This window comes from Adiantum capillus-veneris, chromosome 12, assembly GCF_014529385.1.
Source record: "Adiantum capillus-veneris isolate H3 chromosome 12, ASM1452938v2, whole genome shotgun sequence".
Lineage (NCBI taxonomy): Eukaryota > Viridiplantae > Streptophyta > Polypodiopsida > Polypodiales > Pteridaceae > Adiantum > Adiantum capillus-veneris.
The window spans coordinates 152,436,055-152,724,412 of record NC_140942.1 but is presented as its reverse complement, the minus strand read 5'-3'; the positions used below and the strand labels follow the sequence as shown (position 1 = coordinate 152,724,412).

The 288,358-nt window shown below is 41.2% G+C and overlaps 1 pseudogene; it reads left to right on the top strand.

The window, feature by feature from the left end:
- Positions 1 to 116,690: 116,690 nt before the first annotated feature.
- LOC147446695 (uncharacterized) lies at positions 116,691 to 251,870 on the top strand (annotated as a pseudogene).
- The last annotated feature ends 36,488 nt before the right edge of the window (positions 251,871 to 288,358 follow it).

The window sequence follows — 288,358 nt, the reverse complement described above, 5'->3', positions numbered from 1 at the left end:
ATCCCCAAGGTGTGATGAAGGTTGTCTTCTTCTGACCCTCCTCTGCAATGCTAATCTGGAAGTATCCTGTGTAGCCATCGCATACTGTGTAGCGTTCATGACCCACCACTTCATTGAGTATTTCATCTTGGAATGGGAGGGGAAAATGGTCTCTCTTCGTGGCTGCATTGAGAGGTTTATAATCCACACAGACTCTCCATTTACCATTTTTTTTTGGTGTGACTACTACTGGGGAGACCCATTCTGAGTCTTTGACAGGGTAGATGAAACCTGCTTGTAGCAAACTCCTTACTTCTTTAAGCAATGCCTCTTGTTGGATTACTCCAAGTCTTCTGAGCTTCTGTACTATGGGTTTACTGTCTTCCTTGAGCTTTATGTGGTGTTGCACTACTGTAATTCCTGTGATCTTATCATAGCCATCAATGAACAAAGTAGTGAAGTTTCCTAACATGGAGGCATACTCCTTCCTTTATTCATTGGTTAACTCATTTGAGAGCATTTTTTGTAGCTTACCTACATCCTCCAATGACTGCTTACCTGATGGTCCCTCTTGGTTTGCTGAGGTTGCTTCAGATTGTGTTAATATGTTTGGGTCTTTAAGAATGACTCCCATTACTTCGATGCTACTGTCACTCCCATCGGTGGTGGTTGTGTCTTCTCTTGAGGTAGACGAGGAGTCATGGGTGGACTCGTCTTCTGAAGCCTCCAAGATCATATTGCGCTGCTTTCCATTCCTCATGTCATAGAACATGGACTTCCCATTAGCATCCTTCATCTGGATCATCCCGGTGCTCCAGTCTTGTTTGGCTTCCATGGCCATAAGCCAAGGCCTTCCAAGAATGATGGGGTAGCCCTCCCCTTTGTGTGGCATGACCAAGATGTCTACCTCCACTTCTGTATTGAATGCTTTTACTTTGACCGCATTTACAATGCCTACGCATTTTACTCTTACATTGTTTGCCATCTTGGCTCGGCAGGGTGCCGACCTACTTACCTCTAGACCTAGATGGTGCATCATCTTTTCACTCATGACGCATATTTCCATGCCACCATCTATGTAGACATTTGAAATCAGCTGCCCTTTGATGTGAGCGTCCATGATTGGCAAGATGTCATCGAGATCCCTCCCAGAGATAGCCCCAGCTATCCGTGGTTTTGATTTCCTGGTACTTACCATTTTCGTCTATTGCCTCCTCATTCTGGGTGCAAGGTGGAGTAATTGGGGCCAAGTTATCTTCGGGCCCTACATTAACACATCTTAAACTAAGTCATAGGGTTGTGCTTCCTTACCTAGTGAGAAGTCCACGATGTCTATCTTCCGCCGCGGTTTAGCTGCTTGCTTGCTAGACTCGGCTTTCCCTTTCATCTTCTCTTCTTTTTGAGATGCCTCCTCATGCCTCGCACGTTTCACTCCCATAGCATCCACTTCTTCTACCTTCGCTTTTCCTTTGTGCTTCTCTCGAGATGACTCTTCTACCTTTGCCTTCCCTTTAGCCTCTAAGCTAATAACACTCACCGCTTGGTTCACCGCAGGTGGTGGCGGTAGTGGCAGAATGAGAGGTTGGGGTGGTGGTTGCTGTTATATAGGTGGTCGCAGGATTTGGATTGCTGGGATTGGTCCTGACTGCCTTGGTAGTGGTCTTAATCTTGGCGGAGAGATCTGATTCTGTCTCCCCCCTCTATTGAAATTCTGCCTTCTTGGGTGTGGGCAGTAGTACATTCCATGGCCGTCTTCCCCGCAGTTGTAACAGTGGTATTCTGGGTTCTGCCTTCGTTGTCCCCTTCCTTGTTCTGGATTTCTGCCAGATGCATGCCCTTGCTGCACCAGATGCACAGATAAACTCTCTAGTTGGGTGGTGATGCGACTCAGCAGGTCTTGTTTTTCCTCTGATGTCTCCTGTGGTTGAACTCTATGATTGGCTGTTGCAGCCACTGGGGTTGGTCGGGCCGATCTTGTTTCCTCTGACTCGTTTACTCTTGCTTGCATGCACAGCTTCTTGTCTTTAAGGCGGGCTACTTCGACTGCCAACTCATATGTTGCAGGAAACCTTCCCTTCACCTTCTCTCTAAGCGGCGACCATAGACCAGAAATGAAACGGTCCTTCTTGAGGAAATTAGGCGCTCCTTCGCGTTCCTCCTGTGTGGCAACCCACCTCTCCCATAAGTACAAAAACTTTGACTCATAGGTGGCGTACTCTAGCAGGCCTGCCTGCTTTAATTCTGTCAATAGCTGCCATAGCTTCTCCGAGGTTGTGCCTCCACCAAACCTCTTTACAAAAGCAGCCCTTAACACATCGCATGCATTCTTGGTAGCCTGGGGAAATGCATTATACCAGGACTTGGCCTCTACTTTCATCAGTAGAGGAAAAATTCTGAGTCGTGAAGCATCGTCATCTTTGTTGGAGACGACACAAGCAATGTCAAAATTGTCCAAAAAACCAGTGGTGAGATCCTCACCCTTCTTTCCACTGAACGTGGGGAAAGAAACACTTGCCATGGTGGTGACTCGGGAAATTACAAACCTTTTTATTTATTTTTAACATCAACAGCAACGGCTCATAGCGAACGGATAGGCTAAAACAGGATAAAAATAGAGACATTAAAGGAATGATGGTAATCTAGTATGGGGAGAATGATAGGGTTCGGGGAATTGAGGATTTCTCCTAGTACTGCCGCACCGAATAGGTAAACGATCTTCTGTTGGTAGAAGACTTTCCTATCTACATAGATATTCACATGCATATTCTGCAGGAATCTGAACGGGAATGCCGTCGGCCCGTTTTCCATCATGCACAGAGGGTGAAATACTTACTTATACTCTTACCATGCCAGTGTTGATGAGTCGGCACATCCACAAGAGGTTGTCACCTTTCATGGGTTCTACCCTTCCTTTGTTGCTTAGCACGTACGGGGTGATGGCGACGCGTCTGACCACTCCAAGTCTCTTGGCTAACAGCAATTGTAGGTAATTTTCGTAATCGGCGTGTTGCATGAATTCTACTCCATTCAGCTGCAGCTCATCTCCAGCCCACTGGGTCTCTCCCGTGGTAGAGAGATTCTTTAGGATAAGTTGTACAGGGAGGGGAGGAAGGTCCTCCACTCGCTTCCCAAAACAGCGAGAGCAGTAGCCGAACCACTCTTCTCTAGGACATGGGAATCTTCTCACCACTTCTTCTTCTGGATTGTCGAAGTGGATTGGTAGCACTCGCATGCGTCGTGCAAATCGGTAGGCGACCTTCCGCCGCTTAGCTTCGGATGACTTCTTCTTTGACAAAGTGGGTACAACCCAGCTTTTCTGAGCTTGAAGCACTTGCTTGGTCAGATGCTTCTCCCTTCGGGGTCATGTGTTTCCAGGCTAGCCTATCTTCTCCTTGCCCTTGGCTCGAGCAGCCCCTTTAGGCCACTTTGGGGTTTTATCTTTGACTGCAGTTTCTTTAGGGAAAAGAGGTCTCACCGTCTGCTTCCCTTCCTTGACGTGAATGACCTCCTTGTGATGAATGTCAATGTAGAAGACTTCAGCCCTTCCGCTGCCTTCGTTGCTGGCACTCATTTACCATGTACCTTGGTTGACAACACTGATGGTACCTCACCAATCTCCCACCTGATGCTTTCGATTTATAGTTAGAATGAGCGACATGAGATGGAGAATTTACCTCTTGAATGTTGATGACACCATAGCCTGGCAGTAGCACCTTAATGAAGGAGGCTAGGGCCTCCTTCGTCTCTTCTTCTTCCGTCCTCCAGTTAAAAAATTCCTTTAGCCACTCGTCCATGATTGATAGTGGGCGTCACTTTCAGCATTGTAAACTGAAGGGTCTTAGAAAATCCCTCCTCAGTGGGGGCACCAAATGACGGACGCAAAGCGGACCCCGAACCCCGACGGCCTCTAAAACGCCGGGGGCCGAATGGCTCGCCTCGAGCCTGCCACAGTAAAGCGAATAGGGGGCACCACCTAGCTTTGAGCGGCTAGGACGCAGAGCCCACGATGATATGAACACCGCAAGCCTACACACACACAGAGAGAGAGAGAGAGAGAGAGAGAGAGAGAGAGAGAGAGAGAGAGAGAGAGAGAGAGAGAGAGAGAGAGAGAGAGAGAGAGAGAGAGAGAGAACACTCGTAATTGATGAAAACAACCTCGGGGGTGTGAGGGTGAGTTATTTCTGCAATATTTACAAGGTGGCATGCCGTGGTGGTAGAGAGGTAGGGGGAGGAGATGGTGCAACCTACTTGGTGCGTTCTCTAGGGCGACTCAATGACATAATGTCAGTCCTTGCTTTGGAGAAAAAAGAGGAACCATTCACCATGTAGGATGGTTATCTTCTCCACGGAAATAGGCTATGTGTTACCCACTCCCTTTGTACGAAAGTCATATATGAATCCCATGTTCCTCCCTATGCGGGGCATAGAGGCATTCAACCTACTCATCGAGGAGTAGAGACATATTTCTATTGGCCTACCATGAAAGTAAACATACAAGAGTATGTTTCAAAATGTGTGGTATGCCAAAAGACCAAGTATGATAGAGGGAAGCAACCTGGATTACTCCAGCCATTGCCTATCCCAAATTCACCATGGGAGAGTATATCCATGGATTTTATCTTTGGATTACCCAAGTCTATCCATGGGAATACATGAATATGGAAACTAGCCGACAGGTTCAGCAAGCAAGCACACTTTATTCCTGTCAAAAAGACTATTAAGGCACACCAAATGGCAACTCTCTTCATATCACAGATTTTCAAACACCATGGATTGCCAACATCCATCGTGTCAGATAGAGATCCTAGAATGAACAATAATTTTTGGAAAGGTCTCTTTGAAAATCTAGGAACAAGATTGAATTTCTCTTCGGCATATCACCCACAAATGGATAGCCAAAGTGAGATAGCCAATCTTACGATACTCGATCTACTAAAAAATTATGTTACCGAAGTAGATCAACGTTCACAATGGAAAAAGTACTTACCTCTTGTAGAGTATGCATAAATAATACTGTACAACTTCTACGAGAAAAGCACCTTTTGAAATAATTGAGGTAAGACCTAAAAGTCCCTAGCTACTTAAAATACATGGGAAGATCTTTGTTGCCGATGAGTATAGTCGTGACCTACAAGAATCTTTTCAAAAGATTAAGGAGGCTATATCTATCTCTCAACAAAGGCAAAAAGTTTCTGCTGCTGACAAGCACAAAATGGCCTTAATGCTCAAAGAAAAAGATTGGGTCTTACTTAAGTTTCCTAAGGCTCGATTGAGGAAATGACGGGCAAAAATCCTACGGGCCATCAAAAGTATTATGCTAAATTAGCAAAAAGATACTATGGTCCTTTTCAAATCTTGAATCCAATCAATGAGATGGATTACCAACTCAGGTTGCCCAACCATTGGCTCATACACAATGCTTTCCATGTGGGCCTACTTAAGCCCTACAAAGGAGAGCCACGAAGTGAACCAATTATTGTAGACCCTCCCAAAATCGAAGACCAAGAAGGGGTGCTACAACCAAAAGCTATCCTTTGGCATGAAGACAAGGTACTATGACATGGTAAGATTATTCGACAGTATCTTATTAAGTTAAAAAATTATCCTTTTGTAGATGCTAGATAAATGCAAGGAATACAGCTTAAGGATAGTATGAACCTTGTGAATGCTTACAATGGTACAGTAGAGTAAGCAAATGTACAAATTTCTTTTCAATGACCAATGTTTTTGTCTTATCAGACTAGCTCTCTTTTTACTGTGCACAAATTTAAATAGTATGCATGCTTACGATCATATTTTTGATGAGGGCGTCTCTCAAACCACGAGTAGAAGTTGTCACTGTACTTGGGAGAGTGAAATGGACTAAAGAGCAGACATGCTTGCGGTAGCTATGTCTCCCTGGCACCAAATAGATTAGTCATCCATTTTGGAAAGATGTCATAGGGTAAAAAAGGATTCTCTACCCGCTAAGCAAGATTGACTAATGACTAAGGCTTTGTCTTTTCTACCTCATAGTCGAGAATGACGATGATTTCAAGAGAGAGGTAATGTCATAAAATCTAATCTCTAACCAACCCAAATGATTTTCTCATATTAAACTAATCATTTAATGTGGGAGAATAAACGGGAACTAGGAGTTAGAATATAGACATGTTCTTACAGATCTATCTCACCATGGAGCCAATGGTAAAGGGGTCCAAATGAGAGATGGTCTGTCAAAGAGCAAGGCTAATCAATGGATCTTAAAAGACCTTACATTAGCTTTATTGAAGACCTCCCAAAGGTTAGTGTTGAAAAGTCCTTTGACCTTAGGTAAGATAGGGTTAAGCTTGAGTTGGGAACTCGGCCCAAGCTTGAGGTTCTTTTCGTGCTTTATGACTAAGGTTCTTGTCGTGCTTGCTGAATAAGGTGCTTGAGGTGGTTGTCGTGCTTTCCGACCAGGGAGCTTGAGATGCTTGTCAGAACATTACCCAAGCTTGAGGTGCTTTCTCATGATTGTTGACTAAGGTGCTTGAGGGTAAGGTGTTCCAAAAAAGTCAACAACTATCCCTATAAGGAGGGGGCGAGCCCTACAAGAGGGGGCTAGAGAGAAAACACACGCACCCTCACACAAGGCAAGCTTGGTACAGAGAAAGCAAAAATGACACTTGTCAAGCTCCTCCTATGTTGCCCTTATCGTGTGCCTAAAGCCTATTGGTTAGCCTCCCAAGGGGTCCAATGATAAATTATTAAATTTAATCAATTGTTTTTACATTTATCAAGTCATCTCTCTCAAAGGGAAAAGGGGGACACTTGTACCAAGGCTAGCATTCTTGCTTGATATGCATCCTTCATGTGATTAGCTAGGCTTGCTAGGGTCCAATGAGCTTCAAGCTTGTTCTAGAAGAGGGGGTCGACCAAAGAAAGTAGGGGGCATGCTTGAGGGGTATACTCTCCCACACACACTCACACACACTCTCATGGTGTGAAGTGAAAAGTGCAAGAACTCCATCTCCTTCTCCAAGCTAGTAGAGAAGTTGAGAGCCTACACCAACACTCTTGGCTATGGAATGCAAATCCAACCAAGAGTCATGCTTCAATGCTTAAGCTTGAGATCTTCTCCATCTTCATTACTATGCTATTATGTATGCTAGCAAGAAGAGTGATGATAAGTGGGGAACTAATTCTTTCTCCTACGAAATGTTTCTTCTTCCTCTTTCCTGCCCTCATTCCCCGCTAGCTCTCTCCACCTTTGAAGGTGTTTGAGGCCTTGGGAACGAGGCTTGGGATAGTTAATGCTTTCCAGAAAGTTTATGTTATGCTCGTGATGCATGAAGTTTTCCATCTTCATTGCATCACCTAGGTCACAAGGAACACAAAGATTGTATTGTACCAAGTCTCTCTTGATGGGAGAAACTATAATACAAATGCCTATTGGAGGGGGGACCGGCTCCACATAAATCCGGTCCTCAAGTGTTGTCATGTTCTCTAAACTCTCTCTCTTGAAAAAGTATTGTTCGTGCCAAGTTAACTAAATGCTATGTTTATGTTGCTACCATCAATTAAGTTCACCCTCTATGCTCACAAAGTAATTCCACAAAAGTGCTTCTTCTAATTTTTGTTATTCTCAAAGTTCATAGGCCATTTTCATTACATCCTTTGCAAGACCACTTGTTATCAAAGGCTTCAAATGCTTTCCTACATTGGTCTTTGGATCTATGTTTTTTTGTCTGGATACATAGCATGCCTACATAGAAAATATAACAGACATAAGAAAAAACTATGTATAGGTGAAATAAACTAAAAGGTTCACAATCCTGACTTCAATTCTTGGATCCTTTTCTTGAGACCCCCAGAGCCAACCTTCAAGGTTTCAAGATTCCGTAGGCTCTTCTTTCGCACATGAGCACCTAAGCTTGTATCTTTCCTTTGTAAGTTTCGCACTTTATCTTGCAAGACCTGTATTTCTTGTGTGCACTGCAAAAGGGTTTTTTGGTCTTCACAATGCAAATTAGAAAGTCGTAGAATCTCATTTTCTTGATGGTGAACCATGGTTTTTTGAATTTCTAATTTCCTAGCTAGAGCTTTGCAGTAGCCAAGTAAACCATCCCGTCCGTCACCTGCAAAGGTCAATAAAGTAGTGGGATTCACAAATGTAGGGGAGACATTGCTCATAGGATTCAAAGGATAGAGTGAAGCATTTTTTTATAAAAACTATGTGTTTTTCTCCCTTTATTGTGAGTCTTTCTTTCTCTGTGTGTGTTACCATTGTGTTTGTTTTACTTTGCTTCCATAAAGGCTCATTTTCAGGATTCAAATCAACATGTAGATGATATTTATGTCATTTAGTGAGAAGGTTTGAGGGGGTGGATGGCAAAGCCATGAAAAACTCCCATTCGTATTAAGTTTGGTAGAACGAGCCTTTCCATGGTGTACACAACCTACATTAGCATAAGCTTCCTTCAAGTACAAAGGAATTTCAGACGCTTTGATACATAATCTGAGTATACCATCTGACTCCTTGGGATACAATTATCCACTGAGTAGTTGAAAAGGATTTATTTTCTCTACAACTTGTTGATCAGTAGTTTTATCTTGATCAAGCATAAATCTACAAATGGATAAGAAAGGAATTATGATCTCACTCCATTTGGGTACCATTCAATGTTAACGAGATAAGCATCATGAAAATAATCTTCAACACCTTTAGGTGCATCCGCATGTATAAGTCCAGAAAGGTGATCAGCTCTTTGGTGGGTCGCACCCTTCTTAACTACAACCGTGAATTCAAACTCTAGCAAGATGATAAACCATCTCATTATCCTACCTGTGTTGCATGGCTTGTTAACAAGATACAACAAGGCCTGATGATCCATAAAAAAGACAAACTGACTGGCGAGGAGATAATGCTTGAATTTCTTCACAACATAAATCATCCCTAACCCCTCTTGTTTAGTGGTGGTGTAGTTCTTTTCCACATTTTTAAGCTCGAGGCTGGCATAGCAAATAGGAAAATCCATATTGCCCTCTCCTGGTTGTGCAAGTATATACCTAATGGAAAAAGCAGAGGCATCCACATGCACATGAAAAATCTTGCTCCAATCTGGTGCCTTGAGTATAGGTGTAGATACGAATGCCTGCTTTAGCTTTTGAAACAATCCCTCATATTCCTCTGTCCATTCAAATATTACAATCAGGGTATAGAGAGTTATAGCAATTAGAGTGTACATGTATATAAAATTCCTGTAATATCCACAATGTCCCATAAAGGATTGTACCTCTCAAACTATTCTAGGACATGGAAACTCTACTTTCACCTTGATCTTATCCAGATCAATTCATATGCCATTAGCTGATACAATATTCCCTAGGATTTTTCCTTGTTTCATCATGAAAACACATTTTTATGGATTAAGACAAATCCTATAAGTGTGACATTTCTCGAATACTTTTTTGAAATTCTCTATATGGTCTTCACAAAACATGGAATGTACACACCAATCATCCATCCAAAAAAATACATAGATACTCTCTGAATGCATGAGCCATTAACTTGCTGAAAAGTTGTAGGTGCATTTGTTAAACCAAATGGCATCACGCACTAAGCAAAAAATCCCCATTAAGTGGCAAAAGCTCTCTTGTATTGATCTTCAAGAGTTATAGACAACTAGTTATACCCTGAGAATCCAACCAATAATTTGTAAGCTTGCTTACTAGCTACTCGTTCTATCACATGATTTGTGATCGGAAGAGGATAGTTGTCACAATGTAGCAGTGTTAAATTATTGAGATTAACACAAACTCTCAATCTTCCATTCTTCTTGGGCACCACAACAATTAGACATACCCAATCGGTGTGCTGTATCTCATAGATGAACTCAGATTTCTTAAGATTATATATCTCTTCTTTGATCTTTTAATTGGAAAATGTCTCCTTGTATGTATCAGGACGTTGTCTACTCGGCTTAGCATTAGGCTTGAGAGAAATTCTATGCTGACATATCCAAAGATCAACTCCCTTTAAATCTTTGTAAGACCATACAAAAACATCCTTGTACTCCTTAAGCGTCTTTATCAACAACTCTTTTTTTAAAAGGGATAAATCAGTGGCAATATAATCCGGCTTAGGCTCTTCCCCTAGATGATCTAAATCTATCTTCTTTGCATCCTCAAGTCCATCATAAGATTTTCCTCACTCTGCTTTTTCTCTCATGGGTCGCACGACAATGATCTTGCGATCTTGGATATTCTACTTTTTGTAGTGGTGTGAGGGTACACTTATCCTATCTTTTTCAGACTCACTTTCAACCTCACTTTCCATCTCTATGGTCCAAAATTCTCTCAACTTTTGCTTCAATTCGTTATACTTCTTATTTTGTTCAACGTTTGTCCATTAGGTTCCCCACAAATGTCATATGGCTCTGGCTTTATTTGAGGTGACCACCAAAGTCTAGATTTTTTAGAGCGTTCACTGTATCATAAAAACATCCATCTTTTTTTATGCTTTTTAGTTTTTTTAAAGTACTCACTGCATTCTTCTATAGTAAGATCCCTAATCAAAATCTCATCGTATATGCACAAACATTGCACACTCGTTTCTAGATCTTGCATTTCTTCGTTCTCAGTTTTGTCTTCCAAATCCGGTCGTCCCTGAATTCCATTAATCATGAAAAACATAGTCTAGACCATTCTCATCACCAAACTTTGTCAGGGTAACTTCATTAACACACATGCTAAGATGGCTAGAATCAGTGTCCACTCCAAGGGTTCCATTCTCTCTTCATGGGAAGGTTTTGGTAAAAGTAATCTGAATCCTCTAATGACCTATCTCCCTTACACTCATCTTTGGCAAAGCTACTGCATTCTAACGCTCTGCACGTCCATATGTGAGACTTAGAACTTAACCTTGGTGGAATCGCAGTGTCTACATCTATAGCTGAGTCAAAATCCTCAATTGGAGTCTTGTTTACATCTCTAAAGCTGTGGTCTTTCAAGTTAATTTTCATGGTAGTTTCCATGTGATGCAAGTTGTGAGATCCCCAACCCACCAATACCAAGATTGGGATGGGATCCTTGAAAGCTCTCTAGGTCCGTTAAAAGTCAGAGTCTCGAAATTTGAAGGGTCCAGGGAATAAACCTTTACCATTGACAATGGCTGAGGTCTATAGGCCTAGAAGAAGACCTAGTTCTGTCTCAATGGAAACGTGACACCATTTTGGAAAATCTAAGACAGTCCCAACCCTACAACTTCCACAATTTGGGTTAAGGTATTCTCAACAAACGCTTTTCCCCCCCTAACAGATGTGAGGGCACAGCCGCTGGTGCATTCCTCTTCCAATTGGAGAAGTATTCTAAAAGTTTTTAGTGTGCGAGAATGGATAGTTACCTGACTAATCAGGTCCACCCGTCCATGATTGACAACCTTAGTCAATCTCCACTTACCATCCCGCACTCACACATGATTCTTTTGTTTTCTAATTACTCTTACATTGTTTTAACATTTAAATTAATGGTTTCTTTTAACTTTTTGTCACAGTGATTCCTTCAAACAAGTATTAAAGATAGCATTGAAAAGCATTCTTTTAGCAAACAGACATCTTTAAACTTAAGACATGGTATTGTCAATAAAAAACATTGACCCTAATAACCATGACCAATACTCTTCTTGTCTCAAGACCACCTAAGGGTGAAAAAACGACACCCATTTCTTATTCATAATCTAGGTTGGAAACCCATCACCCAAAGTTCGGGGTGCCTATACACCAAACGAGTTGCCCATACAACCAAGCGGCTCCCCTATTATAAAAACGATATCCTAACTTATGTAGAAACATCAAGAACATGACACGCAGTAGAAACTCATTGTTCATGGGGGTAACCGGATTATCCGTGGCTAAAAAGCCATTAATATTCATGTTGTCTTAAGGATGATCAATCATATCTTTCCTAATTCAACCAGCTTTAAGCCAAACAATTCTTTCCTAATTAACAAACTAATGCACGTTGGTTTCTTGGAAAATGTCTTCCATTTTTAGCCAATTTTACTTTCCCTAATTCCTTACTCCCTCTCTTACGTATGCAATGTTAATATTTAAAGAAAACTTGAATTATTCAAACTTAAATTATAATGAAGATCCATCTGGGACTAATTGGGCATTTTTTGCAGCGTTGGGACCTGAATGCTCTCATCAGTAGGCCTACTACTAGGCCCGGCTTTGTCGTTGTGTGACGCTCTAGCTCTTTTAGGAACACTACCCTCATCATCAGATTGAGGATTGGCTCGGGTCCTTTTTGGTGCCATGACTTCTTATCCTTATAAAAAAGGACATCTATTTATTAGGTTTATCTTTTCAAAACTTGACTTAACCTTTTGTATTCAATCTAATTCCTCTTTTGTAGTCCTAGATGGTAATTTGTTGACCTAATAATTTCTTATTTGCTTATATGGGTAAGATAACTTTATTATACCTTTCTTAAGGGTCTTCTAAGCTAGCTTAATTTTCTTATAAATTTTCCTAATTTCCCTGTCTCGACTCAACTTGAAATCTGCTTATTTTTAGCTTAAAATTTATCATATACATTATATCTTAAAGATTGATTTTTTTCAAATTCACATAAATTGTTTATACTTTTAATATTTTTTGAGAAATATTTATTAGTAATTTTTATTTATCCTATTTAAATTTCAGCTTAAAATAGTATTTTTGATCTATTATAATTTTTTAAACTAATTAAAGAATTATGATATAATTATCATAGATATATAATGATATTTCCTAACTCTCATAATTATCTTATAATTATTTAACTTGATTAGCTAATTTTCTTCTTTTATTTTAGTCAAGATTAGTGTATTTAGGCTTAGATAAAAAGTTAGATTAATTTTATAACCTTATGCTTATTATCACGGCTTACTTATGATGTATACTAACTTTGATAAATATCCTATAATTATCTAACTTGATTTGCTAGTTTCCTTCTTTTAATTTCAGCTTAAATTAGACTATTTTGGCTTAGATAAATACGTAGATTAACTTTTTGACTTGAAGCTAATTATCATGGATTATTTATAATGTATACTAACTCTGATAAATATCTTATAATTATCGAACTTGAATTGCTAGTTTCCTATTTTTAATTTCAGCTAAAATTAGACTGTTTTGTCTTAGATAAACATCTAGATTATTTTTTTGACCTTCAGCTAATTATCATGTCTTACTTATGATGTATAGTAACTTTAATAAATAGCACATAATCATCTAAGTTATTTTACTAAAGTCTCTCTTTAATTTTTGGCTAAAAACAACTAATTTCAGCTCTATTAAATACCTAAACTATTTTTTTGTTAATGAGGTAATTACTCCATGTTCCTAACAATGTTTTCTAATTGTGATAGTTAGCTTACAAATATTTGAGTTAATTAAGTAGGTTTCCCATCATTTTTTTGGTTAAAAATAGCTAATTTCTACCTAGTTAATTACAAAAACTATGGACCAAATGAAAGTGAAGACATTGCCTTTACCTTTGCCAGGACTAGACATTGCTCTTGGAGCCTAATCAAAAAATTATGATAAAATTTTCTTACCTTCTTAACAATCTAATCCAGCTCTGATAATTATCTTGTACTAATCTAAGTTTAGTTAGTATAATTATCCTTAATTTAAAGGTATAAAGACTAATTTCAATCCTAATATGGTTTAATAATGAACTAGACTAATATCCTTAATTTTAATCTAAGTAATCAGTAAAATATTATGAGTTAAGAGAGTAATTTATAATTAAGAGGTTTAATCTTTTTAATTAATTAGATTAATTAAGAAAATAAAGGTAATTTAGCATAATTTTGCTAATTAAAAAGAGATTAGGCTAATTACCGTTGATAATCAGCTAGAGTTTTTGGTCTCTAGTGATTGTTGAGTAGAGTTTCTCTCTATGTGAGAGAGGAATTGCTAGGTCTCCAGTCCTAATGAAAATAAGAGGTCTAGGGTCGTATTCATAGGTTTCTAGACACTCACAGGCTCGAAATGGAAGTAGCTTGCATCCCAAGGCAGCCATATATCTCTCTTAGCTCCCCTTGATGCTATTCCTATCCCTGGCAGGTCAGTGATGACCCTCCGAACCCTCCGAGCACCTGCGAGCTAAATTTTGACCTATTTATGTGATTAATTGATAAATATATGGTAAATATTTATAAAATATATGGGAGGCCTTACTAAAAGTCTATGCTTAAATGATTACTACAACGATCCAATTTTCCTTAGCAATTTAATTGACATTAAATCTTCTGGAGAAACTAGTGGGGTGAGTTTTTGTCCGAACTTAATTCTGAAAATTTCTAGCCCTAGGTTTACTATGCTTAAGATTCCAAAAATTCCATTTTTAACTGCTTTCGAGATAATGTTTTACATGTTTGTACTTCCAATGCTTTCTCCTAAAGCTTAGAGTTCATTTTCTGCAGCTAGAAAGGTGGAGACCTTACAATCACCCCAGCTTAAGAATTTGAGATGCCCTCATCTCAACCAAAATTGGGAAAGTCTTTCAGAAGAGAGGTTTTATCTTCCCAAGTGGTATCTTTGGTGGGATAACCTTTCAACTTTACCAAGTGTTCCTGATTACTCTGTTTCTAAGAATTCTCTCTCTAGCTTCAAGATATAATCTCGTTGGAGATTCCACAATTTCTTAATTTAGTAATACTAATTACTTGCTACTCAATTTTTCCCAAGAAACTCTAAATGTTGAGTCCATCTTAGAAACCTTTACAAACCAATTGTACCATCTCAAAAACCAGGTTAAATCCATTCCATAAAAGATCCATATATCCAACTTGTCAACATGAACGCGCTTGGTCTAACTGACCATTCAGAGCAATCACCGTTCGACAAGTATCATGAATTCCTACTTTGCAAATCTGAACGCGCTGATGCGGTCCGGGGCGGGCAACAAGAAGAGCAACCTCTAGACACCCTTCAAGGCTCCCGTGCTGCTCAATGGGGCTGGGGCACAACAAAACACAAACCAAAACAACAAACCCACAGCCAAATCCCAACTACACAAGGGGCACCACCTAGTTTAAGAGCGAACTAGGACGCAAAAGAGGAGAATCGTTAGAGCAACCCACAAACAAGCAAGGAATTTACACTAACCCTAACACCAATGGAACACTCTCACACACTAAAACGAGAGAGAGAGAGAGAGAGAGAGAGAGAGAGAGAGAGAGAGAGAGAGAGAGAGAGAGAGAGGGGAGGGGGTGCTTGTTGCATTAATACCTTCTTACAAATCTGTCATGACAAATCAAAGTGAGATTAGTATTTGTTCAACATAGCTTGCGTAAATTTCACCACAACACATCACAAAAAAAACCACCCCAATCACTGTCTTAAAGCCAGGGGAGTCCTCTCCACCCTGTCGCCCTCTTACAGTATGTGGGACTTATGGCTAGATTGATGACAACACCAGAGACAAGCTATCAAGAACTTAACAAAAAAAAACCAAGACACTTACGCATCATTGTTGTCCATTACTTCACGTTGGAAGGGAGACAAGGTATCCAAGCTTAGTCCAAATCCACCCTCCTTGATTCAGCAAATGTTGGGCTTACACTAGTAGGAGAAATGATAGATTTCCTACTCTCAATTTAATGATCACCCTCTCTCTTACAATGGCATAGAGTTCCCTTGCTAATCCCCTATTACAACACATGCACATGCATAAGACAATGAGCTTCCACTCAAGAGCTCCTTCTAGAGAGGTTGAGCTTGGCTTCTCAAGCTATAGCATAGTGCTCTTGCTTATGGCTCCCCCTTTTGTGCTAGCTACACCCTCCTTTTATAGCAATTTTGAAGGCTAGGGTTACTCCTCTAACCATGGTTGGGTTAGATTTTCAGCAATTTATCTAATTTCTTTTGCTTGGAATTATCAAGAAGTTGGTGAGGAAAGAGAGAGGAGAGAAATGGAGGTGATAGGACTTTTCATAGTGGGTTAGTGTTAGTAGAGTTAGTATTAATTTACAAATGGAATTGGATATTTACAATGGGAGTATCCATGTAGGATACAAATAAGGAAGAAAAAACTCTTAAGAGGTAAGAAAAGGTGTCTTTCTTACAAGGTTGATGCTCCAAGTGTCTTGAGTAGGGCCGATTTTGACGCCTGTTGACGGTCCACTAGCTTTGACGGTACATTTTTTCTCCACTCTTGACCTTCCTTGAGAGACAAGGTAATTGAAGCTGAGTAATCAACCACCATGATGCTGTCTTTTAAGAGAAGAGGCTGAATTTTGTGGTTTTTTTGATAGATATGGGTAAATTGGAGGAGGAAAAATGAGACTAGGTGGTCAATTTTGGAATGGAATTGTGAGTGGGAGGTATGAGTTCACCATGGTTTCTCTTATTCTTCAAGGTTGAGGAGAAGGTGAGTAGGGTGCAGAGAGAAGTGGTGAGAGAGATGGGGATGATGAGTGGAGAAGTGTGTGTGAAAGAGGAAAATGATAAAGTGGAAGAGAGAGTGTGGCTGCATAGCATGGGAAAACTGGGGTCCACTAAAAAAATCATAGCTCACAACTCCTAGCTCAAAAAAATATGAAAACATTTGAGGCAAAAGTTCAGCCCACGAGCTACAACTTTTGTTTGTATCACCTTTTCAAATTCGGAGAGCAAGTGAACTTTAAAAATTCAGCAAAACCGACCGTTTTTTTCCACTGCAAAGGTCCTTGTGGGGTCCTTCTTTGGATGATTCTTTTGAATACCTCCAAGAGTGAGCCCTCCATAGTGCATGTATGCATGCCACCTACCCTTGACCTTATTTGGTAGGTCTATAATTGAAGATATTATTGAGATTAGGATATAAGTGAATAGTACAACTAAGAAAATCAAATATTGAGGGGTCTAAAAAATATGTACATGTCAAATATAAATAATATAGGTGGAAAAATATAAAGGGGTCAAAATAAATCTCTCTCATTATAAGTCTACCATAAAAAGATGAATATTTTTGGTGGTCTAATTTATGAGAGTAATAGAGAATATATGTAGGAAGGAAAAAATCACAATAGTGAAAAAAATATACACATAAATAGAACTAGTTTTTTTGGATTTTTGTTGGGATGGAGTTACACCAAAGATAAGAGAAGCTTACATGAAAATATTTCTATATGGAATAAAGAGTATGAAAAATGGTAAGAAAAATTGTGGTAATGGTGAGGCAATGTACAGAGCATAAATAACACACACCTAGGTAGAAATATTTAAATAAATACCAAGATAATTATGAAAAAATTGTTTATTTAGGCCCTATATACAAAGAAATATTTACATACGCATGGGCCATAATATACTTATATTTTTTATTTATTTTTATTTTTTATTTTTTTGGCTCAACTAGCCCAATGACTAGCTAATTGAGGGTTTTTTATTTCAGTAAGGAGATATGGGAAAAGTCCCGTGACTCACGCACGCCTATGTACAACGAAATGGTAGGGATAGCCACAGTGTTTGGGTGATTTTGGTAGGGTGAGGTAACTCACTGTGGCAATTACAAAGAGCCGAAAAACGGCTATCATTAGCCCTCCCCCTGGATGATGGTATATTCATGTACCATCATAGAGCATCTTTTCCAAAGAGAGTGCTTCAAAGTCCTTGATGAGATTTTTATTGTTTGGCCCCTCAGAATTTTGGCTAGAGTTACACTCATGCTTCATGTAACAATACTTACATGAGACAGTGGCCTTTTGACAGATCTTTGGTAGATCCTTTGGTAGAAGGCGACTCAAATAGGGCTTCAAGCGATACCCGTTTACTTTCCTAGAGTGCTCTTTACCATTCAAGTCCATAAGCTGATAGTAACTTGAATTGAAAGCCTTCTTGACTATGTATGGCCCTTGCCATCTTGTTTCAAATTTGGCATCAAAACGATTATCGAGTCGATTGTCATACCTTAGCACAAGATCTCCTTCATTGATGCCTTTGTCCTTCAGTTTCTTGTCAAGCTTCTCTTTTGTCTGTGTGGCTTTCCTCTTATAGCACTCGTATGCTGCTTCTCTTTTCCACTCAAGCTCAGCTAAGGTAAGAAGTCGATCCATCCATGCTTCTTGATCATCTTGTGCTGATTTTCCATGAAGTCGCATTGTTGGAATGTTTAGCTCAATTGGCTGTAAAGCCTCTTGACCATAGACCAAGTGAAATGGTGTGAACTCTGTGGCTTCCCTATATGTGGTTCGATATGCCCACAAGGCACCATCCAAGAAGTCATCCCACAACTTTGTCTTGTTTTTCACCATCTTTCTAATGATGCCTGCAATGACACCATTAGCTTTTTCTACCAAACCATTTGATTGGGGATAGTAGGGTGTACTGTGACGATGTAGAATGTGAAGTTCTTCACAGACTTCTGTGAGCAATCCCTTTCTAAACCCTGGACCATTATCAGAAACAATCTCCAAAGGTGTGCCAAATCTACAACAAATGTGAGTGTAGACGAATTTGCTCACTGTCTTCTCATTTACCTTTGCCACACTTTGTGCTTCCACCCACCTAGTCATATAGTCTACAGCCACTAGAATGTAGAGTTTACCATTTTTTGTCCTAGGCAGAGGACCCATAGCATCAATGCCCCACTTTTCAAAGGGTCCATTTGCAAGCACTATTTGCCTCGGGCCATGCACCAACCTTCTATTTCCATTTATCTGACAATTGTGATAGCTTTTACACCAATGTTGGACATCCACATGCAGACTTGGCCAAACATACCTCGCAAGCAAAATCTTCTTCACAGTTAATTCTTGGGCAAAATGACCACCACATGCTTCTTCGTGCAAACCTTTTAGAATGGCTGGAATTTCCTCAATAGTTGGTACTCTTCTACACACTTGATCCCTCCCTCTTTGATAGAGGGAGCCTTCTAGGAAGAGATATGCGCTTGCCTTCTTCATGAGTCTCCTCTTCTGAGCCTTCGTGAAGTCTTGTGGAAACTCGCCCTCCAAAATGTAGCTAATAATGGGAGTCAATGACTCCAATCCCTGGTATCTCGGTTGCTTGACAGTTGCTGCCACCATGATGACCTGCACTTCTTTCTCAACACATGTAACTACTTGTTGTGTAAGTAAATCGGCATCTTCATTCTGTTTCCTAGGAATATGATATAGTTGCACTTCTTCAAATTGATTAAACAATCTACGAATGGCATGAACTTTTGTCCGTAAGCTTTCATTCTTGCATGCCCAAATACCTAAAATCTGTTTAACAATGAGAAGTGCATCTCCCTTTACCATGAGGCGTTGTATCCCTTGGCCAATGCACATCTTCAAACCATGAATTAATGTGTCGTATTCTGCTTCATTGTTGCTAGCTGAACTTGGTAGATTGAACTTCTCTTTCATGACCACCTCTCCACTTGGGTTGAGCAACACTAGCCCTCCCCCTGCTTTTCCTGTGGCTCAACGAAAAGCTCCATCAAAGAACAAGGTAAAAGCATTAGGAATACTTTTTGGTGGTGGTAATGGTAGGGTCTTTACTTCAGGCACCTTAATCTCCTTTTCATGCACCCTATAAGTGAGAATCCCTGCCAATTGTGCACGCACACTATCTTCTACCTTGAAAGAGTATTGAAACTCTTGCAACTCCATAATCCACTTTGAGATCCTAGTACTAAGATTCATTTGAGATGACACCCAAGGGAACAAATTCTCTGCAGTGAGGATTACAAAAGGTTTTGGGAGCAAGTAGGATCTAAACTTTCTCACCGCAAACATGAGAGAAAGCATCATGAGTTCTGCTTCTGTGTAGTCTCTCTCCAAAGCATTCATGACCCTACTAGCAAAGTAGATGGGTCGCATCCTTGTACTGTGGGGATCTTGTTGTAGCAACACGGCACCAATTGTTTCCCTTCCAACACTAGAGCTAACAAAGAATGTGTACTCCCAACAAGGAGGCATGAGTGTTGGTAGCTCTAACAAAATGACTTTAATGTTACAAAAATACTCTTCAAGCTCATCACACCATGCAAATTCTACTTGTTGTGTCAACTTTTGCAAAGGATGAAGCAACTCCGAGGCTAAGTGAATGAAGCGTGACATATACTTCACCTTCTAAATGAAAGAGATGACCTCCTTAAGACTCTTCGGTGATGGTAGCTCAATAAGAGCCTTTGCCTTTGAAGGATCCACTTCAATGCCTTTGTAAGAAACTTTATGACCAAGCAAGATTACTTCATCCTCACCTATATGGCACTTGTCGGGGTTGAGTTGACCTCCCATGTCGTAGAGCTTCTTTAAACCTTCTTCTACCCTTTGTAGATGCAATGATTTTGAGCTATAAATACAGAAATCATCAATGAACACCCTAATTGACTTTCCAAAGAATGCTTGAAACACCATATTCATGAAACGTTGGAATGTTGCAGGAGCATTTGTCAGGCCAAATGGCATGACTCTAAAAGCATAACAACCCCAAGGAGTGATAAAGGTTGTTTTCAATTGATCCTCTGGTGCAATCCCTATTTGAAAGTAACCTGAGTAACCATCGCACACAGTGTACTTCTCATGACCAGCTACCTCATTTAGTATCTCATCCTGGAATGGGAGGGGAAAGTGATCTCTCTTTGTTGCCTCATTGAGGGGACGGTAATCCACACACACCCTCCACTTGCCGTTTTTCTTAGGAGTGACAACAACGGGAGAGACCCACTCTGAATTCTCCACTGGATAAATGAAACCTGCTGCTAGAAGATTTCTTACCTCCTTGAGTAGAGCCTGCTCCTTAATGACTCCTAGCCTTCGTAGCTTTTGAGCCTTAGGTGTGGCCTCTGGCTTCAACTCAATCTTGTGTTGAGCAACATCTACTCCACGCACATCGGTGAAGTCTTTAGCAAAAAGCCTCGGAAATTTCCTTAGCACATATTTGAACTCCTCTCTTTCATCCTTTGTAAGTGTTGTAGACAACATACCTTCTAACATTCCTTCATCTTCCACCTTTTGGTTCTCTTGAGGACCTACCTCCTCCAAGCCTTGACAAGAGGTCTCTTGGTTGCTTGGCTTAAACCTTACCCCCATGACTTCGATGGAAGACTCCTCTTCAGTAATGCTGCCGCTACTTTCTTCTTCTGAAGTGCTATCGGTCCAACCTTCTTCCGTCTCACTTTGAGATGATTCTTCATGGAGCTCCTCTTGGCGTTGCTCCTTCATGTCAAAGACAACCTTCTTATGATTGTCATTCCTGCAAATTAATTTCCCACTCTCCCAATCCTGCAAAGCTTGCATTTTCATTAGCCATGGTCTTCCTAGGATAAATGGGTAACCATTTCCCTTGGTAGACATGACATAGAAATCCACTGCCTTCTTAATGCCAAAGGCCTCCACAAAAACATTTTTACAAATGCCTACGCACCTAGCCTTGCTATTGTTTGCCATCTTGACTTTGATTTCAGGTGTCTCATGGATGTGCATGCCTAGTCTTTGCATGAGTCCCTCTGTCATGATGCAAATTTGTGCACCCCCATCCACTAGACCTTTCCTAACCAATCTTCCTTTGATGTAACAGTCTAGCACCGGTGTAATGTCCTCATTCATTTCAGCTTGTGAAATTTTTACAATAGGCACACTCTCTTTTACCTTTCTCCTAGTGCTAACTGCCCTTGTTAAATCCCTCCTTACTTGTGGACATAATGCAAGAAATTGAGGCCATGAAATATCAGGACCCTTACCTCTCATGTCTTCCAACAAGTTGTACGGAGCCATACCATGTCCAAGAGGGAAGTCTTGGAGGTTGATACGACGTCGAGTCCTCTTGGTTTCCTTGGTCTCCTTTGCCTTTTTGCCTTGTCCATGGTCACTCTGTGATGTGACTCCTTCTTTCTCTTTACTTTTCCCTCGGCCACGCTTAATGCCATTGGCTTCCATGTCAACCTCATTTGAATTTGTCACCTCTACCACATGCACATTTGGATCTGGAAAAGGTGGAACTCCTTCTACCCCTTGTGGAGGTGGTTTTGGTCCATTTGTCCTTTGTAGAAGCCTTGGTTGTTGACCAGCTCCTTCTCCTGCATTCATCACTGGGTAATTCAAGTTAGGTCTCCCTGGCTCCCCACGGGGCCAAGGACAATTATACATCCCATGTCCAGACTCTCCGCAATTCCAACATTGCAAGACTCTCCTAGGTCGTGGATCTCGCTCTTCAGACTTCTTTGCTTGTCCCTTTGGACCTACAGCTTGTGCAAGGTGAATTGACAGGCTGCTTAAAGATTCGTTTAACTTCTCAATTACTTCCGCCGTTACCTCAGGAAGCTCCCTCGATGTTGATGCTTGTGACTTACCTTTGGGTCTAAGACCTTCTATTGGAACCTCTCCCCTTAAGCACTTGAGTTTCCTATATTTCTCAGCAGCCCTAGTTTCAGCTGCATCAAAGGTAGCAGGTGCACCCGCCTCAACTTTTACCTTAAGGTCAGGAAAGAGTCCGGCTATGAACCTCTCCTTCTTTAGAAATTCTGCACCATCACCAGGGTTAGCAACATTTCGTATCCATAGAGCCCAAAGACGTAGAAACTCTTGCTTGTATAAGTAGTAGTCATCTAAGTCTTTTTGCTTATGAGAAACAATGTCTTGCCATAATTTTTGAGTGTTTTGGGGATCAAAGAAGTATTTCTTGAAACGATTCAAAACTTCTGTGTAATTCCCCTTAACTTCCTCAGGCAAAGAGTCAAACCAAGTGCTAGCATCTTTCCTAAGGACCACCTCAAACATTTCTACACGTTCTTGATCAGTTATTATCCTCTTGATACGGCAAGACATCTTGAAATTCGCTAAAAATAATTCAGCATCCTCTCCAGGCTCTCCAAAGAAAAGAGGATACCCAGACATGTGGCGTTGGCTTTCCATTGAATTGATTTCAAAGTGACACCCGTTTTTGTTTTTCTTTCTTAAAAAGATTTACACAATAATGTATCTAGCTTGCAATCTATTCTACAACAAAATAAAGATATTCACATCAAACGACCTATGATAATCAATAAGAGGTAGGATGACAGGGTTTGGTGATGCGAGAATTTCTCCTACTCTTTGGGCACCAAACATGAACACCATACGTTGTTGAAAATAGATTTTCCTACTAATTGCAATGTTTATTCTAATGTGTGGGGTGAAATGGAAGGGGAAAACCTCTATTCCTGGGCCATTTTCCATGGTCTATGCATGACCTAATGCTTAAAACAAAACAAAAATATAGACGTCCAAACTAAGGTCGTACCTAATGAGAGGCAAAATAAAAGGATTTACTGAAGCGTTTATCTCGGCCAACCTAAGAGGACCTAAAATTCTACGAATGACACGTTGAAATTGCAACTTAGTACTAAAAATTATGTGTACCCTTTGCCTTGCAATGGAATGAAGGGATCATACAAATTTTCATGATTCATGCAAACTACTTGACTATGCTAAAGGTTGATTCTACACAAAAATACACAAGCCGTCCTCAGTGGGGGCACCAATTTGATGCGGTCCGGGGCGGGCAACAAGAAGAGCAACCTCTAGACACCCTTCAAGGCTCCCGTGCTGCTCAATGGGGCTGGGGCACAACAAAACACAAACCAAAACAACAAACCCACAGCCAAATCCCAACTACACAAGGGGCACCACCTAGTTTAAGAGCGAACTAGGACGCAAAAGAGGAGAATCGTTAGAGCAACCCACAAACAAGCAAGGAATTTACACTAACCCTAACACCAATGGAACACTCTCACACACTAAAACGAGAGAGAGAGAGAGAGAGAGAGAGAGAGAGAGAGAGAGAGAGAGAGAGAGAGAGAGAGAGAGAGAGGGGGAGGGGGTGCTTGTTGCATTAATACCTTCTTACAAATCTGTCATGACAAATCAAAGTGAGATTAGTATTTGTTCAACATAGCTTGCGTAAATTTCACCACAACACATCACAAAAAAAACCACCCCAATCACTGTCTTAAAGCCAGGGGAGTCCTCTCCACCCTGTCGCCCTCTTACAGTATGTGGGACTTATGGCTAGATTGATGACAACACCAGAGACAAGCTATCAAGAACTTAACAAAAAAAAACACCAAGACACTTACGCATCATTGTTGTCCATTACTTCACGTTGGAAGGGAGACAAGGTATCCAAGCTTAGTCCAAATCCACCCTCCTTGATTCAGCAAATGTTGGGCTTACACTAGTAGGAGAAATGATAGATTTCCTACTCTCAATTTAATGATCACCCTCTCTCTTACAATGGTATAGAGTTCCCTTGCTAATCCCCTATTACAACACATGCACATGCATAAGACAATGAGCTTCCACTCAAGAGCTCCTTCTAGAGAGGTTGAGCTTGGCTTCTCAAGATATAGCATAGTGCTCTTGCTTATGGCTCCCCCTTTTGTGCTAGCTACACCCTCCTTTTATAGCAATTTTGAAGGCTAGGGTTACTCCTCTAACCATGGTTGGGTTAGATTTTCAGCAATTTATCTAATTTCTTTTGCTTGGAATTATCAAGAAGTTGGTGAGGAAAGAGAGAGGAGAGAAATGGAGGTGATAGGACTTTTCATAGTGGGTTAGTGTTAGTAGAGTTAGTATTAATTTACAAATGGAATTGGATATTTACAATGGGAGTATCCATGTAGGATACAAATAAGGAATAAAAAACTCTTAAGAGGTAAGAAAAGGTGTCTTTCTTACAAGGTTGATGCTCCAAGTGTCTTGAGTAGGGCTGATTTTGACGCCTGTTGACGGTCCACTAGCTTTGACGGTACATTTTTTCTCCACTCTTGACCTTCCTTGAGAGACAAGGTAATTGAAGCTGAGTAATCAACCACCATGATGCTGTCTTTTAAGAGAAGAGGCTGAATTTTGTGGTTTTTTTGATAGATATGGGTAAATTGGAGGAGGAAAAATGAGACTAGGTGGTCAATTTTGGAATGGAATTGTGTGTGGGAGGTATGAGTTCACCATGGTTTCTCTTATTCTTCAAGGTTGAGGAGAAGGTGAGTAGGGTGCAGAGAGGAGTGGTGAGAGAGATGGGGATGATGAGTGGAGAAGTGTGTGTGAAAGAGGAAAATGATAAAGTGGAAGAGAGAGTGTGGCTGCATAGCATGGGAAAACTGGGGTCCACTAAAAAAATCATAGCTCACAGCTCCTAGCTCAAAAAAATATGAAAACATTTGAGGCAAAAGTTCAGCCCACGAGCTACAACTTTTGTTTGTATCACCTTTTCAAATTCGGAGAGCAAGTGAACTTTAAAAATTCAGCAAAACCGACCGTTTTTTTCCACTGCAAAGGTCCTTGTGGGGTCCTTCTTTGGATGATTCTTTTGAATACCTCCAAGAGTGAGCCCTCCATAGTGCATGTATGCATGCCACCTACCCTTGACCTTATTTGGTAGGTCTATAATTGAAGATATTGTTGAGATTAGGATATAAGTGAATAGTACAACTAAGAAAATCAAATATTGAGGGGTCTAAAAAATATGTACATGTCAAATATAAATAATATAGGTGGAAAAATATAAAGGGGTCAAAATAAATCTCTCTCATTATAAGTCTACCATAAAAAGATGAATATTTTTGGTGGTCTAATTTATGAGAGTAATAGAGAATATATGTAGGAAGGAAAAAATCACAATAGTGAAAAAAATATACACATAAATAGAACTAGTTTTTTTGGATTTTTGTTGGGGTGGAGTTACACCAAATATAAGAGAAGCTTACATGAAAATATTTCTATATGGAATAAAGAGTATGAAAAATGGTAAGAAAAATTGTGGTAATGGTGAGGCAATGTACAGAGCATAAATAACACACACCTAGGTAGAAATATTTAAATAAATACCAAAATAATTATGAAAAAATCGTTTATTTAGGCCCTATATACAAAGAAATATTTACATACGCACGGGCCATAATATACTTATATTTTTTATTTATTTTTATTTTTTATTTTTTTGGCTCAACTAGCCCAATGACTAGCTAATTGAGGGTTTTTTATTTCAGTAAGGAGATATGGAAAAAGTCCCGTGACTCACGCACGCCTATGTACAGCGAAATGGTAGGGATAGCCACAGTGTTTGGGTGATTTTGGTAGGGTGAGGTAACTCACTGTGGCAATTACAAAGAGCCGAAAAACGGCTATCAGCGCTCAGCGTGTTCTTGCCATCTTGAGAAATTTGCATTCGGCACAAGCTTCGACTATTACACCAGAGGTACCCCTTTGTGCTCTAACATGGCTGGCCAACAATATGTAAAGGGTTTTAAGAAGTATCATACCAAGAGTTCTTTTGGCTTCCTCTTAGTCTCGTACATTAATACTTCCATATCTAGGTCATTTTTCAAGGAAGGCTATCTTGTGCACAAGGAATGTGAGGTTTTTTGTTTTTTGAATAACTATCTCAATCCCAAGATTCAAATTCCGCCTTCCGATCTAGAATCTCTATTTCAATTGCTAGATCTACCCTTAATTTCTTGATTGATTGTTAATTTAACTTTAGATTCCTTAAGTAATTTGGGAAAGAAAATAATGTATACCATTATAATATATAAGTAACTCAAAGTTTTACATTATTGGTTTATTATAGTTTACAAAACCACCTATTGTTGTTGAGCTCTAGGATTGCTAAGTGTGGCCAAGCGAGCGGCTCTTTCATCTTCCTCGTTCGTTAAGGTTGGTTCTCCCAAGATTGCAAAAGTTTTGGCTCCGCTTGCTCTTCCGCTACCTCGTCCTCCATTTCTACCTCCTCTTAGATTGTCTCCTTGATTTTAAGGAATGGCTCTAGCAGTAGTTTGAGGGTTTTTCTCTTTTGGGTAGTTATCTCTATAGTGCCCCATTTGATTGCATCCATAGCACCTGACATTTGGGAAGGTCTACTCCAAGTTCACTGCTGCAGCTACTCCATGTTGTTGATATCCTTGGTTAAAAGTTCCTATGGCTCTTCCCCTAAAGTTATTAAATCCATTATAGTTCCTTGTAAAGTTGGTTCCTTCACCTGTAAGAGGCTTGGCCTTGAGAAGTGCATCTTTAATTGATGTAGGCCTCATGGCTTCAAGATGTGTACTCAGGGGTTTGTTGAGGCCTTGACAAAAGTGAGCAATCTGCTGCTCCATTGTCATCTAGGGAGCATAGCGTCGTAAGGACACATATTTTGTGTAGTACTCCTCCATAGAGAGTCCTAACTGGCGTAGACTAAAGAATTCATTCATCTTAATATCCTGATGTGTAGGAGGGAGATAACGCTTTTTGATTGCCTCCTTCATTTTCTCCCAAGATGGACTACTCGTGGGACTATCTCTGCAGTGTTGCTTCCACCAAAGTATGGAATCTCTGCTGAGACGAAACATACCCAACAGTGTTTGGTTTTCTTGAGGAGTTCTTGCAGGTTTTAAATAGTCGTCCATAGCATCTAACCACGCTTTGGCATCTCGCTCTAAAGTGGGTCCCTCTCCCTTGAAGGTAGAGAGTTGTACTTGCTTTAGTAGTAATTTTCTTGCGTAACAGTGTAAAGGTTATTTACGTGAATATTACCCTGAGATTGAATTAGTGGAATTTAGTACTAGATGAAATCTCTCTTACTTATGCTTTTAACTTATCTCATACTCAAAACTTTTGCACACAGGATGAAGACAATTCCCAAACCATATAGCATACCTAAGAGAACCATAGCATGTACAAGAGCTAATATAATCCATGAAGATCCTACTATGTACAAGGGTGATGATAGTCTTATACTAGAATCTTATGGACTTTGCGTGGATTAGATATAGGATCAAAATATATATCTTCTAGTCCACTAAAACTAGGGCCTACACCTATGGCCTAATTCTACTTGGGTAGATTACTTTAGACACCTGATCAAACACCCACTGATTTTGTGATACTTGGACACTATCTGCCATTAGGGTTTCCTCTGGATTCTCTGTCCCAATGAAAAAGTATACTTCGATCAATTGAAGATCTTCATCCCATCTAAGTCTCTTCATATTTAGTGCTAAACCTTGTAACTCTCCCACATCAATGAAGAAAATTCCACCAGATCCTGACCAGCTGATCCTCCAAGTGGATGGAGAAAATCTCCTATCTAGCCATTTCATCATGCTTTTTTTCATTGAATTGCGTCAAGATAAGCATGCCCTCATAAACCTAAAGTTGAAATCCATTAATTTACGATAGGCCTAATAGAAATCTTCCTGCAAAGATGGGGATAATTATCTCTCCCTCTTTTCAATTAAATACCTCCTTAGTTGAATTTGTCAAAGATCACTTATTTCAACCTAATACATTAAACTTTTCCCTAGGTCCAAGACTTTAATTAACACACGCTCTAATACCACTTGTGAGATCCCCAACCCACCAATACCAAGATTGGAATGGGGTCATTGATAGATCTTTTAGGTCCATTAAAAGTCAGAGTCTCTAAATATGAAGGGTCTAGGGAATAAACCTTTACCATTGACAATAGCTTAGGTATATAGCCCTAGAAGAGGACCTAGTTTTTTCTCAAAGCGGAAACGGGACAACATTTTGGAAAATCTAAGACTGTCCCAGCTCTACAACTTCCAGAATTTGAGTTAACGTATTCTCAACCAACACTGTTTCTCCCTAACAGATGTGAGGGCACAGTCACTCGTGAATTCCTCTTTCAATTGGAGAAGTATTCTAAAAGTTTTTAGTGTGCAAAAATGGATAGTTACCTGACTAATGAGGTCCACCCATCCATGATTGACAACTTTAGTCAATCCCCACTTACCACCCTGCACTCACACATGATTATTTTGTTTTCTAATTACTATCACATTGTTTTAACATTTTAATTAATGGTTTCTTTTAACTTTTTGCCACAGTGATTCCTTCAAACAAGTATTAAAGACAACATTGAAAAGCATTCTTTTAGCAAACAGACATCTTTAAAGTTAAGACAATGTACTGTCGATCAAAAACATTGATCCTAATAACCATGACCAATACTCTTCTTGTCTCAAGACCACCTAAGGGTGAAAAAACGGCACCCATTTCTTATTCATAATCTAGGGTGGAAACCCATCACCCAAAGTTCACGGTGCATATACACCAAACCAGTTGCCCATACAATCGAGCGGCTCCCCTAGGATAAAAACAATATCCTAACTTATGTAGAAACATCAAGACATGACACAGAGTAGAAACTCATTGTTCATGGGGGTAATCGACTTATCCGTGGCTAAAAAGTTTCATCTATTTTGACCATTGGCATTGTTTCTTCTACTTGAGTCATTTATAGATCTCAAGGAACAACTCTAAACTACGATGAGTACAACAATATCTTCATGCACCTCACTTTGTTGAAAATTAGAATGGTTGAGTTCTACAATGTAACATTTGAAGAGACACGTGGCATTCTGCATTTTGTTTTGAAGCTAGATGCGTGTGAGATTCTCAAAGACAAGAAGCTAGAAGGAGCCACAATAACATTTATGAATAGGGCTCTTTCAAAATCCCCCACTGATGATCCTTCATACTCCAGTGTTCAATCAAAAACAAACATATGGTGGCTTGGTGCTTATCAGGTATTCCATTTCCATCTTGTCTTCAGCTTTGGTGAGCCCTATTGAGATTTAATTTTAGGTTTAGTTTCACTTCTCATGCGGACTTAATCTTGAAGATAAAGAAAGAAGACCACGGCATTTTATATTGGGTGTTCCATCAAACCCCTATCCCTAATATCATTAATAAACAAATGAACCAAGGAAAGGTGTTGGTTGTCAATGGGAGGGAAGACTTTCAAGTCCAATGGCATCTTGCAAGTGACCTTAAAACACTGAAGTGTATGTATAATTGTGGAATGGGTGCTATGGTAAAGGCTCCATTCTTGTATTGTATGGAGCTTGCAAAGATGATGGACCCAAAATGGTGGAGAAAGGCTCCTAACCGCCACAATGAGGATCCTAATTTCCACCCAATCTTGGATATTCCACTTGTCAATGTCCACATTTGTACAATTCATGCTCTTTGCAAAATTGTGGAGAAGTTGGTGTATTTGTACATTGGGGTTTCTTGGAGAATCAAGAACTCAAAAGAATAGAAGGTTGCAGTAGAGGTGCTTGGACTAGTTTTTTCAGATGGGTCTCCATGTGGACAATGTGAAAATCAAGTGAGACAAGAAAAGGTCAACCAATGATAAAGATGTACCTTGCAAACCATCTATTGGTGGGGTCAAGGCACGTCATTTTTTTATCAAAACCAACAGGCATGAAATATAAGAAGCTAACCAAGCATGGAAGGATATATCAATCCACTTATGTCAACAAAATTGAGTTTCAGCAATGGAAAAATCTCGATATGGCAGTGAAGGACCAGGAACCCACAACTTGCAATGCCAAGGGTGAAGTGTGGCGTTCCACCGATGTGCTATTTTAGATGCGTGACAAAGATGAGTGGACACAAAATGATTCAAACAAGTTTAAGGAGAACTTTCAGCTACTAAAGAAATCATTTAGGACAGCATGGACTGAAACTCATTTTACTCCTTACATGGTATTGTTAAAGCACCCTTTTAAATGATAAAAGCTAAAAGGATGATTAAAATCCTTAGCAACTTGTTTTATTTGCAGCACATCGTTTTCAATCACTTACCATACTTCATTCAAAAGTATGGAAACTCAGGCATATGGAACACCCAAGTCTTGGAAAAGTCTCATTACATGGCCAGGAATGCATATTTTAGACACACACAACATGGTGGCTCTCGAGATAAGACAAACATTTTGAAAGAGTTGTTTCAGTGGTTTTATCGTAGAATTTTTCATCGGATGCAACAAAAACATGTATTGGATTGTTCGGCAACAGCACAAGCAATTAGGCATTTTCAACAAAGGAAAAGGAAACAAGTAGAGGCATTCAACAACTCCAGTTCTCGTGAAGGCCAAAAAAAGTGGAGAGAGACAATGCAATATGTTAACCATAGGTGGATCAAGAGATTTTGATTTTAGGTCACAACATGTACAAGAGAAGCCTAATGATATAATAGATACAATACAAGTCACAAGTCTCTCAACTTGATGACAAATAATGGATATCTTTTGGCACATTACCCTTGTACCGGATCATTAAATGTTTGCCATAATCTAAGAGTTCATTTGGGTTTTGTTTCCCCCAAAGTGAGTGTCGTTGCTGTGTATGTGTAATAATAGGATGCACAACCACCAGTGTACCCCAAGCAGTATCCAAAACATTATGTAGCAAAAACTTTGTCGACCAGGATAACTTTGTCTTCACTTTGTGGTAGCATTGGTTCACCTAGGAAGCGTGAGATCATCTTGAGGATGAATGTTGCAGTACTTCTCTCTTCGGAAAATCCATTGTGAAAGACTAGTATGGGTGCTGCACAGAGTCTCGCAAGGTGTTGTCCTAGTGCTACATTCCTTCCACGATACTCTCTTGTACGACAGTGAAGAAAGTCATCCTTTTCAATAATCCATGACTGTACACAAAAGGATGAGTTAGAGAAAGACAATGAAAACTAGATTTTGTCATCTTGCATATATACGTCATCCTTCCATACGTCCACTGACCTTGTGGACCCTTGTGCGTGACGCATAAACCAGTCCTCTACTTCTTTAGTACTAGTTGATGGCCTGAGGTTGTTTTTGATAGCTTGGAAGGTAGCCTCATATGGGAGAGTCTCTCTATACTTTTTAGCCTTGTCACGCTTCATACACTACACCACCTATATTGCCCCCAACTACAAAACCATGTTCTTCGCTGAGAGAGGAAACCATACTCACACTTACATGCTTGAGCCTATTCCCTTGTCCGCGATATGCACTATCGCAGCAATTCGGCTTAGCTCCCATTTCCTTCGATGAGAGATAGGGCGTTGGGGCAATGGAGAAGAGTCAAATCGATTGTGCACATTATGCTCACTGCAAGTTCGAGAGTCTGAGTACCACACACTACTAGAGTGCTTAGCTTTTGATCACATCCGAACTTGCTTCTCTCACATTTTCAACCATAACTTAGACCTACACACTTTCCTCTCCCAGCCAAAGTGTGGGCTCTCCATTGCGACTCTCATCACTACAATTTTGGAGCATCGAGAGTCACTCATCAGCCATACACATACTACATCACATGTAACTTTGGTCCCATAGGTCATATTTGACCTCCGAGGACGATAATAAAATCTATCTATCTATCTATCTCTCTCTTTGTGTGTGTGTGCACGTGTGTGTGCACGTGTGTGTGTGACACAGATTGATCTCATAGGTCATGTTGGCATTTTAAAGAGGTTAGTAGAGCATCTCCTCTTATTTGAGTTCCTACCCCCCTCTCTCCATTATTTGCTACCCATTTTGTGCTCTACGGTGTGCGAACGACAATTGGCAGACCAACAACCCCGTTCATGTGCCATAAGACATGGAAAAGTATCATCTCTCTCTCTCTCTCTCTCTCTCTCTCTCTCTCTCTCTCTCAAAATTTACATCAAACCGCATGTACTAGAAAACAAAGAACAGTAGGTGTTACCTTTTCGTGGGCTTGGCATGGCAACCTTCCAAAGATGAAAACCTCACTGGGACCTTGGGCACACTTCAAGACTTCACTCTCTACTCTCTATTTTTGCGTACCTCTCTCTCTCTCTCTCTCTCTCTCTCTCTCTCTCTCTCTCTCTCTCTCTAGCCCAGGATAATCATTGTACCCCGATCCACTAGAGTTCACCTTCAAAATGCACACAACTGACAACACACCACACCAAATTTTTCCGACGAGGCGAGGGTGCAGTGCCGAGGAACCAGGGGATGAGAGGGATTTCCTCTTGGTGTGGGTAACCAAAGAGAGGGAGAGCGAGACTCTGCATGTTTTCGTGAGTATGGGGATGGACGTTGTTCAAGACAATACGAATAGGGCGCAAGTGAAAGAGAAAGTGAGATGGCCCTTGACCTCGGTGGCTAATCGGAGAGGGGGAGAGAGAGAGAGAGAGAGAGAGAGAGAGAGAGAGAGAGAGAGAGAGAGAGAGAGAGAGAGAGAGAGAGAGAGAGAGAGAGAGAGAGAGAAAGATTTTCTCTTCTTGCTGTAAACGAGGAGAGAGAGAGAGAGACAAAGAGAATTAACAAAAAAAGGGAATGTTTAATTTAATTAACCCCATCAAGGGGCATTCCCCATAGTGTAGTGAAGGGGCGAGAACTCGGCGAGAAAGACTGAGGATTCTCTTGCTGCAGATCAAGGAGAAAGAGAGCCTAATAGGAAGAGGTTGCCTCCATAGAAATTGAAAACAGGAGAGAGAGTATTCCTCTCTTGCCATAGAAAATGAGGGGAGAGAGAGTATTCCTCTCTTGCCATAGAATACGAGGGGAGAAAGAGTATTCCTCTCTATATAACGAGAGAGAGAGAGAGAGAGAGAGAGAGAGAGAGAGAGAGAGAGAGAGAGAGAGAGAGAGAGAGAGAGAGAGATTCTCTCTTGTCGTTTGGGTGTGCATAACCCAGAAAGGCCAAGAGAGAGAGAGAGAGTGAGGGTGGCCATTTGGGATGTTAAATGAGAGAAAGAGAGATAGAGAGAGAGAATAGAGTAGCCTATTCCCTTAGCATTTGAGAGAGAGAGAGAGGGAGTATTTTGGGCTATCAAACAAGAATTAGTGCACTTCCCTAAAGGGTGTAAGCCAAGTTAGTGCGCTACCCTATGGGGTGTAAGCCAAAGTCGCTATCATTCAAAGTCGGAAGCCTATGAAGCTGCCTCAATTAGATTTCTTGAAGACAAAGATAAGTTTTGTTAAAATGCTGTAAAAACAATATTTCAATATTCAAATTGCACAATAATTTCATAGTGTCTGGTGCTCGTCTCGTCTCGTCTGTCTCTCTCTTTTGCAATAACAACGATGTTCAATCTTTCTCTCTTTTGTTGAATGGTGAAGTGATCGCCTTTGTCGATAATTATTGATACGATGTGACATTAAAACTGCATTGCACATTCCTTGGCAGTAGATTTAAGCAGCACATCTCCAGCCACGGTTCTTTGTTGGTGGGCTTGGGTTGGGGGTTTTAATATTTTCCTTGCTTGGGTTTTCTTGTCTAGGTTTGCTCCATGGCCCATGCCTAGAAAAATATCCAGCAGCAGATTTCAGCAGCACATCTCCAGCCACGGTTCCTTGTTGGTGTGCTTGGGTTGGGGGTTTGAGTATTTTCCTTGCTTGGTTTTTCTTGTCTAGGTTTGCTCCATGGCCCATGCCTAGAAAGATATCCATCACTCTTCAAATGAGGTTGAACATCTATAACTTGATTTGGCAGTACTTCTCTTGTCCGATCTAGAACTATCTTCACTTCTTGAACACTTGGAGTCTCTCTAATTGGCATCCTTGGCATGGGAACCACCCCATCTCTTTGCAGTCACAAAACCCTTGGTTCTTCTTACATTGGCACATTTGTTTGCAACATCTTTAGTTCGACTCTTACCTCTTCAATTGGCCTATGCACCACAACATTTGACAACCCCTGCCTGGCTTGTCACTTCCTCAACATCTTTTTGGTTCGACCTCTCGCCATATCCACCACCTCGACATATGTTGCAGGCCCATCCATCTCCACTTTATCCTTGACCTCCTCATACAGGAAATTAAAATAATTTCTCACTTTTTGAAAATCAACACTTTGGGTATTAGTTACCTCCATCAATTGTTGCCAAAGGGCTCCGAATTACCATATGAATGCCTGAAAATCTCCGCCCATCCTTTGCTTTAAATCATCTAGCTTTCTCTTTACCTCATGCATCTATATTTCTAGCATATACTGATGTCAAAAAGTAGCTTCTAAAGCTTCACAATTCATCTTTTCCTCTGTTGATAATCCATTGAACCGCCGCTTTGCATTTCCACAAACCAATAGTGGAAAAATTTGTACCGCGCCTTTTTCTTTTGTGAACCAATTTTTCAACACAAGCAGATCGTAGTCTTGTAGTCAGATTTCCGCATCCTCCACCCCAGTGAAATAGGAAAACCCCTCCATGCCATCCTGCATCGTATCTGCTCTTCAAAAATCTGCACTTCATCTGTTCCAAAACCACAAAAATCCGTCTTCAAATAAGAGCAATCAGATACTCTTTAAAGGGGGGGACCAGAAGATGAGAAAGGGGAAAGGGAAACACACCCGACACACAAACAACATGCCTCTCTATAGCCTAGGATAATCACTACACCCCAATCCACTAGAGTTCACCTTCAAAACCCACACAACTGACAGCACACAACAAAATTTTTTGCATGTTTACAATCGTGCCATAGCACACACCGTTCTCTCTCTCTCTCTCTCTCTCTCTCTCTCTCTCTCTCTCTCTCTCTCTCTCTCTCTCTCTCTCTCACACACACACACACACACACACACACACACACACACACACACACAAAGGCCCGCGGTGAGGCATGCACATCTGAAACACCAACATTAGATGATTGGAATAGAGCAAAGAGGAGAAGGGGGAAAAGGGGAAGAAACGACACAAAAAAATTGATATGGTTTGATTCAATTGTGGCAAAAAAACCATCTACAACACCATCAAAACCTGCTCCAACATGGCTCTATTGATGCAACATTGACCAGCAAAAACTTGGACAACCTTTGGTTTTACCACTGTGTGGCCCTCCTCGCTGAGAGTGCAGCAAGAATCCTCTTGGTGGCACCCTCATTGGCACCAAACTTCTTCTCTAAGGCTCCTTCGGGAGCTTCTGTCTTGAGCTCCAAGGAAACCTCCCTCGCAAGGCCCCTCATTGAGCCTCCAAGAATAGTGCTACCCTTCCGAGCTCGTCGATAGCTTCCCTATGAGACCTTCTTCTCTCCAAGCTCGCCCAAAACCGGCTTCAAAAGCTCCTCGTTAAACTCTACCCAAAGACTCCCATAAATCTGCCAAAAAATTGGGCCCTTAAGGGCGTGGGAGGCCTGTCTCTCTCTTTTTTTGGTGGACACTTCTATTTTTGGCTTCATCTATGCATGCACCACTACTTTTTTGGTAACTTGGACATCACGGCATGTGGGAGGCCCCCCTTGGATATCACGGTGCCGTGACAAGGGTGGGAGACCCCCCTTATACCCTTAATTAAAAGAAATTGCGGCCTATAAAGGCCCATGTGAGCCACCTCAAGCCAAGCGTGCCACATCAGCACTACCCTACTCAGTCAACGATCATTGATGGAAATGACGACAAAAACATACAACGAGTAGCACCTTAGCGTCGCCAAGAGCGCCGGCAAGGAATCACCATCGCCAATAGCTTGATGAGCTCCTCAAGCTCTCTCTCACCCATTGATGCCAAATGAGGCACCTCGCCTTCAGATCTTATACCATGCAAAGTTCTTTGCTACAATCTTATGTGGAACAACTCGCGTGCCATGTAGCGGCTCAAGGGGTGGCCACCCTCCAATAGCCTTAAAATGTCACCACAAGAAACCTCCCAAAAAAAAAACTCCTCCTTCAAGGTTTTGTAACTCACTGCCCAGTGATCGGATTCCCAAGCCGACAAAACCCATCGGAAGCCACCATCCCCAACTCCAATCCATATCCTGATTGGTTCTTTGCCGCATCAAACAATGCTCCCAAAGTCCCAAAAAAAAAACACCTAGCATCTTTTCATCGTCCATTGATCCCAACTTCTAGCTGTAGTATCCAGCAGCCGCTCGGAGCTTCGTTTGATGAGTGGTAACTTCCCATGGACTTCACTTGCTGCATAGAACACATACAAACCCTGGCAAAGTTCAAAAAATCACAAATGGCACATCGTCCTAGGTGACCAAACTGGCACAAAATTGGTCCTCGGTGAAAACCATATCTTGGCAACCGTAACTCCAAATGACGATCTGCTCCATATGATAAACTCTTCAAATCCCTATGCTAAAACCAGCCATTAGGAAGAGGATGGGGTGTAGGAGTACCTCTTTATTTGCCATGAGCTTATGGAGGTGATTAAAAATTTGACGAATAAGTGCATGCCATGTGTGCAAGAATGGTGGGTGTGTAAGAGATGTGTAAGAGTGGTTAAAGGATGCACTTTCCCCCCAAAAGGAGGTGGACAATTTTATGATTTTTGGCCTTCCATAACTTCCACATATGATCTCCGATTTGAGCGAAGATCATATATTTTCAATCTATGCGTCGAGCTCTTTCCATAGATATGCGACATGATATGGTTTTACCCGCTAGATTTGAAATTCCATTTTGGGGGGAAACTTTGAATTCAAATAAACTAGCCATTTTGCATGTTCGAATTTAGAAGCTGTCTTTTGATTACTTTCTTAATACTAAAGGTTTGACTTCCTTAAAATGTCAAATAAAGAGACCCTCCTAGACCCCATTCTCTTCCTAATGTTTGACCACCTGACATCACTTGCCCTGTCCGTTTCACATCTGCAATGCACTCCAATTTTCAACAGTCATATCTTGCACTTTGTAGCTTTGTTTGATGAGTCGTCTCGACCAACTCATATAGCACTTCAAGCTATTCATCTCCAAGCAAAAAACCATCCCTTTGAAGATCCTTCATCTTCCATCCCATCTGGCCCCTTCTGTAGCCCTTTTGGTCTAGAAAACCAAATAAAGCATACATCTCCGTTTCCACTTGCTTGCCCTTTCTCATCTTCTCTAGCACTCTGCCATGCACCTATTAGCATACACATCACTTCTTGTGCCCTCTGCTAGGGTCGACACACTTTGGCTGCACCAGCGTCTGGATTATCTAAAAAAGTTAGATGAAACCAGATAACGTGCGATAGTGGCCATATATTCTTAGAAGAGACACATGAAAGAGTTTCATGATAAGCATTTCAAATCCAGATAATTTACATCAGGAGGCTATGTGCTTGTCTACACTCTCATGCAGAAAACCAAAAAGCTAAAAAAGCGAGGTATGGGACCCTCTGTGATTCATTCAATATCATCTAGTGGTGCCAAAAAACTTGCTACACTAGATGGTAAGAAAATGCCAAATTAGATTAGTGGATGTAGATTAAGAAGTATCATTTTCCACTAACTCATAAATGCTTGAAAGGCACATGCAGCTAAAAATAGGAAAGACAAGTAGGTGGAGATAATTCAACAAGCATAGGTTGAAGCCAAAGAACGTGCTGTAAAGCAAAAGTAGATGATTCAAGATTACCAAAAAAAGAAATCTATTCATGTTTATCAACTCAAAAGTACAGATGAAGAGGGTGAAAGGTTGGATTCATATATTTTTACAAAGATGGGAGATAACCGGTTTACCGATCCATGTACTGGTGGATTTAGGAGCTCATCTGAACACCATAAGTTGGGATTTGCACCAGAAGATGCCTGAATTGGTTCTCTAACCATTGAAAAGAACATTCACAGGATTCAATGGGACAATTAGTATTGCAGGAGGACTTTTTTGTTTACCTCTTGATACTCCAAAAAAACAATCAATACTAGGAACACCATGGAAATGTACATACAAAACATACATACACTGGGAAGAAAATCAACTGTATTACACTTCAAAACATAGAGTTTGCCACATTGCATTTGCATCAATGGAAGATACTAGGTATCTTTTGGAATATGGTGACAGAAAACTTCAGGACACAAAGATTGAATTCAATGTCGTAGAGGCACCACCCGGTATTGTAGTAGTCACGTGAGCCAACAATTACAGGCCATATGGATGCTTTTGTAGTTGATCCGCTTCCTTCAGTTTGAGTATCATTGACACTTTCATCTATGCCAAGAGAGCTCAATGTCACATTTTTACCCCCATCTGGAAAAAAGCATGTACCCAAATGGCAGCCCAAAAGAAAGCCAGCCAATGTTCAACCATCATTGCCACGATAGAGTTCTACTATTCAAATATGGATAACCAAGAATACTCCATGCATTGCTGAACTGTTTATTTGGGTACCAAAGATGAACCTGCAAAAAAAGAGCTCATCCAAGTCCCAACCCACCACAGGTCAAAACCGCTACTGTAAGAAATGTGGAATACAATAAAGCTAACCTCATTGCAGATTCGATCAATCACAAAGAATCGATCTTGGCTTTTGAGTCAAGGTCCAAAGAACCCCCACAGGAAGATTCGATAGGTCTCGAAGAACCGATCTTGGCTCTCAAGCCTAGGTCCACAGAACCCTCATAGGAAGTATTATGTGTTTGATTGATTAATCAGCACGCATTGTACGAGTGTTTTATTCGTGATCGTTTCCTGTATTTTAGTTCGCGTCTTTATGTGATCCCTTTTCCTAGGCATGACGTATTGTACGTTGAGCATGTTTCACTCATTAATGAGCACGGATGTATGCTGATCCTTTATGAAAAGCTGAAAAGTATGCATTCAAGGAAGTCACATTCCATGTCTCTTCCTTACAGTAGTAGAAAGAGCACAAGAAAGTATGAGCACCAAGCATGGGCATTTCCGTTGTGAATTGCCACAGTTGATTGATTTAGATCAGAAGAGAAAGAATCGATCTCATTGTTTGCGTGTGTGTGGTGAACGGTTTGGCACTCCGTCTCTTTGCTCATCTACATTGCATGCACAGTCTTTAGAAAAGACGAGATTTTTTCTAGTCACTTTACATGGAATAGGTATGTTCATGTTTTTGTGTTGGAAGTGGTTTCAAGAATTTTCAACCCTGGAGATTCTTGAAGAAGCATGACTCTAGAAGAAGTTGAAGCATTGAAGCAACCACAGAAGACTTTGTGTCGCTTTCGGCACGGCCCAAAGAAGCAAGCATTGCAGACCTTTATGAATTTCAAGTACCGCATGACCCACACATCAAAGTGGGCCGATGAAGAGTCCCTTCTAGGATTCCAACTGCTATTGGCGATCTCTCTGGACGCCATACAGTTCGGTACCACTACCTCACTTTGAAAGGAGGGGATGTCACATGGCACATCCAACCCTATGTGTCCGTGGACAAGCTACAACACAACCAGGGTTTAGTAAGTCAAGTCAGTCTAGAATAGGAAGTGATCTGGCACTTTTGTGAGTCTGTTCGCAGACCGTGCATGTCCAGACACTTAGATTAGATACATATCCTCTGGTTGCACACAGCATGACCATTAGATTCCAGTCAGACATCACTAGCATTTTTACAGTGCATAGAACTATTTTTGATATTTTTCACTTATTTATTATGTGACTTTTGTTGGAAATTGAGTAGGCCAAATTCCATAAGTTTGCATAAATAGAAAACTAATGCTAGCACTTTCTAGCAGAAGAGGCAGCAGGAGCACCTTGCTCAACAGGCAACTTCTCAGCAAGACACCCCCAGATGGCCTAGCGTTTTGGCATCCCTAGCAATGACCTAGCATTTTGGACGAGATCAGCCTAACCTTTTGCTTCTGCATTAGCTTGGTGACCAGACCACAACAGCTCAGCCTAGCGTTTTGCATTGCAAGGCCACTGGTAGCAGCAGCAGAAGACAGTTTTCAGCACTAGAGTTTCTGCATCAGCATAGTGTTTTGCAGTTTTGCCGCGACGAAACACCAAGAAGCATCAGCATTTTCAGTTTTCAGCCTTTAGACACAACAGAACAACCCCCGAACCTCGCAGATCTCACCTTCCCACAACAGATCCTTGTCACCACACGATCAGATTCTACAAGGTATACAGATTCAGCCCGGAAAACGTATGTTTCAGCATCTGCATTTTCAACACGTCGTCATTGCATCATCGTCATCGACGTCGTCACCGACATAGAGTCATAATTCAACAGATACAAGATTTTGAGATTTCAGCCCTTAGCGTTTCCAGACTTCAGTTCGTCTCGTCGTCGTCCTCATCGTCGTCGACATCATCGAAAAGTCCAAGCATTGTAGAGATTTGTGCAACCATAAATAGACCGCTCACGCCATAGAGAGTGGGGCCTTTGGAGGAGGGTTTTACAAAGTCTCTGGTGTCGTATTCTCTTCTCTATCTCTCAGTCTCATGCACTTCCATTCACAGTGTCCATTCACTTTTTTGTGTCCATTGCACTCTCTCACTAAAGGAACGGAAGGCTTTCCCTTTCGTAAGTAAAAGGAACCTTGAGCATAGTTCGGAGCACTCATCTTGAGCAAAGTTCAAACATTCACTCCACTACACCTTACAGTCCATGAGGACTCGCCTTAGCCAAACTGCTTCACAAGCTGCAAAACAAGCAACTTTATACTCTGCTTCTGTTAAAGAAAGAGCGACCGTTGGATGCTTCTTGCTGATCCAAGAAAACACTCCAGAACCAAGTGAGAACCAAAATCCAGAAACTGACTTTCTAAAGTCACAATCTCCTATCCAATCGGAGTCACAATACCCACTAAGAGTTTTTGTTCCAATTCCATGGCCCAAAGTACCTTTGATGTACTTAAGAACTTGCATACCTGCCTTCTAGTGAGATTCTCTTGGTTGGTTGGAAACCCTGCTTAAAACACCTACTGCAAAAGAAGTATCCGGCCTACTAAGTGTTGTACAATAAAATTAAGCTTTCCGCAAGTTTTTTGTACTTTTTAATGTCGACTAAGGGAGAAGAATCTTCCATGGAGATTTTTGCATTTATCTCCATTGGAGTGCTCAGAGGTTTGCAATCCATCATGCCAAAAGCTTTTACGATCTCTGTTGCATACTTTTGTTGTGAGAGATGAAGAAGATACCTTTTGAGGATTGCCAAACCTCAATCCCCAAACAGTTATGCAACAAACCTAAGCCTGTCATTTTGAATTCAGAACTCAAACTCTCACGAGTTTATTGGATGAGTTCTTTGTGGTCACCTGTGATTATCAAGTCATAGACATACAAGATAATAATGCCTTGTTTTCCATTCTCTCTAAGCACATATAAATTCTCTTCAGAAGCACTTCTTCTAAAGCCAAGTTTTTTAAAAAACTTATCAATTCTGACATACCATGCTCTTGGAGACTATTTTAGGCCATATAAAGCCTTCTTTAATCTGCAAACCTTCTGTTTTAAATGAGCCGTCTCAAACCCTGGTGGTTGCTCAATATACACCTCCTCCTTGAGAAGTCCATTCAAAAATGCAGACACAACATCCATTTGATAAACAACCCATAAATAGATAGCAGTAAGAGCAAGCACAAGACGAATAGTTTTCATTCAAGCTGTGGGAGTGAAGGTGTCACTAACATCAAACCCTTTGATTTGAGAGAATCCTTGTGCTACTAACCTGGCTTTGTACTTTTGCAAAGTTGCAAAGAGACATCAGCTTTATGTTTGAGCTTGTACACCCATTTTGTGCCGATGACTTTCTTCTTTGGAGGCCGATCCACTAATTCCCACCGAAAGGTCATTTTTTTATTGTCTTTCCGGCCAAGATATTCCGGTAAAAAGGAATGTTCCGGCGAAAGGAATAAAAAGTCTCGGGGGCTTCTGCCCTCGAGGCCCCCAAAGTTGGCCCTGAATTTGCTTTGTACCATCCACAATCACAAATAGAGATCTCATCAGCGTAGTGCAAAGCTGGAATCCACCAAATATATGTGCACCATTGGCTTCTCCTAATATGGGGGCCTTACAAATTGTGCAACATATATTGTGGTGGAAAAAGTGAGAGAGGTGGGCATTGCAAGTATACCAACATCTACAACACCTAAGCCCATCCCGCCCACTCATATTTCAAGAGCAATGAAATTGCCCACCAAAGGTTGTACATAGGTTTGGGTTCCTAAAAATATTGTTACTGCACAACAACATTCTCAACAAGTGTGGATTCCTAACAGTAGCACCAGTTCACCTCATCTATACTTGATGCTTTAGTAAAAACCTCTCAAAAGCATGCCTTACCACCGTGACTGATTTGACGGCCGAAAATCCATATTGTGCTTCATGTCACACTGCCACTTTGATCTTTGATAATTCTCAAGCATGTTGTAGAGTTATAATGATTATTTCATGGTACACGCTCACTCACCACCAAATAGGTTAACCTCATCAACGAATGCCCTTAAGCAATCTACTTAAGACCCACCTCTTGCAAAACATTAATTTTTCCATGCATTGATTGTATATGCATCCATAAGGTCACATGTTGGGATTAATGCCCAAGTGGCCTCTTATGCGGATATGGCCGGCCGCCCGCCTAACTCACTTACCTCTAACTCTTTGTATATACTAACTTATACTTTGTGAATACTAAGGAATTGGGAGATAACCCTTCTAACAGTTCTCTGCGTACTACTGTACTGTGTAAGCTCACTGTGTGTGTGTGAGAGAGTTGACCCACGCTCCGCTCCGTGACTTCAATTGGTATCAGAGCCTTGGCTCAGTGCGGATTTGCGCAATCGCGCGCGCGCACACTTTTCCGACAGATTCTGGATCCGGAGTTCAAAAATTCACACTCGGCGTTCCGGGAGCGTTTCCAGCAGGTGACCTGCGGTTTTACCCCCTTTTCGAAGCCGTTTATGCCCTCAGAATTTCGTTCTGAGCACTACAGCAGAAGATAGATTTCAGCCGCAAAGAAATCCGTCTTGTGTAGATTGGCAAGCAGGAGGTGGTCGACATCAATATCGACATCGACATACATCACTTATTCGTCTTCAGAGAATCATCTATAGACCAGGTACACATATATATCATCAGATATATATATTGCAGTCTGCATTGCTACTTCTTGTGCTTGCCAGGTTCCAGGGGAGGTGTGGCCATACGACGGCTTGACACCATTGGCATGTATTGCAGATTGATGTACTGTGATTGTGGGTCTGCTAGTTGTGAGTCACGCTAGCAAACAGACCGCCGCAACGGTCATAGGACAGTGATTGGTCTATTATAGGATGTATGCTAGTTCTGGGCAGTTTGCTGAGCCATCTGAGAGGGTCGTGTGTGAGGTTTTTTGAAGCCAAGCACTGGGGGCTGGGTTACCCAGTGTGAGGTGGATTAGGTTGCTGGAGTTCCCCTCTACACGCATCTTCTTCGGCGACTTTTATCCCTTAGGATGTATGACTTTGTGTAGACACTGGATTGCATCTTATGCGTCAGGCCGTTGAGGCATTGCTCAGGGTTCAGTCTTGAGACAGATACAGGTTCTGTCATCGCCCAGAGGGGAGACAGTGTATGCTTACAGGATTTGTCACTGGTCAGCTATTTATGATTGTTTTTTGAGCTATCTTTTGGTTCCCAGAGCTTAGTTTACAGGGGAGACTCTATCAAAAATTTTCAAAATACTGACAGTTCCTGAGGAGAGGTGTTCAGCTTGTTGATTACAGCTTGTTTACTGTGTACAGAGGCCAGTTTATAGGGGAAACTCTGCCGGATTTTTCTCAGGAGTAAACAGTTTGGCAGATATGGCATCTTCTCAAAGTGAGACTCTTTACAACATAAAGAAGCTGGATGGCACAAACTTTCCATTCCGGAAGAAGCAGATTTGGCAGGTTTTGGTGCAGAAAAAACAAGTGAAGCCACTGAAGCTCAAAGGGGAGAGACCAGAATTTATGGCTGAAGATGAGTGGGAAGAGCTTGACGAGTTAGCTTGTTCCACAATCATGCTGACACTGGCAGAAAATGTTTACTTCAACGTAGCAGAAGAGACTACATCGTATGGCGTATGGCAAAAGCTATGTGATATGTACGGGAAACAAAGTGCTGCTTCTCAGATTTACTGGCTCAAGAAATTGGTGGATTTGAAGATGAAGGAAGGGACAGCCATGTCAAATCATCTGAATGAATTTCACTCAATTTTCAGCCAGTTAACAGCATAGGAGATAGTCTTTCCAGATTCAGTGAAGGCTATGTTTCTCTTAATCACTTTGCCAGACAGTTGGGATACTTTTCGTACAACGTTAAGTAATTCTGTCGCGCCAGAAGGTCTTACAAGTGCCAATGTAGAAGGCAGCTTGCTCACAGAGGAAGTGAACAGGAAGAACATTGACAAAGGCAAAGGCAATAGTGCTTTGGTCGTTCGAGGGAGACAACAGTTTAAAGAGAAGAAGGGTAAGAAGGCACAAAACCAAAGTAAGTCTCGTGATTCGAAGTCAAAGGATGACATAGAATGCTACCATTGTGGCAAGAAGGGTCACATGAAGCGAGACTGTACGAAGTGGAAACAAGAAAAAGGAAAAACAAAGAGTTCTGAGCAAGATGAAAAGAAGAGTTCAGTGAAGATTGAAGAGGTGAATGTCACAGGATGTGGTTCAGACAGTGATTCTGGTATAGCAGCTGGTGACATCTTCCTTACAAGCAATCTTGATTCTGTTTTCTTGACTGCAGAGGATGGACATGCTATGAGTGATTGGATTATCGACTCAGGGGCATCTTTACATGTTTCTCTGCACAAAGAGTGGTTTACATCATATGTGGCTACTAAAGATTATGTCAGACTTGGCAATGAGCAGGTTTGTGACATACTTGGAGTGGGAGATGTGCAGTTGAAGTTTCAGAATGGCTCTTCTTTATGGCTCAAGAATGTCAGACATGTTCCAGCAATCCGAAAGAGCTTGATTAGTACAGGGAAGTTGGATGATGCGGGTTATGTGACAGTTTTTGGGAACAGCGCTTGGAAGATCTCCAAAGGTTCGATGACTGTAGCACATGGCAGCAAGTCAGGAACTCTGTACACTTTACATGTTTCAGAGGTTAAAAACCATGTAATTAATGTGATTGAGCAGCCAAGTGTGTCACTGTGGCATCGTAGGTTGGGACATATGTCAAAAAGAGGAATGGAAATACTTTCTCATTATGGTTATTTGCCTGGCTTTTCATTTCAATATTTTGAGTTTTGTGAGCATTGTGTTTATGGTAAGCAAACACAGGAACCGCACAGATCAAAGAGGAATCGTAGGGACGAACGGTTAGCTCTTGTACACAGTGATCTATGCGGACCAATGCCTAGTTTGTCACTAGGGGGAGCAGCGTACTTTTGTACATTCATAGATGACTATTCTCGCAAAGTATGGGTTTACTTCTTGAAGCACAAGGATGAGGTGCTCAAGGTCTTTAAGACATTCTTGCAGCTGGTGGAGAATCAGAGTGGTCAGAAGCTGAAGTGCTTGAGAACTGACAATGGTGGAGAGTACGTTTCCAAAGTTTTTCAAGACTTTTGTGAAGCAAAAGGGATTAAGCGGGAACTTACTACACCATATAATCCTTCACAGAATGGGGTTGCAGAACGTATGAATAGGACCATACAAGAGAAGGTCAGAAGCATGTTGTCAAATGCTAAATTGCCTGATGGATTTTGGGCGGAAGCAGTGGCTACAGCAGCCCATTTGATCAACAGGTCTCCTAGTAGGGTTCTGGATAAGAGTGCAGTGGCCGAGATGCTATGGATAGGCAAGGCACCTTCGTATAAGCATCTCAGAGTCTTTGGTTGTGAAGCTTATAGCCATATTCCTAAGGAGTTCAGAAATAAGTTAGAACCAAAGAGCAAGAAGTGTATATTTCTTGGCTACGGAGAATCGGGCGGGATGGGTTACCGGCTTTGGGATCCTGAGTCCAGAAAGCTTATTCGTAGCAATGATGTGCATTTCAATGAAGCCAAGTTTCACGCTAAGCCAGAGAAGACAGAGGAGATCAGAAGAGTTGTCTTCAGGGAAGATGGACCTAGTGCTAGCACATCAAGACAGCATGGTCAGGCTTAGGAACAGCCTATAGTGTCTAGAGAGGCAGAATCAGTTGTGGTGAGACGTTCTGAGCGTGTCTCCAAACCACCTGATCGTTATGCGCCATCTCTAAATTATGTCATGCTCACAGATTGCGGAGAACCATCTTGTTACAAGGAAGCATTACAAGTGGTTGACTCGAAAAAATGGCAGTTGGCCATGCAGTCAGAGATGACAGCTCTGCATAAAAACCAGACATGGAAGTTGGTTAAATTACCACAGGGCAAAAAGGCTCTACCTTGTAAATGGGTTTACAGGTATAAGATCACCGCTCATGATAGTCAGCCAAAGTACAAAGCAAGGCTTGTTGCCAAGGGCTTTAAGCAAGAACAAGGCATTGACTTTGATGAATTCTTCTCTCCAGTGGTCAAGATGACTACATTGAGATGCTTTCTTGCATTGGTTGCTATATTGGATTTGGTGTTGCACCAAATGGATGTCAAGACAGCGTTCTTGCATGGTGATTTAGATGTGGAAATTTACATGCAGCAGCAAGAAGGGTTTGTTGAGAAAGGCATGGAACATTTGGTATGCCAGTTGTTAAAGAGTCTTTATGGCTTAAAACAATCACCGAGGGCATGGTACCATAAGTTCCACCAGTTTATGCTTTCTCAAGGCTACAAACGTAGTGAGTTCGATCACTGTCTATATACAAAGAAGGCTAAGGATGGCAGTTGGTTGATCCTTATTTTGTATGTGGATGACATTTTGATTGCTGGCAAACACTTGGAAGAAATTTCAGCTTTGAAGTCAAAGATGGCAAAATCGTTTGACATGAAAGACATGGGTGAGGCAAGTCATATACTTGGTATGCGCATTGAGAGAGACAGATCAAAGAAGTTGATTTGGTTATCTCAAACAGAGTATATCGACAAGGTTTTGCAACGTTTCAATATGGAGAAGGGAAAGGCATTGAGTGTTCCATTGCCACCATATGTGAAACTTAGCAAACAAGATTGTCCTGTGTCTGAGGAAGAAAAGGCTGAAATGGATAAGATTCCATATACGTCTGCAGTGGGTAGTTTGATGTATGCAATGATTGCTACACGTCCGGATATTGCATTTGCAGTGGGAGTGGTTAGCAGATATATGTCAAATCCCGGCAAGAAACATTGGGAGGCAGTGAAAGGTATCATGAGATACTTAAAACATACAAAGAGTATGCGCATATGCTATGGTAGTCAGGATTTGAGTGTCAGAGGATACACTGACTCAGATTATGCAGGAGACTTGGATAAGAGGAGATCTACATCAGGCTATGTCTTTACATTGGCTGGAGGTGCCATATCATGGCGATCTCGATTACAAGATTGTGTTACGCAGTCTACTACAGAAGCTGAGTATGTTGCAGCAAATGAGGCATGCAAAGAAGCTATTTGGCTTGGTAGATTGGTTGCAGACTTGGGAATCAAAGTAGATATGCCAGAGTTATATTGTGATAGTCAAAGTGCTATACAATTGGCAAAGAATCCAGTGTTCCATTCGAAGACTAAGCATATTGATGTCAAATATCACTTCATTAGGGAAGTACTTGAAGACAAGCAAATACAACTGCTGAAGATCCACACCAAGGACAATCCTGCTGATCTACTCACAAAGGGACTTCCAGGAGAGGGCTTTGTGCATTGTCGTGAGTTATTGGGCATTGGATAGATGGCAGCCATGTAAATCTTTGTACATTTATGTTCATAGATTTACAGTTACTTAAAGTGCCACATTGGACTTTAAGTGGGAGGTTGTTGGGATTAAAGCCCAAGTGGCCTCTTATGCGGATATGGCCAGCCGCCCGCCTAACTCACTCACCTCTAACTCTTTGTATATACTAACTTATACTTTGTGAATACTAAGGAATTGGGAGATAACCCTTCTAACAGTTCTCTGCGTACTACTGTACTGTGTAAGCTCACTGTGTGTGTGTGTGTGAGAGAGTTGACCCACGCTCCGCTCCGTGACTTCACCACATTCTTAGGCCTTGCATAAGGCACGCTTTTTTCACCCATGCATAGCATAACCCGGACGATTCAATGTCGTTCAGGAGAACTCCAACTAGGAGGGGGGATGCATTCTCAATGCAGACCCATTGATTATATAAACGAGGGCATTGTTTTTACTAATTTGTGTTGTAATTTTTTAAAATTTTGATGTTTTAACACATTTTTTACTTTTATGCCCTAAGTGACAAGATATACCAAGAGTAAGGGACAAACGTCAATACGAATGCATGTGTTGTAGAGTTGCAATAGAGCAAGAGATGGCAAACAACTCTACTAATTAAAGACAACTCAAATGGTGGAAATCATGGCTACAAAAGCATTCATAGTGGTTAATCCACCTGGCCAGAGCGCCATCAATGGTACAAAAAGATGTCACTTTTTGTCACGGTGCCATGTGTCAATACAGGGCAACAATTCGAGACCATACAATGACGACACAAAAACTAGTTTAATTATCCAGCTTTTCCAGGTTCAATAGTAGAAGAGTGTTTGGATGAATGCTACATGCTCAAGAAATTGACAGAGGCCATCAAGAAATATGAGGGGGATAGCGGATCTATCTTGTCAGATGCTATGAAAAATATGTTGTATGCTAGCCGATTGCATCAATATGTATTATAAAGTGCATGTCAGTGATGCTCCTTGACTGTCATTCTTGGAAGGAAATAGAGGACTAGTATACAATTTGAGCAAGTAGCCCAGTGAAGAAGTGCTTCATGGATTCTTTGTGCGGCTCATGTTCATGCCATCCTATTACATGAGCACTTTTGAGGAGGCATTTTATACATGTTTTTTCACACTAGAGACTAAAATTTTTGGGCCAAAAGTCAATGACCTTCATGCACGTCTTGTTGCTACCATATACATGTGGTAGTGATGTGTGTGAACACACTAGGACTGCCGGGCCATTTTTTCCCTCTTTAGAAGGTTTTTTCCCCCGTGCATTGTATATACGCCCATCACTTTAGGGCTATCTATCTTTCCATTTCACACTAAGTAACACACTCTCTAAAGAAAGAGTCATCAACACAGCAAGAGGAATATCATCTCTCTCACTACTGCATTTAGAGGGCAATCAATCATAGTAACAGGGGACGGAGGGGACGGGGGACGCCCAGTTCCGGGATGGGGACGGGTGGGGACGGAAGGAAAAAAGCATGCCAAGTGGGAACGCAGCCAAAACGTCCCGGGGACGGCAGGGAACGGCCGGGGATGGCAGGATACAAACGGAAGTCAACGGTCAGTTTAAAAAAAATATTGAAAAATTGACCATTTTTAACGGCCAATTCCACTCAACCTGTTAATAGCCATATTTTGGAACTTTGAAGCAACCCAATGGCTATAAAAGCCACCCTTGGGTCACTATGTCTCAAGCTCTCCACCTCAAGTTCTCAACTCTTAAGCCAATTGCTCTACACTGCTACGGTCTAGCCTCTCCTCTCTACCTTTGCCTCTACGGTCTACCCTCTCCTTGGACCCCTAACCTTGAGTCTCCTCTCTACCATCACCTCTATCCTCCTCCTCTACCCTCTCAATTTTCAAGCTCTCCTCTGCTCTCTCTCCACCTACACTCTCCACCATCATGTCATCTCAAGCTAACTCCTCTTCTCAAGCCGACTCTTCTTGAAGGAGGCCCGCTGTGCAAACATGGTCATGGTGGGATGAAGTCGACTCTACCGGGTGTGGTCAAGGGGGTGGTGCAAGACAGTGGACATGAGATCTATGCCCGTACAAGAGAACGGGTGGTGCAAACAAAGTGCGAGCCCATCTTCTTCATGAACCCGGCCACAAGGTGAAGTTTTGCCCATGCATTACACTCGAGAAGAGGTTGGAGCTTCTTGAGAAGCATGCAGTGTATGAGGTCTATGAAGCCATGGATCGGATTATAGAGACACTTGAGAAGCTTGTGCCCTATTCAGTATGCAGATATTTGTGGCTTGCGTGAGTCCAGGTGGAATGCATACTACTCTCCACTTCATGCAATGGCTTATGTGCTTGAGTCCAAGTTTCAAGGAAGGCGTTCAAGAGACCAACAAGGAGGTGAGCAAAGGATGGCGGCTTGCATGGGAGCGCCTTGAGCCTAGGAGCGACATTCGGTGCAAGATTAGAGATGAGCTAATCAACTACATGCAAAATAAGGGCTCCTATGGATGTGTAGATGCACAATTTGATCGCAGCAAGATTGGTTCGGTTTTGTGGTGGGAGGACTATGGAGGATATGGCCCAAATTTGCAGCGCTTGGCCGTTCGTGTCCTTAGCAAAGCATGTACTACTAGTTGCTTCGAGAAACTATGGAGTGTGTACAACCACATGCCTCTAAGAAGAGGGATCACATTGGGGTCAAGAGGGCCAATGATTTGGTGTTTGTGTCATGTGAGCGCTAACTTGCGCATGCTTTCCAAGAGCGTCACATACAAGGCAGATCCCTTCACTGAGTGGGAGATGGCAAAAGAGAATCCATCTATGGCCGGGATAATTTTTCTAGAGGAGGACCGCGAGGCCTCATATGTCGCTAACGACCTAAACTACGATGATGATGTGGAGATTTAGCAGGCGAGCACTCCCGGAGTTTAATGATCATTGATCACTCTAGAGTCTAGAGTCTACTCCTCCACCTAGCCCTTTACACTTTTTGTTATCCTTGGCCTTTTTGAGCCCTTGTGGAATGTACTTTTCATTTTGTATCCATCAATGTTTTATTAGCACATTTGCGTCCATATGATTCATGCTCTTTGGTCTATTTAGTGTAAATTTGTGGTCAAAGTGATGTTCTATGTGTGTGGCATGTGTGTAGGTTAAAAAATGGCAAAAAAACTCCTTTTTTTTGCCGTTCCAACCCCCGTCCCCATTCCCTAACTTTTGCCGTCCCGTCCCCGTCCCCCTCCCCATCCCCTAACTTTTGCCGTCCCCGACCCGCCGTTCCATGTAACTATGCAATCAATGGGACTTATTAGGCTATGGGAAGTAATGGTCGGGCTGTAGAAGTAGAGGGGACCTTGCCAAATGATGAATTTCCAGCTACGGAATCCCTGCTTAAGTAAATCAGAGAAATATGAGGCACCTTGATCTGCCTCAATTGGCTGCATCTTCTTTCCTTGCTTCTCTTCTCCTATCTCTTATTGCATATGTTTTTTTAATTTACCGAAGTGCCTACATCTTTAGACTCCTGAGTAACCTCCTATATCTCTTGGTCATAATCTGTTGTCTCTACTCCTGGATGCATCCAATTGCCATAGGTTACCTTTTTAAAGAAATGGCATGAAGCCTGGTGAAGAAACCCCTCTAAGAAGTCTCTCCTCTATGAACACTAGGGAGAGAGATCAAGCGAGAAAGGAACATTCTATTAACATCTCATAGAGGCTAAAAAGAACTAGCGATCCAACTCCATTGATTGAACCTCTGGCTCCTGGTCTAGCAACCTCTCATTAGGAGGTCTCTCTAGGACAATTTCCTCCACACTGCCTGCATCCCCAATAGCCGATGCAATAATCAACCAATCTCTGATTTTTTGCTTGCAATAGAAGCATCCAATTAGGTATCCAATCACACCTCATTCAGAGAGTGTCTGAACTTGGTCCCCTATCTTCTTCCTGAGATCCTCATCAATGGGGCCATTGGACTGGAGGAAGCTCCCGAGAAATATTTTAATGAAACTCAATGAGCTATAAGAACTTCTCTATTGAAACACCTTTATTTGCAAAGTCCTAGATCCCCTTACCAGCTTAGCTTCAGCTACCAAGTTTGCCCAAAAGTGTTGATGCAGGTGTCAATGAATGGACGGTTATGTAAATGAGTGCATGATAGTAATGGCAGGTATGAAAATTGTAAGTATGTAATAAGATGTGTTGTAACTTGTGAGTGCAAAGATGAGCGAATGAAAGGGTAAAAGTGATGGCAAAAAAAAATCAAGCAAAAAAGAAAGTTAGCTTTGATGCTAGATAGGAAGAGTTTCTTTTAAAGTTTGAGGTTACTTATGGTAAGGGATAAACTACCATTAACCATGGTGAGATGAAGTGACCTCGGAGGGCACCTTGTCAGTGGCGGGAGGTTCTCGTGCATGGGCATGCAAGCTATGCTCTTACACACTGAAAGGGGGCATGACAAAGTGAGGGCACACTTTCTTCGAGTGCCGGAACATGAGGTGAAATTTTGCACCAACGTAACCATCGAGAAGAGAAAGGAGCTCGAGGAAAAGGATTGGAAATTCAACCATAAAGCCAAGACCATACGCAAAGGTATCGACCCAAAGACCCTCCTTTTCCTTTCTTCCTCTTTACCCGGGTTAGGTGCCGGTGGATCTTCATCGGGTCCGATTCGTCACCAAAGGACCCTTGCCACCTCTTGGGACGCAAAGAAGAAGGAAGAGGTGGATGCGGCCGTGGTCCGATTCTTCTAGCGACTATACCCCATTTGTCATGGCAAGGTATGTTTTATGATTTATCAATCTTCTCTCTCACTTCCTCCGTTATCGTCATTTCCGTCGTTTTGATACTAACCTCTTCATGTTTGATCAAAATAGGTCGCAGTATTGGAAAGTCATGGTGCAACAGATAGGTAAGTATGGCAGCGGCTATGTGCTGCCATCTTCAAAGGCTCTCTGAACCACTTTGCTCCATCAAGAGAAGGCTATTGTGGATCAAGCAACACTCAATATTCAGCGTCTTTGGGCAAAACATGGCGTTTCCCTCATTGCCGACGGGTGGAGCGATACAAGGAAGAGATCTATCTATGGTCTCTTCGCATACTCGAGTTGAGAGATGTACTTTGTCCTCTCTGTTGAGTGGACAACGGCCATAAAATCGATCGGTGAGAAACATGTGGTGGCCTTTGTTACAAATGGTGAGGCATCAAACAGGGCAGCAACAGCTATTATAGAGGACCATTATCCACATGTGACAGTGTGCTTTTGCATAATGCACTGCTTGAACAACCTTCTAAAAGACAACGGTAGGCTAGACTCGATCGCTTCAGTCATTGTGAGATTGTTACTTTCATCAACAATCACAACTTGGTTCAGAGTGAGTACCTCAAGAGGTCGTGCGACAAAGTTCTTTTAAAGTATTCAAACACCCACTTCGCATTCAACTTTCTTCTTGTGCACAGGCTGTCTGAATGTCAAAATGCGGTCTGACAGGTCTTCATTAGTGATGAGTTCACCACCTCCCCCTATGCAAAGATTCATGCCAAGTTACTTAAATATAATGGTTATGTTTCTACCACTAAATAGCTCACCCTCTATGTTCTCAAAGTAGTCTCATGAAAATGCTCACTCTAATTCTCTTAGTTTGCTATTCTCCATTTCCATTACATTTGTATCAGAGCTATTGGTTTCTCTTTTATTGCTAATGAAGAGAGGTCCTTAAGTTGTCCATGAAAGGTTGGACCTTTTCATTGCAATAGGATAAGTGGGACATGGATATATTATCTTGGTTGAGAAGGACTTAGTTCAAGGTACATCATTCGGTACTATAGTATTAATAATGAATTCTCTCGAGGCTTGCCTTTGGATAAACCATTAATGAGCTACAAGCAAGCTCAACAAGAACCATAATCAAGTGAGAAATGTTAGACCCTCTCCACTAGTCTTTTCAATCAACGGACTCTAAACGACAGGTGTGGCTGCTTGAGAACTAACTTTCAAAGGTAAAGAAGAGTAGTGACTCAGGTTTTTGAGGGTACCAAAGCACAAAGTAATCTATACATAAGTGTAATTAGCATGGCTGACAATAACCAAGAGAGTAGAACGAACATTGAAAACTTTAATTTTTCACATGAAAGTGCTAATGATGATGCCCCCATGTTTGTTAATTACCTTGTTACTAGGTTGCAGCTGTTAGGAAATAAGACGTAGCTAAATAGATAATTGAGTAGATTACTTAATGGAGAGAGATAGATTTCACACACAAGAGATTATAGAGCAGAGAGAGAGAGAGAGAGAGTACACACGATATACGTGGTTCACCCAATGTGGGCTACCTCCATGGGAAAGCAGCCACTGAATGGCTTTAGCACTTCAAAAGAAGAAGTAGTTTACAAAGGGATTAAACCCTTGATAGAGCTCCCGCCTTGCTTCACTCTCACCACCTCACACTCACCTTGTTTCATCAACTTCACACTATGAAATGTGTGTAGAAATGGCCTCCTTTTATAGGCCAAAAGGGTCGCCCTCTCTTATGAGAGACAGCCATGTGTAGCCGCCCTTGTGCGAATAAGTCCAAATCAGACCCTCCAATCCGCCCATGTGTGGCCGCCTGGCCTTGAGAAGACAAGTCCGCTTTTGAATTCGGCCACCGGCCACCGGCCATTGACTTCCGAACACCGGCCACCGGCCATTGACTTCCGACCACCGGCCATCGGCCATTGACTACCGGCCACCGGCCAACCGACCGGTTGTTTTTCGACCACTTTCTGGCCGCCGTCCGGCCATAATATTCCGGCGAAAAAGAATATTCCGGCGAAAAAAAAAGTCTTTGGGGCCTCCGCCCCCAAGGCCTTTAAAGTTGCCCCTGATTCTTGTCCGTGAAAATTTTGGTTTCCGGTGAATGATTTTCCTTCACGCACGATGGCTTCTCCTCATAATGGGGGCCTTACAAATGTGCGCTTTTACCACAGAAAATCACAAAGGTAAATCAGGCTCCATACTTAATAGCAACAAGCTATGGGCAACCCTACTTTGCAAGCCAAAGTTACTCAAAAACTTTGTGCTTATGGGATTTCCCTTCCTCTCAGAGAGGAGAGAGAGCTTAGGAGTCCTCTTGATGAGACTCCCAAAAGAAGACTCTCTCCCATAAGACGGGAGGAATCCAAAGAACGAGAAAGAAGAAAATCCCTAAGTTCCTCTGAAAATGTGGCTCCATGAATATGGTGGTCTAGACGATTGTGAAATCCTCCCTAGAGGAAACGGTGAACCCATAGTCCTTCTCCTTGTCAGTCCAAAAGGTAAGAGAGGAAAAAAATGAAGAAACATGCAAGAAATAGGGCACCCTCTTCTCCTTCTTCTTCACCATCCTCCTCTTTTGACGAAAGCAACGGATAGTCTCCTAGAGAATACAAGAGGAGAGGAAATTGCAAATCCTACCTTGCATGGAGAAGGTCCCAAAAGCTCAAGAAATTCAAAGAGGGAGTAAAGAGTATCTCTTTTCTCACCTATGATGGCACCTTTGGTGGTACCGACAAAGTATTGACTTCATCTAACAATTTGATGCGGCCTTTGGAGACGAGGGCTTCATGGAGTCCTCCAAGCTACACCATGTAGCTATGCAGTTCCAAAAATCTGCATGTCAATGGTGGGCTAGCCTTCGTGGAAATGGCAAGTCCCCAAAGACATGGAAACTCTACGAGTTTCCATCAATGAAGAAATTCCTTGCAAGTGATGAAAGGACAAAGTTCTTACCATATGGTGGAGTATGAAGTTGCTCTCCAATGAGTCTATCCACAAATATGTGGACAAGTTTTGGGATTTACATCTCAAGGCTACTGTCTTTCAAAAAAATAGATTTGCCGAGTAAAAGCAATAATTTTGTGTGTGATTACCTGAAGAAATGGCCGAGTATGTCAACTCTCAACGGTCTGGTCCTATCATCAAAGTAATCCACCACACTATGGTTGCTTTGCACATCAATTACCAACAAAGGGCTACAAGGAATGTCAAGCCCATGGAAAGCAAAGACAAAAATGATGCAAAGGAAATTTTTTTTCTCAAAACTCTTCCCAAGGAAATTCTAGCAAAAACAACAACAAAAATTGATCCAAGGCTAAGGGAGTTTACAAAGGTAAAAATAAACTCTCTCTTGAAGAGCTAGAAGCTTTTCATAAGGACCACAAATGTTTTAAGTGTGGGGAGCAAGGACATGGCTATCGTTCTTGCCCCAAAAGAAATGCCCGCAATGAGACTCCCAGAGCTTCCACGATCGAAGCACTAAAAGAGGATTCTCATTGCAAAGGATCACCTATCTCCTATGCTTGGGGAAAGGTAAGGGAGCATGTTGCCTTCATATTGTTTGAACCTGGCTCTAGTCACAACCTTATATCAATGAAGTTGGCAACTAAGTTGGTCATTCAAGCTTTTGAGATGGGAGATACTGTAACTCCCGATGGAGCTTTCAAGGGGCATCAAGCCTCCTTTACTCCCTTGATTGGGAATTTGAGGCTTCATGTCCAAAGCTACAATAAGAAAGAAGACGTTTTCATCTCTCCTCTCCAACACAAGGATGTTATCCTAGGGGCACCATGGTTCAATCGCATGGCTGCCAATATGAGTTTCCCTAAAAGGAGAATCTACTCCACCTAGAGGGAAAATATTATGTATATAGATGCTAATGATTTAGGTCATACTATACCACTTGTAAATTCACCTACTTTTGATAAGTCAATGAAAAGCTCAGTTTTTGCGTACATGATTTTTGTCAAAGAGTCTCTATTTGATGCTAATGTTTTAACAAAGAAAAATATTAGGAATCAAGAAGAATTTTTTAAATAGATTCCAAGATGTGTTTATCAATGATATCCCTATGGACTTACCTTCAAAACGAGGGAATGATGACCATTGAATTGAGCTCTTACCAAGAAGCTCACCACCTAATAAGCCTCCTTATTGAGTTTCCCAAGCTCAACAAGAGGAGATCATGAGGCTAGTACAAGAATTGGTAGACAAAGGGATGGCGAGGCCTAGCTCCTCTCCCTTTTGTTCTCCAATCCTTTTAGTGCAAAACAAAGATGGTTACATATTGCATGTGTGTGGACTATCGAGCACTAAACCATATCACTATCAAAAATAGATTTCCCGTATCACAAGTAGAAGATTTATTTGTAAAGTTACAAGGTTTGACCTAGTTCAGTAGGATTGACCTTAAAAGTAGCTATCATCAAATAAGGATAGTGAATGAAGATACCATAAAGACCGTGTTTCATACAACGTTTGGTTTTTAGGAATATCTGGTCATGCCTTTTGGTTTGACTAATGCACCAGCCACATTCAATCATTTAATGAAGAAAATATTTAGACCCTATTGCAAATTCACAGGAGTGTTCTTTAATATGATTTCATGATCTACTCCAAGTCGTTGGAGGAGCACAAGAAACATCTCCAGGTGATTTTTCAACCTTTGATGGAGAACAAGCTTTCTATTAATCAAAATAAGAGTGAAGTTTTCCTTCAAGAGATTCAATAAGGTCATATTATCTCTCAAGATGGTATCCGTATGGATCCATCAAAGTTGGAGGTAATAAAAGCATGGCCTAATCCAAGGAATCTACATGAGCTAAGAAGTTTTATTGGTATGTGTGCATACTATAGATGGTTCATAGCCAAATTCTCTCAAATAGCGGGACCATTGCATGACTTAACAAAGAAGAACATTAAGTAGGCTGGACTGATAAAGAGAAAAATTCTTTTGACAAGCTCAACGAGAGGCTTACCTCCCAACCAATCCTTATGCTTCCGAGTCTCTCAAAGCCATTTGAGGTCCCATGTGATGCTTGTGGTGATTGCCTTGGAGTATTTTTTTTTCAGGAAGGGCATTCCATAGCATATGAGACTCGGATTACTCCAACCTTTGCCAATCCCAAATTCACCATGGGAGAGTATATCCATGGATTTTATCTTTGGATTTTATTCAAGTCTATCCATGGGATTAAAGGAATATGGACAATAATTAACTTGTTTAGCAAGCAAGCACACTTTATTCTTGTCAAAAAGACTAGTAAGGCACACCAAATGGCACCCCTCTTCATATCTCAGATTTTCAAACACCATGGATTTCCAACATCCATCGTGTCAGATAGAGATCCTACAATGATCAGTAATTTTTGGAAAGGTTTCTTTGAAAATCTAGGTACAAGATTGAACTAATTTCTCTTTGGTTTATCACCCACAAACAGATGGCCAAAGTGAGATAACCAATCTTACGATTATCCATCTACTAAAGACTTATGTTATAGAAGTACATCAATGCTCACAATGGGAAATTTACTTATCCCTTGTAGAGTATGCATACAATAATATTGTCTATACTCCTACGGGGAAGGATTTTTTTGAGATCATAGAGGGAACACCTAAAAGTCCCTTGCTAATTAAAGTATATGGGAAGATCTTCCCTGTCAATGAATATAGCGGCGACCTACAAGAACTTTTCAACAGATTCAGGAGGCTATATCCATCTCTTAACAAAGGAAAAAAGTTGTTGCTGACAAGCACAGAATGGCTTTCACGTACAAAGAATTTTATTGGGTGTTACTTAAGTTTTCCAAGGCTCCATTAAGGCAAACAACGTGCAAAAATCCTATGGACCATCAAAAGTATTGTGCTAAACTAGCAAAAAGATACTATGGTCCTTCTCAAGTCTTGAAGCCATCAATGACATGGCTTATCAACTGAAGTTTCCCAACCATTGGCTCATACACAATGCTTCTGATGCAAGCCTACTTAAGCTCTACAAAAAGGAGATCCATTAAGAGAACAAGTTAATTGAAGACCCTCCAGAAATCAAACACCAAGAAGAGGTGCTACAGCCCGAAGCTATCCTTTGGCATGATAACAAGGTACTACCAAATAGTCTGATGATGAGTGAAATAGTCTCATAAGACAAAAACATTGGTCATTTAAAAGAAACATGTACATTTGCATTGTAAGCATTGACAAGGTTCATACTATCCTTAAGATGTATTCCTTGCATCCACCTAGCATCTTTGAGGTAAACAATCTTAAGGCCAGTGTTTTGGAAGACCATATACATGGAGGGAAAAAAATCAGATTAGAAACCTTGTATACTAGCTCATAATCCTTCATCTAGCTTGTATAATAGCTCATAATCCTTCATCTAGCTTGTTAGTTGTATAGCTAACAAAGATACCACTTCTTAGCATTTTAGGCAAATCTTTTGTAATATGCTTTTTTCACACTATGATTTTTTATTAAGAAAATTTCAATAGTAATTTTTGAAAACTTTTCCCAATACAAAAAAACTTCGTTTGAACTCATGTGCTATAGTAACATATTTGGGGATGAACCCCTTGAGGGTGAGAGCTGACCTACAGTAGTCTGGAACTATTGTCGAGGAGAGGCAACCTTGACTGAAGAAAAACCCAAAAAAATCACAAGTAAAAACCATTACTTCCTCTACATGACTTTAGAGTGGTTTTCTTTTTTATTTCACACGATTGGAAGGCAAGTTACTTCCTGTGTAGGATATTGGAGACTTGGGAAACGTTCCAAGACCTTGGTAACCTTAGGCTAGTTAGGATGGGGATGGTGGATAGTCCTTGATATTTGGGTCAAATTGGTAAGGATAACACCAAGTTAGAAAAGTAAACACAAAGAATCTGTGATTACATTTTCGTTTTGTATGAATTTTTAGACCTTGGTAACTTAGGCTAGCTAGGATGGGGATGGTGGATAGTCCTTGAGATTTGGGTCGAATTGGTAAGGATAACACCAAATTAGATAAGTAAAACACAAAGAAACTGTGATTTCATTTTCATTTTGTATGAATTTTTAGTTTTATTAGGAGAAGGATTAGTAAGAAATTTCAAGATTGCATATGTGCTAAAATTTTATGAAGTTGAATTAAAATTATTGTTACCAGCATCGATAACAAAAGAGCCCATGTAACAACCTACATTGTATTTTTTCTTTTTTGAGAAATCTAGATGGCTCTATCTATACGCCTTTGTAATTTATTGATTCCTGGACTAGAAATATAAAGGAATATGTGATTAAGAGCTAGATGGAGAATGACTAAATGCTTCCAAATTGTATTAGTGAATCTCTAACTGTGAAAGAATTGAAAGATTGTCCATCTTTTACCTAAAACCTTATGGCTAAGGTCTTGTTACGGCATTAGCCGCACATGCGGTCCTGCGGTCCTGCGGAGGTCTGGACACTGCGGATCAGGAGTCAGCAGTCATGTGGTATGCGGCGGCCGGAGCGGCAGTTCTTCATAGGATATCACGGGACAGGAGTGTGTGCACCGTTCCCGATCTGCGCTGGAGCAGCGGTTGTATATGGAGGGCCATACCTGTCTTTTGATGTAACTTAACCAATCTCTATGATATTCATGGCATCATCTATTGTACTCTGTGTCTGGGTTACAGATGAATGAAGCAAGGGTTGTTCTGTGTCTGTGTACTTTGTACTTCCTTCTCTTGTCATTCTGTGCGTTGATGTTCATATAATGTAGTTGCGGGTAATCATTCCCGTAATGCCTATTGCTCCTGTGTGGGCAATAGCCATTACATCTGGCGACCACGATGCATGATGAATGGCCTGCGATGAATATGCATGCGCACTAGGTCGCAGGGTCCGCCTGACCCTGTGGTTCCAATTGTAGGAAGACGTAGGAGGAGAGGCGGTTCAGATGAATTTGTTTTTTCTTCACCGCAGATTGAGGAATCTGTATCTCCATCACCAAGCCCGGTGCGTGGTAGGAGGTTGCGGCGAGCGAGACATACTCTGCGCAGTCAGTCATGTCCTCCTGTCGTACGTTCACCCTCACCCACACAGGTTGCTCTACCACTGTCTCCGGTAAGCAGTCTGGGAGTATCTCCGCCACTGTCCCCACCTCCTAGTGCTCGTCAATGTTTTTCGGGGGGAGGAGGAACAGTTGGGCAAGGAGTGAAGATTAGGTATAGTCGGTTTCGAGGTCTTTTGAGTGAAGACCGAGATGCACATTTACACCAATTCAATAAAGCTTATGGATTGAATCATCCTGGGGTGGTGATTTCTCTCCATCAACAGTCAGTATTTGAATCTACACTCTCAGGGAAAGCTGCGAAATGGTTGTCCGAATATCCTGATGATCATTTCTAGATGTATGCTGACGGATCCATAGCGTTTCTACGAAGGTTTCGAACGGAAAAGAAAATCCCTCAACATTTGGAAAAGCTTTGAACGCTCCGGCAGAAGTCATTGCCAGTGGAGGATTATGCTGCAAAATTTCGGATGCTTTTGCAGAGGGTACCTCAGGCACAAAGACCATCAGCGGAAGTACTGAATGACTATTTTTTGCGAGGGCTCAACAAAAATCTCAGAACGGCTATGGCGACAGTGGATAAGGTAACTACTCCACTGGATACTGTAATTGATAGGGCTGTAGTAGCAAGAGAGGCTTTAGAGGATACGGAACATCCAAACAAGTCAAAGAAGAAAGATAGAAATAAATCTCATCGGAAGTCACAGGACAGTGGCAGTGATATTTCGGAGTCGGAATCCGTAGGATCTAATTCCTCGGACTCAGGCAACAGCGATTCGGGAAAAAAATCGGAAGAGACACCACGGAAAAAATCCCAACATCACGGGAAAGGTGTATCCTCCAGATCGACGGAATCGGTTGCAGTGGCTAAAAGTCTAAAGGAAATCTGGTGTACCCGATGTCGGAATCCGGGCCATGCTGCTCAGGAATGTGCAATGAATCAGAAGTGGTGTGCGATTTGCACGACCAATACTCATAATACAGTGGAATGTTATTTCAATGGCCGGGGTCGTCGGAGATGAGGGGACTCTTCTACCTGGCAACAACCACAGATAGGGCAGGGACAAGAGCCTGCTATGGCGATGTCTCATGCTCATACACCAGAGAGGCCTCTGCAAGGTCAAGCAGGAGGACGGGGTTAAGGGGGAGGACAAGGCCGCGGAAGAGGTGGCCGAGATCCTAATCGCCCCAAGACATGCCTTTTCTGTTTGGGGGATGGTCATTGGCGATCTAAGTGTACTGAAGCTATGGAATACGATCGGAAAAAGCAAGAACGCGCTGCAGGGAAACAGCCTAGTGTGGCTATGGTTCAGATTGAAGGATTGGAGGGGTCTGACCCAGAGGTTTCATTAATCACGTGATCGGGTAAAAATGTGGTTCCAACTCCCGATGTGAAAATTCCAGATTGGACGGCTCAGGAAGAGGTGCGGAAAAAGACTGTGTCCTAGTTGCCACAATCCGCACCACCAGTAAAGACAGCAGGACCATCAACTATGCCAACCACTGTAGGCCTAGAAATAAGGGAAGGGAAAGTTGGAATTAAGGGTGATATGAAAGAACAGGAGGAGTGGAATTCAGTTTGGAAAGAGAGCACAATTGGAGCATTTGCAAAAATTACGGTTATGCTTTACGAAATGCAGGGAGGTAAAATTTAGTTTGAATCCTTTAAAGTGTGCATTTGCTGTTCGCAGTGGCAGGCTCCTGGGGCATATCATCTCTGAAGACGGCATTTCTGTGGATCCGGATAAAATTGCCGCAATTACTGAAGCGCCTGCACTGTGGAATCAGAAACAGTGCCAGATTTTCTTGGGTCAAGCCCGATGGCATGGGAGGCATTTGCGGTTTGTCGCGCATTTGGAAATATCGATTACTCAGGCAACTCATGCTATAGATTTCAAATGGACACAGGAATGTGATTTGTCTTTTCGAAGATTAAAACTGCAGCTCTCCAAAGCTCTGATTATGCTAGCACCGAATTGGGGGCAGGATTTTCATGTGCTCGTGGATGCTTCGGATCGTGCTATTGGCAGTGTGTTGATGCAGGAACAAAGTCAAGGATGGTTCCGACCGGTCTATTATGCCAGTAGACGATTATCATCTGCATAAAGAAATTATTCAGTAACATAAAGGGAATGTTTAGGGATGATTTATTCAGTGAAGAAATTCTGGCACTATCTGTTGGGCCGACGATTTTTCTTCCATATGGACCATTCGGCTCTATTATACCTGGTAAGGCAATAGAATTTGACGGGAAGATTGGCCCGATGGGTGATTTTGTTGCAAGAATTTGACTTTGAGGTCATACACAGGCCAGGGGCTCAGCATGCGGTGGTTGACTACCTATCTCGGCTAGACTCTGAAGAGCCGCCGATGGGGGTCGCTGATGAATTTTCGGATGCATCTCTGTTTCTAACAGGAGTCGCTACAGAAGATGTTACCGTCCCGAGTCAGGTAAGGGTCATTCCGAGCATTCCATGGACATGGTATGAGGAGATGTTTCATTTTCTCGACATCGGCGACATGCCTTCCTTCTTGACCAGCCATCAGAGGAAACGTATGGCTATTAAAAGTAGGAATTTCGAGATCATTATGGGGAAGCTCTATTACCGCACGGTGGCAGAGGTGTTACTCGGATGTGTGCTACCACAGGAGCAAGAAGCAGTCCTAGAGGAAGTACATACGGGTATTGCCGGAGGTCACTTTGCAGCACTAATTACAGCTAGAAAGGTTCTCCAATCAGGATTATGGTGGCCCACATTGTTTCAAGATGCGAGAAACTATGTGCAACAGTGTGATGTGTGTCAGCGTTTGGGGCAACCTACCAAACGGTCGAGAATGCCTTTTCAGCCAGTCTTGCCCTTGGAGCCTTTTCAAAAGTGGGGTTTGGATTTTGTTGGTCCTTTTAAACCAGTGGCAGCTCACACAGGGAATAAGTATATCTTGACAGCCATGGATTACGCTACCAAATGGGTGGAGGCATGGCCTTCGAGGGATAACATTGCAGTTTCTGTGGCGGGATGCTTATATAAGGATATATTTTCTAGATATGGCTGCCCTATTGAGCTGGTTAGTGATCGGGGAAGTCATTTTTTGAATAAGGTGATGGAGAGAATGCTGCGGTTTTATTTTGTGTTGTGCAGGAAATCTTCTCCTTATTATCCTCAGGCGAATGGGCAAGCAGAATCAACCAATAAACAATTGATTTGAATTTTGACAAAGTTAGTGAATATGAATAGAACGGATTGGGATGTGAAACTTTCTTCTGCCTTATGGGCCTATCGGACAGCCTACAAAGTGGCAACACGATTGACTCCTTTTAAGTTAGCATTTGGCATGGAGGCAATCACTCCGGTGGAGCAAGTGATTCCGAGTTTGCGGATGTTGATTGCGGATCGGCTTCTTCCGGAGGATTCCGTGATTTATCGATTGGATGTTTTGTAGGAACTGGACGAAGAGTGGCTGCAGAGCTTTGCGGTGCTGCAAGATCTGCAGTCTAGGCGGAAAAAATGGTTGGATCGCTCGAAAGCACGGCAATTTGTTCGAGGACAGCTGGTCCTTGTCTTCAATTCCCGTCTCGGGAAGATGCCGGGGAAGCTTAAATTAAGGTGGTCAGGACCATTTTGGATTTTTCAAGCATGCGGGTCTATTTCTTTTTATTTGGAGGATTTGCGGGGGGAGGTTATTTCTGTGCCAGTCAATGGTTTCAGACTGCGCCATTATGTTTCACCTACCACGATTCAGTGCCCCTTTGCTGCCATACAAGAGCCGGAAGCCGCCTTAATCATGATTGGGGATTCTTTTGCATGCAATCTTGGGAAGCGGGAAAAGATCTATGATGGTTGCGACACCGTGTATTGCCCTATTTTGGGAGCTCATTGTGGAAGGGTTACTATTGCATGCAGACGTTTTTTATTGTGGTTCTCTAGTTTCGTGTGTCGCGCGCTCTTAGTGTTTTATTCTCTGCTCCTGCATCTCATCGCCACCATGACAGCTTCTCTTCTGCAATGTGTCCCTTTCACTCCCGTGCAGCAGCTCGCGCTTCGACGAGTGGACGCATGGCTGCAAGACTTGCGGCTGCGTGTGTTCGCCAACCTGAACTGGCAAGGAATCCCAGTGCACCCGCGAGCAGCACAGTTGATCGAGCAACTCGCGGCTGGTGATATGGTGGTCCTCAACAATGAGCAGATACAGTTGACAGTTGAAAGAATCTCAAGATGTTGATGTTTACCCAACGATGGCGTGGTGCGAGCCTCCCATGTGATCCCTGCTGCAGATGTCGAGCAGGAATTTGGCTAGAAGGTCAAAGGGGAGTATAAACTGTCAGGGTTTTCAGATGTGGCAACCAGGGATGCATATCGGTGGTTCCTTGAGGAAATTTGGCTACAGTCCAAAACGTATACTATTTCGACCTGAGCTAGAAATGTGTTGCATTCGGCCAACTTTGGGCCAGTATCTTGGGCAACAATGGTCAGAGAGCGACTGTTGGTGGAGTGCCAACGAGTGATGGCACAGTTGGGGAGGGGTACCCCAACCAATACAAAGGTGGGCCAACTGCTCACATTGATCTTTCCTTTGAGAGAAGTGTTTCCTCTTGCCCTGTGTCCTCTTTGCCACTTTGAAGATGATTGCTTGGTGGTCCAAGGCACTAATCCTCTTCTGTCGCAAACACAAAGCTTGGCAGTGCCGGCCGAGAGGGAAATACAGCAGCAACAGGTGGGTACTGTGGAATTTCCTGGTTCATCAACGACGGTGGTATCCTCTGGAGCCCAGGAGATTGCCAGTGCAGGTGCAAGATCAGCAAGCCGCAAGCACGGCCGTGCGGAGTAGCAATTTTCAACACCACCTCCAGCAACTGCATCTCCTGTTGTGGAAGATTCTGCATTGGCTCGCTGGCGCCGCCGAATGCAGGAAAGAGTTAGCAGTACGACTCCCTTGCGGATGAGCTCTGCGGTTGCGGACGTCCCTGCTCAACCGGAAACGTCGGGTATTAGGAATGCGTCTACCTCGACGGGAGGTATTCTCCCCGCAGTGCTACCCTAGGAGGCTACGGTAACAGCGACCCCTGCTGACCAATTATAGGCATGCGGCACATTTTTTAGCAGACTTGCAGAGTCTATTCGTGCGGCCTGGCCAGCCCCAGCCACAGAGGGACGAGTCAATGAGCTGGAAGCGCAGGTAGCGACTTTGCAGACTCGGATTGACGAGTTAAACACTCAGAATGAACAGCTGACTGCCACTACTCGCCAGCAAGGGGCAGAAATACAAAGATTAAGAGGGGCTAATGCTGAGTTTGTAAGGTCTATCCAACAAGAACTTCTTCAGTTGAGAACACAGCATACCCTAGCTTCTTACTTAACCTCGCACCCTGGCGATGTAATGATCAACATGACTGATTTGGATGCATTAGTAGTGGAGATGCAAGAGGATCTCCGAAATTTTTTAGATAATCAATTACAAAGCTGGAGCACACGCTTGGCTGCTGAGGTGGGAGCACAGCCACCCGCTCAGCAGGTTGTGGTGTACCAACCCGAGTCATCCAACACTGACAGAGGTAAGAGTGTTGTTCCAGAGGGTTTTGATGTTGCTAATTGGGCAGGTTCTCTCCTAGACTCAGAGGCAGTTGTGAGTCTCTCCTTCGTGTCTACTTGTTTCTCTAGAGCTGGTTTGATGGGGGTTGGAGCTAGTACCTCGTGCCAACTTGCAGGTTTACCAAGCGGATTTTCTATCAAGGATTGGGATGTTTCAATCAAGTGAGTAATTCCACACTCGGTGCAATACGCATTGACTCTAATGATTTCATCATGAGGACAGTCTCTTAGCCAATGGTCTCCGCTACACTTGTAGAAGGGTCCCTTAGGCTCTTGAGGTGCTCCTTGAGCTCCTCTCTTTTGGTATGCATGCCTCTATCCGCCCATGCCTCCATTGGCTATGAACAACAATGTTTGTTCATCCAAGTTGTATGTTCCTTCTCCTGCTGCATGTGCAGTTGTTGGTGGTCATGTACTTCCAATCATACTCCAAGGTTCTGGCATTGGGGGTTATTCCGGTGGGTAATAGAAAAGATTTTTTGCATATCCATTGGAATCTTCGTAATATGCATGCATAGGTACTGAGGCGGTCCGGGGCGGGCAACAAGAAGAGCAACCTCTAGACACCCTTCAAGGCTCCCGTGTTGCTCAATGGGGCTAGGGCACAACACAACACAAACCAAAACAACAAACCCACAACCATATCCCAACTACACAAGGGGCACCACCTAGTTTAAGAGCGAACTAGGACGCAAAAGAGGAGAATCGTCAGAGCAACCCACAAACAAGCAAGGAATTTACACTAACCCTAACACCAATGGAACACTCTCACACACTAAAACACGAGAGAGAGAGAGAGAGAGAGAGAGAGAGAGAGAGAGAGAGAGAGAGAGAGAGAGAGAGATAGTGTACAACTTAGCTTCAACTTTATATTTTGCACAAAAAAGGAACTTAGAGCTTGCGGAATCAAGTGACAAGATTTGGTTATAGCATCACTAGCACATTGTCTTAGGGTTATGGGATCCCTCTCACCATCCACCCTCTTACAATGGTAGCCAAACAATAGCCAATGAATCACAAGAACCAAAACAACATCCTTCAATGAAACAAGTCACCTTATGAAGCTGAATGAGTTTGCCAAGCCAAATTGGAGGAGAAGCGTGAGCCTTTGGACATGAATTGCACCCAAAACTACCAATTCATTGATGTTGGGGTAGATACAACAATGGTAGGAAGAATATCTTCTACTCGCACTCACTCAAACTAGCTCAAGCTTTTCTATGCACCAAGGTGATGGTGTATAGAAAGCTTACTCTCTCTTTACAACCAAGATAGAATTGGCGTGTGGTACGCTCAATCTAGTGTGCAATGGTATAGTGATGTCTTTTACAAGGAGGAATGGGTTCTATTTATAGGTTTTAGAAGCCTTGATTAGGATTAAGCCTAATCAATTTTATTAGGAAAGATCAAGGATTATGAATTTTTATGAATTTCAAATGATAATGGGGTCTCTCTTTTCTCTTGAGTCACATGGATGTGGACTGAAGTAAGAGAATTATTGATGTGGTGAAAGGAGAGAAACTTCCATGGGAGTGAGTGAATTTGGTTTACTTGTGTGGTTGCCTACTCCACATGTTGATAGTGTGGGTGCATTTTTACAAGAGAAGTTAGTTGTTAGTGGTAATAATCACTAGAATTGTTAGTGATACATTTACAATGGGTAGGATGAGTTGATTTGATGAAGTAAGAGGGGTGAATTAAAAGAGAATCATTGAGATGGTGAAGCTTTGAAGAAGCTTGAACTCACCCTTGTGTAGATTGTGGAAAAAATGACCGCTGGTCTTCTTCTTCTTCTTCGCTTCTTTACGCCGCCGCCACGGTTGACCACCACGATGAAAAGAGGATTTGTTGATGAAAAATCCTCAATTTGCAGAAGTTATCATGGTTAAGATGCTGAATTTTAGATATTTTTAGGAGAGGTAAATGAAATTGTAACATAGAAGCAATAGAGAGAGACATGGAGAGGGTGTATGTATGTAGAGGTTCATAAAAGAACTATAGGGATGAGAGAGAAGGGTAATGGTGAAGAGGGTGGGAGAAGCCATAGAAATTGCAGGTTTGAGTGAGGGAAGGAGAGGGAGGGATGTGTAAGAGTGAGTAGGTGTGTGGAAGGGTGAGAGAAGACTAAGGGCTACTTGTGAGAAAAGTGGGCAGACTGGGGTCCACTCAAAAAATCATAGCTCACCGCTGGTAGCTCCAAAAATCATGACAAAATTTGAGGTGATTATTCAGAGCGTGGGCTAAATTTTCTCTTTTAACCACTGCTCCAAATTCGGAGTCGAGATAGGTGCCAAAATTCTCACCAAATAGCCTGTTTTTATGCCTGCAAAAGTCTTTTAGTGGCCCCCTCCTTTGTTGAATTTGTACAATGCATCCAAGAGTGAGCCCCTCCTTTGTCATATTATAATACAAAGCATCCAAGTTGCCCTTGACCCATGCATGGAGGAGGATTATTGGTGAATAAAGAAATATATACATGGTGGGACTAGTGTATGGACTATTCATGGACTTTAGCTCAATGAGCACATGGTGTTAGAATAATGAGTAAAAATAATAGTAAAAATATGGAGGAGTTATGGATATGGAAAGATATTGGAATCATATGATATGGTCCCTCCTTGAATTATTTTGGGTGAAAGAGGAAAAGGTATGCAAGTAAATAATATAATAAACGTAACCAATGAGTAGAAATCAATTTTTTGTTTTCACGAGGGTGAGGGTGAAAATGTGGGAGTGATTTGTATAAAGGAAAAATATGAGGTTAGAGTATGTACATATTGGCAAAAAATATAATTATGGTGTAAGAGGATGAAAGAAGGTGTACATAGGTTTAATAAAACACACACCTAAGTAGAAATATTAAAATACCAAAATAATTATAAAAAATCCCTATATTTAGGCCATATATACAATGAAATATTTACACACAAAGAGGCCATAATATACTTTTATTTTTTTATTATTTTTATTTTTTTGGCTCAACTAACCCAGTGACTAGCTAGCTGAGGGTTTTTAAGAAGATATGGGAAAAGCCCCCTAACTCACACACGCCTATGTACAGTGAAATGGTAGGGATAGCCATAGCGTTTGGGTGAATTTGGTAGGGTGGAGTAACTTACTATGGCAATTATGGAGAGCCGAAAAATGGCTATCAGTACCAAAGCCTTCTCTTCTGGTTTGTTTACCGTTGGTGTGTATCTTAAGCCTACCGGTCGTAATCCTGGTAGGGGTGGTTGTTGCCCCAATATTGGTTACCGTCTCTCAACTCCTACAGGTCTTGGTAGGTTGCCGGCTTGATACCTAAGCATCGGTGTAAGTTGAGGAGATGATACCTGAGCTTGGGGAGCATATTGTCGCTCTCTCACATATCCCTTGTTATAATAACATTCCTCCGTCACATGGTTTGTTCATTTTTGTTCAATAGCACACCACTTCACTGTTTATTATTTTTTTTTAGCACTTCCTCCACAAGATGCTCCTGGCTTATAGCTACTTCTTCTTTCGGTGTTGTCTTAGCGGACTTGCTTCCACTTTGTTGTGAGGATGAATCATCATCAAGATCCTTGAATTCTCCCTCCTTGTAGACCGCACAATTGTCTACAAGGTAAAGAGCCTCCTTAGTTCACTCATTTAACGTTGTGCTCCTCTTCATATGTAAGTCCTTCTGGAGATCTACGTTCCTTAGTCCTTGAATAAATATAAGCATAAGCCTGGACTGAGTTGGCAGTTCTTCCATAGGGCAGAACTTCACATATCTTTTTAGTCGTAGGGTTGCCTTTCGCACAGATTCCCCTTCTTTCTGTTTGAGTTTATGGATTTGTGAGACTGTATTATGAGCTCTATGCTCCACCGAGTCAAACCAAGTAGCGGCATCCTCTTCTAGGGTAAGCCCAAACCCTGCAAATTGAGCAGGGAAGTCCAACACTTCTTCAGCTCTAATTACACGCACAAAGACTGCTACATGATCCCTAGGATCTCTGTTTCCCGTGTATTTTTTGTTTACCCATTTTTGCACCTGGAAAGGTCTAATTCTACGATGGTCTACAAATCTCATCATTGGTTCTCCTCATCCTACTCGATATACCTCCTCTGGCCTTCGGTAGTGGGGGGGTTCCTCTCCCAGAGGTGTCTCTAAGCCACAATTTATGATGGTTCTTGCAAGAGGTGGTTCATCTCTTCGAACTCATTCTATGGGTTGTCTTCCAGGCTCTGTCGACTCTTGAGTTTTTGGCTTACTCTCGCCTTGATACTGTGAATAGAGTGGTGGTTCTTGTAAATCTCTTAGCCCTTGTGCGGCTGGATAACCATCTCTGTTTTGGTCTTGTTATAATGTTGCACTTTGTTGAAGCCATGCTTGCAATGATGGTTGGGTTGCTTATTGGTTCTGGTAGTTGAACGTCTGTTGTTGGTTAGAATGTGATGTTGTCTCGTACTCTTCTGAAAAGGATTTGTTGACTTGCTAGGGATATAGGTGGACCTTGGTACTTCTTTGGGGGCATATGTTGATGTTTCTAGAACTGTTGCCTTTTCTACCTCCTCTGGGAGAATTCGTTTGTATTCTCGCCCGTACCTGTCAACAAAAATGATATCCTTCCCCATAGCAATTTCATAAGAGAATAAGTAAAGAACCTTGTCTTTGCTTAATTCATTTGAGTAGGGTTCTTTGCATAAAAAATAAGAGACTACTCCCTCGCTCTCATGCTTGTAAATTCCCACATTATCATTATAGATAGAGACCTTGGTTGCTTTTTTATCATACATAAAAAGAACTCCAGGTCGATCAATTTTTGGAGGTGGCTCTTGAGCCTCTCCGACCATTTTTCCTTTTGCCACATTATCTCCATATCTGTTGTAATCCTCATGGTTACTAACTATCAGATAGTGGTTCCCCTTTTTGTCTCAGAATCTATGTCCATCATCATAGACTTGAATTATCTACAGTCTCTGAGAAGGTCTTTCTTCTATACAAATACACTTGCGTCCCCGATAGTCATAATAAACTAGGGATCCTCTAGAGTTTGTTCCTTCTAAGACGATTATAGTGAACTTGTCATCGTTCAAAGTGTTTTGGGAGGTATTTCCTCCTAGCATTGGTCCTTCACCGGAGAAACCTCCTGGCTGTTGTTAGCGGGTACGCCGCAACGGACGATGGAGCACAGCAAGAACACAGAACAACAAACTGTCAATCCAAGGACGTAGCTGACCTCACTAGGGCATGGAGGAAATTTCTGGGTTGTCAACCCTGAGCTAGACACGAACAACACTCTACATTCACTAATCCTACCACAACACTACCATAAAGCAAAGAAACAGACAACGCATCCTACGAAACACTACAAGCTCGAAACAGTCTCAAATCATATCGGAATGACTCGAAATCGAAGGGCAAGACTCACAAGGACATATCCTATATGGCCAAACACCTAAACCCTAAAAACCATAACTGTAAGACCTCTAATATCTATCGTGATAGACTCAAAACAATAATTTCCAAAGTGTCCGAAACTGATCTACAAAGACATCAACACGAAGAGCTTCTCGCCTTGATTCTAACGACTACTTGATCATTCCGATCGGATATCGTTTGAGGTACTTACGACCAAATATAGCTCGTAGCAGACGGGCTCGTAATGTGGTCCTCGGCTTGCATTGCTTGCGTCGACGCGGAGAGCTCTTCGATGCTAACATGCTCCTACTCTCATATCTGCAATGTGATTAGTGTGCGCGACGGTGTGTGTGCGTAAAGCTCACTACCATGTGCTGCACAACCTACGACTGTATATTATTTGAGATAACGTAATGTGTTTTTTCCAAAGCCTTAGGTTTCAGCTTATATACCAAGCCTTCAAACCTAATGTCCGGCCAAATGATCTGAATTGTCCCTAGGCTTCTACAGAGCTTAATTACAAGAAACTGAGTTGGCTTTACTCATTATACAAGCATCTGCAGCCAAAATACAAGTGTCGATTTAAAATATGAGGTTCCCGTAAACATTACAAAAGTGGTCGTAATGGCTCAAAATAATAATAACGGGATATTCAATGACGTCCATGAACTCGTATCTTCATGTTGCAGCATCTATTTTCATCTTCATTACTTCATCACCATCTTCATGTGGAATCTTTACAGAATATTTGAGAAATATTAATGGAATCTTTGTGGAAACGTTGTTGAAAGGGTGTCCTTTCAACACTCTCCCCCTTCGAATTCTTGTCGTCCCCGACAAGACCCTATGTCTTTGCTGGCCTCCCGGGGGATTCACTCTATATACAAAAACGAGACGCCACCTGCGAGCGGACAACTTTGATAAAACCCTTGTATACGACTCATATTAGGGAATATGACCCCCTTTCTACGCTTTTACAAAAATCAAGAAAGAAAACTATGATACCCTTATCTTACATATAAACTTTAGGTCTCACATGATCTAACTAAGTAAAACTAGTCAAAGAGTGTGTAGCATAGTGACTGGCAATGTACTAAGGAACCACTTCTATTGATAACTAGATGTACCCTCAATGTTTCTTATTCTGACCCATCCAAAGCTGGTGTAAATCAACCCTTGACCTGCTCCAAATCAGCCCTTATCTACAATCGGCTTGATGCAAAATTTGATGCGTGACCTGATAAAAATCTTTCCCAAAATTCATCCGAGGTTTAGTGCACACCGATGACCAATCATTACAAGTAATCAACCCGGGTCAGGTCCCCCTCCCCCTAAATATGATACGCCCCTCCCTTATTTTTAAGCTTGAGAGATAATTTATTGGGGGCCTGCCCCTAACTTATATGCTTATGTAACTTGTAAAAAAATACCCCTCCCCTGCACTTACGTGGTGTGGTAAGTTTTCCATGGTAAATCCCCCGGGGCTGGCCTTGACGAGTTCTTGATGTCTTGATGTTGATTGAAGTTGTTGTGGAAGCCTCTTCTATAGTTGGTTGCTTTGCGTGCTGTTAAAGCTGCCTTGAAGTTGTACCTGTAGTGTATCTGAAGCCTGGAACTCTCCCCCTCCGATTGGTTATTGTATCTTGAACTGCATGAGGTTGTATCAACCTGTTGGTGCAGTAGTTCATTGTCATTGTAGCTCTAGTTTGCTTTTCCTGTGGTTGTTATCTGACAGTCGTACCTGTAAGTTGACTTGAAGCTTTATCAAGCTGTTTTTTGGCCTCTCCCTTTTGACTTGTCAGTAGATTTGCAATACTACAAGCTCGAAACAGTCTCAAATCATATCGGAATGACTCAAAATCGGAGGGTAAGACTCACAAGGACATATCCTATATGGCCAAACACCTAAACCCTGAAAACCATAACTGTAAGACCTCTAATCGCTGTCGCGATAGACTCAAATCAGCAATTTCCAAAGTGTCCAGAACTGATCTACAAAGACATCAACACGAAGAGCTTCTCGCCCTGATTCTAACGACTACTCGATCCTTCAGAACGGATGTCGTTTGAGGTACTTACGACCAAATATAGCTTGTAGCAGGCGGGCTCGTGATGTGGTCCTCGGCTTGCATTGCTTGCGTCGACGCGGAGAGCTCCTCGATGCTAACACGCTTCTACTCTCATATCTGTAATGTGATTAGTGTGCGCGATGGTGTGTGTGCGTGAATCTCACTACTGTGTGCTGCAGAACCCATGACTGTATATTATTTGAGATAACGTAATGTCTTTTTTACAAAGCCTTAGGTTTCAACTTATATACAAAGCCTTCAAACCTAATGTCCGACCAAATGACCTGAATTGTCCCTAGGCTTCTACAGAGCTTAATTACAAGAAACTGAGTTGGCTTTACTCATTATACAAGCATCTGCAGCCAAAATACAAGTGCCGATTTAAAATATGAGGTTCCCGTAAACATTACAAAAGTGGCCGTAATGGCTCAAAATAATAATAACGGGATATTTGATGACGTCCTTGAACTTGTATCTTCATGTTGCAGCATCCATCTTCATCTTCATTACTTCATCACCATCTTCATGTGGAATCTTTACAGAATCTTTGAGGAATCTTTAATGGAATCTTTATGGAAACGTTGTTGAAAGGGTGTCCTTTCAACACTCTCCCCCTCCGAATTCTTGTCCTCCCCGACAAGACCCTGTGTCTTTGCTGGCCTTGACGAGTTCTTGATGTCTTGGTGTTGGTTGAAGTTGTTGTGGCAGCCTCTTCTATAGTTGGTTGCTTTGTGTGATGTTAAAGCTACCTTGAAGTTGTACCTATAGTGTATCTGAAGCCTGGAATTCTCCCCCTCTGATTGGTTGTTGTATCTTGAATTGCATGGGGTTGTATCGAGTTGTTGGTGCAGCAGCTCGTTGTCATTGTAGCTCTAGTATTTTCTTTTCCTGTGATTGTTATCTGGCAATTGTACCTGTAAGTTGACTTGGCTTTGTCAAGCTGTTTTTTGGCCTCTCCCTTTTGACTTGTCAGTAGATTTGCAATTAGTAGTGTGGGCATATCGTGGTTCTTCTTGTTTTTGTTGTTATAAAAAATAAAAGAGTAAAAGTAAAATATAGCGTATATACAAAATGAAGGTCTTGGATACCTGGATAAGACTAAAGGGAAAAACCCAATGGGAAAAAATGTCTTTAGTCATAATTAAATGCGAGGCTATATGTACTTAGGTTCTGATGTAGTTATGCTGAGTTAAAGTACATATGGCTATTGGTATGGACTTGATATACATGGATAGGTGTTAGTAGCTTGAAGTCATAGTCATTGCTATTGAGCAAAGGCTTATAAAACCTGTTTCCGCTTGGTCATCGTCATTTGTTTGTGTAAGTCCATGGGTGGAATGAAAAAGAGTGCCTAATACATATGTCCAATGATGGGACATCTATATGCTTGCATAGAGATATGCATGTTAAACAAGATGCGGTGTGAGAGAAGAGTATTGATGGGTTGTTCATGGAGTTAGAGTAGCGAGCAAAACATTTAGCATGAGTGCTTCAAAAGCTTTCACTACTCACAAGAAGGGTTTTCGTTGTCGAGGTTTCTCCACTCTTCCTCACTGTGTCAAGTGCGTGAGTGTTTTTGTTTTGGACTACTCCGCCTTCTCCACCTTATATATTATATGGACTTTGACTCTTATGCTCACCTCTTCTAGCATGAGCGACATGACTTTATGTATGCTCAACTCTCCAGCTTGATCTTATACCTATTAGCTAGACTCATAGACCACAAAACAATATTAACTTGAAGCTTGGAGCTAACACTTTGCTCATTTAGTGGCTCAGCTACCCGACTCTAGACTCTTATGCCATGTAAGTTTAATGGCGACTTGGACTTACCTGATCACGGTCTGAAATCCAATTCCATATGCTTTTGATGTTTAGGCCTTTCTCGTTAGTTTCTGTTTGAGATGCCATGGTGTCCAATACATTGGCATATATCTGCTCTTCATTCCTTAGTAGCAAATTGTGGTCACTTGATGAGACAAGTATTGATGTTGAAGCAATGGTTGATGAAGTCTTCTTCTTCCAGATAGTGTTCTTCAAAATTGTGACCTCCGCATTTATTGTTGCTTTCTTTTTGTTGTTAAGAGGCTGTAAAGGAGCTGTGCATCTTTCTTGTTGTTGAGCCTCACTCGCGGATTTTGGAACCCACATTGTTCTTGGGCCTTGTGTGATCTCCTTTTCCACTTGCCTTGTTTCTTCTTTGACTTGATGGTACTTTGTCTTTAATTTCCATATATGGATGTTACTTTTGTAAAATCCTTGCTCTTGTAGTAATTGACGAGGGATCCATCTATAGGTTGTAGTACTCTTGGGTGTAGCGGGTGGCTGCTCTTCATTTCTTGATGTTTCTTGTTGTCCTTGGGTGATTCCTTGATAAGCTACTACCTTAGGTAACCAGATTTGAAAGTTACCCTCATAGAATTCTTGTGCTTCGAGTAACTCAGCTGGAATGAATATTTGGACTTGCTTGGAGGTGATCTTCACTTGACTTTGTTGGGTAGTCTGGTAGAATTCTGATTTCATTACCCAAACTTGTCGTATGGTTTGTCCAGTGGAAGACCTTGTCTTTTGCTTTTTGTACATGTCCTTTCTCTTGGTTGAGTTATGTGATTGACGTTGACGGCTTTGTTGATTCCTGACTCAGTGGTTGTCATGGGATGGATATCGCCAGGCTGTCATCTTGGGCTTGTTGACCCAAACATCTGAATTTCCTTTCTTGTAGCCTTGTGCAATAATTGACGCGCTTGATGTGATCCATACTGTTACCTTTGCTTGTTGAGGTTGTTCCTGTGATTGTATCCAAATTGGATCATTAACTTTACTATGTGCCTTGAATACTAGCACTTGGTTGACCTGTTTTGACTTCCTTTGGAGATGTTCGGGTGATGGAAACTTTGGTTGATAGACTTTTTGCTTGGGTTTCCATTGTTTTGTTGATGGTTTGGATTTTGACGTAGAGGCTTTGTCTTGCACTTGCATTGGCTGGGCTAGAGACTGTGGGCTTACTTTAGCTTTGCCTTTTTCAATAGCCAAGAATCTTTGAATTGTTGTAGGCTTGACCTCTGTTGCCACTTGATAGCTTGTCGTGATGACCATTGTTGAAGATTCAGGCTCGTTTTCAAAGACTTGTGCCCATGGCTTGGACAAAATCAAATGTGCTCTCATTTGTCGAGAATCTACCACCAAGAATTTTTCTTTGACATTCTGTGAGTGTAGTTGGACAGTAGCTTCTGCAATCCCCATACTTATAACATCCACTTCAAGTGAGAGATTTACCTTTATCTGAATATCATAAAGCTTTGGCTTACCTAGAAGTAACCACATGCCATATGACATGACATTACTCATGGAATTTGTATCAATTTCTGCCATAAAATTCATCTTGACTCCGTCTTGTGTACTTAGCAAAAAGTTGATCTTCTTTAGTACTAGATTGCTTGTGTTCTCTTGAGTGACTTGAGCAATCTTTGGTTTGGACTCCTTGTCGTCTTCTTCTTCATTGTTCACACTTTTGAGTTCATCTGTGTGTTCTAGCTCCAGCTTGACCACCATTTCCTCTGATATGTCTTTTGGAGAGAAGTTATCAGCATTTGGTTCCTGTAGAGTCATAGGCTCTTCTTCCTCGACTTCAGCTGTTGAAATGTCACCAATAGTGTCTAAACTTCCTGTCACTTGCTGCACCTCATCTTTGATTGATTCCAAGTCTTCATATTGCTCGTTTGTAGGCACTGGACCTGAAGCATCTTCTTTGGATCTTAGCCCTTCTTCCTGCACTTTTTCTTCGTTGACTTGCGGCTCCTCTTTTGTACTATGCATTCGAGTTGGACAGTTTGTAATCAAGTGTGTTATCGCACACTGATCGCAAAGAGCACCTATTTCTATATGACCAGTATTCGGGCTAGGTATCTGGTTTTGTGCTATCCCCATAGCTGATAACCCCTTTTCAAACTCATACTCAAATTCTTCATCTGTCTCACACATAGCCCTTAGCATGTAGTAGGGGACTATGTCATACCCATTCTCATCGCAAAATTTTGTTGGTGTGGTCTCATTAACACAGACATCCAAAGTAGCCAATATCTAAGTCCACTCTAGTGGTTCTAACGCCTCTTCCGGAAAAGGTTCTCTTATGTAAGCATCATCTTCTAAGACCCTCTCTAAGGAATTCTCATTTCTCCCAAAGTCACTACATTCCGATGCTCCGCACATCCATATTTCTTTCTTTTTGCCCATCCACGGATGGTCTGTTGATCCACTTTGTGTTGCAGAATCAAAATCTTCCACGGGCGTTCTAGTTACATCTTGGTAACTATGATTTCTCATATTTACACGTGTTGTGGTTTCAGCATGTCTCAAGTATAGATAATCATAACCCCAATCTTGTACCATCTTGAGTGGCCTCATGAATGGTCTTCCAAGGATGATTTCATAGTTATTTTTCTTGCCAAAGTCAACTATGGCAAAAGTATGCGCATACTCTATACCACAAGAAGACACTACTATCGCTTCTAGCAATCCCATGGGTCTTTCCACATGCCCATCCACTAACTTTAATTTTTTTCTGGTTGTTCTAAAGGCGGGCCTACCCCATTTCTCCCATATTTTTTTTGTTGCTATGGCAATTCCTGCTCCGCTGTCAAGTATAGCTTTCGTTTCAACCCCATTGTACTCGACAGGAAAAGTGGCATTACCATCTTCTCCTTCACAGTACTCTCCTACTTTGTTCAGAGGCACCGGTCTTACATTTGATCTAGGCTTCTCGATCTCATCTAGCTCTTTTTCCAAGAACCTTAACGGGCTTTTGATCCCAATTTTTTCCAAGCATTTTCCTATATCCGTCCACATACTTGGTCTGATTTTCAAAATTTCTTCCAACGTAATTGTGCACTTCACTGGCGTGGATAGAAAGTCAGTCAAAATGTTTGTGTCCAATTATTTTGTCCCTCCTAGCCTTTGTGATGGAACTCTCACAATCTCAGACTTTGCCTCAAAATCTCCCATGTACTGTGGCAAAGTTCTTAACGATGTAGGTCTACTGTCTTCAGAGGCTATCGATCCTACGTCACCATGATATGACCTCGCATCAACACTCATTTGTGGTCTATCTAATGTGATTTCAAGAAATGGTGCTGGTCAAGCATCCTCTTCTCTTTTTTGGGCATCTCGGACAGCCTTCCATAACTCCTCTGGTCATTGCTCCTCAACTATAGGAACATAGGGTGGGAAATCCCTCATTGATTCATTTGTTGTATTTTGAACTACCCTCGAGTCTTGCGACCTTGGCAGTGGTTCTTCCCAATGATCTACCTCTTCTCTAGGCAATTCATCTACTTTAATGCTCTCATCTTTGTGTACTGGGGTGACTATCCTATCCTTCAATTCTGGTGGAGGTGATTCTAGCAATGCTTGAGCAGTTTCAATGAGCTGTTTACACATTTCTAGCCTTTGCTTCTCTAGTTCAGGATAAGGATAATTCATCCATCTTTGTTCTAAGGTCTGTCTATTTGCCAATCTAGCCTCATAAGCCTGTAAAATCGCGTCTAAAGGCTCATTCACTTTGTCCACAAGGACAGATCCTCCTGAACTAGCACTCTTGGGTGCTTCAGCTGGTTTAAGGGTTTCAACTTCCCTTTGTTGTGTCTGTTGCTCTTGAGTTGTTTCCAACTCAGCTGTAACAGCCTTTTCTTCTCCTTTCTCCCTTTCTAGTCTCGCTTTCATTCTAGTCCTTCTTGCTCATCTGGAGTTTCTACGGCTTTTGGAACTCTTACTAGTCTCTCCATTTGTAGGCCTCTGCTCTTGCACTTTTGCTTGTGCTCTTGTGACAACGTTTACTGGAGCAACTTGCTTACTTTCATCTTCTTGTTGTTTAAGCACCTCTTCATTTGCAATGGTTTCTTGCTCTGTTGTTGTTGTCGTCTCTCCTTTTGTTGCGGCTCGTTCTTTCTCTGATTTGCTGGTAGAAGGAAAGGTAACATGTGGTTGCATTTTACCTTTCTTTCTTGGATTCTTAGGACAATCCAAAATCATATGTGTGATTGCACACTCATTACAATATACATTTATCATGATATCATGGTGTGGACAATCCTTAATCAAGTGATCACTACTACCACATTTGTCACATGGACGTATTGGTTGTTGTGGCAATACTTGATATTGACCTTGAAGTGGCCTCTAATCTACCACATATCTTTCTATTTGAAGCTCATGACTCACACATGCATTTCTAGCAGCTATGGGTCTTTCACTTAAGAACACTTGTTCCGCTACAGGATGATATCTAGGCGGTTAAGACATAACATGCTCAAACCCTGGTGGATTCTTAGGTCTATAGTCAGGAAAATGTTGCGTCGGATGGTCCCCTCCACATGTCATGCACCTGCGTTGTTGAGGAACTCTATAGGCTGGTACTCTGTCAGAGATGTTCATGCGTTGCTTCACATTCTCTATGATTTTCTCCTCAACATTTACTTGGTTTTGTCCTAGATTCCCTCTTTGATCCTCAAGATCAGCGGTTTTTTTTTGCTCACTCGCATCATTCATCTTCTTCTGACCCTCTTCATAGAATTTGCAATTGTCAACTAGGTCAACTGCCACTTTGGTGACCTCTTCCAAGGTTTGGTATCTTTTCATGTATAGGTCCTTTTGGAGATTCTCATTCCTAAGCCCTTTGATGAAGAATAGGATATGACGTTCTAGTGTGGGTAACTCTTGGGTAGGACATCTAGCAACATATTGCTTGAAACGCAGTATTGCATGTCGCAATGTTTCTGTTTCGCCCTGTTTAAATTCCTGAATCTTAGGAAGGGTGTTATGTTTTATGCCCCTCTTGGTGAATTCTTGAACAAATTCATCCAACATTTTCTCAATGGTTGTGAACTCTCTTCGGTTCAATAGTTCAAACCATGCTTGTGCAATGTCCTCCAATGTAAGTCCAAAACCCTCATACTGCGTGTGGAAGTCCTCTACTCGTTCTGCTCGTAGGACTTGCTTGAAAGCCGAGACATGGGCGTATGGGTCTCCTATGCCATTGTACTTTCTATTTACCCATTTCCTTAGTTGAGATGGTCTTATACTTTGGGGTGCAAAGTATGGAACCATACTCCTCTCTGGTATCGTTTCATCTCTCGTTATCGCTCTAGGAGGAAATCCAGGTGGTGGTCCCGTCTTCGGAATTCTCTTAGAGGTTCCTGTGTTTGGTGGATGTATCTGAGGTCCTTCATTGACCAAATATCCACTCATCTCTAATTTGGTTTGCGGATTTGTGCTTTTTACAGCTCTATATTCTCGTCCATACTTGTCAACAAATAAAGATGTCCAGTGTCTGTCGACCTCGTATATATAGACATATAAGAGCTTGTATTCTGTCAGCTCATCTGGATAAGGCTGTAAGAAACTGTAAAGGTTGAATTGCTTTCCATTAATATACCTATATAGTCCTTCACTTTCATGGTTATACGTCCAGACTCTCTCCACAAAATTGGTCTTTATGTACTGTAGGTTTGGAAGATCTATTCTGGGCGGGTGCTCATCTATCCCTCCAATCCATGTGCTTGTATAAGGTGAGTCTGAGTGTGATGTATACATGACTTCTAGGCTTAACAGATCTAGCTTGCTGTAGTAATACCTCTCTCAGTGTGTTCAAGTGTTTTGGTTAGGGAAAATCCAAAACTATGTCCAAAACCGTGAGCATTTTCTCACAATTCTCTCAAATTGTCGTTTTTTGACACCCCTGACTTCCGGATCTATAGTGCTGGTCTAAGATTTTACTCTAAGATCTAAGATCTGTAGTTCTGCTCTCAAGCTACGTTTTGATAAAAAAAGTTTTGGAATCGGAGTCTGTATGTGAAAGTTATGACCAAAACAGTGAGATGTAATTTGGAAAGTTGCTCTATCTGATGTTTTTGCAAGTGGTCAGTTTGAGCCCAAAATTGGTGTGTGCACTCCTTAGGCAATGATAAACCCAGTGGTATACTTGGTTTCAAAAGATTTTCTCAAAAAAATTTCCTGACTTGTCTATCGCGATAGGCTCACCAAGTACCCCTTGCAGATGTCCAAATGCACTCAAACTTTGTGTACAGGGTATAATGGGCCTTCTGAACCCAAATATGAAGTCAGATTTGAATTTTGATTTTTCTACAGTGAATTCCTAAGTCTATCGCGATAGACTTACTAGAGTGTTACTGGGATACAGTTGTTAAACTATTTTTACAGATTTGAGTTCCCCCTTCTCTTGAGATACTACTCACCAAGTTTCAACCAATTTGGAATACTTTTCCTTTGTAACTTGCATCAAACAACAATTTCTTTTCTGACCTTGTGAAGTAATCCACTTAGATGCACTTCCAATGCTCCAAATTTACTCAAAACTTAACCATAGGCTCACAACAACATGTAGAACAAGGCCCTAAGGTCAGTTTTCAAAAATTTCAATTTTTGTGAAAAAACCCTAGTCTATCGCGATAGACTTAGCAGATTCTTCAGTCTTGAAAATTTTCTAGATTTCTCTTCACCATTGTGTTCCCTATGCTCTGTACACCTTGCTCACCAATTTTCACTTGTTTTGGACTTTTTCTTAGGTCTCTAACTCCAACTCTAGAATTCAGAGTCTATCTGATCACTAGAAAATAGACTTAGAATGACTTTCCAATGTCCAAAATCCACCAAATTTTGTGTGTAACCTCCTGAGAGCCTAAACAAGCTATGCTCCAGAGGGTTTTGAAAAATTCAATTTCTTTGGCCCTGCTTTGAGTCTATCGCGATAGACTGAGCAAGTACCCCTTTTATAGGTCAAACTTGAACTTTGACTATACCACTGTGTTCCAACACCTCTCCTTAGTCCTCCTGCCAATTTTCAAGTGGTTTGGACTTTTACTTTGTCAGTTAGACCAGATCTGGTGTTTTCTACAAGTTAAATCCTCTCAAATGGTCTTAGACCCACTTTCTGATGTCCAAATGACTTCAAAATTTTTATGTGTCCTTGATAGCACCTTTCCCAGCTATGCCACATAGGTTTTTGAAAAATTCAGTTTCTATCACTGGGTTCTTAGTCTATCGCGATAGACTCACCAAGTATGCTAAAATGACACTTTTTTCAAATTTTCTTTTCACAAATGTGTTCCCTACCCTCTGTAGATCATGTATACCAAGTTTCATAAGGTTTGGAAATTTGGTCAAGTCCCTTTACCCAATTTGTCTCTGAAGTCTGACTCAAAACACGAGACAAGTGCTTTGGTGGTCTTCTTGATGTCCAATTTCAAATTTGAAATGATGGTTAAGGTCTAGGTGAGGAGTGGATTCAAGCTATCTAGTCACAATTTCCAAAAATTGTCCCAGTCAAAATGTCATGAGTCTATTGCGATAGAATAGGCAGATTGTGCAGGAAAAGTCAACTCAAAATTGTGACTTCACTTTTAGATTCCCCTTACTCTCTTGTGTCTATCCCTCAAATTTCATGCAATTTGGACACTTGGTTTGTGTTTTGGGCCATTTTTAGTGTTTTTGTCAGAACCTGAATCTCTATTTGGGCTTTAGATTCCAACCACCTTGAAATTTGGTGTGTATGCTATGTAGGCTTTGCTTAAGCTATCCCTAGGAGGGATTTGCAAAATAAGGTCCACAACTAAATATCCAGAACTAAATAAGTTTCTTAGTTTTGGTCTTTTTACAAAGTTCTCTTCACAACTAGATTCCTTATCCTCTGTTTAGTGAATACACAAAGTTGTGCAATGTTTGGACTATTGGTCGCGGTCTTTTTACCACGGTGTCTCTGAACTTAGACTCCAAACACCAGACTTGAGGTTTGGTGGTCAAGCAGGTATCCAAGTACACTCATTTTTTGGGAGCAGCCTTGTATTGATGTGTTTTACCTGTGGTATGAGGGGTTTTGCCTGATTGTGAGTCTATCTCCAATTCATCAGTCTATCGCGATAGACTGAGCAGAGAGCCACTGGAAAGTATTTTTTTCTCTGTTTTTGGACAGTTTGGTTCCCAATGCCCTTAGAAGCCTATCCCCAAAGTTTCATTCAATTTGGACTTCTTTTCCTTTGGATTCAAGCATTTCACAGTTCACTTCCTTACACTCAGAAAAAGAAAATTCCCACTTAGATGCACAAGCACTGATGCAAATGCTTTGAAATTTCACATACAAGCTCTAGAGCATATGCAAAACAAGGTCTTGAGGTCAAACTTTTTGAAAATTGCAAATTTGGTTTCAGATTTTTGTTTTTTTTAGGTTTTTTTAGAGTTTTTTTTTTCTTGGATTGACCAAATCTGTGTTTTCCCCCTACCTTAAGGTCTCCAATGCAAAAACAAGCACTCAAATCGGCTTTCAAACGACCATTTTAGAGCACTTTTACCATAATCAGCACAATTCTGCCTTTTGTGTTTTCAAGCACATTTTCATGTCAAAATTGCTCTAGATCAACATCAGATGTCCTACACTACCTAAAGTCCTACTTTGGATGGTTGAATGGTTGTTTTTTCTTTCTGGCAAGCAAATAGCCTCCTGCTTACCTTTTGCGTTTTTCTTTACGTTTTTTTTTTTCTCTTTCAAGTTCTTCACAACCATAAGTCACAACCAAACACACAAACCATAAAACCTAATCTAAACACACAACAAAATAATATAACCATACCTCAACCTCATGGTGGACTACCTCGGCGAGACGCAAGCTACCTGGCTATCCCTCAGTCAAGAGATCCGCTCTCTGAATTCCCACTAAGAAGGCAAATGGTGACAACACTCTACAAAACTCTAGAGAAACGCTATACTGTCAAACACGAGTGATGCGGTCTACGCTAGTTTAGGTGCTTTGTCCCCGGCAACGGCGCCAATGTTAGCGGGTACGCCACAACGAATGATGGAGCACAGCGAGAACACAGACCAACAAACTGTCAATCCGAGGACGTAGCTGACCCGACTAGGGCATGGAGGCAATCTCTGGGTTGTAAACCCTGAGCTAGACACGAACAACACTCTATAGTCACTAATCCTACCACAACACTACCATAAAGCAAAGAAACAGACAACGCATCCTACGAAACACTACAAGCTCGAAACAGTCTCAAATCATATCGGAATGACTCAAAATCGGAGGGTAAGACTCAAAAGGACATATCCTATATGGCCAAACACCTAAACCCTGAAAACCATAATTGTAAGACCTCTAATCGCTGTCGCGATAGACTCAAAACAGCAATTTCCAAAGTGACTGGAACTGATCTACAAAGACATCAACACGAAGAGCTTCTCCCCCTGATTATAACGACTACTCGATCATTCAGAACGGATGTTGTTTGAGGTACTTACGACCAAATATAGCTCGTAGCAGGCGGACTCGCGATGTGGTCCTCGGCTTGCATTGCTTGCGTCGACGCGGAGAGCTCCTCGATGCTAACACGCTCCTACTCTCATATCTGCAATGTAATTAGTGTGCACGACGGTGTGTGTGCGTGAAGCTCAGTACTGTGTGCTGCAGAACCCACGATTGTATATTATTTGAGATAACGTAATGTCTTTTTTACAAAGCCTTAGGTTTCAGCTTATATACAAAGCCTTCAAACCTAATGTCCGGCCAAATGACCTGAATTGTCCCTACGCTTCTACAGAGCTTAATTACAAGAAACTGAGTTGTCTTTACTCATTATACAAGCATCTGCGGCCAAAATACAAGTGCCGATTTAAAATATGAGGTTCCCGTAAACATTACAAAAGTGGTCGTAATGGCTCAAAATAATAATAACGGGATATTCGATGACGTCCTTGAACTCGTATCTTCATGTTGCAGCATCCATCTTCATCTTCATTACTTCATCACCATCTTCATGTGGAATCTTTACAGAATTTTTGAGGAATCTTTAATGGAATCTTTAATGAAATGTTTATGGAAACATTGTTGAAAAGGCGTCCTTTCAACAGTTGTTGACTACCAATCATGAAGAAGGACTTATCTTATGAAGTGTCAGTATCACTATCCTCCTCGATGATCGGTGCTAATGGATCTAGCCTTGCCTGAGTTACACTCTCCTCAGTGGACACTAAGCTACCCTGATCACCTGCCACTTTTTGGTCTCTAGGAATGTGTCTTCCTGATCTTAAATTCATCAAACTTAGCAATGCAATTTATCACAAATCCAACCACTCACCTGGCAAGGGATCAGTTTCCGCACAACTTCTTGCCTTGCCGCTGAATATACCTATACACAAGCATTAATTTTGGCAATCGAATCAAAGCATTTAACCGCTAGAGGTGGTCTTAGCAATGATTGGTATAACTGGAGGGTTAACCTCAACCACTACTGTACTTTATACACTTCGGATGTTCTTGATTAGGTCTGCTAATCTAGAATTGTACTTTACCCGAGTGTTCGTCAGTCTAGAGGTAAAGTCTTAATTCCATCTTTGCTCCATCAAAAGGTCAAACAAGGTCCAATTTCACTTCTAAAAGAAGTTCAATTGGAACATCACTCTATGTCCACAATCAGATTTTGACTTCAATAAGACCCTGTAGACATCCTACGTGTAGTATGTCTACCTCCTCTGTTTTGGTTGAAATTTGCACTATAGATTCCCCTTGATGTGCTGAGTCCAGAGCTGTTCTCACTTTTTGATTTGGACACCTATAAGCTGGTTAACTGATCAAAAATCTGTTCCAGCAGCTTGATGTTGATCTGGCCATTCAAATCAACTCCAATTTGGACCAAAATTGACTAGGAGGCTTGCCTAAGGCTATACAACACCCTGCTATGTCCACAGTCAGATTTTGACTTCAATATCATGCATGTAGACATCCTACATGTAGCATATCTACCTAATCAAAATTGCTCCAAATGCAAACCACAGACTCCTCTTAAGGTGCTGATCACTCTTGTATGCTCAAAGTTGGATTTGGAGTGCTAAATCATTGTGAACACATCCTACGTGTAGGATGTCTAAGTGCTCTGTTTCACTCCAAACTTGAGCCACAGCTTCCCCTTGATGTCAGCAACCCAATGCTATGCTTAGAGTTTAGTTTGTATTTCAAAAGATCCCAAATTTAGCTATTCTAGCCTTTTTCAGTCAAAAATGCTAAAGTCTGCTTAAAACCCAATTTTCTCACCCAATTGAGATGAAACCTTTCTCATGCACTCAATAAATCATGTAGATCATGCTCATGAAGACATCCTATGGTTTTGGTCTTAAAATAATGCTTTGGGCCCAATTTGGGTAAGATGTCTGGCAAATTCCGTCTTTTGGCCTTATCCTATCAAGATATGGTCAAATTCCCCCTTCCAAGTGAATATAGGGTAATTGCTACCTTCTAAACACACTGTCAACTCAGATTTTCAAAATTCTCACCACAACACCCTGTAGACATCCTACGCGTAGTATGTCTATTGCTCCTTTTCTCATACTAAAGTGCTACTTTACCTTCCCTATGCTCTCAGCAAGTTCCAATATGCCTTACAAGTGCAAAAATATGCAAATTTCTCTCAATTTAAACCTTTTCTAAACTTTTACGTTTTTTGAGTCCGCCTATTAGCTTTTGGGCAATCCAATAAGGGAAAAACACTCAAGTCTATATGTTACTAGGCTGAAACCCACCCTCTGAACACACAGGTGACCTCAGTTTCCCCAAATTCCCTGCTAAAAACCCCATGGAGACATGCTATGCGTAGGATGTCTACTGTCTTAAAATTTAACTTTTTTCTGACAGAAGTACTCCCTATGCTCTGCAGCTCTCTCAGAAATACTCACAGAAACTTTTGAACTTCAATTCAGCTTCTAAACACTTTTTTTCGTCTTTTACGACTCTTTTATGAGCCTAGCAGCAAATATAACATGCACGAAGTGCTCCAGATCATAAATCATGATGTCCTACTTACCCTACTCCTACTCATCATGTGAGATGGTGATTTTGGTGTCTCAGTTGCTTCCTGACCTCCACCAATCATCTCCCAAAGCTGGATCAACAATAGCCAATGCATGTTTTGTTATCTTTTTGAATGGTGCATCTATTTCAAAGAATGCCTCTTTATAATTGCTTTGAAACTCCAGTGATGATCGTTTTCAATGCAAGAGTCTACTTTTCTTGCATGTATGGAATTATTGTTAAATACATGTTGCGAGATCCAAAATCTGATCCAAATTTCTGTAAAAAACTATAGTGGTACTCACTGGATGTAGAAGTTGAGACATCAGAGCCACAGGGACATTATACCATGCTTTTTTTCCTAAGGCTCTTGTTAATGTCTGCTTGCAACCAGCTCTAGACCACACATGATAACTTCTCCATGATTTTCTCCTTCAAAGCAAGCCCCATCACCCGAACCATCCATAACATATCATTGTAGGATGTTGCAATGTATCCCATCTCATTCATTCTACATTGGACTGACAATCATAAAACGATAGTACTATTTGATTATAAAGATAGCACTTGAAACAAACCTGCCTAAAGGCACTTACTTGTTTATACACATCACAATGCTCAACATGTCAGCCTCATTTGAATAGTCTATCACCACAAGCTCAACACGAACCCTTGGATGCAAATCAATATCTTTTTTGTAGGCTACACCTGCAATCATAGGAAAGATCATGTAGTAATTCACCCCAAAAAAGCTCATTCAAGCTAACCACAAAGAGAACAAAACGTACTATGTTAAAGAACTTCCATCAAAGCGGATAACCTATGGTTCCCATCCCCCATATATAATTTTTTCCACAAAGTTCACCTCAACATGTATCTTTTGTTTTGGCCTCAAACTCTTCATTGACCATTTTCCACAATGGATCCCATGTTTGCATGATCACGTCATCAACATTGATGCTAGGATGGCCTGGTGCATCGATAGAGCATATGAAGCATCCCTTGGGCTCATAATATCCCTTTCACGAAAAGGTATGTGCTAGTGGCTAGAGATGCTTGGAATCCCAGATTACATGTCTTGCTTTCTCAAGTTTCAGCAATCCACATAGAGGAACCCATGGCAATGGAGTCTCATGCTTTATCTGTAACAACCAAATTATGTCCAAAACCATAATTTTCATAACTCATTGCATAATTTTAATACAAAGAATTACAATCACAATTAAAGACCAAGATGCTTGGATAACATATCTTGTTGTACAATGACATGGTCGTTAATGGGAAACTCCCCCCGTCATTTGCCCCTAATGTCATGTAAGCTTCCATCTCTCGGTCATTGATATCATCATCCAAATTGATAGCATCTCTCACAAACCCAAAAGATGTACCTGTTTGCACTTTTGTCTTACCCTTTGAAGCTTTTTTAGAATTTTCCATCGGTGAAACAGGTAGAGATGGAACTATACCAACTTGTTCGCTACTAGTGTAGTGTTTAACAACAACAGATGGTGATATTTATGTTGGTTCTGTCCTTGCAGTCTTGGTGACCCGCTATTTAACAACAAGCGGAGCAAAGATGTTTTAATAAGTTAACCCATTGTAGATATACACACAACTGTTTTAATAAGTTAACCATTGTTCGCTACTAGTGTAGTGTTCAACAGCAACAGATGGTGATATTTATGTTGGTTCTGTCCTTGCAGTCTTGGTGACCCGCTATTTGAAGGAGTACGAGCGGAAGTGCGACGCGAGAGAGAGTGCGAGAAGAAGAGCACGATGATATGGTGAACTCGCTCTCTACTGTAATGTGTAGAGCATAGTGAGTTCTTATTAGGTTTTAACAAAAGAATATGTGTACATACCTGGCGGCCCGCCCACTTACCTGGGCGACCACATTGGGCTTTATACCCCAACAACCTCCCACTTAAAGTCTAATGTGGTACTTTAAGTGTGACAGAAGCTACTATACAAGCTAATATACAAGAGATGTAGAGAAGTGATGTACTACCCTACACCTAACTGCTTGCAAAAATACGCAAAGCTCTCTGAGGGAAGTCCTTTTGTAAGTAGATCAGCAGGATTTTCTATGGTGTGAACTTTGACAAGCTGAAGTTGCTTATCCTCGAGCATTTCCCTGATGAAATGATACTTCACATCCACATGCTTTGTCTTTGAGTGATAAACTGGATTGCGAGCCAATTGTATAGCACTTTGACTATCACAATATAACACAAGCATCTCTTCTTTGATTCCCAAATCTGTTACTAGTCGATTAAGCCAAATTGATTCTTTGCATGCCTCTGATGCTGCAACATATTCAGCCTCTGTAGTAGACTAAGTAACACAATCTTGTAATCTAGAACGCCATGATACTGCTCCACCAGCCAATGTAAAGACATACCCTAATGTAGACCTTCGGTTGTCTAAGTCACCTGCATAATCTGAGTCTGTAAAACCCTTTACACTTAGCTCCTGACTCCCATAGCATATACGCATACTCTTTGTAGCTTTCAGGTATCTCAATATTCCTTTCACTGCAGGCTCCCAATGTTTCTTGCCTGGGTTTGACATGTATCGACTTACTACTCCCACTGCAAATGCAATGTCTGGGCGAGTAGCAATCATTGCATACATCAAACTACCCACTGCAGACGCATATGGAATCTTATCCATTTCAGCCTGTTCTTCCTCAGACACAGGACAATCTTGTTTGCTAAGTTTCACATATGGTGGCAATGGAACACTCAATGCCTTTCCCTTATCCATATTGAAACGTTGCAAAACCTTGTCAATATACTCTGTTTGAGATAACAAAATCAACTTCTTTGATCTGTCTCTCTCAATGCGCATACCAAGTATATGACTTGCCTCACCCATGTCTTTCATGTCAAACAATTTTGCCATCTTTGACTTCAAAGCTGAAATTTCTTCCAAGTGCTTGCCAGCAATCAACATGTCATCCACATACAAAATAAGGATCAGCCAACTACCATCCTTAGCCTTATTTGTATATAGACAGTGATCGAACTCACTACGTTTGTAGCCTTGAGAAAGCATAAACTTGTGGAATTTATGGTACCATGCCCTCGGTGATTGTTTTAAGCCATAAAGACTCTTTAACAACTGGAATACCCAATCTTCCTTGCCTTTCTCAACAAACCCTTCTGGCTGCTGCATGTAAATTTCCACATCTAAATCACCATGCAAGAACGTTGTCTTGACATCCATTTGGTGCAACACCAAATCTAATATGGCAACCAATGCAAGAAAGCATCTCAATGTAGTCATCTTGACCACCGGAGAGAAGACTTCATCAAATTCAATGCCTTGTTCTTGCTTAAAGCCCTTGGCAACAAGCCTTGCTTTGTACTTTGGCTGACTATCATGAGTGGTGATCTTATACCTGTAAACCCATTTACAAGGTAGAGCCTTTTTGCCCTGTGGTAATTTAACTAGCTTCCATGTCTTGTTTTTATGCAGAGCTGTCATCTCTGGCTGCATGGCCAATTGCCAATTCCCGGAGTCCTTCATTTGCACTGCTTCCTTGTAACATGAAGGCTCATTGCAATCAGTCAACATGACATAATTCATAGATGGAACAAACCTATCACGAGGTCTCATGACACGTCCAAATCTACGCACAATAGGTGGCTCAGGCTCAGCCACAACCTGTGGTTCCACTCTATCCTGTCCTTGCTCTTCTTGAGCCCTGACATTTTGTCTTGCACGTGCAGGTCCATCTTCTTGGAAGACAACTCTTCTAATCTCCTCAAACCTCTCTGGTTTAGAATGATATTTGGATTCATTAAAGTGAACATCATTGCTGCGGACAACCTTTCTGGATTCGGGATCCCAAAGTCTGTACCCCATCTCACCAGATTTACCATAGCCTAGAAAGATGCACTTTCTACTCTTTGGCTCAAGTTTGTTCCTAAATTCCTTTGGAACGTGAGTATATGCCTCATAGACAAAGACTCTGAGATGCTTGTATGAGGGCATTTTGCCTGACCATACTATCTCTGGCACTGAATCTTTCGGCAAAACCTTGCTAGGAGATCTATTTACAAGATGAACAGCTGTTGATACATCTTCAGCCCAAAACCCATTTGGCAGCTGTGCATTAGACAACATACTTCTGACCTTCTCTTGTATGGTCCTATTCATCCTCTCAGCAACACCATTTTGAGGAGGATTGTAAGGAGCAGTAAGTTCACGTTTTATACCTTTTGACTTACAAAAGTCATAAAAGGCCTTTGAAACATACTCTCCACCATTGTCAATGCGTAAGCATTTAAGCTTCTTGCCACTCTGATTCTACACAAGTGTCACAAACGTTTTGAAAACACTAAACGCTTCATCCTTGTGCTTGAGAAAGTAAACCCATACTTTCCTCGAGTAATCATCTATAAATGTCATAAAGTAAGAAGCTCCCCCTAGAGATAGGTTAGGCATAGGTCCACACAAATCACTATGAACAAGTGCCAACTGTGTATCTCTTCTACTGCTTCTATGCTTATGTGGCTGCTGTGTTTGCTTACCATACAGACAATGTTCACAGAATTCAAAATCATTAAATGAAAAGCCAGGCAAATAACCAGAATGAGACAAGATTTCCATTCCCTTCTTGGACATATGTCCTAACCGGCTATGCCACAAAGAAACGTTCGGCTGCTCGGTTATATTGATTACATTTTTAGAGACATTTGATACATAAATCATGTAAAGTCCTACAGACTTTACTCCATGTGCTATTGTCATAGAACCCTTGGATATCTTCCACATGTTCTGTCCAAAAGTGGTGACGTAGCCAACATCATCAAGTAAACCTGTGCTGATCAAGCTCTTTGTAATTGCGGGAACATGTCTCACATTCTTCAGCGTGAAAGAAGAGCCATTCTGAAACTTCAATTGAACATCTCCAACACCTAAGATCTCACATGTCTGCCCATTGCCTAGCCGAACATGATCTTTAGTGGTCACATAAGAGGTAAACCACTCCTTGTTTGGAGACACATGAAGTGATTCCCCTGAGTCTATAATCCAGTCACTCAGTGCATTTCCATCAAATGCTGTAAGAAGAGCTGAGTCTATTGTATTCTTCAAGAAGTAGATGTCTCTTGACACTAGACTGTCATACTCTGCAACAGTGTTTGTCACATTTATTTCTTGAATCTTCACTGAGGACTTGTTCTTCTCACCATGGTCTTCAGCTTTCTCTTTGTCTTTTTCTGTTTTCCATTCTCTGCAGTCTCTTTTCATGTGACCCTTCTTGCCACAATGGTAGCATTCTATGTCACTCTTGCCTTTAGCACTGCGGGACTTGCTACGAGACTGATTCCTCTTTCCACCTTTGTACTTTTCTTTGGTCCTTCCCCTAACAACTAAGGCTGTTCCTTTGCCTTTGTCCATTGTCTTTCTATTGGTTTCTTCAGTAAGCAGACTTCCTTCTACACCTGCTATGTTCAAACCATCTGGAGGTGCAGAATTACTCAAAGCTGTGCGAAAAGTGTCCCAACTTTCCAGCAATGTGATCAACAGGAACGTAGCTCTAACAGCTTCATCAAACTTGACACCTTGAGCTGACAACTGACTATAGATTGTGTTGAATTCATTCAGATGATTGGACATAGGTGTCCCTTCTTTCATCTTCAAGTCAACAAGCTTCTTAAGCCAGTATACCTATGAAGCTGCACTCTGCTTCTCATAAAGATCACTCAGCTTTAACCATGCTTGATAAGCCGACATCTCGTCTGCTACATTGAAGTAAACGCTTTCTGCCAAAGTCAGCATAATGGTAGAAAGTGCCAATTCATCCATTTCACTCCATTCATCTTCGTCCATATCTTCTGGTTTTATCCCCTTGAGCTTTATAGGTTTCATCTGCTTCTTTTGTACCAACACGTGCCAAATCTGCTTCTTCCACAATGGGAAATTGGTTCCATCCAGCTTCTTGATATTGTAAAGAGCAGTGTCCTGTGATCAAGCCATAGCTACGCTTCACAGTAGTTTACTTTTCTGGGAAAAATTCGGCAGAGTTTCCCCTGTAAACTGACCTCTGAACCAATATCAACCTGTCAAATGAACCAAGAAAGCTTCAGATTCTGCAGAAATTTTGGCAGAGACTCCTTTGTAAAATGGCTCTAGTGTACTAAAAACAGACCAAAAAACAGCTCAAAAAACACTGTCTCTCTGACATTGTAAGCTGCGGGTAAACTTGTCCTGCACCTGTACTGTCTCTCACTGTCCTGTCACTGTCCTATAAGCATAGATTGTGACAATGCCTCAACGGCAGTAAAGCAAAGATGCAATCCCAAATGTCTACCTCACAGTCAATACATCCTAGCTGCCTATCTAAGGGTGCTCGAGGGATCGCTCCAAGACCTGTATCACCGAAAGGATCTCAACATTCGAGAATCCCCCAGCTCAATAAAACCTCACTCAACCCTCAACAAAGGCTGCAGTAAATCTGACAGTACATAGAATTCCCACAAAGTCATACATCCACAAATTTCCCACTATATGCTGTAACCGCTGCGGCGGTTGTTTGCTGCGTGACTCACAGCCAGCAAACCCTCAACAAACATACATCATCTCTGACAATACATCCCATGTGGAAGTACCTGCAATGTCAGGATGAAATCTGGAATATCAAGCAGCAAACACAAGCTACCTGATGAGCTAGTGGATGTCGCCTACAGTCTGTGTGTAGATGCGCTCGTGTCGTATGGGACACGCCTCCAAGAGCTGTAAGCCGTCCTTCAATGTGTAGACAGGCACAAATCAACACTCTGGGAGTGTCGATATCCTTAGCACCTACAGTCATAGGCCGAAAACCCCAAATTTGCAGAGTCGGATCTGCACCCGCTGAGACCACGTAGTCGAAAATGGCCTGCGCAGACCTTTGTCGAAGCCGAACGGTGGCCGAGATGACCTCAGAATGAAATTCTGACGACACCCAGCCCTTTGGGTTATCCCACAAGATTTGGGGCCGTGTCTTCGCCTGTCGAATTTCACTCCAATCTGAGCTGGTGACTCTAGCCTCCTGCAGTGCTGCCCTGAGCCTTGATCTGAGCTCTGATACTAGTTGAAGGAGTACGAGCGGAAGTGCGATGCGAGAGAGAGTGCGAGAAGAAGAGCACGACGATATGGTGAATTCGCTCTCTACTGTAATGTGTAGACCATAGTGAGTTCTTATTAGGTTTTAACAAAAGAATATTTGTACATACCTGGCGGCCCGCCGACTTACCTGGGCGACCACATTGGGCTTTATACCCCAACACTATTTAACAACAAGCGGAGCAAAGATGTTTTAATAAGTTAACCCATTGTTCGCTACTAGTGTAGTGTTCAACACTAATAGATGGTGATATTTATGTTGGTTCTGTCCTTGCAGTCTTGGTGTCCCGCTATTTAACAACAAGCGGAGCAAAGATGTTTTAATAAGTTAACCCATTGTAGATATACACACAACTCTTTTCACTCAGAGGATATCAATGATAATTTATTAGTGGAAAGAAACCAAAAATTACCAAATCACTTCTAGGCCATGCGACAAAATTGTTCTCTGCCTTCTTCAAAGTCGTCATCTCCTCATTTCTAAAAGGAACGTGAGACAGAGGAGTGTCCTTCCCTTCATATACCTCTACGAACAACAAAGAAGCATCTTGGCAGAAATCTACTTTCATGAAGCTTGGACAAATTTGAAGTCTTGTCTATTTTTCCAACACTAATAGGTTCTCCATTGTAAATGAATTCAACATATGCACCAACATTAGTTTTCTTGGCCATCTTCCGCTTTATACGTTAATGCAAAGATAGAAAACTCTGGAGAATCAACCAAAACAAAAAACCATAATTGTACCTGTAAACATTCTATTACTCTGCTTTTTTATCATTATCTCAATAAAGAGGCAAAGGGGAGGGAGGTATGTCAGAGAGAGAGGGATAGTGGGAAATTCATTGGTAAAGAGTGTATACATTGAAGCTACCTTGTTAATAGACGCTCGATACTTACTCAGATGACTCAAGAATTTTTTAGGCCATACCCCTCTCTATAAAAAATTTAACCTCCCTCTATCACACTCTTCTCTAGAGTCCTTCTCTCTCTCTCTCTCTCTCTCTCTCTCTCTCTCTCTCTCCCCCCCCCCCCCCCCCCCCCCCCCCCCCGCTCTACCTGAAGGTTGAGTCCTTCCTCAAGCTCTACCTGAAGGTTGAGAGCTCAACCTTCATGTAGAGCTTGAGGAAGGACTCAACCTTCATGTAGAGCGGGGGAGAGAGAGCGGAGAGAGAGAGAGAGAGAGAGAGAGAGAGAGAGAGAGAGAGAGAGAGAGAGAGAGAGAGAGAGAGAGAGAGAGAGAGAGAGAGAGAGAGAGAGAGAGAGAGGGACTCTAGAGAGAGTGTGATAGAGGCATTGTTGGCACAAGTGACTGAATTCCCTTGAGGGACAGACTCGAGAGAGGTAAACAATTCACGATGTGAGGTAATGTGCTTTGTAGCACCACTGTCGAAATACCACACATGTGAATCTGCAGCAACTGACAAGCATGCATCATGGACAGTAGGATTGTAAGTTCACTCTGCACTAAAAGCCCATTCTGCATCAACATCAGCATTACAGTCTCCTTTCACAGAAGACTCAACAATGGCTGCATTTGTAGTGGAACCAGCATTTGCAATGGAACCACCCTCTTTCTTCTTAGCCTCTTTGGCCTTCAACTTAGGACACGACTTGATCAAGTGATCATTGGCTTTACAATAATGGCAACGCATCTTCTTTTTGCCCTTATCACCAGAATTACCAGACGAAGTTCTGCCAACAGAAGCATTAGGAACATAATTTTTGCCACTCGCAACAGAACCATAAGAAGTGGCTGCATTACTGTTACCACCCTTTCTTTGAGAAGCAATAAAAGCCTGTTCAACTGCACGCTGCCTAGTCCTGTTTTTTCTAGAAAGTGACTCTTGCAACAGCAATGTGCATAATGCATCAAACTTGACAACTTCAGGATTTCCTTGGGTCATCAGTCTCCAAGTACTAGAAAACGTTTGGTAGGAATCTGGTAAGGCATCAAGAACAGTCTGCACAAGGGAACTGTCTGAAATGACTTCACTTGCAGAAATAAGCTGCTCATTGATATCCTTGACACTAGCAAGGAAAGTGTCCATATCATCTTCCTCATGCATAATCTTCGAATCCAGCTCTTTACGGTGCAAAGAAATTTTAGCCTCATTGCGGCTTGCATAAAGACCTGCTAGAATATCCCAAGCCCGTTTTGCAGATTTTGCTGAACGGATGTGAGGAACAATGGTGCGCTTCACAGAAAACGCAATCAATGCATGAGCCTGCGCATCCTTAACATCCCAACGAGCTTGTTTTGCTGTAGGCAAAACAAATCTAACAGCTGCAATCCTTGCAGCAAGACCTGCAACATCCTCAACATCGCCTACATCCTCAGAACCAGGACGTACGTCAATGCCCTGCACAATGTTCCAGACACCCTTTGACACAAGAACATTTTGCATCATATAAGCCCACATAGGGTAGTTGTCCCCATCCAACTTGTCCTCAGCAGCAAACATCTTGAACACATCTGTGTTGTTGTTGTCAGCCATGGTAAATGCTGCACCTGATGTGAAAACTGCCCAAAAATAGGAGAAACGGAGCGGGAACAACCTGTGCTATATAGCACAAACCATAGAAGACTGTAAGCCACCTGTTATGCAAAAAACGGCACTGACAGAAATTCTGCACAAAATGACGAAATAGCCTGTGCAGTACTGCCTGTAGTGAAAACGGAGGCCGAAATGAGCCCAAATCAAAATTCTGAGCAGACGAAGCTCTTTGAGCTGACCCAAAATTTTTGTCAACCTGCGAACGCTCGCCAAATCTCAGTGAAATCGGAGAAAGTGAGCAGGCGTGTGCTGGAGCAGCTGGCGAATAAGCTCGGGAGGACGTGACCTGCTCTGATACCAATTGTTGGAATTAGGGTTGCAGAGAAACACACACAGCTTGGAGAAGACGAAGGAAGCTCAAGGCACACAATAGAGAGTGTGTTACTTAGTGTGCAATGGAAAGATAGATAGCCCTAGAGTGATGGGCGTATATACAATGCATGGGCGAAAAAACCTCCTAAAGAGGGAAAAAATGCCCCGGCGGTCCTAGTGTGTTCACACACATCACTACCACATGTATATGGTAACAAGAGTTAGGGTGGAAAATAGTCAGAGGTAGAAGAAAATGATAGACAAAGTGAAGGAGGTAGATAGAGAGAAAGTAAAGGATGGTCAAAGTAGAAGGAGGAGAGTTAATGAGCACTAGTTGAATACAGACATAAAACTTAGAGAAAAAGGGAAGAGGTGTTTAAGGTAGAAATTTAGGGGTAGGGGAAATGAAAGATAGAGAACGGGTGTAGAAAAATGGGATGAATGAAGAATTGGACTTGGAGAGATTGAGATAAAATTTAGGAGATTGAGGTTAAGAGAGCAGGAAAGAGGGAGAAAAAACCAGAATATAGGTGGGGGTAGACTAACTTATATGTATATAGGAGAAATTGATACTAATATGGTCTTTGATTTCCAAGTCTAATTTATGATATGATAGATTGAGCTTCCTAATCTTTGTATGAGTGACTCAAATGCCTATAAATATATGGTAAGGGGAAAGCTCAAAAATTCATAGAAATCCATTTGCATCTACTAGTTTATTGAGCAATGGATTCATCCTCATAAAAAAAGGTGAGTTTGTTTTTGAATAATGTTGGTGATGTCCTTTGTTACTTATGATTTCCTAGCAAGATATTCGATGGTGAATCCTGGGGACTACGGGGGTTGTGGTGACAGTAAGATGTTTGCCATCATTTCAACTCCGGATGGTGACATTCAAGAAGAGGTGAAAGATTGTGTGCAAGTAGGTCAACAGTTTCAATTTGTGTTGGATTCAACCTTGTCTTCAAAGTTTTGGTTGGTCACATACGACAGTATGAAAATGTCCTCAACACTGAAGGTGGCTATAGTAGAGTTGTCTAACAGCTCCATTACAAGGATAAAGGTCTACCAAAATTTCATTTGTTAAGACTAAATATTCCTTTTATGCCTGTAATGAAGGAACAACAAACAAATTTAGAGAGAAAGATACCAAAACAAAAAGGGCAGGTTTTGACCATGTGGAAAAAACGTAGAGTACATTACAGTATATTGCATTAAATAGCCACAAGTATCCCAAATTAAGCCAAATGATCTCTAGATGTTCAATTAAGAAGCGTATTGATGAAGTTCCTGAAATATACAATGGGGACTGCGTTTATGAGCTCCACGTTGTGCCGGATGGCATTCCCAAAATGTTGGGGATGGATCAAAAGTATGATGGCCATTGTTGGGTTAAGCATGTCTATTCTATAATGAAATATCCAGCTTTGATCAAGAGAAGTAAATTTGGTGGGCATCTCATTTGGAAGAATATCTCATGCTCTAAACGCAATGAACGGGCTTCCAAAGAAGACTTCTTGCATGGGGAAATTGCTTACATCAATTGCTTCACTTGGTATGTTTAGCTCTAAAAATGGAACACTATGTTGCTTTCATTGTGGTAGTTGTCCAATTCTTCTTCAAGAGTGTCCATGGACTGTCTATTACTTACTAGCTAATTACAATTGGACCTTGTTGTTTATCCACCTCAAAAGGCATAATCATCCCGTGGAAAAGGCAGTTTTGTGATCAGCGATTAGACAAACTTGAGAGATTGTGCCACGTGTCTTGTCTGAAAACCTAGTGAATGGCCCTAGGAATTTTCAATTAGATATTGCAAGCAAATGGTAATGGGGACCGTGGTTTGAGAAAATGGGGAGAAGCTGAGTATGCAACCATTGATTCATACACAGAGGTATTAATTTTCTATCTGATATATATGTATTGATTTTTGTTCCTCTGTGAGTTTTTACCTGCATCTTTGTCCTTTGTACCTCAGATTCAAACATTGGATGCAAGAAGCTACAACTACACGAATTGGTGTTAGTGCAAAGTCCCAATTGATTCGGCTAAAAAATAGTTGCGGCTACAAGTATTTCCACGGTTTTCTTTCTTTGGGACAATCCATAGATCATAACAAAAGATGTCATGTGTTCAAAATGTGAGTCAATGGCCCAGGATCTGGTGTCGAGCTTGTAAATAGAATGTGACAAGACGGCAATGGAGACCTAGAAAAAGATGGGTTTGCTTTGATAATGTTTGTAGAGTAATAGGGTGGAAAACAATGGCAGCCTATGTCTACAACCTTGTGTTAGACCTACTGACATAGCATCCCTCTTCTTTTTCTTTTTTCCTTAACAATGGTTAATCAATGTACTTTGCAGGATCTAAGAAATGCAAACAATAGCCATCTGTGAGATGAAGGAAGAGGACACACATATGCAAACCATGATCTGGGAAATGATGAATTATGTGCTTTTGGAAAGTGGGCACCATCCAACAGATTTTAGAGGATTCATGGCACATGATGCTGGGGAAAATTGGAGAGCTATTCAAACTGTATTCAATGGAGGACCCAACAATATCATGGAATGCAGAGAACATTCTTGCTTGTTTCATTGGGAGAAAAGGTTGCACATTCAGACCATGCAATACGTGCATAAAAATTTACAAGATGAGCACAAGCATTTGTGTGAACTTTGGTGATGTGCAAGGAGCGAGAAGGAGGCAACAAGCTTGCACATGACTATTCGAGATGGTGAGCAACTAGAAACGTATTCGACAGTAACTTGTCGTAGATGGATTGTTGGCTTAGTTGGTGGCACGTGTGTTACCCTCGCTGGAGAAAGCACTTTGTTGGGGTAAGACTATGTGGGATGCTATCTTAGTGGCATGATTAATTATTTTCTTCAATACATATACAAGGTTTCTTTATGTTGCAGGAAGTAGATGACTTTTCGTACATTCCAAGTACAAACCTTGCAGAAACAAAGCACGCAAGTTGGCTTGTTGGTGAGGGAAACAAAGAATATTGAGCTTGTATGATGCATGCATTTTCGATCTATCAAATGCATGTTGCAAAGTATGAAGATTCTTGCTTGTGTGGAGGGTCCATATCATGCAGCAGGCCCTTCGGCCAAAAAACTTGGTTGTCGCACACAACAAGGAAGAGAACCACGTCGAATAGCTATTGCTAAAGAGATTGAAGATGGGCTGGGAAGCACACCCCTCTATCAAAGACCGGCAATGGAGGGAGATAATATTAGAATAGCTAGAAGACACAAAAATGTTGGGATAGTAGACTGTGAGAAAGAGAATGCATTGCACTGACCTAAATATATTACACAAAATGTTTTTTGCAATTGACAAGGACCACAAACAACATTTATAAGGGCAGGTCATGAGGCTGAAGAGCACGACGGTGGTATGATGGTAGAGGAGACGGATATTCATAAGGCAATGTGGGCAATCCGTTGTATACCAAAGGGTAGTAGGGCTCAATGTCAAAGATGGTTGGGATCTAGATTTGGTAGATACAAGAAAAACGTAAGGAACACAAGTGCAAGTGCGGTTGCACCTTCCTTCTGGGAAATTTTTACATGGGAAATATGGGATAACACCGGTCAAGGTAGCGCTTTGAATGCACAATTCAGGTGGTTCTGCAATAATAGTGTGGATCACACATGGAAAATTTGTAACACAATCACTCAATGTCCTACAAGAGCGCCCAAAACTTGGCATGTGGAGAAGGGAACAAACATAAATTCCTTGGAGCTATTGGATGTGAAGACAGGGGGCTTCACTGTAAATAAGATCACAGCAAGGGAAACCAACAATGTGCGTTATCGGCCAGGAGTACCAATTCATGACTCTAAGAGAATTGAATCGATTGTAACCACCTACTCGCCATGTGACCATTCGGGTATTTCCAACTACCTAGGCATTAGGAACTTGTGTAAACATGCCTCTGAGGCTTAAAAGGTAAGACCTTAGTTAAAAGTCCAAAAAGATAAGTACCCTGACACATCAGGCACTAACACCTACTGTCCATGCATTTAGCAAAGACATATCCAGATCTGCATACCTATAATCGTACTACCTTTTAATGCTTATAAATAATTTTATTATCATGGCTCACGTAAAAAGAATTAAATCTTTGGCTTACAACTACGTGAAAATTGTGGAAACTTAGTTGGACCATAATAGAATGTGAAATTAAGCCCATCTTTTGCCAACAATACAATGTATTCATGACGAGAACCAAAATAAACTACATGTATTTAAACAACCATGCATTAAAATCATTTAACAACTTGTAAACTTAATAAATCTTACTAGGTATCTGATAATTTTTGGCCACATAAATTGTTCTGATCCGACGTGCTCAAAATGGTCTAATCAACAAATTGACCAGCACGACCTAGGGACTTTTTCACAACACCTAATTGAAATAATGGGCACCGATATCACTCCCATAGTCTCATATTCTCCACATGTGGAATATGTCTTAGATAAGGATGTTCAAAGGAAGAACATCCTAGAAGTATGAGATGTACTTGTGTGTGGAGGTAACTGTAAACACTTTGCGACGTGAGTGACAGGGACCCTTGTTATCCTTGCTCCACATCGGCTAAACCAAACTCCATGAGTTCCTAGACCATATTGCTCCTCTTGTGACAACATGTGCCAAATAATACTCTAGTTATGTAGGTCCTTAAATGTATAATGCAGAAATGTATTTAGGACACTACATCCAAAAAATCTTTACTCCTACATGACCTTGTCATGTCTCCGAAGAGCAAAGTGGATGAAATCATTGAATCTTATACATCCTACTTGGAAAATATTAATCAAAGAATATTAAAAAAGGACATTAAAAAAAAGTGTATTCATACCTGGAGGTTGAACATAATGTTCACTTACCCATAGTCAAATGCACATGCCCAAATATCCTACCTGGAAAGACCTAGTAACACTAATTGAAAGGTTAGTGAAAAGCAAGTACTACTGCACTGATAACCCTTGGTGTTGCCCTTGTAAAACAAACCCCTTGGTTAAAATCTATAATGTCAAACTCCTTGGTTATATTCTGGATAAAAAATGATCAAACTAGCAGCCAACGGTAACCACACAGCCTATTGTGTGTAATATCGATTGGAATCAACTTGAAAAGTTGAAATTTTTCACTATCCCTTGGTGGATTACAAAACTCTTTCCTTGAACGTACAACTATGATAGGATCAAACTGTGACCCTCAACAATGATGGAGTGATTGTGTATTAGTTGGGCCATACCCTTGAAAATACCACTCCTAGAGACATAATCAATGATAGAACTAAGCAACAACTCTTCTCAAGTTGGAATCTTATTCACAACTCGATTTATCCACGAACATGAGAGAATGATTCCTAGCACCCAAAAGAAAGTAGTCATACTAGATTTTCTTGGGTTTGCAACAAGAGATTACCTACTTTAAGTCTCTCTTAGTCTATTCATGTCATCCCATGAATTATTTTCTTGATAGGGAGGCCATGACTATGTGCTATCCATAGAAAACATTATTTATATTGTCGGCACCTGGTGAATAGAAATTGCCCACCACTGTAGTCATATACAACGATCACAAGAAAATATACTAGCCTTGACTCTTTTTGAACACAATATTTGATGTTATAGTAGAAGTGTAAACCATGCTTTAGCACAATGAGTCCATAATTTTGGCATGCCATGCATGCATATAAACAAATAGTGTGATAAGCCCTTGGCTTCAAATAATCTTCTCAAATCCCAACATTTTTCTGTTGAGGTGGATTACCTACATAAAGTCCTTGAATCCTAAATTTAAGCATATTGGAGGGAAAGATTATACAGTCTCAAATATGCTTTCTAGAGGAAGATATGAAAATCAAGAAGAAATGATTGTTGAGGGTGATGATGTAGGCACAAGGTTTTATCATAGCTCTCATATGAAGGGTGATCATGCTTGTCTATCAAATGCACTTGAGTCATTTACAAAGGACCTGTATCAAGGAGATTGGTTGCTCATTGGATGTTATCTAAGCACTTTGACAAGACAAGAAGGATGGACTGATCAAGAGTTCAAAAGAATACACAAAAAATCTTATGGATAATTTTTGACAGATGGATACTTGTGGAAGCATCCTAAACAAAGAAATGAGATGCCATTGAGGGTTGTAAATAATGATGACACTTAAAATTACCTTATCAAAAAGTTTCATGAGAGTCTTTATGCTTGGCATAGAGGTGTATGGGCCACCTTTGCTAAAATCAAAGAAAGGTATTGGTGGAAAGGTATGTATAAAGATGAAGTGGATTCTTGACAAATGTATTCAAATGTATGCCATCCTAATAGATTGCACCCTACATACCCACTAGCTATGCATTATAAGTGGGTAGTAGATTTGGTTACAATGCCATTGGGTTTATCGCAAATGAGATACATAATTCTTGCATAATAAGACTTAACTAGTCAGGCTAAAGGTCGTGCTTTAAGAACAAAAAGCACAAAAGGGATATGTAAGTTCCTCTTAGACAATGTGATTAGCCATTATGGCTGTGCTGGAAAAATAACAGCTAGCAGAGGTGAGTTGGATGCCAACAAAGCCAAGGAGTTTTTCTCTAGATTTGGCATTAAACTCTCTCTCAGTACTGCATACAATCCTGAATGGAATGGTAAATCACAATGCAGACATCCTCCTATCATTAAAGTTTTGGCTAAGGCTTACAAAGGAAATTTGAGACTATTGCCTTATGCTATATGGGTTAATCGTACAACTCATAGCTCAGTTACTGGTTAATTCCTTTTGAGTTGATGTATGGTTTGAGACCTATAATGCCAATTGAGGATGTAATTCCCACATGGAATGTATTGCCTTGGGAAGAGGGAATGAGTAGGGAAGAAATTATTGCTTTGTGCATACATCAATTAGAAATAAGGCCTCAAGGTATTGAGATTACAGTAGCCCGATAAACACATGCCAGGTTGAAAAATAAGGACAGAGTTTGATAAAAGGCACAAGCTCAAACCTAGAGCTATTGAGGCAGGTGATTGGTGTTGGTGTATGACAGTAGTCTTGATAACCAACATTCAACAATAAAAAAGCTTTCAAAAAGATGGTTTGGTCCTTATGTGGTTAAGCATGTACATGGGAATGCAACTTATACCTTGCATGAGTTGGATGGCACAAAAATGACAATTCCCATTGCAAGCAAAAGAATCAAGTTGTTCAAAAGAAACGGTGATACAAATCTCTGTTTCACAAGAAAGTCAAAATGAAGTCTCTGATAAACATGCTATTAATGAGGATGAAGAAAGAGATCATGATGCATTGGAATTCATTGGGAGTGATGACAAAATTGATATGTATGTAGACTTAAACAAAGACTGAACTTGCAAAAAATATATGTGGCACATGTTGGAGGATGTGAAGGTTTAAAGGGGGTGGTGTAGTTCCGTAGCATGTGCATAATGTGAAACTAAAATATCTACCTCACTCTCAATGATTTTGTTATGTGGGACCAAATGCTATGATGTACATTGTGTGATATATGGAAAAACAGATGCCACGGTTGCAGTTCCATATATTCCTTGCCAGGACAATGAGGCCCTGGACGTGGAACTATGGAATGTTTTGTCACATAAAAATATGCTTAGTTTGATTTAGAAATGTACCACTGTCAATTGTTGCGAAGTGGCACACTCGTTTTTCCTAGGAAGTTCAATGCGGGCGATCTAGGCCAGAAATAACAGGTTCCATGCACGGACGTAAGAGATGCATCTGTTACCATATACATGTGGTAGTGATGTGTGTGAACACACTTAGGAACACTGAGGTATTTTTTCCCTCAGTAGCACGTTTTCCCCATTGTGCATTGTATGTACGCCCATCATTCTAGGGCTATCTATCTTTCCATTGCACACCAAGTAATACACTCTTTGTTGTGTGCCTTGAGATTCCTTTGTCTTCTCCAAGCTATGTGTTTTTTTTGCAACCCTAATTCCAACAATTGGTATCAGAGCAGGTTGCATCCTCCCGAGCTTAGTTGCTAGTAGATCTAGCACCCGCCTGCTCACTTTCTCCGATTTCAATGAGCTTTGGCGAGCATTCACATGTGAACAAATATTATGGGAAAGCTCGTGGAGCTTAGACTGCTCAAATTTTTTAATCGGGCTCATTTCGGCCTCCGTTTCCACTACAAGAAGTACTACGCATGCTATTTCATCATTTTGTGCAAAAATTTTGTCGGTGCCGTTTTTTCATAACATGTACTTACAATCTTCTATGGCTTGTTCTGTATAGCACGTGTTGTTCTCGCTTTTCTTCTCCTCTTTTCAGGCAATTTTCACATCTGGTGCATCATTTACCATGGCTGAGTCTGATGTGAAAGGAGACTGTGATGTTGATGTTGATGTTGATGCAGAATGGGCTTTTAGTGTAGAGTGCACTTATAATCCTAATATCCATGATGCATATTTGTCAGTTTTTGCGATGCTCAATTGTGATACTTTGATAGTGGTGATACAAAGCACATTATCTCTCATAGTGAATTGTTTACCTCTCTCAAGGATGTCCCTCATGGGAATTCAATCACTTGTGCCAACAATGCCTCTTATCGAGTCAAGGGAGTTAGAAATATTGTGCTTACCACTGCAAATGGTAGTTCTTTCACACTGGTTGATGCATTGTATGTACTTGGGATCAAGAAGAATCTTTTGTATGTATCTGCACTTGCTAGACTTGGTCTGGTAATCAAATTTGTGGATGATAGATGTACAATACATGATCTCAACTTTGGTGGTGAAATTATTGCATCTTGCATTTTATGCCACTGATTGTATAAGCTCACTTTGTATGACAAGTGTGGGTAGAATTTTACAGATGCAGTTGTGGATTTTAAGGCTATTTCAGATGCAAGCCTTGACATGCACATTTTGGGCATCTGAATTTTGCCAATTTGTTGTGTTTACAGAAATATGATATGGTTGCTTCTTTGTGACCTCTTGAAGCACTTAAGTTTCAAACATGTTTGTGAAGGCTGTATTTTGGATAAGATGTAGATTGAAGCTTGTACATAGTGATGTTTGTGGGCCCATGCAAACTTCATCCTTGGAAAAATATTGTTACTTTGTGACTTTCATTGATGATTACTCTAGGCATGCATGGGTATATCCGCTTAAAGCGAAGTCTGAAGTTTTTATGTGCTTCAAATAGTTTTTGGCTACGACTAAAAATGTCTCGAAATGTATGGGCACCCTCCGTTCCGATCGAGGGGGAGAGTATATGTCTCATAAATTTGATGCATTTCATGCTAGTCGTGGGATAAACACCAATCCACTGAATGCCTTATATGCCTCAACAAAATGGTGTTGATGAGAGAAAAAATAGGTCACTTACAAAAATGCCACGATGTATGGTTAAAAGTCAAGCTTTGTCGCATTCGTTTTGTCTTGAGGCCATCATCTGACTCACTTATGTAGTAAACATGTATCCTACGAAAGCTTCATTCTATGACTCCATATGAAGCATGGCATGATAGAAAGCCTTCTATTGAGCACATGCGTGTTTTTCATTGTTTTGCATATGCTTTAGTGCCACAAACATAGCACAAAAAATTGGATGATAAGTCTATAAAATATATTTTTGTTGATTATAGTGCTGATAGCAAAGGTTACAGGTTGTATCATCTGCAAACAAAGCTATTCTGGTTTCATGAGAGGTTGTGTTTGTGCTCGCATGACATTTATGACACTTTGTTGCCTCTTTTGAGTGGTGGAAGTTCCAATGAGACAAATGTACAGCCAATGGGCCTTTTTGAAAATGTTACAGATCAGCCTATTACTGATGTAGATGTACATGATGTACTTGATGAGGAAAGGGCTGAGAATGAGCAGGCTAGGGGTATGCCTAAATGACTGGTGCATACTTTTCTTGACAGTAAATTGGATGCACCTCTGTCTAGTAGTACTCGTTTAGGTTCTCGCCATGCATCTTATGCATCAGATTGTTATGCTTTCACTGTGTCTAGCTTACATGATGTTGAGGAACCTCTATCTATTGATGAAGCACAGAATTGAAAAAATTGGATGATTGCCATGCAATCAGAATATAATGCACTTATAGACAATGACACTTGGACTTTATGTGATTTTCCTCCTGGCAAAAAGGCCATTGGCACAAAGTGGGTTTACAAGTTGAAACGCAAGCCGGATGGTGAGATTGATTGCTATAAGGCTCGACTTGTTGCAAAAGGTTATGCACAAAAGAAAGGTATATATTATGAAGAGACTTTTGCTTCCACTTTTCATATGACTAATGTTCATTTTCTATGTGCATTGATAGCTCATTTTGATTGGGATGTACATCAATCAACATTGTCACTGCTTTCTTGAATGGTGACATATTTGAGTAAGTTTATGTAACGCAGCCTCGCGATTTTGTCAAGAAAGGACAGCAGGATAAAGTGTGCAGATATAAGAAAGCTTTGTACGGGTTGAAGCAATATCCTTGTGCTTGGTATGACAAGGCTTACACTCATTTGGTCAAACGAAGCTTTTGTAATAGTCCAACAGAAAGCACATTGTATGTAAGCGTGAGGCTGATGTCATTGTGGTTTTCTATGTGGATGATGTACTTCACTAAACCAAATGAGAGACATATTGATGAATTTAAGGCTGATTTGAATGCTACTTTCAAGATGAAAGCTTTGGGATTGTTGCATCATTACTTGGGTATATAGTTTAAACAATGTGATGGTTGTATTGCCTTGTGTCAGAAACATTACATAGAGACATTGACAGGCTGTAAAGAGGATATTCCTCTACTTGAGTGGCAGTTTACATCTTGACTTGTTTTATGGCAAGGGGGGATCATTGCCGCCAGACTTACATGCTTTTTCACACTTAATTTGGGTTGTTTTGACACGTAGTCGGAATGTGTGCGGTCTAGCTGGGCAGGTGCAAAACCTCTGGCTATGAGAGTTCGTGATGAGAGTCACAAACACTTTGTGAAAAAGCGTTTTGTGGAGAATCACTAACACTCTTTCTAAGGGTGACAGAAAATCTAAGAGCATTCATGACAGCAAAGTCACAAACCCTCTTTCCTATCGTGCTTGGAGTCTGCTTGTTTTTGTAGTCGAGATTATGATGAGAGGATCACCAAATCACATTCAATTTTACTTTACAACACCATATAAAAAACACTAAAGTTTCACCCATGAAACCTCAATGCTCATACAAGCACAATTCTCAATCAAAACCCAAACCTCTTTCATGGTATTATGTAGCCTCGCCCCTAATTACATAGTCGTAACATCAAACAATTGAAAGGAATGCTCGAGCTTCCACCTTAACGACGATAATTTTTTGATTTTGCAGAGATTTATGAGCTTCTAAAGTGAAGCCCACACACCATTTTGATAAGGGGAAACCCTAATTCACTCCCTCACGAGCTCAAATGCAAGATTGCGAAGAGGCGGGACTGCCCTACACATAGATTGAGCAACCATGGAAGCTATTGCACAGTAGTGCAAAATTGCTGGTCTTTTCTATAAAAAGCAGACCTCTCTCTCTCTTACACACGGTATTTTCAGATAATGTGTCAATTTTTAGGCCATTTTTCCATTTTGGACCAAACTAGGCCATTTTCAGCTCATTTTTTACCCAAAAAAAATGTCATTTTTGATGCGAAAAATCCCAAACGGAGTCAGAAAAATCCCTAAATTTATGGGATCACTCGCATAAGCTTAAAAAGAATAGATAAGCATATTTTTCCATCAATATACCATTTTCGATCACTTTCCATGCAATTCTGCAACGGCGCCTGTTAGTTGCTATTTTTGGCATTTTTTGCCCGCATCAATCTTTATAGGAGAGATGAGTGCACCACCATGAAACACTTGGCATATATACATTGTAAAACCAAATTAAGAATCTTATCAAGTGGAAAAGCACGCAAATGCACCACATCCAGGGCCACGACTCCCCCGATAGGTATGTACATGATAATGACCGCAGTAGACGCTTCAACATATATAACAATATGTACATGATTGCTTTTATTTGCATACATCGAGAAGTGTCAAGAGTGAGGTGAATGTTTTTATTTCACACTATGTACGTGCCATGGCACGACATCCATCCCCTTTGAAATTGCACATCCTCTGGTATGTGCCACAACAACATTTGTAGAGCATTAAAACTGATGGTCAAACGCCATATTCTCACTTTCATCCTCAGTTTGCATATAGTTGGCTTCATCATCCTCTTCACTTGGTTGTACATCAAATGGATCAACATTCCCTCTTCTTTTGAATAATTTAATTATTTTTCTTGCAATGGGAATTTTCAATTCTGTCCCATCTAGTTCACGCAAGGTGTAAGTTGCATTTCCATGCACATGTTTGACAACATAAGGACCAAACCATCTCTTTGCAAGATTTCTTATTATAGAGTGCTAGTTTTCAAGGCTACTATCGTACACCAACACCCAATCACCTTCTTCAATGTCTTTTGGTCTGTGCCTATGCATCTTGTCAAATCTGTCTTTGTTTTTTAACCTTGCATTCTTTAGTCGAGCTTTTGCAAGCTCAATGTCTTCAAGCCTTCTTTCTCATTTCCGTATCTGCAATGAAAGAAGGCCTTCTCTACTCATTCCATCTTCCCATGGCAATACATTCCATGTAAGAACTACATCTTCAATTGGCATTATAGGTTTTTGACCATACATCAATTCAACAGGCATATAGCCAGTGACTGAACTATGCGTTGTACGGTCAGCCCACAATGCAAACGGCAGTAACCTTGGCCACTCTCCAAGCTTACCTTCACAAGCCTTAGCTAAACCTTTGATTATTGGAGGATGTCCTCTTTCACTTTTGTCATTTCCCTCTGGGTTATAAGCACAAGTTAAAGCTGGTTTGATGCCCATTCTAGAGAAGAATTCCCTTGCTTCATTAGCATCCAATTCTCCTCTATCTGCAGTTATCTTTCCCACACACCCATAGCGATAGATCACATCTTCAAGAATAAATTTACATACAGCTTGTGTACTCTTTGTCCTCGATGCACGCCCTTCAACCTGATTAGACAAATCTTCTCTTGCAAGCACCAAATACCTCATTTGCCAAAGTCCCAAAGGCATTGTAACCAAGTCCACAACCCATTTGTAATGCATGGCTAATGGATAAGTAGAATGTAGTCCATCACGATGCCGTACATTTGAATACATTTGGCATGTCACACAAGACTCCACAAACTCAGCCACATCCTTATACATCCCTTTCCAACAATACCTTTCTTTTGCCTTGGCAAAGGTTTCCCATACACCTCGATGTCCTGCCCATAAACTTTCATGGAACTCCTTGATAATTTGTTGTTGAGTGTGGCACCAAAGCATATGCCAAACAACCAAAAACACACATGTGCTCAATAAAAGGCTTTCTATCATGCCATGCTTCATATGGAGTAATAGACTGCAAAGCTTTTGTAGGACAACTGTTTAGTACATAAGTGGCACACATGATGGCCTCAAGCCAAAAAGAATGCGGCAAAGCTTGACTTTTGACCACACATTGTGCCATTTTCGTAAGTGACTTTTTTTTCCTCTCAGCAACATCATTTTGATGAGGTGTATAAGGCACTATACATTGGTGTTTTATCCCACGACTAGCCAAAAATGCATTAAATTCATGAGACACATACTCCCCCCCTCGATCGGAATGGAGGGTGCCCACATTTGGAGACATTTTCAGCCATAGCTAGAAATTGTTTGAAGCACATAAAAACTTCGGGCTTCTCTTTAAGCGGAAATACCCATGCATGACTGGAGTATTCATCCTTGCAGCAAGACGTGTCACATCCTTAGAACCAGGACGTACATCAATGTCCAGTACAATATTCCAGACGCCCTTTGACACAAGAACATGTTGCATCATGTAAGCCCACATAGGGTAATTGTCCCCATCCAACCTGTCCTCAGCAGCAAACATCTTAAACACATCTGTGTTGTTGTCAGCCATGGTAAATGCTGCACCTTATGTGAAAACTACCCGAAAAGAGGAGAAACAAAGTGGGAACAACACATGCTATATAGCACAAACCGTAGAAGACTGTAAGGCACCTGTTATGCAAAAAACGACACTGATAGAAATTTTGCACAAAATGACGAAATAGCCTATGCAGTATTGCCTGTAGTGGAAACAGAGGTCGAAATGAGCCCGAATCAAAAATCCGAGCAGACTAAGCTCTACGAGGTATCCCACAATTTTTGGCGACCTGCGAACGCTCACCAAAGCTTACAAAAATCGAAGAAAGTGAGCAGACGTGTGCTGGAGCTGTTGGCGACTGAGCCCATTAGGGATGCAACCTTCTCTGATACCAATTGTTGGAATTAAGTTGCAAGGAAACGCACACAGCTTGGAGAAGATGAAGGAAGCTCAAGGCACACAATAGAGAGTATGTTACTTAGTGTGGAATGGAAAGATAGATAGCCCTAGAGTGATGGGCATATATACAATGCACGGGGGAAAAACCTCCTAAAGAGGGAAAAAATGCCTTGGTGGTCCTAACGTATTCACACACATCACTACCACATGTATATGGTAACACATCCCCCTCCCTTTTTCCCTCAAAGCCACACTAGCATCTCTTAAGATTCCCTCAAATAAACCCAAAAGAAAAATTTGCAGGACCTACTTCCTCTACTATGTGTGAGGATTTAGTGGCTTGGCTCCTTGTTTCCTTAGTGAGAACATAGTTTGTATTGATTTTGATAAGGCAGAAGCATTATCACTCAAAGATGTGGAGTTGACAAATGAAGATTAAGGCTTGTATTTTATGGAGAATGGACATTTATTTGAAACTTATATATGCATGTTTGAAGAATGACATAATCTTGTCTAACTTTTATATCTTGGTACAATTTTATTTTGTTTGGTAAGTTGATTAAAACATCTTACTAGATTACTTGCTACTTTGGACGTACTAGATACCTTACTAGTTTTGATTTACTATGTGTCCTACTAGTTTAGACTTGCTATCTCACTAGTTTGGACTTACTAGGTGGTTTTCTACTTTGGGGACATGCTATGTGCTTTGCTAGTTTGGGCTTGCTAGGTGATTTACTTGTTTGACACACTAAGATCAACCCAGCAAGTGTAGACACTTCCTAGCTACATGTAGCAACTTAATCACCATACGGTAGTGTCAATTTCCATATAGTAACAAACTTGCTAGATTGAGCAAATAGGAAGAGTCTCACACTTGTTAGTTTACACTTTTACTAGTTGTGTGTATTTAAACTAGTAAATCTTCTAGCAAGTCTATATTTTTTCCTATATGGTAACATGTCAAAAGCTCCTTGTGCTTAGTTTTTCATTATCTAAGTTTATGGAGAAGTAATGAAGCAATGCAAAAATTTCAAGTCTCTTTTGGAAGTAATCTTGGTTGGGGAGGCAATTGATAAACCTTGGAGAAGTCAGTATCAACGTGTTAGTTTTAGGTCAACCTCTTTTCTTGTGCTATTAAGGGCTCTTTAAAGAGAGAGAGAATTTTGACACTAAGTATGACTTAATCTCCTTATGTAGTTCAAAGGAAGACTCTTCAATTTAACTTCCATTTCCTCTTTCAACCTTGCAACTTTCAACATTCCATCTTTCGTTTATTTGTCACGCGAACATTTTTTGTGTTTACGGTTGGGCACCCTTCACTTCTAGGCTCCAAGGTTGAAAATTGAAGGCTCATGTATGCCTTCTACTTCTACGGAGGTCCTCTTACTAGGTAAGGGCTACAGTTGGGAAGCCTATTGAACAATATCAACTTTCCAGAAACGGTCAATACTCTGGTTGCTCAGGTGGAACCTTCAAGATGTCATACTTGTTTAAGACTTTTCCTCAAAAGAAATTTCTGGGCTATTGTCAAAAAAAATCTATCTAATTTGCAACAATTGAAGAATTGGAGGTGAATAAGAGGCTAAAGGTAACAGGTTTTAGTCAATCTGACTCTCATAAGCTTGGCAGACAATTTTTTCTTGAAGATTGCTTCCGTGGTCATTTTCGGGAATAGAAATACAGGTCCAAGCAAGACTAGCAAACATATAACTAACCATATCTAAACGACATGATTATCTTAAAACAACACATTTATAGTTCTAAAGAGTTCCTTAGGTGGCTGTCACTACCCTTCTTGTGTCTTCTAACAATTGCTAGAGTTTTAGAGGAGGAAGCTTCGGTAACTGCAATAGGCAGTGCACCTTGTGTGTCCTCACAAGAGTCTACAAAGTAAGACGATGGCTGAGAGTTGTGTGCTAGAGATTCCTTGAGTAAAAACCATGAGTGAAATTACCGTACAAATTCAAAAGAGAAGCAATTGTCTCTCAGAGACAGCGAATTTCACAATTGGTAAGTTATGAGAACAAATCATCCTCTACATCAATGCTATTGTATGCATTGTATTCCTTCCCGCGTTTAGCCATTTATCATCATAGGTGTCAAAGATTTCACATCCATGGGCTAAGATGTCATTAGGAACTCTTTGGGGTCTTCTTGGGCCTTTTAATTTTCCCCTAGTCTAATCAACATGATTAAAGGGTAGGCAAATGGGGACGTGCCAAGTGGACAAAAAGCTGGGTCTATCAACCCCTAAAAGTAGGGATCAAACTTGGTTGCTAGGCTTAAAAGAAGCTTCTCTACTTTTAAAATGGGGAAAAAATGTGCAAATATGCAATTATATGAGATTTTCTCCCATTTTTAAAAGGATAATCTTGCTATTGCAATGAATGGGCCACCCTCAAAAAGTGGGCTAGGCCCAAAACCTCCCCCCTCATCATTATTCCTCATTGAAGGCCGCTTTTTCCTCCCTCCACCCACTCTCTCACTCACAAACAAATGCAGATCTAGTCCCTCCTCTCTCTAGAGCTCCCAAGCTTGGTTCTCTCTCTCTCTCTCTCTCTCTCTCTCTCACCTTTTTGCCCTCTCACATGTATTCACCTTTACCTTTCCTCCCAAGCCTAGATCTAAGTTGTTGCACCATTCTTGGCTATAGAGAGCTTCATTTATAGCCTCTTTTTCCCCTCCTGATCCTCCTCCCTTTGAGCACCCCTTTCTCCACTCTCACACAATCTTCCCTATAGGGAAAGCGCCGCCCCTTCATTTCCCTCTGACACTTGCACAATCTCTACAGTGGTGGTCACGATCTTTAGAGTCTAGGGAGAAAGAATCCCAATGTTGCACACGTTTCCCAACGGTTTCTTATCCCCCTTGCTCAAGAGGCTCTCCTTGATGACAACCATGAGCCATAGATCTCACTCGAGAATAGAGTCCTTTTGCACCGGCAATGACCAAGATAAAATTGGTCACTGGATGACGACAAGGGAATGTGGGTGACAATGTGCCCCAGCACTCGTTGATTCCACAGTTTCTCATCATCACATCGCATTGCAATACCATCATTGGAAGGGGTGCATGATGAACCTTAAGAAACCCGCATACAAAAGTACGATGGTGAAGGTTCAAAATGTCTACAAGGTCACTCAACTAAGAATCGATTAGGAAGATTGAGAGGGCTCTCCTACAAATTGCATCTCTCTCTTCTTGGTGTTGCTACAATTTTTTATGAGCTTGTTCGTCAATTTTAATTCACTAATGTCGTGTTACACTTTTTGGCTTGTTTTGATGTTGTGCAAACATTTTTCCTTCGACATTTGAGGAATGGGAACCCTTGGAGGCGCTAACGGGACTTTTGAGGCACACCACTATTGAGTTTGGGGAGTTGGTGTATGCTGGCTGCTCAGCATCAGACCTTGTCGACCACAATGTCTTTCTTTATGAAATGTACATAGGACCAACATCCAACAATGCTTGTGGAAGGCTCCAAGCAATTCCTCCACAAATCCTAGCTAACACGGATTGGTCAATTTCCAAAACTATCCTTGTGAAATTGACCACACTAAAGATTGAAATTGTCATCTACAATGCAGTGAAGTGCACATTTGGATCGCATAGAACAACCTTCACATTCTTCATGCCCTTACACTTGTTTGTTTAATTTTTCAAGATGGTTGAAGTGCATCATGGACACTAACCATGTGGATTGTCAAGGGAGGGACGTCTCTTCATCACTTTCTTCCACATTCATGGGAGTCAAGGGTCATCGAGCACAACGGGGATACGATCAAGTGTGCACTCGTGGTTGACAAGGTGGTTATTTGCCACCAAACTGCAAAGCAATAGTTTTCCAACGTATTCCTTTATTGAAGATGGAACTGCATGAGGGGAGAATGGGAAGCATTGGACTCAAACATGACAAACGTGGAGCAAGCACACATGCTCATATGTGAACTAGATGATGATTGGGACTAGTTGTGAACGAGGATTGACACTTGTAGAATCTAAGGGAATACTTGGCAATTAGGTTTGCTTTGAAAAGCGATTACAAGGAGACAACCCCATGCATAAAATGAAGAAAGAATCTAAATAGGTAGGCCAAACGGTTGGATTGGACGGAATCTAAGGAGATCCCTTCGGTTGGGGCTCAGGAGGAAAAGGGAAGGCAGAAAAAAATAAAATTTCTTGCTTTCCACGTGTTGTGGATCGGATAGATATTTAAGGTCTTTTCGGATAGTTTCCTGCGACGTTAAAACTCTCTTCTTCTTCTTCTTCTTTCTCTCTCTGCGCTGCTCGTGGGATAGAGTCCTCTCTCTCTCTCTCTCTTCTTTAGCAGGCAGATATTTCTGCGTTGGGTTTGGGCACCTCTCGCTCTCTGTGCGCCCTGCAGCCAGCAGCAGAAATTCTCTCTCTCTCTCTCTCTCGTGCGGCATCAACGGAGAGCAACGAGCGTGTGTGTGTGTGTGTGCTCTCCGCGTGTGTGTGTGTGTCTCCAGGACATGATTAGGCAGGCCGACATGCAATGTGGGGGTGTGTGGGGACACAATGGGATGGATCGAGAGGACGATGCAAGTGCAATACGAGCGAACGGACAAGACCAGGAGCAACGAGCACGATGCGTGCAGGAGCAAGGTAAGGTGAAGGGCATGAAGCGGGGCGAGATGGTCCACCCTGCAATCTGGTCCACGTCACGAAAAACCCTACGTGTGCAACCTCGAGTAATTTTAGGATGGTGCATATAAAAGAGTAGGAGGAATCTTGTAAGATTCTAGCTAATAAAATGAAGAAAGAATCTATTTGTGTATGGATACCCTCTTCCCTGGTGTATCTATGTCAAGCAAGCCATCCCTCTCTAAACGTTACTTTTTGGTTAATCAATGGAAGCAATTTTTGGCATAAGCTTACCTCTTAGTCTTTTCAAATTTGTGGTTTGTGCTATTTTTTTGGTGTTTAATATGAAGTTGTGGGGATTGGAGCTTTAAACTTCATTCTACATAGTGATACTCACTGCAAATAGTGTTAGGTAGGTTCCCTACACATTCTCACAAAAAAACTAACCCTATGTTTACCATTTTATCTTTAAAAGATTTTTTTAATGAAAAATATTCTTTATAAGTAACTTTCTTAATTTCCAAATTTCACTTGCTATCGCAACTCTCTCCACTCCCAACTTGCCCTACCCATCCCCCTTGTATCCTCCCTTGCAATATGCTGCAAAAATTGGTTGCAACAAATCGAAATCTCGTTAACACTGGTTTGGTAACCTAACATGACATAAAAGTGTCCTTTCAGGGTTTTGAAAAAAAGTTCCAAAACCATAGTAGATCCACTTAATTTGAAAAACTCTTTCATGAGCTTATAGTTCAAAGACTACTACATATGGCAAAAGTGAGAAATTTGTAAAATTTCTCATGCCTTGATCACAACAAACCTCCAAAGTTGATGGACTAGTACATTTTCCCAAAACAACCATTTCTTACGGTTGATTGCATATAAATAAGAGTGGAGATTTTTTAAGGGCATGAGATAAAATTCCCTATTAACTTCAATGGGTTGGTGATCAAAAGATATGGTTACTTTTGTCTTACAATTTTTTTTGGGGGCAAAAAAAAAGGTACAAAAGATTGCATTTTCCCCATTCTGCAGACCTACCATTAAAGCTTCTATAGTCACTCTCAATACAGATACTATATACATGTTTTCTTAGTCCCCTTTGGGTCTTTGGATCCAAAAGGATCCATGGAGCATGTCAAAAGAATAATGGATCTCTTACTAAGTGGAACCTTGGGGACAATGATGAAGTGCTAAATACAGCAAACATGACAAAATTGTGGTTTAACATTATTACTTTTAGAATCCCATAGAAACTACTCAATATCTAGCCAAATTTATAGTTTATGCTTAGATATGGTTCTACCTACAAAATACACACACTTGGCCTACAAAACTAGCAATATTGAGAAAGCTACACTTGCTACACTAAAATGTATCGTATTCTTTAGCAATCAAAAAACTCAACCATCAGCATATACTATGCTATACGGCATATTTGTTGGGGTATAAAGCCCAATGTGGTCGCCCCGGTAAGTGGGCGAGCCGCCAGGTATGTACACATATTCTTTTGTAAAAACCTAATAAGAACTCACTATGCTCTACACATTACAGTAGAGCGAGTTCACCATATCGTCGTGCTCTTCTTCTCGCACTCTCTCTCGCGTCACACTTCCGCTAGTACTCCTTCAACTGGTATCAGAGCTCAGATCGAGGCTCGAGGCAGCACTGCAGGAGGCTAGAGTCACCAGCTCAGATTGGAGTGAAATTCGACAGGCAAAGACACGGCCCCAAATCCTGTGGGGTAGCCCGAAGGTCTAGGTGTTCTCAGAATTTCATTCTGAGGTCATCTCTGCCATCGTTCGGCTTCGACAAAGTTCTGCGCAGGCCATTGTCGACTACGTGGTCTCAGCGGGTGCAGATCCGACTCTGCAAATTTGGCGTTTCGGCCTACGTCTGCAGGTGCTGAGGATATCGGCACTCCCAGAGTGCTGATTTGTGGCTGTCTACACATCGAAGGACGGCTCACAGTTCTTGGAGGCGTGTCACATACAACACGGGCGCATCTACACACAGACTATAGGCGACATCCACTAGTTCATCAGGTAGCTTGTGTTTGCTGCTTGATATTCCAGATTTCATCCTGATATTGCAGGTACTTCCACATGGGATGTATTGTCAGAGATGATGTATGTCTGTTGAGGGTTTGCTAGCTGTGAGTCATGCAGCAAACAAGCGCCGCAGCGGTTACAACATATAGTGGGAAATTTGTGGATGTATGATTTTGTGGGAAGTCTATGTACTGTCAGATTTACTGCAGCCTTTGTTGAGGGTCGAGTGAGGTTTTATTGAGCTGGGGGATTCTCGAATGTTGAGATCCTTTCGGTGATACAGGTCTTGGAGCGATCCCTCGAGCACCCTTAGATAGGCAGCTAGGATGTATTGACTGTGAGTTAGACAGTTGGGATTGCATCTTTGCTTTACTGCCGTTGAGGCATTGTCGCAGTCTATTCTTACAGGACAGTGAGAGACAGTACAGGTGCAGGACAGGTTTACCCACAGCTTACAGTGTTAGAGAGACAGTGGTTTTTTGAGCTGTTTTTTGGTCTGTTTTCTGAGTACACCAGAGACATTTTACAAAGGAGACTCTGCCAAAATTTATGCAGAATCTGAAGCTCTCTTGGTTCATTTGACAGGTTGATATTGGTTCAGAGGTCAGTTTATAGGGGAAACTCTGCCGAATTTTTCCCAGGAAAGTAAACTACTGTGAAGCGTAGCTATGGCTGGATCACAGGACAGTGCTCTTTACAATATCAAGAAGCTGGATGGAACGAATTTCCCATTGTGGAAGAAGCAGATTTGGCACGTGTTGGTACAAAAGAAGCAGATAAAACCTATAAAGCTCAAGGGGATAAAACCAGAAGATATGGACGAAGATGAATGGAGCGAAATGGATGAATTGGCACTTTCTACCATTATGCTGACTTTGGCAGAAAGCGTTTACTTCAATGTAGCAGACGAGATGTCGGCTTATCAAGCATGGAAAAAGCTGAGTGATCTTTATGAGAAGCAGAGTGCAGCTTCACAGGTATACTGGCTTAAGAAGCTTGTTGACTTGAAGATGAAAGAAGGGACCCCTATGTCCAATCATCTGAATGAATTCAACACCATCTACAGTCTCTTGTCATCTCAAGGTGTCAAGTTTGATAACCCTGTTAGAGCTATGTTCCTGTTGATCACATTGTCGGAAAGTTGGGACACTTTTCGCACAGCTTTGAGTAATTCTGCACCTCCAGATGGTTTGAACATAGCAGGTGTAGAAGGAAGTCTTCTTACTGAAGAAACCAATAGAAAGACAATGGACAAAGGCAAAGGAATAGCCTTAGTTGTCAGGGGAAGGACCAAAGAAAAGTACAAAGGTGGAAAGAGGAATCAGTCTCGTAGCAAGTCCCGCAGTGCTAAAGGCAAGAGTGACATAGAATGCTACCATTGTGGCAAGAAGGGTCACATGAAAAGAGACTGCAGAGAATGGAAAGCAGAAAAAGGCAAAGAGAAAGCTGAAGACCATGGTGAGAAGAACAAGTCCTCAGTGAAAATTCAAGAAATAAATGTGACAAACACTGTTGCATAGGATGACAGTCTAGTGTCAGGAGACATCTACTTCTTGAAGAATACAATGGACTCAACTCTTCTTACAGAATTTGATGGAAATGCACTGAGTGACTAGATTATAGACTCAGGGGCATCACTTCATGTGTCTCCAAACAAGGAGTGGTTTACCTCTTATGTGACCACTAAAGATCATGTTCGGCTAGGCAATGGGCAGACATGTGAGATCTTAGGTGTTGGAGATGTTCAATTGAAGTTTCAGAATGGCTCTTCTTTCCCGCAATTACAAAGAGCTTGATCATCACAGGTTTACTTGATGATGCTGGCTACGTCACCACTTTTGGACAGAACATGTGGAAGATATCCAAGGGTTCTATGACAGTAGCACATGGAGTAAAGTCTGGAGGACTTTACATGATTTATGTATCAAATGTCTCTAAAAATGTAATCAATGTAACCGAGCAGCCGAACGTTTCTTTGTGGCATAGCCTGTTACGACATATGTCCAAGAAGGGAATGGAAATCTTGTCTCGTTCTGGTTATTTGCCTCGCTTTTCATTTAATGATTTTGAATTCTGTGAACATTGTCTGTATGGTAAGCAAACACAGCATCCACATAAGCATAGAAGTAGTAGAAGAGATACACAGTTGGCACTTGTTCATAGTGATTTGTGTGGACCTAGGCCTAACCTATCTCTAGGGGGAGCTTCTTACTTTATGACATTTATAGATGATTACTCGAGGTACTTTCTCAAGCACAAGGATGAAGCGTTTAGTGTTTTCAAAACGTTTGTGACACTTGTGGAGAATCAGAGTAGCAAGAAGCTTAAATGCTTACGCACTGACAATGGTGGAGAGTATGTTTCAAAGGCCTTTCAAGACTTTTGTGAGTCAAAAGGTATAAAACGTGAACTTACTGCTCCTTACAATCCTCCTCAAATGGTGTTGCTGAGAGGATGAATAGGACCATACAAGAGAAGGTCAGAAGTATGTTGTCTAATGCACAACTGCCAAATGGATTTTGGGCTGAAGCTGTATCAACAGCTGTTCATCTTATAAATAGATCTCCTAGCAAGGTTTTGCAGAAGTATTCAGTGTCAGAGATGGTATGGTCAGGCAAAATTCCCTCATACAAGCATCTCAGAGTCTTTGGCTGTAAGGCATATACTCACGTTCCAAAGGAATTTAGGAACAAACTTGAGCCAAAGAGTAGAAAGTGTATCTTTCTAGGCTATGGTAATTCTGGTGAGATGGGGTACAGACTTTGGGATCCCGAATCCAGAAAGGTTATCCGCAGCAATGATGTTCACTTTAATGAATCCAAATATCATTCTAAACCAGAGAGGATTGAGGAGATTAGAAGAGTTGTCTTCGAAGAAGATGGACCTGCACGTGCAAGACAAAATGTTAGTGCTCAAGAGGAGCAAGGACAGGATAGATTGGAACCACAGGTTGTGGCTGAGCCTGAGCCACCTATTGTGCGTAGATCTAGACGTGTCACGCGACCTCCTGATAGGTTTGTTCCATCTATGAACTATGTCATGTTGTCTGATTGCAATGAGCCTTCATGTTACAAGGAAGCAGTGCAAATGAAGGACTCCGGGAATTGGCAATTGGCCATGTAGTCAGAGATGACAGCTCTGCATAAAAACCAGACATGGAAGCTAGTTAAATTACCACAGGGCAAAAAGGCTCTACCTTGTAAATGGGTTTACAGGTATAAGATCACCGCTCATGATAGTCAGCCAAAGTACAAAGCAAGGCTTGTTGCCAAGGGCTTTAAGCAAGAACAAGGCATTGAATTTGATGAAGTCTTCTCTCCGGTGGTCAAGATGACTATTGAGATGCTTTCTTGCATTGGTTGCCATATTAGATTTGGTGTTGCACCAAATGGATGTCAAGAAAGCGTTCTTGCATAGTGATTTAGATGTGGAAATTTACATGCAGCAGCCAGAAGGGTTTGTTGAGAAAGGCAAGGAAGATTTGGTATGCCAGTTGTTAAAGAGTCTTTATGGCTTAAAACAATCACCGAGGGCATGGTACCATAAGTTCCACAAGTTTATGCTTTCTCAAGGCTACAAACGTAGTGAGTTCAATGGCTACAAACGTAGTGAGTTCAATCACTGTCTATATACAAAGAAGGCTAAGGGTGGCAGTTGGCTGATCCTTATTTTGTATGTGGATGACATGTTGATTGCTGGCAAGCACTTGGAAGAAATTTCAGCTTTGAAGTCAAAGATGGCAAAATCGTTTGACATGAAAGACATGGGTGAGGAAAGTCATATACTTGGTATGTGCGCTGAGAGAGACAGATCAAAGAAGTTGATTTGGTTATCTCAAACAGAGTATATTGACAAGGTTTTTCAACGTTTCAATATGGAGAAGAGAAAGGCATTGAGTGTTCCATTGCCACCATATGTGAAACTTAGCAAACGAGATTGTCCTGTGTCTGAGGAAGAACATGCTGAAATGGATAAGATTCCATATGCGTCTGCAGTGGGTAGTTTAATGTATGCAATGATTGCTACTCGACCAGACATTGCATTTGCAGTGGGAGTAGTAAGTCGATACATGTCAAACCGAGGCAAGAAACATTGGGAGGCAGTGAAAGGAATATTGAGATACCTGAAAGCTACAAAGAGTATGCGTATATGCGATGGGAGTCAAGAGCTAAGTGTAAAGGGTTTTACAGACTCAGATTATGCAGGTGACTTAGACAACCGAAGGTCTACGTCAGGGTATGTCTTTACATTGGCTGGTGGAGCAGTATCATGGCGTTCTAGATTACAAGATTGTGTTACTCAGTCTACTACAGAGGCTGAATATGCTGTAGCATCAGAGGCATGCAAAGAATCAATTTGGCTTAATCGACTAGTAACAGATTTGGGAATCAAAGAAGAGATGCCTGTGTTATATTGTGATAGTCAAAGTGCTATACAATTGGCTCGCAATCCAGTTTATCACTCAAAGACAAAGCATGTGGATGTGAAGTATCATTTCATCAGGGAAATGCTCGAGGATAAGCAACTTCAGCCTGTCAAAGTTCACACCACAAAAAATCCTGCTGATCTACTTACAAAAGGACTTCCCTCAGAGAGCTTTGCGCATTTTCGCAAGCAGTTAGGTGTAGGGTAGTACATCACTTCTCTACATCTCTTGTATATTAGCTTGTATAGTAGCTTCTCTCACACTTAAAGTATCACATTGGACTTTAAGTGGGAGGTTGTTGGGGTATAAAGCCCAATGTGGTCGCCCAGGTAGGTGGGCGGGCCGCCAGGTATGTACACATATTCTTTTTGTAAAAACCTAATAAGAACTCACTATGCTCTACACATTACAGTAGAGCGAGTTCACCATATCGTCGTGCTCTTCTTCTCGCACTCTCTCTCGCGTCACACTTCCGCTCGTACTCCTTCAATATTAGGTTCCCAAAAACTCAAGGAAGATTAGATTTATGTTGTAAATGACACTTACACAATTAAAATTGCATTTGGATATCAAGAAAGCCACCAAAAAAATCATAAAAGTGTTAATTTTGGCCAAAAAACAGGATTAGACAATTTCTTGTAATTTGGTCATAACTTTCAATTTTAACACTTAGTTCTCCCTAAAATCATCAAAACATGTTGAAAACTACAAAGGCTTATCTTCTAGAAATCTAAACCTCACAAACATGAAGTTTAGAGTGGTATAGTTGCAAAAATTTGAAAAAAAACCAAAAATAGGATCCTTTTTTTACACAATTTAGGTTCAAAAATGTTATGCAACAGTAAGGTTAACAGTGCGATTGATATTCCAAAAAAAATATCAAGTTTTTTTCAGCGCATAAGGTAGCTTTGTGGATATATAGAACCTAGAAATTCATTTTCATACTCTTCAAATAATTCAAGCAAAATGGTCACTTAACAGGACACAAAAGTGTCCAAGGACATAAAAGTGTCCTGTTACCACTCTAGTGTTAACCAACTTATTGCACATGACCTTGGACACAAGATCACAAAGCATAGTGCAGTTTTACATATCTCTATTGACATGGAGGCCACAATGTAGCTCCATAGTGATGTCTTGGCTACTTTGACATCTTACATCGACATCTACATTGTAGAGTACTCCATTAAATTTTGAAGATGAGAAGGTGGTGTGGGTGCCTATCGATCTCCTCAAATGCACGTTTAGTATTGCCAAAAAATTCCACTTTAGAATAGCTAGGGTTATCAAAGAGCCCAACAGCAAAGAGCTATTGGGTTTGTTTATCACTTGAAAAACTATATTCACCAGAACTTGGCAAGTTAAGCAATTAAAAGAGATCCTTTGAGTATATCGAGAAAGTGTGGTGATAATATCTCTAGTGGATGCAAAAAAAATATTTTCTCAAAGAGAAAAACAAAATTCAGATAATACATTGGTACTCGGACCAAGCTACAATATTTGTCCACATCAAATATGTTCATGTTGCATTTGTGGTCAAAAAATACTATCATTTTTATATATCAGATGACATGACTCATGATACCTTTTTGTTTAGCATTATTTCATGCTACATTATGAATGGTTACAACAACTTGTCATAGCATTCCAAGAACATTGGGTGTGGTCAAATGGTGCAGCTTCCCAATTCAAAGCTAGGAGACTATTTTTATTTGTTCGTAGGTATACTTCACTTATAGGTATTAAAATGACTTGGAATTTTTCAAATCCAGGTCATGAAAAAGGTGAGCACGATGGAGGAGGGGCTATCATTAAAGATCATCTCACTATGAGCAATTGAAGCCAAATGGAGAAAACTCCAATGTGCAGCGAGGACGTGGCACTCTTGAGAGAGACCATGCCACAAGTGTTGAAGCATCAAATGCATTGAAGGCAAGATTTGTTTTGTGAGTGTTTTGAGGGATTAGAAAAGATGATGTTGATCAAATCTAGAGGTGGGATCGTAAAGTTGTCCCTAATGTGTGGGCCGTTCATTGTGTGTATGGATAGAGAGCTCTAAAATGCAAAAGACTTTCATGTTTAGGGCATGTATGCAAGACAAATGGAGGAGGTACTCCAATTCAGTGCATGTGTGTGGCACCTTGGGATTACGTTCTTCTTGAGCCTATAGATGACTTTGACAAAGAGGAAGACACAAATGGTCTAGTCTATGAAGGGAATTAAGATGCCTTAACAAATCTACTGCATGCCGATGATAATTTTGTTGGTGTGGCAAGTGCCGAGAATGAAGACCTTGTGGACTTCTATTTACTAAAGTGTATAGGAGAGAAGACGTTTGTGGAATCTCCAATAATTTATCCATGGGACAATGAATCCCCAAGAGGTTCTTATGTGGTGAAAGGTGTTTGGTATCATCAGTGAACAAGAAATCCACATGAATATAGGCTATTGTGCACAAAGCTAGAATTCTACATGTTATCCCACCTTGTGAAATCTATCAAGTTTCCCATGGAGAAAATTGGATGCAAATAATTTAGCATGTCCCTTGATGTGTGTAAGTCTATTTACAACAGCCGTACTCTATAATAAGTAGCGTCTTCTAGAACTTCTACTTTATACGATGAATATAGTATCTTACTTGTATACCAAATACAAGTGTTCTAGGAAATACTTCTATGTTCTTCTTGTGCTCTAGTTGCTAGAATATAGTGTAAGTTCTAGGCACACTTAAACTGTTGAGGGAGTACAAGTCTCATTGCAGTCTACCCAACTTAATCAGTCAGATAGCTTTCCCGAGGCCTGTAAGTGTCATGCTTGTAGACTCTACACAAGTTAGTTATGTTTGGAGGGATTCTCGGAGAGAGTGTATCTTGTCCACTCTGCATCTCTTACAATGTGTCAGTGTACCCTTCAAGATCATACTATTTCATTGCATGTAGAGGATCTCTTAAAACTGTATCATCATTGTAAAATTTAATGGCCTAGTAACTTGTGTGTAGTGGAAAATAACCTGAACTAGTGAGCATTTCTTTAGAATAGGTTCCTAATGAGCATAACAAGAGTGCTGGGGTGGAGAGACCAACAAAAAGCATAACACCTAGTTGGATAAGCATGAAAAATACTTCAAAAGAGAGAGAAATTAAGCTATTGACAACAATTGAGGACCGGATTTACATGGAGCTGGCCCCCCTCCAAAAGGCTTTGTATTATAGGTCTTCCCGATCAAGAGAGACATTTTACAATACATTTATTTGTGTTCGTTCAATAACTAGCTAGTGCAATGAAGATGGAAGCTTCAAGCACTAAGCAAAACACTTATAAAACACAACATCAATTTCCTCACGGTCTTAGACCCAAGACTTCACACACCTTCAAAGATGGTGAGAGCTAGCGGGGTATGAGAGTAGATTGAGAGAAAGGAGTAGTATTACAAGAAAGATGTACATCTCCTCACATAATCACTCATATTAGCATAGCATAGCTTAGTGATTAGCATGGTAGAGGAGATGAGCATGCATTGAAGCTTGGCTCTTGGTTGGATTTGCATCACAAATCCAAGAGTTGTTGGTGTAGGCCTCCCTTCTCACAAGCTTGGAGTAGGTGATAAGCTTTCCATTAAATCTTGATAAGGAGAGAGAGACTCTTCTTGCTTCACACATGAGCTAGTGTGAGTGTGTGTGAAATAATGCCTTGAGAAATTCAGCCTCCTCTCTCTCTTGGTCGACCCCTCATGCTATTTCCTCTTGCTGGCTTCCCATTGGACCCCTCTAGGCTTAGCCAACATGATTTAAGAAGCATAAGTGATAGTCTTCTGACATGTTTCCCCCTTTCCCCTTTTGTGAGAGCTTTAGGTAATTAATTAATGCAACTGAACTCTCATTGGACCCCTTTGTCTTCTGGCCAATAGGATCAGGCAAGCCATTGGGCTGTTGAATGCTCATTGGACCCCTTGGGAGACTGTCCAATAGTCTTCTAGAGAGCTTAATTATTATTGGTTCTTTTATTAAGTGTTTTTAAATTAATTAAACTAGATTTACTCTGACCTAATTCTCATTGGTCCACCTCCATGGCCATCCAATAGGATTTGAGTGCACCTTGTGGGCATCTGGGCTAGGGAGCTGACATGTGTCCCTCATTCCCTTTGTGTAAAGGAAGCTTGTGATTGTGTGTGTGTTTCTCTCTCATCCCCTACTTGCAAGGATCGCCCCCTCCTTTGTAGGAGTTTTGAAGACTTTTTGGTATACACACAAAGCATCCAATTTCCCTAGTGTTTGACCTTTGGACACAACCTTTCAATTTTGGAACCTTAGCATTTTGGAAGTCTTAATGGGTTGAACCTTAGAGTCCTAAAGCCCATTGTTGCACATTTCTCTTTTGCAGATGCCCCCCCCCCCTTTGGATCCTTATTTTCCCTCCTTTGGATCCCTATTGTGGCCAGTCTGCGAGCTTAATTAATATTCTAGCTTTTTTTCCCCTGGAACTTCCCCATATTAAATGACCAGTTTAACATGAGAAAATCATTTAGGAGAATTAGATATTAGTTATTATGACATTACCTCTCTCTTGAAATCATAGTTGTCCTCGACTATGAGTAGAGAAGATAAAGCCTATTCATTAGTCCTTTTTCTAGCGGGTAGAGGGTCCCTATCTTACCCTACGACATCATTCCAGAATGGATGACTAATCCATTTGGCGCTTGAGAGCCTAAGCTGCCACAAGCATGTCTGCACATTAGTCCTATCAACCTTCCATAGTAGAGTGACAAGCTCTACTTGGTGTTTGGAAGAGGTCGTCTCTGCAAACTTGATTCTAAGCATGTATACTACTTCACATTTGTGCACAATAAAGAAAAAGAGAGTCTTATAAGACAAAAACTTTGTTCATTTTAAACATTTGTACATTTGCTTACTCTAGGGAAACATTGTAAGCATTGACAAGTTTTAGGTTATCCTTTAATTGTATGCCTTGCATCCATTTAGCATCTTCAAAAGGATAATTATTAATCTTAATAATATATCATCGGATAGTCTTACCACCTCTTAATACCTTGTCTTCATGTCAAAGAATGGACTCGGGCTGTAGCACCTCTTCTTGGTCCTCGATATCCGATGGGTCTTCAATAGTTGGTTCTCCTTTATAAGGCTTTAGTAGGCTCACATGAAAAGCATTGTGTATGAGCCAATGGCTCGGCAACTTGAGTTGATAGGCCATCTCATTGGTAGGTCTAAGAATCTGGAAGGGACCATAGTACCTTTTTGCTAACTTAGCATAGTACTTTTGGTGTCCCGTAGGATTCTCGCCCGTTGTGTGCCTTATTTGAGCCTTGAAGAATTTAAGTAATACCCAATCATTTTCTTTAAAGGCTTGGGCTCTTTTGTGCTTATCAGCATCAGCCTTTTGCCTTTGCTATGAGATAGATATATCATCCTTAATCTTTTGAAACAATTCTTGTAGGTCTCGGCTATACTAATCTGCAGCGAAGATCTTCCCATGTACCTTAAGTAGCAGGGGACTTTTTGATCTTCCCTCAATTACCTTGAAAGGTGCTTCTCCCGTGGAAGCATGTACAGTGTTATTGTAGGCATACTTCACAAAGGGTAAGTACTTCTCCCATTGGGACCTTTGATCTACTTCCGTTACATAGGTGTTTAGTACGGTCAAGAATTGTTAGGTTAGCTATTTCACTTTGGCCATCCGTTTGCGGGTGATAGGTCAAAGAGAAATTTAGCCTCGTCCCTAAATTCTCAACGAGACCCTTCCAAAAATTACTGGTCATTCTAGGATCTCTATCCGACACTATGGACATTGGCAAGCCATGGTACTTGAAGATTTGTGATATGAAGAGGGTTTCCATTTGATGGGCTTTGATAGTCTTTTTGACAAGTATAAAATGAGCTTGTTTGCTAAACTTGTCTACTATCATCCATATTCCCATATTCCCATGGATAGACTTAGGCAATCCGAATATAAAATCCACGGATATGCTCTCCCATGGTGAATTAGGGATTGGCAAGGGTTGAAGCAATCCAGGTTGCTTCCCTCTATTAGACTTTGTCTTTTGGCATACCACACATTTAGAAACATACTCTTGTATGTTTGCTTTCATGGTAGGCCAATAGAAATATGTTTCAATCCCTTTTAGGGTAGACTGAATCCCTCTATGCCCCGCATAAGGAGGAGCATGAGATTCATACATTACTTTCTCATGTAGTGAGTTAGTAATGCATAGTTTAATGCCATAGAAAAGATAACCATCTTGTAAAGTAAAAGGTTCCTTTTTCTTCCCTAATGCAAGGGCTGAAATCACATCTCTAAAATTGGGATCAATAGCATACTCATCTATCATGGAAGATAGCTCATTGTGAGTTGCTATGGAAACCGCATTCACTCTCAGCCGTCTTGAGAGTGCATCGGCTACTTGATTATGCTTGCCAGCAATGTGAGAAAATATGAAAATGAAATTGTGAAAGGAAATTTGCCCACCTCATTTGTTTGTCAGAGAGCTTGGTCTACATCATGAAGTACTTAAGATTTTGGTGATCTGTCCGCAGAATGAAAGGAGTCCCCAATAAATAGTGCTTCCATGAGTTTAAGGCATGTAGAACTACAAGGAGTTCCTTTTCACATATGCCTAGAGCTTGCTCAACAGGGTCGAGCCTTCGACTTTCATAGGCTATGGCGTGCCCTTCTTGGATCAAAACATCTCTAAGGCTATCACCACAAGCGTCACATTGGACCTCAAATGGCTTTGAGAGATCCGGCAGTGTAAGCACAGGTTGGGAGATAAGCTTTTCTTTAAGCTTTTCAAAAGCATTGTTCTCCTTGGCAGACCATGTATACCTAGAGTTTTTCTTTGTTAGGTCATGTAATGGTCCCGCGATTTGTGAGAACATTTCTATGAAGCGTCTATAGTTTGCACACATACCTAAAAAGCTTCTTATTTCATGAAGATTCCTTGGTTTAGGCCATCCTTTTATTACCTCTCACTTTGATGGATCCATTTGGATGCCATCTTGAGACATAATGTGACCTAAATACTGAATCTCTTGTAAGAAAAACTCACTTTTCTTTCAATTAACATAAAGTTCATTCTCTCTTAAGACTTGAAATATTACCTGGAGGTGTTGCTTGTGTTCGTCTAGTGAATTAGAGTAGATGATAATATCATCAAAGAGCACTCCAGTAAAGGTTCAGTGAGGCCTGAATAGCTTCTCCATGAAGCGATTGAATGTGACTGGTGCATTGGTCAAGCCAAAAGGCATGATAGTATATTTGTAAAGACCAAACATAGTGCGAAATGCGGTCTTTACAATGTCTTGATGAACTATCCTTATTTGATGGTAGACACTATTTAGGTCAATCCTACTAAAGTAGGTGGACCCTTGTAGCTTATCAAATAGGTCTTCTACCCGTGAACGAGGAACCTATTTTTGATAGTGATCCTATTTAAATCTCTATAGTTGACACACATATGATATGTGCCATCTTTCTTTTGCACTAATAACACTAGTGAGCAAAATGGACATGAGCTAGGCCTAACCATGCCTTTCTCAACTAACTCATGCACTTGGCACATAATCTCCTCTTGTTGAGCTTGAGAAACTCTATAAAGAGGTTTATTAGGTGGTGAAATTCTTGGAAGAAGTTCAATTGCATGGTCATCATTGCCTCGTTTAGGAGGTAGTTCACAAGGGATGTTGTCAATAAAGACATCTTGAAACCCCTTGAGAAAATTGGATTACTCTAATTCCTTGTGATTGTTTATATTTTCTTTTGCTAAAGCATTAGGTTCATTTTGAGAATCTTCAACAAAAATCACGTACACGGAACTCTTTATTGACTTATTGAAAGCTTGCGTATGTACAATGGGTATAATGTTACCCATCTCTTTGGCATCTATGTACATATCTTTTTCCCTGTACTTAAACTAGATTTTCCAGGGAATTTAACATTGGTAGCCATGCAATCAAACCATGGTGCCCCTAGGATTACATCCTCGTGCTTTCTTGAGAGGAGAGATAAAGAAGTCCTCTTCGTCCACATAGCTTTGGACATGGAGCCTCAATTTGCCAATTAAGGGAGTGACTGAAGCTTCTTGCCCCTTGAAAGCACCATCTGCAGGTAGGACATCTCCCATCTCATAGGCTTGGATGCCTAGCTTGGTGGCCAACTCTGTGGATATGAAATTGTGAGTAGAACCTGGGTCAAAGAGAATAATAGCATCATGTTTTCTTACCTTTTCCCAAGCAAGGCATAGAGGATATCCTTTGTGGTGAGCTTCCTCTTCTTGGATTTCGATCAAGGTAGCTCTAGGAGGCTCATGGCGGGTGTTCTTTTGGAGACAATTGCAGTACGCATGCCCTTGGTCGCCGCACTTGAAACATCGGTTATCCTTGCGATAATGCTCAAGCTCTTCAGGAGAGAGTTTGTTTTTTCCTTTGTAAACTCCCTTCTCCCTAGCTTTGTTGTTATTGGAATTGCTCTTAGGAGACTTTTGGACATTGTCCTTACCCTTAGGCTCATTGGAACCCTTGTTTTCCGTGGGCTTAGAATTTCTCTTAGCCCTTGTTTGGAAATTGATTCGAGAAGCCACCATAGTACGGTGTATAACCACGGATATGGTACGTGGCCTTCTGGAGTTAACATACTCCACCATTTCTTCAGTTAAGCCCGCACAAAATTGTTGTTTTTTCTCTCCAAAATCCATCTTTTTGAAGACATTGGCTTTGAGATGTAAGTCCCAAAACATGTCTACATATTTGTGAATGGATTCGTAGGGAGAGAGCTTCAAGCTTTGCCATTCGGTGAGTACTTTGTCTTTGGCATTGGTGGCCAAAAACTGCTTCATGATGGAATCTCTTAAAGCTTTCCATGTTCTTGGAGCTTCTCCATTGGCCCGTAGGCTAGACCACCATTGCCTGGTGTACTTTTGAAAGTGTATAACTACATGGCATAGCTTAGAGGACTCCATGAAGCCCTCATCTTCAAACGCCGCATCGAATTGTTGGATAAAGGCCAAGACTTTGTCCGTAGCACCAAAGGTTCCATCGTAGGTAAGGAAAGAGATGCTCTTTCCTCCCTCCTTTGAACTTCTTGAGCTAGGATGACCTCTTCCACGTGGCATAGGATTTCCTATGGCCTCTTCTTTTTGATGGTTCAAAAGTTGCACCATCGCTTTCTTTAGAAGATGAAGAATTTGAGGAAGACGGGGAAGAGCGTGACCTCTTTCTTGCCTTGGTTCTCGTTGTCCGCACCATCATTTTCTTCATAAGAGGAAGAGGATGAAGAAGATGGAGAAGAGGGTGACCTCTTTCTCTCCTTTTTCTTCTCTTGCTTTTTGTCATCCCTCTTTGAATTATGGTGTGGAGAAGTGTGCAATGGTCTTCTCCGTTTAGGAGGTGATGGAGAGCGTTTAGCCCGCCGTCTTCATGGAGCCATCTCCACCGAAGTGGCAAGAGACTCACTTCTTTCTCATTCCTTTGGTGGGGGCTCTTGAGTTCTTCTTTAGGAAGGAGATGCATCATCAAGAAGTAAATTTTTGAGCCCTTCGTATGGATCCTCTTCTTCTTCCCGAATCGAAGAGAGGCCTCTTTTGGAAGTCTCTCAAGGAGGCTTCCTAGGTACTCTCTCATCATGGTGGGGAGTGAAGGAGTACGAGCGGAAGTGCGACGCGAGAGAGAGTGCGAGAAGAAGAGCACGATGATATGGTGAACTCGCTCTACTGTAATGTGTAGAGCATAGTGAGTTCTTATTAGGTTTTTACAAAAAGAATATGTGTACATACCTGGCGGCCCGCCCACTTACCTGGGCGACCACATTGGGCTTTATACCCCAACAACCTCCCACTTAAAGTCCAATGTGGTACTTTAAGTGTGAGAGAAGCTACTATACAAGCTAATATACAAGAGATGTAGAGAAGTGATGTACTACCCTACACCTAACTGCTTGCGAAAATGCGCAAAGCTCTCTGAGGGAAGTCCTTTTGTAAATAGATCAGCAGGATTTTTTGTGGTGTGAAATTTGACAAGCTGAAGTTGCTTATCCTCGAGCATTTCCCTGATGAAATGATACTTCACATCCACATGCTTTGTCTTTGAGTGATAAACTGGATTGCGAGCCAATTGTATAACACTTTGACTATCACAATATAACACAGGAATCTCTTCTTTGATTCCCAAATCTGTTACTAGTCGATTAAGCCAAATTGATTCTTTGCATGCCTCTGATGCTGCAACATATTCAGCCTCTGTAGTAGACTGAGTAACACAATCTTGTAATCTAGAACGCCATGATACTGCTCCACCAGCCAATGTAAAGACATACCCTGACGTAGACCTTCGGTTGTCTAAGTCACCTGCATAATCTGAGTCTGTAAAACCCTTTACACTTAGCTCCTGACTCCCATAGCATATACGCATACTCTTTGTAGCTTTCAGGTATCTCAATATTCCTTTCACTGCCTCCCAATGTTTCTTGCCTGGGTTTGACATGTATCGACTTACTACTCCCACTGCAAATGCAATGTCTGGTCGAGTAGCAATCATTGCATACATCAAACTACCCACTACAGACACATATGGAATCTTATCCATTTCAGCCTATTCTTCCTCAGACACAGGAAAATCTCGTTTGCTAAGTTTCACATATGGTGGCAATGGAACACTCAGTGCCTTTCCCTTCTCCATATTGAAACGTTGCAAAACCTTGTCAATATACTCTGTTTGAGATAACCAAATCAACTTCTTTGATATGTCTCTCTCAATGCGCATACCAAGTATATGACTTGCCTCACCCATGTCTTTCATGTCAAACGATTTTGACATCTTTGACTTCAAAGCTGAAATTTCTTCCAAGTGCTTGCCAGAAATCAACATGTCATCCACATAGAAAATAAGGATCAGCCAACTGCCATCCTTAGCCTTCTTTGTATATAGACAGTGATCGAACTCACTAAGTTTGTAGCCTTGAGAAAGCATAAACTTGTGGAATTTATGGTACCATGCCCTCGGTGATTGATTTAAGCCATAAAGACTCTTTAACAACTGGCATACCCAATCTTCCTTGCCTTTCTCAACAAACCCTTCTGGCTGCTGCATGTAAATTTCCACATCTAAATCACCATGCAAGAACGCTGTCTTGACATCCATTTGGTGCAACACCAAATCTAATATGGCAACCAATGCAAGAAAGCATCTCAATGTAGTCATCTTGATCACCAGAGAGAAGACTTCCTCAAAGTCAATGCCTTGTTCTTGCTTAAAGCCCTTGGCAACAAGCCTTGCTTTGTACTTTGGCTGACTATCATGAGCGGTGATCTTATACCTGTAAACCCATTTACAGGGTAGAGCCTTTTTGCCCTGTGGTAATTTAACTAGCTTCCATGTCTTATTTTTATGCAGAACTGTCATCTCTGACTGCATGGACAATTGCCAATTCCCGAAGTCCTTCATTTGCACTGCTTCCTTGTAACATGAAGGCTCATTGCAATCAGTCAACATGACATAGTTCATAGATGGAACAAACCTATCAAGAGGTCGCGTGACACGTCCAGATCTACGAACAATAGGTGGCTCAGGCTCAGCCACAACTTGTGGTTCCACTCTATCCTGTCCTTGCTCCTCTTGAGCCCTGACATTTTTTCTTGCACGTGCAGGTCGATCTTCTTGGAAGACAACTCTTCTAATCTCCTCAACCCTCTCTGGTTTAGATTGATATTTGGATTCATTAAAGTGAACATCATTGTTGCGGACAACCTTTCTAGATTCGGGATCCCAAAGTCTATACCCCATCTCACCAGAATTACTATAGCCTAGAAAGATGTACTTTCTACTCTTTGGCTCAAGTTTGTTCCTAAATTCCTTTGGAACGTGAGTATATGCCTTACAGCCAAAGACTCTGAGATTCTTGTATGAGGGCATTTTGCCTGACCATACCATCTCTGGCACTGAATCCTTCTGCAAAACCTTGCTAGGAGATCTATTTACAAGATGAACAGATGTTGATACAGGTTCAGCCCAAAACCCATTTGGCAGCTGTGCATTAGACAACATTCCTATGACCTTCTCTTGTATGGTCCTATTCATCCTCTTAGCAACACCATTTGAGGAGGATTGTAAGGAGCAGTAAGTTCACGTTTTATACCTTTTGACTCACAAAAGTCCTGAAAGGCCTTTGAAACATACTCTCCACCATTGTCAGTGCGTAAGCATTTAAGCTTCTTGCCACTCTGATTCTCCACAAGTATCACAAACGTTTTGAAAACACTAAACGCTTCATCCTTGTGCTTGAGAAAGTAAACCCATACTTTCCTCGAGTAATCATCTATAAATTTCATAAAGTAAGAAGCTCCCCCTAGAGATAGGTTAGGCATAGGTCCACACAAATCACTATGAACAAGTGCCAACTGTGTATCTCTTCTACTGCTTCTATGCTTATGTGGCTGCTGTGTTTGCTTACCATACAGACAATGTTCACAGAATTCAAAATCATTAAATGAAAAGCCAGGCAAATAACCAGAACGAGACAAGATTTCCATTCCCTTCTTGGACATATGTCCTAACCGGCTATGCCACAAAGAAACGTTCGGCTACTCGGTTACATTGATTACATTTTTCGAGACATTTGATACATAAATCATGTAAAGTTCTCCAGACTTTACTCCATGTGCTACTGTCATAGAACCCTTGGATATCTTCCACATGTTCTGTCCAAAAGTGGTGATGTAGCCAGCATCATCAAGTAAACCTGTGCTGATCAAACTCTTTGTAATTGCGGGAACATGTCTCACATTCTTCAGCGTGAAAGAAGAGCCATTCTGAAACTTCCATTGAACATCTCCAACACCTAAGATCTCACATGTCTGCCCATTGCCTAGCCGAACATGATCTTTAGTGGTCACATAAGAGGTAAACCACTCCTTGTTTGGAGACACATGAAGTGATGCCCCTGAGTCTATAATCCAGTCACTCAGTGCATTTCCATCAGATGCTGTAAGAAGAGCTGAGTCCATTGTATTCTTCAAGAAGTAGATGTCTCCTGACACTAGACTGTCATCCTCTGCAACAGTGTTTGTCACATTTATTTCTTGAATCTTCACTGAGGACTTGTTCTTCTCACCATGGTCTTCAGCTTTCTCTTTGCCTTTTTCTGCTTTCCATTCTCTGCAGTCTCTTTTCATGTGACCCTTCTTTCCACAATGGTAGCATTCTATGTCACTCTTGCCTTTAGCACTGCGGGACTTGCTACGAGACTGATTCCTCTTTCCACCTTTGTACTTTTCTTTGGTCCTTTCCCTGACAACTAAGGCTATTCCTTTGCCTTTGTCCATTGTCTTTCTATTGGTTTCTTCAATAAGCAGACTTCCTTCTACACCTGCTATGTTCAAACCATCTGGAGGTGCAGAATTACTCAAAGCTATGCGAAAAGTGTCCCAACTTTTCGGCAATGTGATCAACAGGAACATAGCTCTAACAGGTTCATCAAACTTGACACCTTGAGCTGACAACTGACTATAGATTGTGTTGAATTCATTCAGATGATTGGACATATGTGTCCCTTCTTTCATCTTCAAGTCAACAAGCTTCTTAAGCCAGTATACCTGTGAAGCTGCACTCTGCTTCTCATAAAGATCACTCAGCTTTAACCATGCTTGATAAGCCCACATCTCGTCTGCTACATTGAAGAAAACGCTTTCTGCCAAAGTCAGCATAATGGTAGAAAGTGCCAATTCATCCATTTCGCTCCATTCATCTTCGTCCATATCTTCTGGTTTTATCCCCTTGAGCTTTATAGGTTTTATCTGCTTGTTTTGTACCAACACGTGCCAAATCCACTTCTTCCACAATGGGAAATTGGTTCCATCCAGCTTCTTGATATTGTAAAGAGCAGTGTCCTGTGATCCGACCATAGCTACGCTTCACAGTAGTTTACTTTTCTGGGAAAAATTCGGCAGAGTTTTCCCTGTAAACTGACCTCTGAACCAATATCAACCTGTCAAATGAACCAAGAAAGCTTCAGATTCTGCATAAATTTTGGCAGAGTCTCCTTTGTAAAATGGCTCTGGTGTACTCAAAAACAGACCAAAAAAACAGCTCAAAAAACACTGTCTCTCTGACACTGTAAGCTGCGGGTAAACCTGTCCTGCACCTGTACTGTCTCTCACTGTCCTGTAAGCATAGACTATGACAATGCCTCAACGGCAGTAAAGCAAAGATGCAATCCCAACTGTCTAACTCACAGTCAATACATCCTAGCTGCCTATCTAAGGGTGCTCGAGGGATCACTCCAAGACCTGTATCACCGAAAGGATCTCAACATTCGAGAATCCCCCAGCTTAATAAAACCTCACTCGACCCTCAAAAAAGGCTGCAGTAAATCTGACAGTACATAGACTTCCCACAAAGTCATACATCCACAAATTTCCCACTATATGCTGTAACCGCTGTGGCGGTTGTTTGCTGTTTGACTCATAGCCAGCAAACCCTCAACAAACATACATCATCTCTGACAATACATCCCATGTGGAAGTACCTGCAATGTCAGGATGAAATATGGAATATCAAGAAGCAAACACAAGCTACCTGATGAAGTAGTGGATGTCACCTACAGTCTGTGTGTAGATGCGTCCGTGTCGTATGTGACACGCCTCCAAGAACTGTGAGCCGTCCTTCGATGTGTAGACAGCCACAAATCAACACTCTGGGAGTGTCGATATCCTCAGCACCTGCAATCGTAGGCCGAAAACCCCAAATTTGTAGAGTCGGATATGCACCCGCCGAGACCAGGTAGTCGAAAATGGCCTGCGCAGACCTTTGTCGAAGCCGAACGGTGGTCGAGATGACCTCAGAATGAAATTCTAAGAACACCAAGCCCTTCGGGCTTGCCCACAGGATTTGGGGCCGTCTCTTCGCCTATCGAATTTCACTCCAATCTGAGCTGGTGACTCTAGCCTCCTGCAGTGCTGCCCCGAGCCTCGATCTGAGCTCTGATACCAGTTGAAGGAGTACGAGCAGAAGTGCGACGCGAGAGAGAGTGCGAGAAGAAGAGCACGACGATATGGTGAACTCGCTCTACTGTAATGTGTAGAGCATAGTGAGTTCTTATTAGGTTTTTACAAAAAGAATATGTGTACATACCTGGCGGCCCGCCCACTTACCTGGGCGACCACATTGGGCTTTATACCCCAACAGGGAGCTTGGAGAATCCCATGAGCACAAAGCTACCATTGCACTTCACTTTGGAGGGATGGATTGACCATGGCTTGTTGAAGCCTAGAAACAAGGTAGTTAACAAGCATAGGGGCATCTTTAGTAGCTTGCTCATTAGCAAAATCAAAGCTATCAACATTACTTTCACTCGCTTTACTATTGTCAACCATTCTAACAACTTTTAGGTGTAAACTTTTTTAGGCATATTTTGGCACTTCAAGCCCTAGTTGCTACTCCTCTTTACCCCTTTAGAAAAACACTCAAGATAGTATACCTATGGCTCAAATATCATAATTTGCAAGGAATAGAGGAGAGGGTCTTTCAACACCAAAACAGCACCAGCTCCTGTCAAGCTTCTAATAGCTCAATAGTGGTTAAGCCGTATGCAATCCCCTTAGGACTCCACTATTAAGACCATAGCTCTCGACGGTGATGCCCCATTATCTTCACGAAGGCACGCGTATTGCAAGGCTAAAAAATCCCTATGCTACTTACTCAATTGCAATTAATAATAACAACCATTTATAGCTAGCTTGAGGACCTCCCTTCTTGAGTAAGAAAATAGAAACCTTGTGCTTTGATACCAAAGTAACATTTAATGGCCCAGTAACTTGTGTGTAGCGGAAAATAACATGAACCTAGTGAGCATTTCTTTAGAATAGGTTCTTAATGAGCATAACAAGAGTGCTTGGGTGGAGAGAGCAACAAAAAGCATAACACCTAGTTAGATAGGCATGAACAATACTTCAAAAGAGAGAGAAATTAAGCTATTGATAACAGTTGAGGACCAGATTTACATGGAGCCGGTCCCCCCTCCAAAAGTCTTTGTATTATAGGTTTCTCCCATCAAGAGAGACATTTTACAATACAATCCTTTGTGCTCCTTCAATAACTATCTAGTGCAATGAAGGTGGAAGCTTCAAGAACTAAGCAAAACACTTATAAAACACAACATCAATTCCCTCATGGTCTCAGACCCAAGACCTCCCACACCTTCGAAGATGGTGAGAGCTAGTGGGGTATGAGAGTAGATTGAGAGGAAGAAGGAGTAGTCTTATAAGAAAGACGTATATCTCCTCACATAATCACTCATATTAGCATAGCATAGCTTAGTAATTAGCATGGTAGAGGAGATGAGCATGCATTGAAGCTTGTCTCTTGGTTGGATTTGCATCACAAAGCCAAGAGTTGTTGGTGTAGGGCTCCCTTCTCACAAGCTTGAAGTAGGTGATAAGATTTTCATTAAATCTTGAGAAGGAGAGAGAGAGTCTTCATGCTTCACACATGAGCTAGTGTGAGTGTGTGCGGAAAAATTTCTTGAGAAATTCAGTCCCCCTCTCTCTGTCTCTTTGTCGACCCCTCGTGCTATTTCCTGTTGCTGGCTTCCCATTGGACCCCTCTAGGCTTAGCCAATAGGATTTAAGAATCATAAGTGATAGTCTTCTCACATGTGTCCCCCTTTCCCCTTCTGTGAGAGCTTTAGGCAATTAATTAATGCAACTAAACTCTCATCGGACCCCTTTGTCTTCTGGCCAATAGGAAACAGGCAAGCCATTGGGCTCTTGAATGCTTATTGGACCCCTTGGGAGACTGTCCAATAGTCTTCCAGAGAGCTTAATTCTTATTGCTTCTTTTCTTAAGTGTTTTTAAATTAATTAAACTAGATTTACTCTGACCTAATTCTCATTGGTCCACCTCCATGGACATCCAATAGGATTTGAGTGCACCTTGTGGACATCTGGGCTAGGGAGCTGACATGTGTCCCTCATTCCCTTTGTGTAAAGGAAGCTTGTGATTGTGTGTGTGCGTTTCTCTCTCATCCCCTACTTGCAAGGCTCGCCCCCTCCTTTGTAGGAGTTTATAAGACTTTTTTGTATACACACAAAGCATCCAATTTCCCTAGTGTTTGACCTTTGGACACAACCTTTGAATTTGGGAACCTTAACATTGTGGAAGTCTTAATGGGCTGAACCTTAGGGTCTTTAAAGCCCATTGTTGCACATTCGTCTTTTGCAGATGCCCCCCCCTTTGGATCCCTACTGTGGCCAATCCGCCAGCATAACCAATATTCTAGCTTTTTTTCCCCTGGCACTTCCCCATGTCTTGTTTGTCCTATCGAATGTACATAGACTTCGCATGATTCAAGAAAATCATAATTGATGACAAACTTTATGTCCTTCATATCCATGCTCAAGTGCAACATTTGTTTATGTCATTATAGGTCTATTGCTAGATCTAAATTCAGAAAGAACCCAATCTCGTTTAGCTTGACTCTTATCATCATGGATAGAGAACGCTCCATTTATCATTTGCTCCAGCAAATCTGTCAATTCTGAGTATTTGTGATTCTCAGAAACAACTTCTACAATCTGTAGAATTGAATGATTGGCTTTCAGATCTTGTTATCCAATGACAACTTTGTAAGGATTCTGTAGAAATTGTTTATCTAAACCTTCAACTTTTTAAGGACAAGTTGTACTTCAATATAAAGTCTGTCTATCATGTTCAAAACCCATGTCTAGCATTCGATCCGCCTCAGCAAGGACAAGTTATGTAACCCTGTGATGGTTGGTTTGTCTACCACTTGTGTTTGCTCTTCTTTGTTGGTGACTCCTTTGTTCCTGCATCAAGGTGATCAAAGTTGCATTTCCCACTGTTAGGTTTTGTGTGTTGTGTAAATCATTATACTACTTCTACTTGATTTATGACTGAATTAAATCCCGACAAACCCCAGTTAATTTTCCAAGTTAGTAACTTGCTTCAAAAATGGGTTTTTCCAACATCATGCGTGATAGATGACCATCAATGGCTATCATTGTTTTTCATTTACCCCCAAAACTCATATACATGATGTACATGGTATGCAAATGTCTATCATGGTCTCAAATTTGAACATATTTCATCTTTGGCTAGCTAGGGTTTTCTAAAAAAACCCTTAGCTTGTATCCTCTATTCATAGCCTCTTGACAAAGTTTGGCTTCATTTGGACTTGCATTTGGCGTTCTAAGCTCACTGTTTGGATTTCAGTCTCGAAAATGGCCGATGGGCATTGCTATCACCTTCTGTCATCCAATCACATGTAGAACCAATGATGATGACCAGAATTTGGATTGATCCCTGGCTGCTCTTGCAGGTATGTATCACAAAAGATGACTGAATTGTCATTTCGACCCCGTTTGTGCTTGTCAGAATTGTTAGTCTCTTTTGTTTGTTAGGCTTCATTAAGTCACATACAAGATAGAATATTTACAGTATAAAGATCTACTTCCTATATACGGCCTTGTAGTCGAATGAAGTCTCTGATAGGAAACTTTACACTTGATGGTTGCTTTCGTTTAGTCGCATCACCAACTTCATTTGTCCTTGATGTCCACCCCGGATTTTTATGACCGTTCTATTACAGTCGAAGGTTGATCAACGTTCTTTTCTTCCCTTTGACATTACCCATTGTGCATATGGCTTTTGAGACATGCTTCGTGAAGTTTTGTCATTTTCTTGGACCTTCTTTGCTTTGTACAGCTCAACATCTCTTCAGTCTTTTCTTCATCTGGATTATGTATTTTTCCTGCCTTTTTTTTTTAAATCTCAAAAATAAAAAATAAACTCAAATCAAAAATCAAAATCATTCTAATAGAATACTAAATGCTATGTACATTGTACACATGTTCCTCGGGGCTCATATATGGCTTTTGTCCACGTACTCCTCTTGTAACTCTACTATGAGGGCATATACTTTGAATTTATCAAAACATTATCACAATCAAAACGCAAAAATTCAATACAACTCACAAAACATTTCCCTTGAATATTCATAATAGTAGGCCCGTAGTTATAATGCCTCCCCCCTCCTATTTGGAGTCCTCCTTGACGATAGGGTATCACCAATGGTATGTGTTGTGCTTGGGCAATAAAAAAATGTGCATATGAAGGCCTTGCAATGTGGCCTACATATTGATTCCTTTGGGATCCACTTCTTTGTGATTACTGGCTATTTTGTTGACGTTGCTCGTTTGGGAACCCATACTTGTCCCTACTTCGTTTGTGTTTAAAGAGACTTCTTTGGGATCCACCTTGTCTTTGTGTGAGTCTTAAGCCGTCTTTGCTTCAACTCTTGTACTCTTCTTTGAGGATGAATTTCAGACTTTGGGAGTTGACAATTTAATTTTTTTAGAATCCAAATGAACTCCTGAATTCTTTGTGCTTGAGTCAACTTCTTTGGAACCCAAATCTAATTTACAAAAGCTTGCGAATTTGTATTTTCATAGTTGTTCTTGCACACTTTGATTGTTTTTCTTTTGGCATTTGATCTTGTGATTTTTCTTCAGAGATCTTCATCTTCTTGATCCATATCTTCTTTTGGCCAATCTGGCTCTTTGGTATCCAAATTTGTCAAACTTTTTGGTTCTGACTTGTTGTTCTTTTCTTTTGGCCTTCTTTGGTTGTTACGAAAGCTGCTAGTGATCGTGATGACCTAAGTTTCTGGTAAGGGATGTCATAAGAATCATCACGATCATTGTTCTCCTCAACAAGGTTGTATTCTAGAACTTTTCCTTTGTGGCTTAGCTTGTTATGGAAAGTTACTGTTTGTTTGCTCTTGGATTACTGTTTTTGGGATGACTTTGGTATCCACTTGATTAGAGCATTGGTAGTCTGTTGACATGGTTGTGTTCTTCTTGCTTGAGTTTGTTCTTCATGTATAGGAGCCATCTGTGAGGATGCTTGTTGCAGTTGCGTTTCCACTAAGGATCCACTTTTGATGCACTCTATTCTTGTAGCGGTGACATTGGTTCCTAGGTCTTTGATTTGGACAATTATAAAACCGTGCATCTGTTAAAGTGTTTTTCACGTCACCTATTGGGTTGTTTGAATTTTTGATGTTTGCATCTTCTTGAAGCTCCAAGTGTTCTACAGAGTCATAGAACACTCACTACAAAGTAAGGAACAACATCGTAGCCATTTTCATCACAAAACTTTGTTGTTGGATCGTCTTGAATAGCACACACATCGAGAGTAGCCAAGATGTGTTCCCAATCAAGTGGCTCTAAAGCTTCCTCGGAAAAGGGTTCTGGGATGTAATCTGTATCTTCAATTTCCCTTTCTAGGACGCCTTCCTCTCGCTTTAAGCTTATACATTGCGATGCTCCACATCTCCATAGTTCTTTAGCTTACCCAACCATGCTAAATTTTTTGATCTTGCGATGGTAGTGGAATCAAACTCTTCTATTGGGGTTCTTGTCAGATCCTTGTAGCTATGGTCCTTAAGATTTATTTTTGTCGCGGTTTCCATATGTCTCAGGTAGATAAAGTCATCACCCTAGTCTTGAACTATTTTCAATTGTCGCATGAATGGCCTTCCTAGAATGATATCATAGTTGTTCTTCTTGCCAAAGTCAACAATATCAAAGGTTTGCTCATATTCAATGCCATAGGAAGAAACAAATGCTTTTTCTAGCAGTCCTATGGGCCTTTCCATGTGTCCCTTTGCAAGATGCAGTGTCATCCTAGTAGCCCTCATTGCTGGTTTTCCCCATTTTTTCCAAACCTCTTTTGTTGCGATGTCAACACCAGCTCCACTTTCAAGGATTGCCATGGTTTTTACACCTTGGAACTCCACAAGAAGAGTTGTGTTCCCATATTCTCCCTCATAGTACTTGCCTACCTTGTTTAGTGGCACCGGCCGAGTGTTTAGCTGAGGCATTTCCAACTCTTTGATCCCTTCCTCGATTTGAGTCATTGGTTTTTGAACACCAAATTTCTCTAGGAATTTTTCCACAGTAGCCCACATGTTTGGTCATATTCTGAGCAACTCGGCTAATGTTATCCTATAGGTGATTGGTGTCGACAAAATGTCTATCAATCCTTTTGAATCAATGACCTTGTTGGGAGACAGTCTCTATGATGGGACTGCAACAACCTCTGGCTTGGCCTTGTACTCTCCCATATAGTATGGTAGTGTTCTTAGCAAATGGGGTTGACTGTCCATAGACTGTAAAGACCCTTTGTCTCCCCAATACGATTCCACTTCTAGACTCATTTGAGATCCAACCTCAAATTCCTCTACTGGTGGAAGAGGCAATCCTCTTTTATCACCCGTTTGGTTATTGGCTTCTCTGACTTGTTTCCATAATTTTTCAAGACCATCTATTTCTTTATAGTTGTAAGGTATAGCTATGTGAAATCCCTCAGAAGAGTTATCCATGATATTCAGCACTATCCTTGGTTCTAATGTGGGATTCTTGAGCTTTTGTCCGTGCTCATGACTGGAATCTAGCTCTTTTTGTTCTTGGTTAGGTGGGATTACTGGTGTCACTAGGTGGACAAGGATCACACCCTCGGGTTTTCCAACTTGTGGTTCCAGTAAAGCTTGGGCTCCTTGAATAATTTTCTTGCACATTTCAAGCCTATCCTTTTCTAGTTTCGCATATGGATATGTCATCCATATATGTTCTTGGGTTTGGTTGTTTTTGAGTTGCAATTCAAAGGCTTTTAGGATGGTGTCTAAACTCATTAACCTTCTCAACCATTATTGATCCTCCCGAACTAGCACTTCTCGGTTTTCCATCTGTGGATGGTTCTTCTAGAGGTTGAGTCGCCTCTATAAGAGAAGGTGCGACCTTTTCCTCATGTTGTCTTATCTTGTCTTCAGCTTGGGTAAGCTTCTCAACTAGGGATTTTTGCTCTCGTTCCCTACGTGCTTTCATCCTAGCCTTTCTAGCTTTTCAACTATTTCGTTTGCTATTGGTTTTTTGACTAGGTGCGTCGGTCTTTGGCTCACCCATCTCTGGACTCACGTCAATTTCCATTTTCTATGTCTCTCGATTCTCATCAGCTTCCTTTTGAGCTTGTGCTCTTGTAACTACTTGAAATGGTACAACGTTTTCATTTTTTGAGCTATTGGGTAGCTGAACAATTCCTGCGACATTTGTCGTGATCTTTCGACTTGATTTGGGTTTTTTGGACAGTCGAGGATCAAGTGAATGACACCACAATCAAGACAATAGGCATTTACTTATATGATCTCCGCCTGAGGACATTATTTGACCAAGTGGTTGCCACGGTTTTTGTGACTTGATCTATCTCTGGTTGAGGAGCTTCTTCTTGCAATTCCTCTTGGCTATAAACAGGCTCTGACCTAGCTAAGCCTCTATTCACAATGAACCGCAATGTCCTTTCGTCCATCTCATACCTTCTTTCTTCAGGTCAAAATGCAGGAGGTGGAGGTTGTACCCGCCTCACCACTCCACGTGTTTCTCTCATCTTCTGTCACTTTGAACGGAAGTACCCACTTTGGTTGTTATAAAACATTGCAGCTGGTACTATCTCTTGTTTATTAGATTCTTCCATCATCAGCATGTATCTCATATCTACATGGATTCTAGCACCTGGCAGTAGAGGATGTTGTCCTAAGACAAGCTATGGCCTTGAAACTCCTACTGGACCTGGTGCATTCCCCATAATGTATTTAGGTGGAGTAGGTGCTATTGGACTAGGTTGTACATACCTCTCCTTAGCATATTTCATGCTATAATAACACTCTTCTCTCGTATGGTTTGTCCATTTTCTCTCTATTTTGCACCACTTAAGCTCCGTTGGATCAACATTTACAAGATGAGCTAACCTCTTGACCATTTCGTTAATAAATGTTTCTTGATCGATAGGTGCCACTGGTTTTGCAATGGACTCACTCATATGTGAATCAATATTCTGAGAGCATGTGTTGTTCTCTTGACTCTTACATTTGTTTTCTTTATATTCCTCACAGTTATCCAATAGATAAAGAGCTTCTTTGATCAATTCATTGAGGGTCAGGCTACTTATCATGTACAGGTCTTTTTAAAGACACACATTTCTCATCCCTTGGATAAAGATTAACATTAACCGTGCTTGATTAGGAAGTTTTGCTCTTGGATAGAACTTGACATATCTCTTGAGCCATAATGCCACTTTGCGTATTGATTCACTCTCTTTTTGTTTGAATATGTGAATTTGCAACATCCTATTATGAGCTATGTCTTTTTGCGAGAATTCTTTGATGAATTTATCAAACAACTCGTTTAGAGTCTCAAAATCACGTCTTTCCACTGAGTCGCACCATGTAGCCGCGTCAAACTCCAGAGTCAGTCCAAATACCGCAAATTGTGTTGCAAAATCTAAAACTTTATCTGATTTTATTACTCTTTTGAAATCCGCTACGTGATCCCACAAATTGTGTCCCAAAATCTAAAAATCCCTCTGCTTTTATTACTCTTTTGATCTCGGATCTTTATCTCCAGTGTATTTCTTGTTTACCCATTTCTGGATTTGGGATGGTCTAAATCGCCAATTGTCCTACAAGTCTAACCATAGACTCTCCCAATCCTTCTCTCGCTTTAGGCCTTCTACCATGCCTAGGTTCTTCTTCGAAGGGATTAGTCGTTCTGTTGGAAATTGGTCCTTTAGGTAGATTCACTTGAGGAGGCATGTCTGCCATCTCTGTGATCATTTGATCTCTTGTTATCTCTCTAAAAGGAAATCCAGGTGGCTCCCTTCTTAGGATTCTCTTAGGAATTCTCGTGTTTGGTGGAGATATCTGTGGTTCTTCATTGACCAGATATCCACCTATGTCTAATTAAGTCCATGGATTTGTGCTTTGTACAACTCTATATTCTCATCCATACTTGTCAATACCTATAGACTTCCATTGATAGTCGACTCTATATGTATAGACATATAAGAGCTTGTAATCTGTCAGCTCTTCTGGGTATGGCTCTGAGCACCTATAAAGATTGACCTCTCTGTTGTCAACATATCTATATAGTCCTTCACTCTTGTGATTTTTCATCCAAAATCTCTCAAAAAGATTGGTCTTTATCAACTTCAAGTTTGGAAGATCCATTGAGGACGGATGCTCCTCTATCGCTGAGATTTCAAGGCTTGTATAAGCTGAGTTTGACTCTAAAGAGAACATGATCTCTGGGCTTAACACCTCTAACTTAATGTAAGTAGATTTAGTCCACTGTTTTCAAGTGCTTTGGTTAGGAAAAAGTCGAAACTATGTCCAATACCGTGATCGTTTTCTCACAATTCTCTCAAACTGTTGGTTTTAGACACCCCTAACTTTTGGATTAATTTTGAGGCCTTAAACGACGTTTTTTTGAGCGTTGACCAACACTAAATGACCTCGTAGAGGTCTTTGATTGTTGTTCATGCTTTACACAGAAAGTTGTAGAGCTACTCTGGAGCTTTGTTTTGATAAAAAAGTTTTTGAATCCGATACCAGAAGCTCAAGTTATGGCCAAAACAGTTTTTTTCTGACTCAACCTATGCATGGAGACTTTATACACGTATATTGTCTCCTGACTCAGATTTGCTCCAAACTTAAACTGTAGACTCCACATGCATCTCCAAGTCTCTAGCACTGGCTTTCAAGCACTTCTACCAATTTTCATGCAAAAATGTGCTCAGAATCACAACTTTTCCTTTTTTCCCGTTTCCGACACTCCGTCTTTTGTCTTTTGGGTGTCATGAGTTGGTCAAAACTCTAGTCTCAATGTATACTTAGGGTAAAACCCCCTTTTTTAACACTCTGGCGTAGTCAAGTTTTCAAATTTGGTCTCCAGATGCCCCTGAGACATCATACGCTTATGATGTCCAAGTTTACAGAATTTCAGTTTTTGTACACAGAATCCTTGCACATGCCCTTTTATAAGCACATCACCAATTAGCCATGCAAAAATGTCAACAAAACTCTTTTTATTGCATTTTTTTCTCAAAAGCAGAATTTTCAGAGATTTTAAATGCAAACAAGCACTTTAGCAATTAATTCAGTGATGAATAGCTCTAGATCAGAATCAGATCACTTACCTAAAGCTACTCCTACATATCATATGGGGTTTTGCAGCTATGAGTAGAAAAACGCTTCAATGCCATAGACGGACTAGCAAACGCTTTTATCACCTTACAAATCACTCGACCACTAACAATTACTCTAATCTATAGTAATCCTAACTAAACCTACCTAGTCGTAGACGCTCGACAAGACACATGCCTCTGGCTATCCACTTGATCTCGGAATAAACTCTTACGAATCCACTAAAAAATTTTTATTTCTTTAGTCCAAACTAAAGCAAGAAACCATCACACGGGTGTTAGTAGGAAAGCCTACCTACGGCTTTATATCCCCGACAGCGGCGCCAATGTTGCGGGAGAGAATCACACCACCCATAAAGTGCATGCAACACAACCTAGATCAACATAATGTCAATCGAGGACGCAGATGACACGATAGGAACACAAAGAAAATCTCTTTAGCTTGTCAGGCTGAGAGCATCCTACACATACAGCACTCTGGAAGGCCAACTAAACCACAATCTAGAATCTCACTACTCTCAACTACACCACCCAACCCACATACACACAAACGAAAGGAAACTCACTAAACCATATCCGAATCATAAGAAACTTATAGAACACCATCCCCTCACTATGACACACCTGTCCTAAAGCCTCTACACTCAAAACCCTCACTCTAGACTCATTTGCAAAACACGCGTATAAAGACAGCCAGATTTCAAAAGTTCCTGAAACTGAAGTCTATCAGTACCTATGCGTAGCTTATGTCGCCAAGATTCTAATGACTACTTGGATGCAAAAAACAGACACAGTTTGATATACTTACAACCGCAAATAGCTCGTAGATGCATGAGCGCGTTTGCTCCGTTTTGCGAGGAATGCTTGGAGTTGTAGCGTAGCTCTTGCTGAGGCTAGCATGATGGTGCAATCGGATCTACAATGTGATGAACAAGCGGAGAGTAGCGCCAGGATGAAGCTCACACTCTCTCCCTTCCTCTGTCACACAAAGTAGACGGCAGCGCTAAACTTCAATTATGCTTGAGCCTTTTACAGAAGTGACCTAGGTACCTTATATACTAAGGCTACCTTAGGTTAACCAAAAATAGAGTTTGAGGGGTCAAATGGCTTGGTATTTACAATCTGGAAGTGCCATTGCAACCTGGCTTTTGCAACTAGACTACCTACTTATTACAAATGATGTTTATACCCATAATCCTCAACATTCCATAACTCTCAAAGAATAAGGCTTTGTTGAGTTATGTCATGCTGTTGACCAGGCGGTCAACAAAGCCCGAGTAGAAGGGCCACCGAGGAGGCTGTTCCTTAAAACAAGTAGTGGAGGGAGAGAAAGTGGTGATTGGTTGAAAGGAGTGTGGCATAGCTCCATGGTATTTGTGCCGTATTAAAGTATGGCTCTCTCTACCCCATGGGGCCATGGATGGCAAGAGGTCCATGGTCGTCGATGCTGAGCATGTTAGTGTCGAAGGACTTAGATGGTCCTATAGCAACTAGCTCGGTAGCGGGTACGTGCTAAGAATTGCTTGAATCCTTAAGTTCTCGCATAAGGAGATTTCATTAAAAGAGTCATTTTCATTGGTCCCAAGAGCACCTCCCGCACCTCGTCCCATCCATTGTCGTCATCTCCACCATTTCGGTCATTCACTCTATGTAATAGTACTATATCTCAAATGATCTCTGGGAATTATATTAAGATCCCTTGGAGCTTACTGCGGCGGCTTCTTCTCCCCTCCATTTTTGTGCGCGGGGGTCTGGCGACGACCGTTTGCCTGGCCTTGGTGATCTTCTGTTCGACGGCATGCTGTTCTGCGGCTTCAGTGGGTTTCTATGGTACCTTGGTGGTGGCTTCTCTCTAGCGTGCTTGACCCACCCCTGTTACTCGGTGGTAGATTTTGGTCTTGGTGCGTTTCGTCCTGCGACTCTTGGGAACTTCTCGGGACCTGGTTTGGCTCCGACTGATGTGTTCTCGTGAGGTTTGGTTATGGTTGGGGTTCAGAGATCCTGTTTCTTTTTTGGCTTGATGATCTGCGATGGAGGTTGTGATGATGTTATCAGAGGCCGGTTCGGTGGTCGGTCCGTGTGAGGTGACATCCTGTTCGGCCTGGTGGCAACTCCGTGTGGCCTTTTTCTTGTTTTCCCTTGGAGGGGTGGCTCCCAGATCAGCTTACACTGTTGTCAGGGTGGCTCCCTTGTCAGCCGTCTGTCTTTACGGTCGGGTAGCTCCCGGATCAGCCAATGCATTGGGTGGGATGTCTATTGTGTACTGTTGATGTCTTGGCTCGGTTTTAGCAAGGTTATGCCATGGTTTGTAATTCTTTTTGAGGCTATATAATCTACCACTCACTATTGCTATTGCGAGTTTTGCAAAAAAAAAGAACAAAGAATGCCACCAAGAAATATACAAAGCGGCCTCAAGCTCATGCCTAGCCTAGCCTTCAGGGGAAGATGGTTACATATGAGCCTAGTTCAAAGTACTTGTATTCTTATCGGGTTAAATTAATTTAACTCACAATTGTGAGTATGCTGTGTCCACATTCTGGTAACTTCCAACTTTTATTCGTTTATCACCGAGATTCCTCAGCTCCCAACCTTTCCTCTTTGCAAATTCCCCACATCAACCGCCTCAAGTTAATCAAAAGTGGTGGCCGAGTTGGGAGCGTAAACGCGTGCTCTAACCGTCAAGTCAGGCCGCCATCTGTGCGAGAACCAACAGGATATTAGTATTACAAAAAACAACCATGTCTCGAAAACGAGCAGGGCATGTCCACTCCTCAACTATCGCGCCTCTCCTCCTAAGTCCTGGCCTTGCACTCGCTACCTGCCCACGCTTGCGCACTCCTTAGCTGCTGCATCCTCGCTCTCGCCACCTGCGCCCATCTTGCTGTTGAATTGCATCTTCCATGATTCGGCTTAATAACTCTTTTCTAAAATGTGTGCAACATACTTGCATCTTTGTTATTTTTCTTAATACAACATCCCAATGTAATGTGGGAATTGCCAAAAAAAAAAAAAAGGTTTCCTTGATTATGTTTACATGGAAAGCGCTACGTGGAGCCATTTTCATTGGGAATAAAAATCTCACCAAAAGGATCTGCACTGGAACTTCCTCTGGATGCACAACGACTTTGAACAATTGAGGAGATAATGGTCGCAAAATCTGCAAATGGATACGGAAGACCTGGAAAATTCTTTTCCTTACAAACGACCTAGCCTTGAGAGCGAGTAGATCACAGAACCAAGTATTCTGGTATGCACCTAAATTACCAGATACTCTTGTCTAAAACTGTTATGGAAAGCTCAAAACATTCAGTTCTTTGAGGGAAAACATTTTGTGGCTGCAATCAATGATGTTGTGAGTATCTAAAAAATTATGGAAAGATCAAAACGTTCAGTTCTTTGAGGGAAAATATGTTGTGGCTGCATTCAATGATGATGTGAGTGAGAGCACTGAGCTTAATTATGTAGTAGGATCAAAGAGAGGGGTAGCTCCTAATTCCAAAGAATGGAAACATGCACTTCATTGCATCGGCTACTCAAGTGGTAATACTTAGAAGCTATGTGTCAATCTCATGTTCTGTATTTGTACAACTCTTCTTGGAAACAATATGCTATGGAGGCACATATATTGCTTAAGGTTGTTTGTATATTTTTTTCTAAATCAAAATAACATCTCCACTAACAATTATGGATATGGCAAAAAAAAATCCCTTGTTTGTGAAATTTACTAATAGAAAACGTTTTTCTTATATGCACTCTATAGATTTTCTTTCCAAACTCCTTAAATGATACCACTCTATAAACATAAATGTGTGTGTGTGTGTTTTTTTTTGCAGAACTCAAAATTGTGAGTGAATTATATTAACATGACCAAAAATTTAGAAATTCTAGTCATGCTTGTGCCAAGCCATGACATCTCCCAACACCCAAATATACATTGGCTGACATGAGAGCCACCTTATGACACTGAAAAGGCCCCCATAGAGAAGCTTGCCTACATCCTGGAGCAAAACCCTGTTCCATTCCTCATATCTCAACCGTTTCACAAAGGAGAAAGTTGCTTCCCTGCTTTCCTGTATAATCTCTGAGAACTTAGCTATTTGGAAGGCGCTCTTGAAGACTCGTAGTTTCTGGCGTTCCACACGTGTTTGAAGTAATAGTGTTGGAATTAGGGTTGCAGAGAAACGCACACAGTTTGGAGAAGACGAAGGAAGCTCAAGGCACACGATAGAGAGTGTGTTACTTAGTGTGCAATGGAAAGATAGCTAGCCCTAGAGTGATGGGCGTATGTACAATGCACGGGGGAAAAAACCTCCTAAAGAGGGAAAAAATGCCCCGGCGGTCCTAGTGTGTTCACACACATCACTACCACATGTATATGGTACCAAATGCCCCCTGGAGTGATGCGGTGAACGAGAGCTGGCACATGAGTAAAGGGAAGTGACATGCCCTGAGGACAGGATCAGTCCACAAAGGGGAGTAAGCCCAAAGCTTTGCAGAAAGCTTCAAGCTTCTCATGAGACAATGCCTTTGTGAAAATATTTGCAAGGTTGTCCTGTGTTGGCACATAAGCCAAGTTGATCTCTCCTGCTGAGAGCCTCTCCCTGACATAGTGGTAATGCACCTCAATGTGCTTTGTGCGAGCATAAAAAACTGGGTTCCTCGCAACTGCCAATGCGCTCTGATTGTCAGTGTAGATAGTGTTGGTAGTGTCCTGTCCAACACCCAAATCAGCCATAAGGCGTCTGAGCCATACACACTTAACCGTAGATGTGAAGATTGCCCTGTACTCAGCCTCACAACTCGAAGTGGCCACAATAGGTTGCTTCTTGCTCAACCATGATATACATGAACTGCCAAGCATGAAACAAAAACCACTTGTGGACACTCGCGTGTCAAAATAACCAGCCCAATCTGAGTCCGAAAAAGCATGTAAGTCTGGCGGCAATGATTCCCCCTTGGGATAAAACAAGCCAAGATGTAAAGTGTCACTAAGGTAGCGGAAAATTCTCTTGACAGCCTGCCAATGCTTAGACCCTGGGCTATGCATAAATCTGCTGACCTGTGAGACAGCAAACTAAATATCCGGCCTCAAGTTGCATACATAAATGAGCCAGCCAACAGCGGTTTGGTAAAGAGTGACATCAGCAGGATCGCCAGCATCATGTAGACTTAACTTCAAACCTGTTTCCATGGGAGTGGCAATAGGTTTGCAATCCTCAAGTCCAAACTTACATAGCAATGTCTCTATATAACTTTTCTGACACAAGGCAATACCACCATCACACTGCTTAAACTGTATACCCAAGTAATGATGCAACAGCCCCAAATCTTTCATTTTGAAAGTAGCATTCAAATCAGCCTTAAATTCAGCAATATGTCTCTCATTTGGTCCAGTGATCAACAAATCATCAACATAAAGAACCACAATGAGAAATACATCACCCTCACGCTTTACATACAATGTGCTTTCTGTTGGACTGTTACGAAAGCCTTGTTTGACCAAATGAGTTTCAGCTTTCTCATACCAAGCACGAGGAGATTGCTTCAACCCATACAAAGCCTTGTTACATTTGCACACTTTGTCCTCTTGTCCTTTTATGAAAAAACCGCGAGGCTGCGTTACATAAAATTCCTCAAATATGTCACCATTCAAGAAAGAAATAACAATGTCTGATTGATGTACATCCCAACCAAACTGAGCTGCCAATGCACATAGAAAATGCACAGTAGTCATACGACAAGTGGGAGCAAAAGTCTCTTCATAATCTATGCCTTTTTGATGTGCATAACCCTTTGCAACAAGTCGAGCCTTATGGCGATCGATCTCACCATCCGGTTTGCGTTTCAACTTGTAAACCCACTTCGTACCAATGGCCTTTTTGCCAGGAGGCAAATCACATAAAGTCCATGTGTCATTCTCTTTAAGTGAATCATATTCTGATTGCATGGCAGCCATCCAATTTTCTGAATTCTGTGCTTCATCAAAAGACAGAGGCTCCTCAACATCATGTAAGCTAGACACAGCCAAAGCATAACAATTTGATGCATAAGATGCATGGCGAGAGCCTGAACGAGTACGACTAGACAAAGGTGCATCCAATTTACTGTCACGCAAAGTGTGCACCAGCCATTTTGGCATACCTCTAGCATGCTCCATTTTCAGCCCTTTCCTCATCAAGTACATCATGTACATCTACATCAGTAATAGGATGATCTAAAACATTTTCAGAAACCCCGTTAGGCTGTACATTTTCCTCATTGGAACTTACATTCGTATTTCCACCACTGAAAAGAGGCAACAAAGTGTCATAAATGTCCTGTGAGCTTACATTACTGTCTCTAGTACATGACAGCAAGGGCTGAACAGAATCTTCCACAAACACTACATCCCGAGAAACCAGAATACGGTTTGTTTGCGGATGATACAACCTGTAACCTTTGCTTTCACCACTATAACCAACAAAAATACATTTGACAGCCTTATCATCCAATTTTCTGCACTGCACATGTGGCACCAAAGCATATGCCAAACAGCCAAAAACATGCATGTGCTCAATAGATGGTTTTCTATCATGCCATGCTTCATATGGAGTAATAGCTTGCAAAGATTTCGTAGGACACCTGTTAAGTACATAAGTGGCACACATAATGGCCTCAAGCCAAAAAGAATGCGGCAAAGCTTGACTTTTGACCATACATCGTGCCATTTCCGTTAGTGACCTGTTTTTCCTCTCAGCAACACCATTTTGCTGAGGTGTATAAGGCACTGTACATTGGTGTTTTATCCCACGACTAGCCAGAAATGCATTAAATTCATGAGACATATACTCCCCCCCTCGATCGGAATGGAGGGTGCCCATAATACATTTCGAGACATTTTCAACCATAGCCAGAAATTGTTTGAAGCACATAAAAACTTCGGACTTCTCTTTAAGCGGAAATACCCATGCATGCATGGAGTAGTCATCAATGAAAGTCACGAAGTACAGGTAATTGCCCAAGGACGGAGTTTGCATGGGCCCACAAACATCACTATGCACAAGCTGCAACCTGCATGTGGCCCGAATTGAACCATCCTTTGGAAACTTAGAAAGCTGCATCTTACCCAAAATACAGCCTTCACAAACATGTTTGACAGGTGCTTCAAGAGGCGGCAAAGAAGCAACCATATCATATTTTTGCAAACGCAGTAAACTGGCAAAATTCAGATGACCAAAACGTGCATGCCAAAGTTTTGCATCTGAAATAGCCCTTGAATCTGCAACAGAATTTGCAAAATTTTGTCCACACTTGTCATACAAAGTGAGCTTATACAGCCCACGGCACAAAAGGCCAGATGCAACAATTTCATCACCAAAACTGAGATCATGAACTGTACATCTGTCATCCACAAATTTGACTACAAGTCCAAGTCTAGCAAGTGCGGATACAAAGAAGAGATTCTTCTTGATCCCAGGTACATAAAGTGCATCAACAAGTGTGAAGGAACTGCCATTAGCAGCAGTGAGCACAATCTTTCCAACTCCCTGAACTGGATAAGAGGTATTGTTGGCACAAGTGACTGAATTCCCATGAGGGACAGACTCGAGAGAGGTAAAAAATTCACGATGTGAGGTAATGTGCTTTGTAGCACCACTGTTGAAATACCACACATGTGAATCTGCAGCAACTGACAAGCATGCATCATGGACAGCAGGATTGTAAGTGCACTCTACGCTAAAAGCCCATTCTGCATCAACATCAGCAACACAGTCTCCTTTCACAGAAGACTCAACAATGGCTGCATTTGTAGTGGAACCAGCATTTGCAGTGGAACCACCCTCTTTCTTCTTAGCCTCTTTGGCCTTCAACTTAGGACACGACTTGATCAAGTGATCATTGGCTTTACAATAATGGCAACGCATCTTCTTTTTGCCCTTATCACCAGAATTGCCAGACGAAGTACTGCCAGCAGAAGCATTAGGAACAAAATTTTTTCCACTCGCAGCAGAACCATAAGAAGTGGCTGCATTACTGTTACCACCCTTTCTTTGAGAAGTAATAAAAGCCTGTTCAACTGCACGCTGCCTAGTCCTGTTTTTTCTAGAAAGTGACTCTTGCAAGAGCAATGTGCATAATGCCTCAAACTTGAGAACTTCATGATTTCCTTGGGTCATCAGTCTCCAAGTACTAGCAAAAGTCTGGTAGGAATCTGGTAAGGCATCAAGAACAATCTGCACAAGGGAACTGTCTGAAATGGCTTCACCTGCAGAAATAAGCTGTTCATTGATATCCTTGACACTAGCAAGGAAAGTGTCCATATCATCTTCCTCATGCATAATCTTCAACTCCAACTCTTTACGCAGCAAAGCAATTTTAGCCTCATTGCGGCTTGCATAAAGACCTGCTAAAATATCCCAAGCCTGTTTTGCAGATTTTGTTGAACAGATGTGAGGAACAATGGTGCGCTTCACAGACAACGCAATCAATGCATGAGCCTGCGCATCCTTAACATCCCAACGAGCTTGTTCTGCTGTAGGCAAAACAACTCTAACAACTGCAGTTCTTGCAGCAAGACCTGCAACATCCTCAACATCGCCTACATCCTCAGAACCAGGACGTACATCAATGCCCTGCACAATGTTCCAGACACCCTTTGACACAAGAACATCTTGCATCATATAAGCCCACATAGGGTAGTTGTCCCCATCCAACCTGCCCTCAACAACAAACATCTTGAACACATCTGTGTTGTTGTTGTCAGCCATGGTAAATGCTGCACCTGATGTGAAAACTGCCCGAAAATAGGAGAAATGGAGCGGGAACAACCTATGCTATATAGCACAAATCGTAGAAGACTATAAGGCACCTGTTATGCTAAAAACGGCAATGACAGAAATTTTGCACAAAATGACGAAATAGCCTGTGCAGTACTGCCTGTAGTGGAAACGCAGGCCAAAATGAGCCCAAATCAAAATTCTGAGCAGATCGAGCTCTTTGAGCTCATCCCAAAATATTTGTCGACCTGCGAACGCTTGCCAAAGCTCACTGAAATCGGAGAAAGTGAGCTAGCGTGTGCTGGAGCAGCTGGCGACTAAGCCCGGGAGGACGTGACCTGCTCTGATACCAATTGTTGGAATTAGGGTTGCAGAGAAACGCACACAGCTTGGAGAAGACGAAGGAAGCTCAAGGCACACAATAGAGAGTGTGTTACTTAGTGTGCAATGGAAAGATAGATAGCCCTAGAGTGATGGGCGTATGTACAATGCACGGGGGAAAAAACCTCCTAAAGAGGGAAAAAATGCCCCGACGGTCCTAGTGTGTTCACACACATCACTACCACATGTATATGGTAACAAATAGAATCTAATAATTTGCATGCCGATAAGTAGCGCTTGACCCTTAAACACCTTCCTACCCAGACAGAGATTTTTTTAAAAGAACTCTATCTTCCACATCTTTTGCACCCATATGTAGATATTCCTTGCATAAAGGTCCTCACAATCCGTTCTGCATTGTGTACATCTATGTGGGCCTATGCCTCTGGATATAACCTTCACCCGAATAGGTAATAGTCCCCATAGACCTTCCATAGAAAGAAATTCATCAAAAGCGGCCATCTTGCGTACCAAATGTTCTTTGCAATTGTCACCCTACTTAATTCCAGGCATTGCTTTCCCCACTGCTTGTTCAGGGGGAAGAACCAATCTAGTGAGACCATAAGGGTGTTGTACACTCCTTGGCTAATAGTTTAAGGAAATGTCTATCCATGGGCCACTGGCATGCTTTCCACTCCGAATATGGATTCGGAGGTAGGCAGCCAACATCCATCTAGCTGTTCCAAAGCTCTATTGACCAGTAGTTCTTCAGTCCCACTGAGGTGGAGCTAGGAGGCTAGCTAGTCTGTTCCATTCCAGCTTTTGTTGTTGTTGTCCCAAGTTTTTGAAGACCTTTTAGTATTGATTTTTATGGCGACTTCCCTCTAGAATGGGTTCAGCAAGATGCTGGCCCCTTTAGCTAGCCAAGGGAGTAGTGAGATCCTTCGTATGAATCCACATGATAGGCACATAGTGTTTATAAGCGATCTCCTTCATCTCCACCTCTAGTAACCACTTCATACATTCCCCCTTTCACTCTTCTAGTTCATGAAACTCCAAACATAACCTGTAATCCCCTCCCCCCCTTTTCTCCTCCAAATAAATAAATAAAAATAAAATATTTGTAGTCCCTTACAACCTCCCTCTTCATCTCACCTAGCTATTGAATCCCTCTTTCTATCTCTTTGCTCAATGGGATCGGGGAGTGCACTATGTAATCATTTAATGTACCACATGAGTTAAACAGGAGGGGTTTTAAAATCCAAAAAATATAGATACATTAAAATAAAGGGTTTTTATATTTCATTTTGAAAAAAAAATCCTAAAATAAGAGGTCATTTTGTTCATCAAACATGTTAAAAAATGGGTTTTTTTATTACCCCGTGAACGCATGTTATATAGGGGGATATTGAGTAGTGAACCCGCCGAGTCAATGGCTAGTATTGGGCACCTAGGAGACCTCTTTAAGTGCATCATTTGTCATAAAATCTAATATCTAACCAACCCAAATGATTTCTCATATTAAATTGATCATTTAATGTGGGAGAATAAACGGGAACAAGGGTTAGAATATAGACATGTGCTTACAGATCTATCTCAACACGAGGCCAAAGAGCAAGGCTAACCAATGGAGCTTAAAATACCTTAGGGTTAGCTTCATTAAAGACCTCCAAAGGTTAAGTGTTAAAAGTCCTTTGACCTTAGGTAAGCTAGGGTTGAGCTTGAGGTGGGAACCCGGACCAAGCTTGAGGTGCTTGTTGTGCTTGATGACTAAGGTGCTTGAAGTGCTTGTCGTGCTTGCCGACTAAGATGCTTTAGGGTTTTGTCGTGCTTGCCGACTAGGAAGCTTGAGGTGCTTGTGGGAACACTACCCAAGATTGAGGTGCTTTGTCATGTTTGTTGATTAAGGTGTTTGAGGGTAAGGTGGTGTGCAAAAGTCAAATCCTATCCCTACAAGGAGGGGGCAAGCCCTACAAGAGGGGGGTAGAGAGAGAGCACACACACCCTCACACAAGACCGTAATCTTGGTACAAAGAAGGAATTTATGACACTTGTTAAGTTTCTCCTCATGTTGCCCTCATGGTGGGCCTAAAGCCTATTGGTTAGCCTCCCAAGGAGTCCAATGATAAATTAATATGTTTATTTAATTGCTTTTGCATTTATCAAGTCCTCTCTTTTAAAGGGGAAAGGGGGACCCTTGTCCCAAGCCTACCCTTGTTGCTTGATATACTTCTTGTAAGTGATTGGCTAGGCCTGGGAAGGTCCAATGAGCTTCAAGCTTGTGCTAGAAGAGCGGGTCGACCAAAGCAAGTAGGGGGCATGCTTGAGGGGTATACTCTTTTACAGACACACTCACAAAGCACTCTCATTGTGTGAAGTGCAAAGCGCAAGAGCTCCATCTCCTTCTCCAAGCTAGTAGAGAAGTGGAGAGCCTACATCAACACTCTTGGCTATGGAATGCAAATCCAACCAAGAGCCATGTTTCAATGCTTAAGCTTTCTATCTTCTCCATCTTCATTACTATGCTATCATGTATGCTGGCAAGAAGAGTGATGATAAGTGGGGAACTAATTCTTTCTCCTATGAAATGTTTCTTCTTCCTCTTCCCTGCCCTCATTCCCCGCTAGCTCTCTCCACCTTCGAAGGTGATTGAGGCCTTGGGACTGAGGCTTGGGATAGTTAATGCTTTTTGCAAAGTTTATGTTATGCTTGTGATGAACGAAGCTTTCCATATTCATTGCATCACCTAGGTCACAAGGAGCATGAAGATTGTAATGTTCCAAGTCTCTCTTGATGGGAGAAACTATAATACAAATGCCTATTGGAGGGGGGACCGGCTTGACATAAATCCGTTCCTCAATTTTTGTCATGAGGAGATCATGAGGCAAGTACAAGAATTTGTTGACAAAGGGATGGTGAGGCCTATCTCCTCTCCCTTTTGTTCTCCAGTCCTTTTAGTGCAAAAGAAAGATGGTACATACCATATGTGTGTGGACTATCGAGCACTAAACAACATCACTATCAAAAACAAATTTCACGTACCTCGGGTAGAAGATCTGTTTGATAAGCTACAAGGCTCTACCTAATTCAGTAGAATTGACCTTAGGAGTGGTTATCATCAAATAAGGATAGTGGATGAAGCTATCCTAAAGACCGCGTTTCGTACAACGTTTGGTCTTTATGAATATCTAGTCATGCCTTTTGGCTTGCCTGATGCACCGGCCATGTTTAATCAATTAATGGAGAAAATCTATAGACCCTACCGCAAATTCACTAGAGTGTTCTTTGATGATATCATCATCTACTCCAAGTCCTTGGAGGAACATAAGCAACATCTCCAAGTGATTTTTCAAGCATTGAGGGAGAACAAGCTTTTTCTCAACCATAAGAAAAGCAAAATTTTCTTTCAAGAGATTCAATACTTAGGTCATATTATCTCTCAAGATGGTATCCGTATGGATCCATCAAAGTTAGAGGTAATAAAAGCATGGCCTAATCCAAGGAATCTACATGAGCTAAGAAGCTTTATTGGTATGTGTGCATACTATAGACGCTTCATAGCAAAATTTTCTCGACTAGCAGGACCATTATTGTTAACCCTCACTAACACTCTATACCTTTTACGGATGCCTTATTATTTATTTGATTGCGTCATGGACCGGGATTGTCGGTTCAATAGGTGTGTAGGTGATTGCCAATGAAAGACGCACCACTTATCTTATTTTTACAATAGTTTTGCAACTATCGGTCATTGTGGGGACCCGTGTGTGAATGGGTCGAACTCTTATAAAAGGTTCATTTGACCTAAAAATCCTCATTCTTGGAGGTGTAAGCTAAGAAGTGCTCTTGCTCCATCTCTGTCTCTTTCTCTTATGTGTGTATGCGTGTGTGTGTGTATGCTTGAGAGAGAGAGAGAGAGAGAGAGAGAGAGAGAGAGAGAGAGAGAGAGAGAGAGAGAGAGAGAGAGAGAGAGAGAGAGAGAGTGATCAAGCATTGCGGCGGCATCGACAGTAGTGAGGCGATTAGCGTAACATCGATGGCGGCTCTTTCTTCTTTGCAACATAGGATCCTTCACGACGGAAGCATTGAGCGGTGAGTGATACACCATTGTTTTTTTGAGCTTGTTAGGATTGTCTAGTTGTGTGCTTGCAGCTTTCGAGACTCGCACACAGTGCATAGGCAAGTTCTCAACCTACGACACGTGCGACAAAGCGCATATTTTTGGCACCGCTGCCGGGGATTGCCTTTTATTAAGCTTGAGGAGCACTTAGTTCTACCTCTGGAAGCCTTTCTTCCATTTGTTTTCATACTTTTGTCTAAGTTTGTGTGAGAACTGTTAAGTGGTTGCAATGGGTAGATTAGCAAGTTCTTGTTAGCTTTGGTTAGTGACTGTAACCTTTTGTTATAGTTTTTGTTAGTTTTGCAAGATCTATAATGTGCAGGTGTTAGTGAATCTGTTAGTGAGTATAGACAGTGAAGAGCAGTAGAGTTGACTGTCTATAAGTGTGGAGTGTACTAGACAGTGTGTTAGTAGAGGTAGTTAGTGTTAATTAGCTACAAGAAGGTTAGACAGAGCTCCTAGGAGCTATTGTGTGCGCATGGAAGCTCGACGTCCACGCAGCCACATTATCCTTAGAAAAAGGTTTCTTGATTTTTTTTTATAAAAAAACTTTTAAATTTCTTTTTGGAAAAAAACACTCGAAAATATTGATACCAAAAACAAAAAAATAGATTTATTTTAAAAGGAAGGGATCGGGATCGGGATCTTTCCCCAAGCCTAAGTCCTATGATATACTATACACACTACTTTATATATAGAGACTAGGACCTCAAGTAAAGGGAGGGCATGTGGGACAAGTTTCTCAAGTCTTCCACCATCCCCTTCACACTCACCCTTTGGACTTACTAAATCTAGCCCTCTCCCCACCTAGGAAAAGACTAGTTTTAGGATTTCAAGGGCTATACGTAACCGAATCGGGGCTATAAAGCATGGCACGTCCTTCTAACCCAAACGCTCATTTTGAGCTATCACACGCAATATTCCGTGTCTTGGTTTGAAAAAGAGACAATAAAAACAAAAAAATTGAGGATAAATTTGGATTGTAAACACCTAAAAAACTAGGTGAGCGGCCTCCACATGCACTCACCAACACTTCTAGAGTGTTGAGGTCACATGCACGTATGTTGTGGTCGTGTGCTAGAGGATGATCACATAGAGAGTGTCTCCATTTATGTGGGCACTCATTATTTCTCCATCTTAGGCTCTAGGCCCTCAGTGGGAACCCAAGGTAGCACCACTCCGGACCCACATATTGCGTCTAGTGACTCTTCCTTTGACTACGACGTCATGGAAGGTTACCCGTTGTCTAATCTCGATAGTTCAAGCCAAGACATGCATGCCATGGGCCCACGGTTCGGGCCAAGTGTGCTTAGCCTTGAAGGAAACTTTTAGTAGAGCCACTCGCTCCGAACATGGAGCTAACAAGGTAAATGAAGGGGGTGGGAAAGTAAAGTTTCCATTCATGACCAACGGAGATCCCATGCTCCCGGAGAGTGTAAATGTGAATACTCCATTTACTACACCACCTGACTCTTAAGAGCTGTTATATTACCTGATGGTAGAAGCCTTTTGAAGTGCAAGAGTTTGAGCGATATATCCTTGCAGGCAGCGAGGGAAAAGTAAATCGAGAGCTTACGTAAGGTGGAGCAATGGAGAGAGCTTAAGGCAAAGGCCCCTATGTCTACATCCATGCTAGGAGAGCAATCGATTGCTTCTGAATTAGCGACCACTAAGGGTCAACCCATAGAGAGCTACATTGCATCTAGTTCAAAGGACACCCCTAGCTAGATGGAGCGTTCCTAAATGAGAATTGGGAGTATGAATTACAAGCAGAAACTCTAACTGACCTATACATAGGTCACACCTATCACGTGGGGGGTTAGATGTCCTACAATCCAAAATGGGTGCTACTAGCATAGAGGATCAACAACAAAGAGTTTGTGATGTCATCCATAGGGTTATTGAGCTGGAGAGGCAAAACAAAGGGATCCACATGCCTTCAACGGACGGGTATCATGAGATTCTTGGATACAGGGAAGGCTAAGCAACCAACCTTATCGCAAATGAAGACTCCCTTGGTAAGTCTGATGGATCCTCCATATGTTGTTTCTCCAGGGATCTTTGTACAATTTGAGCCCACAAGTGATAGATTTAAAGCTTTCCAAGTCTAGCTCACCTCTCTCTTTATGACACCACAGCTAGCATGCCTACCCTAGTGATGGGCTTGACAAAAAACACGCCATAGACCTCATTTGTTAGTAAAGCACCGCTACATGGTAGCTCAATGCCTGCAACAGTACCTACAAGTGTGTACCAGTCATATACACCTATGGGTCCTCGTACTCATGTAGATCCTACCCCTCCCATTGTTTCAACAATTTATGCTCCACAACCACAACATCCAAGCTCTTATTTCAATGGGACCATACCAAGAACCACGTCTACTATGCCTAGGGACACACATATGAACTTTGGGCCACCACATGGCACAACACAGTACCAAACTTGGAACCCAAGGGCTACATATATTCCAAGCCTAATGCCAACCCCCATTCCACATGTGAGCCTGTCCCCACTATACCTGCTCACTTAGGTGACTTGGAAACCTTTACTCAAGCTATTGGTCAATCCATTGCTGAAAATATGTATAAAATGCCTGATAGAGAGCCTAGAAGTAAGGCAGTACAAATAGCCAAGCTCACACAAAAATTTAGTGGGGATCGGGATGTGAGAAAGCATATTGAAGTATTTGAACAAATATGTGATTCCCTAGGAGAACATAATGACCTGCATAAGAGTAATGCTTTAAGCCTGACCTTAAGTGGAAAGGCTGGGGAATGGTATAGAACCCTAAGAGTGGAAGAAAAAATGATTTACCCTACTCTTAGGCGACTGTTCTTGAAAGAGTACATACAAGAGGGAGTACTTTGGGGTGTAGCATCTCAGCTCCAGAAAGCCCAATGAGAGGAAGGAGATCCGATGAGAGACTTTATTAGTCGCTTGAAGCATTTGAATTCTCGTTGTAATCCAAATGAGCGCTTCAACAATAACCAATTTCTTGATAGATTCATTAGGGGACTACGACATGAGGATATCTACAATGGCCTATTCATTAGAGGAATCACCACTTGGGAAGCAGCCACCACCAATGCGATCCAATTGGAGGATAACTTAATGATTCAAGGAGAAAGAGTGTCTGTTGATCCTGAATCTACTAGCTCGCAAGCATCCAGGCATGAGCCAATGACCATAAAGCCTATTGCAAAGGAGCCAAATATATCTGAGATGACTTTCGTAGATCTCACCAAGGCCATTCAAGAGAGTCTTAGAGACAATCATGCTTCACAAAACAACCATATGTATCCAAGAAGGGAGCAACAATGGTGCTAATTTTTCTATGGTCCGCATAGTACCAGTGAATGCCCTAATTTTAGAGTAAAATTTAATGGGAATTGCAATGCTTGTGGGAGGTATGGTCAACAAGCTAAGGATTGCATAGTATTTAAGTGCACGATGGCTAATAGAACAACCTTAGCATGGACGGACACACCTCGAGTGCTTGCATTTATGCCGGCCCCACCTCCTGAACAAACGTCACAACACATGGTCCCTAGGGCCCAAAATGATGTTCAAACGACATTCTTACCACCTCCAGTGCTAGGACCGCAACCACCACATATGAGAATCACTTCTATGAATCAAGTGGGTTGTGAGTCATCTATTGCTTGTTTGGAAGACTGTAAGGAAGATATAGACCCTATTATTGCCTATGGGATTGATGCACTTGAAGAAAGTCCACAATACTACATGGATGACTATTGAAACAAGTCAAACCTGTCTACTATCAAGTAGCTGCTCTTGTTGCAAGAGGCCAAAATATCAATTACACTTCCAAGAGACCACCTCTTCAATGCTATGAGTGTGGAGATCCACATTGTGTAGCCGAGTGTCCTATTAGGCTACAAAAGAATTCTACACTAATGCAAATCAATCAAGCAAGCACGTGTACAATGCCGATACTCATGTGTAATTAATGTGGCATAGATCACTTGATTGCCCAATGTTCAAATGATCCAAATGCACCAAAGATAATGCCATTAAATTCGATTGAGGTTGCTGAGGAGCCAACACTTGATCCCACGAAGGAAGAGATCGCAAAAAGTAGCGAAGTCAAAACCCAGTTTAAAAACCAACATAGGGGCTCGTGACAACCTCATATATTTGAATGATACTGAAGAGGATTCTAATTTAGGTGAAACCATGGAGACTAAAATGACCAAGAAGAAGATAGGAACTTACTCAAACCCTACAGAGGAGATCGAGTGAGTCAAGCAATTAAGGAGTTTGGTAGAAGAGACCCAAAGAGATCTAGAGCCATACCTAGGCAGATCCAGATTAGTGTTCCCTACACATCAGCAACCTCACAAAGTCCATAGATCCCTAGCCATACCCAGTGTCATCCAAGAAGAAAGTGACTTAAAGTCATGGGAAAGTGGAGGTACTCCCTTCTTGTTGGAGAGAATGTTTACAGAGGGACTACCTGACCCTATCGAAGAAATGGAAATCCCATCTTCCCCACGTCAAGGGACTGAATTATGGGAAGATGGCATCTCTTGAAATATTGCCAAATTAATGGATTTCATGTCTTTAGAAGTTAGAACCACCATCATGTCCAAACTATGGAGACCCCGAGCTATTCTTAGCTCTTCAAGCTTTCCTCAATGGAGAACTAAAAGTTGGGCTACCACAATTTTCACAAATGGATGGAGCTAGGGAGATGCCTATGGAGGAGGAACACTTAAATATCCACAACCCAACCTAGATGAGAACTCTGTTGTTGAAATACCCGTTAACAAGTTGGGACAATACTTTGAAGGTGATGAATCAAATGCGACCATACCAATCACTACCAAAAAGGGATTAACTGTGAATGGAATCTTTGATGGTGGCGTTGGGGTTAGCATTGTGACTAAAAATTGCTAGGAAACTATGGGAAGACCTCACCTTGGGACCGCAAACATAGTGGATGGCCAATGGGACTATTGTTAAGCCTATTGGGATGCTAGAAGATCTCAAGATCAAGGTCTTTGGACAAAAAATAATAAAAAAATTCATTGTTATGGTTTTTTCCAAGCACACTATGTCATCTGAGATGATCTTTGGACGTCCTTTCATGAGGGAAGAAAAAATGGTGCATGACTGGTCTAAAAACTATGTCTACTTGCAGTTCCAAGATTCTTTTATTCAAGTTGATCTTGTAACTGATCGAGCACATCCTTTATGAAACAGATTTATAATTTATCATAGATTTGACATCACAGTTCACTCGAACCCATTGCAATATTGTCACACATGTAAAATGGACATTGATGTTGGGGAAGATTCTCCTTATATGGATGTTCTACCTGGGATGATTCAGTCTGACAATGTGGATTGGGTCCACCTAGCAGCAACCATAGACACTTGGGAAAATAGGGGGACGACTTGGCTAACACCTGAGTGGGATGAAATGCCACGACTTGTACCCTTAAATATGATAGGAGCAATGCATATAGCTTCTGATGACCTATAAGATGAAGACTCGACTGACATTGGAACCAGTAGCGTCTCACAAGACTATAGCCCACACAATTTGGAGTCACAATCATCAATTGGATTTGACTCTAAAACCTTGGTGCAAATGTGGGGACAAACCATTCAGGGCTGAGTGGTACCCTAGATGACAATCTATCTAGGAGAGCAGAAGACACAAGTAGCAATTCATCTAGTGACTATTCACTAGAGATCTGGCATAATAAAAACTTAGACAAGAAGAGTAAGAGATATAAGAGGTGATGTTATTGAGCAAATGTGCGTGTAGCATAAATGAAAAGAAATCTATCGTAAAATATAATTATATAGGGGCATGTGATGCTCATCGGAAGTTGGTAGATAATTGGGGTGAATACCTTCAAAGCGTCATGTGGTGTAGTCCACAACCCATTGACATCGCACAATTAGAGGCTACAGAGAAGCCAAAGTTGAGCCGTACTGTAAGGAGATGACAAAATCAAGAGTTAGCTCAACAAAAAAAGGAAACAAAAGACAAATCACAGTCCATAGAGAAACAAGACCCCGCATACTTACACCTTGCACCTGCTCATTTCAAATCCTACACCACAGAGGAACGTTGTCGTGTTGTGGCACGTATATAGTGGGAACGGGCATTAAACGATTTATCTTGTGACTTTTTGACGCATAAGTATACTTCATATAATACTCATATACATAAATAAAAGCTTTCTACCATACCTTAGTATTACCTTTGAAGTAATATAAATGTACATTACTATTAGAAAGTACTGCAAGAGAAGTATCAATAATTGTGTCTCTTTTTGTCTGGGGGAAAAGCATTTGTATATTTCTTCTAATATCTCAGCTATACCCTACCATATATAAATTATTTTCTTCTTTTCACATTTATGTAATAATATAACCCTTCAATAATGCATACCTTCTTGGATACATACAAGAGGGAAGGGCCTACTAGAAGACTTTATGAAAAGGAAGATCCAAAGCTTCTTGGACCATCCCAATTTGAAACTCCCAACCTAGGGGCTTGGAGAAAAGGCCAAAAACAATTCAAGCTCTTTTAGTAGGCCAATTTTGCCTTTTGAAGCATGTCAATCCGAGTTACAGGTCAAAAGTTACAAGGAAACCAGTGAAAAACCCTCTCACAACTACATTGCAAGAAGAGATGGTAAACAGGTGAATCAAGTGAAAAGAGGTAATCTTGGTCTTTTTCCATAAAATAAGATATTTGGAGAGTAAAAGACATAAGCATGTGAATGTGACACCTCAAAGATGCCTTGAAGGACAAGACACACAAGTTGGGACCCCCTGCTGGAGCCACACAAAAGATGCCTAGATGGAGCCCACATACATCATGCACCCACATAGAGCCTCAACGACCAAAAATGATGAATTTCATGATATTTTGAGTCCTAATATTGCCCATTTTAATAAATATCAAAAGAACATTTGCTTTGGGTTAACTCTTTAGCCTAATCAAGTGATTATGTAAAACATGGCTCCCTCACCTATAAAAAGGGCAACCTTCTCTTCATTGAGAAAAGTTATGAGTGACTGAGAATAGCTCAATTCCATAGTGACACCCTCATCTTAGTGCCACACTTTCTCTTGAAGAAAGGCTGAAGTCTTGCCTCATCATCTCTCTACATTAAGGTGGTGGCGATTGCTCTCATGTCAGATATATGTTGCTAGTTTTACTTTCATTTGCATATCTAATCCAATACTTGTCTCTAACTCTATCTCTATCCCTCATTATCTATCTTTAATACCACCACCACACTTAGATATATCTCTAATTCTATCTTTACTACTCCTTTGATCTCTCTTGTTGTGTCCTAATTGTTTCATTGGAAGGTAATCAAGCAGCAACCTTGTCAATGTAATGGGTACAACCTTCTTGCGGGAAACAATTATGTGCACAAGGTTAGTAACCATATCTTCATCTTCCACAAGCATCTCTCTCTCTTAAGGTTCTCATTCTCTTCCACAAACTCTAGAATCTCCTTGCTACAGGTACTTCTCTCCCCGCAGTATCCTTATTGCCTAAGGGCAACAATAGGGCTTGGGAGAGAAACTCTCTTCTTCTTCTCCTTTCACTTCTTTCACACCTTTATCTTTGAACATAGTAAGTATATCATTGATGAATAACCATAATCTACATAGAGGTAATTTCTTTCAATTCCATTCAGTGCAATCTATTAGGGTCAACATTTGGATTAGTGGAAAGATTCACTTTCAGCATCGCATAGTGTTTCTATTTGGTCCTGAAAGGTTCAACGAAGTACTTCTCTGACCAAATCCCATCATACTACCTATTATTGACTATGAATTCTCTTTTCATGTGAATGTGATTATTTTATTATGAATCAAGAGGATTTGTACTCATAACTAATCCCAATCGCTAGACAAAACATATACATTACAGTAAGCACAAAGCTACAGTTCCAAAGAGCAATCTGTAGCTTATTTGGAAAACAAAGATTAAATATCATTAACTCATCCATTAACCTTTTTATCCTACCCATGATACAATATGATCATAATCTCGATGTTTTCATTTTTGTTTTTTTCTGACTATCTTTCATGAGTTCTCTCCATCACGTGTGTTTTTGTAAGGAAAAGTGAGTGGCTTCTTTGGATCTTTTTAGCTTTAGAAGCTATGTTATCTACATCTTAGCTCCTTCTCATAACCCTTGATCTTCCTCACAACTCTCACAGCAAGAGGCCCGGTGCCTTCCTAGCAAGACCGCCAACTTCTTGACATTTTTTTGGTGAACCGTACGCGAATCTGCCAGGGTGAGAGTTTGTGGGTAACCATGGGTGATCATGTTGAGCCACAGGGTATGCATTTTGAACTAGCAACAATGCAAATGTTTCAAGCATTTGCAATGTTCATGCAACAATAACATGCTACTGAAAGAAGGGAGATTTCAGCAACGAGGGCCATACAAGTAGTCGTCAACAGAATGGATCAGTTCAATGGAAAAGATGTAACCAAGTACTTACGCGAGTATGTGAAGGAGATGGAGCTGCATCGTGTGTTAGAAGGTGAGATGATTCAAAGCTTTGAGCTAGTTGTTGCTCCAGAAATTAGGGAACATGTTAGGGGAATTAAAGATGGGCATGGGAGAAATTGGGAAGAACTCAAAGTAGCTTTAAAGGAGGAACATTTCATGGAGGACTCGGAGAGAGTGACAAAAAGGACGCTCTTAGAATGGGTAGTCAAGTCAAAGCAAGGACTATCAATAACAAAGCTACTTAGGGAATTTGAGCGACGCTATGCACAACTCACCAGGACAGAAAGGGCCACACTAGATGCAGAGAAGACATATATTTTCTTACAATCCGCAGGTAAAGAGTTTCAAGAAAATTTGGAGCTTCTTCTTGAAGATAAAGATGCTGAGTAAGGACTAAAGACCGATTGGAATGAAGTTGAAGGTGCTGTCTCGTTGCTTGCCAAACGACAAAGAAGAAGGGACAAGATGGTAGTAAACACTACAAGTTCTTCAACCTCAAGTTCTGACAAAATGGTAAAGCCTACTTTTATCGCTCCTAAGTTTGATGAGTCCATGCTAGATGAGCTTGTGAAGGTAATGCGTGACTTGAAGGTGAAGCTTGCAAAGCTTGAAGAAAAAGGCCAATCATCAGGGCCACTTCCTAGGCAAAGGCAACAACCCAAAGAAGGGTTTTTTAATAGATGTATTTGGTGTGATAGTACAGACCATGTAAGAAGGGATTGTGATGATTTTAGTGATGCTTTATCAAAAGATGTTGTCTTTTTTAAGGATGGTAAAATCCACTTAAGAGAGATAGGTCTACCCTTGAGAACTAACTTTGGGAAGGGGGGGATGCAAACCTTAGTTGAAGATATGGAAACTAACCATGCCACCTCTTCAGTTGAGGCAGCTACTTATGGAGTAAAAATTGAGCATCTTAGTGATGAAGAGGTGAATGACCATCATGGTCAAATTTGGCCAAATGTCATGCAATTAGCTAAAAAGGGAAAGCTTACAAAAGAGATTCTACATGAAGCAGGTGATTGCATATGTCTAGAAACAGGATGGAATGATCCAGTGGACTCATTGTCAGTGCATGCTTACACTAAAAAATGCCAACAAAATGAGGCTATTGCAGAAGAGAAGCGCAGACGTGAGAATGCTGATGAAGGACCATCAAAAAGAGCTTCTAGAAGTGGTGGAAGAAGGGACTCAATGCCTTCTCAAACACCCTCAACACAAGGAGCATCTCCACCTGAAGTACTCATGGAGGAGTCTACAACAGGAAAGAAGAAAGAGCCAGCAAAAGGTAAGACAAAAGGCCCAACTTATAAACTACAATCTGATATTGAGGTTGCTACAAATTTAAAGAAAGTCTTGGACGAAAGGATCTTAAATAGCAAGATTGAGTTTACTCTGGGAGAAGTTCTTGGCATTGCAAAGCGTGAATTCCATGAGGAGATCATTGACATCATCAAGAGGAAGAGGCAAACCCTTGCTGAAGTTTCTCGTCCACAGGTTGAAGGGGAAACATCAAAGACACAAGGGATGCAGCTGCAAAATAAGGATGATGATGGAGCTATGGTAGGATGCTACCAATCTAGTGGGAGAGTGAAGTAAGTGCATTTCTCAAATGATGATGAAGAAGTTGAAGATATTCCTAGGAGCTACTATTCACGAAGTCACTGGGCAAGGGCTACTACAGAAACTTTGGTCAAGGTAGGTGATCTTGAAGAGCCATTTGTTGCCTTGATTGACCATGGTTCCATGGTTCAGAAATAAACATAATGTCAAAGAGTCTCTACAACAAGTGCAAATGGACAATGGACACAGATCATGGCTGGATGGTAAAAGTGGCAAACAATTCATCCTGTGAATTGTATGCAGCATGTCCAGGTGTGAAGGTGACAATAGGTGATGTAAAGATTGACCAAAACTTCTTTGTACAGGATACATCTTCATATCATCTCATCCTTGGACAGCCCTACATTGTGGGAGTTCGAATGGAAACAAAGGTAATGGAAGATGGTTCTGCATATGCTAGGATACGTAGCAAAGATGGTAAACGTGTTGTCCAATTCCTCACAGTTTGTGTGAACCATGAAAGAAATCATGACAACCTCAGAGAACATCCTCTACCAAAGGTGAGCAAAGAGTTTCATGACCATAGGGAAATGATGGGTTTTGGCCAAGTACCATTGTAAAGCGGGATTGCAGTGGTACAGAAAGAAAAAGGTTCTCGTCTGATCCAAAAATAGGTACAACTTTCTCAACGGGCTCCTTGGTAACAAGGAATGGATCAGTATGTTTTACAAAACTTGAAGATTTGAAGAGATGTGAGAGGCAATATGTACATAATGTACAAATGGGCATGAAAGAAAGTGGGTTGCTAGAGCCTACTGAAAATGTTTTGGGTTTGTGTGAACAAGTTTCTTTTGTAGATACTATGGGTGAGCTTGATGCTATAATGGGGTCTAGTTTGCATCTTGAAAATGAAGTTGTGGAAGTTTGCTCTATGGAAATGTATCAAGTAATAGAAGCCTTTAAAGAAAACCAAACAGTTGGCCCAGAAGTCCATGTTGAAACTAAGTACAAGAGCGTAGCAAAGAAGGTGAAACCAGTAGCTTCACCCTTACCACCCAACAATAGGGAAAAAATTGAGCAGGCTTCTTTACAACCAAGTTTGAGGAATCCTAAGAATATTGGGCATATCTTCACAAAGGAGTCTTTCCAAGAGTTGCAGATTGGTCGTGAGGAGTTTCTAACACAGGAGGAGACAAAGTGCTTCAAAGAAATGCTTTCAAAGCATGGTAAGGCTTTTGCATTTGAGCCACATGAGATAGGATGTGTTGATCCTTTTATTGTAGCTCCTATGGTAATTTTCACAATACCTCATGTGCCTTGGAATCTGCGGCCTATTCCAGTTCCAAAGGCTCATTTGCCAAAGTTAGTAGAGCTATTGAATGAGAAAATCAAAATGGGAATCTTGGAGCCTTCTTGTGCTCCATACTCAAACAGGTGGTTCACAGTTCCAAAGAAGAATGGTTCTCTACGCTTCATCCAAGATATGCAACCAGTAAACAAGGTGACGATTAGAAATGTAGGTATAGGTCCAATTGTGGATGAGTTTGCAGAGGCATTTGCAGGGAGGGCAATCTACTCAATGGGGGATCTCTACTCAAGGTATGATCAATTTCAGCTTGCAATCGAAAGCAGAGACTTGACAACCATGAGGACACCTTTGGGTTTGGTAAGGATGTGTACCTTGCCACATGGAGCAACCAACTCGGTTGCACATATGATGAATGGGATGAATAAGGTCTTACGTGACTTTATTCCTCAAATCATAATGCATTTCATTGATGATTTGCCTATCAAAGGATGTGAAGAAAGTGACAAAGATGAAGCTTTGGATCTCAAGGGATGTCGCAGGTTTGTGGTAAATCACATAAATGATTGTGATAAAAAAATTTCTAAGTTGGAAGAAGTGAATCTTACATTGTCATGGAAAAAGTCTATGTTTGGTGTCAATGAAGTGCTCATTGTGGGGCACATGTGCGGGCCATATGGTAGGAAATCTTGTCTAGCAAAGGTAGATGCCATCCAAAGAATGAAAGAAACATGCACTAGCATCACTGAGGTTAGAAGGTTTCTGGGAGCATGTGTCTTCTATGTTATTTGGATTCCACATTATACACATGTAGTTGATCCTCTTTATCAGCTACTTAGAAAGAATCAGAAGTTTAAATGGACAGAAGCACATGTAAAATCCATGAAAAAGCTAAAGGAGTTGCTCCAGTCAGCAACAACTTTGAGAAAGGTAGACTATGAGTGTCAAAGGCCAGTAATTGTGACAGTAGACACCAGTCCTACAGGGATTGGATGGGCAATAGGGAAAGATGACAAAGAAGGACACAGGTTTGTGGTAAGATTTGGAGCAAAGGTACTAAGTGCTCGCCAAAGAAACTATCCACAGATAAAGAGAGAGTTATGGGGTATGGTTACAGCCTTGAAAAGTGGGAAAGAGTACCTAATTGGTGCATGTGTGGTTGTAGAAACAGATTGTCTACCACTTCTTGGGATGATTACAAGCTGCTCAACGCCAGACATTGCTATGTTGCGCTGGATTGCCTACATTAAGTCCTTAAATCCCGAGATTAAGCACATTGCAGGTAAAGACAATACAATGGCAGATATGCTATCAAGGGCAAGGTATGAAAATAGTCACAAATCATTGACGAGGGAGATGATGTAGGCACAAAGTTCTATTCTATTATTGGAAGCTACTTGAGTACTCTAACAAAACAGGATGATTGGTCTCAACAAGAATTCAAGAGGATACCCAGGAAAGCATATGGGTACTTTTTGAGGGATGGTTACTTGTGAAAGCATCCTAAACAAAAGGATGCTACACCACAACGGGTTATATGTAAAAAAGAGACTCAAGTAAAGCTCATGCAAGAGTTTCATGAGAGTCTATGGGCTAGACACAGGGGTGTGTGGGCAACCTTCTCCAAGTTGAAAGAAAAATACTGGTGGAAGGGTATGTATAAAGATGTATCTCAATTTGTAGAGTCATGTGTAACTTGTCAAATGTATTCAAATGTCCGACATCGTGATGGATTGCACCCTACATATCCACTAGCCGTGCACTATAAATGGGTTGTGGATCTAGTCACAATGCCTTTAGGACTCTGGCAGATGAGATTCTTGGTTCTTGCACGAGAGGACCTAACTAACCAGGTTGAAGGAAGAGCATTAAGAGCTAAAACCACAGAAGCTGTGTGCAAATTCCTTCTTGATGAGGTGATTTGCCGTTATGGTTGTGTGGGAAAAACCACTGCAGATAGAGGTGAACTGGATGCCAAAGAAGAAAGGGAGTTCTTTTCTAGATTAGGAATCAAGCTTTCTCTTACTACAGCTTACAACCCTGAAGGCAATGGAAAGAGTGAAAGAGGGCATCCTCCTATCATCAAAACTTTGGCCAAGGCTTGCGAAGGAAGAGTTGGTGAGTGGCCAAAATTGTTGCCATATGCTTTATGGGCTGATCGTACAACACATAGCTTAGTAACTGGCTATATGCCTGCGGAGCTAATGTATGGTCAAAAGCCAGTGATGCCGATTGAAGATACAATTCCCACATGGAATGTACTACCTTGGCAAGAGGGGCTTAGCAGGGAAGATCTCCTTGCATTGCGTATAAGGCAACTAGAGAGAAGACCTGGAGACATTGAAGCTGCAAAAGAACGACTCAAAAATGCAAGGTTGAAAAATAAGGACTACTTTGATAAACGACATCGACTCAGGAGCAAAACAATTGACAAAGGTGACTGGGTTTTAGTGTATGATAGTAGCCTTGATAACCAACACACAATCATGCGTAAGTTCTCAAAAAGATGGTTTGGACCGTATGTTGTGAAACATGTGCATGAAAATGCTACTTACATCTTGTCTGAACTAGATGGTACAGAAGTAAAGATTCCCTTTGCAGGAAAAAGGATTAAAATGTTTAAGAGAAGAGAAGACAATGATCTAGAAGATGTTGATGAGGAAGAAGAGCAAAACATAAGTGAAGATCAAAGTGAACATGAGGCTCTGGAATCATCCAGTGAAGAAGAAATCAAGGAAGATGTACAAAAGGTTTGATCTTACAAAGAGACAATGTGGCACATACCGGAGGATGTGCAGGATTAGAGGAGGTGGTTGTCCTGTTGTGGCACGTATATAGTGGGAACGGGCATTAAAAGATTTATCTTGTGACTTTTTGACGCATAATTATACTTCATATAATACTCATATACATATATAAAAGCTTTCTACCATACCTTAGTATTACCTTTGAAGTAATATAAATGTACATTACTATTAGAAAGTACTGCAAGAGAAGTATCAATAATTGTGTCTCTTTTTGTATGGGGGAAAAGCATTTGTATATTTCTTCTAATATCTCAGCTATACCCTACCATATATAAATTATTTTCTTCTTTTCACATTTATGTAATAATATAACCCTTCAATAATGCATACCTTCTTGGATACATACAAGAGGGAAGGGCCTACTAGAAGACTTTATGAAAAGGAAGATCCAAAGCTTCTTGGACCATCCCAATTTGAAACTCCCGACCTAAGGGCTTTGAGAAAAGGCCAAAAACAATTCAAGCTCTTTTAGTAGGCCAATTTTGCCTTTTGGAGCATGTCAATCCGAGTTACAGGTCAAAAGTTACAAGGAAACCAGTGAAAAACCCTCTCACAACTACATTGCAAGAAGAGATGGTAAACAGGTGAATCAAGTGAAAAGAGGTAATCTTGGTCTTTTTCCATAAAATAAGATATTTGGAGAGTAAAAGACATAAGCATGTGAATGTGACACCTCAAAGATGCCTTGAAGGACAAGACACACAAGTTGGGACCCCCTGCTGGAGCCACACAAAAGATGCCTAGATGGAGCCCACATACATCATGCACCCACATAGAGCCTCAACGACCAAAAATGATGAATTTCATGATATTTTGAGTCCTAATATTGCCCATTTTAATAAATATCAAAAGAACATTTGCTTTGGGTTAACTCTTTAGCCTAATCAAGTGATTATGTAAAACATGGCTCCCTCACCTATAAAAAGGGCAACCTTCTCTTCATTGAGAAAAGTTATGAGTGACTGAGAATAGCTCAATTCCATAGTGACACCCTCATCTTAGTGCCACACTTTCTCTTGAAGAAAGGCTGAAGTCTTGCCTCATCATCTCTCTACATTAAGGTGGTGGCGATTGCTCTCATGTCAGATATATGTTGCTAGTTTTACTTTCATTTGCATATCTAATCCAATACTTGTCTCTAACTCTATCTCTATCCCTCATTATCTATCTTTAATACCACCACCACACTTAGATATATCTCTAATTCTATCTTTACTACTCCTTTGATCTCTCTTGTTGTGTCCTAATTGTTTCATTGGAAGGTAATCAAGTAGCAACCTTGTCAATGTAATGGGTACAACCTTCTTGCGGGAAACAATTATGTGCACAAGGTTAGTAACCATATCTTCATCTTCCACAAGCATCTCTCTCTCTTAAGGTTCTCATTCTCTTCCACAAACTCTAGAATCTCCTTGCTACAGGTACTTCTCTCCCCGCAGTATCCTTATTGCCTAAGGGCAACAATAGGGCTTGGGAGAGAAACTCTCTTCTTCTTCTCCTTTCACTTCTTTCACACCTTTATCTTTGAACATAGTAAGTATATCATTGATGAATAACCATAATCTACATAGAGGTAATTTCTTTCAATTCCATTCAGTGCAATCTATTAGGGTCAACATTTGGATTAGTGGAAAGATTCACTTTCAGCAACGCATAGTGTTTCTATTTGGTCCTGAAAGGTTCAACGAAGTACTTCTCTCACCAAATCCCATCATACTACCTATTATTGACTATGAATTCTCTTTTGATGTGAATGTGGTTATTTTATTATGAATCAAGAGGATTTGTACTCACAACTAATCCCAATCGCTAGACAAAACATATACATTATAGTAAGCAAAAAGCTACAGTTCCAAAGAGCAATCCGTAGCTTATTTGGAAAACAAAGATTAAATATCATTAACTCATCCATTAACCTTTTTATCCTACCCATGATACAATATGATCGTAATCTCGATGTTTTCATTTTTGTTTTTTTCTGACTATCTTTCATGAGTTCTCTCCATCACGTGTGTGTTTGTAAGGAAAAGTGAGCGGCTTCTTTGGCTACATTTCTTCTTTAGCTTTAGAAGCTATGTTATCTACATCTTAGCTCCTTCTCATAACCCTTGAGCTTCCTCACAAACTCTCACAGCAAGAGGCCCGGTGCCTTCCTAGCAAGACCGCCAACTTCTTGACAACATAAGGTTGTGTATACAAAGGCACAAAGGACACCTATCGATGGAAGTATTTGAGTCTATGATGGTCTAGTGATAGTTAAGGAAATAGAGTTAGCAGACCCTGGTGAGGAGTCCAAACCTATTTTCATTGACCAAGATCTGACAGAGTCTAAGGAGTATGTACTTAAGGAACTTCTCAACGAATTCAAGGATATACTTGCTTGGACATATCATGATATGAAAGGTGTTCCACCTTCCGTGGTGCAACACACAATTCCCATGAATAGCATGGCTAAATTAGTCCAACAACGATCCTACCCAATGAATTCTAAGTATGCAAAGATTGTTCAAGAAGAGATTAAAAAGCTTATCAAATGTGGATTCATATACCCTATTGAGCACTCAGACTGGGTGTCTCCAATATTTACTGTGTCAAAAAAGAATAGGAAACTCAGAGTATGCGTGGATCTCAATAAGGTCAATGCCGCCACTAAGAGGGACCATTATCCCTTGCCATATTCAGAACATGTGCTTGAAAGAGTCGCAGGGAAGGAAGCTTATAGCTTTTTAGATGGCTACTCTCGCTACTATCAAACTCACAGTTTCACTAAAGGACCAAGCTAAAATTGCTTTTATAACTGAGTTTGGAGTGTTTGCATTTCATCTTATGGCTTTTGGCTTAACCAATGCCCCTGCTACCTTCCAAAGATCAATAAATTCTGCTTTTAGAGAATATTTGAGAGAGTTTTTTGAAGCTTTCTTAGATGACCTTTGTGTTTATTCCTCTTGGAAAGAATATCTATCATGTTTACAAATAGTCTTTGAGAAGTACAAATTGTATCGCATCTCCTTAAACCATTTCAAATGCCAATTTTAGGTTAGACATATAGTCATTTTAGGGCATATAGTGTCCAAAAATGGGATTTCCACAGATGAGAGAAAAATTAAAGTCATTGTTGATTTTCCACCACCTACGAACTATAAAGGAGTTCAAAGATTCATGGGCCATGTTGGTTATTATCGGCGGTTTATTTTAAACTTTGCCGAGATAGCTCGCCCAATGTACAAACTTATTATTGAGGTTCCACTAGACCAGGGAGTGTGACCATGCTTATGAGTCATTGAAAAAGACCTTGGCAAGCGCTCTCATTTATGTGTGCCAGATTGGTATCTAGTTTTCCATGTGTATATTGATGCATTGAACTTTGCTATTGGGTGTGTTCTAGCTCAACTAAGAGAACATAAACTAGACTACCCCATTAGCTTTGCAAGTCGTCAATTAAATGATGCTGAGAGAAACTACACCACTACAGAGAGGGAAGGTTTAGCTATGATTTATGCAGTGAAGAAATTTTTCTACTACCTTCTTGCCAACGAGTCTGTTTTCTATGTGTATCATCAAGCGTTGTTGTATCTAGTAAATAAACCTTGTTTCATGGAAAGAATTACACGATGGTTGTTAATTCTTCTTGATTGATTTTACCGTTGTGGTGAGAGCCAGTAAAATACATGTCATGGCCGATCATTTGTCTCGCATACCCAATGGTGAAGCCCCTATTTAGAATTTATGATAAATTGCCCAATACTTCCCTTTTCCTAGTGGAGATCATGCCTGAATGGAATGAGAATATTGTGAACTTTCTTGTTAACGGTTTTCCACCCAAAGAGCTTCATAAGGATATAGCTCAAAAACTATTAAAAGAATGTGAACCTTATTCTCTAATTGCAGGAACTGTCTACAAGATAGGGAAGGACAAAATTCTTAGATGTTGTGCTTGTGAGGATGAGTATTTATGCATACTACAAGAAGCCCGCATGGATATAGCTGGAGGATATTTTTTAGGGGAGCTAACTGCTAGAAAGGTGTTGCAATCAGGCTATTGATGGCCTACCTTATTAAAAGATGCATCACTTTTTGCAAAAGGTTGTGATGAATGCCAACGTTACAAGATTACACAATGAAAGGATAAGATGCCCTTACATCATATTAAAGTGACTCAATCATTTGAAAAATGGGGTTTAGACTTTGTAGACCCAATTAGTCCAGTAGCTCGTAACACTCAATCTCAAAAATGATCTCATTGCTGACTATGTGACAAAGTGGATGGAAGCTAGGACGACATGCAAGGCTGATGCAACGTCAACTACCAAGTTTCTCTTTGAGAATGTTATTACAAGATTTGGTTGTCCCTTTGAAATTGTGAGTGACAATGGTACTCATTTTATAAATGGAGTGATAAAGGAACTCACAACCAACTTCATGATAGATCACCATAAGTCTACACCATATTACCCACAAGAAAATAGCTAAGCTGAGAGCACTAACAAGACCTTTATTTCTATCTTGACCAAAACTGTGGAAGCTCATCGCACAGATTGGGATTTGAAGCTGACATCAACTCTATGGGCTTACCCTACTTCTTACAAAGTGGCTATTAATGGTACACCATTCAAAATGGTATATAGCCAAGAAGCAGTTATGCCATGGGAGTTTGTAATTCCTAGTCTGCATGTAGCTTCACAAGAAGGTTGGGATGGTATCCCTTTAGTTGAGCGTTTATATATGCTTAAAAGGTTAGATGAAGAAATACAATTGGCTGTGCAAAATGCATTTGTGGAAAAAGATAGGAAGAAGAAATGGTTTGACCGTCATCTAAAGAACAAAGATATCAATGTTGGTGATAAAGTCTTTATGTATAGAGTATGTAACAAAAAGAAAAAAAGTTGAAATATGCAGGTGAAATCACCCCACAAGGTATCATTCGTGTGGAGACTCTTGATGGAGTTGAAACCATTGGATTCCTCAATAGATATTATGATCCTTTAAGCTAGAGGAGCTACATGCTATCCATAAAAAAAAGGTAGCCAGGAACAAACAAAATTGAAGAAGATACAAGTGCAAGGTGAGGCTAAGGAGCGACAACAACACTTAAGACGCCAACGAAAGGCCAACCTTCAAGTTACACATGCATTCCACGTTGAAACAAAGGATGATTTGTTGGACTTGGAGACACCTCTACGATACCCTATTAAACTAAATAGCACCTGTGGAAAAGTGCTATATAACACCTTATTAGACACGAGTGCAAAATATAATATGTTGTCATATGGGGTGTGGTGTCAGTTAGGAAATACACTCTATCTGAGAGGACTATCCAAGTCAAGGGTGTCAACAAGAAAAAAACCACGGTTTTTGGAATCTGACACACTTCTGTCAGTTATGACAACAGGGTTGTAGCTGAATAATTTTTTGTCATGCCTGCTGGAACTATGGAGGCTAATATAAACCTAGGTTGCACGTGGATAATAGCCACCAAATTCATCATTGATTGGGGGACTAGGAGTGTCACAACCCAAAAACCAACTCTTAGCCGTGCCAGTCAAGCCATAGTCCCTAAGATATTGCCTCTTGATGAAAAAAAAACCCAAAACATTGCATGTCCAGGAGGTTGAACCATATGTCCCTATAGCCCAACTCTCTAGAGCTTCAACATCTGGAGTTGAAACAAAGCTTGAGACACACAAGACCCATCCTAATATAACAAAGAAAACATACAACTGAGTCCCTAAAGCTTCTTTAGCACCAATTTTTGATGCTAAAAAACAAGAACCTTGTAAGAAACGTCCCACTCGCTCCAAGAAATGTAAGCAAACGTTGCGTTGGATTTATACACAACTATTGGAAGCCCAAGGCTACTATCAAGGGAATGATCAAATCAGGGTGCCAAAATGTAAATTGTGTTCTTACCTGTCACCTGATCCATGTGAGTCAAATCCTATGACGAGCCAATTGAAGATCGTGGAAAAGGAAAGATCACAGAACACTATACACCTGATCCGGAGCTATTTTGGGTACCTAAGCGAGAAGGTCTTGTTTCTCTAAGCTCAACCATAGAAAAAAAAAATGAAGATTTTTGCTCTTCATGTAGTTCATATACGGAAATAGAAGCTTCGACACAACCTCCACCTACCATTGCACATATCCATACAAACAAGAAAGGGTTTGCACCTCCTGTTGTAAGTTTACCACCTACAACAATGTTGCAAATAAAATCATGGGAGAGTACCTTACCACCCTTGCAAAACTAGATGAAATGCCTAGGGTGATAAAAAACTATTGGTCAAAGTCTTCACCCATAACAACTTGAAACAATTGGTTTCAAAAGGTGATGACATCATTCCAAAAGGTATGATCTACCCAAGGAAGGGGGGAGTGTTTTTTGACATCCATTATTCACTAACTCCCCTCTTAACCTTCCTCCTTGACCTCTCCATCTCCCAATCTTAGGGAATGTGTGTACAAATATGGCTAGTACGCTAGAGTCATCCACTTCTACCTTGGGTGAGAGGCACCCTCTTTACTGTTCACAAGTGTTTCACATAGTCTACCCGGTGCTTACATGTGAATGGGATTTGGTGGATACGCTAGTGTGTGATAGGAATTTTGAGGAGTTAGAATGGTTGATACGTCTCTTGACCACGACTGATCCATACTTAGTAGAGGATGTCTCTCCAATTGCACAAGCTTACCCTCTTGACCAAGATGACTATAGACGCCTGGTGATGTTCTTAGAGAACATTTGTGCCTCTAATGATGAAGAAGAGTTACATGATTACACACATGGAACGTATGGTCTCACGGATGATGACTTTGTTTTTCTCGATGATGACGAGGATAGGGGGTTTAGCCTTAGGGTTACCTTCTCATCTCTACAATATCATGTTCCCTTGAATCTCTTGGGAGGAGGGGGGAGGGGGCGGGGGGTGCAAATAATTAGGTTAGGGTTCCTTATGTTGTTTGATTGTGTTCAATAAAGGTTGGTGTCTCTTCCCATTGATGTGTCTCCTAAAGGTATTCCTTGTGTTTTCTAGTGTGTACATGAACGTGTTTCTATTGTTAGGATTTGGAAATTCATGGAATATTTCTCTCGTTCACTCTTCAAATCAAGCATGATCATGAACACAAACATGTATCTCTTGACCATTAGCATTGCCCCTTGTCTTTGTTTTTGCATCCATGTTTGTCTACTTTAAATGTGATTGGTAGCATGATATTCATCACATTTGCTTAGTATTGAAAATTAGATTCTATATAATTTTTTGTCATAATCCCTTGTCTAGGTTTAAGAATCAAGCAGTCTGACTAAGCTAGTTTGACCAAGTTAGGCGTTAGAGAACTTCTCTTAAAACCATGGGAAATGCCTTCGTATTAATCAATGGTTACTTTAGGCTCTTAATCCGATTTAGGCAGCATTGTGTGCAATGTACTAGGACTTTCTAGTGGGCTTAGTAAGTACTACAAAGGGAGTTTACTAGTGTGATGAGCCTGGGAGGGTAATAGTGTTATATGACCCCCCAAAGTTACAAAATTAAAATGCTAAAAATGAACAAACAAAAAAATCAAAAGTGCCACAATGTAAAATCTTAAGCTGGAGGAGAAATCCAGCTTGATTTGGTACTTCACTCACATGTATTGCCTATGGTACTAGAGCCTACAGGTTCCCAGTATGGACACTTTTCCTTGAAAAGCAAAAATCCCAAGGCATACAAAATAAGCACACACATCAAAATTGATCAAGGTGAAAAGACTTTGGGGGCTCAAAGAAAAGGGAGTAAGTCAGGCGATGATTTCATGAGCAATTCCTTTTATCGTAGCTTAACTACAAGGTCTTTTAGGTATAGCCTCTACTCAGCCCTTGAACATGAAATACTTGGATATCGCGATTAAATAGCTTAATTGACCAGAGAAAATTGAGAAGCTTGCTCATGGTATTAATAGTTGATCTGTAGTGCCTTTCGATCGTTAAATTAGCGACCCCAAACTTGTTTACTTTTTGACCTTTACAACTACTTATGCGTTTGATTATATTACAGTTTAATGTTTACTATCAACAAATTAGTTAATATTCTATTACCAATCAATTTGTGTGCTTAGTACTACATATGCTTTTTAATTGTATATGAGAATGTAGTTACTGTGCCAATTTTGATTGATTTTGCAGTGATTGAAGAAGGCTAAGGACATTCAATCTCGGATACTCTTCCACCTCAACGAATGGGCTTCATCTCAATAGCTTCCGAGGATGGAATCTACATCAGGAAGGGGGGCATGTTAACCCTCACGAACGACTCCTTTGATTTCTCCTCGGTGCTCGCTAAGGAATGCCGAGAACCAAACCATAGTGATAGCATCCAGCATTTGCCTACGACCATTCCACTCCTAGCCGACAAACCTTCAACCCTTCAAACTTATGAGGTACCCGCAACCGACCCCCTTTCCAATGAAGTGATGCTTCCACATCTCAAACAACCACGAGAATTTGAGGTGATCATTTCCAACTCCCTCTTGGAATATAAGAAGCTACATAGTAAACTAGGAAAATCTAGAAGCTTCCTTAATCACCTCAATGATTTACTAGGTAATCAAAGAGCACCTAATAGCTTATGTATGAAGCCACCCAAGCTTACCCTAGAGGATACACAAGCTGATCAAGCCCTTCTCAATGCTAGGTTTGCCGCACTCAACATTAGATACCAACTGGATTGCACAAAGGCGCTTGTACAAGCACAAACTCTCCTCATAAATAATCTACAAACCTATCTGGATGGCTATCACGCCTTGGTAGACGAACGGCTTAATGATCTCATACTTAAGCTCCTCCTAGTCTCTATCCCCTTAGTATCCAAGCATGCTTGGGGCATTAAGCTACAACAATGGAAATCCTCATCCCTCCAAGGATTCCTCTTGGATATTCAAAACCATGTGGTAAATGAACACCTCACCACCACAAAAGAAGATGCAGCTCAACTCGCCCGCAAGAAGGCCATCAACAACATTGAAGAAGAAGTGCTCTCACTCCCCAAGGAACAAACCATCAAAGAACTTGTCGAAAAAGTTGTCACATAAAAATTCAATTAAAAAAAGGCCATGTTTCAAGTCTCCTCCGCCGGCTCCCCATCTAAGCCAAGCTTGTCGCCCCCTAAAAATTCCGCCCATCCCATTTCTAAAAAACCTTTTTTGCCTCCTAGAACCTTTTTCCCCCCCTCAAAACACCACCACCCCCGACCCCCACCCTCCAACGTAACTTCTAATAAACAATCTCTTCAACCACCCTCCAAACCCCCCTTTGAAAAGCCTTTCCCTATTTTTAAAAAACCAAAATCTTCCCCTTCCCCAAACACCCCCGCCTATCCTTTGTACCCTCTTAAAACCCGCAATCTCTCACCCCTCTTCCTTGGAGCCTCCGCTTCATTACCCCCACAGAAACCCCACAACCACCCTTACCCACACCCACACAATATAGAACACTCCCATAATGTTACCACCTACCACAAAGAAAACCACTCGGGAAACAACAAAGGGAGGAGGGATTAGGGTTTAGCCACCCACACACTTGGGTACACCTCTAATTCTCTAAGCCCCCCTCCTCCCATCCCATATATTTGAATTCCAAAAGCCACTCCCGAGTCACCACTGCAAAAAGGAAGAAAAAGAAGAAAATGGTGGCTCCCACTCACAAACCCACAAGGCTACAAACTCTTGCTCTTTGGCAAATGTCAAGTTTCAACTTTGGAGCACGATATCTCTAACTTTAAAATTCACAATTTGGAACCTCGAGCTCTCTCTCTCTCTCTCGGAAATGCGATGCTTGGTCTTAGGCTCAAAATACATCCCTCCCCCACTAAACCCTTCCCCTACCTTACTCCTCAACTCACACTACAATCTATCAAGAAATCTCAACCTTAAGATTTTCTTTAAAGATTGTAAACCTTCCACCCTCTCCTTTTAAGGAACCCAACCCCCTTGGAAACCACCCCTAATAAATCCCCATCTTAGCCAAATTTTGTCTACTAATCGGCATAACTTCAACCTCATTCTGAATGCTTGCAATTTCCCCCTCTCCAAGCGACCTTGTTTTGTCATTGAAGCTTTACCTAGCCTCTCCTTAGACCCTTCAATAATCATAAAACCCGCTGACAAAAACTTGGGTATAGTAATCCTACCATTAGATTGGTATGAGAAAGATACCCTCTCACATCTCAATGACCACTCCACCTATGAGACTTGCCTTAACATTCCCTTTACCTTCTTAGCTTCCCTTCTTTTCTCTATCACCCTCTGCTACTCTGCTCTTCCCTCTTTGGAACACAACTTTATCCTCTCCCCCCTTAACAAACCCCCTAAACCTTGTCATATCTACTTCATTCCTATAAGGGTTACCTCTTTGAGAAGTCTTCTATTTAGCTCCATTTGGAACTTTATCCAATTCTCTTTCGCCCAAAACAACACCTACAAAGATCCCATACCCTCATCCAAGACTTGGAAAAACTTCCCCTTCCACCTAACACCCTCCTTTTTACCTTTGACATTGAAGCCTTATACCCTAGCATTCCTATTAATCAAGGCCTCATTGCTCTCAAATCTACCATTACTAACTTTTTTGACTCTCACAAACCCCATTTTGTCCTCTCCCTTATCCTTTTGCATCATTACATCACCTTCAAAGGAAAATTCTCGAAACAAACCAAAGGCACAACCATGGGTTCAAACTTTGCTGTGGTTTATGCTGGTCTCTTCCTTTGTCACTTGGAAGCCTCTTGCCCTCTCTTACTCAACCCTAACCTCCTCTACTTCAAGCATTACGTGGATGATGCTTTTGGACTATGGAAGGGATCCTTCAATACCCTTACCCACCTCTTAAACTCTTATGGTGAACCTCTGCAAGAGCACATTAAAATATCGAGTACCATCTCCCATACCCATGCCATATACTTGACATTGAATTTTTTAAAGGGGCCTGCTTCACTTCATCTGGTCTCTTGGAATCCCATTGCTATCAATAACTCTTAAATGCCTACAACTATATCCCTTGGATCTCATGGCATCCTACACATCAAAAGGTTGCTTTCATCATCTCAGAGCTCAAAAGGTATAGTATTAGAGAATCAACCTTGAAGGCATACCTCGACCTCCGCAACCTCTTCTACTTACGCCTTCGAGCGAAGGGCTACCCACCCAGCTTCCTCCTAAAAGTTTTCAGCAAGGTCTCTTACCTTAATCACACCTCTCTCCTCCTTCCCTTGCAGAAGATAACAAAAAATCCACCCACCGTGTTCAAAATTCCCTTCACACCTACCTCTAGAAAATTACTACCCTCTCAATGTATTAGTAATCACATTTCAAAAGCTTGCTAGCTTGATGCTAACCTTTCCCACCTCCCTAGGCCTACTATTTGTTGGAATTTAGATCCCAACATCCACAGCGTTCTGGTGCATAGTTCACACCCCCCTTGACTCGCTTTTTCACCTCACACACCCTCTCTTTCTTAAGCTCCCAAGCCAACCCCAAACCATTTTTGTGCATCTATCCTATACAATCTTTAATAAATTTTAGTTTACTGATATTCCCCCCTTTTTTTTATGCTAGAACCATACCATCTAGAGCTTACTTTTTTGGAGAAAATTTCCTCCCTCCCCTTGAATTATCCTTGGGACACTTCATTACACCTTTACCAAATCCTTATTGAGCTTACTTTTAACCTCTCCCTCTCCTTTTTCTTTCTTTTTAGCCTCCCTTTTATTCACACCTCTACCCCAACCTCTCATTCCCAAAAATTGTACTCTAGAACTTGGTCTCTTAGCTTACATCCACACCTAACTCACCATAACTCCTCTCCATGTACCCTAGTACTTGGCCTTTAATTCCACTCCTCCCAAAAAATGATGTCCCCCAAGATATAAACCTCAAAAATAATCCTCCAAGCTCCCTTTATAAACCCCTACCTCCTCCTCTTTTACAAGCACAATCCGCTAACACCACCACTGATGAGCTCACAAGAGCAAAACACGTTTGGTGCTACTCCCCCTATTATTGCCAGCTGATTTTGACATCCATCATTTTCAGGCTAATCTTATAGTGTAGGTTCGCATGCTTGAATATTTGTTATCTTTTAGAAAAAAGAGTCATGGACCGGGCTTGTTGGTCCAATAGGTGTGTAGGTGATCGCCGTTGAGAGGCGCCCATGTGTGACTTATCTTATTTTTACAGTAGTTTTGCAACGATCGACCATTGTGGACGCCCATGTGTGAATGGATCAAACTATTATAAAAGGTCCATTTGACCTAAAAATCCTCATTCTTGGAGGTGTAAGCTAAGAAGTGCTCTTGCTCCATCTTGTCTCCTTCTCTCATGTGTGTGTGTGTGTGTGTGTGTATGCTTGAGAGAGAGAGAGAGAGAGAGAGAAATAGAGAGTGTGTGATCGAGCATTGCGGCGGCATCGACGACCGCGAGGCGGTTAGTGCGACATCGACAACGGCTCCTTGTTCTTCGCAGCACAAGATCCTTCATGATAGAAGCATTGAGCGATGAGTGACACACAATTGTTTCTTTGAGACTGCTAGGACTGTGTAGTTGTGTGCTTGCAGCCTTTCAAGGCTCGCTCACAATGCACATGCAAGTTCCCAACCTTTGACACATGCGGCAAAGCGCACAATTACATGACTTAACAAAGAAGAACGTTAAGTATTCATGGAATGCTAAGGACAAAAATGATTTTGACAAGCTCAAAGAGAAGCTTACCTCCCAATCAGTGCTCATGCTTGAGGATCTCTCAAAGCCATTTGAGGTCCAATGTGATGCTTGTGGTGATTGCCTTGGAGAAGTCTTGCTTCAAGAAGGGCATGCCATAGCATATGAGAGCCAAAGGCTCAATATGGATAAATAAGTCTTGGTGATTTATTAGAAAGAGCTTTTAGCTGTTCTACATGCCCTAGACACATGGAAGCACTATTTATTGGGGACTCCATTCATTTTACAAACAGACCACCAAAGTCTCAAGTACTTCATGACGTAAACCAAGCTTTCTGACAAACAAACGAGGTGGGAAAACTTTCTCTCACAATTTAATTTTTATATTGCTCACATTGTGGGTAAGCACAGTCAAGTGGCCGATGCACTTTCATGATGACCAAAAGTTAATGTGGTGTCTATAGCAACTCACAATGATCTATCTTCTATGATAGATGAGTATGCTACTGACCCTGACTTTAGAGATATAATGTCAGCCCTTGCTTTGGGGAAGAAACAGGAACCATTAACCTTGTAGGATGGTTATCTTCTCCACAGAAATAGGCTATGTGTTACCCACACCCTTCATGAGAAAGTCATGTATGAATCCCATGCTCCTCCCTGCGTGGGGCATAGATGCACTCAACCTACTCTCAGAGGAGTAGAGACATATTTCTATTGGCCTACCATGAAAGTGGACATACAAGAGTATGTTTTAAAATGTGTGATATGCTAAAAGACCAAGTATGATAGAGGAAAGCATCCTGGATTACTCCAGTCATTGCCTATCCCAAATTCACCATGGGAGAGTATATTCATGGATTTTATCTTTGGATTATCCAAGTCTATCTATAGGAATATGGGAACATGAACAATAGTCGACACGTTTAGCAAGCAAGCACACTTTATTCATGTCAGAAAGACTATTAAGGCACACCAAATGGAAACTCTCTTCATATCTCAAATTTTTAAACACCATGGATTACCAACATCCACCGTGTCAGAGAGAGATCCTAGAATGACCAGAAATTTCTAGAAAGGTCTCTTTAGAAATCTAGGTATAACATTGAATTTCTCTTCAGTCTATCACCCACAAATGAATGGCCACACTGAGCCCGGGGAGGTCACCTAATAAAATTGTAACCTATCATGTGAGTTCAACAGAAGGGTATTTAAAGTTCTTGAAACTTACAGAAAAATATATACAGAAGGGCATTAATTTTTCAAATTTGAAAAAAACTTATAAATTTTAAAAGAAAATAGTACATTATATTCTTAACAAAATTCACAGATAAGGGGTTTTACAAACATGTCTTGAACACACGTGATATGATAGTTTTACACATAGTGAACCCCTCAAGATAGTGAAATAGCCAATCTTATGATACTTGATCTACTAAAGATTATGTTACTGAAGTAGATCAATGATCACAATGGAAAATGTACTTACCCCTTGTAGAGTATGCATATAATAATATTGTACATACTTCTACAGGAAAAGCATCTTTTGAAATAATTGAGGGAAGACCTAAAAGTCCCTTGCTACTTAAAGTACATGGGAAGATCTTCTATGCCAATGAGTATAGCCATGACCTACAAGAATCTTTTCAAAAGATTAAGGAGTCTATATACATCTCTCAAAAAAGGAAAAAAGATGCTGCTGACAAGCACAGAAGGGCCTTACCGTTCAAAGAAACTGATTGGGTCTTTTTTAAGTTTCCTAAGGCTTGATTGAGGCAATCGACAGGCAAAAATCCTACGGGCCATCAAAAGTATTATGCTAAGCTAGCAAAAAGATACTATGGTCCTTTACAAATCTTGAAGCCCATCAATGAGATGGCTTATCAGCTCAAGTTGCCCAACCAATGGCTCATATACAATGCTTTTCATGTGAGTCTACTTCAGCCCTACAAAGGAGATCCACCAATTGAACCAATTATTGAAGACCCTTGCAAAATCAAAGATGAAGAGGAGGTGCTACAACCCAAAGCTATCCTTTTGCATGAAGACAAGGTACTACGACATGGTAAGATTATCCGACGATATCTTATAAGTTCAAAAATTATCCTTTTGAAGATGCTAGATGGATGCAAGGAATAGAGTTTAAGAATAGTATGAACCTTGTCAATGCTTACAATATTGCATTAGAGTAAGAAAATGTACAAATTTATTTTAAATGACCCATTAGGGAGGGAATGGGGTCTAACGGGGCCTCTTTATTTGCCATGGGATTAAAAAGGAGATTATGGAAGGGGCAAATGGGTGGATACCATGTGGACTAAAATGGTGGGTATGGCAGGGCCTAAAAGTAAGTGGTCAAACTTGTACTCTCTTATAAAATATAAAGAGAAAATCTCTTTTAAATTCAAAAACCTCAACTTTTCTCAAAATAGTTGAGTAAAAACCAATCCTTTCTCTCTCTACTGGCTGCCAGTTTCTCCCTCCCTCTCTCCTAAAAGGGAGTCCCTCCAAAAACGTGCTGATCATTTCCTCCCTCTCTCTCTCTATTGTACCATCTCTCACTTCTTTGCACTTCATCTTGTTTCTCTTTCAATCCTTTTAGTTTTCCCTCCCAAAAGTTCTGCAGCAGAAGTTTGAACCCTGCTTTCCCTCCTCAAGCTTACTGCATTCTTGAGGGCTGCATTCTCCTCAAGCTAAAGTTATCCATTTCTCCATGGGCTTCACTAAACACCTCTAGCTAAAGCTGAAGTCTACAAAATATCCTTCTGCTAGATCATCCCTCTTTCTTTCTTCAACAGGTTTTTTGCTCCTTCTCCATTAAGCTCTCTAGAGAGGATCTACTTTCCTCTCAAGCTTTACAACATTATCTTCCACATTAAGCCAACAAGTAGGTGGAGCAGTATAGCAGTACATGGCATCCTTCACCTTTGTGTACCATCAAGAATCTTTCTCTTTATACAGATGAGAACATGGATGTGCAATGTCTAATCATAAGTGTTTGTGTGCAGGTTGTGCCACTATTCCCCATGGAGTCATCAGGTACTCGACAACCTAGTAGTGTCATTGACTCCATTTCATGCAGCAATGTACAAGACGAAAATGGATATTGGGTGACAATGGAGTTAAGACGAATGATGTGGGTGACAATGCAGCCCAACTCAAGAGGTGCACACAAGGTCTGAAGGAGACACATGGCTTCTCGAGCACACCATTGGAAGGGAAGAATCATGGAGTTCAAGCAAACACAAGACGGCAAGAGGCTTGTGAAGGTGCAACATGTGTATGTTGCTTCACAACTGAAGCTAGAGACAGCAGTGGCTACATCGAGGTTTTTTGCAAATTGTAATTTTTACTTCTCTTTCAAGTTTTTTGGTTATCTATTTAGTATTTTTGCCTTGTGTGTTTCTTTTGATGACTATAAGATTTCCATTGCTGTTTGTTCATGTTTACAGATGTTTTTCCATCCGATTTTGTAGAGTGGGAGCCAATAGAGTCCTTCACAGGAACTTTTGAGGCCATCCACACTGAGCTTGGAAAGTTGCTCTATGCTGGTTTGTCAGTCCTCTGAGCTTGCCTCACGTGATTTTTTTTTTTATAATCATACTTAAGACACACCTAGGTGAAATGGATATGGTAATCTGTGTTTGGTTTAACGCCAACCTTGGAGAGTTTGGAATGGCCTAAGCCAGACAGTGCCTTGATTGTAGCAACCAAAAGGAGAATCGTGGTGGATATGCAAGCAACAATGAAGTGCACCTATGGTTCCCATTAAGCCACGATAACATGGTTTATGTCTCTTCATGTGTTTGTGTTTATATTTCAACTTCAGAGTGTTCACAGGACACCAACAATGTGAACTTGAAAAGAGGGAAGTGCGATCAACAGGTTTCTTATAGCTGGATGGGAAACTAAGGTGGTCAACCACCAGGGAGATAGAATCAAGTGCTCTATAGTTGCTAACAATGTGGTGTTCAGATACCATATTGTGAATCAAAGCTTGTCGATGGTCTTTCCCTATAGAAGATGAAAGCTGATGATGGGAGAATGGGAGGCACTAGACTCAAAAGTTGCTGCTAGAGAATCAGTTGACCTGGAAATACGTCTTCATGACGATGCATTGCACCACATTACAGTGAACGATGACTGGCGTCTCAGTCACCTTCGCGAGTATCTTAATCTCAGATATACCTTGCCCAAGCAATATCTCTTTGTAATCAATGAAAAGATTGTTCGCTCCTAAAAAGAGAAGATCTTTTTGTGTGAGAACGTTTTGTTTCCGCGATGTATTTCTGTAAAAGCTTGTAACTGATAGGGATTTTGTCCACATTAATACATACAGTGTTTTGAATCTCGTTTCTATGCATACTTGTTTATTCTCAATTTGTTCAAGTTTTCAATTGAAACGTGCAATTTATTTGATGTGGAGCACAAATGTTTTCAATGTTGGTGTCTTTCAATGCTTTGTCGTGTGATTTTGTTTAAAATTAAAGTTTTAAGTTATTTTGACATTAATTTAAGTGCTTTTTAAAAAGTGACTTTGGGTATATAAGTGACATTCTAGTTTTTAAACTTCATTTCTCACAGTCATAAAACTCTACCTCTAAGCTCTCTTCGCATCTTCTTCACGAAAAAACCCATGGAAACGTCTACTGATGCACTTTTCACACAATTAGAAAAGGTAGGAATTACAGATCGAGCACATGAGCTACTCAGTGTGTTTGAGGGGACAATTGACATACAGGCCACTGCCAACCTTCGTGCAGAGGCATTTGGAATCTTTCTTGACTACATAGCACATCACATGGAAGAATATGCCATAATTTTTGAGGGACCCAACATGGCGTGGTTGCTAGTGGATTTCTTGAAGCATCTCTATACGGCTGACAAAAACCGGTTTCGCTTGTTGAGAGACCTCACGGAACGGGACTACAGGATAGAGGATGAGGGTGATCTCATGGATTTGGGCATGGGGTGCATAGGCACCCAATTTATTTCATGGTACATGGTTTTGGCATTACTTGTGCTTGAGGGCATGGATAAGGGGAAATCAAAGGAAAAGGTCAACCAAAGACCTCTTGTGACCATTGTGGAGGAATCAAATAAAGTTATTGAAGAGATTGATGAACAGACCAAAGCATCTATGGCACTCGTACTCTTGCAAGATCCCAGGTCCATGGGGAGAAAGATCGAATGATAGAGGGAGATGAGGTACTGGAAGAGGTCCCAGACCTCCAAATTATCACTTTGCATCTAGTTGTGGTGGATGATCATCAGTTTCTATTCCTGGACGAAATTTCCAAAACATTATGACTCAGAGAAGATGAGTCGCTCACAGTGCTTGCTATCTATGTGGGCATGAAGGATCCCAGTGAAAAGGAAGAGAAAGTCAATTTTCAAATTGACTTCGAAGAACAAAATATCCCAGCAAGCCTCTCTTTCCTCCCCAATGAAAATGAACAATAGTTGGTGCAAACAATAGCAAGTACACTAGTGGAAAGAAAATCATGTGCCTCTTTCTACAAAAGCGTATCGGAGAGTGCATTTCATCCACACAAACCACTGATCACGATTGGTAGAGATGATTGATCTAGCATCGATCTTATAAAGAAAAATCTTGAAGAGAAGGATGAAGAAACCGAGGTAAACAAATCTTAACCCGGTTGAATTTCTATTATTCCTTACTACAAGTGTTAAAATCAATTAGAATGCTTTGTAGACAGCATATCATGTAAATAAGTTTGCAATGCGTACTGGAGGTTCCCGCAATGTCTCCATGGGTAGGGATAGCTCGCTTTGGTACTATCTGAGCTACCTAGGGCCATCGATTCTTAGAGTTTCTCATATAAAGTTCTCCAAGAATGGTTCTATAGAGTTGCTAAAGTGTAAAGCATTAAGTGGCATACTCGCTGAAGATTCTCTCACCCTAAACGATCACAAATGTATATTAGTGGACCGAGAGGCAGCATTGTATGTCTTTACAGGCAAGCACCGAGGCTCAGTCCTCTCCCACTGCGCCTTGAGCCTAGGTCAAGGGTTGACAAACCCAGAGGAAATTGAAAAATCCCTCGGTGTCAAGTCAACCATTTGTCTCATACCTGCAGATGTAATTCATAGAAAAATTAATTGACCATGATGTAATATCCAAATGAATAAAGAATAAATTTTTTTGTCAATGATTTTTGTCACCATTCAGTACTTTCTCTTTTATTCATATTGTTCAATAATATTCATTTCTGCACCCAATGCACACACATTTACAAAACCTCAAACATGCAGCCACCGGGCGACGGGGGGGCACGTCTCAGTGATTCTTTTGCGAAACGGGACAAGCGGGGGAATGTACGGGGTCAACAAGACCAGGTAACGCATTGGCGGTGCTCGACAACCCCGTACGTCCTGCTGTTTTCCCCGTTTTGCAAAAGAATCACTGAGACGCGCCCCCCCGTCGCCCAGTGATGACTGCATGTTCGAGTTCTATGCATGTGTGTGCATCGGGTGATGAGCCGAGAGCTATGGTGGTCAACTTAAATTTAATATATCCATCAATTCAAATACTTATAAAAACAATGTACAAATTAAATTTGAACATTTGCACGAAATGGTAGAAATTCGCCAATTGATATTATAGAGAAAGATTACAAATCTCATTGAAGAGAGAGTACATGGGATAAACTACATCTTATGAAGGCATTCTTTATTTCTTAAATCGATTGCCAAGGTTGAATCTGTATTTTTTAATGTTACACGCTTTACATGTGCCATACAGGAGATGCCATCTTGAAAGAAAATATCTTCGACGGCTTTCTGTAGGGCCAATAGGGCTGCGCGTTGTATTCTTGTATAGGAGTCGATATATTCATCTATCATCTCTCTCACCACCCAAGAGAAGGACGCTTTGGGTATGATTGGCTCAGTGCTCTTTTGATATTTTTTGATCTCACGCAAAGCCACTGTGCATGGCCTCCATCTCCGCTTTTTTTGTGTTGTTGGTGGTGGTGGAGGAGCCGCCTGCCAGGCCCATTGAGGAGGATCATCTTTATATTTTTTCCTCCTCTCCTCTTGGGTTTGTTGCTCTTCTCGTCTCACCTTGTCCCTTTTTCTCTTTGCACATTGCTTGGCTCTCTGAGGGATTTTTGAAGGCCTTGAGCTCCGAGCCTTTTCTTGTTGGGTGGCTTGAACTCTATCTTGTGCCGCCTTTCTCTCTGTGTCTACTCGTGCTTGTAAGTTTTCCAAATGAGCTCTCTTGGACTCAGCTCTTTGCCTTTCCTCTTGCTCTCTCTGTATTCTTTGCTCTTCTTGTACTCTCAACGCTTCCTTCTCAATTGCCTCTCTTTTCTTAGTTGCCTCTTTCTTTTAATTCTCCCTTTTCCTTTTCATCCTCTTGGCCTCTCGTGCTTTAGAAACATGGTCGCCTGGTATAACTTTGATTACTCTTTCTTTGATTCGCGGTGGAAACTTTTGCGGCGTAGTTTTTGGGGTGGCTTGAGCACCTGTGGTCACAAGGGCAGGAGATTTTCAAGAGAACGTGAGTATTCTTCTTCTCTTTCTCTAGTTTCTTGCGTTGCTCTGTGAAGAGGTAAAATCGGTGGGGGATCAGGAAGAGGTGTGCAATTGGCATGGGTTATATCGCCGAGATCTTCAAAAATATATCGCATGCTGCTTAGATCATCTGGATTCGATGGTTGGGGAGGCTCTTGGGTGTTTGGAGCGAGCTGGGGCGCTGGGTTATCCACTTGTGGTTGAGGATGTGGATTTGAAGCCGTAGATTTTGCATGGGGTTCCGACTGCGGATTTTCTGCCGTGTGAGTGGTTGCGGTGGTATTGTTGTGCGTAGTGCCAATCTGCTCGTGTGAATCATCCATGTGGTGTAAGATGTGAGTGCGTGTGCGTTTGTGCTTGAGTGGATCTTCTAGAATTTGCAAACAAGAAATGAAGTGCAAGTTGTGAGTTTTGACTTATAAAGTACTAATTTTAAAAAAAACTTAAAAACTCAATAATACCATTAAAAATAAAAAACAACTCCAAAATTGTCAAAATTTGTTACATGGAACCACTAATTGGGGCATCACCCAAATCACGTGTGACATTACAATGTATTCTTAATATAGAAATGGTTAGTATCAAAAATTTATTGGTTTTCCACCCAACGCCTACCATTTTGTCGCCTTGTCACCAACCACCGTCAGAATCAATCTTTTGCACTAGAAGCATGATATGATTGTGATCGCGTCACGCTAACCACTTTCTCTATTTTGCATTTCAAGATTCTTTACACTCTAGTCTTCTTCTTTCTCTCCTCGCTAAAACTCTGTAGAACCAATTAAACATTTCATAAAGGGCATTGCTCTTTTTCCTCTCACCTCCATGCCTTGTATTTTTAAAATACACTGCCTTTGCTTGATAGTGTGAGCGCTCCATTCCTTGGGTACCCCAGATGCACAATGAACCGAATGTATCGAGAAAAAATGAGGTATGAGAAAAAAGAATGTGCTGCAAAAATATAAAACTTTAGTTCAAACACTGATGTTTCTTTTACTACAAAGATAATGTGTTCAACCCACCATGTAATGAGTTACGTGCGTCTATCCCCAAGCATCCTCTATTTGTGCTGTGAAACTTTCGATTACAAACTTTAAGGTGGATATCTCAGTAGTATTTAGATTTTCCTTTTCAAGAAAACAGAAAAATATCATCTACATACTACCACACACGAGTAGGCTTAATTCCTAGGGCTACTTCATTACCTCTGTAGGTGGTAATGTTACACACGTTTTTCCACAATTGAAACTCATTGTGACTTTGGGAGTTAGAATAGTCTAAAAGCATATGCTTAGCTTTACTACCACCCATACATATTTTATTAGGACGATCCTGTGTACTTCCAGATGCCTTCTTGTTCTTTGATAACTCTATTGCACCCGCATGCACGCCAACGCTTTGATAGAATAGATTCGAGTTCTCTGCTACACTCTTCCCTTCTTTCTACAGGCTCCATATTCCAAGCATAATTAATATGGAGCATAAGCAACTTTCCAAGAACTCGTAGATGAGCATGAAGAGTGCACACATGCACATTTATCAAAGGAATCGGTACAATAGGATCCCAATTTGGATCGTCCGTGTCTCGATTAGGGGTACACTTTGGTTACAATTGAGGATACCTTGAAACCATTGTTGTAGTGCTTTACCCACTGTTTGTGTAGTGGTCACACATTTTGCAGAATTCAGTGCAGCTTTGTCACCCTTACCCTTACCCTTACCCTTATCTTTCACAGAGTTGATTGCAGCTTTGCCACCCTTACCCTTACCCTTGTCCTCAATTCCTAATGAGACTTTACTATGGCAACAATAAATACATGGAAAGAGGTTCATTGCACCTTGCTTGCATCCTTACATACACTTGAGAGTTTTCAAGTCTCCTGCCAAATGCCACTCCACTTGGAAGGTACCCAGACCTGAAACGTTCAATTGTTGTCCTTCTTGTTGTTGCCGAATGTTGTCAATTATTGGGGTGGTGTTTTGTCTAGTGATTAGGATTAATTGTGTGTATAAATCCTCTTGATTCATAGAAAGATAACTACATTTATGTCAAAAGAAAAGTTATAGTCTATAAGGGGAAGTATGACGGGATCTGGTGAAAGAAGTATTTCATTGAGCCTTTCTAGGACAAACAGAAATATTGTAGTTGAACGTGTATTTTTAGGCTAATCCATACGTTAGTTATAATAGATCGTATAGAGCGGAAGAAATAGAATTTCACATCGTATGGATTATTCATCTAGTATGTGTAAAATGTGCATGTGAGAGAAGTGAAGAAAAGATAATTTTCCCTCCCAAGCCCTATTCTTTCCCGTAGGCAATAAGGATACTACGGAGCGAGATGTACTTGTAGCAAGTAGAACCTATAATTTATAGAGAGAATGGCTTTCTAAGAGTGAGAGAGATAGATTTGGTTAGGGAGGGAGATGAAATTAGAGATATATGTTGGATAAGAGATAAAAAAGAAAACAACAAGAAACCAACAAAATATCAAAGTAAAACACATCTTACTTAACAAAATCTTCGGGAGTTATTCACCATTTTGATGGAGAGAGAAGAAGAGTGAAGACTTCAAGATTTGAATGATGCACCAAATCAAAACCTTCTTTGATTAGAGTTGATCTTCCAAGGATAGCTTAGAAGATTGGCTAGTCTTCCTCTAGGAGCAAGTGTAGGCTTAGGCTTATATTTATGGTTAAGTACAATTAAGCATCAATCCTCTCACTCCCTCATGAATGATTTTCAAGAAAGAAGAGGTCCCCTTTTATAGGTGCAGGGAACCCCCAAGGGTTACACAAGAAAGAGAAGAGCCAGTGTGAACAGGAACTGACAACGTTTGAAATGAGCTGTCTCTGCATGATATGGGAAGACTGGGGTCCATCATTTTCATTATATCTCCTCAAACATGGCTCCAAATATAGAAATAAAAATAGGGAAAAAAAATTCAGCTCATAAGCTACGACTTTCATTTAATATACGTTTTCCAATTCGAATTGGAATCTTGTGTAAAAAATTCGCCAGAATAGGATATCTTTTTAGCAGAAAAAGTCTTCTTGTGGTCCCCTTAGCTTAGACTTCCACTTGATTCCAATGGATACTTCATGCAATATGAAAGCATGACATTGCTCTTAACAAAGGTTTTTAAGTATCCTCTTAATAATTCAGTAAAATGAGTGCATCATTGAAAATCATGCAAGCTAGTACGCACTACGATTTGATTCTTTTCTAGTAGCTATTAAAAAGAAATATAAAAAATATATGAAAGATATATAACATATATATATTGGAAGTTACCCTAGATATAGGATCTATCTAGTGTGTGATATGACAATGAGATAGTAGAAAGAAAGAACCAATGTTTCTTGTCTTAAGTTAAAGAGGTGAAGCTATTGATGTTTTTTCCCATAGTACTTTCTAACGGTAAAGTAAGAATATGTTACCTTTCAGATAAATAATAGGATGAGATAGAAAGCTTATTATTATACTTAGATATGCATATGTACATTATAGAAAATATACTTATGTATCTAAAACGTTGCAAGATAGATCTTGTAGTATTCGTTTCCACTATGTACGTGTTAGAACACGACACCGTTGGATCATTATGTGCCATAATTGGCTGTAACTCATGCCTAACCATAATTAGAACACCAAAAAATCCCAACAAACTAGCATATGCTATCCAATTTCCCACAAAATACAACGATTGCCCAGCATATTCATGCTTATTATATTCTTGCAAAACCAGAATGTATGTCTTATATGTATGTACATAGTGCGAGGTTAATCTCCACTTATTCGGGTTACATAACCCTTGCACATTATATAAAATGCATTTAATACAACTATGCATTCAAGAGATATTTACAGAGACAAATTAAGGAAGGAATTAAGTTGATGTGCCCATAAGCACGTCAACATCAACAGCCCACAACTCAGCCAGAACATTCTGCATGCATGTCTCAGAGGCAACAAAGCCTATAGGCGCTTGAGAAGTCCCATGAACCACTGCATCCCTGTAAGTGTGCAACACCTTATTCCATGCATCCGCAAGAGTGCGATTATCATTACAAGGAAGAGGTTTTTGCCCCCATAGATTTTACTTCAAGAGGTACATAATTGCAATAAGAAATCTGCAAATGCATCTTAATAGTCTTCTTGGGGGTTACCCACCAAGGAGATCCTCTCGTCAAGTTCAAAATTTTTTCCTTGTTTTTGGTTTCAAGAGTAGATACAGACTTTCCTTTACTCGGAGGATTTGGGGAAGCAACATGTTTAACTTTGCCTTTATCCATAGACAAGGTATCAGGCAACATAGAAACCGCAACAACAACAGATCTGTGATTATGGACTTTTCTCTCCTTAGAAATGGCAAGCTGAGGGAGAGCTAAAGAAGGGGGTTGCAAAATACGCTCAATATATTCAAATTGCATATGTCCAAATTTTCCACAACAAAAATATGAATTTTCAAATTTTCCTATCTGAGCTTGAAAGGCGTTTCCTAATGAGTGGGTCCCCTGAATTGACAGTAATACCTTCAGGGATGGGAACATCTATGCCCCAAAGCACACAGAAGCGATTTGTATTGGCATCAAGGTTGGGAGGACAAATCACTTTTCCCAAATAAGAGGTGAACATAAGAAGAAAGTGGTGCCAAGTGCGCGGAAAATCAAGGATTTCCACCCATATCGGGTACTTATGAAGGATTAGTCTTTGATAGTCCTTGGTAAGTGCCCACGGCAATTTGAGTACTAAAAAACAGAGGAGACAACTCAAGCAACATATTACAGGCATCACTGTATGCTAGCAAAACCTCACAAAATCCTCTAGCACCAAAGTAAATTCCTCGAACCGCTTGGCGTTTAAGAAGGAAGTCTACCCATTGACCCACGTCTTGTGTAGTGGGCATCTTTCCCGAGAAGTGTAGAATAATTGCATTTAAAGCATATTGCACCACTGGGTCCATTAATGCTTGAACATGAATGAGCACTTTAGTAGCGGGTTCCTTCCCGTCCCAAGGATTCTTTGCACCTTCAAAATCCTCTAACAAATAGGCTCAGATTTCACCCATTTTCGAAGACTCAGGTCCCATCTGTTTTCTGTGTTTGTATGAGTTAATAAAGGCGTTTATGTACTGCTGACTACTGAAAACCAAAGAAACAAATTTCTATACACTGTCCACAATACTTCACTAAAAAAACTCTTTTGTACACAAGCCTACTTACTGAAAATAATCTACGACTAAGCTGGAGAGATTAACAAACACTCTTTGTCTCACACGTGAACACCAAACCTAAACAGACAATCTGTAGAAAAAATGTGACACTGACAAATAGGGTAAGGCCGAACCCTGCTCACGTAAAGAAGAACGGGACACCAACGTGCATGCACACACACCCCCTTGTTGGCACACACAGCCTGCAGCAGGAATGCGAGATGTAAACAGGTAGGCGAAGGCTGGTCTGCAGGGCGCATTGCTGTAGCATAACACGACGTGCACATGAGTTTAAATGGGCTACTCCACTAAAGAAAACTTCTAGTGAATGGTGAACACCATATGAATTGTCATAAAATCTAATATCTAGCTTTACCGAAATGATTTTCTCATGTTTAACTGAACATTGAATATGGGAAGATAAAAAGGGAAAAAAGAGCTAGAATATAGATATGTGTTTTTAGGCCAAGCTCAACACCGGGCCAAAAGGAGATGGTTTCATCTCAGCCAGGGCCCACAAGGAGATGGTCTAGAGAAGATTGAATGTGTGCATAATGGAGCTTAAAAGACATTAGGATTATCTTATTAAGACCTCCAAATATTAGTGTAAAAGTCTTTATATCTTAGGTTAAGCTAGGCCTATGCTTGAGATTCTTGATGACAAGGTGCTTGGTCAAGCTAGGCATGTGCTTGAAGTAAAAACCAAACCCTACAAGGAGGGGGTGAGCACTTGAAGCTAGGGGCATGAGAGTGAGAGAGAGAGAGAGAGAGAGAGAGAGAGAGAGAGAGAGAGAGAGAGAGTCCATGCTCTTGCTAAACCCATGTATGATGACTAAGATGCTTGAGGTGCTTAAGATACTAGAGGGCCAAGATGCTTGAGGTGATTGAAAGTCAACAAGTGGCCTACAAAGATGGGGACGATCTCGAAGAGTAGGGGAGTGGGTTGAATGGCTCCTCCTTAACCAAAGGGCACCCCTTGCTCAAAGAGGCAAATGGGACACATGTCAAGCCCCTAGATAGTTTGCCTTCATAGTGTGCCTAAAGCCTTTCAAGGGACAACAAGCCTCTGTTACTCCCTTGATTGGGAAGTTGGGGCTTCATGTACAAAGCTACATTGACAAAGAAGAGTTTTTTATCTCTCCTCTCCAGCATGAGTATGTTATCCTAGGGGTACCATGGTTCAATTGCATGGCTGCCAACATGAAGTTCCCTAAAAGGAGAATCTACTTCACCTATCGGGAAAAGAACATGTATATAGATGCTAATGAGTCCAGTCGTACTATACCACTTGTAAATTCACTTGGTTTTGATAAGTCAATGAAAAGCTCAGTTTCCTCGTCGTACATGATTTTTTGTCAAATCTTGTCATAAAATATAATACCTAATTTTACCAAAAAAATTTATCGTATTAAACTGATCATTAAATATGGAAAGATAAAAGGGGAACAAGAGTTAGGATATAGATATGTGCTTCTAGACCTATCTCAATAGGGGACCAAAAAACGAAATGGTTGCATAGGGGTACAAAAGGAGACGGTCTACCCAAAGAGAAATGTGCAATAAATGCTTCTAGATTTACTTCAGCAAGGAACCAAGAGGAGAGATGGGTACATCTCATTAGGGGTCCAAAAGAAGGTAGTCTATCAAAAAGAAATGTGCACCTAATGTGGCTTAAAAGAATTTAGGGTTAGCTTCATTAAAGACCTCCAAAAGTTAGTGTTAAAAAGTACTTTGACCTTAGGCAAGCTAGGGATGACCTTGAGGTGGAAATCCTGCCCAAGCATGAGGTGCTTGTCGGCTTGCTAACTAAAACTTCTAACAGTGTTTGTGGGAACCTTTTCCAAGATTGAGGTGATTCTCATGCTTAAAGTGTTTGTGGGAACCTTGCCCAAAATTGCTAACTAAAGTGCTTAAAATGTTTGTAGGAACCTTGCCCAAAGCTTGAGGTGATTTTTATGCTTAAAATGACTAAGGTTCTTGAAGTGTTCAATTCAAAGATAAACTCTCAAGAGACATCACCATGCTTGATTGACTAAGTGCTTGAAGTATTCAATTCAAACCAAATGACTTAAGAAGCATAAAACACACATGCTTGAAGTATTCAACTCAAACCAAATGACTTAAGAAGAAGCATAAAAGAAACATGTTCAAAAATATTTCCACATGTGGCCCTCGTGATGTGCTTGAATCCTATTGGATAGGCTTTAAAGGGGTCCAATGAAAATTTAGATGCATAGAAATTAATAATTAAGTTCTTTCTCTCAAAGAGGAAAAAGAAGACACATGTCCCAAATGATATAATTAAATATTGAGAGAGAGAGAGAGAGAGAGAGAGAGAGAGAGAGAGAGAGAGAGAGAAAGGTGGACCAAGCATAAGAGGGGGGTATACTCTCCCCCCCCCCACACACACACACACATTCTCTCATTTGTGGAGTGCAAAGGCAAGAGCTCCATCTCCTTATCCAAGCCTGTTGAGAAGTAGAGAGTGTAATATTTAATGGTCTACTAACTTGTGTGTAGCGGAAAATATCATGAACATAGTGAGCATTTCATTAGAATAGCTTCCTAATGAGAATAACAAGAGTGCTTGGGTGGAGAGAGAAACAAAAAGCATAACACCTATTTAGATAGCACGAACAATACTTCAAAAGAGAGAGAAATTAAGCAATTCACAACAGTTGAGGATCAGATTTTCACGGAGCTGGTCCCCCCTCCAAAAGGCTTTGTATTATGGTTTCTCCCATCAAGAGAGACATTTTACAATACAATTTATTGCATTCCTTCAATACTAGCTAGTGCAATGAAGATGGAAACTTCATGTAATAAGAAAAACTCTTATCAAACACAACATCAATACCCTCACGGTCTTAGACCCAAGACCTCACACACCTTCGAAGATGTTGAGAGATAGCGGGGTATGAGAGTAGATTGAGAGGAAGAAGGAGTATTCTTACGAGAAAGATGTACATCTCCTCACATAATCACTCATATTAGCATAGCTTAGCTTAGTAATTAGCATGGTAGAGGATATGAGCATGTATTGAATCTTGGCTCTTGGTTGGATTTGCATCACAAAGCCAAGAGTTGTTGGTGTAGGCCTCCCTTTTCACAAGCTTGGAGTAGGTGGTAAGCTTTCCATTAAATCTTGAGAAGGAGAGAGAGTCTTCTTTACTTCACACATGAGATTGTGTGAATGTGTGTGTGGTAATGCCTTGCAAAAATCAGCCCCCTCTCTCTCTTGGTCGACCCCTCTTGCTTTTTGCTCTTGCTGGCATCCTATTGGACCTCCCCAGGCTTAGCCAATGGTAAATAAGCAGCATAAGTGATAGCCTTCTGACATGTGTCCCCCTTTCCCCTTTTGTGAGAGCTTTAGGTAATTATTTAGTTCAACTAAACTATCATTGGACCCCTTTGCCTCTTGGCCAATAGGAATCAGGCAAGCCATTGGGCTGCTGAATGCTCATTGGTCCCCTTGGGAGACTGTCCAATAGTCTTCTAGAGAGCTTAATTCTTATTGGTTCTTTTAATAAGTGTTTTTAAATTAATTAAACTAGATTTACTCTAGACTAATTCTCATTGGTCCACCTCGAAGGCCATCCAATAGGAATTGGATACACCTTGTGGACATCTGGGCTAGGGAGCTGACATGTGTCCCTCATTCCCTTTGTGCAAAGGGAGCTTGTGTGTGTGTGTGTGTTTCTGTCTCATCCCCTACTTGCAAGGCTCACCCCCTCCTATGGAGGGATTGACAAAGACTTTTTGTGACACACACTAAGCATCCAATTTCCCTAGTGTTTGGCCTTTGGACACAACCTTTGAATTTTCAAACCTTAGCATTTTGGAAGTCTTAATGGGCTGGACCTTAGGGTCTTTTGAGGCCATTGTTGCACATAGATCTTTTGTAGATGCCCCCCCCTTTGGATCCCTATTTTCCCTCCTTTGGATCCCTACCGTGGCCGGTCTGCTAGCTTAACCAATATTCTAGCTTTTTCTCCCCTGTCACTTCCTTGTATTAAATGACTAGTTCAACATGAGAAAATCATTTAGGAGAATTAGGTGTTGATTATTATGACATTACCTCTCTCTTGAAATCATAGTCGTCCGCGACTATGGGGTAGAGAAGATAAAGCATATTCATTAGTCCTTTTCCCTAGCGGGTAGAGGATCCCTATGTTACCCTACGACATCATTCCACAATGGATGACTAGTCCATTTGGCGCTTAAGAGCCTAAGGCTGCCGTAAGCATGTCTGTGACATTAGTCCTATCATCTTCCATAGTAGACTGACAAACTCTACTTGATGTTCGGGAGACGTCATCTTAGGAAACTTGATCTAAGCATGCATACTAATTCATTTTTGTGCAGAATAAAGAAAAAGAGAGTCTTATAATACAAAAACTTTGTTCATTTTAAACATTTGTACATTTGCTTACCCTAGGGAAGATTGTAAGCATTGACAAGGTTTCGGTTATCCTTTAATTGATTGCCTTGCATCCATCTAGCATGCATCCATCTAGCATCTTCAAAAGGATAATTCTTGAACTTAATCAGATATCGTCGGATAGTCTTACCGCCTCTTAGTACCTTGTCTTCATGTTGGAGAATGGACTCGGGCTGCAGCACCTCTTCTTGGTCCTCGATCTCCGGTGGGTCTTCAATAGTTGGTTCTTGAGGTGGATCTCCTTTGTAAGGCTTTAATAGGCTCACATGGAATCCGACACTATGGAAATTGGCAATCCATGGTACTTGAATATTTGTGAAATGAAGATGGTTGCCATTTGATGGGCTTTGATAGTCTTTTTGACAGGTATAAAATGAGCTTGTTTACTGAACCTGTCTACTATCGTCCATATTCTCGTATTCCCATGGATAGACTTAGGCAATACAAAGATAAAATCCATGGATATGCTCTCCCATGGTGAATTGGGGATTGGCAAAGGTTGAAGAAATCCAAGTTGCTTCCCTCTATCAAACTTCGTCTTTTGGTATACCATACATTTAGAAACATACTCTTGTATGTTTGCTTTCATGGTAGGCCAATAGAAATATGTTTCAATCCCCTTTAGGCTAGAATGAATCCCTCTATGTCCTGCATAAGGAGGAGCATGAGATTCATACATTACTTTCTCACGTAGTGAGCTAGTAACACATAGTCTATTGCCATAGAGAAGATAACCATCTTGTAAAGTAAATGGTTCCTCTTTCTTCCCTAGTGCAAGGGCTGAAATCACATCTCTAAAATCGGGATCAATAGCATACTCATCTATCATAGAAGATAGACCATTGTGAGTTGCTATGGAAACCGCATTCACTCTCGGCCGTCTTGAGAGTGCATCGGCTACTTGATTATGCTTGCGAGCAATGTGAGCAATATGAAAATGAAATTGCGAAAGAAAGTTTTCCCACCTCATTTGTTTGTCTGAGAGCTTGGTTTGCGTCATGCGGTACTTAACTTTGGTGATCCGTTCGCAGAATGAAAGGAGTCCCCAATAAATAGTGCTTCCATGAGTCTAAGGCATGTAGAACTGCAAGAAGTTCCTTTTTATATATGCCTAGAGCTTGCTCAACAGGGTCAAGCCTTCAACTTTCATAGCCTATGGTGTGCCCTTCTTGAAGAAAAACAGCTCCAAGGCAATCACCACAAGCATCACATTGGACCTCAAATGGCTTTGAGAGATCCGGTAGTGTAATCACAGGTTGAGAGATAAGCTTTTTTAAAGATTTTCAAAAGCATTGTTCTCCTTGGCAGACCATGTGTACCTAACGTTTTTCTTTGTTAGGTCATGTAACGGTCCTGTTATTAGTGAGAAATTTTCTATGAAGCATCTATAGTATGCACACATACCTATAAAGCCTCTTAGTCATGAAGAGTCCTTGGTTTAGGGCATCCTTTTATTACCTCTAACTTTGATGGATCCATTTGGATGCCATCTTGAGAGAAAAGGTGACCTAAATACTGAATTTCTTGTAAGAAAAATTCTTTTTCCTTTCGATCAGCATAAAGTTTATTCTCTCTTAGAACTTGAAATATTACCTGGAGGTGTTGCTTGTGCTTGTCTAGTGAATTAGAGTAGACGATGATATCATCAAAGAACACTCTAGTAAAGGTTCGGTGAGACCTGAATAACTTTTCCATCAAGCGGTTGAATGTGGCTGGTGCATTGGTCAAACCAAAAGGCATGAAAATGTATTTGTAAAGACCAAACATAGTGCGAAATGCGGTCTTTACAATGTCTTGATCAACTATCCTTATTTGATGATAGCCACTTTTTAGGTCAATCCTACTAAAGTAGGTAGACCCTTGTAGCTTATCAAATAGGTCTTCTACCCGTGGAACGGCAAACCTATTCTTGATAGTGATCCTATTTAGTGCTCTATAGTCGACACACATACGATATGTGCCGTCTTTCTTTTGCACTAGTAGCACAGGAGAACAAAATGGAGACGAGCTAGTCCTAACCATGCCTTTCTCAATTAACTCATGCACTTGCCGCATACTCTCTTCTTGTTGAGCTTGAGAAACTCTATAAGGAGGTTTGTTAGGCGGTGAACTTACTAGAAGAAGTTCAATTGCATGGTCATCATTGCCTCGTTTAGGAGGTAGCTCACAAGGGATGTCGTCAATAAAGACATCTTAAAACCCCTTGAGAAAATTGGATAACTCTAATTCCTTTTGATTGTGTATATTTTCTTTTGCTGAAAGATTCGGTTCATTATGAGAATCTTTAACAAAAATCATGTACACGGAAATAGAGCTCTTTATTGACTTGGTGAAAGCTTGTGTATGTACAATGGGTATAGTGTTACACATTTCCTTAGCATCTATATACATATCTTTTTCCCTGAACTTAAAGGAGATTCTCCTTTCAGGGAATTTAACATTGGCAGCCATGCGATCAAACCATGGTGCCCCTAGGATTACATCCTCATGCTTGAGAGGAGAGATAAAGAAGTCCTCTTTGTCCACATAGATTTGTACATGGAGCCCCAATTTCTCGATTAAGGGAGTGACTGAAGCTTCTTGCCCCTTGAAAGCACCATCTGCGGGTAGGACATCTCCCATCTCGTAGGTTTGTATGCCTAGCTTGGTGGCCAACTCTATGGATATAGAATTATGAGTAGAACCGCGGTCAAAGAGAATAAAAGCATCATGTTCTCTTACCTTTCCCAAAGCATGGCATAAAGGAGATCCATTGTGGTGAGTTTCCTCCTCTTGGATTTCGACCAAGGTAGCTCTAGGAGGATCAAGGCGGTTGTTCTCTTGGGGACAAGCGCGGTACGCATGCCCTTGTTCGCCGCACTTGAAACACCGGTTATCCTTGCAATAACGCTCAAGCTCTTCATGAGAGAGTTTATTTTTGCCTTTGTAAACTCCCGTCTCCTTTGCTTTGTTGGAATTGCCCTTAGGAGACTTTTGGACATTGTCCTTCCCCTTAGGCTCATCGGAACCCTTGTTTTCAGGGGGCTTAGAATTCCTCTTAGCCCCTGTTTGGAAATTGATGTGAGAGGCCACCATAGTATGATGTATTACTGCCGATATGGTGCATGGCCTTTGGGAGTTGACATACTCCACTATTTCTTCGGTTAAGCCCGCACAAAATTGCTGCTTTTGCTCTCCAAAATCCAACTTTTTGAAGACAATGGCTTTGAGTTGTAGGTCCCAAAACTTGTCCACATATTTGTGGATGGATTCATAAGGAGAGAGCTTCAAGATTCGCCATTCGGTGAGTACTTTGTCTTTTGCATTGGTGGCCAAAACTGCTTCAAAATGGAAGCTCTTAAAGCTTTCCATGTTCGTGGAGCTTCATCATTGACCCGTAGGCTAGACCACCATTGTCTGGCATACTTTTGAAAGTGTATAGCTACATGGCGTAGCTTAGAGGACTCCCTGAAGCCCTCATCTCCGAATGCCACATCAAATTGTTGGATAAATGCCAAGACTTTTCCCGTAGCACCAAAAGTGTCATCATAGATAAGGAAAGACATGCGCTTCCCGCCCTCTTTGAATTTCTTGACCTTGGATGACCTCTTCCACACGGCATAGGATTTCCTATTGCCTCTTCTTTTTGATGGTTCAAAGGTTGCACCATCGCTTTCTTTAGAAGATGAAGAATTTGAGGAAGATGGAGAAGAGGGTGACCTCTTTCTCGCCTTTTTCTTTCCTTGATCTTCTTTGTCTTCACCATCACTTTCATAAGAGGAAGAGGATAAAGAAGGTGGAGAAGAGGGTGCCCTCTTTCTCGCCTTTTTCTTCTCTTGATTTTTGTCATCCCTCTTTGAAGTATGGTGTGGAGAATTATGTGATGGTCTTCTCCATTTTGAAGGCGATGGAGAGCCTTTAGCCCACCGTCTTCGTGGAGCCATCTCCGCCGAGGTGATAGGAGACTCACTTCTTTCTGGTTCCTTCGGTGGAGGCTCTTGAATTATCCTTTGAGAAGGAGATGCATCATCAAGGAGAAAATTCATGTTCCCTTCATAGGGATCCTCTTCTTCTTCCCGAATCGGAGAGAGACCTCTTTTGGAAGTCTCACAAGGCTTCCTAGGTGTTCTCTCGTCATGGTGGGGAGCTTGGAGAATCCCATGAGCATGAAGCTGCCGTTGCACTTCACTTTGGAGGGATGGATTGCCCATGCCTTGTTGAAGCCTAGAAACAAGATAGTTAACAAGCATCGGGGCATCATTAGTAGCTTGCTCGTTAGCAAAATCAAAGTTATCAACATTAATTTCACTCTGTTTACTATTGTCAGCCATTCTAACAACTTTTAGATGTAAAGTTTTAGGTGTACTTTGGCACTTCAAGCCCTAGTTTCTACTCCTCTTTACCCCTTTATAAAAATCACTCAAGCTACTGTACCCGTGGCTCGAATACCATTAATTACAAGGAATAGAAGAGAGGGTCGTTCAACACCAAAATAGCACCGGCTCCTGTCAAGCTTCTAATAGCTCAATAGTGGTTAAGCCATAGGCAAGCCCCATAGGACTCCACTATTAAGACCATAGCTCTCAACGGTAATGCCCCGCTAGCTGCACAAAGGCAGGCACACTGCAAGGCTGAAAAATCCCTATTCTACTTACTCACATGCAATTAATAGTACCAACCATTTATAGCTAGCTTGAGGATCTCCCTTCTTGAGCAAGAAAAGAGAAACCTTGTGCTCTAATACCAATGTAACATTTAATGGTCTAGTAACTTGTGTGTAGTGGAAATTAGCATGAACATAGTGGGCATTTCATTAGAATAGATTCCTAATGAGAATTACAAGAGTGCTTGGGTGGAGAGAGCAACAAAAAGCATAACACCTAGTTAGATAGCATGAACAATACTTTCAAAAGAGAGAGAAATTAAGCTATTGACAACAGCTGAGGACCGGATTTACATGGAGCCGGTCCCCCCTCCAAAAGGCTTTGTATTATGGTTTCTCCCATCAAGAGAGACATTGTACAATACAATTATTTGTGTTCCTTCAAGACTAGCTAGTGCAATGAAGATGAAAGCTTCATGCACTAAGAAAAACACTTATCAAACAAAACATTAATTCTCTCCGGTCTTAGACCCAAGACCTCACACACCTTCGAAGATGGTGAGAGCTAGCGGGGTATGAGAGTAGATTGAGAGAAAGAAGGAGTATTCTTACGAGAAATATGTACATCTCCTCACATAATCACTCATGTTAGCATAGCTTATCTTAGTAATTATCATGGTAGAGGAGATGAGCATGCATTGAAGCTTGGCTCTTGGTTGGATTTGCATCACAAAGCCAAGAGTTGTTGGTGTAGGCGTCCCTTCTCACAAGCTTGGAGTAGGTGGTAAGCTTTCCATTAAAGCTTGAGAAGGAGAGAGAGTCTTCTTTACTTCAAACATGAGATTGTGTGAGTGTGTGTGTGATAATGCCTTGCAAAAGTCAGCCCCCTCTCTCTCTTGGTCGACCCCTCTTGCTTTTTTCTCTTGCTAGCATCCTATTGGACCTCCCAGGCTTAGCCAATGGTAATTAAGCAACATAGGTGATAGCCTTCTGACATGTGTCTCCCTTTCCCCTTTTTGAGAGCTTTAGATAATTATTTAATTCAACTAATCTCTCATTGGACCCCTTTGTCTCCTGGCCAATAGGAATCAGGCAAGCCATTGGGCTGCCGAATGCTCATTGGTCCCCTTCGAAGACTGTCCAATAGTCTTCTAGAGAGCTTAATTCTTATTGGATCTTTTATTAAGTGTTTTTAAATTAATTAAACTAGATTTACTCTAGACTAATTCTCATTGCTCCACCTCCAAGGCCATCCAATAGGAATTGGGTACACCTTGTGGGCATCTGCGATAGGGAGCTGACATGTGTCCCTCATTACCTTTGTGTAAAGGGAGCTTGTGTGTGTGTGTGTGTGTGTTTCTCTCTCATCCCCTACTTGCAAGGCTCGCCCCCTCCTATGTAGGTATTGACAAAGAATTTTTGTGACACACACTAAGCATCCAATTTCCCTAGTGTTTGGCCTTTGGACACAATCTTTGAATTTTGGAACCTTAGCATTTTGGAAGTCTTAATGGGCTGAACCTTAGGGTCTTTTGAGCCCATTGTTGCACATAGATCTTTTGCAGATGGATCCCTATTTTCCCTCCTTTGGATCCCTATTGTGGCCGGTCTGCTAGCTTAACCAATATTCTAGCTTTTTCTCCCCTGTCACTTTCCCATATTAAATGACCAGTTTAACATGAGAAAATCATTTAGGAGAATAAGACATTGATTATTATGATAGAGATCCTACCCCAACACTCTTGGCTATGGAATGAAAATCCAACCAAGAGAAATGCTTCAATGCGTAAGCCCCGGGGGATTCACCATGGAAAACTTATTGCACCACGTAAGTGCAGGGGAGGGGGGTTTTTTTACAAGTTACATAAGTGCATAAGTTAGGGGCAGGCCCCCAATAATTTGTCTCTCAAGCTTAAAAATAAGGGAGGGGGGTATCATATTTGAGGGGGGGTGGATTGACTTGGGTTGATTACTTGTAAAATGATTGGTCATCGATCTACACTAGAACTTGGAAAAATTTTGGGGAATTTTATAATCAAGTCACACATCAAATTTTGCATCAAGCCGGTCGGTCATAGATAAGGGCTGATTTGGAGCAGTTCCAGGGTTGATTTACACTAGCTTTGGATGGGTCAAAATTGGATGAGTAGACTGAGTGTAGGCTGATTGGGCACATAGTTTGAAAGTCAAACTAAGACACATTGAGGGTACATCTAGTTATTATCAATAGAAGTGGTTCCTTAGTACGTGCCAGCCACTATGCTACACACTCTTTGACTAGTTTTACTCAGCTAGATCACGTGAGACCTAAATTTTATATGTAATATAGGGGTATGATAGTTTTCTTCATTGATTGTCGTATAAGTGTAGAAAGGGGGGTCATGTTCCCTAATACGAGTTGTATATAGGGGTTTTATCAAAGTTGTCTGCTCGCAGCTGGCGTCCCGTTTTGTATATAGAGTGAATCCCCCGGGGCGTAAGCTTGCCATCTTCTTCATCTTCATTACTATGCTATTATTCATACTAAGCAAGAAGAGTGATGATAAGTGAGAAACTATTTCTTTCTCATATGAATGATTCTTCTTCCTCTTCCCTACCCTCATTCCCCGCTAGCTCTCTCCAACTTCGAAGGTGTTTGAGGCCTTGGGACTGAGGCTTGGGATAATTAATGCTTTTTGCAAAGTTTATGTTATTCTCGTGATGCATGAAGCTTTCCATCTTCATAGCATCACCAAGGTCACAATGGACACAAAGATTGTATTGTACCAAGTCTCTCTTGATGGGAGAATCTATAATACAAACGCCTTTTGAAGGGGGGACCGGCTCCAAGTAAATCTGGTCCTCAACTATTGTCATGTTTTCTAATACTCTCTCTCTCTCTCTCTTGAAAAAGTATTGTTCATTCCAAGTTAATTAAGTACTATGTTCATGTTGCTACCATCAATTAAGCTCACCCTCTATGTTCTCCAAGTAATCTCACAAAAAAATCACTCTAATTCTCTTAATTCCGCTATTCTCAAAGTTTATAGGCCATTCCCATTAGAAAGATTCTCTAAATGATGCTAGTGTTTGAACAAAACAAAGTGGTAGGAATTAAAAAAAATTAAACTTGTCTAAGTTTCTAAATAGATTGCAAGAAGTATTTATCGATTGCATCCCTATGGAGTTACCTCCAAAGCGAAGGGAAGATGACCATACAATAGAGCTTCTACCCGAGAGCTCACCGCCTAATAAACCTCCTTATACGGTTTCTCAAGCACAACAAGAGGAGATTATGAGGCAAGTACATGAGCTAGTAGACAAGGGGATGGTGAGGCCTAGCTCCTCTCCCTTTTGTTCTCCAGTCCTTTTAGTATAAAAGAAAGATGGTACATATCGCATGTGTGTGAACTATCGAGCACTAAATCATATCACTATCAAAAACAGATTTCTCGTACTGCGGGCAGAAGATCTGTTGGATAAACTATAAGGTTTGAACTAATTCAGTAGGATTGACCTTAAAAGTGGCTATCATCAAATAAGGATAGTGAATGAAGATATCGTAAAGACCGCGCTTCGTACAACATTTGGTCTTTATGAATATCTTGTAATGCCTTTTGGTTTGACAAATGCTTCATTCACGTTCAATTGTTTAATGGAGAAAATTTTTAAACCACACTGCAAGCTTATTGGAGTGTTCTTTGATGATATCATCATCTACTCCAAGTCCTTGGAGAAGCACAAGAAACATCTCCATGTAATTTTTCAAGCTTTAAGGGAGAACAAGCTTTTTATCAATCAAAAGAAGAGTGAATTTTTCCTTCAAAATATTCAATACTTAGGTCATATTATCTCTCAAGCCATATGGATCCATCAAAGTTGGAGGTAATAAAAGCATGGCCTAATCCAAGGAATCTATATGAGCTACTAAGATTATTGGTATGTGTGGATATTATAGACGCTTCATAGAAAAATTCTCCCAAATAGCAGGACCATTACATGACTTAACAAAGAAGAACGTTAAGTACTCATGGATTGCTAAAGAAAAAAATGCTTTTGACAATCTCAAAGAGAATCTTACCTCCCAACCAGTGCTTATGCTTCCGAATCTCTCAAAGCCATTTGAGGTCCAATGTGATGCTTGTGGTGATTGCCCTGGAGCAGTATTTCTTCAAGAAGGGCATGCCATAGCATATGAGAGCCGAAGGCTCAATGCCAATGAATGGGTCTTGAGCATATATGGAAAAGAGCTATTAGTTGTTCTACATGCCCTAGACACATGGAAGCACTATCTATTGGGGAATCCATTTATTTTGCAAACAGACCACCAAAGTCTCAAGTACTTCATGACACAAACAAAGCTTTCTAACAAGAAAATGAGGTGGAAAATTTTTCTTTGACAATTTAATTTTCATATTGCTCACGTTGTTGGTAAGCATAATCAAGTGGCAAATGCACTATGTGAAGACCGAGGGTAAATGTGGTGTCTATAGCAACTCACAATGACCTTCCATGATAGATGAGTACGGTATTGACCCTAATTTTAAAGACATAATTAGGAATTTAATATTTACGTAATTACGTCAAATTTTGTGTGATCACAAGGTCTTATTGACACATTTACATGATCACAGTAAACATGATCACACAAAAACGGGTTTAGGGTGACTTGCAAACCCACAAAATTCGCGTCGGGCTTTTCAGTTTCCTCGGCGGGTCCGCCGGGGTTTATTATTTTCCCTGCGGGCCTGCTGGGGAAACTGAAAAGCCCGGCAGGCTATTAGCATTATATATACACAGGCCCGATCGGTCCCGCTGGGTGTGTTAGCGCTTTCGTCTTCTGAGAGAGAGAGAGAGAGAGAGAGAGAGAGAGAGAGAGAGAGAGAGAGAGAGAGAGAGAGAGAGAGAGAGAGAGAGAGAGAGAGAGAGAGAGAGAGAGAGAGAGCGCTTGCGCCACCTTTGCAGGTACATCGAGAGGAGAGAGGAGAGAGGGAGAGAGGGTGTCATGTGGGAGCATGCTCTGCGGCGCAGTGCACGGCAGCAACAGAGTACCTGGCCACACGATCTGGGTATGTGTTGTGTGTGTGTGTGTATGCGTTGTGTGGTAGCGTGCCTTTTGTCGTAGTGCGTGGAGTCGGCAACGCGGCTGTGAAGAGTATTTCATATACAAAATGTATGAATTGTTTTATTTTGTTGTTTTTAACTGTCCATTTGAAATTATATACTAGCTAATCATATTCAAAAGAATACTTTATTCATCAATCATCGCTATTTTAAATGTTCCATTTATATAGAATACTTTATTCATCAATCATCACTATTTTAAATGTTCCATTTATATAGAATACTTTATTCATCAATCATCGCTTTTTTAAATGTTTCATTTATATAGAATACTTTATTTATCAATCATCACTATTTTAAATGTTCCATTTATATAAATTACATGTAAAAAAATATTTGCACACAAATTGCATGTTTATTATTCGTTTTTAATCTTTTTAAAGGGATCTCAAGAATTATCGCTAGTTTTAATGCTTCATTTACATAAATTCTCTGCAAAAAATCTAAATACATACAATTTGCATGTTAAATATTCTTCTGTATCTTTTTAAAGAGCATCAATTATCATCGCTTTTTGATTGCTACATTTACATAAATTCTATGTAAAAAAGTGTGTGAACACAATTTGCTAGTCCAATTTGTATACTTCCAATGTTTTAAATGTTTTTGAAGATTTTAAGTTGGTGTGTGCTTTGTTTGAATTAGTATGTGCGCATGGAGAAAAATATAAGTTGAAAACTCAATATATGCTGAAATGTTAAAGACCCTTAACATGTATTGTTTGATCTGAATTAAGTTCTTATAAACCACTTGTTTGGAGTGCGTTTTACACGTGTAACAGATTGCAATTTTAAGTGAAGATTATATTCAATTTTTATCAATATTTCCTTGCACATTTGTTAACACTAGAATGGTAACAGGACACTTTTATGTCCTTGGACACTTTTGTGTCCTGTTAAGTGACCATTTTGCTTGAATTATTTGAAGAGTATGAAAATGAATTTCTAGGTGCTATATATCCACAAATTTGCCTTATGAGCTGAAAAAAACTTAGCATTTTTTTTGGAGTATCGATCTCACCATTAACCTTACTCTTGCACAACATTTTTGAACCTAAACTGTGTGAGAAAACGGGTCCTATTTTTGGCTTTTTTTCAATTTTTGGCAACTATACCACTCTAGACTTCATGTTTGTGAGGTTTAGATGGCTAGAGGTTAAGCCTTCATAGTTCTCAACATGTTTAGATGCTTGTAGGGAGAGCTAAGTGTTAAAATTGAAAGTTATGACCAATTTACAAGAATTGCATAATCCTATTTTTTTGGCCAAAATTAGCACTTTTATGATTTTTTTGGTGGCTTGCTCGATATCCAAATTCAATTTTGATTGTGTAAGTGTAATGTATAACATAAAGCTAATCTTCCTTGAGTTTTGGGGGACCTAATATGCTATATAGCATAGTATATGATGATGGTTGAGTTTTTTGATTGCTGAAGAATACGATACATTTTAGAGTAGCAAGTATAACTTTCTCAATATTGCTAGTTTCTTAGGCCAATTGTGTGTATTTTGTAGGTACTGACCATATCTAATCATAGACTACAAACTTGGCTAGATATTGAGTAGTTTCTATGGGTTTCTAGAGGTCATAATGCTAAACCCAGTTTTTTCATGTTTGCTATATTTAGCACTTTATCATTACCCCCAAGGTTCCAATTGTAAGAGATCCATTATCCTTTTGACATGATCTATGGATCCTTTTGAATCCAGAGGTCCAAAGGGAACTAAGAAAACATGTATATACTATCTGTATTGAGCGTGACTATAGAAACTTTGATGATAGCTCCACAGAATGGCAAAAATGCAACTTTTTTGTACCTTTTTTTTTGCCCAAAAAACATTAGTGAGGTAAAAGCAACCATATGTTTTGGTCACCAACCCATTGAAGTTAACGGGGCATTTTATCTCATGTCCTACAAAAATCCCCACTCTTATTTATATGCAATCAACTGTAAGAAATTGCTGTTTTGGGCAAAATGCACTGGTCCATCAACTTTGGAGGCTTGTAGTGACCAAGGGATGAGAAAAATTACAAGTTTCTCATTTTTTCCATATGTAGTAGTTATTGAACTATAAGCTCATGAAAGGATTTTTCAAAATGAGTGGATCTACTATGGTTTTGGAAATTTTTCCCAAAACCCTGAAAGGACACTTTTATGTCCTGTTAGGTTACCATTCTAGTGTTAAAGTCTTCAAGTGGTGGTTAAGAGTTTACTTGAGATAGTGTGAGAGTGGTAGTGTCATTCGCAACCATGAATTTGTATTTGATATGCTGTTTTTGTATTGTCCAATGCAAATATGACGCTAGATCAAAAGAAATGTATTATGCGTGCCATTCGTAAAGAATTTATTTTGGCAATCTCATCATGTGCAGCTGATCGCATACAGCAGATTAGTGAAAGAGATGTCTACATCAAAGACATCACTAGCGCTATATGGGAGAACACAGAGTGCAGGTTGTGAATTCAAGGCCAATACGAGTTGTTGAGTCCAGCTGGGATACGAGAATTTCATCCCCACCACAAGGTCAGGACAGTGTTGGGCAATATGAAAGTATGTTGCAGAGACTTAAAGGAAGATATCCCACCTGCTTGCGACATGTCAAAATTAGAACTCTGGAACAAATTGTGGGAAGAACAGAAGGTAAAGATGAAGCGTGTGAAAGCGCAAGACCAAGCAGCTTTACCCAAGAGATTGAAGATGGCCCAAGATGCGCAAGCAGCTTTGGGAGGTCGATCCGATGCCAGCGGCACCGGCACAATCATGCACACTATTTGAATGCAAAGTGCGCTCATCTTGTCGGAAAACCTCATGAAGCCTTGGTAGAAGGTATGAGGATTGGAGCAGGCTCCTTCGGTGTGTGCACATTGTACACTATCAAAGGTATCGCATTTTTTCCATACCACATTACATCTGTGGGAAAATGTTACAAGGGAGGGAGTGAGGCAAAATTTGACAGCCTTCAGACAAAGCAAGGAATGCAAATGCTTCACCCCTCCATTGTATGGTGCATTGGGTTTACTGCAGAAGCTCCTTGGATCACGATATTCCCATACTACAATGGGGGTACCGTGGGCGACATGATGTGCTACTTATTGTTCGCTCAGGGATTGTTCCGACAACACGGTTCGAGATCATTGCCTGTAGAAAACAACCCTGTAAGCGAGATAGACACGGTGCGGATCAAAGCAATGGTTGAGAAAATGCCGGAAATTTGTCATGCCTTAATCGACAGCATTGCGGCTGCCCACTCGACCGGTATAGTGCACAGTCACCTGCAACCGTTCAACGTAATGTTGGACTTTACTCGCGCCAATAAACCCCGCGTCGATATCATTGATTGGGGTATGATGCTGAGAACACTTGCTAAGTGCGTAACAATTAATTATTTGTCTCCAAGCGCACAGTTAGACGAAGTAGTTTTGAATGCACAGAGAGCAGCGAACGCTGAGATGGCTAAGCGGTCGTGGATTGCTCCCGAACTATACAATCCACGGTGGCAGATGCATACATAAAAGCGAGAGACATTTATGCATTGGGCTACATGTTCGACATGCTGGTAGATTTTTGGAGTGCAGCCAGAAAATTTTATTTTCCAGAAGAAGTTTTTCACCACCCGGACGAAGATGTTATGAGGGCTATTCGAATTAAAGTAGCTTGTTGGATGAAGTTAAAAGAGCGAGAGCAAAGAAGGAATGCTATTGACGTGTTGATATTTTTCAAAGAACACTTAAAGACAGACCCTAACCCTATGGTGCAACGTCCACTTGTTGAACTTGCACCATCATTTTATCCGATTTAATTATTTCTATGATATACATGTCTTGTCAAGTGTATTCTTTTTTTTATTTAAGTGTATTATCTGGTTTGAAGTGGTTCACCTAATGGAGTCAATTATCTTTAATCATTTCAAATTTTTCATTTAATTGTCAATATTTTAAATTTGCCTTGTGGTTCAATTAGTCGCGTTTGTTGTGGTTTGATTTAGTGGATTCCGTGCAATGTCCCAATGAGTGAGAATACATATTTGCCAATGATATTGAATATTTGCCACTCTATTGACTGCAGATCTAAGAGAAAATGGCCAATCAAGAACAAGATATTGGCACCCAATCATTGCCTCATGATCAACAACAAGCGGTAATTGTTAATGCATTTCAACGCATGAAGTCTCTGACACACGGCATGTTGACACAACAAGCGACGTGTACTGCTCGAAACCATATGCTTTCGAAAGAGATGAATAAAGAAGTGACAAAGGACATGATCAAGACAATATGGCCATGTGAGGATGCAGAGATCAAGAAAGGAAGGTCGAAGGTTTCGAAGTGCAACCATGATGGTATCAAAGATAACGCTAAGAGGATTTATTTGGAGGTTTATCGCCATCCTCTGCACAATGCAGATTGTGTGCTATATTTTTCCAAAATGTTATATGTTCACTTTGTGCAACAGCAACCAATAGACTTCTCATCAAAGGAGACAACTATTGCCACTCATGATTTAAGGGAGAGTTGTGTCACTTTCACTCGAGATGAGCTGGCATTGATAGTGGAAGGCGCCAACCTACAGTTAAAGAGAGAGAAGGATATTTACACGACACAGTTGGCAGAGAAAGATGCAAAAATAAGACGTCTTTCTATAGCCACCCAGACACCGCAACCCTCACAAGTCCAAATGGAGAAAAGCATTCACCGCTTAAGTCAGGAGGTTCAAAACCTAACACAACGAGTGAATCCAACACCTGTACAAGGGACACACATCAGCCACCTTGTCTTGCATCTGGAGTTGGTTCCCTCGTCTACTTCAGATGCATCCTCATCTTCCCAATGTCCAGTTTGCTACAAGAATTTTTATTGATGGAGTGGGTACTATACATTAACATGTGGTCACTATTATCATTTAGTTTCTTATTCGTTTGATGAAAAACAGTAGTCGATGTGCAATATGTTCACAAGATATTCCACAAGGAATATATATTATGTTTGGCATGGCAAACGAATATAAATTCAAGCAAGCACGCCTAGATACCCCTAGCACAATTCGAAATCTGTTTGATGAGCAAGATTCTGCTTCAGGGCAACACAATTGAGATCGAAAAACTATGTAATATCGTGACAAACTATGTAGTATCGAGAATATGAAGCATTGTAATTACTCAAAACACATTTGAATACAAGGTTTTTTACAATGGTTTTTGACATTTACTCATTCTACTCTCAAGCTATATTGAATCAGTTGAGTTGTTATTTGGTTCTAAGTCTGAGTGTTGTGCTTCTCCTTGTAATTCAACCTCCACATCTATTATCAAATTCTCTTCTATTTCGTCTACAGTGCATTGAGATACACCAACATTGAAATCTTCTTCATTTTCGTTTTGACAATCATACAATCAGGTTGGCATTTCCTCCTCATAGCCAGTACTTTCGATGTGAGTCAGTATCTTTTCGTTGCAATACATATACACTAACTTCTCTGCTCTGTCTGCTAATAGTCTATTGCGAATAGTGCTGTGAACATACTTGTACATACTCCAGTTTCTCTCTGAGCTTGAATTTGCTGCACATTGTGCGAGTACTTTCATTGCAAGAGGATGTAAGGTAGAGTAATGCTCTCCACCATTCATGATCCACCACTTCCATGCAGGTTGCTCTTTTGCCATTACCTATACAAAATCATTTGCAAAAGGACCTTCTTTTAATCTAAATGCACTCATTTCTTTGATGCAATCAATTCGGTCCTGAATGTTGGAGTAGAACGTGTTGACCACGTGATAGAAATTGCCTACCACCTTTGTATTGGAAATCAGATATAAATTCCAATACTCTGGATCGAGCATGTAAGCCACGCTGTTTGCCAAAGAATGGAAATCATCACTCCTTCTCTACTACAAACTCTTTCAGCTCTTCAGGATTTCAAGACTCTGTTGGACTGACCACCATGTCATCCACACTTTGCCCGAGTTTGGTGCCCTTTGATCAAGATTGCGGATCGCAAACATAACCGGCCTCATTACATGGTATGCACCCATTACACTCCTCCACCAAGTAACCTTGTTTACATTGCCACGTAGACATGTAATTTTATCTTTCACTGTTTCTTTCTGCTCAAGCTGCCATTCATCAAAGGCCGCGCGATTGAATGTGTCAATCACATCACATTTATTACGGAGAAGTGATTCCAAGGTATAAAAGTGTGTGCAGAACCGAGTTTCAGCAGGAAGTTTCAGCATCACTGACTTACGCATCCGATACAAATTGAGCACTCTTTGTCGTTTCAAGATAAATTTCACAACCTGACGTACTGTATCAATTATTTTGGCAAACCATGTGGTTTCTTCGCTAGTGTACCAATCTTTTAGCACCAAGTTCAACTGTGCGTATTACAACCATTGGCAAAAATGTGTGGAAAGCACTTCTTTATTAATTTATTGGCGTTTTTACAATTCTTTGCGTTGTCCATCACAACTTGAACGACATGTTCAACACCAATTTATTTAATTACATCAATCAAGACCTCAGAAATGTATTTGCCACTTTTAATTGCACTAGAACTATTAACCGCCTTTATAAACGTTTCTCCCCTTGGACAAACCAGCATTACATTGATCAACGGTCTTCTCTGAACATTTGACCATCCATCACTCACAATCGTACATCCTGAAAGAGAAATATTTCCAAGTATTGTTTTGCCAACACGCTCTTTGACTTCAATGTAACATTTGTCCAAGAGAACATTTCTTATCGTGTGATAAGAAGGAGCTGGAAATTTTGGACCAAACTCACTGATTTTCTTCCAAGCAGCTTTCAATGATTGCTGTCTACCATGACCAAAGCACTTCTAGTAAAGAATATAGCTTTGGAGAGTGCTGTTTGTGCTTCTTCTAGAGACTGCGCTCGCAATCTTTAATGTAATGATTTTTGACACATTCGACAAAGTCCACCTTCATTGTGACGTTTAAAAGGAACACTGCCTGGCATTTCGTCTCCTTGCGCAGGTTGTTCTCCAAGGTTAGTTGGCGTCACTACAGGATCTGCGGAGTTAATATTTGGCTCTGGGAACTCTTGATTTGAAGGCACAGAGCTATATATATGTCATATCTTGCCACCCTTTTTGGCGAGCTCTTCTCTCAAACGCTTTGCAACTGCAGGTGCCTGAGAATGTTCACATTTTCTACAATTGTTTTTAGCGCTACCCAAAAAATGATCCCTAATACGTGGTGCACCGCCAGATTTTTTTGTGTGACAAAATTTACATTGCCACTCCATATATCGGCCGCATATGTTGTGAGCATAATCCCACTCTTTGCCAGGAGCTTTTTTATTCTTTGGCTTCTTCGTACCACCTGTGCCCACATTTTGCTCCATTGCTTTTAAATTAAAACTGAAGAGAAAAGAATAAGATGTTCAGTTCTGAAAATATTTTTTTTATTTTCAATATATATTATAAATTAAAAACCATTCAATATGAAAGTAACCATGATGCACAATATGAGATTTTCAATGTACGCTAGTCAACCACATATCGATCACCTATATTGTGAGCAATCATACACATTGTAATGTAGTCTATACATGGCATAATAACCATAACAATGCTATGAATCTCTCTATACAATTATTATTATAATGATTATTTATATGTCCACTTTGATTTGCAAACAATAAGACACATCTAATTTCATTTACTACAAAAAAAAGCAATAAAATATATGATTGGTCAATTTCATGCACTAATAATCTATCGTAATAAATAATGCACTCTTTGTATAAACCAATGCATGAGCTAATGCAAATAAATCTTCAATATAATCACCCAATTGGGGACTACTTGTACCCAGTGATGGATTGTAGCCCACCCATGCAACCAATTCAATATATCAAAGCTATTTTAACCCAATCAAGGATTATAGCTCTTATATTGTAAATCAACTCAAATGTAAGACTTCAAGGATCTTTATATGCCCGATACACTAGTAGAGGACATCTGACCCTTGACTATCGACTCGTCATTTAAATCTTCAATATAATCACCCAATTGGAGACTACTTGTACCCAGTGATGGATTGTAGCCCACCCATGCAACCAATTCAATATATCAAAGCTATTTTAACCCAATCAAGGATTATAGCTCTTATATTGTAAATCAACTCAAATGTAAGACTTCAAGGATCTTTATATGCCCGGTACACTAGTAGAGGACATCCGACCCTTGACTATCGACTCGTCATTTACATATGCTCATCTTCTAAAACCAATTACACCCCTCATTTGGACCAATGGCTTCTTTGCAATGAGCATGATTCCCCAAGTTTTCAGTTGTTTTGGTTTTATACCTTTAGGTCGGTAAACGAATTAAAAATTTTTAGAAGTGGTTACCGAAGTAAGAATCACGTTCGGCCCAAGAAAAGGACCTGTGACTCTATAACCTTAGGTCAATTCACAAGGAGATGACAATACCCGGCACTCGGATACACTCCCCAAGGATTTGCCTAGCTAAAAGACCGGGGTTAGCTTACTATTTACTATATATAAATACGTCCGCCGGGCTTTTTCAATTTCCCGATGGGCCCGCGGAGAAAATGAAAGAGCCCGGCGGGTCCCACAGAGAAATTAAAAAAAGCCCAGCGGGCTAACCGGCTCTATATGTTTTTGCAGGTCAAAATCAAAATCACGTTAACAATTAACGTGATCACGCAATTTTTTTATGTAAATACTATAGTTATTTACGTAATCACCCGATCGTGATTACGTTAATGAAATCCCTGGACATAATGTCAGTCCTTGCCTTAGGGAACAAAGAGGAACCATTCACCTTGCAGGATGGTTATCTTCTCCATGACAACAGTCTATGTGTTACTCACTCCTTTTGTGAGAAATTCATGTATGAATCCCCTACTCCTCCCAATGCGAGGCATCGAGGGATTCAACCTACTCTTCGAGGAGTAGAAACTTACTTCTATTGGCCTACCATGAAAGTGGACATACAAGAGTATGTTTCAAACTGTGTGGTATGTCAAAAGACCAAGTATGATAGAGGGAAACAACCTGGATTACTCCAGCCATAATCAATCCCTAGTTCTCCATGGGAGAGTATATCCATGGATTTTTTCTTTGGATTATCCAAGTCTATCCATGGAAATACGTGAATATAGACAATAGTGGGTAGGTTTAAAAAGAAAGCATACTTTATTCATGTCAAAACGACTATTAAGGCACACCAAATGGCAACCTTTTCATATCACAGATTTTCAAACACCATCGATTTCCAACGTCCATTGTGCCAAATAGAGATCCTAAAATGACCAGTAATTTTTGGAAAGGTCTCTTTGAAAATCAAGGTATAAGGTTAAATTTCTCTTCGGCCTATCACCCACAAACGGATGGTGATTGGATCTTGAGGCAAACAACAAGAAAAATTCCTACATGCCATCAAAAGGATTATGCTAAACTAGCATAAAGATACTATGGTCCCTTTAAAATCTTGAAGCAAATCAATGACATGGATCATCAACTCAAGTTTCCCAACCATTGGCTCATACACAATGCTTTTCATGTGAGCCTACTCAAGGCTTACAAAGGAGAGCCACCAGCAATTCCAATTATTGAAGACCCCCCAAAAATCAAAGATCAAGAAGAGGTGCTACAACCTGAAGCTATCCTTAGATAGCAGGACAAGGTATTAGGACATCGTAAGATTATCCGACGGTATCTTATTAAGTTCAAAAATTATCCTTTTGAAGATGCTAGATGGATGCAAGGAATACAACTTAAGGATAGTATGAACCTTGTCAATGCTTACAATCCTACATTAGAGTAAGAAAATATAAATGATTCTTTTAAATGATCAATGTTTTTGTCTTATAAGACTAATTCTCTTTTATTGTGTAAAAACTTAGTAGTATGCATGTTTATAATCATGTTTGTGTTGACGACACTCTCAAACACCAAGTAGAAATTGTCACTCTACTTTGGAACTATGATATGGACTAAGGAGCAGACATGCTTGCAGCAGCTATGTCTCCCAAGCACCAAATGGATTAGTCATCTATTCTAGAATAATGCCGTAGGGTAAAAAGGGATCCTCTACTTGCTATGAAAAATGGACTAATGACCAAAACTTTATCTTTTCTACCTCATAGTCGAGGATGACTATGGTTTCAAGGGAGAGGTAATATCATAAAATCTAATATCTAGCTTTACCAAAATGAATTTCTCATGTTAAATTGATCATTTAATATGGGAACATAAAAGGGAAACGAGAGTTAGAATATTGATATGTGTTTTTAGACCAAGCTCAGCACGAAGCAAAAGGAGATGGTTTCATCTCAGCTAGGGCTCACAAGGAGATAGTCTACTGAAGAACAATGTGTGCATAATGGAGCTTAAAAGACCTTAGGGTTAGCTTCATTAAATACCTCCAAAGGTTAGTGTAAAAGTCCTTAGACATTAGGTTAAGCTAGGCCTATGCTTGAGATGCTTGATGACTAAGGTGCTTGGTTAAGCTAGGCATGTGCTTGAAGTAAAAACCAATGCCTACACGGAGGGGCCAAGCCCTTGAAGCTAGGGGCATGTGAGAGAGAGAGAGAGAGAGAGAGAGAGAGAGAGAGAGAGAGCCCATGCTCTTGCTAAACCCCATGCATGATGACTAAGATGCTTGAGGTGCTTAAGCCACTAGAGGGCCAAGATGCTTGAGGTGCTTGAAAGTCAACAAGTGGCCTACAAAGATGGGGGTGAGCCCCAAGAGTGGGGAGGGGGGTTGAATGGATCCTCCTTCACCCAAAGGGCACCCCTTGCTCAAAGAGGCAAATGGGACACATGTCAAACCCCTAGCTAGGTTGCCCTCATAGTGTGCCTAAAGCCTATTGGTTGATCCCTAGAGGGGTCCAATGATAATTTAGCTATTTAAATTAATTCTTTATGAATTATTCAAGTCCTCTCTCTCAAAGGTGAAAGACGTACACTTGTCCAAAGGCTTCCTCTATTGCTAGTTGTGACCAAGGCTTGTGCTTGAGAGAGCCAATGAGCCACAAGCATGAGCTAGAAGAGGGGGTCGACCATGCAAGTAGAGGGCTAGCTTGAGGGGTATACTCTCTCCCACACACTCACAAACACTCTCATTGTGTGAAGTGATAAGTGCAAGAACTTCATCTCCTTCTCCAAGCTTGTTGAGAAGTTGAGAGCCTACACCAACACTCTTGGATATGGAATGCAAATCCAACCAAGAGCCATGCTTCAATGCTTAAGCTTGTCATGTTCGTCATCATCATTACTATGCTATTATGATATGCTCATTGCTAAGTAACAAGAGTGATGATAAGTGAGGAACTATTTATTTATTGTAAGAATGCTTCTTCTTCCTCTTCCCTACCCTCGTTCCCTGCTAGCTCTCTCCACTTCGAAGGTGTTTGAGGTCTTGGGACTGAGACCAGGGACAAGGTAAAGCTTTCATTTAGCTAAGTTACGGGCATAATTGTGGTGCATGAAGCTCTTTATCTTCATTGCACCATCAAGGTTTCAAGGAACACAAAGCTTGTATTGTACCAAGTCTCTCTTTATGGGAGAAAATATGATGCAAAAGCCTTTTGGAGGAGGGACCGGCTCCTCATAAATCCGGTCGTCAACTGTTGTCAAGTTCTCTAATTTTCTCTCTAGCAAAGTACTGTTCATGCCAAGTTAATTAAGTATAATGGTTATGTTTCTACCTCTAATCAAGTTCACCCTCTATTTTCTCAAAGTAGTCTCATAAAAATGCTCCCTACAGTTTTCTTAATTCCACTATTCTCAATGTTCATAGGCCATTTCCATTACATGAACTCCTTGTGAACATGTTGTGAGCTACCAAATACCATGTGAATATACTTATTCCAAAGTGAACATGATGTACAGATACAATTGCAATTAAGAACACGAGGTGAGCATATGTGCAGTCCATTTTGATATTTTTACCAATTGATTTAATACTCCCGCTACCTTTTCAACGGACGTGCGGTAGCTTAATGGTGGAATAAGTGCCTTGTGAGTGAAATGTGGTGGGTTCAAAGCCCACGGGCATAATCAGTTGCTCATTTTCTTTTTTCCTTACCCTAATCGGACGGCGCATGTTATTCAGTGATTGTGCACCTTTGATCCCACCTCAAGAGAGGGTAAAATAGTCACGAGACATGCACAACGAAGCCAGGAGGGAGCTTGTATGAACCAATATGACCAAGTAACAGGTCTCAAGTTCAACACTCGTTGAAGACTCTTGAGTAGATCTATGAGGTCCCTTGCTAGCACATTAAAAACCTACTAGTGGTTCTAGACTGGCCTATCGATTGGGGTCCGGCCCCACTGCGGAAGATTGTGGATATAGAGGCCAAACCCACCCCAAAAAAAAGAAAAAAAGATGAAATGTTATTATGTAGATTCATTGTAGAGTTTTCTTTTAAGAAAACCAATGACTAAAACGTGGATGCTCTCTGAATGCTTGAAAATTTTAACCTCCATAAAGATGAATTAAATTTATACCTTGCGACAAGGTGTAGTCCGCTCAGTAAATATCGACCGATAATTCTTGTAGATGGTGGGCGTGAGAGTGGAGGGCAGAGGGAGGAGATGAAGGGTTCTCCGTCTGGGCTGCCACGCGCAACTCAAACGTCGATGCTGTCGCGTACATCTCCTGATACCACCCTCCCCTTTAAGTGTCACGGGGTCCCAAAGCATGGGATCAATGGTCCCAATTGAAAGGCGGGATGGAGATCGATCTGGATCGTTGATCGATTAAAATCTAAACTCGGGATCCCGAGTTTAGATTTCAAAAAACTAATCTCCGGAGGTCAGCCTAATCTCGGGACGCCTCGCTTTCCCAACCAGGTTTTGAACCCTCGTCATCAGTTTGGGGGGAGCACGCCTTGACCAACATGCCCGCGTGCGCCTCGTTGAAATAGATGTGAGTTCACATCTATTTGAAGGTAACTTGGGATCTCGACATAAAAACTAAACTCGGGATCCCGAGTTTAGTTTTTGTGGACCCCACCATAAAAACTAAACTCGGGATCCCGAGTTTAGTTTTTACCCGTCGACGGTTGAGATTTGCGCGCGCCTTTGATTTTGCACAAGAGCCATTGATCCCATGCTTTGGGACCCCGTGGCACTTAAAGGTGAGGTGATACCACCACGATGCATTGGCAAAGTAAGGCACCTCCACATCCGTCCACACATCATATATAGCTTGTCGTGCAGAGCCGTGCAAAGCAAGGCGTTCTTTCTGATGCAAGGCTCATTATGGCCGGGGACTTCTCCACTCTTCGTACCGCAGAGTGCGAATGGCGTGTACCGCTTCAAGCTGCTGATCGATGCGAGCAGTACTTGCTTGCATTGCCCGTAAACACTCACATGCTACTTAGTACTTGAATGGATGGGTTTTGCCCTACCCGCACAGCTTCTCCTTCCTTCATGCAGAAGCTCGTGTCTGCACACCAATTGAATTCCATTGGCGTCAGTGTACTAGCATAGCCTCATCACTATATGGCACGGTTCTAGGCCAAAGGGGATATAGGGCCCAAGTTTGGGGGCGTGAGGCGGCTTTAATCTCGGCCGTCAGATCACGCAGTGAACTGGGGGTGAACTAGGGGTGAACTAGGGGGTGAACTAGGGGTGAACTTGGGGCAAAAATGGCGCCCCAAGTTCACTCCTAGTTCACCCCCCTAGTTCACCCCTAGTTCACTGGCCTCGCGGGGTGTGGGTCGAACCTGGAACATCTCGGTTGCCACACGAATGCTCTACCACCACACTAGCGCGCGTCGATGTCCATGTTGGCATGACACATGATCACACCCTAGTTTAGGCGCCCCTAGTTCACCCACCCCTAGCTTATCCGCCCCTAGTTCACCGTTAGTTTACCCTCAGCTCACCCCTAGTTCACCCATCCCTACTTCACCTCTAGTTCACTTTGTGATCTGATGGCGGAGGTTAAAGCCGCCTCGCGCCCCCAAATTTTGGCCCTAGATCCCCTGTGGCCTAGAACCGTGCCATATAGTGACGAGGCTAGCGTAAGGCCGAGCTGTGGCCGAGAAATGTGCAAAACATTCACTCGGCGAATAAAAATATATACCATCTTGCGCGTTCACACAACAAGCCGTCCAAAGCAAGGCATGTAGAGAGATACTAGATATCGCGAATATTGAGTCGATTCTGCGGTGGACTAGGTAGGTGGTACGCATTTTGAAAAAGGCTTAATAAGGCGAATATTGCCAAATACTGCTTTGGATGCAGCCTGGAAAAATATTGCGCGACGAGCACAGGGGTGTTGCATTTGTGGGGTGAAGAGCAGGAGGTACAATGCGCGAACGAGCAGAGTTTTCCAGTGGCGCTGCACAGACACACACACACACACAGAGAGAGAGAGAGGATACTGCTTTTAATATTAAATGAATCGCTCTACCAACAAATATGTTATAGCCAAGTGGTAAGACAACTGTTGTTCCCACTGCTCGTCAAAGTTCAAATTGTATCTACTAGTCAGCATCGCAACTCGTTCGGCTGTGTAGCTGACGTGTAGGTGAGTTGCATTTTTGAAGGGTGGGCATAGTGAGCCTCGTCACTAATTGAACCTTCTTAGCGAGGTGGGATCAATGGCTCACATTAGGCATCACAACGAGGTTGCAATCCAGGCTGTCCGATCGTCGTTTGAACTAGGTGTGAACTAAGAGTGAACTAGGGAGGTATGTGCACCACACCGAATTTAGTGTAAACTCAGTGTGAACAAAGTGTGAACTTGGAAGGGTCTGCACACCACACCAAATTTAGTGTGAACTCAATGTTAACTCGGTGTGAACTTGATGTAAACTTGTTCGCCACTCCGTGATCTATAAATGTACCACACACATACCTTTCAACGAGCACATGTTAGCCTTGTGGTTAGAGTCAATGCTGTGGGAGAGAGGGTAACGGGTTCAAGCCTCCGATCCGGAAAAGTGGGAATCTTTTGCATTCCCTATGCAATCCAACGGTCACAATAAACCGGTGATCATGAGCCATTGATCCCACCTTCCGAAAGGAGGTGTCAATTAGTAACGAGGCATAGTGAGGTAGGAGGAATCTTGCGAAGTAATAGGCGATATGGACTAGTATGTATTGACTTGCGACGATTATATATAACAATGCTTTTATACGGGAGAGACCTTGCTGGGAGCAACTCCTCCTCGTCCAACAAGGATAGAAGAGGCCACCGTGTGCACCGCCGACGTCCACGAAACAAGAATAGGCCTATGGGGCTTTTTAATTCCAAGTGGCCCATCAAACTGACCTAAGAATTGACACCTATATTTTGTTCACGCTTAGCCTTGCCAACGTAACATTTTAGTGTTTTGAGTGTGTCCGTAGGTTGGAGTGCAACCAAAAACTAGTGATAAAATCACGAAACGTGCCTCCAATAACATATAAGAACATATTTTAAAAAGAACAATATAAATACACTACTTCTCCCTCCTCTCTCTCTCTCTCTCTCTCTCTCTCTCTCTCTCATAATACTCTTTATTTGTTGTGCATGATCTTTGCATAATTGTTAAGCTTAAAATAAGAAAAGAATCCACACCATGTGCGAACTCTAGCTCCAAGCTTGGGTAGAGTTTGCAAAGAACAAAGCATGCCCATTTCCCAAACTCCCACACCCGGTTATCATATGGAATGCTTCTTGAACTTGTTGAGATGCCCTCGTCTCAACTTCTACATCATATCATGAGTGCTACAAGATCCTCCTCAACCCTATGGGTGCTTATTGTCTCTTTCCTTGAGCACATCCCACGAGATCCCTTGTTCCCGCGGGGCGGGGGGGGGGGGGGGGGGGGGGGTTTCCCCCCCACTAGTACTATATGTAAAATTTATGTATTGTGTGCATTCAAGGAGTATTTATAATCCCCTTAGCTATGAAAGAGAGGGATGAGAGAAACAGAGACACTAGATAGCCATTGTCACTTGTGTGGAGAGCAGAAAGATAAAGAGAGCGATGAGAGAAAGAAGACACTTGACAACCCTCATCACATGCGTGGAACGATCCCTCCTCATCTGGCGAGGATAAACGAGGCTGGACAGTCAGCCCGTTGACGGCCACTTTTCACCGAACAAGAATAGGCCTATGGGCCATTTTAATTTTCCAAGTGGCCTTTTGAATTGACATTAGACTGACCTAAAAATTTACACCCTCACTACAAGAGGTTCTTCATATTAGCGACGCTAGCAGTGCGACCCTCAAATGTGAAAATCCAGGGCATCGCTATGTTATTTGTTGCTTAGCGACGCTTATATCAACGATCACAGTGACGCCGATAGGGTAAGAAAATATTCCATGAGAGCCAAAAACTTAGATATCAGATCTGAGTTTCGGCGCTCTAGCGAAACAGGTATACCTGCGTCTCTCTCTCTCTCTCTCCCCCCCCCCCCCCCCCCCCCCCACACACACACACACACACACACACACACACAGGAGGAGAGGAAGAAGAGCCAAGTATGCTCCTTCCCTCTCCTCCCTCTCATGTTCCCTTCTCCTCTTTCTCTCTCTCCCACACACACACACACACTGTGTATGAGAGAGAGAGAGAGATTAGATTAGATTTTGGATTTCGTTTTTATATTAAATTTTAGCTTCAGAATTACGGTTTAAATTTAGAGTTAGGTTTATGGTTATGTTTGCAATAGTTTGCATGTAGCTCACATGAGTTTAGGTATGTAGTTGTTTGCAAGCTCACAAGTGCAAACATCTCTCTCTTTCTCCCTCTCTTTCTCTCCAAACTAAACGCTGCGGATGTTGTATGAAAGTTCACAAGTGCTGTGAAGAGATGTGAAGCTGCTGTGAATTGCTACAGCTGAACAAGAGGCAAAGGGATTTTTTCCACTACATGCATTGTCATGTAAACGTGGGTGTGTAGATTTCTTGTACCCACAAATATAGGCATTGACCAATAAAGACGAGATTATAACCCAATGGTTCTGATCTCTGTGCACCTCTAGCCAAGGTGTGTGGGGATCGGACATGGCTAGAGAATTTGAGGTAGCTTACAGTGTGATCTATGGTTTCTTGATTGTGAGGGAGATTGAGAGAGAGAGAGAGAGAGATAAGAGACGGATGATTCCAATAGAAGATTAAATTTATGTTCAGGTTATAAGGTTTTTACATTCATTATGCGTAGTGACGATGATGTGGGGCCATCCAACCGAAACGCCTATCTCTCAACAAGGATCTTATGTCCTTGTAATCAATCAAAACATGCTGTGCAATGGACAAAACGCATTTGTTTGCAACACGTTCACGCATTTGACGAGTTAGACCCATCTATTATAGATAGAGTTGTTGCAAATTATAACTCATCGAGCTCTGATACTGGCTAACAGGAAGCAATCTTAAAACCCAATAGACATGTTCGCAAGTACTTCGGTCAAGTAACATGCGTGAGGCCACAAGATGCAACTCGGAGGGTGATCATGCAGACCACATTCCCAACGAGGCTATGTTTGAGCCCGAGATCGATGAAATGATTGAGACGATCATGGATTCAAAAAGGCTTATCTATGATGACATGAAAAGTGAAGCCGATACGCCATTGTATGGTGGAGCACGTGTTTCTAAATTGAAGGCCCTGATTCTTCTCAGCATGCAGACAAAGTTTGGATGGAGTGACACTAGTCGCACAACACTTTTCAGGTGATCTATTACAATGTGTTTACTTCAATAAAAAACTATAAATGTATAGTGTACCAAATTACTTACACAAGTGTACCGCATTTTTTTCGCTGTGTAGATTGCTCAAAGAGCACATACTACCAGCTCATAATGTGATGCCAGATTCCAACGAGGAAGCAAGAAAGATCTTGAAAAAGTTGGGGATGGATTAGAATTCTATTCATGCTTGTCCTAAGGACTGTATTCTTTTCAGAGGGGAATACATAGACATGGAGAAGTGCCTGAAATGTGATTCCGAGAGATATCGAGTAGATCTCCATGGACAAAAAATTTTGCAGAAGGTTTTGTGACACTTTCCTCTACTATCTCGCATCAATAATTTCTTCAAATGTAAGTCGATGCCCCCCCTAGCATATGGCACGAGGAGAATAGATCTTAGGATGGTGTGCTGTGGATTCTTGCAGATTGCACAACCTAGAAGCATATAGATGACACATGGCTGGATTTTTTCAGGGAAGCTGAAAATTTGCGCCTTGGCTTGTCTATGGATGGTGTAAATCCCTTTGGTCAGAGGTCAACATCTTACAGTGTATGGCCATTTGTTATTGTCAACTACAACATTCCCTCGTGGTTGACTACCAAAAAGGGGACCTGATTCTAAGCTTGATTGTGTCAGGGCTGTATAAAGTGAAGAATATGGATCTGTATTTTCGTCCACTATTGGAAGAGCTACAACAATTGTGGATTGGCATAGAAGTGGTGGATATGAGCCAACACAGAGGTCGACGCAATGCTTTGATCATAGGCATTCTAATGTGGACCATGCATGACTATCCCAGACTAACAGAATGCTCAGTTGATATATACTCAAACTCAAACACTATAAACCTTTATTTTTCTCAAGCTTATCTATTGTGATGTGTATATATGCAGGGCTTCAAACAAGCGAATACAGAGCATGTGTCACATGTGGACTTAGACTTAATGCACGTCGGGTGCCCTCATTGAAGAAGAAAATCTATGAAGGTCATCAAGCGCATCTTCGAGAGAATCATGAGTTACGCGACAGTTTCTTGGGAAGAGAGCCACCGAGGATATCTTCTCGAGCATGGTTAGAGAAAAAGGAGATGTGTGATGATGGTTTGTCCCCAGGGATGAAGAGACTCTCTCTATGGTATGAGTTACCATATTGGCCCAGACTCATGGTCAATACTTGCTTGATCCAATGCACATATTCAAGAATGTGGGTAATCTGATGTGGGACCATCTCATTGGCAAGAAAGATACTATGGGAGCCAAAATTAACCTTAGAAATGCGGATCGTATGGAGCAGTACTAGCTCAGACATCACCTGATGGATTAAAAAAACTACCTAAAGCACCATGGATTTTGACAAGAGGCCAAGAACGCAAAGTAAAAGAGATTATTTGATCCGTGCGGACGTCCACTAGCGTAATGCACTCGCTCCAAACATGTTTCACTAAAGAAGGGAAGCTTACTGGTTTGAAGTCACACAAATGGCATAAAATATGTCAGGTATGTTTCAAGTGGAATATATGATTGTGGGAATTGTGTAGCATATCCATGTGGGCTTTAACACTAGTTTGGTACCAAAACAAGACACGTAAGTGTCCTTTTTTTACAAATTTAAATTAAATTCTACTTGCATTAGACAATTTATTTAAGAAAACCCTCTTGATATTGTAAAACATGTTAGCTAGAGGGTCTTTTAAAAATATAACCTTGCTTTTAGAATCTACCATGATCAAGAACTATACTCATCAAGTTGACCCTCGTAAGGCTGCGATTGATGGTTTTAAGAAATCGACTTTATAAGCTCAAGAAAAAAATGAAGCGACCCTATAGAAAAATTTAGGCACCTTTTCCACAATTTTTCTATAGATAATTGAAAGTTTCATGTGCAAAAAATTTGACTTGGGAGTATATAAAATAATGGAAAGTTCTATGTGTTTTGATATAGCCATTTCAAGCATATAGTTGTATACAAAGAAAAATATGTTTTTGATGTATTTGTGAGTTTTAGAAAGTGATGCATTGCTTACCCTTTCCATCTAGGACTCGAGGTGGCAAATAGAAGGGCTTTGGTAGGCAACAATTATTGGATTATTTTAAAAATTTAAAACAGCATAAGAGAGAACTTTGATATTTTTAGTTTTGAGACATAAGCATTCAAAACCTCAAATAATATCAAACTTTCTATGTAGATCAACTAAATACATCAAAGTACATGGTACATACACAATTGGGGTGCCCAAAACCTTGGTTTTAATGTTATTATGGAGAACTCAAGATTTTTAAGAGTTTTTCCAAGATAAAAAATTCAAGCAACAAGATTTAATTGAGTTAAGGAGCCCAAAAAATATTTCGTTTCTTGGTTTAAACAAATAAAGTCATTTATAGTTGTCAAATTGCACTACAATAGCCCCAATTCCACGAGGGGAGCTTTGGAAGACCAAAATTATGCTCTAATTCAGTAGGTGCTCAAGTATGAAATCATGTATATAACTTGCACGTGACTTGGAAACTTGTCTTTAAAGTGCATTCCATTGTTTTGTAACACTAAATGCTAACATTTGGATTTTATAAACACAAATAGAGCCATCTCTACAAAAAAATATAAGAATTTTATGATTTTTTTGGCAAAACAGCTAGAAATTTTACTAAAATTAATGACTTAGAACTTACCAAAATTCTATCCATACGGATTGTATTTTGACATGGAGAAAAATTGAGTGTTTTATTTCCCTCATAACCAACCTATGGTAGAAGCAAGGTATAAAAACCTTCTTTCTAACTTGACAATTAAATTTCCAAAACTTGGAAGGAAAACAGGACACTTTAGTGTCTCAAGACACTTAAATGTCCAATTACAGAACTAGTGTTAATACCATTGCTAGATGTGTTTTTCAGTTTATCTTACCGTTGGCCATCAAGGGTTGTTTGTCTCCTGACGTTCGTACCACAATCTACAAACTCGCGAAGTTGGTGCGATGGATCTCCCAAAAGGAGATCCATGTAGGTTCCATACCATCCGCCAAACTAAATGCTGTGGAGGTTGTATATGCATGTTCGAGAAACACTTTTCTACTACCATGCTAACCATTCTTGTGCATCTTCTTGTTCACATAGTTGATGAGGTGGAAATAGCAGGCATAGTGAATTCTAGATGGGTGTTCTTTTTAGAACGTTTCATGAAAACGTTCAAGGGATATGTGCGTCAGAAGGCCCATTTGGAGAGTAGCATGGCAGAGGGTTGGCTAGTATCAGAGTCCCTAGTTTACATTGGAGAGTGGCTAGATGGGATTGATCGTTCCCGAGACACGCTATGGTGAACCTTAGATGATGAGCGCATATCTAGGATTGTCATGTGCAATCTCGGTGTTGAAAAGAAAATGATGGAATATCTAGAGGCTAAGATCAATTGATTTTGCATGCTTCACAATCCAGTGATGCAAAAGTGAATTTCATAGTACGAGGATGCAAAGCAAGAGCGACAAAGAACACAAATTGAGTGGAGACGGGGAAGACGACCACCGATGCATTATCCGACGGGTCTTGAGAGCTTACTAACATTCATGAGCTTAAGATGGTTGCACATCCAATTAAAAAGTGCACAACAGTGTGGCGAACAAGTGACTGAAGAGGAGTGGGAGTACTCTCAGGGTTGCACGACCAAGGAAAGTTTGCAATGTACAACTCATGGCTTTCTAGATGTTTGGACGGCCACTGATAATCTTTGTTGGTTGGAGTATTAGTCATACACAGTAGCATGGTGTAAAGGTTGACATTTTAGGGTAGAACGGATTGACAAAAAGCGTTTTACACAAGATTATGGAATCATGGCAAAATTCAAACAATCTAGTCGATGACGATCCTCTGATGCAGATCCTGTGGTGGCGGAACTCACTTAATTCGGCACGCTACAAGAGATTTTGAGGATCAATTATAGAGGATTTTTTGTGGATTTGTTCGATGTGCAATGGTTCAAGATAAACATGGATGGTCGCAACACTATTGTGCGCACAGGAGAGTCAGGTTTCCTTGAGGTGGACTCAACCAAAAAATTGACCGACCTTTGAGACACTTTTGTACTACCCGAGCATTGTGAACAAGTAAATCTGTAAATTTTTAACATCCAACACTCATGTAAGTTATGTGGCTCTTGCAGGTGATATTTTGTCCTACAAAGTCTACACCAAACTGGTGGTATGTCATAGAGGTAGCCCCTCATAGTGCACGTACATATGAGGGCTACAATGTGCCAATCACAGCGGCATCAGTGGAGGAAATCGGGAGGATGCTGATTCCAAAGCCGCTGAGGTGGTGCCAGACAAGCCTAGCGTTGCTACTCTCTATGGGATGCATGTGGAGGACCTACAAAATGAAACGGAGGACATCTGCCGAAATGGAGAGCTCTTTATAGACATAGGGAGTTATGATGAGTCATGTGAGGATGAGAGAGAGACCTCTTAACACTAGGTTGGTAATGGGACACTTTTATGTCCTGGGACACTTTTATGTCCTGTTAAGTGACCATTTTCCTTGAATTATGTCAAGAGTTTCAAAATGGATGTTGAGGTTCTATCTATCTAGAAAGTTGTCTCGTGAGCTGAAAAACACTCGACATTTTTTTTGAATATCAATTCCATCTTTAACCTTGTCCTTGCACAACATTTCACAACCTAAACTGTGTGAAAAAACGAGTGCTGTTTTTGGCTTTTTTCAACTTTTTGCAACTATACTATTCTAGAATTCATTTTTGTGAGGTGTATAATGCTAGAGAACTATCTTTAGAAGTTCTCCATGTCCTGATGCTTCTAGGGAGAAATAAATATTAAAGTTGTAAGTTATGACCAAATTACAAAATTTGTCAAATCCTGTTTTTTAGCCAATTTTAGCTCTTCTATGATTTTTTTGGTGGATTTCATGATATCCAAATGCATTTTTTATTTTCTAAGTCGCATATTGTAACATAAAGCTAATATTCCTTGAGTTTTGGGGCACCTAATACCCTATTTTGCATAGTACACAACGATGGTTGATTTTTTCGATTATAGAAGAAAACGAAACATTCTAGTATATCAAGTATAGCCTTTTCAATATTGTTAGTTTCTTGTGACAACTACATGCATTTTGTAGGTAGTAACCATATCTAGCATAAGGATCAAATTTGGCTAGATATTGAATAGTTTCTATGGGATTATACAACTCATAATGTTGAACCCAGTTTTTTTTTCATGTTTGCTGTATTTAACACTTCATCTTTGTCCCCAAGATTCCCCTTGGTAAGAGATGTATTATTCTTTTGACATGCTCCATGAATCCTTATGAACATAAACAACAATAGGAAAGTAAGAAAACATGCATATATTATTTTTATTGAGCGTGGCTATAGAAACTTTGATGATAGGTCTGCAGAATGGTAAAAATTCAACTTTTTTGTACCTATTTATTTTGGAAAAACAAAAAATAGTGAGTGAGAAGCAATCATATGTTCTGATCACCAACCCATTGAAGTTAACTAGGGAATTTATCTCAAGTCCTACAAAAATCCCTAATCCTATTTTTATGCAACAAAACGTAAGAAATGACTATTTTGATGAAAATGCACTGGTCCATCAACTTTGGAGGCTTGGTGTGATCAAAAGATGAGAAATTTTACAAGTTTCTTATTTTTTCCATGTGTAGTAGGCCTTGAACTATAACCTCATGAAAGGATTTTACAAAATGAGTGGATCTACTATGGTTTTGGAGGTTTTTTTCAAAACCTTGAAAGGACACTTTTATGTCCTGTTAGGTTACCAACCTAGTGTTAAAGCCATAAACATTGTACCTAAGCAATTTTTCTCCTTTTTATAATATATATTGTATTCACGTAGAGTTTTGTCCATTCTTGTCTCTATGTTGTACTTCTGAAATTTAAATTTTGATTAATCAAATTATAACTTGTTCATATTTTCTTCTCCATTTATTCTTGAGATTTAATGTTTGTGTATTTAATGCAGGTATGGATGATAATTAGTTTCTTTCTTCCTTGGACCCCGAGTAGAGGAGGTGGTACAAGAAGCGCCATCGCTCTGGAGCACCATCGCCTCGTTCCACTGCTTCAGCGTCTCCTCTGCTTCGGAGCGATTAGCACGCTCTGAGAGTTCAGTGTCGACTAGACGATGTACACACTCTTCTAGGCACCGATGGTGGCGGCGGCGGCGGTTGCTGTGGAGGAGCCGCCACTGATGCTTTGACACTACCTTGTAGTCGTCGAGGCTCTTTACCTTCCCCTTCTTTGCATGACACCACACCAACCACGACATCACCCTCTACTCCAAGTTTTGCACGACTATTGGTCGTTCCTTGCTATGCACCACTCGCTACTCCTTCGGGAGTCAACCCAATCGACACTCCTTGCTTCGGGCCGAGACTCTAATGGAGACACCGATCGTACGTACCCCAAAGAGATGCCACTTGAGACCCTACCAATACACCTAGGTTCACAGGTCATAGGTGAGGGGGCTCACTGTACTTGGTCGACATCAGTGGTAGTATCATCTTGGATGATGACGGCAAGAAGGTGATCTCGAGCATGCGTGACATTTGCTCTCAGGTGTTTCGACACTATATACTAAACACTTGGAGTGAAGTGCCAAATGAATTAAAAGACCGAGTCAACAACATGTTGCATGACGAGTTTCCCAGGTCAAATCGGGATGAGCTCTGCAATGGAGGCCTGATGAAGGTACGGATGCGTGAATACTGCAAGCACAAGCATTTTGAAGTGCAAAAGGCAATAAAGCATGGGTGGAACAGGCTAGATTGGCTAGCCAAAGAAGATTGGAAGAATGCAAAGCGAGCAGCACACGAGAATCCTGACAAGTGGAAACAACAAAAGAAGGAAGCCAAAGCGCGAGCGCAGGTAGGGAGCTCGCACCACTTGGGAGTGACGGATGGGCATCATTTGAGGCCAACTTTGCAAGTGTTTTTGCATTACCCTTTAGGTTTGGTAGTTATGGGTAATTGTACTTTTAAATTTTAACATCACGTATTCTTTGTATGTTTTGTACAATGGTCAATGACAAGCCGTGACCCCATACTGTACGAGCGTGAGTATGCAGGCAAAAAGGGCTTAAACTCCCTTATGGACATTCTCAGTTCTCACTCCACCATGGTTAGTATTTATCTTTACTCTCTTACATTGTTGTATTTTAATGATAAGGTAAAAAATAGATTGTTTTGTCATTATATGTTTATACTTACAGAAAGTCTTATTGTTTCTTTTGTAGAATCCGACAGATACGCCATTTGGACATGATGAGATGTCAGATTAGACAACGTCAATCTAGCCGTAGCCAGATAGCACTAGTTTTCTTTTGTCATAGCATGTACAATGTGATGGCGTGTGTACGTCATTTTTGTAACTATTGGTCAATGATGTATTTTATCAGTAATGACAATTGTGTTGTAACTATTACATTTTGGTCAAAGCTTAACAATCAAGTGATTTTTCCTATAGTGTATAATTTTGTCATTGTATTACTTTTGTCAATTCACTTACGTCCAAATACTTTTGTTAGTTTTGCATCATTATTCTGAAAACTTTATGTTCAATATTGTTGATGGGTGCCAGGACATTCATTACCCTGCCACCCAAAAAAATTATTTTTGGACGTCTCTATTTAAGATTCTGCAGCGTCTCTATGAGGGTCGCTAAACTCGAAGCTGTATGCATCTCTATAATCATCGCTTTAAGCATTTCTATATCGATGCATATAGCCATGGTTATAGCGACGTTCTCTTTGCGACGCTTTTAGCAACACCGGGGGAAAAAATAACCCAATGTGTTTTCGTCGCTTGAGCCATCACAAGTGCAAATAACCTCTTGTAGTGCCTATATTCAGTTCATGCTTAGGAGATGCTCAGAAGCAGTAAGCCTTCCCAATAGAACTTTTTGGCTTGCATAAGAGAGCCTTCAAACATAGAGGAGAGTAGAGTTATTTTGTTCTCAACTATTTTGTTTTTATGTGAAATTTTCAAGCTGTGAAGACAAATGACCCTCGTCTCTTTCTCTAGCTTGAGCCTATGTCATCACCTACATCATCGCTAGAAGGCTCTAGAAGAATCTAGAAGGATCTAGAAGTTCTAAAAGTATCAAGGAGATTCTAGAAGTTTCTAGAAACATGGAGAAGATTCCGAAAGAATCTAGAAGTTTCAAGAAAGCTCTAGAAAATTGAAGAAGGATCTAGAAGGTTCTAGAAGAACTAGAAGGATCAAGAAGTTTCTAGAAGCTTGGAGAAGATTTCGGAAGAATCTAGAAGTTTTTGGAAATCTCTAGAAAGTTGAAGAAGGATCCAGAAGGTTCTAGAAGAACTAGAAGGATCAAGAAGGTTCTAGAAGATTCTAACCTCCTCAAGAAGAACCTAGAAAGTCCTAACCTCCTCAAGTAACCTCCTCAAGTAACCTCCTCAAGCACTAGTATTAATAGGGTCTTGGGCCACAAGCCCCTCAGTCTTGCCAACACCAGTTGTGAGGCTCCTATGAGGAAAAACCTCTTCTAGTTCTTGTCTTATGTTCAAGTCTTGTATCTAGCTCTCTTAATAAAGTATTAAGTCTTGTAATCAAGATTAAGCTTATCATCAAGTCCCAAGTTCTTGTATATTGTGAGTGCCTCCTCTCGCTCTCTTCTAGCTCTATACACGCTCATAACAGTTTGGCAAGACTACCATCTCTTAATCTTCTCAAGCCATCATGGAGCCGACGATGGAAGGTCTCATCAACGCATTGCAAAGCATCCAAGCTCAGTTACAAGAACTTCACGAGAGTCACGCTCAGCTTCAAGCAGGGAAACCCCTAATCTTGGGACCAACGTTGCAAGATCTTCAACGTCAAATTCAAGAGCAAGCTCCAAGATCCAAGCATTCTCAACAACATCAAGAACAAGCTCCATCAAGAACAAGCTCCAAGATCCTACCATTCTCAACAACATAAGAAGGAGCCGAAGGTCAGCATGCCTGAAAAATTTGATGTGACTAGATCAAAGTTTAGAGGTTTTCTCCAACAAGTGCGTCTCTTCATTCGAATGCAACGAGAGTGTTATCCAGATGATGACTCTCAAGTAGGCCTTATTGTGACCCTCCTCTCAGATACAACTCTCTCTTGGTTTGCTCCCTTACTTGAAAGAGAATCTCCTCTCCTTCATGACTTTGAAGCTTTTGTGCGGGAGTTCTCTACAACCTTTGTGGATAGTGATAGAGCAAGGGTTGCTGAAACCAAACTTAGAAATCTCCACCAAGGATCAATACTTGCTGACGGGAGCAAAGCGAACCCCGAACCCCGACGGCCTCTAAAACACCGGGGCCAAATGGCGCGCCTCGAGCCTGTCACGGTAAAGCGAACAGGGGGCACCACCTAGCTTTGAGCGGCTAGGACGCAAACAACATAGCACCATAACAAAGTTCTCATCCAAGAGAGATGGATTCTTGGGAGTAATGGTGAAGAGGAAGGGGGAATGAGATCAAGTTAGAAAGAGAGAGAGAGAGAGAGAGAGAGAGAGAGAGAGAGAGAGAGAGAGAGAGAGAGAGAGAGAGAGAGAGAGAGAGTATAGCGGCTTAGTACTTTGCACCACATAAGGATGGCGAATATGCACACCCTTCACACATACACAAGCTCACTCCAAACACCAGACTAGATGGAGATTCTGCACACCTCACATGGGCAAAACATTGCAAGAAACATACTCACAAAACCTCAAGCTTTATTTAGAGAATAAGGCGATGAAATGGGGACCATAGGGTAGGGGAAAGAGAAGGGAGAGAGTGGTAGAGCACATGGCGCATAGGTGGGAGCTGATGGCGAAGACTCGCACGAGGGTTATGGCCATCATCCTTCATTTAGCTGCCCTTCATCTTCCATAGCCCAAGGGTATAGAGGTCATGCTCAAGACGAGCATGGTGATTGCGGTGATGGTGATGGTGATGGTGTGGGTGTGTGTGTGTGCACTAGGCACACACAGTGCATAGTGTACTCTTTGGTGATGTTGTGTGTGTGTTTAGTGTGATGGTGACCCCTCTTTATTTACGGAAGGAGGGGGGAGAAATTCTAGAATTTAGAAATGAAGAAATCATTATCTACATAGGCCATGTGACTGTGGGCCCCACTTGTCTGGCTGTGTGTATATGCACCAAAACAGCAGTCTCATGAGAGAGAGACTAAGAGAGAGAGATGGGTTGATGAAAAAGGTAAGAGTTGACATGGAGAATAAAGTAATTACAAGAGGGGAGAGAGGGGAGTGTGTTCAGAGGTGAATCTGTGTGCAGATGTGTCTGAACACAAGAAAAATTAGGTAACCACCGGGTGGGGATGGATCTGTGGGCACCTTTTTCAGTGAAATGTGTGTGAGTGTGGGGAAGGTTATCTGGGTACACGACAAGAGACATGGAGCCCTTTAGAGAGAGAGGGGGATATTTGGGTCATGGGATATGATAGGAGAGAGAAAAGGGGGGTGGGGTATATTGTTTTGGAAGATAGGAGAGGTGGCATGTGATTTAGGGTGCATTATTGGTAAGGACAAGGGGTGGGGTAGCTTGAGGGGAGAGAAAAAGGAGAAAGGACAATGTGAAGAGAGAGGGGGTTGACCTTTTGAGTGGAGGAGAGGAAAAGGGACACACGATGGGACAACAATGAAGAAAAAGGAGGCAGGGTGGGGATGGGCTGCCCCGCAGGCCCAGGATGGCCCATTTTACCTTTCTCATATATTTACATAATCATACTTTATTTTTTTTCTTATTTTTCCAATGCCTTTTATCACTCCCTCCCTAAGAGGAGGTTTTCATGGGGTGGGGACGAGAGAAGAGGCGTATGGGAGCTTGGCTTGTGAAAAGCCCCCATCATTAGCCCTCCCCTTTTGGCTAGAGGCATTCATGTCTCTAGCTCATCTGTTTCTTCTTCCGCTTAGCTGTAGGATCCGATATCGAGTTGCCTTCTAAACTAGCCATTCCATTTGGCCATTGGTGAGATTTCTGGGATATTCATGAATCTGTAACAGGTCCGGGTGATAGCTTGTTCCTTGGAATAGTGTCGTCCATCTATGCATCCGAATTTCAACAGCTCACTTGTGATCTGACTTGGCATGAGGAATATTTCATTAGCCAATTTTGGTGGGGATTAAAGGATGACATAAAAGATCTTTTATTGACTATGCCAAAGGTTCACACACTAAGCGAGTTCATCTCTCAAGCAATAGAATGTGATAATCGACTATTTGAGAGGAGACAAGAGAGGCATCTTGGGACAACATTGCGACCCCAAACAGAAATGACACATAATGGCTACACACCTCAACAAGGCCATGAATGAAGCGCTGAGCCCATGCAAATTGATTCAGCATGGTTTCAACCTCTCTCAACCCAGGAGAAGCAAAGGCGACGCATTAATGGCTTATGTATGTATTGCGCAGAGCAGGGGCACATAGTTCAACAGTGTCCAAGGAAGAGAAGGATGAAGGTTCATGGTGCAATGGCCTCAACATGTTCGGAAAACATGGACGTCCAACCCCAATAGAGAACGACCGGTTGGACAAAAGACAAGCAAAAAAAGGTCTCTTTCTTCCCGCTGATTCCACTTCAAGTTTTATGCTACCAGTCAAGATCCATATGCCGGGTAGGCACATGGATTGTGAAGCATTACTAGATTCACGCGCAACGGCGTGCTTCATGGACAAAGAATTTGCAAAAGAACAAGGCATACCACTTGTGGAGAAGTCTAATCCAGCAACTGTAGAAGTCATTGATGGTCGTCCCCTCGCTTCAGAGGATGTCAGGTATGAAACTCGCCCCATAGAAGTAACATTGTAGGAGCACGTTTCAAGAATAGCGTTCAATGTTATACAAAGACCAAACAGTCCAATTATTATTGGGCTACTGTGGCTTGAATTACATAATCCTTGAAGGGGATCGGGGAGCACCACAGACGGAGAGTGAGAGAGAGAGAAGGAGACACACACACGATGAGGGTGGGGAGACTCTGAAGTGGAAGCTCCCCCTATACAGTATACTCACTATAAGTATAGGGTAACAGTTGGCGGGCGTCCATGACCTGGGCGACCGATCAAGGCACATAGGCCTTAACCCCAACAACCTCCCACTTAAAGGCCAATGTGCCTTTAAGCAAGATCTACTAGTGTACAACTAATAGAAGGTGAGAGATTCTCTCAACCTATGCCCACTGACTCTCGATGAGCTAGTGCATCTAGCTCTACTGATAGACAAACATCCCACTGCGGAAGCCACACAGAGCTAGCTCCAAGCTGTGAAAAGAGTCTACAAGAGCTCATGCACTCCTGCAAGTATCGGTCCAATACCTGCAAACCTTCCCAATGCTCTATGCCAAGATCAGTCATCGAAGAACTAATCAACCCTGCTGCAAATGCTCCCACTGCAGCTGCTATGTCGGGCCTCGAGATCAGCATCTCGTACATGAGGACACCGAACGTTGATGCAACCCTGGCAATCTCTGCCACCTCCAACTCAGAACTCAACTCATGGCAATCCTGTCCCCTATCATAGAGACCATGGCACTCTGACTCCGAGCTCTGGAGTGACTCCTTGTGCCCACCACATATCACATGTGTACCAAGAGTATCCATCTGTCTTGAATATGCATCAAGCTCTGGCATAAGCATATCAAGAAATGACTCCACAATAGCTGACATCTCAGCATCCATGTGAGTCATCTCTGTCATCACCTCTAATGACTCATCCTGCTGTGACTCACTAGAGCTGTCCCGCTCTACCTATGCATCCGTAGATGCAACCTGCACAACAAGGTCACTGCTCTGCACTCCATGCAAAGCATCCTGCAACCCACAAGCAAAAGAGACTCGCCTACTCTCTCGCTCTCTACCTGGATGCATGATCACAGGGACAACACCGTCTCTCCCATGATCCACATGCAATGGGTAACCTGTACCACTCTTGGCACCTCTCGCAATCACTAGCGAACCCAATTGCATCACAAAATCTCGCTCTCGTAGAGAAATCTGACATCCACAATCTCTAAGCTGACCAATCGAGATCAAACTCACTGTCAAATTTGGTACATAGCGCACATGTCGTAACAAGTAAGATGCACCACTCGGTAATGACAATCTCACATCTCCTACACCTACTATCTCATGCATCGATCCATCGGTAAAAAGTACACTGCCAAGCATCCCTCTAGAATAGCTACAAAACCATTCACGATGCGGTGTGACATGGAACATAGCATCTGTGTCTAGCAACCACTGCAAAGGGAGTGCACTATCCACATGTATAGAATCTCGTGCATAGCTCGAGGTAAAAGTGACATCCCCGTCACTAGTATACTCCGACACTATATCTGCCTCAACTGTCAAAGCAACTGAGTCCATGGCATCACTACATACATCCCTGAGACTGCCATGTCTCCTACGATGTCGCATACGACGAAAACAGCGCCGTCTAACGTGTCCAGAATGACCACAATACCAACATGTCACCTGTCGGCGTACTCGTGAAAGTACATGTCTCACACGAATCCTTGACGACTCAGATCTATCATACATATCATGTAATCTGCGCCAAAGTGCTCTCGAAGTAGTCTCATACATAACAAGAGCATATACAGATTCTGCAAGGTGCAAAGAGAGCGTAGATAGTGCCATCTCCTCTAGCTCTTGCCACTGATCGTCAGACATGTTTGAAGGTCTACCTACATCACCACTCAATGGTCGATGCAACCCTCGCTGTGTCAATGCATCAAGCATACAATCTCTCCATGCTGCAAAGTCTGACCCATCAAACATGCACATTTTGGAGAGATCATAATCTGAGTGATCACCTGTCTCTGCCATGAGCACAATGTAGCAAACTAGAAAGCAAAACCACCTCACCAACAACACCTGGAAACTGTCTACAAATATGGCCAAAAACACAATGTAAAACCTGTGAGACACACTCCAAAATAGAGCTCCCGCAATGTCAATACAAGCCTCGCATGCTCTAGTATCACACTGCAATCTGTGACCTAATCACCAAGCCCACATTGTGCGGTATCGATGCATACACACGCACAAATCTCCCACCTGCAGAGAACACAACACGCAAATGCTGAGTGCAATCCGCAATCTCTACCTAGATCACATAAATGATACGCATAAAAATCTTGGGAAAATTTTGCTAGAGTTTCGACGCACAATGGCTATCAACACAAAATAACCATTGTCCTGCAAGCTCAATACAATGAGCAATCAATGCGCATCAAACTACACTCAATATACATGCATAAGCTCTGCAAAACTATGGCAAACAATGCTCGAGATCACAAGACTCTCCCACCTGAGAGCAAACCTTTGTCTCAAGCAAAGAAAGATACACAACTCCTCACTCCTACGAGAGTGGGTACAAGAACACCAAACTGTGTCCAAACTGACAAAACCTGTCAATGTGAGAGCCAAGCTCGATCACAAACTATGGCGAGTAATCTCCAACCACTATCCCACAAAAAGCATACACAAAGCAAAAGCTCAAGACACCTCCTGTGTCAAAACCGGTATGCAAGCCAAAACACTACAGAAGATGTCCTCAATTGCAAATGGCAACACCTGTGGGAGTACTAGACTCAACCTGTAGCCGGGAGTCAAAACTGGAAGCTCCAAATGGCCAAGCACACACAACTCAAGACTAAAAAAGCAGAGCAAAACATGCTCGCAATGCACCAACCAAAAGGAAAAACACTGCACACAAATCCTGAGTGCTATAAGCAATCGCAATCTCCATCGCACTAACAATGCGCATAAAACTCCTCGGAAAATTTCGCCAGAGTTTTGTCAGTAAAATGGCCACAAAACCAGTAACCAAAATGACTGCACACTCAAAACCATGAGCAACCAAAGCGCATCAAACCGCACTCCAAATGCATGCACCAATCTCCACACTTTGCATACATCATTGCAAACACCTGCAAATCTAGTACACAAATATCTGCTCTACCTGTGACTGCCAAAAAACATGCTCAAGGCATACATTGTCGAGCTCAAAATGCAATCACATTAGTCTCCCTGAGCATCAAACCACATAAGGCATACATTGTATCCTCCCACCTGTGAGGAAACTTGCAGCAAATATCACTCTCACATTTGAGAGCAAACCATGTGTGGAATCCTCGACACACAATAAACAATTGCTGCTGCAGAAAATTCAGCGTTCAAAATTTTAAAATTCTGATATGACGAGCGCGTCCAGAGCGTGCCAAACCCCAAGGTAGACTCCTGGATCACATGCATCCGAGTCCGAGTGTGAAAGCTATGCCAAAAAACCTCCGTTTCGACCCAAAAACGCAGCATAAACTGCCGAAAGAGGGCTGAAACATGAAGCTCCTCAACCGTAGCTCGAATGAGGTTTCTGATGGCTCGAATGGCTTTGAAAGGGGGGTAAAACGCAGGATACCTGCAGGAACGCTCTCGAAAAGCTGAATTTGGTGATGCCGAAGTCGAAACCCTGTTTGCACTCTTGAAAGTGTGCGCGCGCGAAAACAGCAAGCACAAAACCTCGCTCTGATACCAATTGAAGGGGGTCTGGGAGCACCACAGACGGAGAGTGAGAGAGAGAGAGAAGGAGACACACACACGATGCGGGTGGGGAGACTGTGAAGTGGCAGCTCCCCCTAAATAGTATACTCACTATAAGTATGGCGTAACAGTGGGCAGGCGTCCATGACCTGGGCGACCGGTCAAGGCACATAGGCCTTAACCCCAACAATCCTGACATCGATTGGAGGGCTCAGAGAATTGAACCATGAAAAGTCCAAAAGAAGAAGGGAAAGCATAATAGGCCTATATATCTTGGAGCCAAGGTCTTCATGCGTGCAACCAAAAAGTATCCAACTTTCCTGATATTTGCAACACCAACCGACACGTCGACAACAAAAATCATGGAGGCATTGCCACGTAAATATCAAGATTACAATGATGTTTTTGAGAAGAAGAATGCAGACCTCTTACCGGAGCATCGACCCTATGGTTGTGCTATAGAGCTTCAGGAGGGAACCCAACCCCCTTTTGGCCCAATATACAAGCTATCTCAAGATAAATTGGTAGAATTACGGAAAAATATTGATGAGAATCTTTCTAAGGGGTTCATACGGCATTCAAAGTCCCAGCAGGAGCTTCAATACTTTTTGTAGAAAAGAAGGACGAAACTCTCCGGATGTGCGTGGATTATAGGGGCCTAAACAAGATCACTATTAAGAATTGTTATCCCCTTCCCTTGATCCCAGAGCTTCTTGAGCGCCTTGGCAAGGCAAGAATATTTACAAAAATAGATCTTCGTGGTGCTTACAACCTAGTCAGAATCAAAGAAGGTGATGAATGGAAAACAGCCTTTCGGACAAGGTATGGCCACTTTGAATATACCGTCATGCCATTTGGTCTCACAAATGCCCCAGTTGTTTTTCAACATTTAATGAACGATATCTTTCGTGAGTATTTGGATTATTTTGTGGTAATATATTTGGATGATATCTTGATATTTTCCAAGGATCAAGAAGAGCATGAGCACCATGTACGGTTAGTGCTTGAAAAGTTTCGTGCATCAGGGTTATATGCAAAGTTGGAAAAGTGCTCTTTTCATCAATCTAAGGTCGAATTTCTTGGCTACGTAATTTCTGAAAAAGGAATCTCCATGGATCCAAAGAAGGTTCAAACCATCCTTGATTGGGAGACACCCACCTTGGTAAGAGATGTTCAATGTTTTCTCTGATTTGCAAATTTTTATCGTATCTATACGTGATACTCTAAGGTGGTTACAACACTCACAAGGTTGACAGGCCATAGTAAGTTTTTATGGGACTCAGAGGCCGCAAAAGCATTTCAGACTCTCAAGCAAGCTTTCATGACCGCACCCATTCTAATTCACGCAGATCCTACAAAGCCTTTCATCCTAGAAACAGATGCTTCAAATTTTTCCCTTGGGGCGATTCTATCTCAAGTAGGAGAGGATGGTCGAGTACATCCAGTGGCTTTTCATTCCTGCAAGTTCTCAGCTACAGAAATCAATTATGAAATCCATGACAAAGAGCTCTTAGCAATCATCAACTCCTTTGACACTTGGCGTCACCTACTTGAAGGAGCTCCTCATAAGATCATTGTCTATATAGATCACAAGAATTTGTAATACTTCATGACATCCCACATCTTGAATCGTCGCCAAGCCAAGTGGAGTGGTATCCTATCAAGGTTTGATTTTCTTATCTCTTATAGACCTGGCTGTCAACAAGCTAAGCCAAATGCCTTATCAAGAAGATCCTACCTTGCACCTAGAGAAGGCGACGCAACATTTAATCAACAAGAGTCAGTGATTTTGAAACCTGGGCAGCTTAAGCTAAACGCCACCATGAGCCAAGCTCGTGAAGATTCTACTTTTCTTTCTAAGGTGAAGATGCAAATTGCCAAAGACCCACTTGCTCAGAATATTAGACAACAACTACAAGGACAAAAGGTTAATGAGGACTTTCAAGAAATTGATGGACTAATTTACTATAAGGGTCTTCTTTATATTCCACTAGGACCAACACGCTTGGAGGTACTTCAGCTGCCAACAGCATGATCTTCCATCAGCAGGGCATTTTGGGGTTAATAAGACAATTGAGCTTCTCTCCCGTGACTTTTGGTGGCCTCAAATGTGGAAGCTTTTCAAGGAGTATGTAGGCACTTGTGACACTTGCAATAGATCAAAGGCCTGTCGTCATCGTCCTCATGGGTTACTCCATCCCTTGCCCATTCCAACCAAACCATGGTCATCCATCTCCATGGATTTCATTGTAGAGCTACCCTTGTCACAAGGATTTGCCTTCATTTTAGTAGTCGTGGATCAGTTTACAAAAATGGCACACTTCATTCCAACCACTAAAACCATCACCAAAGGTATGGCCAAACTCTTTCTACAACATATCTATCATTATCACGGATTAGAGGATTACATAGTTTCTGATCGAGGCCCACAATTCATCTCTAGCTTTTGGAAAAGCTTATTCAAGCTACTCGGAGTACAAATCAACCTCTCCTCAGCCAATCACCCACAAAGTGATGGACAAACAGAGAGAGTAAATAAAGTTTTGGAACAGTATCTCCACTGTACTATCAATTATCACCAGGATAATTGGGTCGATCTCCTACCGCTAGCGGAATTCTCCTATAATAACAGTTTTCATGCCTCCACCCGTCACACTCCATTCTTTGCTAATTATGGTCAACATCCTAAACAGGATATCCACAGACACTACTAAGTCAAGAATCCAGCTATTCATCTTACACAACAATTATCTGCAATTCACAAAGAACTTACAATTCATATCAAAGAAGCTCAATCCAAGTATAAGGAGAGTGCATATCTCCATCGCATGCAGCATCCAAAATACAAAGGAGGGGATAAAGTGTGGCTCCTCTGACGTGATCTGCGTTCATCTCGTCCCTGTCAAAAGCTTGATTATCGAAGGCTTGGCCCGTTTAAAATTATATGTCAAGTCAATCCAGTCACCTATCGACTCCGATTGCCCTCATCCATGAAAATCCATCCGGTCTTTCATGTCTCAGTCCTAGAACCTTGTCACACATCTAAGATCCCAGGAAGATCCTTACAACCACCTCCCCCGGTTGAGATTCAAGGACATGACGAATATGAGGTCAAGAAAGTCCTAGATTCTTGAGTTTCGCGCGGCAGGTTACATTACTTGGTGCATTGGAAAGGCTATGATGTTAGTGAATGAACCTGGGAATCAGTGCACAATCTACAGCATGCATCTCTCAAAGTCCAAGAGTTCCATCAACAACATCCATGGAAGCCCAACTCAAGGAACACCACTGCTCCTCGTGGAACTCGTCGCTAGAGGAGGGGGTAATGTCATGGATTCTTGAGAGTCAGTCGTTGCCTACATTATCATCTATGTCATCGCCTACATCATTGCTAGAAGGCTCTAGAAGAATCTATAAGGATCTAGAAGATTCTAGAAGTTCTAAAAGTATTAAGGAGATTCTAGAAGTTTCTAGAAACATCGAGAAGATTCCGGAAGAATCTAGAAGTTTCAAGAAAGCTCTAGAAAATTGAAGAAGGATCTAGAAGGTTCTAGAAAAACTAGAAGGATCAAGAAGTTTCTAGAAGCTTGGAGAAGATTCCGAAAGAATCTAGAAGTTTTTGGAAAGCTCTAGAAAGTTGAAGAAGGATCAAGAAGGTTCTAGAAGAACTAGAAGGATCAAGAAGGTTCTAGAAGATTCTAACCTCCTCAAGAAGAACCTAGAAAGTCCTAACCTCCTCAAGCACTAGTATTAATAGGGTCTTGGGCCACAAGCCCCTCAGTCTTGCCAACACCAGTTGTGAGGCTCCTATGAGGAAAACCCTCTTCTAGTTCTTGTCTTATGTTCAAGTCTTGTCCTTGCAATCAAGCCTTGTCTTGTACTCAAGTCATGTAATCCAAGTCTTGTATCTAGCTCTCTTAATAAAGTATTAAGTCTTGTAATCAAGATTAAGCTTATCATCAAGTCCCAAGTTCTTGTATATTGTGAGCACCTCCTCTCGCTCTCTTCTAGCTCTATACACGCTCATAATAGAGGGTAATGATCGCTACTAGATGGCCTTGCATGAGGCCCTCCTCAATGGCATGGTTTAGGTGAGGTTGTTCTTGGTGTTTCTTCCCAACCTCCACCTGTCTCGCCCAAAGCTGGAGGAAATAGTCCTTCTCGCATCCTTATAACAGACAATCGGGGGTTGGTCTTCAACATCTTATCTCTAGGCCCCATCTCATACACGCATGCAATTCCAAATCAGTCCATGGCACTTCTAACCTCATATGATGAACTCTTTCTCACCATGCCCTGCTGATCTTGCTTTTAATGGGGCAATATACAACTTATTAGGCCAAAGGCCTTTCTAGGTAGGCCCTAATTCTCAGCTACACAATGGTCATTTTGCAGCCATCTCCAATGTATGGCAACATGAAGGAGAGTATGTTCAAAATAACCCCCACTCTCAAAATTATGCATTAGGAGAAATATGGACCTTGTAAGGAATCCTAATTTATAGGGATTAAGGCTAACGTTGTGTAGGTTTAATGGGACAAGGGCATCAAGAAACTTGTTTTGAGTAGGGTTTTCAATCTTTTTTTAAAGGCACATGTAGAATGTGGATCTAAGAGGTCACTTTCTCTCTTTAGTTTTTTAAAATTGAAGGGGGTAAAGGGGTGTGGCAACATCAGCAAAAACATGGGTCACTAAGGACCAAAATTTGACGTTTTTTCAAAATAATCATTTTTATTTATTTTTTACTTAAAACTCCCCTAACATATATACATATCAAAAAAATCATTTTTTGACATGTTTTTTAACCTACAAGCACTAAAATCCACTTTCTCAAAATCTTTTTTATAAAAAAAAAACCTTTGTTCTCTCCTCCTCCTCCCTCCTCTCTCCCTCTACTCTCTCCAACAACAAATGTAGAAAAAGAATGCTCACATTATGAAGCTTGCAAACACCATCACATATTTATAAGAAATGCCCCTTGGTGCAAGGGAACAATATACTTCTTACTTTTGGTTGTGTTCTTATCCTAGAATTTGAAGTTTAAGGTCTTGCCTCTGTTTGTTTTGCAGTGCTTGGCACAAAGGTAAAAATCGATGAGTGTCAAATAGTGAAAGATTGAAGGTTAGAGAGGTTAAGTGTCACCACTTTTTCTCTAAAACAACCTTGTTTGTTACATCTTGCAGGTAGGTGCTTCAAATCCATGCTTATTAGAGGTGGGTAATCTCATCACAATGTATATTTTAGGATTGTTTATTCCTAGTTGGAAATACTTGCAAATTTGTAAAACATATACTTAACAAGTTTCTTTATTTTACATCTTGCAAATATTGAATTCATACATGTTTCTGTTTGAAGAACAAGTGTCTAACTCGTCATGGTACAATTTGACCTTTTACAATGCTAGTTCCATGGTGGTGTTTGCAACAGTGGCTCAAGGAACATATATAATAAGAATCTTTTACTGTGGCACAAAGTTCTCCTCAAGCAATGTGGCTCCCACTACACCAAGAACCATTATGCTAACATGGAGATATCCCTCATAGGAAAATACAACAGCTTTCCATCAGTAACACCCCCTTTTCTAACATGAGGGTACTCCCACCAAAGATATTTTTATGTGATAGGTCACCCACAAGCATACCATGTCATGGAATGGATGCAAGAACTATGACCACACTACCCCTTGTAAGCTGTTCATGAATGTATGTTTATCAAAGTCAATGAGAAGAGATTTGAAAATTTTGTTTATTGATGTATAAGAGCACTCTAGATCTGCTATATTTTGAGATTGTTTGATAAGTTAAATAAGTTTTGTAGTCATTTAAAGTGTAAATTTGTTTATGTTTGGTATGAATGTGCATGACAAGACATAATAAAGTAAAAGAGATCTTGGTGAGATTCCTACCATGCACTTTTGACACCGTATCTCTCCTTAAATCCTTGGATTTCTATCGTTGTGGGGGGTCCAAGGGGGGGATATTTTCAAATTTTTAGCAATAACTTATGTTTGAAGGAAATTTTGGTTGTTTTAAAGTTTGTACATAGTCTAGGAGTTCATTTTGATTGTTTCCTACAATTTTAATTTTTGACGGAGGGCACTCCTTGGACGCCACTTTTGAAGGTGTTAGGGGAAGATTTTCAGGCACTTGGGAGCCTTGTTGGGGGTGGATGTTACTCACAAGCAGAAATTCTTGTGGGTTATGGAGAAAGGCAAGATTAAGATGCGAAGGTGGGAGTTCGTGCTTCTACATTTCCCAAGTAGAGTGAAAGTTATCAATTCCTTGATGCTGCCCTTTACAGCCTTCAATGGTTTGTTGCTTAAGCTAGTTAAATGCAATTGGAAAGAGTTCCTAAAACCAAAAAAGAGATTTCTTTGGAAGAACAACAGTGAAGGCCCTAGAAGTGGGCAAAATGGGAGACAGTTGCGAGACATAAGGAACAAGGTGGGCTTGGGATCCTTAACCCCAACACTCACATGAAGCCTCAATGTGCCAAGTTTGTGGTATCCCTCACTAATCAACACTAGGCTTGGGCTATTAAGGCTAAGGATAAGATGGAAAGCTCAAAAATATGCTTGCAAGGTGGGTAGTGGAAAGGGATCGAGGTGCATGACAAGTTGTTAGCCCCACAATGGGCCATCCTAAAACTGTGGGGTCTGACAGGAGAGCTTACTTGAAAATGCAACATAGAAATGGTGTCTTTTTGGATGTGGAGAGTTGTCAATGTACTTCCACGTCTCTTTATCTCAATGGTGCCCTTGGCTCTTGAAGGTTGGAGGCATCCTTCTGACCCCTTTTTGGAGGGAAGTTGCCCAAAGGTTAATAACAAAGGCATTAGGTGTATAGGCCAATTGTGGGACTAAAGGAGAATCTATTGGAAAGGAACAGATCGAGTGCCTTTTGACTTAAGCCTCACTGGGTTGGAAAGATTGCTAATCAGCAGAGCCCTAAACGGCTCACTAGGTGGTATTTGCCGGACTGTGAATCTAAGCTCGAGGGGAAAGCTTAGCACTGGCCTATGAATAGACACTTCCTTAAACCCCAAACAAATGATGTATATCTCGCCCTTATGGAATCACAAGATTCTTTCTCACCATTCAATAAACAATGGGGAAAAAATTGGCCAGAGTCAAGGTGGGAGACGTTCGTCAAGAACATATGGTGGCCTCAATGGCCGGATGGGATGAAGGTCTTCTTATGGAAGGTGCTATGGGGAGCCATGCCAACTGGAGTGAAGGTTCTTTCCAAGGGAATTGGTCCAGATAGATGCTCACAAGGAAGAATGTCCTTGTGAAGACCTCTTTCACCTATTCAACGAGTGTCCGACGATCTGTGGTCTTGCAGGCAAGATTTGCAAATGGGTCCAAAAGACTTGGCAAATAGGATTCTTCAAGAACGATCTCTTCTTGGGGGGGAAGATGTTCAAGAGCCATACACTGCTCATTGCTACACAAATCATGAGGTATTGCTACTTTAAACACATTTGGAAGACAAGGAACTGTCGGATCTTTGAGAACTCCCTAGAAGTAGCTAAGTTCGCTAAGATAGTCCAAGAAAGCAGGGTAATGATCATCGCCATTTGAAAGCAAAGGAATTTAGAGGATTGGAAGAGGACCCTGAGGGCCACAATTACGGATGTGCAAATGTGAAAGTGTGGTCTCATCTATGGTCATGGGGTGGATCCCCCTTAAGCCGATGTATATATGATCCATTGAACTCGGGGGGTGCACTATGTAATCATGTTAATGTATAACGTGAGTTCGAAAGGAGGGGTTTGAAAATGCAAAATTTTTAGGCAATTTAGCAGAGATACATAAAAATAAGGGATTTTTATATTTAATTTTGGAAAACTCCTAAAATAAGGGGTCATTTTATTCATTCAAACATACTAAAAGTGGGGTTTTTTTAATACCACGTGAACGCACGTTATATAGGGGGTATTGAACAGTGAACCCCTTGAGCCATTGAAGTGGTCATGGCTCGAATGGCAGGAGTATGTAATTTTTGGATCTATCAATATAATCCACTGACCATTGTGAGTTTGCAAAAAAAAAAAATCCCTTTGTAATCAATTCGCGTAGAATTGGAAAATTTTGGACTTTGAATATAATTTATCATTCAACAGTAATGGTCTTTTGTGAATTTTTTTATAGTACCATTTTATTGAGCTTTTTTTAAAATTTCTTTAAAAAAAAAGGCCACCATTATAAAAGGGGGAGTTTATAACTCATTCTCACGTTTTACTCTTCCCACTCTCTATCAACACTCCGAATAAGATATGGATGCATCCACAGCTTCTGCTTTTGTACCCACATCCAATCCTTTGTCATGCTTCACCCAATTCGGCACAAACGGCTGGCAAGCGGACGACCTTCGGACCACATTTCTCCCTTGCATATTACATAGGAAAACTCCCCCCTGGAGATGTTGCCATTGTACACAATGAGTTCACTCCCCTAGGTCATTTCATGATGTGATCTTTGAAAACTTTAAGCAAAGTTTTAAGCTTTAAGCACCATTGCCCAAACTGCTCATGTTTTGTTCCTAGTGCATAGAAGTATGGCCAGCACTGCATTTGGCCATTTAAAAATAGCCCATCTTATAAGGGTCCGTTCACACTATAATTTTTACAAAAAGCTACTACTTTCTAAAAGGGTGCCCCAAACTTAAATAAAAAATATGTAAAGAAGATTTGGACCCTTCACTTTACATGTAATCACTGGCATTGAGTCCACCTTGATCCTTGCCGTACTTTGCATTGGCACCATGCAGCATGCTTGACAAGGCCTTGCAACATTCACCACATGTTGTTGTGCTCTTGATGACTCAAGTTTTGCACTTCGCTTGCAATCTTGGATTGTCGCGCACACTCCATAGTGAGCTTACAAGCAAATTTCATGCAAAAAAATTAGTTGAACGTCTCTTCCAAATAATTAGATTGCACCATACAAACACCATGTTGAGTATTTTCTCTCCATGCCTTGAGTGCTAAAAATCTCAAGTGAACCATACTTGTGCATAAAAAATGTAACATACACAAACAAGATATGTTGTTCACATGAGAAAATGATGTACATTATTAAATAAAAACAATCTCTTGTAAAAAGTTCACAATGTGACATGGCTTACCATGTAATGTGATGCTATTTTCACCCCAAGCAAGGGTAAAGACCTTGGTGAAATCTTCCAACAGTTCTTGAAATGATTGGTGTTGCTCTCTTGTTGTGCTAGCAAGATCCATAAGATTGACCATTTTATCAAAAGTTTCCCAAGCTTGCTTGCACTTGTTTGCAAGCTCGCCATTCAAGTCATTGTCAGTAGTAGATTTTCATAATTCCTTCCAGAGGTCCCAAAGGTTACCTACCTTGTGGTTGGAGCTGTTTTGAGTATCATATCAGCTTGGGTTTTCCTAGGTTGCTTTCTTCAAAAAGTGGATTTTTGTCCACTCATTGACACTTGTTGGGAGATTTCATGGACTCCCTCGAGTTCTTTGAAGCAAAATTGACACATTTTCACCATGACAACCGATGGAATTCAGAAGTGCCTCCACCCTTTTTATCGCTTCATGGGACTTTTCCAATGGCTTCATTGAAAGCATAGTCAATGTGGAGCTTCAATAGCCTGTAAAAAATGCACATAAATGTGTGTAATGTACAAAAATGTACATTAGATAGAGGAAATGGAACAAATGGATTCCAAGCCTTGTCCTTTTGTGCAGGATCTGGGGCATTAAGCATGGGATATCTCAAAATAGACTCTTCCCATTCTCTGCCTTCATCTCTGACATCAAGATTGTCCAGTCCTTTGTCTCCATCCTCTTGTCATGGAAGCATTGAACCGCCCTTTGCAGAGTTCTTGTGTGATTTTTGTTTGCTAGGTTTGTACCTTCGAGTGAAAAATGGACAAGGAAAGAGAGAAGAAGCCCCTTGTCTGCAGCCAAGCAAACACTTTATGGTCTTCAAGTCCCCGCCTAGGTGCCACTCCAGATCAAAGCTACCGAAACCCTCAACCTCCAACTTCTCGCCTACAAGTTGGGAGTGTATTACTTCTGTGATCCATGGAGTTCTCTAAAAAATCCATGAAAGTATTCCATTAGTCTCTTTGAGTACCTCAATAGCACCCAACCACCAAATGTCTTTCTCCAATTGCACACTGAAAGATGGGGTGGGAGATGAATTGTCAACATATCTTTCAACAAAGGCTCAAAACAAATAGTATTAAAAAATAAACTAACCTTGCAACATACCATATAGAATCTTGTAGAAAATCAAGCAACAAAGGCTCATACAAATAGTATTCAAAAATAAACTCGCCTTGCATGATGAAGAGGAAGCCATTGCTGTTATAAAGTTTTGAAGGGATATGGGTAAATTAAATTTCCTAGTCACACATAGCCCATATTTATAGACAATCAACATTACTTTTGTCTCCCAATCACTATCCACCTCTATCTAATCTCATATGAGAGAGAGAGAGAGAGAGAGAGAGAGAGAGAGAGAGAGAGAGAGAGGTAGGGAGAAACTTTGGGGATTATAGTGGTAAATGGTTTATTCAACAGTAAGAGACATTGAAGGTTGAGACTGTCAACATATCTTTCACCAAGAAGAATGGAATTAGAAAAATAATTTTGTTGAATATTCATATACATAGCTCTCCCTCTCTCTCTCTCTCTCTCTCTCTCTCTCTCTCTCTCTCTCTCTCTCTCAAAAAACGCAGCCGTTTTTTGACCTAGTAGACAGCAGTCCACTCTTTTGATCATAACTTCTTCATCCGAACTCCAATTTGGGTGATCTATAGCCTCAATCGAAGAGCACGAAGTCCTCTACGCATTGATGTAAAGACATAAATTTTCAGAGTTATGGAAGGCATTTCTGTAGCAGCATTTTCGAAGTGAACAGGTTCAACAAAATTGATTCTCATCTCCTATTTTACATACAATGTCTTCCGGCACTCGCAAGGGTTCTTCTTCTTCAACAAGGTCCACAACCATTGTAGAAAATGATCCAAAATCTCCTAAGTGTGGAGATAGCAGCACAACCACCCAACCAACGACATCGGAAACCATGATCATGGCGTACTTGGTATCATTGCAAGAGACCGTAAACAAACAAGGCGAAGACTTACGAGCACTTGCAATGGAAAATGGCACACTAAGGGTACTTGTGGTTGAGAATGAGAATCTCAACAGGACACTTGAGATGCAAACAACACGTTTGATGCAACTTGAAGAGGAAGTCAAGGAATGTAAACGCTCTCTTGTGGACTTGAATGCTTTGAAGGAGCGGATGAGCAAAGTAGAGCATGACCATGTATTGAAAGAAGAGAAATTTGACACTATGAGCCGGGATGTATGCGACATGAAAAATGTATGCACAAACAAGTCTTGGGCTGATGTATGTGGTAGCAATGTGGTTTCTAATTCCTCACTCATGCAAGCTATGGTTAAAACAAAGAATGTTGAGAATGTGGATATGGAGGAGTTGAAGGAACGGGAGCGACGTTCCAAGAACATTGTTATTCGTGGAATTCTCGAAGAGAAGTTAGAGACACCTCTTTCTCTTGCCATTGTTATTGAAGATTTCTTCAAAACTCACTTTGGCATGTCCGGAGTTATGGTCTATGGAGCACATAGAGTGGGGAAGCAAGGAGCTCCTCGCTCGGGAGAACGGCCAATTGTATGCACCATGCCGGATGAGACCAAGCGAAAGATTATCCTTGATAATAGTTGGATCTATTTGAGGGATACAAAATGTTTTGTATGTGAAGATCGCACTATTAAGCAACAAAATATGCGTCGCAAGGCATATGAGGAAAAGAATAATAAAAACAAGGAGATCTCTCATGAAGAAAATGTTCCCAAGGAGGAGGCAAGTCTCTCAAGGAAATAGGGATGCGTGACCTATGAGATCGAGTTATAATTGAAAATATGCTTTTGGAATTGTAATGGATACCCATGGAATGCGGAGGTTGGCATTGATGAACTAACAAGCAAAGCCGATGTTGTACTTCTTATTGAAACTTGGGAGCATGATACACAAAGGATTAACGGCTTGGAGGATTACAATGTACATTCATTGATGTGGTCAAAGAATCTCAAGCAACGAAGAGGATAAGGAGGGTTAGCATGTATGGTTAAGAAAGGATTGGAAGATTTTGTATCAATTGTGAAAGATGAAAAGTACAAACGTTATGTATGGCTGAAAATTATGACACCAAAAAGAGCACCCATTTTTGTAGCCGGTTGCTACATTCCTCATCATGATTCTCCCTTTTATGCTTGCATGGATAGAGATCAACCATTTTCTGATTTGGAAGAGGACATTGCTTATTTCAAAGGTGAAGGTGATGTTATTGTATTTGGGGATATGAATGCTCGCACAAAAACATTGCAACATGATACTCAACAATTTGATATGCCATACATTTCAAGGGAGTTGGAGGAAGTTCACTTGTATGATCGTACTTCAATGGATGAGAAAGAGCCGGATCACTATGGAAAGTTACTTTTACACATGTGTAATAGCACGGGTATGCTCATTGCCAATGGTGTATCTTTGTGGAGTGGAACCAATGGATTTACATGTAGAAGACATAATGGGGATAGTGTGATTGACTATATGCTACTCTCTGAAGCCATCATGTATCGCATAAAGAGTTTTATGTTTGGTCAATGGACCCCGGAATCCGACCATCACACCTTATGTATTGACCTTTCATGTGGAGAAGCAACTAAGCATGATAATCTCAGCCAAAGGAAAGAGAAGTTATCACTATGTATGGATTTCAAATGGGCACCAATGTACATTGAAATGGTTGAGCAAAAATTATGGATGACAAAGCTTCAATGTGATGCACCGTTGGAAACTAAATGGGAAGCTTTCAAAAAAGCTATTTGTTCTTGTGCGGAAGAATGCTTTGCCATAAAGCATCTCCATGGTATCAACAAAGATAGATCACGCAAAAGGTGGTTTGATAAAGAATGTCAAGATGCTCGAAAGTCCTTGATAAAGCTTGATGCAACTATGGACAAAGACAACTATCAAAGTCATTTGCATTCATACAAGGCATTGATTCAAAAGAAGATGGGAAGTAAAGCAACAAGAATTTCAAGTCCAAGAAAAGGCACATGCATGTGGAAGATTTTGGAGAAACTTGAGAGGCAAGCGGGTTGAGAATTTTGGTAACTTGAGTCTAGTGGATATGTACACACATTGTAGGCAATTATATGAGCAAGCAAATACTGAAAAAATGCCATTTTATGGTTCACTCCCATGTATGCCGTCTTTTTTTACTATTGAGGATGTATGCGGTGGGCTTGAAAAGTTGGCCACTCACAAAGCGGGAGATCTTCAAGGTATCAAGCCGAAGATGATCAAATGGACGGGAAATTTTACCCATGAGTGGATGTGTGATATGTTCAACCTTGCACTTCAACATGGTATGCCTTATGATTGGAGTACTAATTGGGTTGAGCCTTTGCATAAAGGAGGGGATGTAAAGAATGTAAGCAACTACCGGACTATAATGATTGGGTCTCTTATGGCAAAGTTGTTTGGGTGCATAATGGAAATGAAATTGAGTGATTGGGCTGAAGAGAATGACAAGCGTGCAAAGGGACAAGCGGGTTTTCGTCAATGCCATAGCACCATTGATCATCTTGTCACTCTTCGTGTTCTCATGGAGGAAAGTCGGTTGAAAGGCAAGCGATTGTATTGTTGTTTTGTGGACTTTAAGAAAGCCTTTGATATGATTCCACGTAACAATTTGTGGAGAAGGATGGAAGAACTCCAAGTGCCAAGTGAGTTTATGCTTGCGGTTTCTCGAATCTATGAGAAGGTGATTTGTCAATTGCGCATGGGAAGAGAAATTTCAGAAATTTTTGTAAGCACTATTGGGGTTAAACAAGGATGTCCATTGTCACCAACTCTCTTTGGTCTATGCATCGATCAATTGGAACAAATGGTACTTGACTTTATGCAAGAAGAAGGCATTGAAGAGGTCACTATTTGCAATGCGGTAATCATGCTTTTGTTGTATGCGGATTATGTAGTGCTTCTAGCACACACTTTAGAAGATGCACAAAAGCTTATGTTTGTCCTTGAGAACTTTTGCTTGCATAGTGGGCTGATTGTAAATGAATCCAAAACAAAGGTTATGCTTGTGAAAACCAACCATAAGGAGAAGCCATGCATTGTGTACAACAACGAGACACTTGAAGTTGTTGAGAGCTTTAAGTACCTTGGCCTTGAGGTTCCATCCAATCACAAGTGGCATGAATGTGCTATGCGTCATTTGGAAGCGGGAAAGAGAGCATATTATGCATTTGAGAACATGTGTAATGAGGGAAACATCAAGTGTTGGGTTCTCAAGAAGTATCTTTTTGATGCATTGGTGACACCGGTTCTTCTTTATGGAGTTGAAGTGTGAGGCGGGAGCATCTCAAAGTCTACTTGGAAAGAGTTTGAGAATGTCCAAAAGCGTTTTCTTACAAACTTTCTCCAAGTTAAGACACAAACACCATATATGCTCCTACTTCTTGAGTCGGGATCTCTTCTAATTGAGGTTATGCGCATGGAAAGGGTTGTGGAGTACATGATAAATATGCGTCAAAACCCCTCACATCGACTTCCTACAATTGCATGGGAAGCAAGCAAAAAAGTTCAAAAGACGCATAAAAGCAAGATCTTGAGCACGGGATGGATGCAAGACATAAAGAAGTGGTTTGGGAGATGGGATGCATTACACTTGCTACATGATGCTTCAATTGACTCTCAAGTGAATGAAGCTTTTCTACAACGCCAATGTATTACGGCTTGGGAGAAATCCGGTGGGTCACGCTTCATACATTACACCACCTATATTGCCCCCAACTAAAAAACCATGTTCTTCGCTGAGAGAGGAAACCGTACTCACACTTACATGCTTGAGCCTATTCCCTTGTCCGCGATACGCACTATCGCAGCAAAGCGGGTTAGCTCCCATTTCCTTCGATGCGAGATAGGGCGTTGGGGCTATGGAGAAGAGTCAAATCGATTGTGCACATTATGCTCACTGCAAGTTCGAGAGTCTGAGTACCACACACTACTAGAGTGCTCAGCTTTTGATCACATCCGAACTTGCTTCTCTCACATTTTCAGCCATAACTTAGACCTACACACTTTCCTCTCCCAGCCAAAGTGTGGGCTCTCCATTGCGAATCTCATCACTACAATTTTGGAGCATCGAGAGTCACTCATCAGCCATACACATACTACATCACAACTTTGGTCCCATAGGTCATATTTGACCTCCGAGGACAATAATAAAATCTATCTCTCTCTCTCTCTCTCTCTCTCTCTCTCTCTCTCTCTCTCTCTCTCTCTCTCTCTCTCTCTCTCTCTCTCTCTCTCTCTCTTTGTGTGTGTTTTTCCCTCTACCCCTCCCTCTCTCCATCTCTCTCCGTATACATGTCTCATTTCTCTCTCTCTCTCTCTCTCTCTCTCTCTCTCTCTCTCTCTCTCTCTCTCTCTCTTTCTCTCTCCCTCCATGTATCTCTCTCACCTCTCCATTGTCTCTCTCTCCCCCCATTTTCTCTCCTCTTATCTCTATTTCTCCCTTCTTCTCTCTACCCCTCTCTCTCTCTCTCTCTCTCTCTCTCTCCCTCATTTGATCTCTCTTCCGTCCCTCTCTTTCTCTTTATCTCCATATTTCTCCTCTCTCTCTCTCTCTCTCTCTCTCTCTTCTTCCCTCTCCACATCACTCTCTTTTCCTCTGTCTAATCTAACCTACAATATTTCTATACTTTTCCTTTCATTTTTTCTCTCTAATAATTAACGCTTTTGAAATTTCCTTTTTTCATTTCCTCTTTTTAATGTTTGATGCACTATAATGTTTATACTTTGTTTATTTTTTCCACTAAATTTTTTTTTCTTTCAAACTTAACATTAACATTTTTCAAACAATTTTTCACTCACTTAAACATTAATCTACATTAATCAAGAAATATTTTCCTCCCTCTCTTTTCCTCACCGTCTCACACTAATCTACACTAGTCACACATGGACTACAATCAAGATGCAAGAAAACAAGCGATGGGTCATGCAGCAAGAGGCAAGAAATCTCTACTTCTAATCTTTTCTTGTGTTTGTGTGTGTGTGTGTGTGTGTGTGTGTGTGTGTGTGTGTGTGTGTGTCTACAAAATTAGGGTAAGGGGGTGTGTGTGAATAAGCTTACCTCTTGCTTCCTTTCACTTGAGCCTCCTTACGGTCGAGCTTCCACTATGGTACATCTTGCCCGCTTCTTTGCAGTCCAACTCCAATGAGTGTCGATTTATGGTTCTCTTCCAAAGAGAGCTTTTGTGTGTGTGTGTGTGTGTGTGTGTGTGTGAGAGAGAGAGAGAGAGAAGGGGGGGGGGGGGGGGGGGGGGGTGATGTGAGCCTTAGTAGAGAGATATGGGGAAGGGTTCAGGTTTGCAAGTGCAATGGAGGAAGAAAGAAGAGAGCAAGATATGTCCAAACGTGGCATAGATTGCTTTGTTTTTTAAAGATCTTGTGTGCTTGCTACCGCCACCACTTTTTGTCTTTTTCAATGTCTTCTTGGTTACTTTGTGGATTTGTATTGATTATCTATTGTATTGTAGATTGATGGGAAAAAAGCTTCCTAGAGATCACCACATGCCTTTGGATCATCAAGGGTGAGATTGTATGTCACTGCACTTGGCATGGAGTATGAGTGCATACATGCATGTATCGACAATTGCACATGCCACCTCTTGTCTCATGTGCGAAGAATCAAGCTACAAGAGCGGCATGAACAAGGATCACTTAACCAGGTTCATGAATTTTCAACTTAGTCCTTGGATTTACCACATGTTTAAAAGTAGGTCTATGGTGGAGCTTCTCACATGGCATGCCAATGACCACTCAACTAATGGAATTATTTGTGTCCCTACCGATTCACTTGCATGGAGGCAAATTGAGACTCATTGGCCAAAGTTTCTGTCATAATAATCAATATTTTATTCTCCTAAATGATTTTCTCATATTAAACTGATCACTTAATGTGGGGAAGTGCCAGGGGAGAAAAAGCTAGAATATTGGTTAAACTAGCAGATCGGCCACAGTAGGGATCCAAAGGGGGGGCCATCTGCAAAAGAGCCATGTGCAACAATGGGCTAAAAAGACCCTAAGGTTCAGCCCATTAAGACTTCCAAAATGCTAAGGTTCCAAAATTCAAAGGTTGTGTCCAAAGGTCAACCCTAGGGGAAATTGGATGCTTTGTGTGTGACTAAAAAGTCTTTGCATATCCCTACATGGGAGGGGGCGAGCCCTTCTTTTAGAGGATGAGAGAGAAAGTCACACACACACACACACACAATGGCTCCCTTTACACAAAGGGAATTAGGGACACATGTCCGCTCCCTAGCCCAGATGCCCACAAGGTGTGCCCAATTCCTATTGGATGGCCTTGGAGGTGGACCAATGAGAATAAGGATAGAGTAAATCTAGTTTAATTAATTTAAAAACACTTAATAAAAGAACCAATGAGAATTAAGTCTCCTAGAAGACTATTGGATAGTCTCCCAAGGGGTCCAATGAGCATTCAGGAGCCCAATGGCTTTCCTAATTCCTATTGGCCAGGAGGTAAAAGGGTCCAATGAGAGTTTGGTTTAATTATTAAATTACCTAAACCTCTCACAAAAGGGGAAAGGGGGACACATGTCAGAAGGCTATCACTTATGCTGCTTAATTGTGATAGGCTTGACTTGGGGAGGTCCAATGAGGGCTGAGCAAGAGAAAATAGCAAGAGGGCTCGCCCAAGAGAGAGAGGGGGCTGATTTTTGCAAGGCATTGTCACACACATAGTCACACACAATCTCATGTGTGAAGAAAGAGAAGACTATCTCTTCCCAAGCTTTAATGGAGAGCTCATCACCTACTCCAAGCTTGTGAGATAGAAGCCTACATCGACACACTCTTGGCTTGTGGATGCAAATCCAACCAAGATCCAAGCTTCAATGCATACTCATCTCCTCTACCAAGCTAATTACTAAGTGTTTTGCTTAGTGCATGAAGCTTTCATCTTCATTGCACTAGCTAGTCTTGAAGGAACACAGAGAATTGTATTGTACAATGTCTCTCTTGATGGGAGAAACCATAATACAAAGCCTTTTGGAGGGGGGACCTGCTCCATGCAAATCCGGTCCTCAATTGTTGTCAATAGATTAATTTCTCTCTCTTTTGAAAGTATTGTTGATGCTATCTAACTAGGTCTTATGCTTTTTGTTGCTCTCTCTACCCAAGCACTCTTGTAATTCTCATTAGGAATCTATTCTAATGAAATGCCCACTATGTTCATGCTAATTTTTGCTGCACATAAGTTTTTAGGCCATTAAATGTTACATTGGTATCAGAGCACAAGGTTTCTCTTTTCTTGCTCAAGAAGGGAGGTCCTCAAGCTAGCTATAAATGGTTGGTATTATTAATTGCCTGTGAGTAAGTAGAATAGGGATTTTTCAGCCTTGCAGTGTGCCTGCCTTTCTGCAATTAACGGGCATCACCGTCGAGAGCTATGGTCTTAATAGTGGAGTCCTATGGGGCTTGCCTACGGCTTAACCACTATTGAGCTATTAGAAGCTTGACAGGAGCCGGTGCTGTTTTGGTGTCGAAAGACCCTCTCTTCTATTCCTTGTAAGTAATGGTATTTGAGCCGCGGGTACAGTAGCTTGAGTGCTTTTTCTAAAGGGGTAAAGAGGAGTAGCAACTAGGGCTTGAAGTGCCAAAGTACACCTAAAAGTTGTTAGAATGGCTGACAATAGTAAAGAGAGTGAAATTAATGTTGATAACTTTGATTTTTCTCATGAGCAAGCCACTAATGATGCTTCAATGCTTGTTAACTATCTTGTTTCTACGCTTCAACAAGCCATTGGCAATCCATCTCTCCAAAGTGAAGTGCAACAGCAGCTCCGTGCTCACGGGATTCTCCAAGCTCATCACCATGACGAGAGAACACCTAGGAAGCCTCCTTGTGAGACTACCAAAAGAGGTCTCTCTCCGATTTGGGAAGAAGAAGAGAATCCATATGAAGGGCTCAAGAATTTACTTCTTGATGATGCATCTCCTTCCCAAAGGAGAACTCAAGAGCCTCCACCGAAGGAAAGAGAAAGAAGTGAGTCTCCCGCCACCTCGGCGGAGATGGCTCCACGAAGACGGCGATCTAAACGCTCTCCATCACCACCAAAGCGGAGAAGACCATCACACTCTTCTCCACACCATAATTCAAAGAGGGATGATAAAAAGCAAGAGAAGAAAAAGGCGAGAAAGAGGACACCCTCTTCTCCATCTTCTCCATCCTCTTCCTCTTATGAAAGTGATGGTAAATACGACGAAGATCAAGACAAGAAAAAGGCGAGAAAGCGGTCACACTCTTCTCCACCTTCTTCAAATTCTTCACCTTCTGAAGAAAGTGATGGTGCAACCTTTGAACCATCAAAAAGAAGAGGCCATAGGAAATCCTATGCCGCATGGAAGAGGTCGTCCAAGCTGAAGAAATTCAAAGAGGGAGCGAAGAGCATCTCTTTCCTTACCTATGATGGTACCTTTGGTTCTACGGACAAAGTCTTGGCCTTTATCCAGCAATTCGATGCGGAGTTTGGAGATGAGGGATTCACGGAGTCCTCTAAGCTACGCCATGTAGCTATGCACTTTCAAAAGTCCGCCAGGCAATGGTGGTCTAGCCTACGAGCCAACGGTGAAGCTCCATGAACATGGAAAGCTTTAAGAGCTTCCATTATGACGCAGTTTTTGGCCACCAATGCCAAAGACAAAGTACTCACGGAATGGCGAAGCTTAAAGCTCTCTCCCAATGAATCCATCCACAAATATGTAGACAAGTTTTGGGACCTACAACTCAAAGCCACTGCCTTTAAAAAGTTGGATTTTGGAGAGCAAAAGCAACAATTTTGTCCGGGCTTAACCGAAGAAATGGCGGAGTATGTCAACTCCCAAAGGCCACGTACGATATCGGCGGTAATACACCATACTATGGTGGCCTCTCAAATCAATTTCCAGACAGGGGCTAAAAGAAATAATAAGCCCCCGGAAAACAAGGGTTCCAATGAGCCTAAGGGGAAGGACAATGTATAAAAGTCTCCTAAGGGCAACTCCAACAAAGCTAAAGAGAAGGGAGTTTACAAAGGTAAGAACAAACTCTCTCCTGAAGAGCTTGAGTGTTATCGCAAGGATAACCGGTGTTTCAAGTGCCGCGAACAAGGGCATGGGTACCCCGCTTGTCCCCAAAAGAACAACCGCCAAGATCCTCCTAGAGCTTCCTTGGTTGAAATCCAAGAGGAGGAGACTCACCTAACTCATCACAAAGGATCTCCTCTACGCCATGCTTGGGGAAAGGTAAGAGAACATGATGATTTTATTCTCTTTGACCCTGGTTCTACTCATAATTTTATATATATAGAGTTGGCCACCAAGCTAGGCATACAATCCTACGAGATGGGAGATGTCCTACCCGCAGACAGTGCCTTCAAGGGGCAAGAAGCTTCAGTCACTCCCTTAATCGGGAAATTGAGGCTTCATGTCCAAGGCAATGTGGACAAAGAGGACTTCTTTATCTCTCCTCTCAAGCATGAGGATGTAATCCTAGGGGCACCATGGTTTGATCGCCTGGCTGCCGATGTTAAATTTCCTGAAAGGAGAATCTCCTTTAAGTTCAGGGAAAAAGACATGTAAATAGATGCTAAGGAAATGGGTAACACAATCCCCATTGTACATAAACCAGCTTTCAACAAGTCAATAAGGAGCTCTATTTCCGTGTACATGATTTTTGTTAAAGATTCTCAAAATGAACCTAATGCTTTAGCAAAAGAAAATAAAAGCAACCAAAAAGAATTAGAGTTATCCAATTTTCTCAAAGGGTTTCAAGATGTTTTTATTGACGACATCCCTTGTGAGCTACCTCCTAAACGAGGTAATGATGACCATGCAATTGAACTTCTTCCAGGAAGTTCACCGCCTAACAAACCTCCTTATAGAGTTTCTCAAGCTCAACAAGAGGAGATTATACGGCAAGTGCATGAGTTAGTTGAGAAGGGCATGGTTAGGCCTAGCTCATCTCCATTTTGCTCACCCGTGCTATTAGTGCAAAAGAAAGACGGCACATATCGTATGTGTGTCGATTATAGAGCACTAAATCGGATCACTATCAAAAATAGGTTTCCCATTCCACGGGTAGAAGAACTATTTGATAAGCTACAAGGATCGACCTACTTCAGTAGGATTGACCTAAAAAGTGGCTATCATCAAATAAGGATAGTTGATCAAGACATTGTAAAGACCGCATTTCGCACCACATTTGGTCTTTACGAATACATTGTCATGCCTTTTGGCTTGACCAATGCACCAGCCACATTCAACCACTTGATGGAGAAGCTGTTCAGGCCTCATCGAATCTTCACTGGAGTGTTCTTTGATGATATTATCATCTACTCTAATGCATTAGACGAACACAAGAAACACCTCCAGGTAATATTTCAAGTTTTGAGAGAGGATAAACTTTATGTTAATCGAAAGAAAAGTGAATTTTTCTTGCAAGAGATTCAGTATTTAGGTCACATTATCTCTCAAGATGGCATCCAAATGGATCCATCAAAATTAGAGGTAATAAAAGGATGGCCTAAACCAAGGAATCTTCATGAACTAAGAAGCTTTATAGGTATGTGTGCATACTATAGACGCTTCATAGAAAAGTTCTCACAAATTGCGGGACCATTACATGAGCTAACAAAGAAAAGCGTTAGGTATACATGGTCTGGTAAGGAGAACAATGCTTTCAAAAAGCTTAAAGAAAATCTCATCTCTCAACGTGTGCTTACACTACCGGATCTCTCAAAACCATTTGAGGTCCAATGTGATGTTTGTGGTGATTTCCTTGGATCTGTTTTGCTCCAAGAAGGGCATGCCATAGGCTATGAGAGTCGAAGGCTCGACCCTGTTGAGCAAGCTCTAGGCATATATGAAAGGAACTCCTTGCAGTTCTACATGCCTTAGACTCATGGAAGCACTATTTATTGGGGACTCCTTTCGTTCTCTGAACGGATCACCAAAGTCTTAAGTACTTCATGACGCAGACCAAGCTCTCCGACAAACAAAAGAGGTGGGCAAATTTCCTTTTGCAATTCATATTGCTCACATTGCTGGCAAGCATAATCAAGTAGCTGATGCACTCTCAAGATGATCTAGAGTGAATGCGGTTTCCATAGCCACTCACAATGATCTATCTTGGAAAGCATTGTAAGCATTGACAAGGTTTAGGTTATCCTTTGATTGTATGCCTTGCATCCATCTAGCATCTTCAAAAGGATAATTCTTAAACTTAATAAGATATCGTCAGATAGTCTTCCCGCCTCTTAATACCTTGTCTTCATGTCGGAGAATGGACTCGGGCTGCAACACCTCCTCTTGGTCCTCGATCTCCGGTGGGTCTTCAATAGTTGGTTCTTGAGGTGGCTCTCCTTTGTAAGGCTTTAATAGGCTCACATGGAAAGCATTGTGTATGAGCCAATGATTGGGCAACTTGAGTTGATAGGCCATCTCATTGATTTGCCTAAGAATATGGAAGGGACCATAGTCCCTTTTTGCTAGTTTAGCATAGTACTTTTGGTGGCCCGTCGGATTCTTGCCCGTCGTGTGCCTTAATCGAGCCTTGGGAAACTTTAACAAGACCCAATTGTTTTCTTTAAAGGCTTGGGCTCTTCAGTGCTTGTCAGCAGCAGCCTTTTTCCCTTGCTGTGAGATAGAGATAGCATCCTTAATCTTTTGAAAAGATTCTTGTAGGTTTCGGCTATACTCATCTGTAGCGAAGATCTTCCCATGTACTTTAACTAGCAAGGCACTTTTTGATCTTCCCTCAATTACCTCGAAAGGTGATTTTCCCGTGGAAGTATGTACAATGTTATTGTAAGCATACTCCACTAAGGGTAAGTACTTCTCCCATTGGGATCTTTGATCTACTTCCGTTACATAGGCTTTTAGTAGATTGAGAATGGTTAGGTTAGCTATTTCACTTTGGCCATCCGTTTGTGGATGATAGACCGAAGAGAAGTTTAGCCTTGTCCCTAAATTCTCAAAGAGACCCTTCCAGAAATTACTGGTCATTCTAGGATCTCTATCCGACACTATGGACATTGGCAAGCCATGGTACTTGAAAATTTGTGAAATGAAGAGGGTTGCCATTTGATGGGCTTTGATAGTCTTTTTGACATGTATAAAATGAGCTTGTTTACTGAACCTGTCTACTGTAAAAAATGTTAAAAATGAACAAAGTTTTTTTGTCTTATAAGACTCTCTTTTTCTTTATTGTGCACAAAAATGAAGTAGTATGCATGCTTAGATCAAGTTTGTGGAGACCACGTCTCCCAAACACCAAGTAGAGCTTGTCACTCTACTATGGAAGATTGATAGGACTAATGTGCAGACATGCTTGCGGCAGCCTCAGGCTCTCAAGCGCCAAATGGAATGATGTCGTAGGGTAACCTAGGGATCCACTACCCTCTAAGAAAAGGACTCATGAATTAACTTTATCTTCTCTACACCATAGTCGAGGACGACTATGATTTCAAGAGAGAGGTAATGTCATAATAATCAATATCTAATTCTCCTAAATGATTTTCTCATATTAAACTGATCATTTAATGTGGGGAAGTGCCAGGGGAGAAAAAGCTAGAATATTGGTTAAGCTAGAAGACCGGCCACTGTAGGGATCCAAAGGAGGGAAAATAGAAATCCAAAGAGGGGGCCATCTGCAAAAGAGCCATGTGCAACAATGGGCTAAAAAGACCCTAAGGTTCAGCCCATTAAGACTTCCAAAATGCTCAGGTTCCAAAATTCAAAGGTTGTGTCCAAAGGTCAACCCTAGGGGAAATTGGATGCTTTGTGTGTGACTAAAAAGTCTTTGCATATCCCTACATGGGAGGGGGCGAGCCCTTCTTTTAGAGGATGAGAGAGAAAGTCACACACACACACACACACAATGGCTCCCTTTACACAAAGGGAATTAGGGACACATGTCCGCTCCCTAGCCCAGATGCCCACAAGGTGTGCCCAATTCCTATTGGATGGCCTTGGAGGTGGACCAATGAGAATAAGGATAGAGTAAATCTAGTTTAATTAATTTAAAAACACTTAATAAAAGATCCAATGAGAATTAAGTCTCCTAGAAGACTATTGGATAGTCTCCCAAGGGGTCCAATGAGCATTCAGGAGCCCAATGGCTTTCCTAATTCCTATTGGCCAGGAGGTAAAAGGGTCCAATGAGAGTTTGGTTTAATTATTAAATTACCTAAACCTCTCACAAAAGGGGAAAGGGGGACACATGTCAGAAGGCTATCACTTATGTTGCTTAATTGTGATAGGCTTGACTTGGGGAGGTCCAATGAGGGCTGAGCAAGAGCAAATAGAAAGAGGGCTCGCCCAAGAGAGAGAGGGGGCTGATTTTTGCAAGGCATTGTCACACACACAGTCACACACAATCTCATGTGTGAAGAAAGAGAAGACTATCTCTTCCCAAGCTTTAATGGAGAGCTCATCACCTACTCCAAGCTTGTGAGATAGAAGCCTACATCGACACACTCTTGGCTTGTGGATGCAAATCCAACCAAGAGCCAAGCTTCAATGCATGCTCATCTCCTCTACCAAGCTAGTATCTCTGTTGTTGATGTTTCACTTCCAAAGGAGAGGAAAGAGGCCATTGTGAGAGGTATCCTTACGTGGAGTATGTACGACTATCCTGGCCTTGGAGAGATTTCTTATATGTTGTGCTCATTATTCTCACTCTTTATTGTTTGATGTTTTAAGATTTTTTAATGATATGAGTGTAGGATTGTCCACATCAGGCCATAATGCATGTCCTACTTGCGGGCCACATTAGTGATGGAGTAGTTAGATACTTTGTACAAGGTAATATAACCAAACAACCATCATTTTCTACCCCAAAGTCACAAAAAATACAAAGCTCCAACAAATAGGAAGACCCCTCTTAAGTATACAATAGTAGATTGGGCAAGCATTTAGGAAGAGCACTTTAGCACTAATCCACCCCTATCTACTCCACCAAAAGCTATGTCAAGATACTCCATATTTACAACACCTCTTAGATCCCATGCACATATTCAAGAATGTTGCTCACACCCTTTGGGATCACATTACGAGCAAAAGGGACTCATTGGGGGCGAGAGAGGATTTGAGGGTCTTGAAATGTCTCTCCACTTTTTTCAGTCCACATGAAGGCCCCAATTGAAAGATTGTGATTCCTAAATACCATGGATTTCAAAAAAAACAGAGCTTGATTGAGTGAAGGGTTCCATTGCCTCAATTTGCACACTAAGAGGATGTATATAAGGAGATAACTAAAGGGAGCTTTGACAAAGGCAAAGAAAGGTGAATACATTCAAATTATATGGGTTGAAGTTTCACAATTGGCACAAGATGTTACATGTAATTCTTTCATTTTTATGTTGTACCTCATTTAATTTAGATATGAAATTTTGCGTACGACTAAAAAAATATCTTGTCTTTCATATTTTGACATTGTAATTTATTTTATCCATGAGTATGTGTATATGCGAGGGAATCTATTTTCAAACTCGGTGAGTTAGTAAGGTACATCATATCTATACTCCACTAAAGTTTTCTATATATACTAATCCTCAACATGCACTTAGTGTAATCTTCTGTGTTATCTTATAGATTTATAAGCTCCAAAGAAATTGAAATAGATTCCATCTCCGTTGCTCAAACACTTGTTGTGGAAACAATGTGTGCCAATGAGGATGCATTTCCTTGATCTGTTCTTGTTAGTCAAGTCTACCTCTTGGTTCATGTGGTTGAGAAGATAGCTATATATGAATTAGTGCATGCACAATGGATGTTATTTTTAGAGAGGTTTTCAAAAACTCTCAAAGATTTTGTGTGACTACGGGCCCAACAAGGGGTATGCATGCCCGAATGATGGATTGTGCAAGAGGCATTTGTATATATTTTAGAGTATTTGGCTTCCATTGATCCCTCTATGCCTCACATGTGGTTAGATGAGGAGGATGCAAAGATGAGTTCACACTTGCCAAGTGGAAAGGGAAAAGTAATTAACATGGATATGGATCTACACTGAGTGGTCAATAAATTTGGTACTTCAATGCAAAGGTTATGACCGTAGTTGTGGACAATAGAAAAGGCAACATGTTTGAAAGAGAGGGAAGCATGTAAACAAGCTCATAGAAGTAGGAGAACACCTCTCGTTCCTTAACACCTTCCATGTTTTCTAGATCTCATGAGTCCCAAGAAGATCTATGAGAGAACGGCCGTAGTAAAGGTACGTGGAGAGGACATCACTAACAAACAATGAGAGTATGCACAAGGTTGCATGCCAAAGATAAAGTACTCATATGCCTAAACCATATCGTATAGTTTTTACTTTATTTTATCTTTGTAATTAATTGCATACTTTTTTCTGTTGTATAGTGTATTTTCTTTAACTCTATGTGGTCAAAGGGTCGGCAGTTTGTACACACCACATTGACAAGCATCGAACCACCATGGATTGTGGAATCATGGGCAAGTTTGACATAGATAGTAATGAGGCCATGTACTGTGAGGCTATTGAAAGGATAATTTAAACGTTGGCTTTAGAACCTTTCATACCTTCATCTTTAAGTGAAAGTGGTTTGCGAAGAGTTTTTGAATGTGTCTAGATGACATGAGAATTGAATGACAACTTAGTTTTGCCATGCAATTGTGAGCAGGTGAGTGATTATCAAATTTACCTTTATTTGTTTGTATCATAATACAAATAAATAATACCAATATGACTTACTTTGAACTTTTGTAGGCTACATGTCATCTATATTCTATCAGTCCACAAACCAAAACTTTGGTTTGTAGTTCTTGTAACACCTCAAGGAAGAACCATTTTTGCCGCTAATGAAGTGGAGACCATCTTTGACCCTCTCCCAATTACCGTACTTTGTATCATAATACCAATGTGACTCACTTTGAACTTTTGTATGCTACATGTCATATCAATCCACAAACCAAAACTTTGGTTTGTAGTTATTTTAACACCTCAAGGAAGAACCATTTTTTCTACTAATGAAGTGGAGACCGTCTTTGGATAAGGAGGAGACCAAGGAGAGAGATATTGATGAATCAAGTCCCATTGTCAATCTTAGCAAGGAGGATGATTGTCATGATGATGATGATGCGATGGAGGATGGCAAATCTGAAGATAATGAAGCCAACACATCTACAAATAATAATTAAGTTTCTTTCTTTGTTGATTTAGGAGCCACGGATGCCATTTGTAAATATCTTTTCAAAGATGATTAATAGACATTTTGTATATTTTATTATAGGAGAAGTTTTTGCCGCAGTCACCTCTTCCTCTCTCTAATTTTATCAAGCATGCTAATTTATGTTAATAAAATATGTGTGATTAATTTAATGATCAAATATTTTTCATTTTTTTCTAATTTTTCTAGGCCCTTTGGTTGCCAAGACCCACTATCTTATTGTAGAGATAGTGAGAATCACATATTTAAATGTACTACCCCGGGAGTTGTTTTGCTTATAGGAGAATAAGCTCGTTGGGATGTAAAGGATGCGCAGGCTCATGCATTGATTGCATTGTCTGTGAAGCGCACCATTGTTCCTCACATTCGTTCAATAAAATCTACAAAACAGGCTTGGGATATTTTGGTTGACCTTTATGCAAGTCGCAATGAGGCTAAGATTGCTTTGCTGCATAAAGAGCTGAAGTCAAAGATTATGCATGAGAAAGATGATATGGACACTTTCCTTGCTGGTGTCAAGGATATCATTGAGCAACTTATTTCTGGAGGTGAAGTCATTTCAGACAGTTCCCTTGTGCAGAATGTTCTTGGTGCCTTACCAGATTGTTACCAGACTTTTGCTAGTACTTGGAGACTTATGACCGAAGGAAATCGTGAAGTTGCCAAGTTTGATGCATTATGCACATTGTTGTTGCAAGAGTCACTTTCCAGAAAAAAACAGGACTAGGCAGCATACAGTTGAACAGGCTTTTATTGCCTCTCAAAGAAAGGGTGGTAACAGCAATGCAGCCACTTCTTATGGTTCTGCGGCGAGTGGCAAAACTTCTGTTCCTAATGCTTTTGCTGACAGCAATTCGTCTGGAAATTATGGTGATAAGGGTAAAAATAAGGTGTTTCCATTATTGTAAAGCTAATTATCACTTGATCAAGTAGTGTCCTAAGTTGAAGGCCAGAGAGGCTAAGGAGAAAGAGCGTGGTTGCACTGCAAATGCTGGTTCCACTACAAATTCATCCATTGTTGAGTCTTCTGTAGCCATTGTTGAGCCATTTCCGTAATGGGCTTTTAGTGCAAAGTGCACTTACAATCCTGCAGTCCATGATTCATGCATGTCAGTTGCTGCAGATTCATATGTGTGGTGTTTTGACAGTGGTGCTACAAAGCACATTACCTCACATCGTGAATTTTTCACCTCTCTCGAGTCTGTCCCTCATGGGAATTCAGTCACTTGTTCCAACAATGCCTCTTATCCGATTCAGGGGGTTCGAAAGATTGTGCTTACTACTACAAATGGAAGTTCTTTCACACTTGTTGATGCACTTTATGTACCTAGGATCAAGAATAATCTTTTGTCTGTATCCGCACCTGCTAGACTTGGACTTGTAGTCAAATTTGTGGATGACAGATGTACATTTCATGATCTCAGTTTGATGAAATTGTTGCATCTGGCCTTTTGTGCCATGGGCTGTATAAGCTCACTTTGTATGACAAGTGTGGAAAAATTTTTGCAAATGCAGTTACAGATTCAAGGGCTATTTCAGATGCAAAACTTTGGCATTCACGTTTTGGGCATCTGCATTTTGCCAGTTTGGTGCGTTTGTAGAAATCTAATACGGTTGCTTCTTTGCAGCCTCTTGAAGCACCTATCAAACATGTTTGTGAAGGCTGTATTTAGGGTAAAATGCAGCGTTCTAAGTTTCCAAAGGATGGTTCAGTTAGGGCCACATGAAGATTGCAGCTTGTGCATAGTGATGTTTGTGGGCCCATGCAAACTCCTTCCTTGGGCAATTACCTATACTTCGTGACTTTTAGTGATGATTACTCTAGGCATGCATGGGTATTTCCACTTAAAGTGAAGTCCGAAGTTTTTATGTGCTTCAAACAATTTCTGGCTATGGCTGAAAAATGTATCAAAAATGTACTATGGACATCCTCCCTTCCGATCGAGTGGGGGAGTATATGTCTCATGAATTTAATGCATTTCTGGCTAGTCGTGGGATAAAACACCAATGTATAGTGCCGTATACGCCTCAACAAAATGGTGTTGCTGAGAGGAAAAACTTGTTTTTACAGAAATGGTGAGATGTATGGTCAAGAGTCAAGCTTTACCACATTCGTTTTGGCTCGAGGCTTTCATGTGTGCCACTTATGTACTCAACAGGTTTTCCTATGAAAGCATTGCAATCTATGACTCCATATGAATCATGGCATGATAGAAAGCCATCTATTGAGCACATGCTTGTTTTTGGTTGTTTGGCTTATGTTCTAGTGCCACAAGTGCAGCGCAAAAAATTGGATGATAAGGCTGTCAAATGTATGTTTGTTGGTTATAGTGTTGAAAGCAAAGGTTACAGGTTGTATCATCCGCAAACAAAGCGTATTTTGGTTTCACAGGATGTAGTGTTTGTGGAAGATTCTATTCAACCCTTGCTGTCATGTACTAGAGACAGTAATGTAAGCTCACATGACATTTATGACACTTTGTTGCCTCTTTTCAATGGTGGAAGTTTGAATGTAAATTCCAATGAGGCAAATGTATAGCCTATGGGGGTTTCCAAAAATGTTATAGATCAGCCTATTACTGATGCAGATGTACAAGATGTACTTGATGAGGAAAGGGCTGAAAATGAGGAGGCTAAAGGTATGCCAAAATGGCTGGTGCACACTTTGCATGACAGTAAATTGGATGCACCTTTGTCTAGTTGTACTCGTTGAGGCTCTCGCCATGCATCTTATGCATCAAATTTTTATGCTTTGGCTGTGTCTAGCTTACATGATGTTGAGGAACCTTTGTCTCTTGATGAAGCACAAAATGCAAAAAATTGGATGGTTGCCATGCAATCAGAATATGATGCACTTATAGAAAATGACACATGGACTTTATGTGATTTTCCTCTTGGCAAAAAGGCCATTGGTACAAAGTGGGTTTACAAGTTGAAATGCAAGCCGGATGATGAGATCGATCGCCATAAGGCGCGACTTGTTGCAAAGGGTTATGCACAGCAAAAAGGCATAGATTATGAGGAGACTTTTGCTCCCACTCGTCGTATGACTACTGTGCATTTTCTATGTGCATTGGAAGCTCATTTTGGCTGGGATGTATATCAATCAGACATTGTTACTGCTTTCTTGAATGGTGACATATTTGAGGAAGTTTATGTAACACAACCTCACGGTTTTGTTAAGAAAGTACAGAGGACAAAGTGTGCAAATGTAACAAGTCTTTGTATGGATTGAAGCAATCTCCTCGTGCTTGGTATGAGAAAGCTAACACTCATTTGGTCAAACAAGGTTTTTGTAACAGTCCAACAAAAAGCACATTGTATGTACAGCACGTGAGGGTGATGTACTTCTCATTGTGGTTCTTTATGTAGATTCTTTGCTGGTCACTGCACCAAATGAGAGACATATTGCTAAATTTAAGGCTGAATTGAATGCTACTTTCAAGATGAAAGATTTGGGACTGTTGCATCATTACTTGGGTATACAATTTAAGCAGTGTGATGGTGGTATTGCCTTGTGTCAAAAAAGTTACATAGAGACATTGCTGTGTAAGTTTGGACTTGAGGATTGAAAACCTATTTCCACTCCCATGAAAACAGGTTTGAAATTGAGTCTTCATGACGCTGGTGATCCTGCTGATGTCACTCTTTACCAAACTGTTGTTGGATGCCTCATTTATGTATGCAACAAGAGGACAGATATTCAATTTGCAGTCTCACAGGTCAGTAGATTTATGCATAGCCCAGGGTCTAAGCATTGGCAGGCTGTCAAGAGGATTCTTTGCTACCTTCGTGGCACGTTACATCTTGGCTTGTTTTATCTCAAGGGGGGATCATTGCCGCCAGACTTACATGCTTTTTCGGACTCAAATTGGGCTGGTTGTTTTGACACGCGAATGTCCACAAGTGGTTTTTGTTTCATGCTTCGGAGCTCATGCATATCATGGTTGAGCAAGATGAAACCTATTGTGGCCACTTTGAGTTGTGAGGGTGAGTACGGGGCAATCTTCACAGCTACAGTTGAGTGTGTATGGCTCAGACGCCTTATGGCTGATTTGGGTGTTGGATAGGACACTGCCAACACTATCTACACTAACATTCAGAGTGCATTGGTAGTTGCGAGTAACCCAGCTTTTCATGCTCGCACAAAGCACATTGAGGTGCATTACCACTATGTCAGGGAGAGGCTCTCAGTAGGAGAGATCAGCTTGGATTATGTGACAACATAGGACAACCTTGCAGATCTTTTCACAAAGGCATTGTCTTGTGAGAAGCTTGAAGCTTTCCGCAAAGCTTTAAGCTTACTCCCCTTTGTGGACTGATCATGTCCTCAAGGCATGGCACTTCCCTTCACTCATGTGTAGCTCTCGTTCACCGCATCACTCTAGGGGGGATTTGTTACCATATACATGTGGTAGTGATGTGTGTGAACACACTAGGACTGCCGAGGCATTTTTCCCCTCTTTAGGAGGTTTTTTCCCCCGAGCATTGTACGTACGCCCATCACTCTAGGGCTATCTATCTTTCCATTGCACACTGAGTAACACACTCTCCATTGTGTTCCCTTGGGGGGTTCACTATGTGTAAAACTACCATATCACGTGCGTTCAAGACATGTTTGTAAAACCCCTTATCTGTGAATTTTGTTAGGAATATAATGTACCCTTTTCTTTTAAAATCTGTAAGCTTTTTTCAAATTTGAAAAAATAATGCCCTTCTGTATATATATTTCTATAAGTTTCAAGAACTTTAAATACCCTTCTGTTGAACTCACGTAATAGGTTACATTTTTATTAGGTGACCTCCCCGGGTGTGTGCCTTGAGCTTCCTTTGTCTTCTCCAAGCTGTGTGCGTTTCTCTATAACCCTAATTCCAACAACTTCACACATGAGCTTGTGTGAGTGAGTGTGTGTGTGTGTGTGTGATAATGCCTTGCAATAATCAGCCCCCTCTCTCTCTTGGTCGACCCCTCTTGCTTTTTACTCATGTTGGCATCTTATTTGCCCCTGCAAAGCTTAGCCAATGACAATTAAGAAGCATAAGTGATATCCTTGTGACATTTGTCCCCCTTTCCCCTTTTGTGAGAGCTTTATGTATTTAAATAATGCAATTAAACTCTCATTGTACCTCTTAGTCTTCTGGCCACTAGGAATCAGGCAAGCCATTGGCCTGCTGAATGATCATTGGACCCCTTGGGAGACTGTCCAATAGTCTTCTAGAGAGCTTAAATTCTATTAGTTCTTTTATCAAGTTTTTTTAAATGAATTAAACTAAATTTACTCTAGGCTAATTCTCATTGGTCCACCTCTATGGCCATCCAATAGGATTTGAATGCACCTTGGGGGCAGCTGGCTAGGGAGATGACACGTGTCCACTATGCCCTTTGTGTAAAGGGGGCTTGCAAGAGTGTGTGTGTGTTTCTCTCTCATGCCCTACATAAAAGGCTCGCCCCCTCAAGGAAAGGGATGCGGGAAGACTTTCAAGTCTTCCCACGAGCATCCAATTTACCATAAGCTTGACCATTGGACATACCCTTTGAATTTTGGAACCTTACATTTTGGAAGTATTAATGGGCTGAACCTTAGGGTATTTGAAGCCCATAAATGCACATTTCTCTTTTGCAGGTGGCCCCCCCTTTGGATCCCTACTATGACCGGTCTGCCAGCCCAACCAATATTCTACCTTTTTCTCCCCTGGTACTTCCTCATATTAAATGATTAGTTTAACATGAGAAAATCATTTCGGAGAATTAGATATTATTTATTATGACAAATTGATAGGGGAGAGACTGTTGGTGCCACTCTTCATTGATCATCTTAGGAGTGATAATGATAACATTGAGGGAGCACGGAGAACCCCTCTCTTCCCACTACATGGCCTCCTTCCATATTTGATTAGACTCCTCAAGTGTCATTGTATTGAGCTCTAGTATAGCCAAACTACTCAAAGTGGGCATTGACAAGGTGCTTGATTTAGCTGATGTGATCTCTGGCATCTAGGTAGACTCATTGATTTTCTTTTTCAAGAATTACATAAATTAGGCTGCTCTAAAGCTTCTTCATCCTTGTCAGTCTGCTTCTATTTTTATTCCAATGTTGCTTTTAAATAACTTTTTAGGCTGTTGGTGGATACGCCACGACAGACGTCAGCACAGCGAGAACTCACCTAACAAGATTTGTCAACTAAGGACGAAGCTCGACCCGCAGGCGCGTGGAAGCAAGCATAGGGTGTCAACCTACACTCGATCGACTATTGACTACTTCCTACAGAGGTCTCTACCCAATGTCTAAGCTACAGCCTTCAAGGGTACACGAGAGGAGATTTCCTACAATGCTTTCAAGAGCCAAATACCCATCAAACGTTCTCAAAACGCTATGAAACTTGAGGAAAATCCTTTTAACACCAATAGGTCGCTCTCCCTAAGGTCCATGAACCAAAACCCCAACCCTAAACACCCTGTGCAAAATCACGTAGGATGTCTGGTCAAAATTTATACGTCATCGTTTTTGAAAACTAAAGTGCCTAATGCGTAGCTCTACTCAATGCAAACACATGGATATGTTGAAATGCAAAAACGGATAACGTATGCTCACCGAATCACCAGATATAGCTCGTGGATCGAGCTCACAAAGCTGGGCCGTACACCTACAATGTAGGTGTTGGCGTGTAGCTCTCTTCGGGGGCAATAGGCTGCACTTCTTTGCACTCGATTCCGACCACCAGTGCGCGCATAGCGTCAAGATAAAACTCTCACTCTCTCTCGTACGCAGAATACGCTCAACTCACACAAACAAAAACTTATAAAAATGACAAAGGTTTTTTGCATTAAGGTCAAAAGTGGTATAAATACCTTACAATCTCAAACCCTAATGTTCCAATTTGACCATTTTCTAAGTCTAAATGTCAAAAATGGGATACAATTTGGAAGCTTCTGCAAGCCCCACTATTTACAAAGGTGAAATGACGGTTTCTTCTCAATTAAGGAATAATTACGAAGGAAATTAATATCCCGCCGGGCAATCGTCCTCCTTTGAGTGTCTCCAGCCGCTAACACTCCCCCCCTCCTAGATCATGTCGTCCTCGACATGACAGTAGAGCTGCTTCTTCAGTGGAGGCTTTCGCGCATCTTCAGAAGAGACTCATATCGTGCATGCGGGGCCAGTAATGTAGGGACGAATATTTCTATATCGATGGTGAAGAAACCGGTGTAGAAGGATTCTTCAAAGGCCAGGAGATGGTACGAGGGCAAAAACATTATTCGCTGATAGAGGGCATGTATCACCATATGGGAAGGCTGAGTAGACAGTTCATATGCACATCTATATGTGTTTTGGAAGAAGAATATGATGTCTGTTGCCTAAAGATCTCAAAAACTGCCAGAAGGGTTTTGCAAATTTTCCTGAGCATGATGCAAGAGAGGTCAAGCGAGCCGGTGAACAATTTAATGGCGCCCATTAGGGTTTTCACCATATATTGCTCACTCATTCTCTCACCTGCCTTCAAGCCTGGCAGCTTTGGGTAGTTTAGCCACGTGAGTGGCTTTTCTTCAGTAGCTCTTGTTCTTTCTACGTCCACATCCTTGGTAGAGGGCAAAAGCTAAGGTTGTCTCTGATTATTTTAGGTGCCTCTACTAGATGTACTAAATACTGGGGGTATTTAGTTAGCCATGCCTTTCTCCATTTTGGCTGAGAGTCCACAATAAGCTTAACTCCTTCTGGTTTGGAGATATATTCTTCGTATAGTGGCACTATCGGCTCCTCTTTAATCCGCTTGTTTATTGTAGCAGCTTCATACTTGAGAAGAGGATATGGGAGAGAAGGTTGTAGCCATTCATGTCGAATGACATTTGCATCTAACTTCTGAATGGTCATAGAGTTTAACACCCTCTGCTCCCACTCCATTGCTTCTTTGGTGGTGTCTTTCATTTTCGCTTCTATTGCCTTTTGTAAATTTTCTTCTTCTTCTTGTGTCAGATCCCGGGGCTCTTGGGATGGTCCCACAAGGATGTCCTCTTGCATTGTTGTGTCCACTGGATCTGACACATTGCCTATGTCAATTCCTTCCATTGATGCTGGCCCTGTGCTCAAAGGTGTCTCTTCAGTCTGCTGTTGGCCTTTCAGCTCATCAATCTGCTTCTGATATGCTTTCTTTTCCTGTTTAGCTTGATCCCCCATGTTCACTAAGAGGTCGTTCAATTCAGCATTGGCTTTTTCAACCTCTTCTAGCTTCCTCTTGGTGTCTTTATTTTATGTTTGCATCCTCTTTAGATCCTCGTCCATCTTCTTTTTCAAGGCTTCTAGCTCATCTTTCTTGGCCTTGTTCTCATCTTCCAGATGGCTTTGCATCACTAGGGAGCCCTCGGCCAACATCAATCTTTGTCTCTTCTCTAGTGTCAACTCCTTTTGGAGTTCCTTCATCTGTTCTTCATATATATTCTTCTCTGAAGCAGTGCTAGTTGAGGTAGCAGCTCTAACTCTGGCCGGAGATGCCCTTAGCATCTGGATGGTCTGATCTTTCACTTTCATTTGATCTTTTAGCTCTATAACTTCGTCCTGGCTTGCCTCATGTTCTAGCTCAGCTTTTTCCTTAGCATTCCTCAAAGTTTCGACTTCTTTGGACTCATCAGCAAGCTGAAGTGTCAAGTTGTCCCTTTCTTTCTCCGCATCCATCAGTGATTTGCTGATTTTCTTGCACTCCTCCTCTGCTCTTTGAAGCTTTTGGTCTGCTGCCTGACTCTACCTTTCCATCTCTTGGAATCTTTTTAGTGCCGCGTCCAGATCAGCTTGTAGCTTGGCTTGCTTCTGTGTGTTCTCTTGGTCCTGCTTTTGCAGCGAGTCCACCTCGGCTCTGATTTGAACTTCATTTGCTTTGAGATTATCAATTTCACTCTCAGTGGCTATAGACCTTGCTCTGAGCCCAGTGAGTCTTTGCATCACTTCATCCCAATCATTGGCTTGTGGCTGTAGATCCACTATATCTGTGGACATTTCCTTCAACTCCACTAACCGAGGGCTGAGCATATATTCTTTGGGTTTAGTGCTCGACAACTCAAAAGCTACATTAGCTGCCTCTTCTAGAGAGTATCTATCATAATAATCAATATCTAATTCTCCTAAATGATTTTCTCATATTAAACTGATCATTTAATGTGGGGAAGTGCCAGGGAAGAAAAGGCTAGAATATTGGTTAAGCTAGCAAACTGGCCACAGTAGGGATCCAAAGGAGGGAAAATAGGGATCCCAATGGGGGGCCATCTGCAAAAGAGCCATGTGCAACAATGGGCTAAAAAGACCCTAAGGTTCAGCCCATTAAGACTTCCAAAATGCTAAGGTTCCAAAATTCAAAGGTTGTGTCCAAAGGTCAACCCTAGGGGAAATTGGATGATTTGTGTGTGACTAAAAAGTCTTTGCATATCCCTACATGGGAGGGGGCGATCCCTTCTTCTCGGGAATGAGAAATAAAGTCACACACACATACACAGGCTCCCTGTACACAAAGGGAATTAGGGACACATGTCAGCTCCCTAGCCCAGATGCCCACAAGGTGTGACCAATTCCTATTGGATGGCCTTGGAGGTGGACCAATGAGAATTAGGATAGAGTAAATCTAGTTTAATTAATTTAAAAACACTTAATAAAAGAACCAATGAGAATTAAGTCTCCTATAAGACTATTGGACAGTCTCCCAAGGGGTCCAATGAGCATTCAGGAGCCCAATGGCTTGCCTAATTCCTATTGGCCAGAAGGTAAAGGGGTCCAATGAGAGTTTAGTTTAATTATTAAATTACCTAAACCTCTCACAAAAGGGGAAAGGGGGACACATGTCAGAAGGCTATCACTTATGCTGCTTAATTGTGATAGGCTTGACTTGGGGAGGTCCAATGGGGAGCCTGCAAGAGCAATTAGCAAGAGGGCTCGCCCGAGAGAGAGAGGGGGATGATTTTTGCAAGGCATTATCACATACACACTCACACAATCTCATGTGTGAAGAAAGAGAAGGCTATCTCTTCCCAAACTTTAATGGAGAGTTCATCACCTACTCCAAGCTTGTGAGATAGAAGTCTACATCGACACACTCTTGGCTTGTGGATGCAAATCCAACCAAGAACCAAGCTTCAATGCATGCTCATCTACTCTACCAAGCTAATTACTAAGCTAAAGCTATGCTAATATGAGTGATTATGTGAGGAGATGTACATCTTTCTCGTAAGATACTCCTTCCTCTCAATCTACTCTCATACCCTGCTATCTCTCACCATCTTCGAAGGGGTGTAGGGTCTTGGGTCTGAGAACGGGGATAATTAAAGTTGTGTTTGCTAAGTGTTTTGCTAAGTGCATGAAGATTTCATCTTCATTGCACTAGCTAGTCTTGAAGGAACACAAAGAATTGTATTGTACAATGTCTCTCTTGATGGGAGAAACCATAATACAAAGCCTTTTGGAGGGGGGACCGGCTCCATGCAAATCCGGTCCTAAACTGTTATCAATAGCTTAATTTCTCTCTCTTTTGAAGTATTGTTGATGCTATCTAACTAGGTGTTATGCTTTTTGTTGCTCTCTCCACCCAAGCACTCTTGTAATTCTCATTAGGAATCTATTCTAATGAAATGCCCACTATGTTCATGCTAATTTCCGCTACACATAAGTTTTTAGACCATTAAATGTTACATTGGTATCAGAGCACAAGGTTTCTCTTTTCTTGCTTAAGAAGGGAGGTCCTCAAGCTAGCTATAAATGGTTGGTATTATTAATTGCCTGTGAGTAAGTAGAATAGGGATTTTTCAGCCTTGCCGTGCACCTGCCTTCATGCAGTTAACGAGGCATCACTGTCAAGAGCTATGGTCTTAATAGTGGAGTCCTACGGGGCTTGCCTATGGCTTAACCACTATTGAGCTATTAGAAGCTTGACAGGAGCCGGTGTTGTTTTGGTGTCGAAAGACCCTCTCTTCTATTCCTTGCAATTAATGGTATTCGAGCCGCGGGTACAGTAGATTGAGTGCTTTTTCTAAAGGGGTAAAGAGGAGTAGCAACTAGGGCTTGAAGTGCCAAAGTACACCTAAAAAGTTTACACTTAAAAGTTATTAGAATGGCTGACAATAGTAAAGAGAGTGAAATTAATGTTGATAACTTTGATTTTGCTCATGAGCAAGCCACTAATGATGCTTCAATGCTTGTTAACTATCTTGTTTTTAGGCTTAAACAAGCCATGGGCAATCCATCTCTTCAAAGTGAAGTGCAACGGTAGCTCCGTGCTCAGGGGATTATCCAAGCTCATCACCATGACGAGAGAACACCTAGGAAGCCTCCTTGTGAGACTCCCAAAAGAGGTCTGTCTCTGATTCGGGAATAAGAAGAGAATCCATACGAAGGTCTCAAGAATTTACTTCTTGATGATGCATCTCCTTCCCAAAGGAGAACTCAAGAGCCTCCACCGAAGGAATGAGAAAGAAGTGAGTCTCCCACCACCTCGGCGGAGATGGCTCCACGAAGACGGCGGGCTAAACGCTCTCCATCACCACCAAAGCGGAGAAGACCATCACACTCTTCTCCACGCCATAATTCAAATAGGGATGATAAAAAGCAAGAGAAGAAAAAGGCGAGAAAGAGGACACCCTCTTCTCCATCTTCTTCATCCTCTTCCTCTTAAGAAAGTGATGGTGAACACAACGAATATCAAGACAAGAAAGAGGCGAGAAAGAGGTCACCCTCTTCTCCACCTTCTTCAAATTCTTCATCTTCTGAAGAAAGTGATGGTGCAACCTTTGAACCATCAAAAAGAAGAGGCCATAGGAAATCCTATGCTGCATGGTAGAGGTCTTCCCAATTGAAGAAATTCAAAGAGGGAGGGAAGACCATCTCTTTCCTTACCTATGATGGTACCTTTGGTGCTACGGACAAAGTCTTGGCCTTTATCCAGCAATTTGATGCGGCGTTTGGAGATGAGGGCTTCACGGAGTCCTCTAAGCTACGCCATGTAGCTATGCACTTTCAAAAGTCCGCCAGGCAATGGTGTTCTAGCCTACGAGCCAACCGTGAAGCTCCACGAACATGGAAGGCTTTAAGAGCTTCCATTATGAAGCAGTTTTTGGCCACCGATTCCAAAGACAAAGTACACACCGAATGGAGAAGCTTAAAGCTCTCTCCCAATGAATCCATCCACAAATATGTTGACAAGTTTTGGGACCTACAACTCAAAGCCACTTTCTTTAAAAAGTTGGATTTTGGAGAGCAAAAGCAACAGTGCGGGCTTAACCGAAGAAATGGCGGAGTATGTCAACTCCCAAAGGCCACATACCATATCAGCGGTAATACACCATACAATGGTGGCCGCACGAATCAATTTCCAAACGGGAGCTAAAAGCAATAATAAGCCCACGGAAAAAAAGGGTTCCAATGAGCCTAAGGGGAAGGAAAATGTCCAAAAGTCTCCTAAGGGCAACTCCAACAAAGCTAAAGATAAGGGAGTTTACAAA